Source organism: Schistocerca piceifrons, chromosome 2, assembly GCF_021461385.2.
Source record: "Schistocerca piceifrons isolate TAMUIC-IGC-003096 chromosome 2, iqSchPice1.1, whole genome shotgun sequence".
Taxonomy (NCBI): domain Eukaryota; kingdom Metazoa; phylum Arthropoda; class Insecta; order Orthoptera; family Acrididae; genus Schistocerca; species Schistocerca piceifrons.
In genome coordinates, this window is record NC_060139.1 from 930,495,067 (window position 1) to 930,751,179 (window position 256,113).

Consider the following 256,113-nt stretch of genomic DNA (forward strand, 5'->3'; position numbering starts at 1 on the left):
TGCGTGAAGAAGCCCGTAACTGCCATTAAATGCTTTTTTCAAGGGGCTAAAGGCGTGATAATAACATGGGGACAGATCACAACTAAAGGGCGTGTGCTCTAGTAGCTCCCACTTGAGTTGGCGTAACTTCTGCGTTACGATATTTGCGATATGGGGACGTGCGTTATCGTGAAGCAACAGCACCCTTTATCGCAATTTTCCCGGACGTTTCACCTTCACTGGACGCCGTAATATCGCCAGCGTTGCGCGGTAGTGTTACCCAGTGATGGAGACGCCAAGTCGCTTGAAATCAATAAGATGGGTGAGACTGGCCTCCCAGATCTACCGGCTCCGTCTATCGAATTGCGATCAGCACGAAATTTGACGCACTATTTCACGACTCAGGTTTTCGCCAGACGTGCTGTCCCGTCACATTCTTCATCCTCCGGTGGATTTTTCCCGGTGTTTGTCCTTCGGCAGCCAGGAAAAGAATAATGGTACATAGGTCCAACTTGGACGCATTTGTTAATACCGTCGCTATAGTTCACTTTTCCGCCTACGCTGCACGCACGTCGGAAAGACACGAATGCCACACTGATCCATTACCAACATGTTAGTGGTTATACTGGATGTTCCGAAACTGCTGATTCAGACTAACAAAGGAGGCACAGAACATCATCATCATCATTTAAGACTGATTATGCCTTTCAGCGTTCAGTCTGGAGCATAGTCCCCCTTATAAAATTCCTCCATGATCCCCTATTCAGTGCTAACATTGGTGCCTCTTCTGATGTTAAGTCTATTACTTCAAAATCATTCTTAACCGACACCAGGTACCTTCTCCTTGGTCTACCCCGACTCCTCCTACCCTCTACTGCTGAACCCATGAGTGTCTTAGGTAACCTTGCTTCTCCCATGCGTGTAACGTGACCCCACCATCTAAGCCTGATCGCCCGGACTGCTACATCTATAGAGTTCATTCCCAGTTTCTCTTTGATTTCCCCATTGTGGACACACTCCTGCCATTGTTCCCCTCTACTAGTACCTGCAATCATCCTAGCTACTTTCACATCCGTAACCTCAACCGTATTGATAAGGTAACCAGAATCCACCCAGCTTTCGCTCCCATACAACAAAGTTGGTCGAAAGATTGAACGGTGCACAGATAACTTAGTCCTGGCACTGACTTCCTTCCTGCAGAAGAGAGTATATCGTAGCTGAGCGCTCACTGCATTAGCTTCACTACACCTCGCTTTCAATTCTTTCACTATGTTGCCATCCTGTGAGAATATGCATCCTAAGTACTTGAAACCATCCACCTATTCTAACTTTGTTCCTCCTATTTGGCACTCAATCCGCTTATATCTCTTTCCCACTGACATTACTTTCGTTTTGGAGATGCTAATCGTTATACCATAGTCCTTACATTTCTGATCTAGCTCTGTAATATTACTTTGCAAACTTTCAATCGAATCTGCCATCACAAGTCATTGGCACATGCGAGACTGCTTATTTTGTGTTCACGTATCTTAATCTCACCCAGCCAGTCTATTGTTTTCAACATATGATCCACAAATAATATGAACAACAGTGGAGACAGGTTGCAGCCTTGTCTTACCCCTGAAACTACTCTGAACCATGAACTCAATTTACCGTCAACTCTAACTGCTGCCTGACTATCCATGTAAAGACCTTTAATTGCTTTCAAAAGTTTGCCTCCTATTACATAATCTCGTAGAACAGACAATAACTTCCTCCTAGGAACCCGGTCATATGCCTTTTCTAGATCTATAAAGCATAGATACAATTCCCTGTTCCACTGGTAACACTTCTCCATTACTTGCCATAAGCTAAAGATCTGGTCATGACAACCTCGGCCGGCCGGAGTGGCCGAGCGTTTCTAGGCGCTTCAGTCTGGAACCGCACGACCGCTACGGTCGCAGGTTCGAATCCTGCCTCGGGCATGGATATGTGTGATGTCCTTAGGTTATTTGGTTTAAGTAGTTCTAAGTTCTAGGGGACTGATGACCTCAGATGTTAAGTCCCATAGTGCTCAGAGCCATTTGAACCATTTTGAACCCTGACAACCTCTAAGAGGCCTAAACCCACACTGATTTTCATCCAGTTTGTCCTCAACTAATACTCGCACTTTCCTTTCAACAATACCTGAGATACAGAACATCAAAACAAATATATTTTGATAAGGAAAATATCGTCTCCGAAGTTGACTTGTAATGTTAGGGAACGTTTCGTTAGTGGTGCTGACGAACACTGCGGCGAAGAAGTCGCTGACTGGGAATGCGTACTAACATCCAAAACTTCTCTGTGTACAGACGGCTGGCATATAAACACACCGATTCAATCGAAAGCATCAGGGCCTTGTGAAAACGAAGATGAACGTGTTTATATACGAGTACGTTGACATGGCTGAAATGCATCTGTGGAGGGCGATGGACGAGCTGCAGTGAGAGAGGATAGACGGCGTTTTCCGAACCGAATGGTTCCACAACATCAAACATGAGGACGTTTACATCGCCTGCTACGTGAAACAGCTACTACTCGTGCAAGTATGCTTGATACAAGTAGGAACAGAACGGTGCGAACTCCCGAAATGGAAGACGAGATGCTGCGGCATGTTGAAGACACTCTATCTACAAGCGTACAACGCACTGAACACATCCTCGGCGTCGGAAATAGACTTGTATGAATATGTTACATGAACAACACCTTAATCCTTTCCATCTTCAGCACGTGGCAGCACTAGCACCTGAAGATTTCCCCCAGCGCGCGCACTTGGCACAATGGCTTTTACAGAAGCACCCCTTACTTTCGGCCGACGTCCGAGGTTTTTTTTTTAACTCGTGAAAACTGTTCCAGCATCCAGTTCGCGTGTTTGGGGACGCGTGCATCCACCAGGTAGTCGACCTCGTACTCATCAACAGCGATTTGGTGTTAATGTGTGCGCTATGAGTTCCACTGGACCATGCATTCTTCCATTCTCTTTCAACGGACGGAGACATAGCATCTTCGTGGAACATGTGATGCCAGAACTGCTGGAGGATGTACCTCTGAATGCCAGAGAAGTGTTGTGAGGAATCTTCTGAGAGACATCTTCGAGAATCGATGGATCGGTCGAGGTGGCTTGGCTACCTTGGTCGCCTTACCTCACCTGTCTGGATTACTTTCTCTGGGGGCATATGAAGCAACTGACGTATTAACCCGTTGTGGAAACAAAAGAAGGCCTTTCGCTAAAATTGCTGTTACCATTGCTGACAGGCCGGACATCTTCGAAGGGACACGACAGTCGACGGACTGACGATGCCCTGCGTGCATACAGGCCAATGGTCGCACATTCGACAGTTCCTGAGAATGCCACTGCTGTAATTGGCATGCTAAACTACCTTCCCTGTAAATCGTCCCTAGCATGAGAAATCGTCGTCAAGGCGTAGCGTTTCTGTTTTGCACGTTGGTGTTCCGAATCCTTTGAGTTTTTTAACGATTGTCATTTTTTCTTTGTTTTTCACTGTTGTTATTTGAGATTAGATATAGACATTTTGTCAGTTGGAGATAGTGAGTGGAGCTGTGGACGCTAGAAAATGCAGTGTCAGGTGGATGAATCGGAAAATTTCCGGCATATTCTTCTGTCTCAGTTAAATAGAGGAGTGACAGCAACGCAGGCAGCCAGAGCAATTTGCGCCATGTACGGGTACAACGACACGGAACGGATCAAGTCAAGGAAATGGTTTTTCTCGTTTTAAGATTATTTCAAATTCAGGGAGTGAAAGGCTATTTACAATTTGTACAGAAACCAGCTGGCAGTTATAAGAGTCGAGGAACATGAAAGGGAAGCAGTGGTTGGGAAGGGAGTGAGACGGGGTCGTAACCTCTCTCCGATGTTATTCATTCTGTATATTGAGCAAGCAGTGAAGGAAGAGACAGCAAAGGACTTGGAAGAGCAGTTGAAAGGAATGGATAGTGTCTTGAAAGGAGGATATAAGATTAACATCAACAAAAGCAAAACGAGGATAATGGAATGTAGTCGAATTAAGTCGGGTGATGCTGAAGGAATTAGATTAGGAAACGAGAAACTTAAAGTAGTAAAGGAGTTTTGCTATTTGGGGAGCAAAATAACTGATGATGGTCGAAGTAGAGAGGATATAAAATGTAGACTGGTAATGGCAAGGAAAGCGTTTCTGAAGCAGACAAATTTGTTAACATCGAGTATAAATTTAAGTGTCAGGAAATCGTATCTGAAAGTATTTGTATGGAGTGTAGCCACGTATGGAAGTGAAACGTGGACGATAAATAATTTAGACAAGAAGAGAATAGAAGCTTTCGAAATGTGGTGTTACAGAAGAATGCTGAAGATTAGATTGGTAGATCACATAACTAATGAGGAAGTATTGAATAGAAATGGAGAGAAGAGATATTTGTGGCACAATTTGACTAGAAGAAGGGATCGGTTGGTAGGACATGTTCTGAAGCATCAAGGGATCACCAACTTAGTATTGGAGGGCAGAGTGGAGGGTAAAAATCGTAGAGGGAGACCAAGAGATGAATACACTAAACAGATTCAGAAGGATGTAGGTTGCAGTACGTACTGGGAAATGAAGAAGCTTGCACAGAATAGAGTGGCACGGAGAGCTGCATCAAATCAGTCTCAGGACTGAAGACCACAACAACAACAACAACAAGATCATTTTAACATTAGTGACTCTCCACGTTCAGGAAGACCTTTAGGGTTTGATGAAGATCGTTTAAACGCATTAATTCACAATGATCCACGCCATTGTAGTATTCGAGAGCTGGCAAATGTGATGATCTGTGATCATCACCCTACTACGTTTGCATGGAGCGGTGGAGGTTAAAAAATCTGGTGTATGGGTACAGCACAGTCTAGGCCAAACTCACAAAAAACAGCTGGTGGCCATATGTGCATCTCTCCCTACTCGTCATCCATTGGCTCACACTCATCACCGACCGTTCCTATCCTGTATCATTACTGGTGACGAGAAAAGGTGTCTTTATGCTAACATATGGAAAAGAAAGTAATTGTTGACCCCGATCAAAGCAGTAACTCCATGTAGTAAGACCTGCACACGTCCACAAACGATAATGTTATACATTTAGTGGAACGGTGACTGTGTGGTATACTACGAATTGCTTCCCAGAGATGTAATCATCACCGCTGACATATATTGTCAACAATTGAGAGGTACTGCAGACGCAGTCCAAGAAAAACGACCAGGAAGACTGTGTGAAGTGATGATACTACTCTACAATAACGCCTATCCTCATTCTGCTAGTCTGACAAAAAACACTTTACAGGAGTTGAATTGCGCAGTCATTTCGCACCCACCTTATTCACCTGATTTTGCACCATCAGATTTTCCTAGTTTCCGCTCTTTATCGAACGACAATCAAGGAACTTCCTTTCTGTATGAAAATGCGCTCCGAGCATTCCTCGACGGATCTTCAAATCAAAACCACTTGATGTCTACTATCGCGGAATCGAGAAGTTACCCCAGCGATGGCTGGCTGTCAATAGTGAAGGAGAATATATTATTGATGACTGAAGTCTCTGTTACGTGTACCTGTCTTGTTTATTGAACTTATGAGGAGACGCTACGAACTTACGCACCAACGCACCCTGTATACGCGCGACGCAGTCGCCCCACGGTGCGTATACGCTGCAGGTACGCCCTCAAACGGAAATTTTTTGATCCCCCTTCTACGTAACTGCGAGTAGTACACCATTGCTTGTAGACACGTCTGACAGCTCTCCAGAAACAAATGGAGCAGCAACGGCGGGGTAAGGAGGTGTCCTTCTGCTGGGTGCCTGGTCATGTAGGAATATGGGGCAATGAACAGGCCGATCGGGCTGACAAGGAGGCCTGCAGAGAGCAGGATGCGGTCCAGTGACCTGTTCCCTTGCAGTGTGTCATTTCTGCATTTCACAAGAAGTGCATGGAGTTTTGGGAGGAAGAATGGCTGGCGGTGACGGCCAATAAATTGCGGTTGGTGAAGTCAACAACTCGGCCATGGCGTTCCTCCTGCCGGTTGCTGAGGCGGGAGGAAGTGACCCTTACGCGTCTTCGGATTGGGCACTGTCCTCTCACACATAGCTTTCTATTACGGCGGGAGGATCCCCCGTTTTGTGATGCTTGTGGTGCGCACATCTCTGTCCGTCACATTTTAACAGACTGCATTTTATACCGTGATGCAAGGGCAGAAGCACAAGTTGATGGGGATCTGCCCTGCGTTTTAGCTAAGGATGAGACGTGTATGCCTAGGGTTTTAAAGTTTTGTGATGTGTTTGGACTCTGGCCTAAACTTTTAGGCTGGAGGTTTTAGTGTATTGCAAAGTGGCTGGCTCCTCCCTTTTTTCCTTGCGGTCAGCCATCCACTTCCATCTGCTACATTGTTTTAGCTACCTCTACCACTTTCTTCTTGTGTTGTTCATGTTTTACTGCTGATGGCATGCTTCGTCCCACGTTTCGGTGTGGGTAGGCACATAGTTTTCCAACCTTGTTACCTGTTTTATCTTACTGTTCTGAGTATTTTCTTGACACCAGTCTCAATGTGTTACTGAGTGGGCACTGAAGACCTTGCTGTCGTGCGCCCATACAACCCTCTCCATCGTTATCATCTTCACGATGTAGACATGGGCGTGTCCAAAGAAGATAGTTCCTTCGTGTTATTCAGTGACGTCTCCAAATCGACACATCTCACTGAGCTGATTCTGAACAACCCCATGATACATACAGGCCACTGCACTCCCATGATTTAGTTGTGGAGGGTCATACGACCGCTTATTACCAGTTCTGTACGATCGGAAGCGCTCCAGAGCGAGACCAGTGTGCTCTTTTAAAGGTGATGAACAGTATTTTGACTGGTGACCACGCATGATCTTCAACCCGCAGCATTCATCAACTGGGAAAACATTATCTGTACATCAGTCCGTCATTTAAGGAGACGACAACATACCGAGACAGTCATCAACTGCCGTTCACGCTGTAAAGAAGAGCAGATGAAGAAGAGGAAGAAGAATTAAAAGGAAAAGGAATTTTGTGTATGCCGCATTGTTGAATCAGTTGACTCAGAGTCCAAAAGTCGTGAAAATGAGCTAGTACCCAATATATAATACTTTTTCGTCATCCTGTGAAATTTGCTTGAGCTAAAATCAAAAATTGCGTAGTATCGTAGCTTGTCGATACTGAAGGATATGGTGCCTCGAAGAATTATGCAGACTCTTCGAATGGTACTTTGAACATCGGCACGAGTGAAGGACGTCCAGGCCGCCGACCAATGAAGACTGTCAGGACGTTGTTATAAATGGCAGGCATACGTGCACCAGTCTTCTAGTCGAGACTACTCCCATGCCGCTATTTTAGTTTGTGCCAACTGTGACCCCGATTTGTCGATAGTCAGTTTTAGCGGCAAACATTCAGTCATTCAAACGCACGTCCATGTCGGGCCTTTGATCATAGTTAACCGCATCTGCCACAACAGTCACAACAATGCAGCAGTTCTTTCGTACGAGTACAATATATTTATTTAAAGTGCACTTGTGTCAATTAATCTTTTGCTTGCCTGTCCAGATTCCTACCGCTACAGATTCCTTTGGCTACCTTCCACCCATTTTTATCATTAGCAGCGGGGATGTAACATTTGACTCCTCGGATCATAACGGTTACCGACTCGCGAAATAACAAATTGATATCGAGCTATTTACATGATCACCCAGAAGCAGTGTTGGGAAAGTGATTTACGGTAAACCGAATCTGGGACTAATGTCGTTCTTCTTCGAACATCCATCTTACCACGAATGGTTCCATACCTTTCGCTGTTCTCTGTCAAAATGGCTCTGAGCACTATGGGACTTAACATCTGTGGTCATCAGTCCCCTAGAACTTAGAACTACTTAAACCAAACTAACCTAAGGACATCACACACATCCATGCCTGAGGCAGGATTCGAACCTGCGACCGTAGCAGTCGCGCGGTTCCGGACTGCGCGCCTAGAACCGCTAGACCACCGCGGCCGGCTTTTCTCTGTCACTTCCTCAATCTACTGATAGCTTGGTCCATTTTTAGTGGTTTCCTGCGTTCGAAGTTTTCTTCTTACTCTCCATCCCTTGCTTGAGATCTTTTCTTCAATGACTATTTCTTCGCTCTATATGCCTCACCCAATATGTTTTCGCCGCGTGGGGTATCCGTGCGGTCTGCGGCGCCTTGTCACGGTTCGCGTGGCTCCCCCCTTCGGAGGTTCGAATCCTCCCTCGGGCATGGGTGTGTGTGTTGTCCATAACGTAAGTTAATTTAAGTTGGATTAAGTAGTGTGTAAGCCTAGGGACCGATGACCTCAGCACTTTGGTCCCATAGTCCTTACCACAAATTTCCAATTTCCAAGATGTTTTCCTCATTTCATCACCTCCTCTGATTTTCGATCGACTCCTTTTCATAGAAGTAATTTGTCAGACACCATTCTGTCACTCCACTTTACTTTTAGTTTTTCCTCCACGTGCACATCTCAAACTGGTCGAAGTGTTTTTCCGCTTTCTTTTTTCATTGTCAATGATTCGCTAACGTACAATACTGTACTCAAAGTAAAACGTTCGATGAACATCTTTCTCAAATACATTGGAATTCGTTGTACTGTTATCGAATTTTTAACCTATTAAAAAGGCTTTTTACCGATGGATATTGTATTTCTCATTTCCTCCACATTCCATTTCCTGTCACGAGACATCGTAAGTGTTTGGGTCGACCCAAAGTCTTTATTTCCCATGATATTTTGTCGAAAACTTCCGGTTGGCTGATTTTCATCACCTTGGTCTCTCACATATTTATTCTCATTCCCAACTCTTTTTCCACTTTTCCCACTTTTACGGTCCTCTCCATCATAAATTGTAGTTCTTTCTGTGATTCAGCAAACGCTGCCTGGTCTGTATCTGCCTCTACATGTACATACATACTCCGTAAGCCTCGGTAGTGCGTAGCGGAGGTTACGTTGTACCAGTACTAATTATTTTCCTTCCTGTTCTTCGAAAACAGAACGAAAAACGACCGTCTATATGCCTTCGTAAGAGCCTAATTTCTCTTATCTTGTGCTCATGGTCCTTACTTGAAATCTGTGTTTGCGGTAGTAGATTTGTTCTGCAGTGAGCTTCAAATGACGTTCTCTAAATTTTCTCAATGGAGTTCCTAGAAAAGAACTTCGCCTTCTGTGCAGGGATTCCCGTTAGACTTCCCTAAACATCTCTGTAATACTTGCCGGTTTGATCCACCCACAGGTAACACATATAGCAGCATGCTTCTGAATTGCCCTGATGTCTCACTTTCATCCGGTCCGGTGGGGATCCCAAACACTCGAGCGGTACTCAAGAACTGGTCGCACTAGTGTTTTATATGCGGTCTGCTTTATAAATGAACCACCCTTTCCTAAAATTCCCTCAATAAAACGAAGTCGACCATTCACCTTCTCTACTACAATCCTTACTTGCTCATTCCATTTCATATTGCTTTGATATGTTACGCCTGATCTGACTGTAGCACATTACTAAAGCTGTATTCGAGTATTAGGGGATTGTTTTTCCTACTCATCTGCAGTGACTTACATTTTCTACATCCACTCATCACACCAACAAGAAATTGCTCATTCTCTATCCTCCTACAGTCACTCCACGACGACACTTTCCGTACACCACAGCATCATCAGCAAATAGGCGCAGATTGCTGCTCGCACTCTCCGTCAGACCATTTATGTATATAGAGAATAGTGGCGGTCCTATCACACTTCTCTGGGGCACTTCCTGTACCCTTGTCTATGATGAACACTCGCCGTCGAGGTTAACACACTGTGTTCTATTACTTAAGAAGTCTTAGCCACTCATATATCCAGGAACCTGTTCCGTATGCTCGTACCTTCATTAACAGTCTGAAGTGGAAAGCCGGGCCCAATGGTTTTCGGAAATGTAGGAATATGGGTCGTCTGCATGTTTAATTGTGTTTATCCTTCTCCTCCTATGTTGATAGCTATTAATATTTCTAATGCTTGTTCTGGTAGTTTCTCAGCGTAATTATTAAAAAGCCCATTTTTTAAATGTAGCAGGAAATGTAAGGATAATTATTTCAAGAGAAAAATCAAAGCAATATGTTGAAAAATAAGTCACGTAAAACTTAATCAAATGTGTGACTCACCCACTTCTCCTCCGGAAATTAAGAAAATTGTGCATTCACTCAAAACTCACCTGAATTTGATGATGTTTCCAGCAGTGTACTATAGACTTTTTCCCACATAATAAGTGTCGTCTTCTCCGAAACATGTAACTCAGGGTATTTTTCCAGAGAGATTGGAATGTGCCATAGTTAAACGACTCTAAAATGAAGGTAAGAGGAGAGATGTCAATTACTACCCCGTTATCATTTTCCGAAATTTTTGAAAAGTCTCACACTCTGCAGTAGTACCCCATCTGAGCAGTAATAGTATCAATCGTAAATCACAGTTAGGATTTCAGAAGAGCTGCTCAACTAAGAATGCCGTTTCACGTTCACTCTCGAAAATTGAACAAGTTTTATGTAACAAAATAGCACCAGCTGGTATTTTCTGTGTAAATCACGATATTCTCTTACACTTACCGCCGTTTCGTCGATAAAAAGAAAAGGGGCATTGTACTGATGGGTCCAACATCAGCATACGATACAGTGCGCAGCAATAGCGTACCGGTACATTATAAACTGATAGAAAAACTCGATGCAACCAGTAATATAAACAGACGAATATTTTAAATGGAAGAAAAATGAGAATAACACTTAGCGGCAAGACCATCAGATGCACAGTGCTCAACAATGGGCTTCCGTAGGTATCGGTACTGGCTTCTTTATTATTTAACTGCTACATTGCGGATGTTCCGTATGCAACTTCCCGTAAGTTTTTATATGCGGATTATACGACAGTGGTTTATCAAGTCAGTCTTTCAGAGAAGTAGAGTAGAAACTGAACGAAGCTCTGAACCTGCAGCAGCGACAGGGTGTTTCCGCAAGAGCGTGCAAAAATTTAACAGGACATAGAAGATGCTACTCTGATTAATTTGAGGTAGGTAACCTGGGGTCGGAGAGGCCAGCTTAAGGAGATAATAGGAATGAAATCACATTACTGTGTACTTTTTTATTTAAATTAGTTAAAGTTAACTGCCATTACCACCACTGACACAATGAAGGTACCACTTGTACTGTATCTTATAAAATGTTCTGAAACTGACGGCCCTCGACCTGAATGCAAGCATGACATCGGCGGACAACATTCTGATGCACCCTGACAAATATCCCTCGTGTGTTTCAGATCACATTACAGGCAGCTACAATTCTGACAACTAATTCCATCTCCGTATTCACTGGGGTCTCACACACAAATCACTTTAGATATCCCCATCGGAAATAATCAAGGAGATTCAGGTCAGGTGACCTCGCACGTCATGGAATAGCATCTCCCCTTATTCAGCGACCAGGAAATACAGCACTGAGACGGCTGCGAACATCCACACTGAAGTGAGGCGCTGTTCTATCCACATCCTCTCACGAACAGCCAAGGGTACGTCCTCCGACAGCTCAGGTACAACTCCTTGCACGAACCTCAAGAAGTAGTCTTTCAGAGGTCCAAGTAACTTCCGAGTAATCAGGCTCGTCCTCATTGTTTCCTTGCCGGAAATAAGAATGTACACGTAAATATACAGAACACTACGTGTGAACTTAAGCGCATGTTAGTTGTAAATTAACTGGACAATGGTAATGCTAGACAAAGCGGTAGACAAGTTTACTTCCATATCTCCTTAAGCTAGCTTCTCCAACCCCAGGTTGTTCAGTGAAGCATTCTCTACGTACTGCTACATTTTTGCACATTCTTACAGAAACACCCTGTATATTACAATAAATGTCACCTACAACCCAATCCAGACAAGACAGTCAGTGTAAACAAGCATCTTAACAATAGAGAAATAGAAAGAAATTTGAATATCAGCATGAATAACCAGATCATTTAAAGCGAAGACAATGCTCGATATCTTGGAGTAAAGCCCAATCGGACCCCAACACATAGAGTCCATGCGGAAGATACAAAACAAAAACTGAAATCTAGAAATACCATCCATTCCAAACGCACTGGAACAACTTAGGGTTGCGATGCAAATACGAGTTTCAGCCTTCGTGTTGGTATATAGCGCGGCCGAGGATTGTACACCTGTACGAGCCAGAAGTGCACACGTATCAAAACTGGTACTTATAACACTACCGTATGCTACTGATATTAACCTTAAAATTGGAGGCAGGTCACGAAATAAAACTATCTTGTTAAAACAATTATGGTATAAAGCAACAGAGCAATGTTCCCCTCTGAAAGGAATTTTGTTATGCTGACCGCCATGTACCTAACGGAGGTGGCTTATCGGAAGTGAAATTCAGAACTACGTAAATATTTAAACAGTAACAAACAATATTTTACCTATCCACACCGTTCAAAGGATAAAGAAAACGGTCGCCAGCCTAATTAGGCATGAGAATGATTAACATTCTTGTTAAAGAAAATAGGTATGAGTAACTTAAATGGGCAAACACAACCTATATTTTGCCACACGAGAGTGCAATGAACTCTGGCACCTGCATATGTTAACGTTAAGGTTGGAGCTGATAGTTAGAGCAGAACAAACTATTTGAATAAATATAACAGATAGCGAAACACACTATTACCTTGAGGACTTAGTCAAACTGAATGGTCTCAATAACGTTACTATTAATATTCACTGTAGAATCGTAAATAGGACATAGGTTCAATATTACTTTTCAAACATATTCCTATTTGACATGAAATATGGATATGGTTCACAGCAAAATTAGTTATTGTGCATGGATTAAGTCTCTCACTACTAAACACCTTTTTACTTAGAATGAAAATTAAATGGAGTTCACTAACAAATTACTTCTCACTGTCTTTTGAATAAAGAAGTTAATGTTTTCATAGATAGTGGTCTTTCTATTAATTGATATCTAGCATGAGCACAATAGACAAACTGTGGATCCTGTTACACCATTAATATGCACCTTTAAAATACAAGAGGAACCCAATATTGTACAGAACTAGACAGGAATAGCAAGAGTAATTGAAGCTTTCTATAATTAAGTAACTCTGAGCATTTGGACTACTTTCAATTGGGGGGGGGGGGCTTAATCTTGGCCACTTTAGTAGAGCAATAAATGCGCTTTCATTATATTAGTGAAACAAGCCCTTAGCAAGCATGAACATATAACTCTCAACAGTTGCAGTTCTGAACTTTTACTGCAGTGAAACACAAAATTGAGATATTTGTAAGATTACAAATATCTCAATATCTCAACAAACAATATTAACTTTAGCACACTCGATTGTCATATTAATTTTAATATGCTTTCAATAAAGAGCACGCGGTAAGCAATTTAGCGTGGGAGGGACCCTAAGTGGATATGTGACTGAGGATAAATCACGGTAGGTACAAGAATTCAGTTAAAATTTACCTTATATTTGAGTACACTATAACATCCTATGAGCTGACCCTTCACTGTACATTACTATAATTCTTCTGTTCCATTACAGTGATTGCGCAATGTGGTGGCGAGTGCATGTTGGTAGGTGGATTTGCGGGTAGAAATCCTGGACTCTGTCATTTCTTGGTGACGATGATAGATGCCAATTCCAGAATAGTTCCAGCTCTTTATCCATCCATCCGAGTCATTAGCACGTTGGAAAACGGCACAGAAGGCCCCTCTCGGCACCAGCAAAATTCACAACCTTTTCGTGAGCTGTTGATGATTCAGTAGCTCATCCCCGACTAACTCTTGGTTCCACCTTTCTATCCATGCTAACCACAATTTGCGCGCGCTACAAAGTTCCGTTCCCGAGGGGAACCACACCACCTTTTACATACAAAATAACTAAAAACCCTAAGTGAATGTCAGCAGTTTACATAGAAGCAACCAAACATATTAAATAAAACAGAACATTTGCACATATTGACATTTCTACTAAAAATTATTCACCCAAATTCCAAGTATATACAGTAAGTTTTGTCTCTTCCAAATGAGACAAAGTATTTAAATGATAAAGACAATACATTATATATGATTAAAGTAGGACATCAAAGTTTCTACAAAGAAAAAAGTACACATTTTTATACAGTACCGAATTCATCACAGAATAGTTGCAGAAAAACACTAAACAAAACAAAAGGCAAAATAAACCATTACAGCATTAGAGCTATGGTGTTACACAATCAACTAAGAATAGCAACGAGAATAATGTCGGAAACGTTTAGAACTACAGCTATTGATTGGCTATCCGTACTAACTAATACAGCACCAATTGAAATCAAAAGACATCAGTTACTATTCCGAAAATTTAGTAAAATACTGTCGGACCCATATCTTTCTATACATCAGGCACTGACACTTAAAAACCGCTTGAAATCAAGGTCACCCCTAAGCGAAACAGTTGAAGAGGTGTTTTCCTACGATACAGGAATAGAACGGAAAAGACTGTGGAATACAAACAAAGTCAAGAATAGATGTCTAGTTGATGATCCTGACATACTAGCTGAGGATTTTATCCTTTCGAGAAGAGTATGGACAGGCGTCGGAACCTGGAGGAAGATGATGACAACATGGGGCCTCCCGAACGGCCTTCAGTGCCAGAGTGGAATTAACCAATCGATGGACCATCTGATCAAATGCTTGGTGCATGGCTTTAGTGGTGAACTTGAGGACAGACTTAAACTCACTGCAATGCCATTGATTGGCTTTAAAAAATAAGTCTTATTGTGGAAAATGTAGCATTGTGAAGTTCTAAATTGTCTTATTTTATGCTGTAGTCTCTTTCTTATTATTAGCTTTGTAAATGCAGAAAGAATAAATAAATCGAGTGATAACATGGTCAACCAGTGGATAATGTCGTATCTAACCAAACGAATGGAGAAAGTTGTAGTTAATTATTTATCCAATGTAAGCAGGGGAGGTTCTTCTCACTGGGGAGAAATCACTTAGGCGGGTGATCTTGAGACCACCGCCGGCCGGGATGGCCGAGCCGTTCTAGGCGCTACAGTCTGGAACCGCGCGACCGCTACGGTCGCAGGTTCGAATCCTGCTTCGGGCATGGATGTGTGTGATGTCCTTAGGTTAGTTAGGTTTAAGTAGTTCTAAGTTCTAGGGGACTGATGACCTCAGAAGTTAAGTCCCATAGTGCTCAGAGCCATTTGAACCATTTGAGACCACTATTGTATCTCATATATGTAAACGACTTTTCGTCTAACATGCAACAAGTAGAATTACGTCTTTTCGTAAGTGACACTAGTATGTAACCAATCTAAAGACGCACACAGCAACAGGAAAAAGGGTAAATAATATTCTTAAAAGTACAAATTGGAAATTTGTGGTAAGTTCTGTGGGACCAAACTGCTGAGGTCATCGGCCCCTAGTCTTACACACTACTGAATCAAACTTAAACTAACTTACCCGAAGGACAATACACACACCCATGCCTGAGGGAGGACTCGAACCTCCGACGGTGGGAGCCGCGCGAACCATGGCAAGGCGCCCAAGACCCCACGGCTACCCCGCACGGCTTAAAAGTATAATGGAGTGGCATTTGCAAGTGGTCTCACTCTTTATTTACAAAAGACGCAACATGTTCAGTTCCGCACGTGTAGAGGTACTACGTTAATGATAAATGTAACTCATGGTTACGACATATTAACTGAGCCAAAAATGTCAGAATGTTTGGGTGTCCATATAGATGAGAATTTAAACTTAAAGGAATACATTTTTGACCTTCTAAAATAAAGTTCCGACACTTTTGCGCTTCGAATCACAGAAGATTTTGAAGATAAAAATCAGTAAATTAACATATTTTGGGTATTTTCATTCAGTAGTAACGTAGAATAACGTTCTCTGGTAACTCATTTTCAAGAAAAGAAAATTTTTGCTAATGAGAAGTTGCTATAAAAAAAACATGTTGCGCTCACCCACGATCACCGTGTAGGCATTCGTTTGAGAAGCTAGCCATTTTGGTTGCTGTTTCGCACTATAGTTATTCCCTCTTCAGCGTGTTGTAAATATTCCACTACAGTCAAAGAAATTAAAAAGCTTTAAATTGTCAGCACGATGCGATATTTACATCTGAATACCTATTATAAACGTAAAACGACTCATTGCACATCATTAGGATTATTCATACAAATGATCCACGGAGTATAAAGTCAACTACTTAACCAAAATTAGTGGAGAATGCTTCGGCCGCAGCTTGCAGCTTATTTGGCTGAAACAATTATTCTCACTGCAGATGAGAGTTAATCATGCTCAAACATCGCGTTAGTACGATAAACGTAGCGTCGGATTGTGCGTGAGAGCGGTTTATTTGAAATTCACGTTGTCTCTGCACGCCATCAGCAAGCGAGAGCGTGGTCACTAGGAACTGTGTCACAGCATAGCACGAAAACGTACATTCATGTCTGCGTCCCATCAGCAAACGGCTGACGCATGCGCGTTGAAATGGATGTTAATACCTGTTTGCTCGTGAAAGTCACCACTTGTGATCTTCACAGACGTTACGTAAAGCCTTCCCAGCTGCAGGAAGTAGTAAATTATCTTGAAACACTTAGTGGAGACGTTGCCTTACTTCTACGTTATGGAGTTTCGTGTGACCTTCACACCATTATACAGATTGTGGCAGGCGTGTGGCCTGGCACCTCTTCCAACGATTTGCTGCAAAAATCGAAAGAAGAATCTGTGTAAGAAACTGATGACACCTTCCTTTTTCTGGTTCCTGGTGTTTCTCTTTACAATAAAGCAGTATCTGTTTGTGGGTCAGCTGGGAAAAGGCACCAGTATCCTCGCGTTCGTATTTATAGTTGCTGGCTTCATAGGAACGGTCAGTTTTCTCTTGACTTTGGGACTGTGCACTGCGACGGGCCTGGACAACCTTCGGCGTTTCTCCAAAGAACTGAGTGTTGCGGATATTCACCTGCCAGCAAAGAACAAGCGAAAGGGGAAGATAATGGGAGGCTTGCTCCTGGCTGTTAACTGCGCAGCTATAACTGGAGTGCTCCTCAATGCAGCTCCAAACTGTGTCGGACTTTCCTCGTTCTTCTTGCACGCCTTGTATGCGTGCTTTGACTCACTGATAACGCTACACTTCGTCGCTATGGTACTGGAAATCTGGATCAGATTCATTACGCTCAACTCTACTCTTGAGGAGCTACTCCCTGTAGCCGTCGCAACGCCACCAGCACGGGTGTCTCAGCCGCCTCCAGAGTACGGCAGACTTCGCCAGCTGCTGGTAGCACACATGGCTCTACGGCGCGCTGCCGAGTTCCTCCAGAACCACTTTGGCCTGCCAATGGTTACCGTCGTAGTGTATTCCGTATGCCTCTCCACGATCAGTGCGTACGTAGTGCTCGTGGCTGCGGTACTGTCACCAAAGTTGTTTTCCCAATTTGACATGTGTTCGTCAGTGTTCTTCCCGATCGTGTTGCTCGCCTACATGTGTATCAAGCTGTGCACGATGACGCTGGCGTGTGCGGCGGTCGGAGATGCAGACGCAGCCACCAGCGCGATGCTGCTGAGGGCGTCAGTGTCGTGTGATCGACACTCCCCCGACCTGAGGGCCTTTCTGCGGTGGACCACGTACAGTCCGCCACTCTGCTTCAGCGCTGCTGGGTTCTTCACCATCGACCGCTCGCTACTGGTCAATGCGCTGACCTTTGCTGTCACATACCTTATCATCATGGGCCAGCTCACCCTCGTTAAATCAACATAAATTTCTTTTTAGCTGGGAAACGTACATTCGTAACTTGACTTTGTAGACGATTTCTGTTACGAAGGTGTGGGAGAACAGGTCTGTGAACCACTAGAAAGAAGATCTCAGTAGTGTGCCTATTCTGAGCAGGACTGAAGACTACAAAGAAAACATCTCGCCTGACAACAATGCCCACAAATAGTCTCCCCGATTTCTTGGGAGGAACAAGATTTTATATTCAGAGAACATGATTAGCTAAATTGTTCACATTGTATTTTCACTTGACAGTCACTAAACCGGCACGCACGGGCAGCATTCACCACCAATACGTTCCAAAACGCCGCGCATAAAAACGGCATTTTTCTGGGACTCATACTTCGGGTTCTATTGGTGATAGAAAGGTACGGTCGAGTCTTTTGGATAGCCCTTAGGCTAGGGATTTTTTGTATACCCAACAAAGGATCGTCTTATTGTAACCATTCTACAGTTCAGAATCAAAGATTGAATATTACACACTTCATCCATTTGGCTATTGGAGCAAATCTGTTTGCTCTTTTAGCATTATGTGGTCAACTGTACACCTTAAGGCGCTTATGAAGGCACCATTTGGTTCATGGACGCTCCCTTAGAAAACAAAAAAAGGGTTTTTTACCACATTTTCGCCGCCAGCAACGGATACCTGAATAACAAACCGCAGCAAATTGCTCAAATTTTAGCGGTATATTCTCTAAGCATTTATCTAGAAGTACCATCTTCCCGTTTTCAAAAATCTTTATTCTTTATGGAGAAACACCGTAAACACCTGGTTTTTGGGTTCGGAAATCTAGCCGCGGACTCCAATACGGCTATACATAGCAAACGGCTGAAATTTTTAAGACATATTCCAAAGTTCCCGATCTCAACCTTGAAAATTTTATCGATATCTTTACCTGTTTACGAGGTATAGACGTTCAAAGTTACCTTCATGCACACGTAAAATCCAGTGTGAGGCGAAATTTAAATAATAAATAACCGCAGCAAATTCTTCAAATTTTAACGGTATATTCTCTAGGTATTTATCTAGAAGTGCCATCTTTCCGTTATCAAAAATATTTATTCGTTATGGGGAGCCACCCCACAAACAGTGCCAGTGGAGCATAGCTGACAGTTGTAATGCCCCTCCCTTAATACAGCAAGTAGAAAGAAGTTCTTTTTCTTCACAACGACATTGTAAAACGACCACTAAACAAGCAATGTATTTACTTATGTAAGGATGGTGACATCACACAGTATATTAAAAGTTTTACTTAACTTCAAGATGACGTTGGGTGAACAAATGGTCGCTAGCCCAAGGGCAATCCAAAACACTTGACTTTCAGTTCGTCTAAGTATCTGCATCGTATTAATTCCAACGGTGAAGTCCTGGATAGTTATTACTGCTGGCTTGAAGCAATAATTTTTGTTTTTAAAATATGTGATTTTATTTTCGTTGTCCGTAAACTAATCCACAATCACAATTCCACATCCAAGAAAACAAAAATTCAGATCGAATATAATTACTTGAGAACACTTTCATTGTATTTCTCAAAACTACCATCTTCAAAGAACATCATATGTTGTTAACCCTTTCAACAACAAAACGAATCTAAACGAGTATGACGAAAATGATAATTATACTCCAAGCTTCCAGTATTTTATGACTCAAAACGTCGTTTATGCACCTTCCTTTATCACATTTTAATTCAACGATAACTTAATAAGTGTTTATCAAGAGTATCAGATCCTTTGAGGAGTAGTAGCTGTTGCTAAAGATTTTACAATATCGAAAATATTCGTAATGGTATTAACTTTCTGTTATAATGAATCATCTATTGAGGATAGATAGTGTTGCATTAAAAATATAAATAATAATATATATTTCGCTGATATTAAAAATTATTTTCTAAAATAACAGTTGTTTTATTTTCATTTGCTGTCAAATATTTGCAAACTAATATTCATAGCGTAGTATTGCAGTACTTCAAGATATCAATATGTAAAGGAAAAATTATATTTGTGTCAAATTGGTTTCTGTACACTTGAAAACACAGTAAATATCCACAATCACGTATGTATTTTACACCATACACATTTCGCTTTTATTTGCAAAGCATGTTCTGTGGCCATTCTACAAAAAGGGATATACAATTTATTTGTTATTTTAGTCTTTTTGGACTAAAAACAGTACTTCTTTATAAAGTTGGCGTGCAGTTTACTTACTGTGTATCTGCCTGTTTACAGGCACCGCAAACCTCTGCCTTTTCCTTCGTTGTTAGCAGAGGATGAGGGCGAACGAAACTTTGTTGTACTCTCACTCTTGGCAATTTGTTGCCTTCCCTGAAATCAATTTTTCCTACGCTACATAGGCGTTACTTCCACTCCACCTCACTTTGTAGAATATCTCAACAGGAATAGAACTGCAGTTACACGTGTTTCGGACTCAGCACTGTGTTTATGTTTCCTCATTTGTTTTCCTTGTAGGTTGTGAGGGTTGTGACCGCTGCCAACCTGTGACCAAACTTTTTAATTTTTTTAATGTATGAGACTGAATGGAGGTAACAAGTGCGTATGTGACTGCATATGAGTGTAAATGTGGATGTCAGTGAGTGTTAATTATTCAGGACGTCTTGTATTCTCAGCAGTTACGTGAGTTGAGAGGGGATGGAGTGTAAGAGTTCGGGTTTTTGGAAAACGGGATGGTGGTGAGGCAGTGATTATAAGTAAATTAACTGGGAGAAGATGGTAGTGGCTGAATAGGAACTGAGGAGGGTTCGGTGGTAGTGAGTGGGTCCCGTGAGTAGTGGTGGGGGCCATATGCATATATTTAATCTTATAGTAAGTGGTCTGCTAGTTTAAAAATTGTGTGGTATTCTGGTTGGTCTGATCATTTTTGAATTCCTTTTTTACAGTTGTACATTTCGGAAAGCGGTAGTTTTCTCGTAGGGTGAGAAGGTGGAAAAATTTGGAAATTTGTGGTAAGGTATTATGGGACCAAACTGCTGAGGTCATCGGTCCCTAAGTCTACACACTACTTTAACCAACTTTAACTTGCGCTATGGACTGTGGACAATGCACACACCCTTGCCCGAGGGATGACTCTAAATGCTGACTGGGGGGAGCCGCACGGACCGTGACAAGGCGCCTCAGACCGGACGGCTATCCTGCTCGGCGGTGAGAAGGTGTTTCTTATTATTGTTTACCTCTATGACTTCCATATCTGCGCCTCTGGTGGTAATTTTATGATGGTGTTGGCGTATGTGTTCTGTAAAACGTGAATGCTTTGCCCTATACTTCAGTGCTCTTAAACGCTCTTGGTATCTGGTATCAAACGTTCTCCTGGTTGACCTACATATCTTCCATCATTTGTATTACATTTCAGTTGGTGTATTCCTAATTTCTAATATAGATCTGATTTTCCCGTTGCTTTTAGAAAACACTTTTGAACTGAATTGTTGGTTTGGAGGGCTATTTTTATTTATTGTATTTTGAAAATGTTGGCTTTTTCTCTCTCTGCCCCCCCCCCCTCACTATAATCTCTATTTCTCTCCCCCAGTCTCTCTCTCCCTCTACCCCCGTCATTCGCAAGTTGACAACGGTTTCATCCTACACCGAGAAACAGATGAAAAAACATAAACACCATGTTGACTGCGGAACACGATGTAACTGCAGCTCAGTTTCTGTTGAGAATTGCTGCAAAGTGGAAATAATGTCAGTTCAGCGTAAAAAAAGTTACTTCAAAACAGGCGGAAAACTGACAAGAGTGGGGGTAGAACGAAGGAAAAAGACTGGTTTGCAATGTAAACAAGAGGCAGAAACACTGTGAGTAAACTGCACACCAACTTTATAAATTCTGTTTTGAATCTATAAATACGAAAATGTACAAACATATTATGCCTACATATTTGCAGAAAGACCACAGAAGATGCTTTAACTCTACTGGAAAGTTAAACAGACGATCAAAAGAAATTCTTCAAAAATGGTTCAAATTGCTCTAAGCACTATGGGACTTAACATCTGAGGTCATCAGTCCCCTAGAACTTAGAACTACTTAAACCTAACCAACCTAAGGACATCTCACACATCCATGCTCGGGGCAGGATTCGAACCTGCGACCGTAGGAGCAGCGCGGTTCCAGACTGAAGCGCCTAGAACCGCTCGGCTACAGAGGACGGCGAAATTCTTCAAATTGGACGATATATTCTGTTTCGGGAATAACTAGCTTGCTTTTTTATTTCCAGGGCCATGTCAGCTTCGAATTTCTTAAGTAGTCCCTACGCCAATATAGTTCGCACTAGCAAATCAGATTTGGTAAAATTAAATAACAAGCAGGTCCTGAATAAATAGTAAAACTCGTAAAGATCTCAGTGAGGCAGCCGAATAGTGGTTAAACAGACATCGCCCAAACCCATTCTTCGTCTTCAAACGATCTGACTCATCCTCACTTCCACTATAAAACCTGTCAATAACATGCTAAGGATATTAGCGGTACAAAATAAAAGTGTATGACATAACGTCTGAACAAAAATTAGTCATTATTCTCACTTGACGGAACAACATTGATACGTCTTAACAGATGGCAGCTAGGAGGAGAAAAAGTGAAGAGGGAAGTCATAAGTAAAGTATGTAAGACAAAAGGTGGGTATTGCTCTACAAAAGTAACATATTTACTGAACTAATTACTCCAGACTTTATGCATCATGACTGTATGTTTCATATACATGTGTCTTTGCTTCATCACAAATAATATATTTGTAATCAGACTGTTATATTTTCTCTAAAATATACCATTATTAAAATGTGAAAGAAAGATAAAATTACCAATATGTTGTTATACAGCCCCCTTCGATTGAGACAAGGAAATGATCATCTTTGCTTGACGAACCCAAACTCTAAAGTCTTTGACTTATTTCCAGAAGTCCACAAATGATAAACATTTAGTATCTTAAATAGACGGAAAGTTCAGATAAGTGTTTACCTGTGGCAGAAATGAAGCTTTCACTATTTTCTCTATTAGACCCACACATTGTTCAGATACATATAGATAAAACATACTACCGTTCTTCATTGTAATGAGTTGTCAACGGTTCAATAGTTTTTAAATTTTCAAGAGTCACATCAGTGACAGAATTATCACAAGTACTGCCCACTACAAGTAGCTCTTATGATTTTTCAATGGGTAGCATCAAAACACAAGTGACTTTGTTACTGTCTTAGACTTTTCTTTAAAAGGTAGGGATACAAGCTGGTTAGTCACAACAATCTCTCTCTCTCTCTCTCCTCTTTTTTTCTTTTTTTTTTCTTTTCTTAATGGGAGCTTCAACTGGACACGACAAGTGATATGTGCATTCAGACGACGGGGCAGGTGCGTAGGACTGCAAACAAAACGCATGATATCTCACGAACCACCAGGAAATTTTTCTCGGAAGTAATGCACAGGATACCTCGAAGCTGTTCAGGAGAGGACTCCAGGAGATTATGACGACGTCCACATTCGGTAGATTACATGAAAAAAATAGACAGGCGCGTGTTAGAATAGTTGCATACATGAGATACGCGCGTGTGCAGGGTGCAGTTAATTTGTTTTCTCCTTCGTTCTTACTCGCATCAGAATTTATTTATAAGGCATTCTCGTGAGTGTAAATTTGAGGCTGCCTGGATTCTTGTACGACTTTGCCAATCTTACTTTAGCACAGTTTATTTACGGAATACTGTAGATGGTTCTTAGATCATTTTCATTAGTGAATGTGCAGCCTAAGGACAACTAAATATAGGCGTAGAATACGGTGTCTCTCCGCATTGTTTCGTCATTTTAAAACACATTTTATTTGTCCTTTGAACGGTAAGAATACAGGCGTCCGAATCAGAACACCGACGACAACTGTATCTTACGTCATCACACCGGGCAGTCGACTGACTGTCGCGTACACACATGCCGTTGATGTAGTGGATGCTCACGACGTGTGTATCACCAGAAATTCACAATATGAACGTTCAAGACGTGTGTATCACCAGTAATTCACAGTATTTGGCATTATTTACTGGACGAAGCGAAAACTCCTTTTGTGACTGAAACTGCCGCTCGCTTCTCCAATGTCCCACCACTGTGAGCGAAAGGTACTTCCGTATTCGCATAGTTTATTTTGAATGCAACATAGTTACTTCATAGCGCCAATTATCAGTGCTTCACTTTTTATAAATCACAGACTGTATTATATGCACATAATACAATAAGTACGATTCTATGTACTGACTTGGCAGAAAATTCTAAGAAATGTTGGTCTTACGTCAAAGCGGTAGGTGGATCAAAACAAAATGTCCAGACACTCTGTGACCAAAATGGTACTGAAACAGAGGCTGACAGACTAAAGGCGGAAATACTAAATGTCTCTTTCCAAAGCTGTTTCACAGAGGAATACTGCACTGTACTTCCTTCTCTAGATTGTCGCACAGATAACAAAATGGTAGATATCGAAACAGACGACAGAGGGATAGAGAAACAAGTAAAATCGCTCAAAAGAGGAAAGGCCGCTGGACCTGATGGGATACCAGTTCCATTTTACACAGAGTACGAGAATGAACTTACCCCCCTTCCTGCAGCGGTGTACCGTAGGTCTCTTGAAGAGCTTAGCGTTCCAAGGATTGTAATAGGGCACCGGTCATTCCCGTTTTCAAGAAGGGACGTCAAACATGTGCTGAACTATAGACCGATATCTCTAACGTCGATTAGTTGTAGAATATTGGAACACGTATTATGTTCGAATATAATGACTTTTCTGGAACTAGAAATCTACCCTGTAGGAATCAGCATGGGTTTCGAAAAAGATCGTGTGAAACCCAGCTCTCGCTATTCGTCCCCGAGACTCAGACGGCCATAGACACAGGTTCCCAGATAGATGCCATGTTTCTTGAATTTCGCAAGGCGTTCGATACAGTTCCCCACAGTCGTTTAATGAACAAAGTAAGAGCTTATGGACTATCAGACCAATTGTGTGATCGGATTGAAGAGTTCGTAGATAACAGAACAACGCAGCATGTCATTCTCAATGGAGAGAAGTAGTCTGAAGTAAGAGCGATTTCAGGGGTGCCGCAGGGGAGTGTCGTAGGACCGTTGCTATTCACAATATACATAAATGACCTTGTGGATAACATCGGAAGTTCACTGACGCTTTATGCGGATGGTGCTGTAGTATATCGAGAGCTTGTAACAATGGAAAATTGTACTGAAAAGCAGGAGGATCTGCAGCGAATTGACGCATGGTGCAGGGAATGGCAATTGAATCTCAATGTAGACAAGTGTTTTTTGCTGCGAATACATAGAAAGAAAGATCCCTTATCATTTAGCTACAATATAGCAGGTCAGCAACTGGAAGCAGTTAATTCCATAAATTATCTGGGATTAGGCATTAGGAGTGATTTAAAATGGAATGATCATATAAAGATGATCGTCGGTAAAGCAGATGCCAGACTGAGATTCATTGGAAGAATCCTAAGGAAATGCAATCCGAAAACAAAGGAAATAGGTTACAGAACACTTGTTCGCCCACTGCTTGAATATTGCTCACCAGTGTAGGATCCGTACCAGATAGGGTTGATAGGAGAGATAAAGAAGATCTAACGGAGAGCAGCGCGCTTCGTCACAGGATCATTTAGTAATCGCGAAACTGTTACGGAGATGATAGATAAACTCCAGTGGAAGACTCTACAGCTCTACAGGAGAGACGTTCAGTAGCTCGGTACGGGCTTTTGTTGAAATTTCGAGAACATACTTCACCGAGGAGTCAAGCAGTATATTACTCCCTCCTACGTATATCTCGCTAAGAGACCATGAGGATAAAATCAGAGAGATTAGAGCCCACACAGAAGCATACCGGCAATCTTTCTTTCCGCGAACAATACGAGACTGGAATAGAAGGGAGAACTGATAGAGGTACTCAAGGTACCCTCCGCCACACAACGTCAGGTGGCTTGCGGAGTATGGATGTAATGTAGATGTAGAAGTTCCCAACAGTGAATCAAAAAAATTTACTCCCTCCCCATTGCAGCATCTTTCATACATGTTTACGCATCGTTCAAGAGTAGTTGAGTGACATATAGGTAAGAGTTCATCTGATGCTTTTATATTTGTTACGAAATTTTATCATTTACAATTTTTTTCGGTGAGGGGAGATCATCTGAGTGACCGGAGTATTAATGACTGACGGGAAAAATATCAACTCCAAGAAGGTATTATATGGTATAAAAGAAATTTGGTAGGCGTGTTTCTACACCTGAAAGATGAAGTCTATTCAAATTTCGCATCTGTCGCATGAGAGTGGTGCCATAGCGCCACTATGAGGGCGCAAAGAAGTTTGCTTTAAATACACGCTGCAACGCTCGGGAGCGTTGGTTACCTTTGAGATTGTACGTGATGAATTGATGCAACTCAGGAATACCTTTCGGGCGTCAAGGAAGCCGTTATCAACACCCAACTGTGTTTAAACGACATCGTTTAATAGGACTATGAGAATCTGAATGTCCCTTCTACGATATAGCAGATAAACGTGGAAGTGATGTAGCCACTGTATTTACCCACTGTACGTGATTGTTGATAGCGGTGGTCATGAGAATGCATGGTCGCAAGGTGATTGGGGTCCGAACGATCACTTGGCATTACTGAGAGGGAAGACCATTGTGTTCGGCGTATGGCGTGGCGCGTCGTATTGCACCTGCAGCAACAGTTATAGCAGTAGTTGCCACCACAGTGACACGAAGAACTGTTATACTAGGTTAATTCAAGGTCAGCTCCGAGCCAGACATACTGTAGCGTGCATTCCACTGATCCCAAACCACCGCCATTTCCGACTTCGGGTGGTGTCAAGCGGGAGTTTACTGGAGGGCAGGATGGAGGTCTGTTGTGTTTTCTGATGAAAGCTGGTTCTGCCTCGGTGCCATTGAATACTGTGTGTTGGTTAGGAGGAGGCCAGCTGAGGACCTGCAACCAACCTGTTACGTGGTAGACACACTGGACCTATACTTGGAGCTATGGTCTGGCGTGCAATTTCGTATTACAAGAGCACTCTCGTTGTTATCTCACGCAACCTGATTGCAAATTTGTACGTCGATCTGGTGATTTGACTTGTTGTGCTGCCATTCATGAACAGAATTTCAAGGGGTGTTTTCCAACACGATAACGCACTACCACATATCGCTCTTGTAAACCAACATGCTCTACAGAGCGTCGAAATGTTGCCTTGGCTTTCTCGTTCACTAGATCTGCCTCCAATCAAGCAAATATGGGATGTCATCGGACGACAACTCCAGGGTAATCTAAAACCAGTGTTAGCTGTCCCTGTATTGACTGACCAGGTGCTACAGTCACGAAAATCAGTCCCACAAACTGACATTTGGTACCTGTACAACTCAGTGCGTGCAAGTCTGCATGCTTGCATACAACATTCTGCCGATTACATCCGTTATTAATGTGCTAGCATTTCACGTTCTCAGTTGTTTATCTCGTGCTTATGTTTACCAGTGATCTTGCAGTGTTAATCACTTAAGTATGTTACCCAGACAAACGTATTCGCTAAATTCCATTACTATGCATTGATTATTTTTTGTAGCTGCAATTTTTTTCCGTCACTGCATTTCATACATAAATTCCGCTCAGACGGAAACAAAAGTTAGTGCATCCAGCGTCCTCATCAACTGTACTTAGCAAGACAATACGTCACTTATTCATTCACTGAAAAGTGAAGGCAATGAAATGCCAGTAACTGAACGAATTCATTACAAGCAGCAATGTCTTTAAAAATCAGCCTCATCAAAGGAGGTAAAGAATGAAACTTGCAGCCGCGAAGCTTACCAGAAGAAAAAAAGAGAAATAAAATGTAGTTATATGAAACCTGTACACGGAATTACGTAGTACCACCCATTTACTCATTTGCCTATCAAGATAAATAGGAAACAGTGGTTATTTACAATTATTGCTAGTCTCCGTAGTAAAGTTTTCATTCCCTAGTAGAGTGTGTGTTGGTTTGAAACTTTCCGGCCGATTAAAACTGCCCGTCGGGCCGGGAATCGAACCTAGGTCCTTTGCTTTTCTCGGTAAAACGATGTACCGAATGGGCTATCCACGCACGACTCTCACCCTCTCCTCGCAGCCTTATTGTCACCAGTACTTCACCTCTTATCTTCCCAATTTCACAGATGTTCTGCTGCTGCCTTACGGGCCCATCTCTCCTGAAAGGAAGGACATTGCGGAGACATGTCCTAGTTGCAGGCTGGAGTACTGTTTCCAGAATGAGTTTTCGCTCTGCAGTGGCGTTTTTGCTGATCCGACATTATCTTGTCGGACCTAGAATCTCCAAGGCTGTGTCTAAGCATGTAATTGATAAGATCTTTCTTTTGTTTTTTCTGCTATTGTTTTTTACAAATTTCGAATATCTCAAAGACAGACCCCAGTACGTTCGTGTGCCTAGTTGTAGATTTGCGTGTGAATGTCACACTTGCCACCACTAATCGCTATGTCTGACGTGTAAGTGCAACCTTTAAGATTTAATTTTCGCTGAGAGCTTCAGTATTGTTACTATGAGACTTGCAGCAAAAATTTAGCAATGGCAGAAAGCAAACACGGCGTGTGTAAAACAAAAATCTGGTGCTTAGTTTCGTGAAGCGTAGAGGCGTTATTATACTTTCGAAAGCGTTACTTAGCAGATGGCATAGTGACTCAAACACGAATGTACGTTTGAGTGCTTAACTGTGACACTTTCGCTCGTGCCCACGATCTCGTCCGCTGGTGGCGTGCAGAGATTGTGTTTGTTACAAACAAATCTCTGTCTACATACTTTTATCGTTGTGACGGCCTCAGTCAGTTTTTGGTTGCGTGAGATCCGTCGCATTGATGAACTGCGGGTTACTCTTTTCAGAAATGTATACTCTTTGGTTTTAAACGTATCGATTTGGTCCCATATAATAAGTTTAAGGAAGGTGGTATAAAATTGCCTTTCAGTAGCCTAAACACTGACTCTCTGTACATTGATTCTGTACCATTATCTTTTCATATTTCAACAAGTATTTATAGTACATACGCCACGGTAAATAGCACGAAAGCATACAGAGGCCGGTGCAGATCCAGAGCGGAGGCTAGGAACAGCACTCACTAGTAAAGCTACTTTGTCTATTAACAGACCGAAAGGCTATCTGGTCAGTGTCTGATGCACAGCAATCACTCGTTAGTCCAAAGGTTAATCCGTAAGCAGAGTACAGGTCACAGAGATGTCAACGACAGTGCGCAAGGTAGAGGCAGGTCGATGTCCGTAGCTGATAAACTACCTGAAATTTCAGATGCGGGTGGAGGCTAAGCGCATTGCGCTGTTCCTCCAGTTGTGAGTAGAACAGTGAAAAATTTGGCCTAACGGGTGTGTTGAGCATTAATTGCTAGTTGCTGGCATCGTCATTTCGTGATGAACAGATAGCGCAGTAACGCTTTACGTATGTGCACAGCAGGTCTTGCGAGTTTGTTGCCTCGCGCAGGTGGGAATTGTTGCACAGACCACGAATTTTTACACTGTGGAGGTGAACAGCTTCTTCTTTTTATAGAACTGTCGCGTCGAGCTCCTGAAGCGTTCGCGGAGGCGCTGCATCCTGGCCATTTTGTGAAAAGTTTTAGTAGGATACCAAGAATTACAAAAATTAATAAAAAATGAAAAATGAAAAAAAATTAAAAAATATCCAGATCGAGAAGGAATTCCCATTGATCAGGTAAAATATGCAACAGAAAACACACTAAAAAATGTTCAACTTATCTTTAACAAGTATTTTATTACGCAAGAAGACCCCTTCAAAAAAATGAAAAACAATGTGAAGTAAAGCATACTTGATACCACTTCATAAGAAAGGACCAAAAAAACATTGCAATGACTGTAGGGGAATTAGGATAACTGCTTCAGTGGGAAGACTTTGTGGTCGAAATATAAAAGAATGTCTGAAGAATGATATTATAGTAGGAGAAAAAGAGATTTGCTTATAACTTTATTTACTACATTACTTGCCATTAAAATTGCTACACCAAAAAGAAATGCAGATGACAAACGGGTATTCATTGAACAAATATATTATACTAGAACTGACATGTAATTACATTTTCACGCAATTTGCGTGCATAGATCCTGAGAAATCAGTACCCAGAACAACCACATCTGGCCGTAATAACGGCCTTGATACGCCTGGGCATTGAGTCAAACAGAGCTTGGATTTCGTGTACAGGTACAGCTGCCCATGCAGCTTCAATACGATACCACAGTTCATCAAGAGTAGTGACTGTCGTATGGTGACGAGCCAGTTGCTCAACCACCATAGACCAGACGTTTTCAATTGGTGAAAATGGTTCAAATGGCTCTGAGCACTATGGGACTTGACTGCTGAGGTCATCAGTCCCCTAGAGCTTAGAACTACTTAAACCTAACTAACCTAAGGACATCACACACATCCATGCCCGAGGCAGGATTCGAACCTGCGACCGTAGCGGTCGCGCGGTTCCAGACTGTAGCGCCTAGAACCGCTCGGCCACTCCGGCCGGCCTCAATTGGTGAGAGATCTGAAGAATGTGCTGGCCAGGGCAGCAGTCGAACATTTTCTGTATCCAGAAAGGCCCGTACAGGACCTGCAACATGCGATCGTGCATTATCCTGCTGAAATGTAGGGTTTCGCGGTTATCGAATGAAGGGTAGAGCCACGGGTCGTAACACATCTGAAATGTAACGTCACTGTTCAAAGTGCCTTCAATGCGAACAAGAGGTGACCCAGACGTGTAACCAACGGCACCCCATACCATCACGCCGGATGTTACGCCAGTATGGCGATGACGAATACACTCTTCCAAAGTGCATTCATCGCGATGTCGCCAAACACGGATGCGACCATCATTATGCTGTAAACAGAACCTGGATTCATCCGAAAAAATGGCGTTTTGCCATTCGTGCACGCAGGTCCGTCGTTGAGTACACCATCGCAGGCGCTCCTGTCTGTGATGCAGCGTGAAGGGTAACCGCAGCCATGGTCTCCGAGCTGATAGTCCATGCTGCTGCAAACGTCGTCAGACTGTTCGTGCAGATGGTTGTTGTCCTGCAAACGTCCCCATCTGTTGACTCAGGGATCGAGACGTGGCTGCACGATCCGTTACAGCCATGCGGCTAAGATGCCTGTCATCTCGACTGCTAGTGATACGAGGCCGTTGGGATCCAGCACGGCGTTCCGTATTACCGTCCTCAACCCACCGATTTCATATTCTGCTAACAGTCATTGGATCTCGACCAACGCGAGCAGCAATGTAGCGATACGATAAACCGCAATCGCGACAGGCTACAATCCGACCTTTATCAAAGTCGGAAACGTGATGGTACGCTTTTCTCCTCCTTACAGGAGGCGTCACAACAACATTTCACCAGGCAACGCCGGTCAACTGCTGTTTGTGTATGAGAAATCGGTTGGAAACTTTCTTCATGTCAGCACGTTCTATGTGTTGCCACCGGCGCCAACCTTGTGTGAATGCTCTGAAAAGCTAATCATTTACATGTAACAGCATCTTCTTCCTGTCGGTTAAATTTCGCGTCTGTAGCACGTCATCTTCATGGTGTACAATTTTAATGGCCAGTAGTGTATAAAGCAGACGACTGAAAAAATATGAGCCAGGGAAAGAGACACATATCTTCACAGATTCACATAATGTCTATGACAACGTACCAACTGGAAAGTACCTTTTCATTTATCACTTTCATTTCTTTCCGGTATATCTGCTTTTAAGTAAGTTTTTGAAACGACTCACTAATAGCACATTGTATTTTTTACTGTCCATCTTCTTTCTTCAAATGAAAGTGAGCATCATCAGAATATACACTGTACAAGATACGGTTGAGATACTACGGAAACCTTACGTTGGCGCTACGTAAAGTACATATCCTACTTCCGGTGTGGTTACGTTTAAAGTTGGCTGACAGCTTAAAGATTGCGTTTAAAGTTGACTGACAGCTCTGAAGACTAATCTGGCTGTACTACAGTATTTACGTTTAAAGTGCAATAGTAAACGATGATACTGACAGCGCCAAAGATGTAATTGACGGTAGAACGGTATTCGTAACGCCCATGGTACAGCAATTTACAACTGCAGAAAACGAAATTTGCATTTCAATCGCCTCTTTTATGCGTTTATAGCTATCTTATATCTGTACATATCTACTTATCTTTCAAAAAATACGCATACATCTGTAAAAATTGAAACATTTTTCAAAATACATTATAAAGAATGCAGACCTAAAAATGTTTATACAAAAATGCATTCAAAGTTACTGTTTTTAATGCTGTCACCAAACTTTAAATGTAAGTCACCTTACTGGAACTCGAATATGTAATTTACGTAACGTCAATGTAAGTTTCCTTTATGATCTTAGTTTGTAATTTGTACAGTGTATATTTTGATGATGCTCTTGTTCATTAGAAGAGTGAAACAGGTCAAAAAAATACAAAGTGCGACCTGTGGCTGTTTTCAAAAACTTAGTTTTAACAGTCACTCCCTCTGCAGGTAACGCCTGATATTTTGCATTTAGCAGATCGCGATATTTATCTTTACACTACTACTTTACGCGAGTCTGCTATAGTCAGTTTCAGTTAATCGATATAAGCACTTCAGTAACCTCTTTGAACCACTACAGCAATTTTATATCTTTGACGAGTCTGTTTGTTGTCGCCCAGTGGGAATCAGTCGCGGGTTGCACACCATGAGGTCCTTCTTGTTTGAATAAGAATTCGCCGCTCCATTGCAGTCAGTATTCCGTCCCAGGTTCTGTTGGGTGCTAGTTGGTGCCGCCGTGTTTAGAGGCAAAGGAGCATTTGTCTGGTTGACGTTCATGCTGTTGGGGAGATTCTATAATGAGTAAACAGTTAGGTGAGACCATTTCAATTTAGCAGTGAACACATGGTGTGTCGTGGGGTGATCACTCTGTTTTTAAAATAATTGAAAAGCCACGATCGCTTCACTCGTTTATTAGATGACTGGTTTCAGCACTCTGAAGCTGCCATCATCGGATATGTGAAGGTATAACATAACAGGTTTGAGGGATGTCTTACATGAGTTTACTATACACATTACAATTATTACAGAACCACATAGCTGAAATGTAGATTAACATTTATGAAACCATATGGACATCATGGCACATGAGGCAGACCATCTGATAAAAATCCTTGTAACAGCCAATAAAAAATAATAAAAAACTGCTCTCATGGTCGTTCTTTCGATAAAATATAAAACTGAAGTCACCAGATGAAACTACCACTTCTCGCCTATCACCGGTCGGCATCGTCACTGCCCTATTCCGCGCAAGTTTACCTGCTGTGTTTCTAGCGGTTCACAACCGGCCACCAGATAGCGCTGTCCAAGCAGCGCATACATAGTCTCACATTATAAGCACTCATTACTATTAAAACACAACTTTACTATAACTGTTTGTCACATACCCATGCAAAGCCCACATTTGCGCATACATTTCCTGTACATACTATAATCACTATAAAGTACATCAGTTACAAAGTAAAAGCATCTGAGGCACAGACATTATCCACTAGCGCCGTACAAAACTACATATTATAATTTACCTTTATTCATATAAGGACGTCAAGAATATGCACATAGAAAGCTGTTCATAACACGATTCAGGTATAATGTGACGAGCGATTAAAACCTGTATGCTGGGCTTTACCTGTCTAGGCACTATGGTCTTAGGTATTGCAAGCGCAAAAAAAGAACGTATTAACTTGCTATAAAGTCTCTCACCATCTACACATTCGTTATGAGAAAGGTACGAATCGACTACGGAAACCTGCCTAGGCATATGGAATTAAGGAATGCCAGCTCAGAAGCAAACCGAAGGGCACAATAACAGGGGGCGGGGGGGGGGGGGGGGGAATGACATGCGGACCAAGATGCATCTTTGTAATGCCGACCGGTGTTAGGCGAGAAGTGGTAGTTTCATCTGATGACTTCAGTTTTATATTTTATCGAAAGAACGACCATGAGAGTAGTTTTTAATTATTTTTTATTCGTTTTTGTGACAATGATTTTTATCAGATGGTCTGCCTCATGTGCCATGATGTCCGTATGGTTTTATAAATGTTAATCCCCGTTTCAGTTATGAGGTTCTGTAATAATTGTAATGTGTATAGTTTACTCACGTAAGCCGTCCCCCAAACCTGTTATGTTATACCTTCACAGATACGATAATGGCACCTTCAGAGTGCTGAAACCGGTCATCTAGTAAACGATATTGAAGCGATCGTGGCTTTTCAGTCATTTCAATTTACTTGCCGTTTTGTTAAAGTGGTGAAGTTATATTGGTATTACTTGGTTGAGTTACTCTGCGAGTTTGAATGAGCCCGTGCACTTGAGTGGATTAAAATGGAAGCGCCGTAGATTAACTTTTCACTTCGACGTTCTGTAAATTCAAAGTTGGTACCCTCTCCTTAAGTATAGCACAATTTTTTATTTGTTCAAAACTGCGAGATGAGAATATGATGTACCAATTGCTATCGTGAATCTGTATCTTGCATGTGTAGATTTGAGTACACATGCGGCCTTGTAAAAGCATTTGTTTGTGTTCAGTTACAATATGATTGATATTACGTAAATTAAAGGTTGAGGAGGGAGAAAGGAAAGGAAAGGGACTATTGATATCAGCTGCATCGGTATTTTATACGGAATCAGCGGCGACGAGTGGAAATGTGTATGGGACCGGCATTCAAATCCGAGCTCTCCTGCTTAGTGGCCAGTTACGCCAACCACTGCGCCACCCTGGCACAGTGTTTACCACCATTGAGCGGCGTATCTGGGCACGCCTCTCTGCCAACCTACACTGCCACCTAGCGCCACCTATCCACGGTCCCTGCCCATGTCTTCCATGCTCGCATGAGGTCGCACGTAATTATGCATCCTCACTGAAGGCGGTGGCTTCATTGTCCCTCGAGATGAATCAGTTATTTGAGGGCAAGGAGCCCTTTCCTTTCTCCCTCCTCCACCTTCAGTTTACATAATATATACCACAACTGAATATTGGGCATAGTGTCTGTTCTTTCGAGCACGTCCGAAATGACAGACACCACACATTCATATAATATAATTTCTTATCAATCTACTTCTTCCCGATTTATTTCAGTAAGTACCTTGTCATTCTTTGTGTTGTGGAACTACACCATGGCAAATTTCACGGCTGCCACCTTGTTGAATCTTGTAGCCCCGCTTCACTATTCATGAACGTTCCGGCTGTATCTGTAACAAAATGTTCAATTCTGCCCAGTGGCAGAACTGTACACGACGTTCAAAGTCGTCGCCATGCAATTCCTGGTGCATCGAAATATGGTACGGGTGCAATCGATGTTGATGTAGCATTCTCAACGCCGACGTTTTTGAGATTCCCGATTCTCGAGCAATTTGTCTGCTACTGATGTGCGGATTAGCCACGATAGCAGCTAAAACACCTATTTGGGCATCATCATTTGTTTCAGGTCGTGGTTGACGTTACACATGTGGCTGAGCACTTCCTGTTTCCTTAAATAATGTAAATATCCGGCGAATGGTCCGGACACTTGGATGATGTCGTCCAAGATACCGAGCAGCATACATAGCACATGCCCGTTGGGCATTTTGATCACAATAACCATACATCAACACGATATCGACCTTTTCCGCAATTGGTAAACGGTCCATTTTAACACGGGTAGTGTATCACGAAGCAAATACCGTTCGCACTGGCGGAATGTTACGTGATACCACGTACTTACAGTTTGTGACTATTATGGCGCCATCTGTCACAAAGCGAGAAAAGTGGTTCAACTAAAACATTAGTATTTATTTACGTACTATACGAATACGTAATAAAAAATGGGGGTTCCTATTTGAAAAACGCAGTGGATATCCGTTTGACCTATGGCAGCGCCATCTAGCGGGCCAACCAAAGCGCCATCTTGTTTCCCCCTTCAAGCTAGACGAGTTTCGTTCTTTGTAGTTTTTTCGTTTGACGCTTATTTCATGAGATATTTGGCTCGGTCTCTATCAAATGACCGACCTGTATAGTTTTGCATTATTTAACGTGTATATCAGTTATACAAACTCGTACAGTTGGCGCAGTGTAAAATAATGGTTTTTGGGACTTTTACTAAAGAATATGCATGTTAGGTTTAGGTAAGGATGGTAGTTGTGAGTCGGCTATTTCCTCTAAGAAGGGTTACCATACTGCAGAGCCGTACCCTATGAGTATAGACAATATTAGTAGTTTGATACGTCTTCTGAGTGTTTGGTCTGCTATTCCACTTGACATAGGATATGGTTGTATGGAGTATGGTATAACTTCTGGCAGCATATGGTTGAAATGACTACACTGTTTTGTGTGTGGTTGTGCCAAAGTCTAGATTGCTCGTATTATTTTGTCACAATGCTCGTCTAAGTTCTACTTAAAAAAGGATATCAGTGTCATCCACACATCTGATGACCCTGCACGATTAGATAACTTACGTTAGTACTTAATAGGCATTACTGCGTTTTTTACTTCTGTTCTTATTTACAGTTGCCAGGCTTATTATACTCTCTTGGGAGTGACATCTAGAACTTTAAAGTCATCGGGGCTGATACTTTAAAACACGTACACAATTAAATTTTCTTTCTAAGTGTGCGTTTTGGTGTTTAGAATAATGCTGTGCATAGAAAGGATACATGCAAGTTTCTTGTCATTGCTGGTGGATCGGCTCCTGAACCCTTACCGTGACCTTGGGGTATCCACGTCGCAGTACGCACAAGATAGTGTAGTTGGGCTTGAAGTTTACAAATGGATTGCGCGTACAACCAAATTTAGATGGTATGACAAGAAGAGCACGTACTCGGAAGTGCTTCCATGATCGGTCTTTGGAGTTTAAGCTGAATGTGTGCCACTACCGCCATTCTGCAGTTGTGTCTACTGGGAGGAATTCTCAGGCTGCTTAGTTATTTTTTTAAATTTTATACCTATAAACCAGCAAGAGGAGATTGTTAAGAAGACGAAATAGTATTATATGGTACTGTCAAATATATATCCAGGTTTCGTTCGTCATGGAGGGCGATTCTAGGCAGAGTCACTAAGGTTCGTTTCATATGGTTCAGTGCCACAAGGCACCTGGAAGTAATTTTAGTGAGCTTGGAGAGACAACTACCTGCTGACATGTTGTGTGTATTATTAAAATGGGAGAAGGCCTGCGTATTTCATGCGTCACTGTGTTTCGCGTGTAGAGGCATCGTATACATACAGTACATAGATCTTTAGAAAGTTTTTCCTCTTAGCGTGGATTATTTCTGTACTGATAGAGTAAGTTTGGTTCAGGTTCTGTCAAAAAATGGAGCATAGCCAGGATCAGGGCATCTGTACAGCGGCTACATATTACTCCTCCCACATATGCCTCACATCGAGAAAATCACTCTTTAGGTTTGTTGCCAATTTTTTAAACATGAGGTACTACTTTATTTTACAAGTCTTTGTTTTTGGTGGCGTCGATAATTATGTGAAAACCGATTCGGTACCCAATTTACTGGGTCGGATATTTGCCATTGGTCGATTGACCGAAGACTGGGAAACATGTTTATTTGTGGTGATGCAGTGGCAACTATCGCTAGCATCAGCTATAACTTCCTAGAGGCTTTTGCCACTGGTACAGTTAACTCTCATCATCAAAAAGAGCATTTGTTGGTGGTGGACGTTCTGATCAGTTTGCTTGCAGCCATTAAAGCACTTCGCCTGTTAGTTGACAAAATCCCGTGTTGGATTACAATCACGTGAGATTTGTAGTACGTATCGCTTTACTAACCAAGGATGCAATATGCCTGTCAATCTACGATTTAAGATTCACTTTAATATATCTATCCTCCATGAGTTATATATATCGCTGTAAACTGTGAAGCTCCCTGTTTATGGAACTTCGTTATCTATATGTCGCGGTAAACTTGAAGCTCCCAGTTTAGGGAACTTCATTTTGTATATATACAAAATCGATTGTCTGAAATACTGAACTGTGTATTATGATAATGAAGTCCCGTAAACTGGGTGCTTCACAGTTCACAGCTTTCCCTACTTATATCAGTATGCCTTACAATCAGCATCTCACGTCTGGGTTACCGCGCTTTATGCACTCAGTTGCAATTGTAAAGATTCAAATGTCACATACATAACAACTTATTCCTTCATTCACTCAAGTAATAAAACAGATGAAATTGACATTATTTAACATGAAACATAATATCAATGAAGGAAAAAAGTATTTCGTAAAAAAATTGTTTCACTGGGAACTTATTTCCCTGTAACTGAAGAGATGTATATATCCTGAAGCTTCTCCACTTACTGTTAGCTAACACTTATGAACTTATCAGGAAGATACTGATTCATAGAAGTTCTAAATTCAATTGTTCTCTACGTTTCTGTGTATCTCTAAAAGTATAGCAGACACGAGGCTAAACTTAACATTGTTGCTGGTTATCGACATAACAAAATGTTGTGCCACGTCTATTTAATTTGCAGTACGGCAGAGATGAAATTTAATTTATTATAGTGATCGTAACGTATCATTGCTTGCAGCTTACTCTGCACCTGTTTCATCCCAGACCTGTCGTGGTGAGCTAATAACTCATTGCAGGTACTAAAATAGGTCGCACTGATAACACCTGTTCCCATTAGATCACCGAAGTTAAGCACTGGTGGGTTTGGCTGTATGGTCTGCCAAGAGCTATTGGCAAGAAGGATGCAATCAGCCCTTATGAGGCAAATTGAGGAGCTACTTGATTGAGAAATAAAGGCTCCATCAACAGTCATTACCGTTAGGGTCTTTTGAGACCTGTTCAGACGGATTTTAATTTAGTTCAAGGTATGGAAAAGGAAACAGCTAGTGATACCAGCAAGAGGTTGTGGGGCGGCAGGTAGAGTTATTGTTAATGTTCCTGTTATTTATTTAATGCTGTTGTTTGCCTTTCTCAACACTGGCTTTCTAACTACAACATTAGCAACCAGAAAGTGATTAGCTAAACGTGAAGCCTGTAATTAGAATTCCTAGTGCTCACTGCATCTGAGAAATACACTTATAGCTACAGCTTATAGCTCTGAGGAATTAGAAGATTGTCTGGGATTCATAATCAAAAACGATTCTCTCTAAAATGTTCACTATATTCTGAAAGTCACAGACCAAAAAAGAATCCACACAATCCAACTACCAGAGCAGCAGCCGGCCGGAGTGGCCGAGCGGTTAAAGGCGCTACAGTCTGGAACCGCACGACCGCTACGGTCGCAGGTTCGAATCCTGCCTCGGGCATGGATGTGTGTGATGTCCTTAGGTTAGTTAGGTTTAAGTAGTTCTCAGTTCTAGGGGACTTATGACCACAGCAGTTGAGTCCCATAGTGCTCAGAGCCATTTTTGAACCAGAGCAGCAGTTCAGAGTCTAATGCGCTGATGCAACTATAACTGTTCAAATTAAACGTTTAAGTGAATGCTCGCCATAATTTGATGATAATGTTCATCAAACGCCATGCTAAATAATGGTAGAATGTCTGTCCCACGACGGCACGTGAGAATACGACATACGCAAACTGAAGATGGATCATTAAAGTCATCCCAGAATTAACACTCCACTCGAAAACGATTTCATGGTTACGCGTATCCCGAGTAACTTATTACGGCATCCGAGGCTGTTTATAGCAATGATACCGATGCGACGCGGCTCCCAGCACAGATGGTGCGCTAATCAGTGTCTGGAGAGAACTGGGGCCTTCCTCTCTCTTTATTTATTTTTTTTTCTTTATTGTGATTTCATGCCCCTGCCCCATACGGGCACGGGAGGGCTGGCAGCAGCACAATCCGCCGCTCTTCAGCCGAGTGAATGACAACTAAAACAAGAATAAAATAATACATACATAAGGAGGTAAAAAAGGGGAACATAAAACAGAGTAAGGGGAGAAAATGGAGGTAAAAATACACTGACATGTAGAAGTTCATTGGGGACAGTTAAAAAAGTCACCAGAAAGTTAAAAAACACAGTTGGCGATTCTTAAAACACAGAAGACACTGGATGCGCATGCACAGGTTAAAAGTTGGCCACAGTATTAAAAACACTCCGAAACAACACACTTAAAACCCACTTGGAGCACACACGACGAAGAATAAAACTACCAGGCGGGACCTGCCGAGGGAAAGGTCAGAGAGGATGGAAAAGGAGGGGAGAGCATGGGGCAGCTGGGGAAGCGGCGGGATGAAGAGAGGAGGGGCAACCGTGGGTTCACGAAGAGGCAGGAGACACATGGGGCGGGAGAGGAAAAGGGAAGACAGGGCAGGAGGGAGCGCAGAGACACTGAAAGAAGGCACAAGAGATGGACGGGGAGTAGGAGGGGAAATCCGCTCAGAAGGAGGGAGGGGGAGGAGAGGGAGCCCTGAGGAGGAGGCAGGAAGAGGGGGTTAGAGTTGGTAGGACGGGTAGATGTCAGGGCGAAGCTCATCATCCGGAAGTGGTAGACGGTGGAAGTTTTGTTGGGAAAGGAGATGGAGGGTGTGGAGATGGAGAGAGGGAGGGACACAACGGAAAGGCGCGGCAACTGGTTGGGAGTGGAGAGGAAGGGGGACACCAGGGGTGAGGGGGATCAAGGCGGCGGACAATATATAGTGTGCGGATGTGTTCAAGGAAAAGGAGAAGGTGGGGGAAGGGGATGAGGTCATAGAGGATGCGCGTGGGGGACGGAAGGCGGATGCGGAAGGCGAGGCGGAGTGCATGGCGTTCGAGGATTTGGAGGGCTTTATAGAACCGGGGAGGGGCGGAAATCCAAGCGATGCTGGCATAACAAAGGATGGGGCGGATCATGGATTTGTAGGTGTGAAGGATGGTGGAAGGATGCAGACCCCATGTCCAGCCGGACAGGAGTTTCAGGAGGCGGAGGCGGTTGTGAGCCTTGTTTTGGATGGTAAGGAGATGGGGAGTCCAGGTGAGGTGGCGGTCGAGTGTGAGGCCAAGGTATGTGAGGGTAGGAGTGAGGTGGATAGGACGGCCGTAAATGGTGAGGTAGAAATCATGGAGGCGGAAGGAGCGGGTGGTGCGGCCTATGATGATCGTCTGGGTCTTGGAGGGATTAACACGGAGGAACCACTGGTTGCACCAAGCGGTGAATTGGTCAAGGTGGGTTTGGAGGGTACATTGGGACCGTTGAAGGGTAGGATAAAGGGCTAGGAAGGCGGTGTCATCAGCGAACTGGAGAAGATGAACAGGAGGGGGAGGTTTGGGCATATCAGCAGTGTACAGGAGATAGAGGAGAGGGGAAAGGACAGAACCTTGGGGCACGCCGGCAGAGTGGTAGAAAGTACGGGAGTTGGAATTGTGGATAGTCACATAGGAGGGACGATGGGAGAGGAAGGAAGCAACGAGATGGACGAAGTTGATGGGGAGAGCATAGGTCTGGAGTTTGAAAAGGAGCCCGGGATGCCAGACACGGTCATAGGCGTTCTGGAGATCAAGGGAAACAAAGATAGCAGAGCGACGGGAGTTAAGTTGGAGGGAAAGAAGATGGGTAAGGTTAAGGAGCTGGTCGTCAGCAGAGAAGGAAGGCCGGAAGCCACATTGGATAAGAGGAAGGAGGCGGTGCTGGTTAAGGTGGCGGTGGATACGGCAATAGAGGATGGCCGCCTTCCTCTCTCGCGCAGCGTTCTTATATATAAAGCCGCGGTGCAGACGGCTAAGGGAACGCCTGATCAAATCTACTCTCCTGACTAGCTGCTGGGCTAGTAATGCACCACTTTAAGTTATCGAATAAATCATTGCTTCCTTTGCTGATGGCCGATGAAGCTTTCAATTTAATTGTGCAATCAGCACACAAGTAAGTAATCATAATAAAAGTCTGACGTGGCTAAGTCAATTATTTTGGGCGAGAAAAATAATTTAATTACACTACATGCAGTAGACGATCTCTGAACTTGCCCTTTGGAGATACACTATCGCTATAGTTTTATAGTTATTCAGTTGAAACTTCTCATATCTTTATGATTATAGCGGATCTCCCTTCTACTTAAATTTAAACATCCTAGCTTTATTTATTCCCCTACTTAACCTATCTTGCTTCCTTAATTTTAAAGACAAAAACCAGAAAATCATGAATTTCAACTAAAATTTTAATTTGAGAGATCCAGAATACTGTTTCTACTAAATTATTATGAAAAAGGAATCTAAATATAAATTTTTAAGTTTCTAGCTCTTTTCTGTTGCGCCAATGATTTTTACAGAAAAACATCCAAATTTCGAAAATGGTTAAAGTTATTGAGCTGATATTCAACACATACTGATTTAGTATTACTCCTGACATGCTAGAAACGTTTCAGGTTATTTACTTGATTTTTAAAGTATTGCGCAACATTTATGACATCAGAGCTAGTTACAGCGGACTGGCTGGCACACAATGGAAAGACTGATGTGAATTTTATACGGCGTGAGTAGGCTGCTTCCCTACAAGGTACACAAGAAGTACCACGAAATGCAGTCACCCACAAGCATAACCACTCGCCTGGCGCCCTTCAGATCCGAACGGTAACGCCTGGATGGCGCTCACAAACCTGGAACAATTCCTGCTTCAGCACCACGTCGTCGAACACATTGGTTATGCCTGCCAGTAGGGTGGACAGCAGCCAATAGGGGACACTGCCAACTATGAACTACTTTGCTTCTGTCTTGTACTGGCAAACATGGGAATTCTTCTGACAACACACTTCAAAACATGATGTGCTGTGGACGCACACACAGTTCCATACCAGCAGTTAGACACTTCAGTTCAGTGTCTGCAACTCGCTCAGTACAGTACTCTGGATACTATCTCCCGACTTAGCAATCACTGTTTTCGGAGAACAAGGACCACGGCAGAGTGTCTACAAAATTATGTACGGTCATAGTGACAATAATACACTGACGAGTCAAAACATTATGACCACCTATTTACGAGACTGGAATAGAAGGGAGAACCGATAAGAGATACTCAAAGTACCCTCCGCCACACACCGTCAGGTGGCTTGCAGAGTATGGATGTAGATGCAGATAGCGACCCAGATGGATTCCATAGGATTTACATCAGGCGAATTTACCGGGACATCAATATGAATTCAATAATGCTCCTCAAACCACTGTAGCACGGTACTGCGTCCGAGTCGCGGACAGTTATCCTGCTTAAAGGTGAAGTCGCCGAAGGGATAGTTATCAAGCATGAAGGCACGCAGGTGGTTTGCAGCTGACAGAGAGTCTTGTTATAACCACCGGACCTACCCCAGCGCAGGAGAATGTCTCCCACTGCACATGTCGAGCCACCATTCACCTTGATGACAGCGTTTGTGGAGACAACCATAGACCTAGTATAGCGAAAACGTGGTTCGCCCCCAGAGCCGACACGTTTCCATTGATCGACGGTCGAGTCCCGATAGTGCCGTGCCCACTGCAATCGTAATTGGCGATGTCATTGGGTCAGCATGTGAACACTTAGGGGTGGTCTGTTGCAGAGCTCAACGTTCAAGAATGTACGATGAACAGCATGCTCCGAAACATTTGTACATGCACCAACATTGTGACGCCAAAGACGCCAAAGATCACCATCTATACCACTTTACAGAGCAGACAAGCCTCCAAACCTCTCGTTCTGTGAGGAGTCCTGGCCGTCCAACCATTTAGCGCCTTGTGGTAGTTTCACTGTCCTCCTACCTCTTCACAACAGTAGCACGTGAATATTCGACCAGCTTCGCAGTTGTCGAGATACTCATTCACGGGCTTTGTATAATAATAACCTGTTCTTTGGCAAAGTCACTAACTCAATGAATTTCTCTACTTGTTACTTTCATAATGCATCACGTGCCCACAACGTCACCAGGCGGCATCCAACCTCGAGGACATTGTGTTTTGGCTTATCAGTGAATAGACTGGCAAGAGACAGAAAAGTTATTTAGATATCATTATATCAGGTTTAGGACATGAAGTGCCACGCATCAAACTGTACCAAAGTACCAACTGTAGCGTACGCTAACTAAATGTTATTTATTATTTCTTATTGTGTTACCACATCTCTATTGTAGTGCGTCTTGTCATAGCAACTGTTTTCTTAATAATCTCAGCGTTCAGCTACTACCATTAAGGAATCATAGCAAACACCTCGTTAAACTGAGGCTTGCTGTAACTACTTTTGCTTAGTCACATGGCATGATGACGCACCAAGGATCCAGCAGTTTTTGCGCTATGTAACGTGGGGCAGCCTTTCTATGTATCTCTTCGACGATAAGTCACTTCGCATTTGTTTTGGTCTTTCAACAAAAAACTATTCGACTATAAATAAATTACATGTTGTTCTCAGGAATTTCTAACATTCGAAGTGTACCCCCGTAAGTTGGTAAGGCAGAAGAATTTTATTCCAAGATAAGTATAGTACATTGTATGTTCACGGAAAAGAATTTACCTGTACTTGATACCTGATGACTAACGTGCGTAATGCATCAGAACTGTGCAGTAACACTACTCACCCCTTAAAGAACTCTAGAAAATTCCCCTTGAACTTGTGTATCAACTGTGGTAGTCCAATGGGAATACACACAACAGTGTACTACAAAAAGTACAACGATGTACTATAAAAGAAAGATCACAGAACGGTTAATGATGATTATCTTAGCGTGATCGCACACATATGGAACATTTAAGCAGGCCGTCAATAAATTGTTTGCATTTGTATACATAAAATTTCCTGCAATCAAACAGCAACTATTTTTCTTGTGTTCAAATCATCACAATAACATATGGTATTTTTCCCTTGTACGCACGGACACTCCTAGGCGCTCTATGAGACAATAACTTACTCCAGTCCAAAAATTAAATAAGAATGCTGTGAAATGGGCGCAAGCACTGATGAAGTGTACTAGGATTCTATTGTTAGAGAACACAGAGGATCTGTCACTGCTTTTTTCCTTTCTGTCTAAAACCCTTCTTCACCGTCACCATCACTTCCCGCACGAGGTAGAACGTGGCACCAGCTACCGCAGTCGCTGCCACCAGAATGAAGGCGATGACGTCGAGCAGCAGAAACTGCCACCAATGCAGGTCGAGGGCAGCACTGCGCATGTGTGGGGCCCCCTTGTGACGTATCACGTACTCCACCCACCACACGGCGCGCTCCAAAGAGTCAGCCTGGTGCTCGCGGAATATTGCTGACATCCTCCTCATGTTTTCTTTGTACCTGAAAGAAAATATTGATATTACTTATTAAGACCATAACATAGATGGAGAGTAAAATAAAAATAAAAATACAGTTTCCATTAATTTAAACTAGTGTAAGCGATTTGTTAATGAGATAGTAGTCTTAGCAAAATTACGAGAACAACATGAACCATATGTTATCCGTTATCGGGGACAACCACAGACTGAGGGTAAATACAAACGAGACTAAAAGAATGGCAATAGATAAATCAAACAGACAAGAAAGGGTAAAAGCTAAGGTTGGAAATACAATAGCAGAGTTCAAATGGCTCTGAGCACTATGGAACTCAACATCTGTGGTCATCAGTCCCCTAGAACTTAGAACTACTTAAACCTAACTAACCTAAGGACATCACACACATCCATGCCCGAGGCAGGATTCGAACCTGCGACCGTAGCGGCCACGCGGTTCCAGACTGAAGCGCCTAGAACCGCACGGCCACCCCGGCCGGCGCAGAGTTCAGAAAGTAAGTTACACATATTGCCCGAACTAAGACCATTGTGCAACAAGAGTGGTGCATTGTTAGAAGAGAATACATGTTCTTGGTTTCCCGTAGACATAGTTCTGCTGTGTTTCATTTACGAGGTGCATCGCAGTGAGTGACTGAATTGGTGCAACCTCGGAAACGTGTTCCAGAGTTGAAGTACTCTGGACAGTACAATTCTTGTGGGCAAAAATCTAATTTGACCACAGATTCAGCCTGAAATTCTGGTGGTATATAGAATGAACCCCATACCATGTACACCAGTAGTGAAATAATGGTAATTATTTGACCAAGGCCGTGAAGACTTGAGTGATGCTCATCAGGAAGCTAGGTCGTCGACATTGATCACAGATGACGTCCAGGCAATCAAGGAATCGACTGGCAGCAGTCGCAGACTTCCAACGCTAAGGACGTTTACACAGCAGTTCTCGAATGACTCCATGATCACGAAGTCGATTCCTGTCATTGAGGAACTGAATATCTGATAGAACGTTCCAACCACTGCTTCCAGAGGTCTGGTGACGTTCTTTCAAAAATAGTGTCAAGTTTTTGTGTCACTTTAATACAAGGTACCCGATCCACAATAATAATTGCTTTTTGAAGCCCCCTCAAATACTGCAAGTAAATAAGTTTGATACTTGGGAACTGCAATAACAGACGACAACAGAAATACACTGAAGACCCGAAAAAAACTCGTATAGGCATGCGTATGCAAATACAGGCGTATGTAACCAGGCAGAATATGGCGATGCGGTCGGCAACGGGCCGGCCGGAGTGGCCGAGCCGTTCTAGGCGCTACAGTCTGGAATCGTGCCTCCGCTACGGTCGGAGGTTCGAATCGTGCCTCGGGCATGGATGTGTGTGATGTCCTTAGGTTCGTTAGGTTTAAGTAGTTCTAAGTTCTAGGGAACTGATGACCTCAGAAGTTAGCGCTCAGAGCCATTTGAACCATTTGGTCGGCAACGCCTATGTAAGACAACAAGTATCTGACGCAGTTGTTACGTCGGTTACTGCTGCTTATCAAGATTTAAGTGAGTTTGAATATGGTGTTATAGTTGGCGCACGAGCGATGGGACACAGTATCTCCTAGGTAGCCATGAAGTGGGGATTTTTCCGTACGACCACTTCACGAGTGTCCCGTGAATATCAGGAATCCGGTAAAACATCAAATCTCCGACATCGTTGCGGCCGGAAAAAGATCTTGCAAGAACAGGGCCAACGACGGCTCAAGAGAATCGTTCAGTGTGACAGGAGTGCAACCCTACCGCAAACTGCTGCAAATTTCAGAGCTGGGCCATCAACAAGTGTCAGCTTGCGAACCATTCACTGAAGCACCGTCGATATGGGCTCTCTTACCCTTGATGACGGCACGACACAAAGCTTTACGCCTCCCCTCGGCCTGTCAACATCGACATTGGACTGTTGATGACTGGAAACATGTTGCCTGGTCAGACAAGTCTCGTTTCAGATTGTATTGAGCGGATGGACTTGTGTGGGTATGGAGACAACTTCACGAATCCATGGATCCCTACATGTCAGCAGGGGACTGTGTAAGCTGTTGGAGGCTTTGTGACCGTGTAGGTGGTGTGCAGTTGGAGTGATGTGGGACCCCTAATACGTCTAGAAACGACTATGATAGATGACATGTACGTAACAATCCTGTCTGATCACGCGCATCCATTCACGTCCATTATGCATTCCGATGGACTTGGACAATGCCTGCGGGACAATGCTACACCCCACACATCCATAAATGCTACAGAGTGGCTCCAGGAGCACGCTTCTGAATTTAAACATTTCCTCTGGCCACCAAACTCCCCAGACATGAACATTATTGAGCATATCTGGGATGCCTTGCAACGTGCTGTTCACCACCACCTCGTACTCTTACGGATTTATGTACAGCCCTGCAGGATCATGATGTCAGTTTCCTCCAGCACTACTTCAGACATTAGTCGTGTTGCGGCAGTTCTGTGTGTCTGCGAGGGCTGTACACGATACTACGAAGGTGTACCAGTTTCTTTGCTGTCCAAAGTATAAGTGTATTAAAAGAAGAACTTCAGTGACTAAACAAGCCTTCATAAACAAGAGTAATTTAAACACGTCAGAATAGAAAGAAAAAAAAGAGATTCATCGAGAGAGTTATTTGGAGTTTTTTAAGCTAATGTTACGAAGTGTGGACTCTGGAGACATTAGAAGAGAAAAAATTATGAGTATTAGAGATGTGGATATGAAGAGGAGTCACAAAAACAATTCGGTTAGAAAGAAAATCTAATGAACAAATACTAAAAGAAATTTAATAGAGAGCGACACAGATTTAAATGATATACAATAGAAAAACTACATCAACTGCGCACCTAATTAGCGAAAACTAGTTCATAAAAAAAACACGTTGGAAGGAAAATCCCAGAGAAAAATATCGTAGGGCAGACATCCATAGTGCAGTTGTGAGTAGAATGAACTGCCGCAACTAAAACCAAATGACAAATATCGCGTAGACCAGAGAAGGACGGCTACATGACCGAGACGTTGCCATTAGTGTCTAATGATGATGGATTACAGGGAGGCAGAATAGCTAGCCAGTAACTAACTTTCAACAGGTGAAATTCTGCCGACAGACAAGTACAAAAAATGAAAAAAAAACCTATTACTTCACTTCTCAAGACAGAAAGATAGTATGTTGGGGAAAGACGGAAACTAGGGCAGGTTAGACGTAAGGTGTATAGGGACCCAGCTGTTGTGAGAACGAGCAGAGATAGTGATCAGTAAGCTCGAAAGTGATATGACCCCGCTGTCCAATCTGTCCCTCTTTCCTCTTTCAGGAAGAAACTAACAGTTTCGAAAGCTGGATTAATTTTTTCCTCTTTCATATGTGGCTATTGGAAGAAATTGGAATTTCACCGACCATTCTGTCTCCTTGAACATTTACAGTTTTCTGGAGTGAATTCTCTCTCGGTATCTCTTCATCAGCCTTAATGCACTTGTTACTTCCAGAGATGAAATAGGTCACAAAAACCTTTCTTTCAGAGTGTTACAGGCCGAAAATTATTTAGTGTCATGTTTTCAGCCTCCTATTCATTCTTAAAATTGAATTATATGTTGACAAGCATATTTAAATGTGCCCTGAATGAAATGTCCTCTTCCACAAAAAAATTTAGAGCCTTGAAATCATATATCAACGCTCTCTGACTTCACCTGAAAGAAATATGGCGCAAGAAAAACAGAAGTTATTTAATTTGTACAACATAGTACTAATGGGCATATGTAAGCAATTCAATGAACTGAATGACCATACTATGCTGTCATAAACATTTGAGTAACCAAGTCTGTAGCGAAGTTACACACTTTGCTTATGTTTCGCCCAGCCTCTTATCATAACGTTTCTACTGCATTTAGAAAGCTGTGAGTACACCAACTTACAATAGCCATGTTTTACATAAAGTAATTAAATTAGAGTTCCCCTCACAAACCCAATGGCTGATTCACCTTTGGTCCGCATAAACATGCAGAGAATTATATACGAAGTTTTCTTCTCAGTGTGCTTGAGAAATACAAGCATTCTTGTAATAATAGTCCAGAAGGAGCATTGCGCTACCTTGTTCAATGCGTTTGCTGTATGCAACTCGCTCGAAAAGATAACAGAATTTTAAAGTAATGGCTACAGATCATGAATAAACTTAAATATTTTTAAATAAAAAATAGTATTGCATTTAAATAATGATTACGGCCAACATTACGCTCACAACACCTGGGCTTAAAGTACAGCGTACAATGGATCAGTACACGTGAAATATTTCTATATGTTGAAAGAAGCTCATTAAACGGGAATGTGATGAATTAAAATGCTCTAAGGCACAGATGGATGTAAACCCGATTCTTCAAAGGTTACTCGTTTTCCAAGTGGTGAACGTAACATCTCACCACAGAAAGTACTGAAAATGGCGGAAATATCAACATGCCAGGCCTTGCACTACGAACCACAAAATAAGCACTTATGTATAGCATGATGTCTGCAAATGTACGACATACTCTGACTACAATTCTACATAAATTTCCTCAACTGTAACAGTGTTTCACCACACTTGTACCTGTCCACTATAAAAGCCAACTAGACTATTCTTTAGTGTATTTAAACCAAAAGTACTCCACTAGGCCACGTGACGCTTTCGTTCCCGATTGGCTCGCTGAATACAGTACCTCAAAGTGATTTAATCATGGAATTCTCCAGACCATGTCAAAGACAGTGATGTTTTCAGAGATCCATCGCTCGGTCGGTCTGCAATTGAACAACACGTGAAAGAAATTCAGTACTTAATGTCACAGTCAACTTTCATTGTTCTTGACCTCAACCACAAATCTCGTTTTCTTTGCTACAAAATTTCTTCACGTGCTGTCTGCCCTTCAAAGTTCAAGTTCTCAATCGTTCGAGTTCCTTCCATGTCCCATATAGCAAATGGCGAGAAATCCTAAACACCTCCTTAGCTCCCCAGTGTACTCGAGATGGTCTGTGGTCTGTATCTTCGCGGTTCCATATGATAGATTTCATGCGATCTCAAGCTTGAAGTGAAACGTGTTAGCATAAATCTGTTCCGTAGTTCATGCACCTGCGTATTTTACTTTCCCATTTCCACTAATATTGCTATTTTGACAATTAAGGGTGTTATTTCCATTACTAATGAGATTTGAAAGGTAGCAGTTGGTTTTAAACAATCTCTCACAATCTCTTCTGTGTCTTTAAGAGCGACAAAGATTGGTAAGCGTGGCCAGAGTTCGTGCAAACTTGTAAAAAGTGCCCTACAGCCCAGAAGTGAAACGCAAAGGCTAAAACTGAGAAGATGGTCAGGATGTGCTCCTCACGTGGCGTTTTTAGTGACATTATTCCTGGTTCAAAACATTATACTCTGGCAGTGATAGTTGAATGTAAAAGTACAATCAACCTGGACTATATCTGGGTATCTGTTGGTGAAATAATTGATGACATTAGTAGGGTACAAATAATTTCCTTATTGTCTTGTTGTTTTTCAGCTGAAATATGCTGATCTACGTTCTCTGGGCTTCAGCTTCTGCTTTTGAGAAGTAAAAAATTTCACCCGTTGGTGTACTCCATGGTAAATCTCTCCGCTTACAATGTACAATGAAGCGTTGGTAACTGACATTGTAAAATCGGAAGACAGACGATTTGTTATGTTAAAATGTGTGGATGAAAATCCTCTGTCGCGGTAACTACAACTCCTTTACTGAATACTAGTTTCACCTCACTGAAGCGCCATCTTCAGTTTTTAAATACAGAAAGTTTTTTAAATGAGGTGAACAACATACATTTTGTATTTCAACCGCCATTTACGATACATACCAGTAAAAATATCGCTTAATTCAGTGTATATCAGCCACCAGGTATTACACATCGTCATACTCTATTTACCTGAATCGCTCTTGTTGCCTTTTACACACTGAAAAATTGCATAGATCATGACAAGGTACTATGGTAAGTCGTATGAAGCTAGGTAAGATTATAGCTTTATACCACTTACCAAATGAATTTTGTATGTCTTTATGTTAGTCACGATCTATAAAAATTTTCACTATGTGCATAACAAGAGCAATTTAGCTCGACAGATTATGACGTTGTGCAAAGCCTAATGGCTGATACAGACTGAATTAAGTAATAATTTTTATTGTTATGCCTCATAAAATGGAGGTTTGAAAACAAAATGTATGGAACTATTGTTCACCTCATTTATGAAATTTTCTGTATTTTAAATCTATAGATGGCACGTCAGTGATCTCAGACTAGTAAACAATAAGGGAGTTTTAGTGATTCTGACACAGAATTTATATACATACATTTTATTTATTGAAGCACTGATGTAAAACCATTGACATGGATTCAATGCTCAGCTTTATAACGAATGTAAAAATAAGCTACCCATTTTTTCCGCTGTACACACAATACATGCTATTATGAGAAAGTAAGTTCTGCGGAATGAAGCATACCCTTAAAGTTGAGGCGGTGGACTTAAGTTATTTCTTAACCAGTCTTATCAATAAGTATGATGATTAATTTTAGTCAACCTCGAAACAAAAATCAGTATTTTCTGTAGCTCCAGCATGCTGGGGTTGGAACTGATCAGCAAATTTTTTGTTTGATAACAATAACCACTATGAAAACCGTCTTAAATTGCACAGGAAGAACATTTATTTATTGATGACTAGTTTCGGACTGTTTGTCAAACGTAAAATCAGCCACAAATGTAAGTCTTGGTTACACTGGCTATGAAAGTGGGAAAGTGGCTATGAAATCAGTAAGTGTGATAGTAGATAACGCGACACAAAGATTTCTCTCTGACAGTTGGCAATGAAACACGTGGAGACCACGTTATCTACTTTCACACTTGTTGATATCATGGCCATTTTCCCACTTGTATGACTGGTGTAATGCAAGACTTACATTTACGATTGATTTGATAACGGACAAGCTGTCCGAAACCGGTCATCAATAAATACATGTTCTTCCTGTGCAACTTAGGACGGTTTTTTGTCGGTTATTGTGATAAATATTTTCTGCTAATGGCTCAACGTAACTTTACCACTGTTGTCAGGTTGTGGCGATTTCGCTACAACTGTAAAAAAATGTCTGTGTGGTTTCTGTGGAGAGAACACTGCCGATTTACCTTACAGATCTTCCCCAATCCGATGTTGTGTCTGTAATGAGCTCGTCATTGAATCTTTCAGTAGAGCTATTTTTACTAGCAGAAGATCTGTTGTACTGCCCAATGTGGCACAGGTTCACCATCACTGATATCGTTCTTATAATAAATTTTGCTTTATGCTATACAGTCTTTCAATATTGTTCAGATGGTTCAAATGGCTCTAAGCTCTATGGAACTTAACATCTAAGGTTATCAGTCCCATAGACTTAGATCTACTTAAACCTAACTATCCTAACGACATCACACACATCCATGCCCGAGGCAGGATTCGAACCTGCGACCGCAGCAGCAGCGCAGTTCCGGATTGAAGATCCTAGAACCGCTCGGCCACTGCGGCCGCCTTCAATACTGTATTCCCCCCATTTGTTACCTAGTGTTGTTATTAGACAGTGGCGCAAAACACGCGTTAGAACGTGTTCGTCGACTGTGGTTTAACCGTCAGTTTCAGTTAGATTAAATAGTGTGTAAGCTTAGGGACCGATGACCTCAGCAGTTTGGTCCCATAAGACCTTACCACAAATTCCCAAATTTTTTATTGTTGTATTGTAGCGCTGAAAATTCTGGAACTCGCTCACTGATGTAACAGTTCACATTTGAGTATTCAAGCACTAACAGCGGAACAGCGGTACTGCAACCCACACGTTCAGGCTGCTGCTCCGCTTCATCAACAAAAAGTCACTGTTTGGTGCACAATCTGACCACTGTGCATTATTGGGCCGCTTTTTATGCAGGAACTTGTCAAAGAAGACAAACACAGACAAGTCCTGGAACATGAACTTGTACCGGTTGCACAATGCCGCCGAGTGCTCTGAAAATACTGGTTCACGCAGCATGGGGCACGTCCACACTAATTATTGCAGGCGTCTTCCATTTTCTTCAGGGGACATTTAGACATCGGATCGTCGCCCTGGACACCTTAGTATTCACTAGACGAGGTGTGGAATGGCGCCTTTATAGTCCTGATCTCAAACCAGTGAGTTTTTTCTTATGGGGTTACCTCAAGGGCAGGGTCTTCACCGATGTTCCTGTAACACTCCACGATCTTCGTATTGCAATTTACAGAGAGATTCGTGCAGCCGGAAATGTTCTCCACAAAGTCATCACGGAATTAAGTCCACGGCTCTACACGGGCCGAAGGAAACAACTTTTATTACATTCTGCATTAATTTTCAGATTGTCTGCTGTACCGTAAATATTATAGTAAGAATGTATCACAATTTACCACGTCGTAGTAGCAAAAACTTTCTACCAAAAGTTTGTGCCACTCTGTACAAACTAGCTTGCACGAAATGTGATATCACCACTTGGAATCTTGGAGGATGAAAACGATGGCGCAAAATAATAAAAAAATTTTGAAAATCGTAAAGCCTTTCTTCAGTTGTTTGGGCCTAAGTTTTCTGTGGAGTGAGTAAGGCTGTAATGGAGTCGTGTTGAACAGTTTTCAAAATTCCATGCAAAGTCTATTGCGTAAGTTACACTGGTGTGTGTATGTTCAGCCGTCTTAGTTCCTGAAGAAGTTCGTTTTTTCAAGTATAGCCTTGCAGAGGTGAGATACGTTTTTGCGGGCACGTTTTCATGCATCTGTACACCCAACATTATCAATATGAATCCGTCAGCAATAAAATGAGATGGAATGCTGTAACGAAAAAAATGCAAAAAGAAAAATAGGACAGAGAATTGTCACTAAACTCTAATACTCGTTGTTTTGGTAACATTTTAGTTTATTTGTGCAGATACCTGGTTTCGGCTTTACAGCCATTTTCAGATCTTGTAAAGGTGGCGAAACATGGGACGCGTGACCGTAAAATTTGTCACTATTACTAATACTAGAAAAAGGCGACAATTCTACGATAATTATTAAGTTGGTGTAATCTCATTTGAAGGATACTCTACTTCTAAGTTCCTTTTCGTACCAACTTCACAAACCTCGTAATTCAAAATTAAGTCGTTTCTGTTCTGTAGTATCTCCCATTGCGCCACCTGTGGGGCAAGTTAATCACTCAATACCCACTCTCCCTTTCAGGCTCAATTTCAGATCAAAAAATAAGTTGAAGTTTTACTGGACTATATTGCCACCGTGTTTGTGTTCCTTTCCCGATGTCGAGTTGCTCTCTTCACGCACGGCAAGTCACATCTTTCTGCCCTGAACACACGTTATTTGATCAGCACACTCCCTTTTGCTGTGTGTGGGCAAATAGTAGCTATTTCGTTAAGGAAGCCCAATTTCGCCTCATCACGCAATGCCTAAAAGACAGGAGGGTTCTGCAGCTGGTGCCTCCCTTCTACCGTCAGCATTCAAATACTGGAGAGTCCAATAGATTGTGGTCAGGCTTATTAGTGTTGCGTTGTTTCGTTTTTTTAAATCTGTATAAATATTCTAGATAGGAAACATGTGCTGTCAAATAGTTAGCAAAACCCGTGGGCGGTTCAGTGTGGACACTTTTGAATTTCACAACGAAATTTCGGATGAAACAAAAATGGTTCTAATGGCTCTAAGCACTATGGGACTTAACTTCTGAAGTCATCAGTCCCCTATACTTAGAACTACTTAAACCTAACTAACCTTAGGACATCACACACATCTATGACCGAGGCAGGATTCGAACCTGCGACCGTAGAAGCAGCGCGGTTCCGGACTGAAGCACCTAGAACCGCTCGGCCACAGGGGCCGGCGGAAGAAACAATATGTTCGCCTTCTAGTAGCAGAGAAGTCCCGTGCTTAATGTGATACAACTGTGTTCTCGAGTCTTGGTTCAAATGGCTCTGAGCACTATGGGATTTAACTTCTGAAGTCATCAGTCCCCTACACTTAGGACTACTTAAACCTAACTAACCTAAGGACATCACACACATCCATGACCGAGGCAGGATTCGAACCTGCGACCGTAGCGGTCGCGCGGTTCCAGACTGCAGCGCCTAGAACCGCACGGCCACTCCGGCCGGCGCCTCAGTAACAATCCTTACGCTTCCTTTAGGGTGTCCATTCAAAAAGGGAATGCACTATAGTCTCTGTGGAGTCTATGTGGTAGCAGAGAGGGTAAAATTCCTACAGGCATAATTTTAAACCAATAGCTAGTTAGTATTTTCATTCGAGTAGTGATCTAAATTTCTCGTATTTGACTTGCGCAATATATCTTTATTTTTCATTTTAACGAAAATATTGTTGATTCGTAGTTAAATAGTCAATTTCGGAAGATATAGTGTTGGCATTATTCGTATAAATCTTAATAATTTGAATAGCAGCAAGATCTACACGAATTTACAATATCTGTACAGGCAGTCAAGTAATACTGTCGGTTAATACTCTTTAAAGGTCTGAAATGACGCGTTCCCTTGACCAGGAGGAAGGTATTGATAGTACGCTTGGAAAAACTGTTTACAGGAAGCCGACACACGTTGATCTCTATCTTCAGGCTGATATCTGTCACCATCCGGGTCAGTGTGAAGAGGTACTTCGTACTTTGGTACATAAGTCAACGTTATCTCAGACTCTGAAAGTATGTCGCCTCAGTTAAAACACTTTGAAATTACCTTCCTTGAGAATGGCTGTAGTGGAAGATAGATCGGACAGGCGTTGCGCTATAGGTAAACAGTGAGTCAGTGAGTGGTGCTAATAAAGAGGTGGCACCAAAGTCTACGGTATTTTTTCCTTACGCAGTTAGCATTTCCAACTGGTTTGGTAGTATTCTGTGGAAACATGATATGAAATGTGTTTTTGGTTCAACAGCTAAGATTAGGGCCATTTCAGGGTCGGTAGGTGATGATCTTGGTTTGCCTGAGGCAGGTTGTAACAGTAAAACACAGTGTCTCACGTATTTTTCAGCTACTTCATTTCATAAGTTTAAATCCGTTTTGATAAGCATATGTATTTATGCTTTTTTCTGTAATTAGTGTTTGCATAAAATGTAATCTATGTTGAAAGAATAAGTAACAAATAACTATGTTATGTCGTTGTAGTAAACACACTGGCAATGTCAGGGAAATTAATATTACACGAAACGCAAAGAATTTCGTTTATAGCGCTCTTCAGTATCCATGTAATTAATTTCGACAAACATTGTTTCAGGGAAGCTATAGCTTTATTCGCAAAAGCCTCACTCAGTTCCATACAATGAGCGAAGATTATTTTAAAAACAAAGAAATACAATCAGAACAAAGAATAAACAACAGTATCTGTTTTCTCCGACGGAATAAACAACAATGCGCACTGTGCGCTCAGTCTGGTGGCGGAGATTCCCACGCAGTTCCCTGCCCCCCCCCCCCCCCCTCCCCACCCCCTTCCGCTCCACATTAGAGCGGAGCTCCAGGGACATAGGAGTACTTGAATGCTATGCGTCTGCCAGGTTTAGAACGTCTCAGAGGCATCTGGGCCTCCTTCTCCAACGCTGCCAGATTCGTTCGTTGAAGCTAGTGGGCTCTCAACCCACGCCGTCTCTTCTTCCTGCCGTTCCATCGGCGCAGGGGCCGTCTCTGTTTGTCGCTGTTGTCCTGCCTCTCCCTCGGGCAACAGCATGTGGGCAGGTTTCACCCCATCTACAGAGACGGTTAGCTGCTTTCCGTGAAAACTGTCTTTTGGTAATACCTAATACAACCCAGAGTAAGGCGATTGCAGGATCCATCATGCTGCACCTGTCTCCGTGCCGAGAACCCGGTGCCGGATGTAGTTTGGAAACGTGTCCTCGCAGTTGCTGCAGAACACAGGCCATATCTCTTACCGTTGCTTCCGATAGTGCAGCAAAAAATTCTGCTGGCAGGCGTAGGGCTTCCCCATAAACCAATTCTGCTGTGGAAGCTCCCAAATCTGAAATGGAAGAGGTCCGTAATCCCAAAAGCACAACTGGTAAGACTGGAGTTCATCTCTTGGCACGGCCCATCAAGTTAGCCTTCCAGTTCCTGTGCCAACGCTCGACCGTGCCATTACTTTCAAGGTGGTACGCTGTCGAGTGGTGGAGCCGGAATCCGCATAACTTTGCCAGCTCTAAAAATGAGGTCGATTCAAATTGGCGGCCTTGCTCTGTGGTCACATGTAGAGGGCAATCGAAACGAGCAATCCAAGTTGCCAGAAGCACTCCTGTCACTGTTTCCAACGATATGTCAGCCAACGGCACCTCTTATGCCCATCGCGTGAACCGGTCTACAGCAGAAAACAAATAACGGTAGCCTCTTGAGGGTGGCAGCGGTCCTACCATCTAGTTGAACGGGTTCAAACCGCTCCATAAATGGTGGAAACTCTTCTACTAGTTTGTGCACACGTCGTCCGATCTTGCATTTTTGACATGCCACGCGCTTTTTTTCCCACCTTCGGCAATCTTTCTTAATGTTTAGCCACACAAAATGGTCCGCCAGCAGTTTCACAGTAATGTTCGCACTGACGTGCGCCTGTCCGTGGATGCTATCGAAGGTCACCTTCTGCAGCAGCAGGTTGAGGTTTGTCTTGTGACATGTCACACCAAATGCTAACCTTCGTCCTGGCCGTCCCCATTTGCTGAAGTTCCAGTGCAGTAGTGACGTCTTGCCGGTACTCATGTCGTTGCAGTCCGTGGCCTGTGCAGCTGCCAAATGTTCAAATGGTTCAATTGGCTCTGAGCACTATGGGACTTAATATCTGAGGTCATCAGTCCCCTAGACTTAGAACTACTTAAACCTAACTAACCTAAGGACATCACACACACGCCGAGGCAGGATTCGAACCTGTGACCCCAGCGGTCGCGCGGGTCCAGACAGAAGCGCCTAGAACCGCTCGGCCACTCAAGCCGGCGCCAATTGTTCTTAATCGGTTGTCTGCGAGATGGTATTGACCCCTGATCGAACCTCTGTCACGATGTTTTCCGCTCCCTTAATATGACGCAAATCAGTCGTGAACTGGCCAATGAGCTCTAGTTGTCGGGCTGGTCGTGGGGAGCAGTCGCCATTAGAGTTGCTTAATGCGAATGTAATACACTACTGGCCATTAAAATTGCTACACCAAGAAGACATACAGATGATAAACGGGTATTCATTGGAAAAAATATATTATACTAGAACTGACATATGATTACATCTTCACGCAATTTGGGTGCATAGATCCTAGGAAATCAGTACCCAGAACAACCACCTCTGGCCGTAATAACGGACTTGATAAGCCTGGGCATTAAGTCAAACAGAGCTTGGATGGCGTGTACAGGTACAGTTGCCCATGCAGCTTCAACACGATACCACAGTTCATCGAGAGTAGTGAGTGGGGTATTGTGACGAGCCAGTTGCTCGGCCACCATTGACCAGACGTTTTCAATAGGTGAGAGATATGGAGAATGTTCTGGCGATGGCAGCATTTTCTGTATCCAGAAAGGCCCGTACCGGACCTACAGCATGCGGTCGTGCATTATCCTGCTGAAATGTAGGGTTTCGCAGGGATCGAATGAAGGGTAGAGCCACGCGTCGTAACACATCTGAAATGTAACGTCCACTGTTCAAAGTGCCGTCAATGCGAGCAACCAATATTGCGTGTAACCAATGACACCCCATACCATCAAGCCGGGGGATACGCCAGTATGGCGATGACGAATGTGCGTTCACCACGATGTCACCGAACACGGATGCGACCATCATGATGATGTAAACAGAACCTGGATTCATCCGAAAAAATGACGTTTTGCCATTAATGTATCCAGGTTCGTCGTTGAGTACACCATCGCACGCGATCCTGTCTGTGATGCAGCGTAGAGGCTATCCGCAGCCATGGTATCAGAGCTGATAGTCCATGCTGCTGCAAACGTCGTCGAACTATTCGTGCAGATGGTTGTTGTCTTGCAAACGTCCCCATCTGTTGACTCAGGGATTGAGACGTGGCTGCACGATCCGTTACAGCCATGCGGATAAGATGCCTCTCATCTCGACTTCTAGTGATACAAGGCCGTTGGGATGCACCACGGCGTTCCGTATTACCATCCTGAACCCACCGATTCCATATTCTGCTAACAGTCACTGGATCTCGAGCAACGCGAGCAGCAATGTCGCAATACGATAAACCGCAATCGCGATAGGCTACAATCCGACCTTTGTCAAAGTCGGAAACATGATGTTCCGCATTTCTCCTCCTTACACGAGGCATCACAACAACGTTTCACCAGGCAACGCCGGTCAACTGGTGTATGTGTATGAGAAATCGGTTGGAAACTTTCGTCATGTTAGCACGTTGTAGGTGTCGCCACCGGCGCCAACTTGTGTGACTGCTCTGAAAGGCTAATCATTTGCATATCACAGCATCTTCTTCCTGTCGGTTAAATCTCGCGTCTGTAGCACGTCATCTTCATGGTGTAGCAATTTTAATGGCCAGTAGCGTAGGTTTGTGATCCGTATAAATAGTGAATGCTCTGGCATCAATGTAGGGACGAAAATACTTTACGGCTTCGTACATTGTCAGAAGTTCTGTATCCTATGCGCTCTCTTTGACCTGCAATGCTGTGAGTTTGCTTGAAAAGTAACCCAGATGCTGCCAGGGGTTTCTGCAATTTGTCGGAGGGCTGCTCCTATTGCCCGTTGACTTGCGTATACCACTAAGGCTAATGGTTCATGTAGTATCGGATGTGCTAAGAGAACCGCTTTCTTCACATCTGATTTCATTTGGTGGAATACCTTTTGCATATCTGGGGTCCACTTCAAGGGCTGCGCCATTGTCAGTGGTACCTGAAAGTCGGCTCCGCCCAGACGGAATGACAGAAGAAATTTACTGCCCCTGAAAATAGTCTAAGTCCTCGGAAATAGGCCGCTATTTTAGCTGCCAGGAGGTATATTACGTATGCCGACGTCATGTGACCCAAAAATGGCACCTGCTGCTGTCGGAAGGTGCGTTTTTCCTCGTTGACAACTATTCCACATTGCTTAATTTTTTCGAAACCGGACCTTAGGTATTCTTCATGCAACTCTTTTGTCTCTGTGTACACCAAAATATCATCTGGGTATGCGAAACAACACTTCAGTAGTACCTAGTCCACAAACCTCTGCACCGCTTTTTGAAGTCCGAAACTTAAATTGCAAGGAACACATAGAAAATGGTGCTGGGAAGGCTAACCAAATACTGCGTTTTATTGGCAGGACACTTAGAAAATGTAACAGATCTACTAAAGAGACTGCTTACACTACGAACATCCGTCCTCTTTTAGAATACTGCTGCGCGGTGTGGGATCTTTACCAGATAAGACTGACGGAGTACATCGAAAAAGTTCAGAGAGGGGCAGCACGTGTTGTATTATCGCGAAATATGGGAGAGGGTGTCACTGAAATGATACAGGATTTGGGCGGGACCTCATTAAAAGAAAGGCGATTTTCGTTGCGACGGAATCTTCTCCGAATGCGAAAATATTATGTTGACACCTACCTGCATAGCAAGAAACGATCACCACGATAAAATAAGGGAAATCAGAGTTCGTACGAAAAGATATAGATGTTCGTTCTTTCCGCGTGGTATACGAGATTGGAATAACAGAGAATTGTGAAAGTGGTTCGATGAACCCTCTGACAGACAAATGTGATTTGCAGACTATCCTTGTAGATGTAGATGTAGAAAGGCGTTCGGGCATACTCGAATAACCCGAAAGGTATAATGAAATAATATGCAGCCAGACACACATAAGAAATGTAAATTTTTGACCGGTTTCGGGCACTTACTGTCCTTCTTCAGAAGGTTATGCGTATGGCATGGTTTGCGATACTGTGAGAACAGTAGGAAAATCTGAGGTTGGGTGTCGGGTAACTGTCTGAAACTCTGCGGGTGTTTATCTCCCGATAGTCACCTCAAGGTCTCCAAGTGCTGTCCTCCATTTTTAGATGGTGTAGCGGCGATGCCCATGGGCTATCGACGTACGAGTGTTGAATGGAAAGTAATGCCTCCACCTTCGTTAATTGGGTTTGGATGGGAATATTTTAATAAATCAAACACAGAAATAATCCTTAGAATGTGATCCTTAATTACCAATATTCACTTTTCCACATAATCACGAGCCAATCGGATACATTTCTGCCAACAATGAACAAATTTTCTGAAGCCGTCTCGGAATAAGTCGACACTCTGTTTCCGCAACCACAGTCTCACAGTTCTCTCAATGTCTTCATCAGAAGCATAATGATGTCCCCGCAGATCGTCTTTCATTATCGGGAACAGATGGAAGTCAGACGGTACTAAATCTGGACTGTATGAAGGATGCCGTACAGTGGTGAGATTCAGTCTCTGAAGTGCTGTGTTGTGGCACGTGAAGTGTGTGGTTTGGCATTGTCATGCTGTAGGAAAACATTTCACTTTTCCTTTCGGACCCTTGTTAGCGTTCGTTTCTGAGTTCGCAGCGTTGTGATGTAACGCTCTCAATTTATTGTTGTTCCGCGACCAAGGAAATCAACATGGATAACATCATCTGCGTCCCAGAACACTGTAGCCATGATTTTTCCAGCTGAGGGCTGCGTCTTGAATTTCTTTTTCTGGGGAGAATATTTGCGTCTATATTCTATAGACTGACATTTGGTCTCCGGGTCGTAATGGTGTACCCAGATTTCGTCCCCTGTCACAATTGAATGGAGAAAGGCGTCACCTTCATTTTAATAACGCGAGGGGAGTTCCTGGCAGATTTCAAGTCTGTGCTCTTTCATTTCAGGAGTCAACATCCGGCGTACCCATCGTGCACGGATCTTCCGACAGCCAATGAAAGCAATAATGTTACCCACACGTTCTTACGAAATGCCGATTGTGCTTGCAGCTTCTCTGTAAGTAATACGACGATCGTCCTGAATCAATCTGTCAACATTTTGCATGTGAAACTCGGTGGTTGCTGTCACAGGACGTCCAACTCTTTGTCATGCAGGTCAGATGTTCCCGGCTCAACATCTTTAAACTTACTCGCCCAACGACTCACACTGTTCACATCAACACAGTCACCATAAACTGCTTTCATTCTCTGATGAATCTCATTTGGGGTGACAATTTCTGCTGTCAAGAATTCAATGACTGCACGTTGCTTAAATCGCATTGACCGACCGTCTGCGCAGTGTTCCATGCTTTACAGTGTAACAACACAACCGCTCAAAGCTAAGGCTTCTCGTCAACTGGACCTGTAGAGAAGAGGCCATGGAACAAGCCAGTACCTGCCGAATACCAATGCTGCCAACTGTTGAAGAGTTACGAATGTGCAGGCATTACTTTCCCGTCAACCCTCGTACTTATCACACTCGCTTTTAATAAACCCTCGGATTCGGCCTTCGCCGCTATAAAGCGATTCGAGGCTAAGCTTCTTGCTCGTTGTGATACTGGCTGACCGGTCGTGGTTCTAATGTTTTGCACTGTGTTACGCGTCACCGTTGGATGAAGTGCCCTTATGCTGCCATTTTAGCACTGTGCCACCCCTTTGTGCATGCAACCTGCCGTGCGACGTATCTTTCGTACAAGCGTACCATCTCTTTGAATCTATTCAGCAATGATGGTCATCTCGATTCCCACATTACAGAGGAAGTCGGCACCTAATTTGGACTCTGACACCTGCGGTAGCTCAAAGTTCCAAATGAACTCTGTCTATATCCTAAATCCACCTCCATGTCGTAGGCGCCATAAGCCGTTATCGGTGACGCAAATTGCCGCCGCGAGATGCACCTATGAGGTTGTGGTGGTAGTCTGATAATCCTTGAATGGCAGTGCACTGACATTTGACCGCGAGTCAGTCATATAGTAACGACACAGTGTCACGTCTTTAACATAAACCTCTGTGAAGCGGTGGATAACGTTGGAAAATTACTCACCATCCTGTACCCCTTGACGTGCTCACCTCCCTGCTGTTAGTTCCCGCAGCCTGCCGTGCCTACTGCCGGCCGTGCCTACGCACACGGTCTAGCCCATCTCATTGCCTTGTCACCGAATTGCTGGTGGTACCAACACATCTTCTCCTGCTAGCTGCCGCTGTTAATCTAGTTGTTATCTTTCTTCTGACCAGTTGAGCTCTTCCTATACAATAAAAACTGGGACTCTTATCGTAACGCGTCAGCTTTATCCATAGGGTCCTACAGTTGTCCGGCCAAATCCCCAGGCTTGTTCTTCCGTAAAGCTGCGATCTCTTGTTGTGCTCAACCATCCGCAACAACTGTCATACATGCCGTTTGAGTATTGTCCATTGTCGCGTAAACATTGTCTGCTATCGTTATCAATGTCTGGACATCGTCTTTTGCGCAGGTAACTACCGCCTTCTTGACTGCACCGGGTATCTGTCCCAGCCAAATGTGCCGCAGTGTCACCTTTGGTAAGCCTTCTTCTCCGACGATGCCTCGCAGGTGTCGCCAGTACTCGGAGGAGGTTCTGTCGCCCATCTGTTCATTCTTCACCACATGTTGTATGCATTCCTCAAGTGGTTTAGACATTCTGTCGATCAGTAACTTCTCTAAAATTGTGTACTGCAGTTCCTTTGTGGGCTGAAGTACTACGTCCGCGGTAATAGTAGCAGCTTTTGCCTCTAATGTGTTTACGGCACCGCAAATCTCGTGTGTTCATCAGTTATTTCTTTTTGCTCGAATGCCAGTTCTAGCATCGTGAACCAAGGTTCCGGTTTTTGCGGGAGGAACTGCGGCGTTCCCACTATCATCTGCTGCTTTCTCGTCTCTGCACATTCGCCATTAACTACCGTCCGTGGACTCATCGCTGGACTATTTTGCTCTTGACTATTTTGCTCTTCTATTGACGATTGCAATTTCCTGATCAAAAAAGTAACAATGACATAGTTGGCGCGAGTGCGAGCAGTCGAAGTGAGAGCAGAGTAGAGTTGCGAAGCATGTATGGTGTGGTACAGAGGTGTGTATTGGCGCGCAAATATCAAGCGGAGATTCTACTGGAAATGGTGTTGTAACACGTGGCAAGGCAAAATATAAGTTAACAAGCATGTCACAGTATCTGGTCGCAAGAAGGTTTTGGAATTAATGAAGAATATTGCGTGGCTCAAATTTATTCAAGTTGCTCGTTAATCAAGAAGAGCCTATTGCCAATAACGAATTGCATAGTAATCTTTACATCGCACCACAAGCAGCTCATCGCAAAGTAAGGCCCAACCAGTATTTTGGAGCTGTGGATTAAACATGCCAGTGTTTTTTGGAACATTAGTGTGTGTTTAGTAAAAGTATAAATTTTGCGAGTGGAACTTAATTGTCCCAAGTCGTTGAGCATCAATAGGATCCTCTCCTCCTCACCATAATTTCCGAGCAAGTAATGAATGAATGAAATACCCTGGTGTCCAAAATTAAAGCAACAAACTGCTACTTCCCCGCCCTGCGTCTAAATCACGATATAACACTACAAACTGTCGAAAGATGTCGTTGCGATAGTGTTCTGCACGGAAGATGGCATTCCGGTCCACCGACAACCACGGCAACTATGACGTCAGGGCACCTATCTAGCAGGGTATTGTTTGCGGGGTAGTCCTACTTCCACAATCGCTGTGTACACAGTCACAGGCAGGGGCGTATGGCATATAGAACATGCCTACAGATTCTCTGCTGTGGAGGACCATAGCAGGAATGGAAGCAGGAAACTCGCAAACTGATGTGGCCCGATGGCTTAATGCGAATCGTTCTGTTGTTTCTCGGATGTGGCGCCAATTTATAGAGACCGAAACAGTATTCCCAAGACTAGACCATGGCCCACCATGTATGATATCAGAAAGACAGGAATGTTGTTTGGCTGTAAGGGCACGACGGTACCGCCTTAGTACTGAACGACAACTGTCATTTCACCTCGCGGCATCCGCTGGACGTGTTGTATCGAGACAAACGGTGTATAGAAGGCTTCGGCAGAGGGGCCTTTATTGTCGAAGGCCTGCCGTATGTGTACCTGTGATGCGTCTTCACAGAAGGGAACTTCTAGAGCGGAATCGTCAACATACCGCCTGGATGTCGAACAGTGGCCCAATGTTCTTTTCACAGATGAGTCCCGATCTGGTCTGAGGAGTGATTCTCCAAGCATTCAAATCTGGAAGGAACGTGGAGGACGACACCCTAATGGTGTGGGAAGCGATTATGTTGACCATTCGAACACCTCTTCATGAAATTGTACGGTTTAATCGGCGAGGTTTAACTGCTATCATGTACCGTGAGGAGTCTTGGGACCTCATTTGCGACTGTTGCGACGTGCTGACGGCCCAGACTTCTATTGATTGGCGAGAATGCTCGACGTCATAGAGCACGGGTGATTGATGTTTTCTTGGCAACGGAAGATATTGAACGCATGGCGTGGTCTGCTCAGTCGCTCCATTTGAATTCCGTAGAGCATGTCTGGGATGCACTAGGGAGACGGATTGTATTACTCCGGCATCCAGCAACCACTCTCTAAGACTACGAGCAACTATGCAACAAGAATGGGTGTTACTGCCTCAACGTGAGATTTATGACGTCATCCACAGCATATCCCGTCGTTGTCAGGCCTGTATTGATGACAGAGGTGGTTACACCCCATACTGCGCACATTAGCCAGTTGTCAGAATGTGTGTGAAAATCCGTTAAGTTGGAAAAAAAAACGAAGAACATTTTTGTCTATTGTTATGCATGTTGCAGTTGATTACGTTCTGTATTCTTCACATTGTTTCTACTTTACTTTCACCTGTTTACACTGTTTTGTGGCAAAATAAACGCAATCTTGCAAAATTTTCATTTGCTTCTTTAATTTTTGGCACCAGTGTAGTTAAAAGAAAACAGATTCAGCAATATTTACAGCTGATTTTCAATCAAGTAATTAGTGTAATAAAAGCAGTAGTAACTATAGTTGTCCATATAGTATTTCACAACTACTGCAGACTTTCAGTTCAAACTAAAAAAGATGTAAAGACAATTTATACTTGTATGACAAAAATATGCTGGCTCTCTTGGAGTCAAAGTAATTTTATGGGTTTATGTTGTTTTCTGTAAATGATGTTGTGTGCGTAAGTCTACGTATCTATAGTACTGACAAATAGTTATTGCTATGAACGAAAGTTTTTACAACAACATACGAACAGTAACCAGTCAAGAGCAGTAATTAAATTTGGTCACGATCATACAAACATCCTAACAGCATTACCGTGAGTTCCGTAGTACAGTTAAGTTTCCAGTAAGTGTTGCTAGTCATTCCACGTTATTGGTTTTCGCAGTTATAATTGTATTCCAAATTAACGTCTTTAGCCTTCATGTTACACTAGTTTTCTACATCTAATATCACGCGAGTGCATTTTGATTAGTTCCCCACTATCATTCCTGCCTAGTATTTGCGTGATTTCGAACTCATTGCAATCATTTACCAAATTTAACCTTTGCTCGTTTTGGGGCTGGCGACCGTTTTTATTCTGCAACCTAAATTCATTCCAACAATTTTCTTATACGAGATTGGGCTAACTACAGTGAAACTGTAACTTATTATCATTTGCCGTCCGGAGTGACCGTGCGGTTCTAGGCGCTTCAGTCTGGAACCGCGTGACCGCTACGGTCGCAGGTTCGAATTCTGCCTCGGCCATGGATGTGTGTGATATCCTTAGGTTGGTTAGGTTTAAGTAGTTCTAAATTCTAGGGGACTGATGACCTCAGAAGTTAAGTCCCATAGTGCTCAGAGCAATTTGAATCATTATTATTATCATTTATTTATTTATTTATTTGCATTTGGATCGTTATTGTTTACTCTAAACACCCGTGCGATAACGATCACGTTTTGGCTGTCTAGATTCTGTTGATAAGCATTTATCTTCGGATTCGACGCGTTCTTTCCATTAATTACGGTACGTAAAGCACACGGGTCACGGAATACCTTTTTATACACTGGTGAGTATAGCTACTTTATAAGATGTCCACCGAATCCCTTGCAGTTTTGGTAGGTATATACGTCATGCATTGGTCGGACTTACAGTGCCGTGAACTATCGGGGTGTCAAGCATAACACAAACGCTTACAAACAGCCGAACAAACTACAGAACATTGCCTTTACACCGGTCATCCTGCGGAATATAACAACATGGAGATCCCAGATTTAACTTCCAGCTATTGGGAGAATGTTAAGGAAACAATGTAAATTAATATTTTAGCAAGTAACATAAACAAAGATGGAAGTTTGTGCTTGGAATCCGGCTTTCTTTCTGGCCAAACAACAGATGGGCATAGGAGTAAAGCTACCTCACTCATTGGTAATCAGTATTCACTATTGATAACTTCTGATGTTAGTCATCTTTCATTGTGTGGTTGCACTTGTGTTTACAGTGTGTTTGTATGTGTGTGTGTGTGTGTGTGTGTGTGTGTGTGTGTGTGTGTGTGGTGTGTGTGTGTGTGTGTGTGTGTGTTTTGTCTGTCGGCATATGCCTCGCATACCGAGGTTTTAAATCCCCTTGCACAGCGATCTCTGGTTGCATTTGTGCCTTGAAAATGACAGGGTGTATACCTGTTGAAATGTCGGTAGTTGTCGAAGGCTGCATTCCCGTAAGTTTTTAGAGCAGCATGAGAAAGAAATCGAGGCAGGAAGGAACAGGTGCTTTACACTCTTCCAGAAGTTCCATCTCAAAGCGTGAGAGAAAACAGGGAGGAATACCTACTTTGGATCCTCCAGAACTGAACGCGAACTGCGCAGCAATGTTTCTTTCGTGACGTCCTCGAAGTCCAGCCTGACTCCCAGCTGCGCCTGCGCAATCTTGGCTGCATTGTGCGCCTGGTCAGAGAAGAACGGGATGGCAAGAAACGGGACTGCGTGGTACGTTGCTTCGTTCATGCTCTGAAGACCTCCCTGCGTGATGAAGAGGCGGACCTTCGGATGACCTGTAGACAGTAATCATGACACCTAATATAATAAAGTTCATCCTTGCGATTTTCTCTGACAATCAACAGTGAAACTGGACAGAGTGCCTTCTGTACACTAGTCAGTCTGGAACGCTTCATATATGTTATCAGAACATGGAGTAGGCAGAATTATATCGACTTATTCATAAGTACCTTCCCACGCTACATGAATACTAGAAGACGTACTGGGTATAGAGACATACCAGTGGATGGATCATCTCTCTAAGTTTTAGCGCACATTACATATGATTAGTATGGGCTATGACTGTAACGTGGCAAGCGTAAATATGATAGCAAACTCTTTCTGTATTCGCCTCAACACGCCGTGGCAGATATCGGCGATTTTCAGATCTTCCGGCTTAAACGGTAGTGGATGGTGGAACACAAGATGTTCGACATACCCCACGAGAAGAAATCATATGGAGTAAATTCAGATGACCATGGGGGCTACTGAAAAGAAGAGTGAAGATGGGAAGAATGTCCATTTCAAAGCTGAGGCAATTCAGCATTAAGGTAACCAGGAGCGTCTGAAAAAATATGTGGGGGATCACCCTCTTGTTACAAGACGAAGTATCTACTGTCTCGCTGTAATCTGTATAAATAAAAGGAAATATCCTGAATGACTCATTGAGTGATTCGTCATCGCCCAGCCCAAACTTTTGGCACTGTTTAAGAAGGAATTGTTCGAAATTCCAGCTCTAAGGTGGTGAAATAGAGAATAAAAGGCTATTTGGAATATGTTGCTCTTAAGGCAATTCTGAAGGCAGAAAATTGGCATTTGGCTTCCCAGTCAGAAAAAAAATACATGTTTCAGCCTTATTTGGAAATTCGACCACTAAGGGAGTGTAATAGCAGGTGAACATTTTTTCAAATCAATTATCAAAGCATTTTTGAAGCTACATGTATGAAAGTTGGTATTTGACTTCTCTGTTAGAAATTTAAAAAAAAACGCGTGTTTCGGTGTTTTTCGAAATTCAACTCCTAAGAGGATGAAAATTTTTGAGAAAATATGCCTTTGCATTTAAAAAAATTTGAAAGCTAAATGTATGAAAATTGTAATTTCACTTCTTGGCTAGACTTGAAGAAATGTGTTAGAGGATAAAGTTTGTATGGAAATATCACCACAAGAACTCAAAAGACAGGTTTAAGGAAAGTCTCCCACTCTATCTACCAGAATAATTTTGTGGTCAGAAGTACATTCGGAAGAGATTATTCGTCTACGGCCTTAATTAGCATGAAGTGTTTAGTGCAGTAACTGCTGAACAATATTAAAATTCCATTAAAGGCAAACAAAAGAAAACAAAAAAAATCTGTGCGGGCCTTACAGTATACGCTAGCGAAGCAGCAGGCGGTGAGCTACTTTAGTTGTGGTTCAAGGCTCTACCGCAGTATGTTTAGTCAGTTTCACTTTCGAAGAGGACGTAGCACGAAAGCTGTTGTCTTTAGGAAAGATATAAAGGTGTTCCACAGTCTTGTGTGGGTGTTCTGTGCCACAAACAGGCGGGTTAGGTCTATTCACCTTTACAGACAAATGAAACGTAGCTTCGTCACTGAAAATCAGCTTCTGTGAAAAACCATCTTCCTCCAGTAGCCGCTGCAAGCCATTGCAACAGTCAAAAAACGGGGCTGCTTGTCCCGAATAGTCGGCGCGTGTAACAAATGAACCTGGAGGAGTTTCACACACGACCGTTTGTGTAGAACGTGCCAGTTACTAAGGTGTCTGCAGTTCTCTGCTCGCACATTTCGTTAGTTTCTTCAGGTTCCTGACGAATGTTTCCCACACGCGCTCCACCGTTTCTGCTGACTCTCCCGGCCGGCCCGTTTCCTTCGCATCATTTATGTCGTCCTGTCCACGGTATGTTGTGTACCCCCCACGAACTGCTTTGCCTGTTAGAGCTTTCACCTGATATTTGGTGTGAAATCGTCGCTGAACCGTCAGAATTAATTCACATTTAGCGATTTCAGGGACACAAAACGAACTCATCTTTCCATTATCTGCTATGCTCTGACACGCCTGCTGCTAGTAGAGCGCACTACAACTATATCACGGGGGCGTACTATGAATCGAAACTTGGGAAGGTGCTCTATGCACTGTAAAGTGTCACTTGCCTGTATGGCATGTAGTTTTCTGAAACCGCAGTTTTACGAACATTCCCATCCGTATCTAAAATCGGTGACGTCGCTCGTGTAGTAGCCCTATTCCGAGAGATGTCCAGTTTGAAATGGAAGATATTTTCCTCAAATGTATTTGATCAGCAACACCAGGTGGTACTGTTGTAACAGTTGCTGATGATCCAGGAGAGCCGTAAGCACCTTTTTAGTGTATCATGGAGTTGGGCCATCTAGGGACTATTGACGTGGAATCATCCCTGTAGGGGGACATTAAGCTGGCGGCCTCTTTGGCACCGTGCAAGAGTAGTACGGAAACCCATACACAGGGTGTATAAGAAACAGGTTAGATACGAGTATGATTGGCGCTTTGAGGGTACAATTTGTACATGTTGTTGTTGTGGTCTTCAGTCCTGAGACTGGTTTGATGCAGCTCTCCATGCTACTCTATCCTGTACAAGCCTCTTCATCTCCTAGTACCTACCGCAACCTACATCCTTCTGAATCTGCTTAGTGCATTCATCTCTTGGTCTACCTCTACGATTTTTACCCTCCACACTGCCCTCCAATACTAAATTGGTGATCCCTTGATGCCTCAGAACATGTCCTACCAACCGATCCCTTCTTCTAGTCAAGTTGTGCCACAAACTTCTCTTCTCGCCAATCCTATTCAATACTTCCTCATTAGTTTTGTGATCTACCCATCCAATCTTCAGCATTCTTCTGTAGCACCACATTTCAAAAGCTTCTATTCTCTTCTTGTCCAAACTATTTATCGTCCATGTTTCACTTCCATACATGGCTACACTCCATACAAATACTTTCAGAAATGACTTCCTCACATTTAAATCTATACTCGATGTTAACAAATTTCTCTTCTTCAGAAACGCTTTCCTTGCCATTGCAAGTCTACATTTTATATCCTCTCTACTTCGACCATCATCGGTTATTTTGCTCCCCAAATAGCAAAGCTCCTTTACTTCTTTAAGTGTCTCATTTCCTATTCTAATTCCCTCAGTATCACCCAAGTTAACTCGACTACTTTCCATTATCCTCGTTTTGCTTTTGTTGATGTTCATCTTATATCCTCCTTTCAAGACACTATCCATTCCGTTCAACTGCTCTTCCAAGTCATTTACTGTCTCTGATACAATTACAATGTCATCGGTGAACCTCAAAGTTTTTATTTCTTCTGCATGGATTTCAATACCTACTCCGAATTTTTCTTATCCGTAGAACGCCAGTTTTCTTTGTCCTGATAACGACAACCTCTTGAGTAGTCCCCGCCCGGAGATCCGAATGGGGAACTATTTTACCTCCGGAATATTTTACCCAAGAGGACGCCATCATCATTTAATCATACAGTAAAGCTGCATGCCCTCGGGAAAAATTACGGCCGTAGTTTCCCCTTGCTTTCAACCGTTCGCAGTACCAGCACAGCAAGGCCGTTTTGGTTAGTGTTACAAGGCCAGATCAGTCAATCATCCAGACTGTTGCCCCTGCAACTACTGAAAAGGCTGCTGCCCCTCTTCAGGAACCACACGTTTGTCTGGCCTCTCAACAGATACCCCTCCGTTGTGGTTTCACCTACGGTATGGCCATCTGTATCGCTGTGGCACGCAAGCCTCCACACCAACGGCAAAGTCCATGGTTCATGGGGGGGGGGGGGGGGCAATTTGTACATAATGATGGTAATTTCGTGTCGCTCAGCAGCCTGCATGGACGCCCCTTCGTCGATTTGCGTGTCCCCAACCCACCCCAGTCAGCCAACTCGGGAAAATGTAGGTGGAATCCGAACCACGTATTGTTGTTGCTGGGGACTCCCAACACCCTCCATATTTCGGTGCACACGTTTCACCGCTAGACCACCAGGCACGACATGGATATAAATAGTTCATGGACTGGTTTTGATCATTGAGTTTCCGAGTCTCAATATATGTGGCGTACTTGGCCGAATCTTTTCACTACGTTGAGTTAGAAGCTTAAATTTATTACATCGACCAGGGACCGCAGACCTTAGTATTTGGGGTAAATTTCAACTCTACTCCTTGTAAGTGGGCTGCTTCTGTGTTGGCAGCGCTGTATAGCGCTTGGCATTGGATGTCTGACTGCGCTTTGTTTGTAAGAAAAAAATGGTTCAAATAGCTGTAACACTATGGGACTTAACATCTGAGGTCATCAGTCCCCTAGGCGTAGAACTACTTAAACCTAACTAACCTAAGGACATCACACACATCCATGCCCGAGGCAGGATTCGAAACTGCGACGTAGCAGCAGCGCGATTCCGGACTGAAGCGCCTAGAACCGCTCAGCCACAGCGGCCGGCTCTTTGTAAGAGAGACTGTGGCTGATAGGACTCGTTGGAAGTTAATCGCCAGTAGTGTTCGGCAGTTGGAAGTTAGTCGCCAGCAGTGATGGAAGTACTGTTAGGCAGTTGGAAGTGAACAGCCAACAGTGATGGATGTTAGATGTGAGAAGTTAGCATTGATGGAGGGTAGAGGTCTGAAGTGCTAGCGTAGGCTAACGATCTGTTCATGTTCGACTTGGAGACTGAATATTATTCATGATTATATACCTTTGAACTAGATGTCAATGACGATGTATATTCGTGTCTGAACTGGATGTCACGTTATTAAGGTAAAAAAATTACATTATTTGGTTTGCAACAAAATCTTTCCTCTGCTAACCACATGTAGTTAGTGGCTTTAGTGGTTAGAATCTTTTATTTAGCTGGCTGTACTGGCGCTCGCTGTATTGCAGTAGTTCGGGTAATGAATATTTTTGTGAGGTAAGTGCTTATTGAAACGTATAGGTTATTGTTAAGATATCTTTTTAGTCACGGCCATTCTCTTGAATTAATTATTTGAATCCAGGTTTTAATTTTTTTGAACAGTCAGATTGCGCTGCGCTGCAATATTGTGGGTCAGTGTTGACATGATAATAAAAAGTAAAGAGGAAGTAGGCGCAGTACGTTCAGTTTTACTCAGCTGTTTCAGAATCAAATAACGTAGAAGTTTCATCTTCTGTGTCATTCTGCAATTTAAATGCAGTCACACTCATTTAAATATAGAAATTTCAACCTCTACCCACTCCTGGCAAAAGGCGGTCCTAACAGACGGACGGACAGATGGACAACAAACAGCAAAAATTAAAAACTGATGTAATTAGAAATTAACAATTTTCGGATTTTTCTTTTACTTCTATGTCGAAACCTTGCTGCTCGTCAAATTTCATGTTGCTAGTTCAACAGGAATACCCTACAGGTTTTGATGTGTGAGTATCGAAATATGTGACATAAATTACCATATATTTTCACAGCAATGATTTAGGAGCTTAAACTTTTCACAGCCCCGAAGGATCGTTCCTTAGTACCTAACATTAATTCAGCGTCATATCTTTTCGCTTTCCTCGGAGAAATCATTCTTAACAGTGGGTCTGAGAGACAGACGGACAGAAATGTGGACGACGAAGCAACCCTGTAAGGGTTCCCTTTTTATCGACTGAGGTACAAACCCCTAAATATAACGCCCATATTCTTTCAGGTAATCTGGTGAGCAAGATGTATCAGACAGGCGAAATACCCTCAGACTTCAAGAAGAATATAATAATTACAATCCCAAAGAAAGCAGGTGTTGACAGATGTGAAAATTACCGAACTATCAGTTTAATAAGTCACAGCTGCAAAATACTAACGCGAATTCTTTACAGACGAATGGAAAAACTGATAGAAGCCGACCTCGGGGAAGATCAGTTTGGATTCCGTAGAAACGTTGGAACACGTGAGGCAATACTGACCCTACGACTTATCTTAGAAGAAAGATTAAGGAAAGCCAAACCTACGTTTCTAGCATTTGTAGACTTAGAGAAAGCTTTTGACAATGTTGATTGGAATACTCTCTTTCAAATTCTGATGGTGGCAGCGGTATTTACAATTTGTACAGAAACCAGATGGCAGTTATAAGAGTCGAGGGGTACGAAAGGGATGCAGTGGTCGGGAAGGGAGTGAGACAGGGTTGTAGCCTCTCCCCGATGTTATTCAATCTGTATATTGAGCAAGCAATAAAGGAAACAAAAGAAAAGTTCGGAGTAGGTATTGAAATCCATGGAGAAGAAATAAAAACTTTGAGGTTCGCCGATGACATTGTAATTCTGTCAGAGACAGCAAAGGACTTGGAAGAGCAGTTGAACGGAATGGACGGTGTCTTGAAAGGAGGGTATAAGATGAACATCAACAAAAGCAAAACGAGGATAATGGAATGTAGTCGAATTAAGTAGGGTGATGCTGAGGAAATGAGACACTTAAAGTAGTAAAGGAGTTTTGTTATTTGGGAAGCAAAATAACTGATGATGGTCGAAGTAGAGAGGATATAGAATATAGACTGGCAATGGCAAGGAAAGCATTTGTGAAGAAGAAAAATTTGTGAACATCGAGTATAGATTTAAGTGTCAGGAAATCATTTCTGAAAGTATATGTATGGAGTGTAGTCATGTATGGAAGTGAAACGTGGACGATAAATAGTATAGACTAGAAGAGAATAGAAACTTTTGAAATGTGGTGCTACAGAAGAATGCTGAAGATTAGATGGGTAGACCATATAACTAATGAGGACGTATTGAATAGAATTGGGGAGAAGATGAGTTTGTGGCACAACTTGACTAGAAGAAGGGATCGGTTGGTAGGACATGTTCTGAGACATCGAGGGATCACCAATTTAGTATTGGAGGGCAGCGTGGAGGGTAAAAATTGTAGAGGGAGACCAAGAGATGAATTCACTGAGCAGATTCAGAAGGATGTAGGCTGCAGTAGGTACTGGGAGGTGAAGAAGCTTGCGCAGGTTAGAGTAGCATGGAGAGCTGCATCAAACCAGTCTCAGGGCTGAAGATCATATCAACAACAACATTCTTTCAGGATATAGAGCTGATTAAAACTAGAAAAACTGTGTTGATAATCGTCAGTATTCAGTGTGTAACAGTTCTGCGAAGATGAGATCCGAAAAGTTTTCAACAATTTCCGTAGCGTACGTTTACCAAGATGGACGTGTTCAAGTGTTCTGCACAGTCGACACAGGAACACTACGACGACATCCACCAGCATTGCTGGAAACCATAGAAGGTAAATTGAAACTGCAATACTTACTTTACGGTGTTAAACTTTCAAACTACTGATAATTATAAACAATTAAGAACGTCATTACTATCTTTTGTTAAGAAAAACTTGATTATTTTTTTTTTAACACGCGGAGAGTGACCACACTGGCAAGTCACATTAATGTGACCACGTGTCAAAAGCCTTAATAACCACCTTTTGCAGCTTGGACCGCTGCGAGACATACAGGAAGACATTTGGTGAGGTTCTGGAAGATGTCGACATGGATGTGGATCCATGGCGACAACAGGGCCGTAGCCAACTGCGCTTTCTATGTGTCTCGATTGAGAAACAGCCCGATCGAGGTGGTCCCACGGATTCTCGATTGTGTTTGAAAGCGGTAAGTTTGGTGGCCAGGTGAGTACGGTAAACCCATCCTGAGGCTCTTCGAACTACACACCAACACTGCGTACTGCGCGACACGTTTCATTGTCCTGCTGGTACCCTACTGGCCATTAAAATTGCTACACCACGAAGATGACGTGCTACAGACTCGAAATTTAACCGACAGGAAGAAGATGCTGTGATATGCAAATGATTAGCTTTATAGAGTATTCACACAAGGTTGGCGCCGGTGGCGACACCCGACACCTACAACGTGCTGACATGAGGAAAGTTTCCAACCAATTTCTCATACACAAACAGCAGTTGACCGGCGTTGCCTGGTGAAACGTTCCTGCGATGCCTCGTGTAAGGAGGAGAAAAGCGTACCGTCACGTTTCCGACTTTGATGAAGGTCGGACTGTAGCCTATCGCGATTGTGGATTATCGTATCGTAACATTGCTGCTCGCGTTGGTCGAGATCAAATGACTGTTAGCAGATTATGGAATCGGTGAGTTCAGGAAGGTAATACGGAACACCGTGCTGGATCCCAACGGCCTCGTATCACTAGCAGTCGAGACGACAGGCAACTTATCCGCATGGCTGTTACGGATGGTGCAGCCACGTCTCGATCCCTGAGTCAACAGATGGGGACGTCTGCAAGACAACAATCATCTGCACGAACAGTTCGACGACGTTTGTAGCAGCATGGACTATCAGCTCGGAGACCACGGCTGCGGTTACCCTTAACGCTGCACCACAGACATGAGCGCCTGCGATGGTGTACTCAACGACGAACCTGGGTGCACGAATGGCAAAACGTCATTTTTTCGGATGAATCCAGGTTCTGTTTACAGCATCATGATAATCACTTCAGTGTTTGGCGACATCGCGGTGAACGCACATTGGAAGCGTGTATTCGTCATCGCCATACTGGCGTATCACCCGGCGTGATGGTTTGTGGTGCCATAGGCTACACGTCTCGGTCACCTGTTGCTCGCATTGACGGCACTTTGAACAGTGGACGTTACTTTTCAGATGTGTTACGACCCGTGGTTCTACCCTTCATTCGATCCCTGCGAAACCCTACATTTCTGCAGGATAAATAATCTCCCCAATTGAAAACGTCTGGTCAGTGGTGGCCGAACAACTTTCCCGTCACAATACGCCAGTCACTACTCTTGATGAACTGTGGTATCGTGTTGAAGCTGCACGTACAGCTGTACCTGTACACGCCATCCAAGCTCTGTTTGACTTAATGCCCAGGCGTATCAAGGCCGTAATTACGGCCAGAGTTGGTTGTTCTGGGTACTGATTTCTCAGGATCTATGCACCCAAATTGCGTGAAAATGTAATCACATGTCAGTTCTAGTATAATATATTTGTCCAATGAATACCCGTTTATCATCTGCATTTCCTCTTGGTATATCAATTTTAATGGCCAGTAGTGTATATGCTGTCGTGCCGCGGAGAAACAAAGTGCATATACGCGTGGACATGGTCGGCAAGGATAGAAACATTCTTGTGTTGATCCATTGTGTTTTCGATAATGACGCTGTCATACTGGGAACGCTACCAAAACATTCCCCAAACCATAACGGCCTCTCCTCCGGCTTCAGTGTTTGCTGTGAGATTTTTAAGCCGTACAAGCGAACGGCCATCTGTCCAATGAAGCATGAAATTTGATTCATCTCAAATGGCCACCTGGCGCCATTCAGTAGAAGTCTACTCACGGTACTGACGTGCAAATGCCAGCCTTAGTCGCCGATGAACGGCAGTCAGCATGTGTGCATGAACGACGCACCTCCTGCAGAGCACCACACGGAGGAACGTTCGCTGGACAGCCGTTGAGGAAACGCTGTTGTTAGCCCCGTCGTTTGTCTGGGCTTTCAGTTGCTGACCAGTAGCACACCCATTCTGCAGCCGTCATTCTCCCCTGTCATCTATGGCCCATAGTGCACCACAGTTGCCTCGGCGGCTAATTTGGATAACGCCATTCTCGACGCCTGATTTGTGTAACGCCATTCTCGATGCCTAATTTGTATAACGCTACACCCTATGGGGAGAGAAGGAGAGTTTCAGTTTCAATGAATCAAAGTTTAAGAAGTAAATTTTTTTTTAATTTTTTTACTTTATTGTTATTTTGACACCTGAACAATCAGGTAGGCTGGCAGCAGCACAATACGCCGCTCTTCAGCCGAAGAGAGTACAATGAGATAAACAGAGAAGAGACATCACTTAGAAAAACGGCGGGAAAAAACAGTAGACACATGAACATAAAAACACAAGAAGCCGTTCACACTCGATGACAATCCACACTACGAACTGTTGACATGACGGACAAACACTGAAGAATACGATGGCACTGGTGAACAATGGAGTGTGACGGTGAACACTGAACACTAAACATGACGGCACACACGATACACTGATGGCGGTGATGTCCGGCGCGCGAATGTCCACTGAGCGTGTGCGAGTCCGGGGACCTGCCAAGAGGTGAACAGGGGTGAGGTGGGGGAGAGGGGAGAAAAAAAAGGATGCCAATGGCTTAGGAGACGGGGGCAGGAGGAGAGGGACAGGGGAGGGGAGGCCCGGGGGAGGAGGGGGGAGAAAGGAGGGAGGGAAAAGGGAGAGAAGGGAGGGAGTGTGCCCAGAGGAGTAAGTACAGGAGGAGGGCAGGAGGATCAAAGTTGGTAGGAGGGGTAGATGGAAGGGAGGAGGGCATCATCAGGGAGAGGGAGCTGGCGGAAGCCACCTTGGGAGAGGGTAAGGAAGGTGGAGAGATGGAGACCGGGTGGGACGTGCGAATACAGGCGCGGCAGCGGGCGGGGGTGGGAGAGGATCGGGGAGACGAGCGGGTGAGGAGGATCGAGTTTGTGGGAGGTGTACAGGATCCGTATCCTTTCAAGGAAAAGAAGGAGGTGAGGGAAAGGGATGAGATCATACAGGATCCGCGTGGGGGAGGGGAGACGGATGCGATAGGCGAGGCGGAGAGCATGACGTTCGATGCTTTGGAGGGAGTTGTAAAAGGTAGGGGGGGTGGAGATCCAATCCGGATGGGCATAACAAAGGATAGGGCGGATGAGGGATTTATAGGTGTGGAGGGTGGTGGAGGGGTCCAGACCCCACGTACGGCCGGAGAGGAGCTTGAGGAGACTGAGTCGTGAGCGTGCCTTGGCTTGGATTGTCCGGAGGTGGGGAGTCCAGGAGAGGCGACGGTCGAGGGTGACGCCAAGGTACTTAAGGGTGGGAGTGAGGGCGATAGGACGGCCATAGATGGTGAGATGGAAATCAAGGAGGCGGAAGGAAAGGGTGGTTTTGCCTACAATGATCGCCTGGGTTTTGGAGGGATTGACCTTGAGCAACCACTGGTTGCACCAAGCGGTAAACCGGTCAAGATGGGATTGGAGAAGGTGTTGGGAGCGCTGCAGGGTGGGGACAAGGGCAAGGAACGCGGTGTCATCGGCAAACTGGAGGAGGTGGACGGGGGGTGACGGCGGCGGCATGTCCGCCGTGTACAAAAGGTACAGAAGGGGGGAGAGGACGGAGCCTTGGGGCACACCGGCAGAGGGGAAAAAGGTTTTGGAATCGGTGTTATGGATGGTGACATAAGAAGGACGGCGGGAGAGAAAGGAGACGATCAGACGGACGTAGTTAATGGGAAGGGCGAAGGTTTGGAGCTTGAAGAGGAGACCGGAATGCCATACGCGGTCATAGGCACGTTCGAGGTCCAGGGAGAGGAAGATTGCGGAGCGACGGGAATTAAGCTGTTCGGAAAGGAGATGAGGTGAAGGAGAAGATCGTCGGAAGAGAAGGACGGCCGAAAGCCACACTGGGTAACGGGAAGGAGGCGGTGCTGGCGGAGATGCTGGTGGATGCGTCGGGTGAGGATAGATTCCAGGACCTTGCTGAAGACCGAAGTAAGGTTGATGGGACGGTAGGAGGAGACGGCAGACGGCGGTTTGCCAGGTTTAAGGAACATGAGGATATGGGAGGTTTTCCACAGGTCGGAGTAGTAACCGGTGGACAGGACTACCCAAGTACTGGAAACCAGGAGCGAGGGGAGGGACAGAGGTGTCAGTTCGATCGCGGATATCCGGGAAGAGGGAGTAATCGAACTGGGGATCATCGGGGATGGAAAATACATCGGAGAGGTAGGAGGCAAAGTGGTTGGCCTTACTAAGGGTGTCAGGGAAGGGGTGATCATCATGGAGAATACGAAGTAAATAATTATTTTTTATTTATCCGTAACCATGTTCCTCGCAAAAACGAGAACATGGATTTTCTTGAATTACAGCGCAAACTACCAAGAATCAAAACAAATGTTTAAGACAAAATGGACGTAGTTTTTTATGTAGAATCTGATTCTGCAATAAAAAATGGGTGTACCCATTTGAAATTTTAAAGTTGCCTCCCACCCCATCCTCAGGGGGCTGGGGTGGCGGGCTAATTTTAGCACCAGCAGATGTCCCCCTCGAAAATAATCAACTTTGGAATCTACGCATTTTTTCGTGTGAAGCTTATTTTTCGAGTTATTCTGGTTTGCCACCTTAAAATTTACACCCTGTATATCTTCCATTGCTAGTGCTGCCACCTACCGTCTGTTATTGCATGTCGACGTCGAACACAGGCGTTTGTTACATTAATGTGTAATAGCCGGCACAGTAGCTCAGCGTGTTCGGTGGGAAGGATAGCTGCCCTCTGTAACAAAGTAACTGAGTGAATGGGTGAATTAAAAACTTGAACAAGTGTGAAGGGACATCCTTCCAGAACAAATACAACGACCAAAAACGAACAAAATGAGATTTAAAAAAAGTGGTCAGTGCGACAAAATGTGAATCCTAAGAGCCCGGGTTCGATTCCTGGCTGGGTCGGAGATTTTTCCTGCTGAGGGACTGGGTGTTGTGTTGTCCTGATCATCACATATCATCTTCATCGACGCAGAAGTCACCGAAGTGGCGTCAAATCGAAAGATCTGCACCCGGCGAACGGTCTATCCGACGGCAGGCCCTAGCCACACGACATTTATAAAGAGAAATGTGAGGGACAGTCAGAAGGGCTCTCTGTGGGGCACAGTGGTGTAGGAGACACCAGACGGGGCGTCTTGTTCGGGAGAAGGCGGACGGTCGCCAGCGAGAGCGGCGGGAGCCCTCCGAGCGGCAGCCGCAGAAGGCTGAACCACCGGCTACCGCTGCAACATGCAGACATCGACTCGCCTGACTGCCTTCGCGAGGTGCTAACAACAAGCCTACATGATAATTTTTTTATTTTTACGGCACGTGAAGTTCATAGCTCGAATATCAATCAACCGAAGCATTTCGATGCAGCTCTCACAAATTCTCGGGAAAACCGTCTTTGAGGTTTTGGAAGAATAGCAAGAGTTGTATGCGTATTTTACATAGGGCAGAGAAGGGTCGCGCTCTCGACTTGTTGGAGTTAAAAATTTACAATGCCAAAAGGCATCATTCCCCTAGGGTACCCCACGCCTGCTTTGCTTTGTTTGATAACATACTACAAGAACCAAATGATGCCTCGGGTATTTATACCTGGCCTTACTTGATGAGTTATGTTGATGACAGAAGGCAGTTCCCTTACTTCCGCACAGTAGTCGCTCTAATCTTGTAACTGATTATCTCCTACCTACTCGTGGAATGTATAGCCAAACTATATAATTTTATTTATTGAGTGCTTATACGTTGTTTAAAAGTTTTCTGTGGGAGACATGTCACGATGTATGTGAAGCCCTCTATTGGTTAAGTTCTTACGATCGGTGCGCGCCTACATAAGATCCTAGCGGCCGACCCAACAGAGGGCGCTGTTCATTGATCTGTCTCTTTTTCAGCTGTCATATAGACATTTTATCTTTCATAAGTAATTTATAGGTTGCCACAGGCAATGTATTACGCTATATGAATTGCTGACCTTAAATTCACCATAAAAAATAATGGTAGGATCTATATTCTTCGTATATTTTCTTTTAATAATTTTACATGGGTAACTGCATTCATCTTTCAATGTATCACAATTGGTTTCTATGATAGCCATCAATTTTAATAAGTCTGCTACATGCATTTTATCTAATGTGCTTTTATCAGATTATGTTTTTGCGTAAATGATGACTACATATAAGCAAGCCCACAGTAGCGACACCTAGGGAAGGTGTAGGTAAACAGATTTCTAGATGCTACTGCACCTCAGTAGCTAGTTGGCAATGATCACTATGGGGACGATGTGGCCTATTCTACACCATATTTTAAATATATGTGACGATGCTATGCTGATTATATTTACATGTTTTGACGATGCCATTATGGCCGTATCACTTTAGGACATGGTATAAAAAAGGTACGTTATACCATAATTTATCTGTACATTTCCCTGGTGTATGACAGTATATTGTGATACACATTGCTGTTTTATGTTAAAAGACACACTGCTCATTAGATGTATATATTTTAGTTCTGAAGATGGTCATCGTCTAAAGAATTCATTTGTGATCAGAGACTGGAATATAAAAGCATTTTGGAAGAATCTTTAATTCACTAAATATATGGGAGTTCCTTCATCTGTTATGTAGATAGATCGTAGTAGCTGCCCGGTGGCTAGAGTCACAACATCGTTGCTACAGTCTACGGAAACCAGCTCATAGATGTTAGCCACAGATAGGACTGTGTATACAGTTAAGGCCTAAAGATGGTGTACTGAATCACCGGAACTGGTAGCTATATAATAAATAACATCGGAAGGATGGCTGCAGTTTTCCATTTAATTTTTACATAAGTGAATGGTCCAAGTCCCTCAAACCTTCAGTCAGAAGACTGGAAGTACAAAAACAAAAACTAGTAAACACAACTCACTTAGGACACCCTGCTGTGGCAGCCACTTGTTGATCATAACATTATCTGGTTGTCCAGGCAACGAGTCGTTCTCCCATTTCCAAAGGACTCGCTGCGGCAGCTCTCGAAACGCATCCAGGAAGGCCTGTATCTTCTCCCAAGGCAACGAATTACTCTTGACGTTGGAGCCGAGACTGAAGTAGACCACTCCGTGTTCCGCTCCGTCCATGAACTCCTGGATGTCCTACAATAGAGGAAATAACACAATGGCTGAATAATTAAAATCTCGTTGCCTTTCGCCCGAATGTCACTCTTGATTGAGTGGTGTAACAAGAGGGACCTTCAAGTAAATCAACAGAGAAACAAAGCCACAATCCTTGGCCACAACACTCTACAATTGCTTCCTTGCAGATTTCCGCCTCGCCAACTACAACCAACCCATCCCTCTAACTAACAAAGAAAGTAAAGAAAATATTTTATACTAGCCTTCGACAGAAAACTAATATGGAAAGCACACCTTCTCAACATCCAACACGAAGCGCTATACATGCTTAAACTACCAACAGGCAACATCTGGAATCTACATCATTCTATCACTATCCTTGGCGAAAAATCCATCATCTTCCCAATCCAGACTTATGACAATGTTGTCTACAACTTCGTCTCTCCTAAGTTCTGGAAATCCCTTGAAATCCTAGAAAGACATACACATCGCTTCACGTCCCGGAACCACCTACGTTAATAAGTTCTATTCCTACACTAACTCTCCATTTCACACACCTTCTTTTCTTGGAATACATTCGAATCCATCACTTTAACTAAAAAATGGTCAAAGCAATCAATATGCTATCCACCAATCCCCTTTTCAGGTACCTCGTTGCACCATAACGCTAATATCTTATCTTCCACGCAACTTCATGCCTTATTCATTCTCTCCCACAGAACGTTCGACCAATATGCACTACCCAGAGATGAAATCTGCTCCAAGATATACCCACCTTGCCTTCATCACCGATGCTCCTGTTCACGCCATTCTTCGGTTTTGTCCCTCTTCCATCCTTCCTCTCAAATTATGTTAGTGGTTTCCTATGGCTCCACCGAGCCCCACTGTAGTAGGGTTTACTCATTATTCCAACTTCATCACGAGTGTGACCTTTCTGATGCACCAGCAGCATAATCAGTACATCATAACAGCGTCAACATCATCCATGATAACATAGAGGTGACAAAAGTCGTGGGATACCTCCTAACGTCGTGTCCGACCTTCTTTTTCGCGGCATAGTGTAGAAAATCGACGTGGCATGAATTCAATAAGTCATTGGACGTCCCCTGCAGAAATATTGAACCATGCTGCCTCTATAGCCGTCCACAAATGCGAAAGTGTAGCCTGTGCAGGATTTTCTGCATGAAGACCTTACAATTATGTCCACTGAATATTCAGTGAGATTTAACTCGGGCGATATGGGTAGACAAATCATTCGCTCGAACTGTCCAGAATGTTCTTATAACAAATCGCAAACAATTGTGGCCCAGTAACATGGCACATTGACCCATAAAAATTCCACCGTTGTTTGGCAACATGAAGTTTACAAGTGGCTGCAAATGGTCTCCAAGTAACCGAGTATAACCATTCCCAAGCAAAGATCGGTTCAGTTGGACCAGAGGACACGGTTCACGTCACATAAACACAGCCCACACCATTATAGAGCCACCACCAGCTTTCACAGTGCCTTGTTGACATCTTCGATCCATGGCTTTGTGAGGTCAGCACCACAGTCGAACCCTATCATCAGCTCTTACCAACTGAAATCGAGACTCATCTGACCAGTCGTCTAGGCTCCAACCGGTATGGTCACGAGCGCAGGAGAGACACAGCGGACGATGTTGTGCTGTTAGCAAAGGCACTCGCGTCGGTCGTCTACTGCCATAGCCCATTCGCTCCAGAATTTGCAACATTGTCCTAATCGATACGTTCGTCGTACGTCCCACATTGATTTCTGCGATTATTTCATGCAGTGTTGCTTGCCTGTTAGCACTGATAACTTTAGGTCGTTATGTGTATTCTGTTGGCCACTGCGTTATTCGTGTGAGAAGTAATGCCTGAAATATGGTGTTCTCGACACACTCTTAACACTGTGGGCACCGGAATATTGAATTCCTTAACAATTTCCAAAATGAAATGTCCCGTGCGTTTTGCTCCAATACCATTCCGCGTTCAAAGTCTGTCAGTTCCCGTCATTTCGGAAACCTTTTCACATGAATCTCATGAGTACAAATACCAACTCCACCAAAGCGATGCCCTTTTATACCTCGCGTACGCGAGACTATCAGCATGTGTATATGTGCATATTGCTATCCCATAGCAGTTGTGTAAAATCATTTGAAAAATTTAAAGATCATAAACAGTCTTAAGAATAGGAATATTTTATCTGTTTGTGTAATTACCACGTAATTCAAAATTTAAAATTTTTGGGAAAGAGCAATTTTATCCCCTAGCAGCCGGTTCCCCTCGTGGGATCCCTTTTTCAGTGCTAATCGATTACAAACCCGACACGAATTGCTGCTGTCAGTTCACGAAGATGCGTCTCAACCAGAAACCGATCTGTGAACAAACCTGAATGCAATGTATTTTCAGGTCGGCATCTCGCAAAACGTGGCACACGAATTTGCACGTCTTCAGTGGGTCAAGAAACTTTGAAACTGGATGGTAAACGAATGCAGGCGTGTCTAATCTGCCAGGAAGATTCAGTCGTGTCTATTGTTTGAGGAGTCACGTTGTTGTTGCTTTTCATATGATAGGCGTTCAGTGTAATTGCGGCGTTGAAACTGGAATATATGCAGAGTGTACTTATGCGCTGTTTCGGGTGTCTTTTTCGTACGATGTCCTCGACTCACTCATTCAGATTACGCTGAACATGGATTATTTCTACGTTATCTGTGATCAAATGTTGCCGTTGCTTCTACATCTTCAATATGTGTGTATTGTGAACACCCCTGTCTTCGAAGATGACGACAGTTTTGTTCACAGGCCTCCTGACATACTGTTTTGCTTTGACGAATAAGCAGGCACTCTCTCTCTTATCTAGAGTGTTCTACTAATTCGCCCTTTCTTAATGCTATAGAAAACACGGTGAAACGTTGCTAACGTCACTGTAGTTTCATAGCTTTGCTGACCTAATCATCAATGAGTGGCTTCAACTGGATAGAACATGCAAAAAAAAAAAAAACTTTTAGATTCTCTTCCTCGCCGAAATGAGGCTGTCATTAAAGATTTTGACGATGTTTTGATGTCTCCTGCAGGTGAGTAATTTTTTGTCCGGCATACATAACTCGGGAGCTGCTGATGTTAGCTTGGACAGCAGGCCATATGTTCGATTGGGAACGGGACAGAGTACTGTGCACGGCCATTTGATTTTGGGACATAGTAAAGGAAGACTTCAGAATTAACAGGAATGATGGGCTCCCAAACAGAGACGGTTGTTCCCAACTGAAATGTGTTTGGTACCAGTTAAAGGTCACATTTGGAAGCTAGATCCCCAAGGATAGAGGCATCCAGACGGCACCCGATGTAAAGTATGATGGAACATTCTAGGTCTCGAGTACGGACCCTGTCACAATTCCCAATTGCCGTGTAGTACCCGGAGAAGTTGGATTACCTACGAAAAGACGCTTCACCACAAGGTGACAGGAGTGATAGTCTTCGAAACGTGGTGCTTGAAGCCCGATAACTTTATATTACGCTACCTGTCAAAAGGAGGGGACATGGTCAGACGTCATTGTAAATCCGTACACCATCAGCGGGTATTCTGCAATTCTCTATAACAAGTAGATCGTCCGCAATCGTGTTTTTCCTGTTTAATGTTGTTACCATGCCCCGAAGGATATATAAAGGGCGTCAAGAGTGATAAATGTTGAGTGATCACTGTGAAGGACACGAAGACACCACTTACCCATTTGAGACAACGTTATTGGCAGCTGAGTTTGAAATGGGCTCACTGTGAGTCTCCGTTTAGCCGGCTAATCGAATCGTGCTGTATTCAGATTTTCGGGGGATTAGGATACGATAGTGGCCGGATGTTGGACTGCGTCCAAACGTGAGGGCAGCCATATTCGTCGTCAAACTTGTGGTCAACCACGTCTGGCCACCACAAGAGAGGATCGCCGTATTGTGCACAAAGCGCATCGTAACCTCTTCACTTCAGCATTTGACATTTAGAAGTAATAATGGACTCTCTGAAACATTCTGCGTCATCTTACTCCACTGTTCTGAGACCAGACTAGGGAATTACCATTCCAAGTGTAGGCTACTGTTAACATCACTCCACTAAAGGCTGCATTTGGAGTAGTCCCACGATCTAGAAGCATGGAATGGTAATGAATGGCGTTGAATTGAGAACAGCAATGAATTGTGGTTCTGCACATGACTATTGTTGGTGAGTGCGGCAGTGACCGTTGTTTTGGTTAGGTACAACATGCAACTTCTGGTGACATGGTGAGCAGAGCCATCTGTCAGAACTTAAGGTCAAGGCTGGTAGTGATAGAGGGAATAGTAAGTCATGGGCATCTTGTGCCCTCTTGTGTTAACTCTCGCACAAAAGATAATGCTCGCCCACATATGGCACGTGTGTACATTAATTGTCAGCGTTATCTTCAGTTAATCCGTGGCCAGCAAGATCCCTAGATCTGTCCCCGAAGGAACATTTATAGGACCAGTTTGCACGTCAACTCTGTTCCATTGCCAATATCCAAGATTTAAAGGACCAGTTACAAAGGCTGTTGGTCAACTTGCCTCAGGAGAGGAGACAACGCCTTAATGATAAACTTCCTAACCGAATCAGTACAAGTATCCAGGCCTGAAGGGTGTAATATCATACTGGTATGTGGGCTGGTACTGCCACTTTCTTTGTAAATTTGAGTCGATTTTGCTATCACTACAATCATCCTCTCAACGCATGAAGTTTCATATTATATTCTCCTGTCTTATGGTTCAAATGGCTCTGAGCACTATGGGACTCAACATCTTAGGTCATAAGTCCCCTAGAACTTAGAACTACTTAAACCTAACTAACCTAAGGACATCACACACACCCATGCCCGAGGCAGGATTCGAACCTGCGACCGTAGCAGTCCCGCGGTTCTGGACTGCAGCGCCATAACCGCACGGCCACCGCGGCCGACCCTGTCTTATGTGTGCTTCCTTTCTTCCCATAATTGTACTGACTGCGTTTATATGCAAACCCCCCCCCCCCCCCCCAACCCATCTTACACCAACATCATCACCTATGACCTCCGAGTAGCATTTGCACTGAAAGTGCTCAATTATTTGTTGGTTGTATTGCAATCTCTGTCATCCCCTACAGATTTTACCCGTTACTACTCCCTCCAGTAGCATGAGAGTTATTCCCTTACGTCTTAACAGAAGTCCTATGAATCTGTCCTAACTTCTTCTCAGTTCTTAGCACATGTTTCTTTCCTCGCCGATTCGGCATACCGCCCCCTCATTTCTTATCAGTTCACATCCTTAGGCATATAGCAAACATTTCGCTTCTTTTCCGGTTTTCCCACAGTATTGATAACGTAGATAACATTTATAACAACACTATCGGAGAATATAGGTGTCCTATAATACTCGCGTATATTTGGAGATCAAGAAATTACTGTGTGTTCGAACATAATGGACCCTCACAACAGTAAGCAACATGGATTCCGAATACATCGGTCATGTTAAATCCAATTCATGTGTTCACATATGATACGCTAAAAGCCAGAGTTGTGGCCGTGGTGGTCTAGTGGATAGAACAATAGACTCTGGCTTGGGAGGTCACCGGTTCAAACCTGGATAGGTGCGCTATTATCCTTCGTTCCAGTTCTTCCAGAATGGCCGCAGGTTTACTTTTCCTGCTAGCAAATGGGTACTGTGATCGTCTCTCTGGGGTAAAAGGCTACCGGGCTATCGGTCCACCCTCCTCCCCTGCTAGCGCTGCAGCGATGAGAATGTGCACTCTACCTGAAGATTGGCCAGTAGCACGGCCACGGACTTGCACCAAAGATTTTACATTTAATTCTGCCTAAGAGCCATTGACAGAGCTACCCACTTGATTCAGTGTTTCCAGACGCTGAAATAAACTTTCGAAGCCGTGTCACACTGATGTTTATAAAATAAAAAAATTTTGTCTGCGACAAATTGCTAGGTTTTCGGCTGGACTGAAAGCATTTTGCCAGTCAGAGGTAGTCCGAATAGAGAAGCTTTCGCAAACATAGCTGTGTCCCTAGGAAGCCATTACTCTTCATGTTACTAAAGGAGTCCATGAAACTGACGGAAAATGTCAATTTTCAATTTCTTTTTTATTTATTAGAATAACTCACGGAAAATAAGCTCGAAGTTTCAGTAATCAAATCGCATCCGAAGTACATGAAAAATAATTAAACGTATGACGCGATCTTCCTGCCACGTCCGCTTTATGAAGCAACATTTCAATACTAGCTAGGTGAACAACAATTCCGTGGATTTCTTTCCAGCATTCCTGCACGGGATGCATCTAGAAGGCTATGAAATATATTCCTTACATTTATAGGTTATCTGTGACACCATTCCATACCTTAGGAACAATAACAAACCAGCGCTTTGTCTATGAGGAAGCAGTCCTTGTTTTGTCACATTTTAATCTGCTACGGTCGTTAAAATTGCAATTTATAATGCAGAAAAATTAAAACAATAACAGCTCTCGGTCGAAAAAATGAAGTCTTTTGACCTAGATCTCGTCACTTCTAAGAGTGCATTCATCAGAAGTAAAACTCTCAAATTGGCATGTCACGTATAAAATAAATATCAAGCGATAAAGCTTTAGTCACAGCATTTTAAAATAGAAAACATAGAAGCCAGGCCACTATGGGCTGCTCACACATGTCGAGCTACGGTAGCATCACACTCCTTCATATTTATTTTATACGTGACATGCCAATTTGAGTGTTTTACTTTTGATGAAGGCACTCTTAGTAGCGTCGAAACCTAGGTCGAAAGACTTTATTTTTGCGGCCGAGGGCTGTTATAGCTTTAATTTTACTTTGTAAGCGGTCGCTGTCAACGACGCCATGTTCAAAACTTTATAATGCAGTTCTTGTATTTAATGATTGGAACGTAGGGAGGATAGAGGTATTAGAGAAAGTGGGTTTTAAGCTAAGAACTTTCACTCAAGAAATCACGAGAAAAATAAATTTACAGCGCCTCTCTGCAACTGAAAAGTTAGTTGAAGACTTAGTAAAGAAAATAAGGCAGAAAACAATAAACCAGAAGAGAAGCCTTGAGGGGAAAGTGGACCCTTAGTACAAATCTGGAGCCTTCTGAAAAGATGGCATTAGAAAAAAAACTTTAGGTTGAACTTTAAGTTGCACTTTCTGAAAATTAGGTTTTTTTAGGTTTATGTACCTTTTTCTCAGAAACTATGAAGGCTAGGGTTACGAAATTTCGTACACTTATTTCTATAAACCCTATAAGAATTATGTTTTAAGTATATATATTATCTTTTAAAATTCTGAGTGTAAGCTGAGATGTGGGGCATAGCTCATGAATTTTATATTGTACTTACAGAACTATAATTAGAAAATTATAAAAAATTCTCCTATTTGATATATTATAAAACCTCATGAGAGAAGCTTACTATATAGAAAGAGATTAAATAGAGAAAATTTTGTAGAAATCTCTTGAATAGTTTCTGAGAAAAAGGTACGTATACTATTCCGAAATAAAATTTTAAATTCCGTAAAAAAGTTATATATAGCCCAAGGAACAGTAAATGTGTTAACTTCGTATAATCCATGGTACAAAATTTCATTGCCGTATCTTGAGAATTGTGGATCTGGTACGACTTTTAAATGGTGTGCGTGTTTTTTATGAACATCCTCATTTAGTGCCTTATCTGGCAGTGTTAGCAGTTATTTACAATCTTTAACTTTTGGAAGCCGACGCGATTGTCTATAAGGAAGTTCATCCAAAACAATTTATAACAACGTCAAGAATAAACTACAGAATTAGCATGCTGCAAACACAGGGAATTAGCACTTGACGTATAAATATGTAAGCTCGTGAACGAAGTGAAAAGCAAAATGTTGTAGTGCCTGACTTCAGACATATTAGGCACAACTGGACTCAGTAACAGTGTATGATGAGACGGAGTAGACCATTCGTTTTGGCCTAGTTATTGCTGATGCAAATTAAAGGCCGTAGTTTATCTGCATGGTATTGGGGTTGGTTGGTTGTTTGGGGAAGGAGACCAGACAGCGTGGTCATCGGCCTCATCGGATTAGGGAAGGATGGGGAAGGAAGTCGGCCGTGCCCTTTCAGAGGAACCATCCCGGCATTTGCCTGGAGTGATTTAGGGAAATCACGGAAAACCCAAATCAGGATGGCCGGACGCGAGATTGAACCGTCGTCCTCCCGAATGCGAGTCTAGTGTCTAACCACTGCGCCACCTGTTGCTTCATCCGTGAAAATGCGCAGGATCGATAGCATATGTCGGTAAATCTTCTCCTAACTAGCGAGATTGTGTTTACTTGCTACGTCCACAGGGGGCAGCCAGCGCAACGCCGACTTAACGTGGTTTGGTCAAACTGGCTCGGAGTGTAACGTGCTGAAGAGAGTCTACATCTACATCTACATGCTTACCCCTCAATCAGGGCGGCAGATTGCTAAGGAAAATGGCCCGGTCCCGATTCCCGACTGGGTCGAATATTTTCTCCGCTTCGTACTGGGGGTTGTTGTTGTCCTTACTTTCGCATCATCATCACTGATGTTACTATTGAAAAGTCTGAATGGGCACGGCCCGAAAGCCAATAACTTGAAACAGTGCACGTACGCCCCAAGCCACCGTGCGGTGTGTGGCGGGGAGTACTCTGTGCCATTAACAGTCATTTCCTTCCCTGTTCTAGGCGCTTCAGTCCGGAACCGCGTGACTGCTACGGTCGCAGGTTCGAATCCTGCCTCGGGCATGGATATGTGTGATGTCCTTAGGTTAGGTAGGTTTAAGCAGCTCTACGTTCTAGGGGACTGATGACCTCAGATGTTAAGTCCCATAGTGCTCAGAGCCATTTTGAACCTTCCCTGTTCCACTTGAAAAACGAGCGAGGAGAAACGACTGTCTATATAGCTCCGTATGAGCACTAGTTTCTCGTGATTTATTTACGTGGTTCTTAAGCGAAATGTGTGTTGGCGGCGGTAGCCCCTTCATCATCAAATGCCGGCCCTCTAAATTTTCTCAATAGCGTTTCTCGAAAGAAAAGAGCTCTTTGCCTGCCCCCCCGCCCTCCCCCCCCCCCCCCCCCCCCCCCCCCCGCCACCGGTATTTCCATTTGAGTTTTTCATGTTGTTCGAACCAACGAACCAACTGGTAACAAATATAGCGGCCCGCCTCTGAATTTCTTCGATGTCTGCCTTCAGTCCTATCCGGCACTTATACGAAAAACTCGAGCACTACTCAAGAATATTTCACACTAGCTCCTACTTGCGGTCTCCTTTAGAGATGAACCACACGTTTCCAATTTTCTTCCAGTAAACCGCAGTCGACCATTGGCCTTCTCTACCACAATCCCCACATGCTCGTTACATTTCATATCGCTTTGTAACGTTACACCCAGATATCTAAACGACGTGAATGTGTCAAGCAGTACACTAATAAAACAGTATCCGAACATGTGGTTTGTTTTTCCTACTCATTTGCAGTAACTTACATGTTTCTACATTTAGAGTTAGCTGCCATTCATCACATCAGCAAGAAATTTTGTCTAAGGCATCTTGTGTCCCCCTACAGTCAGTCAAGTTTGACACGTTCCCATACACCACAGCATCATCAGCAAACAACCGCAGATTGCTGCCCACCCTGTCCGTCAGATTATTTATATATACAGAAAGTAACGGCGGTCCTACGACACTTCACTGGGGCACCGCTAGCGAACAACGTACTGGGTTCTGTTATTTAAACAGTCTTCGAGCCACTCACATAACTGGGAACCTATTCCATATGCCCGTATGTTTGTTAACAGTCTTGAATGGGGCTCCGTGTCAAATGCTTTCCGGAAATTAAATGTGGAGTCTCCCACTTGCCCTTCATCCGTAGTTCGCAGTATATCACGCAAGAAAACGGAGTTTCGCGCGAGGGATACTTTCTAAGATTCTTTTGATTCGTGGGCATAACCTTCTCAGTCTCAGGAAAATTTATATTTCCCAGGTGACACGATCACCGGTCATGGGCCAGGCGAGGTGTATTGGAACATTACTCTATGTTAGTACCAAGAGACCAAGTTCTTCTTGGCGCCTTTCTATTTCTGGTGTGTTTCCTGCAGTTCAGGCCTGGCTGGTAAGTTGTGAACTCTCTGGTGAGGGAAGTTGTCCTGAGTGTATTAAGTCGGGCACATGACATCGAAGGCTATGAAATAGTCGTTCCAGAAGGATCACAGAGGAAAATTATTCGGCGAGTACTTTGTTAAACTTGTTGCTGTCTTCGCTTCGGATCTTTCACGAAATCTGGCACAGAACGTTTATCTTTTCTGCTTCCCATGCTTAATACTTTACTTGTGCATTTATCAACTTCATTTGAAGTTCGGTGAGTGACATCGATTACCGATATTTGCAGTATACACTTTATCTTCCTCTGGGTCGGTTGCTAAGTGATGAGTACAGTGTTTAATGTTTTTAATGTATTAATTCAGCTGTGGGACCTTTTGTAACTATTGTTTTTTATTACTTTTCTGTGAAGATTTAGGGAGTGTCAAAGCAGAACATAGTTTTGGCAGCGCTTAGTTACAACTACCTTTAATTTATATTCTGCTATAACCTTTTAAATGTTTCAGAGCATATCTGGCTTATTACATCCAGGTTTATTTAAATAAGCACAGTTGGCATCTTCCGTGACTTTTTTTTTTCAAGCCAAACCCTGATAGCCGTTTGAACTGGTATTTTAACGATGTAAATGCCCTTTTTAACTCTCTCCCTGTAATTGTTCTGCATCATTTCTTATCCTGACTAACTGTTGCTACTCTCCAAAGACTCCAGTGGGTTTGTTCAGTCAACGCATGTTACGACATTATTTCAGAAGTATATCTCTTTAATTGCGCTGAAGCGCTGAAGTAAATTTTACACTCCTGGAAATTGAAATAAGAACACCGTGAATTCATTGTCCCAGGAAGGGGAAACTTTATTGACACATTCCTGGGGTCAGATACATCACATGATCACACTGACAGAACCACAGGCACATAGACACAGGCAACAGAGCATGCACAATGTCGGCACTAGTACAGTGTATATCCACCTTTCGCAGCAATGCAGGCTGCTATTCTCCCATGGAGACGATCGTAGAGATGCTGGATATAGTCCTGTGGAACGGCTTGCCATGCCATTTCCACCTGGCGCCTCAGTTGGACCAGCGTTCGTGCTGGACGTGCAGACCGCGTGAGACGACGCTTCATCCAGTCCCAAACATGCTCAATGGGGGACAGATCCGGAGATCTTGCTGGCCAGGGTAGTTGACTTACACCTTCTAGAGCATGTTAGCTGGCACGGGATACATGCGGACATGCATTGTCCTGTTGGAACAGCAAGTTCCCTTGCCGGTCTAGTAATGGTAGAACGATGGGTTCGATGACGGTTTGGATGTACCGTGCACTATTCAGTGTCCCCTCGACGATCACCAGTGGTGTACGGCCAGTGTAGGAGATCGCTCCCCACACCATGATGCCGGGTGTTGGCCCTGTGTGCCTCGGTCGTATGCAGTCCTGACTGTGGTGCTCACCTGCACGGCGCCAAACACGCATACGACCATCATTGGCACCAAGGCAGAAGCGACTCTCATCGCTGAAGACGACACGTCTCCATTCGTCCCTCCATTCACGCCTGTCGCGACACCACTGGAGGCGGGCTGCACGATGTTGGGGCGTGAGCGGAAGACGGCCTAACGGTGTGCGGGACCGTAGCCCAGCTTCATGGAGACGGTTGCGAATGGTCCTCGCCGATACCCCAGGAGCCACAGTGTCCCTAATTTGCTGGGAAGTGGCGGTGCGGTCCCCTACGGCACTGCGTAGGATCCTACGGTCTTGGTGTGCATCCGTGCGTCGCTGCGGTCCGGTCCCAGGTCGACGGGCACGTGCACCTTCCGCCGACCACTGGCGACAACATCGATGTACTGTGGAGACCTCACGCCCCACGTGTTGAGCAATTCGGCGGTACGTCCACCCGGCCTCCCGCATGCCCACTATACGCCCTCGCTCAAAGTCCGTCAACTGCACATACGGTTCACGTCCACGCTGTCGCGGCATGCTACCAGTGTTAAAGACTGCGATGGAGCTCCGTATGCCACGGCAAACTGGCTGACACTGACGGCGGCGGTGCACAAATGCTGCGCAGCTAGCGCCATTCGACGACCAACACCGCGGTTCCTGGTGTGTCCGCTGTGCCGTGCGTGTGATCATTGCTTGTACAGCCCTCTCGCAGTGTCCGGAGCAAGTATGATGGGTCTGACACACCGGTGTCAATGTGTTCTTTTTTCCATTTCCAGGAGTGTATTTTAATAATTCAACTAGTCACTCGAAGGTCTTCATTTCCTATCAGTTTCACAAATATAGTGTAACGAAACTTTTGCAGAAGGCCAAGCTAGTAAAATTCTTTGTGGAAATTGTGCTAATTCATGGTCCGGCACCTCACTAATTAAAACTACATGGCTACTACCTATCACTGCAGTTACTTACGTGTTCCATATATGATACGCATGATTTCTAACAAAATGACGTGCAACAAGTATCTTTAAATGCTATGTATATATGTGTTGTCTGTGAGTAAGATTGTTTTATTGCCGTTTAAAGATTACTTGCTAGTGCAGTAGCTTCAATTTAATATATGTGAAAATGTTACTCATTGTTACTATTCATATTACAAGTGAAACAATGTGTAATATAAAAGCAAACTAACCAGAGGGATTTCCAGGAGACATGATTTCAGGTTAGATTGAAAAACTGCTTTGCTGTCTGTCAGACATTGGATGTTATTGGGAGAGAGATAAAAAGATTTTTGCAACTCGATATTGGACTCTTTTCTGAGCCGGTTATAGCATTAGGAATGAGTAATGAAGATAATATCTTCTAGTATAGAAAGTATTACTCTTTACAAGTTTCAGTGGATTTAATGATAAATTATTTATTCATTGTTGTCGCTGTTGTTGTTATTGTTGTTGTTGTTGTTGGTGGTGGTGGTGGAGGTGTGGTCTTGAGTTCGAAGACAGGTTTGTTCCAGCTATCCACTCTATCCTGTGCAAGCCTCTTCATCTCCGAGTAACTGCTGCATCCTACAGCCACTTGAACCTGCTTACATTATTCATGCCTTGGTCTCACTGTTCAGTTTTTATTCTACACTTCCTTCCATTACCAAAAAGACGATTCATTGCTAGCGCGAGATGTTTCTTACTAACCGATCTCTTCTTTTGATCAAGCTGTTCTACAATTTTCTTTTCCCCTCAGTTCGATTCAGGATCTATTTATTAGTTATTCCATCTACTACCTAATATTCGGAATTCTTCTGTAGTATGACAGTTCGGAAGTTTATATTCTCTTCTTGTCAGAACTGCGCAGCCAGGGAAAAAATAATATATCTGGAAAGACGACGTCGATTTCGATTCGATAACGGCGTATATCTCCTGGGGGATTAGATGTACTGATAATGGTTCCAACGTCGTGCGCCAACAGATAGCATAGTAGGATAGCTACAAGAACGTCATCCGTGTCTAAACGTTAATAGGGAGTGTTAGCAACGAGAATGGTCAGTGTGGCGCAAACGTGTGAAGCAAGCAGGCAGGCATGCCACAGTGATGCAATCGTGCTTCCTCCAGCCAACTGGGCAAATTTGAAAGGGGTCAAATTGTAGCCTTCCGAGTGGCGGAATGGTCCCTTCGGGACACTGTCACACGAGTTAAAGGTGTTACGTCACTCGCGCAGCGATGCTGGTGTCAGCGATCACATCAACATTCTCACACCTGTAGAGGAGGTACAGGACGTCCACGCAGTGCAGGCGCCCGTATTGTATTGTAAGGGCAGCAGTGGCAGATCGTACTCGCAAGAGGGCTTATGAACACAGATGTGTCAATACACACTATTGCGAAGTGGTTATTAGCAGTGAGACAATGGCCACGCACACGTCTGGCCCGTCTGCCACGCACGCCACAGCATCGACGTGCACGGCATGACTGTTGCCGTTCGACGATCTCTTGGAAGATGGAACAGCGCACCGTGATCTTCACCGATGAAAGCAGATTCTGCCTGCACGCAAGCGATGGTCGCTACAGCTACGACGTGGCCCCGTTGAGCGCAGCCTCGCAGAGCGCATTCAAGACACGTTGGCGTCACCCCAGGCCTTATGGTCTGGGCTGCAATAAGATTCGTCTCTCGTTCAGCTTTGTTCTTTCTGGAGAGAACGCTACCCAGCGCTCGGTACGTGCAGAATGTTGTTAAACCCGTTCTTTTGCCGATCTTGCAACAGGGAGGTTATGTATTGTTCCGACAGGCTGATACTCACCCACACACTCCCCGTGAAACTCAACGTGCTCTGCGAGACGTGCAGCAACTTCGCTACCCAGAACCATCTCCAGTCGAGCACGTGTGGGATATGACGGAAAGAGAAGTGATTTGTGCGACCCGGCGACCAACAAATCTCACAGAACTACGTTAACAGGTCGAGCAGGCGCACAATAATTTATCCCAGGACAGTATTCGTCATCTGTACTATCGACTGGATGCCACAGTCGGTGCCTGCTTTGCCACCTGTGGAGGCTGCACACTGCACTTAAATAGGTGTTTCATCATGGGTCGAAACCTGGTAACTCAGAACCGCTTGTGCGATTAATCTGTAAATGTAATCATTTCATGTACTCCATAAGCACTGTTGGAACAAGAAATCTTGAGCAAACTGAAAACCTCTGAAAGGGTGTACTAATTTTTTCACGAGAGTGTATTTATCGGCCACGTTTCATTTCCGATAAAGCTAAACTTTCCGCTAATACCTTCAGAAGAGGTTTACTAATACTTAAATTTGTATTCGATGTTGACATGGTTATCTCTTTCAGAAATCCTTCTCTCGCTGTTTTTTTTTTTCTCTTGGCCTTAACCCGTATCTTCAGGGGTTCGGCGTGATTGGGATTCGCAGTGTTGGTGGTAGATGGTGGCCGGTTGCCCTTCCCGTTGCCACCCCTTCTCCCCTGGACAGGACATGTGTACCCCATCTGTCTGCGTCTACTGTTATCTCACTTGAAAGTGTGAGACCTGTTCCAAGAGCTAGCGAATGGTGAAACTGAGCGTGATATGCGTAACAGACCAGTATTCACCTATGTGGGTGTGGGAAACGACTACAGCCAAGATGGTCGGCGGACCAGACCTCTTCGTCAGTGTGCTGAGTGTATTCGATCCGGGGCTGGCGCGACTCCCTAAATCTCGGAACCGGTGCACTACTGCGCGCATCTATTTAGGCAGCTAAACGCTTTTCTTACTGTTACCAGTGTGAACTTATGTTCACTTCTATCAGCAGTTATTTTTCTGTCCAAATAGCAAAATTGGTCTACTATTTTAATGTGTGATTTCTTAACCCAATTCCTTCTGCATCACCTGATTTAATACATCTACATTTCAGTATAATTATTTTACTTTTCTTAATGTTCATCTTGTAACCTCTTTTCAAGGCATTGTCCATTCGATTCGACTGCTCTTCGAAGTCGTTTGCTGTCTCTGACCGATTTACAGTGTCATCAGCAAAGCTCAAAGTTTTTATTTCTTCTCCCTATACTGTAATTTCCCCTCCAAATATCTCCCTGTTTTCCTTTACTGCTTGCTCAGGTACAGACCGCATAACATCGGGGCTAGGCTAGAATCCTATCTCACTCCATACTCAACTACGGCTTCCGTCTCAAGTCCTTCGACTCTTATAACTGCGATATTGCAGCACCTATGTTGTTAAGAACGATGCAGTGTTCACTGTATGGGCATTACATAATGTGTGCACATAGACATGTTGTGATGCAAGATCCAGGATATACGAAAATTTGGGTCTGGCTGTGTGTCATGCACGGATAGACAGAGTATTTAAGATGCCTGATGGCGAAAGACGGAGAACCTGGTTCTAGTCCTGGTCCGCCATAAATTTTCATCGTTGTCATTCCCTTCCACATTTGATGGTTGTTCGTATTCGGAACTGTGAATGCATTACATCTTATATCTGCCTTCTTGCTTTTCTAGAAGATGTAAGTAACATTTTGCTCTCTGTTGGCCTGTTTTATCTGTGTATTCCACTCAAAATTATCAAAAGCTTCCTCTAAATCTGCAGATGATATAAATGTAGGTTTGCCGTTCTTTAACGTGAATTGTAACATAAGTCTTAGTGGCAGTACAGCCTCGTGTGTTCCTACATTTCTCCAGAATCCAAACTGATTTCCTGATTTCCCCTGTGATCGACTTCTACCACGTCTTCCATTCTTGTGTGAATAATTCTTATCAGTAATTCATAACTTATTAAACCAACAGTATAGTAATATTTCATTTTTCTAACATCTGTAAACTTTGCAGGACTGATGCTTAACGCCTTGAAGAGGCACCGACCCGACGATGTGAAAACGAAATAATATACACTACTTGCCATTAAAACTGCTACACCACGAAGATGACGTGTTAGAGACGCGAAATTTAACCGACAGGAAGAAGATGCTGTGATATGCAAATGATTAGCTTATCAGAGCATTCACACAAGGTTGGCGCCGGTGGCGACACCTACCACGTGCTGACATGAGGAACGTTTCCAACCGATTTCTCATACACAAACAGCAGTTGACCGGCGTTGCCTGGTGAAACGTTGTTGTGATGCCTCGTGTAAGGAGGAGAAATGCGTACCATCTCGTTTCCGACTTTGATAAAGGTCGGATTGTAGCCTATGGCGATTGCGGTGTATAGTATCGCGACATTGATGCTCGCGTTGGTAGAGATCCAATGACTGTTAGCAGAATATGGAATCGGTGGGTTCAGGAGGGTAATACGGAACGCCGTGCTGGATCCCAACCGTCTCGTATCACTAGCACTCGAAATGACAGACATCTTATCCGAATGGCTGTAACGGATCGTGCAGCCACGTCTCGATCCCTGAGTCAACAGATGGAGACCTTTGCATGATAACAACCATCTGCACGAACAGTTCGACGACGTTTGCAGCAGCATGGACTATGAGCTCGGAGACCATGGCTGCGGTTACCCTTCACGCTGCATCACAGACAGGAGCGCCTGCGATGATATACTCAACGACGAACCTGGGTGCACGAATGGCAAGACGTCATTTTTTCGGATGAATCTTGGCTCTGTTTACAGCATCATGATGGTTACATCCGTGTTTGGTGACATCGCGGTGAGCGCACATTGGAAGCGTGTATTCGTCATCGCCATACTGGCGTATCACCCGGCGTGATGGTATGGGGTGCCATTGGTTACACGTCTCGGTCACCTCTTGTTTGCTTTGACGGCACTTTGAACAGTGGATGTTACATCCCAGATGTGTTACGACCCGTGGCTCTACCTTTCATTCGATCCCTGCGAAACACCACATTTCAGCAGGATAATGCACGACAGCATGTTGTAGGTCCTGTACGGGCCTTTATGGATGCAGAAAATGTTCGACTGCTGCCCTGGCCATTACATTCTCCAGATCTCTCACCAACTGAAAACGTCTGGTCAACGGTGGCCGAGCAACTGGCTCGTCACAATACGCCAGTCACTACTCTTGATGAACTGTGGTATCGTGTTGAATCTGCATGGGCAGGTGTTGCTGTACGCGCCATCCAAGCTCTGTTTGACTCAATGCCCAGGCGTATGAAGGCCGTTATTACGGCCAGAGGTGGTTGTTCTGGGTACTGATTTCTGAGAATCTATGTACCCAAATTGCGTGAAAATGTAATCAAATGTCAGTTCTAGTATAATATATTTGTCCAATGAATACCCGTTTATCATCTGCATTTCTTCTTGGTGTAGCAATTTTAATGGCCAGTAGTGTATTATTGCCTTACTCACTTTTGATCACCAAGTATTTTCTTACTGAGTAACTAATCCTCGAAGATTACGCTATGAGACATTAACGAATGGAATCGTACAAAATTTAATCTGTTTCTTTGCTTCTTCCAGATCAGGATCTATATCAAGGGCTGAAGCTGCTTAGCTTAGCTGCTAGCACAAATTTCCATCAATATGTACACTCAATACTTCGGTAATTCTACACTACTGACTCTTGTATTGTTTTAACTGATGGAATTCTCTCTCTTGTTCTGTAGTGAAGTTACTTTGTTATTCCGGAAACAAGGTGTTGTCCATGAGCCGAGAAGCACTAACTACTTTCTTTGAGCTTGACATGATGTCAAGTTATGCGATAGCGATATGCGCATATGCAGATCGCAGTAGTATCATGTACACGAGGGATTAAAGGGCAGTACATTCGCGGAGCTGTCGTTTCAAGTGATTCATGTCAAATTGTTTCCGACGTGATTATGGCCGCACGACAAGAATTAACAGACTTTGAACACGGAATGGTAGTTGTAGCTAGATGCATGCGACACTCCATTTCGGAAATCGTTAGGGAATTCAACAATCTGAGATCTACAGGGTCAAGAGTGTGCCGAGAACGCCAAACTTCAGGCATTACATCTCACCACAGGCAAAGCAGTGGCCGATGGCCTTCACTTAACGACGGAGAGCAGCGGCGTTTGCCTAAAGTTTTCAGTACTGAAAGACAAATAGTACTGGGCAAAATAACTGCAGAAATGAATCTGGGACATACGTTAGCAAAGTGCGGCGAAATTTGGCGTTGATGCGCTGAGGTAGTAGACGAATGACGCAATTTAATTTGCTTACGGCATGACATCGACTGCCCGCCTCTCCTGTGCTCGTGACCATATTGGCTGGACCCTAGACGATGGGAAACGTTGCCCTGGTCCGATGAGTCCCGATTTCAGTTGGTAAGAGCTGATGGTAAGGTTATAGTGCGGTGCAGACCCCACGAACCCATGGACACAAGTTATCAAGAAGATTCTCTGCAAGCTGGTGAAAAAATGGCTCTGAGCACTATGGGACTTAACATCTGTGGTCATCAGTCCCATAGAACTTAGAACTACTTAAACCTAACTAACCTAAGGACATCACACATATCTATGCCCGAGGCATGATTCGAACCTGCGACCGTAGCAGTCACGCGGTTCCAGACTGAAGCGCCTAGAACCGCACGGCCACACCGGCCGGCCAAGCTGGCGGTGGCTCCATAACGGTCTGGGCTGTGTTTCCATGGAGTGAAACGGATCATTGACTGGAAATGGTTGTGTGTTCGGCTACTCGGAGACCATTTGTAGCCATTTATGGACTTCATGTTCCCAAATAACAATGGAATTTTTACGGATGAGAGCGCACTATGTCAGCTGGCACAATTGTTCGCGATTTGTTTGAAGAACATTCTGGACAATTAGAGCGAAAGATTTTGCCACTCATACCACCTCACATGAATTCCATCGGACATTTATGGTGCATAAACGAGAGGTCAGTTCGTGCACAAAATCCTGCAGCGGCAGCACTTTCGCAATTTTGGACTGCTATAGAGGCAGAATGACTCAATATTTATGTAGGGCACTTCCAACAAGCCCTTGCCACGCTCGAGCCCTTGCCACTAAGCAGTGCAAAAGGTGGTCCGACACGACATTAGGTGGTATGCCATGACTTTTGTCAGCTCATTGTCAGTGTAAGACGGCGACAAGTAAATAATTGTCCTAACATCTCTTACTATGGTCTCATGTCGCATTTGTCCTTATAACGATTTCCGGTTTCGTTCATGTACCGAAAATCTTCAGATCTGTGAAAACAGATAGAACACATACTAAGTTTAATCGTGCATAACTAATCTGAAAGGCATAAATCGTCTACTGCAGAAGGGCAACAAGACTGAAATATGTAAATTTCCGCTCTTTGACGATTATGGTTCTGAGAGGAAAAATGCTTTGTCTACCATATTACAGAAACCTGTTTGCGCGATAATACGGGTCACGCTACGCTGTTAATTTTCTGTTTGTATCAAATAGGGAGCTTGTCTCAACATGATGCTGGTGGCGTGCTATAATTAGGAGCAAGGTGAAGAAAGAGGAAGGATACCTTACAGATGATGACGCTATTGAACTTGCAAATTATTCCTTAAAAAGCGATAACGAGTTTCCCACTGTTCAAATTAAGGTGGATTCTTTTATTGACTACTGGTGGCCTACATTCTACAAACGAACCTGCCTGCGTGATGATTCGTATGCTAAAATCGTTCCTAGACATCTTAAAAGGGGCCTCACTACTCCGAAACACCACGAGATGACTTTTCTGCTCAAAATCGTAGTAGTGTTACGTGCAACATGAATATCGCTGGTTTGATGATGGACACTTTGATACGGAGAAAGTCAGTACAACTTTTAGAACACTATTGACAGAAAACATTCGTATCAGTACTGGCAATAAATAACAATAAAATAGATGAAACCGATAAATCTTTCGTCTGTATCCCTGAAGACAAGCTGCAGCATTGGAAGTCATTCACATCATGGCCGAGAACAACTGCATTCGTGATGTACGAGTGAAGGTAACTGACTAGTGAAACAATGCAAAACGTCAATTGCATTCAAAATTATTGCAATAAAAGAGGTTTATACGTACAATTCTGTTTTAAAACAAGTAACTTAACTCTAAAATTAATTTGTAAATTCCGTGTGCTGCAGAAAGGAAACATGTCGAACACCAACTAAGCCGTTTCCCTCCTCCCCCTTACGTCATACATGACATATACCTACATCAAGAAATGAGAAATATATGTAAGGAAATAAATTGCATTAAACTAATTAAATTCATACTAAGATGGTATCTGTTCTTTCGGACATGTCCGAAAGAACAGATACCATCGGTGACCATGCAGCTCGTTAGAATGAAATCACAATGAAATGAACACCCTTAGCTGCTTACAGGCGTTGACATACGTCAACGGGGACTTGACCATCTTCTTCTTCTGTGCGAATGCACAAACAGTGCCCGAACTCTTACTGGAATCGGCAACGCGCCGTGAGTAATGAGTATAATGGGCGGGGGCACTACGAATGTAGTGCGGGACAATACGTTGAGAATGTGGGTTTCGCGGGAGGCGTGCCAGAGATAAATCCCTGCAGTCGCGCTATCCTCTGTGTCCTCGGTTGTTCACATGAACGCCGGCACTCAGCGTGTTCGGTCAGGGGGTTCGCTGCCCTCTGTAATAAAAAAACTGAGTTAATAGATCAATGACGAACGGAAACGGATGTGTTGCGACGTCCGCCCCGAGCAGGTACAACGAACAGAAACGAGCAAAATGAGATTTTTTTTTTTTTAAAAAAAAAGGAGCGTCTGCCCTGTAAGCAGGAGATCCCGGGTTCGAGTCCCGGTCGGGGTACACATTTTCATCTGTCCCCGTTAACGTATGTCAACGCCTGTAAGAGGCTAACGGTGTTCATTTCATTGGTTCATTGTAATTTAATTCAGTTCTTGTCTCTAATGTAGATGTAGTAAATATGGACACGTTTTCTTTCTGCCGTAAGCGGTTCACATATGATTAATAGTGCGTACGAAACCGATTGAAGGGGCAGAGCAACCCGTCAGATCCATGTGCTGTGCGCAGCCTCGAAAGTCACGGATGTGGGCGAGCTCGTTAGGAGATGTCGACAACACTTGCCCAGCAACAAAGTTTAACCGCACGGTGTTGGTGTTCCCGAGCCACGGAAAATAATGCCCTCTGGCGGAATACTTGCAAAATACGCACACTAACGTGCAAGACTGAAATAAGTATGTTCCAACTGCGAACTACGCGATTCTCTTCCATTCTAGTTTTCTACACTGGCTATAATTTTATTTTGCATGTGCAACTGCTTTGTCGTAACACAGTGACTTTATCATCTTGATAGATCACATATAGACTTATTAGAGACTCACTGACACTGCACGCAGCACATGAAACGGAAGTGTTGCTTTGCTACTACCGTGTGTTGGGTATGCACTATTATATTTATCAGACTTCACCTCAGTGGGAAAATAGATATTCAAGGAAAAAAATGGTTCAAATGGCTCTGAGCACTATGGGACTTAACTACTGAGGTCATCAGTCCCCTAGAACTTAGAACTACTTAAACCTAACTAACCTAAGTACATCACACACATCCATGCCCGAGGCAGGATTCGAACCTGCGACCGTAGCGGTCACGCGGTTCCAAACTGACGCGCTTAGAACCGCACGGCCACACCGGCCGGCTATATTCAAGGAAACTAATACGAAATAAAAGAAGAGGTATGGAAGAAACTTGTTTCTATAATTAATTTATAAATTAATCATACATTTAAAGCTGTCAGTAGGCAGTTTACGATACTTATCATAATAAAATATATTAAACGTCTAAGGCGACAAAGGAAATGAAAAAATACTCAGATGAGTGCAACACTAATGACATCTGTTATCTTTTACACAGAAGCCGTATCTGTGCTACAGTTTCCTATTCTAGTGGTGTTGTTGAGTAACTAAATAGAGAACAGTGTAACACTTACCTTAGGCAGTGGCGTGGCCTGGGCCTCAATGTGAATTCCAGTTATCTCTACGACGCTGGGTAGATGCGGACGGGGGTATTCCGTAGCGAAATGGTTGTTGAGAATGAAGAGGCTGAAGTTACGGTTTGTGTCGTACACTGACGGTCCATCTGGTCCAAAATATTCCCTCCGGATGGCCTCCTGGTTCGGCAGTATATCGAAGTACCACGTGTAATAGAACACGAGGTAGAAGTATGTGTTGTAAAGGCGCTGCCAGAAGTTCATGTGGTCCGAGTAGCCGACCCAGACGTCTGGCACGTATGCTGGATTCATTGGGTTTCCCAGGGAGAGGTAATTGGGTGCGAAAGCAGACAGCGTAATCATTCCGACCAACGGTGGAGATCCCACTTTGTGGACCAGGCCGTAGAACGCCTGGAACGGCATGAGCTCCATGATGACCAGGTCAAACGTGTGGTTCCCCCTGAAACACATGGCTTCAGTTCATCGACCTGCTAACTGGAAAACTTCGTTTTTTTTACATTTGAATACGAGGCAATACAGATAAATATCGCTAACAGCAAACAATTCAATGGTTCGAATGGTCATTTCGGTATATCAGCATGAATTTACGAAGATTTCGAAGAATATGAATATGACGTCAAAACAATCAGCAGTAAAAATGTCCGCCGATTGGGAGCCGCTAGTTCTATTCCTCTGCTGGAGCAATTGTGAGTGCATCGGTGTGAACGTAGTTGTTGGTCTCTTTACACCGTGCGCTTCTGTGGATGAGAATTTCGAAACGAATGACTTGAAGGAGCAAAGGATCTGTGTTAAGTTTTATTTGAAGTCCCGTAAAACTGCAGGTAAAATCCACCGTAGACTAAGCTAGGGTTTTGGTGAACAAAGCTAGAGCCAAGCAACAACATTTGAATGATTTAAGCAATTTAGAGATGGCTGGAGTTTTGGGTAGTATGAGAAACATTCCGATCGATCTTCGTAATGCACAGCGTTCGAAGGAGTGCTTTAAGTGATCCACAAGACAATCCACTCTCTTTGTGAAATCGCTGGAATTTCATATCGGACATGTCATCACATTCTAACTCATGGATTAGACATGTGGCAACGTTCGTCGGTTTTTGAACGCCGATCAAAGAGGCCATTGCGATCAGGGATGCTCTGAGTTACAAACGATAATTGGAAATGATCTAGATTTTCTGCCCTTGGTCATAACGGCTGTTGAGTCATGAGTCTATGGTTATGACTCTGAAACAATAAAGGAATCATTGCAGTGGAAGAAACTCTCCGTGGCCCAAAAACGCATAGCCAGGACTATGTGACCTTGCCTGATACTCACCGGCTGCTGCAAAAAAGCTATTGCATACGTGCCACGTGTACAGTGCTATCATATTGAAGCGAGGTGGGAGTGGGCGGGTGGTACATACTGAACCCCCTTATAAAAGTAAGACTCCAAAACAATGTACATACACCACATATACGAGGGTGAGTCAAATGAAAACCTTAAATATTTTTAAAATATTATTTATTGTGCAGAAGTGGTACAAAGCTGTATCACTTTTCAACATAATCTCCCCGACGCTCAATGCAAGTCCTCCAGCGCTTACAAAGTGCATAAATTCCATTAGAAAAAAATTCTTTTGGTAGTCCGCGCAACCACTCATGCACCGCGTGGCGTACCTCTTCATCAGAACGGAACTTCTTTCCTCCCATTGCGTCTTTGAGTGGTCCAAACATACGGAAATCACTTGGGGCAAGGTCTGGTGAGTATGGTGGATGAGGAAGACACTCGTTTCCGGTTGGTGGAAGTGAACCCAGGTTTCGTCGCCAGTAACGATTCTTGCAAGGAAGCCATCACCTTCTCGTTCAAAGCGCCGAAGAAGAGTTCTTCACAAGCATCAACACGTCGTTCTCTCGTTTCAGGAATCAGCTGCCGTGGCACCCATCTTGCAGACGCTTAGTGAAACTGGAGTACAATGTGGTGTGCTGACCAATAACTAATCTGTGAACAAGTTGCAGTGTAATTCAGTGTCACTCGGCGGTTTTACTTCACTATGGATTCAACTGCTGCAATGTTCTGTGGAGTCACAATTCGTTGTGCCTGACCTAGACGAGGAGCATCTTCCACTGAAGTCACACCATTTGCGAACTTCCTACTGTATTCGTAGACTTGCTGCTGTGACAAACTTGCAACACTGCACTGAACCTTCATTCGTCCATGAATTTCAATAGGTTTCACACCTTCACTACGCAAAAACCGAATAACAGAACGCTGTTCTTCCCTGGTGCAAGTCGCAAATGGGGCGGCCATCTTTATACTGATACTGCGACGGTATGTGTGCATCTGCACTGTGTTGCCACATACAGGCCATTCTGCACGCTGTTTGTAGCTCACTTACCAACTTACAGGATAACGGCCAGAAATTTCGATTTGTTATTGCAAATTTAAGGTTGTAATTTGACTCACCCTCGTATTATGTGATGAAATTCATATACCTTTTTAGATGTTGTTCTAATATTATCTATGCCACAGCATGTCAGGGGGTCCAAGGAGCCTCCCTTGATTCCGCTTACTTGTTTTGCCAAAAACCGAGGACCTTGAGGATAACTTTATGTTGGCTGCTGCCGTGGACATCCGCTTTCAGTGTAGCAGTTGTCACGTGACTTCAGCAAATGCACTTCCTTTGAATAATGCCTAAATGAAGGCAAGAAGGCCGCTGCCGCAATTCTTATATTTCCTTGGCACTCATGGGATTGTGTATCAGGAATTTATTCCCTGTAGTCAGATTGTCACAGTTAAGCTGTTCTGCGATGCAAACGGCCTGAGAGATAGGAGAACGAAGACTGATTGCTGCATCATGAACTGCACACGCGAAAATACCAGTATTTGTAACAAGTTCGCCTTGTCGTTTCTTGAATGTCCCTAGTTTTTCGTATGCACTACACGATCATGTTAACTGAGGAGCTACTTGATTGAGAAGTAGCGGTTCCGGTCTCGGAAACTGATGTACGGCTGGGAGAACGATGTGCTGATCACATGCCTCTCCATATCCGCATACAGTGACGCCTGTGAGCTGAAGATCTGCAGCGGATAGGCACTTGGTGCAGGGAGTGGCAACTGACCCTTAACATGGACAAATGTAATGTATTGTGAATACATAGAAAGAAGGATCCTTTGTTGTATGATTTTGTGATAGCGGAACAAACACGGGTAGCAGTTACCTCTGTAAAATATCTGGGAGTATGCATACGGAACGATTTGAAGTGGAATTATCATATAAAATTTGTTGTTGGTAAGGCGGGTGCCAGATTGAGATTCATTGGGAGAGTCCTTAGGAAATGTGCCCCTTCAATAAAGGAGGTGGCTTACAAAACGTTCGTTCGACGTATACTTGAGTATTACTCATCAGTGTGGGATCAGTACCAGGTTGGGTTGACAGAGGAGATAAAGAAGATACAAAGAAGAGCGGCGCATTTAGTCACAGGGTTATTTGGTAAGCGTGATAGCGTTACGGAGATGTTTAGCAAACACAGGTGGCAGACTCTGCAAGAGAGGCGCTCTGCATCGCGGTGTAGCTCGCTGTCCAGGTATCGAGAGGGTGCGTTTCTGGATGATGTATCGAATATAGTGCTTCCCCCTACTTATACCTCCCGAGGAGATGACGAATGTAAAATTAGAGAGATTCGAGCGCTCACGGAGGCTTTCCGGCAGTCGTTCTTCCCTCGAACCATACGCGACTGGAACAGGAAAGGGAGGTAGAGACAATAGCACGTAAAGTGCCCTCCGCCACACACCGTTGGGTGGCTTGCGGAGTATAAATATAGATGTAGATGAAAATGGCACGGCGGCTGGTCAGTACCGTTGGGCCTTCATGGCCTATTCGGGAGAAGTTACACGGTTATGTTGCTGCGGACTTATTCGAAATCTGTTCATAACTGTTTTTTTTACTATGCTACGGATTATCTTCTACGTACGTAATAACGTTTAGTATTAGCTCCTTGTATAACGATTGTCCTTCACTACTTCACTGGAGATGCGATTTGTGGCACCTTGTCCGACATGGATGATGAACTACATGCTTCGACACCTGTTTCATTATAACTTTCACTTGACACCATTTTACTTCCCATGCACATTGTTCGCATGGTCGAGCGTATGCATTCACTGATTCATCTTGCAGAAACGCTAATATTCCATTTGCCACTTCTTTCGTTCTCTGCGAAATTCCTTGGGTTCCTTTCTGACGAAATGTCAACTTTGGCCATTGCTGTTGAGAATACAATGCAATGTTTGTTATGCTTATCATTGCCATTGCTCCGCTTTGTGTCAACACCAACAGCACTATCGCACTGTTGTTACTCGTCGACTAAGCAGTCCAGCCACCCTCCGTAACCTCATACTGTGCTCACCATTGGATGCTTCGAGTCTCGCCCCCTGTTGCCACTAGCAGCCAGTATTGTGGTTGCATGGTAGGCAATATGTGGGGTGTTGAACGCCGTAAACCGTAAATAACACTGGCAATTTGCGACCGCACGCTCAAGGGGTTCCCTGTCAGAGATGAAAAGATTGGCACAAAGAGAGGAATTCGTGGACGGCTGCATCAAACCAGTTAGAAGAACGGCGATTTAAAAAAAAAAAAAAAAAAAAAAATGCTTTACATGCCGTAACTCTGAGGGAAGCGTTTGGATAATAGTAGTTCATACTATTTAGTATTCCTTCCTTCTCATAATATGTTGCAATTTTTTATGAATTTCGACAGTTTCTGATGTGCACACCTACATATATGCAAACCACGATGAAGTGCATGGCTGAGGGTAATTACCGTGAACCACATATTCAGTTTCTTCCCGTTTCACTCGATCTAGGAGTGCGGGAAGAATGTTTGCTTAGACGCGTGCTTGCGTGTGTTGTCATTAGACTAATCTTGTCTCCGCGGTCGCTGCGGAAGCGATACTTGGGAAGAGCGTATCGTCACCATTGATTCCGCACTTCATTCTGGTTCTTGAAACATTGTCAGGAGGCCTTCGCTGGATAGGTGACGTCTGTCTCGAAGTGACTGCCAGATCCGGTTCTTCGGCTCATCAGTTTCGCTTTCACATGAGTCAGACTATCGTGCGCTTCACTTCGTTCTATACTTTCAATATCCCTACTTCACCTATTAGTCTTGTTGGGAATGGTCCCCCACGCTTGAGTAATATTTCTGGCGCGTTGCACGATTGTTTTGTAACAAAATCCTTTTGTAGAATGATTGCATTTTCCCAAAACTCTGTCAGTGAACCTAAGTCTGTCACATGCCTTACCTTCGACTGAGCCTATGGAAACATTCCATTCAATATCCCTACAAATTGTTATAGCCGTGTGTATGTATGGCTTGACTGATTTCAGATGTTAGTCACCGATGATGTTGTAGTCACGGGATAGTACGTTTTCACATGCAGAGTTTTAAATCTCTGAACATTTAAAACAAGGCGCCAGTTTAGATTGATGCCCCATGCAATCATAATTTCGTTAATAAGTGTTGGTGTGCTACTGAGTCAAACGCTTTTGAGATATCAAGAAATGCTGCATCTCCCTGACGATACTGATTCAAAGCTTTCATTATGTAATGAGTGAGGAAAATGCGAGCTAGGTTTCGCAGGAAGAAGTACAGTTATGTCACTTACGATAGGATACACACAATTAGGCAGCTGTTTTAGCGATACCGAAACACGCACACAAAACACAATTTATATACATCTCGACGGTTGCAGCCGAAATTGTAATACGCTAGCTTTTCCCTTTTATTGACACACTGCGTTATTTACGTCCAGAATAGCCATTATCGTCAAACTACGACTATTACGATGCTAAACCACATTTTGTAATACAATGTAATAACAGCAGCGAGATCGTTGCATACATATTGTGTTTATGGTTCAAATGGCTCTGAGCGACTTAACTTCTGAGGTCATCAGTCGCCTAGAACTAACAACTAATTAAACCTAACTAAATAAGGACATCACACACATCCATGCCCGAGGCAGGATCCGAACTTGCGACCGGAGCGGTCGCTCGTTTCCAGACTGTAGCGCCTAGAACCGCACGGCCACTCTGGCCGGCTATTGTGTTTATATCTTAGAAACTACTCATTAATTATTGTTGACGTTCTCGGTAAATTGACATACTCAGCAATTCCGCCTTCGTAAAATCGACGGAACTTAAAAACTATTTGTCAGTTAGCAGTGAACTGACAACGTAATAATTCTTCTACAAAGAACAAATTCCGGCACCTCTCGTTGCAAGAATCCAAACTGAACACTAGCAGACACAGCTCAAATGATAGATGAAGAGGCCAGTAAATGAGTGGGACTTTCTTTTCGTCAGTTGTGACAATGGATAAGACGCGGATGCCAGTTTTCAATCCAGAAACAAAGCGCCAGTCAGCTCAATGGAAGCACACAGATTCACCGCCACCAAAAAAATTTCGGGTAACCGCCAGTGCTGAGAAAATGATGGTGTCCATGTTCTGGGACAGCGAGGGCGTAATCCTTACCCATTGCGTTCCAAAGGGCACTACGGTAACAGGTGCATCCTACGAAAATGTTTTGAAGAACAAATTCCTTCCTGCACTGCAACAAAAACGTCCGGGAAGGGCTGCGCGTGTGCTGTTTCACCAAGACAACGCACCCGCACATCGAGATAACGTTACGCATCAGTTTCTTCGTGATAACAACTTTGAAGTGATTCCTCATGCTCCCTACTCACCTGACCTGGCTCCTAGTGACTTTCGGCTTTTTCCAACAATGAAAGACACTCTCCGTGGCCGCACATTCACCAGCCATGCTGCTATTGCCTCAGCGATTTTCCAGTGGTCACAACAGACTCCTAAAGAAGCCTTCGCCGCTGCCATGGAATCATGGCGTCAGCGTTGTGAAAAATGTGTACGTCTGCAGGGCGATTACGTCGAGAAGTAACGCCAGTTTCATCGATTTCGGGTGAGTAGTTAATTAGAAAAAAATCGGAGGCCTTAGAACTTGAATGCACCTCATATTATGAAGGTCAGCTCACCGTGTTATGCCGTAGAAGCATTTCCCACTGCGTTGAATTAAACACAAAAGTGGTGCCTAACGTCGTACGTTTTCAGCTCCTATTGTCTTAGGGAATTGTATACTGGAGCAGTGTATCTGAAGTAAATAGTGTTTGTTCAGCAGTAGCGAACAGTAACAATACTGTGTAAAGCAGATAATCGTACATCTTGCAGATGACTTTTTGAGGATCTTTGAATTCTACAGTCACTCTCAAATACATTTACTTCTTAATGGGTTTTGTTGCTGATAATAAAAACTATTTTCAACTGAACTGTGATATTCACAGTCATAGTTGACTTATTACTGATGAGCCAGAATATTATGATCACCTATCTAGAAGAGGCCAGTAAGTGTCAAGTCTTAATCTCATTAAGAGTCATCTTACGCAATTTGAAACAAACAAGAATGACCTTTTATAGCAGAAGTAGACATTAGTTGTCATACAGTGAAATGGGTGTCCACCTTCGGCACGGATAACAGAGGCGACGGGTCGTGGCATGGAAGAAGCAATGAGGCTTTGGAAGGTCGCTAGAGGGAGTTGGCACCACATCTGCACACACAAGTCACCTGATTCGAGTTAATTCTGGGGAGAAGTGTGGTAAGCTCTGACGCTATGTTCAATCACATCGCAAATGTGTTTGATTGGGTTTAGATCTGGCGAGCTGGTGTGCCAGAACATCAATTGGAACTCGCCATTGTGTACCTCGAACCATTCCATCACACTCCTGGTTTTGTGATATGGCGCATAATTTTGTTGAAACGTGCTACTGTCGTCGGGAATCATGATATTACTGAAGGGGTGTAAGTGGTTCAAATGGCTCTGGGCACTATGGGACTTAACATCTATGGTCATCAGTCCCCTAGAACTTAGAACTACTTAAACCTAACTAACCTAAGGACATCACACAGCACCCAGTCATCACGAGGTAGAGAAAATCCCTGACCCCGCCGGGAATCGAACCCGGGCGCGGGAAGCGAGAACGCTACCGCACGACCACGAGCTGCGGACACAAGGGTGTAAGTGGTCTGCAACCAATGTACGATACTCCTCGGTCGTCATGGGGCCTTGCAGTAGCTCCACTGGACGCATGGATGCCCGCGTGAATGTTTCCCAGAGCATAATGGAGCTGCTACGGTCGCAGGTTCGAATCCTGCCTCGGGCATGGATGTGTGTGATGTTCTTAGGTTAGTTAGGTTTAAGTAGTTCTAAGTTCCAGGGGACTGATGACCATAGATGTTAAGTCCCATAGTGCTCAGAGCCATTTGAACCATAATGGAGCTTCCAACACCTTGCCTCTTTCCCACACTACATGTGTCAAGGATCTCTTACCCTGAAAGACAACAGATTCACGCCCTCCCATCGGCATGATGAAGAAGGAGTTGGGACTCATTAGACGACGCAACGCTCTGCCATTGTGCCTATAGCCAGTGCCGATGGTCACGTGACCATTTCAGTCGTAGTTGCCGATGTCGTGGTGTGAACTTTGGAACATGCATGGAGGCCCATCGTTAGGAGCGTTCGGTGCACTTTGTGTTCAGGCACACTTTGCACAGCATTAAAGTCTGATGTTAGTTCCGTCACTGTCCCCCGCCTGTCGTGTCTTAGTGGTCTGACCATCCGAAGACGCCCAGCATCCATCACGTGAGGTGGCTACCCAGCCCCACGAAACCTGGACATAGTTTCTCCCTTGTATCGCCACCTGTACAAAACACTCTCCCCAGCACTCCTCGAACACCCGACAAGTCGTGCAGTTTCCGAAATGCTCGTGCCGAGCCTTCGGGTCCGTCACGATCCGCCCTCGGTTAAACTCAGATGGATCGCTCGCCTTCCCCATTCTACACACACACAGCACGCTCACTGATGCTACATGTACCGTGTGTGTGTCTGAATAGCAGTCATTCCTGCTATCGCCTGGACGGGTTTATATCGATAGAAGGTCGGTTGTCATAATGTTCTGGGTGATCAGTGCATGTGATGATGTTACTAAATGATGTAAACACTGATTATGGTAATTACTAAGTTGTAACGATGTAAAGCATTTGTTTTATGATCATCGTTCAATTTCACTAGCTACTAACGACGAAAAGCTATTTTTTATTACGTCATGTATGGATGGTGTCATTTTAAGATAGATTTTAATGATGTGTGAAGCCGTAATAACACAAACACTGATCAATAATGTTTAATGATTTGAAGATGGATATACTGTTAGCCGAAGCTACTAATCAATCTACCTTGACTTCATGGGTGTTCAATATTTTCTGGTTGACAATGTCTACAAATTAAATAATTTTGAGAATGAGATTTTCACTCTGCAGCGGAGTGCGCGCTGATGTGAAACTTCTTGGCAGATTGAAACTGTGTGCCGGACCGAGACTCGAACTCGGGACCTTTGCCTTTCGGGGGCAAGCGCTCTACCAACTGAGCTACCCAAGCACGACGCACGCCCCGTCTTCACAGCTTAGCTTCCGCCAGTACCTCGTCTCCTACCTTCCATAATTTACAGAAGCTCTCCTGCGAACCATGCAGGACTAGCACTCCTGAAAGAAAGGATAATTTTTAAATAATTTCGATTTAAACTTTGCTTCACTGTCTAGGGTTCAGAATGGAGTTATGTACTATCATGGTAAGATACTGAATAAGGTCGCCTCAACATAAAGGAAGAATATCGGAGTCCCTACCAGTTCAAAAGAAAATTAAAACATATTTCACTATCCAGTCTTTCTACAGATTATCTCAGTATCTAGATTCAAGGACAGAAAATTGCTGTTGCGGTCAATAACAGTGTTTCTTATAAAACTGTATGAAAAGTAATAATCTAGGGAGAGTGTTGTACCTTACAATACTTTTCGGTTATTCGCCTGTAGGAATCGCCGTAACAGAAGTTTAATATCACTTTTGAAATTCATTTTGAAATGACGGCATGCATTAAAAAAGAAAAAAATACACCATAAACTCTAGAAACTTCAGAAGACAAAATGAAAGCAATGGAGTAACAGGAAGGAGAAGATTTAGGAACAGCTGAATGCTTGGGAAGTAACTGAGAGACAGTGTGGCATGAAATTTAATTTCAACAAATGTGCGATCCTGGTTACAACTAAAAATAAAGATAGACTAACTAGCGGAATAAGGATCGGAGGTCAACAATTGAAGCAGGTGGAAAGTATCAGGTATATACGAAGACAGTAACTTGTTCTCGAAAGAACAGTTACTGTTGATGACCGTGCAGCTTTTCCCTGGAATAAATGATGATAAACTGACAACCGCAGCTGCGGACAGGCGTTGTTGGTTAGCCATCTGAGCCACCGAGGACACAGATAAACAGCGCGACTGCAGGGACTTATCCCTTGCACGCTTCCCGTGAGACTCACACCTGTCCGCAGCTGAGGTTGTCAGTTTATCATCATTTATTCCAGGGAAAAGCTGCACGGTCATCAACAGTAACTTTTCTTTCGAGAACAAGTTACTGTCTTCGTATATATAGTTAAAGGCTACCGAGACATTGACCTTCGTCTATGCGAATGCGCACAGGTTGCCCAAACTCTTACGGGAATCGCCAAAGCGTGCGCGAGTAATGAGTGGGTGGGCAAATGTCTATAAGGTACAATACATATGTAGAATTGTGGACAGTTGGGAATGTGAGTCTCACGGGAAGCGTGCAAGGGATAAGTCCCTGCAGTCGCGCTATTCATCTGTGTCCTCGGTGGCTCAGATGGGTAGAGCGTCTGCCATGTAAGCAGGAGATCCCGGGTTCGAGTCCCGGTCGGGGCACACATTTTCAACTCTCCACATCGAGGTATATCAACAACACCTGTCCGCAGCTGAGGTTTTCAGTTTATCATCAAGTATCAGGTACTTGGAACTGTGATAGAGGAACATGGAAGAAATGGGAAAGAGATCAGTGAACGTGGCAGAAGCATTCATATTTTTCATGTGTTTGGAACAAAGATCTCCCACAAAAAAGCAAAGAACTAATATAAAGAAGTTACTACATACCAATGTAGACCTATGCATCTGGAAAAAGGTAATGAAAAAAGGAGATATAAGCAGATTACATACAAGTGAAATGAAGTTCCTCAGAAGTAGGATAGGCGTAAAAAGGAGAAATAGGATGAGGAATGAGAGAAACATAGTGAAAGAGGAATTCTTGCAGAGCACGATGGAGCCATCAAGACTGATATGGTCTGGGCACTTAAAGTCAATGAAAATCAAGAGGATTTCCAAGAAGATACATGAAATGGAGATGCGAAGAAAACGACCAAGAGGAATACCAAGGAAAAGATGGCTGAAAGGTGTGGAGGAGTGTGTTCAAAAAAGAGGCAAGGACTGCAACAGAGTGAAGCAGAAAGCTAGTGGCAAAACAGGATTAGATGGCCAGACATGCTCCAAACACATCCGTACCAGGGTTGGAAGCTGTTCGATGATGATGATGATGATGATGACTCCAGAAAAGTAAGGTTGTTTTAAACATGAAAAAATGTTTCAAGGTTCAACATAGTCGTCTATACAGGAAAACATACAATGAGGTGTCAAAAGTCACAGGTTGGCGATACTCACATATAAAAATGACGGTAGATCGCATACACAGGGTATAAAAGGACAATTCATTGGCGGAGCTCTCATTTGTTCTCAGTTGATTCATTTGAAAAGGTTTACGACGTGATTATGGTAGCACGACGTGAATTAACAGACTTTGAACGCGGAATGTTAGCTGGAGCTACACGCATGGGACATTCCATTTTGTAAATCGTTGGGCAATTCAGTATTCTGACATCCACTGTGTCAATAGTGTACCGAGAACGCCAGATTTCAGGCATTACCTCTCACTACGGACATTGCAGTGGCCGACAGTGTTCACTTAATGACCGAGAGCACTGGTATTTGGTTAGAGTTGCAACACTGCTTGAAATCAGTGTGGGATGTACGATGAACGTATCCCTTAGGAGAGTGCGGTGAAATTTGGCTTTAATGGTGTGTGGTAGCAGACGACCGACACCAGTGCCTTTTCTGAAAATACTACAGCGCCTCTCTGGCGCTCATGAATACACCGGTTGAACCCTAGACGACTGGAAAACCCTGTCCTGGTCAGATGAGTTCCGATTTCTGTTGGTAAGAGCTGATGGTAAGGTTCGATTGTGGCGTAGACCCCACGAAACCGTGGACCCAAATTGTCAACAAGGCACTGTGCTATCTGCTGATGGCTCATGATGGCTGTGTTTATGTGGAATGGACTTGGTCCTCTGGTCCATCTGAACCGATCACTGACTGTAAATAATTAGATTCGGCGACTTGGAGACCATTTGCAGCGACTCATAGAGTTCTTGTTCCGAAACTTGTCACCAGGCAAACAACTGGTTGCGATTGGTATGAAGAATATTCCGGACAATTCTTCCAACATGAATGACGTAGAACATTTATGAGACTTAATCTAGAGGTCAGTTCGTGCACAATATCGAACATTTATGAGACGTAATCTACATGCCAGTTCGTGTACAAAATCGAACATTTATGAGACATAATCTAGGGGTCAGTTCGGGCACAAAATCGTGCATCGGCAACACTTGCGCAACTATGGACGCCTATAGAGGCGGCATGGCTTGATATTTCTGTAGGGGACTTGCAGCGACTTGTTAAGTTCATGAGACGCCGAGTTGCTGCACTAAACGGGACAAAATGAGATTCGTCTTGATGTTATCAGGTATCCCATGACTTTCGTCATCCCAGTGTACTCCATTCAAATTTATAAGTTCTGGGCCGGTCGGGATGGCCGAGCGGTTCTAGGCGCTTCAGTCTGTAACCTCGCGACCGCTACGGCCTGCCTCGGGCATGGATGTGTGTGATATCCTAGGTTAGTTAGGTTTAAGTATTCTATGTTCTAGGGGACTGATAACCTCAGATGTTAAGTCCCATAGTTCTCAGAGCCATTTGATTTGAACCGTAGGAGCTCCGGCAGTCAGTGAACTCCTCACGACGATGGCGGAGATGGCCATCGAAAGCTCGAGCATTTTATTCGGATTGACGCGGCTGGAAAACCGAGAACATTTTATTCAGTACAGCCTATAAACTGTTCTCAAAGATTCCCCAGGAAAGTTTCGAATCACATCTAAAAGAGGTAAAAGATCAGAAAAAAGTGGGATTTATGAAGAACCGATCCGTCACTGGTCATATATTTGTGTTAAATGCAACAGCATCAAAATATTTGGAATACAGCTAAACAGTGGAACCATTATAAGTTCTGGAATCGAGATAATCTTGTCAATAGTGTATTCAACAGTCTGTGTGTTACATTATTAGTCTATTCACACCAACATTGAATAAGTAAAATCAAATTAAGAAAAATTATCATCAAAAACCATTTATAAGATGAAAACATTTTGAAATCGAAGGTATCAGTAAGTAACACAACTTTGGCCCGCCCTGTTGGCCGCGCGGTCTAACGCACGTCTTTCCGGGCGGGAAGGAGCGCCGGTCCCCGGCACGAATCCGCCCGGCGGATTTGTGTCGAGGTCCGATTAGCCGTCCAGTCTGTGGATGGCTTTTAGGTGGTTTTCCATCTGCCCCGGCAACTGCGGGCTGGTTCCCCTTATTCCGCCTCAGCTATACTATGTCGGCGATTGCTGCGCAAACAAGTTCTACACGTACCCGTACACGACCATTACTCTACCACGCAAACATAGGGGTTACACTCGTCTGGTGTGAGACGTTCCCTGGGGGGTCCACCGGGGGCCGAACCGCACAATATCCCTGGGTTCGGTGTGGGGCGGTGGAGGGGTGAAGTGGACTGCGGTAGTCGTCGTGGGGTTGCGGACCACTGCGGCTGCGGCGCGGACGGAGCCTGTCCGTCGTTTCTAGGTCCCCGGTTGACATAACATAACATAACACAAATTTCCATTTTAAAGTCAGGGAAAATTCTTAAGACGTTAAAGAAAAAGTTGATTTGAAATTATCTCGTATTCCGTGGTATAAGTCTTCTTCCGTTTCAAGGTACGAGATGTTGCACGACCGACAAAGTTTCGCTTAACCGTCCACACCTTATGTAATGTTAAAAAGATGCAGCGTATTACTCATGGTAAAAGTCTGTAACTAAAGAATTAACAATAGCCTCCAAATAGATTTAATATATTATACAGCAATTACGTATGTAGACCTCACAATATTTATAAACGCTGCGTTGAACACTGTTATGTGGACAATATATCGTGGCAGATGGCAGGGACCGCAAACAAACGAGAACTTAAGGCTAACCCAAGGGAGAGGAGTGGTGCGGGTGAATAAGCCCCACCTTCCTCACGAAGGGCTACCATCCTACGTCCGTGTTGTGTGCTTCCACGAAAGCAGACCTGACCGTCATTAGGGATCAGTGATTCCTTTTGTTGTGGTGAGAGTCGCATTGAAATTCGTTTAAGAACCAGGCTTAGTATCATCACTCACTTTAAAATAAGAAAATAAAACAAGAAATCCATAACGCAAAGTAAATTGGAGAACTCACAGAATTTGGTAGTGGCTACAGCGCAATTGTTTGCTGTGGCTGGCAGTGGTAGTTCAGGTCCGACCTCTACGGGTATCTTATGCAACCATACTTCGAACCACTTCCCACCTAAAACCGCCACGATATGGTCTTTGCATAATACCTCGTGTATCACAACAGAAAAAACGGTAGAAAAACTAGAAACTGCTTAGGATGGTCTCTAGTACGCTATACAACATGTGATTCTGTAAACGGTTTCTAGACCGAAACTTCGACTGGGAAATATTACATGTTCCTAGGTGTACTATCGTTCTGGTATAACACTCTGCCCTACTACAAATAGGACGCAGTATTTAAAGATTTAAAAATACTTTCCTTGAATAATTTGATTGTAATCAAGTAAATATTAAAAAAAAAAACTAGTTTATAATTTCAGTTGAATGAACCAATAAACAAGACCACTTCAGCTGCATGATAAACCCTTATCTCTGATCCAACTAGTTTCGCAGCGTCAGAGCCACGGCCTCACGGATAAAGGTTCATTTCATAATCTATCCCAAGTGATAAGCAGTAGATAACCCAGTCGCGATAAAACTGTTTAACCGTCAAGAGATCGGTAGCCCAATTTAAAACAGAATAGAGTACAGGGAACATCATCCCAATACAGGAAAACTAAGGCTTGACATCGGTGTGACAACATGAGGTCCGCAGTGACCAATTAGTTCGTTTAGGCCTTAGTTTTTCGGTATCGAGATGATTTTCCCTGCATTCACTCTGTTTTGAATTGGACTCACGACCTCTTGACGGTTAAAAAGTTTTATCACAAAAGGACAAAGAATGTTGGGTCATCTACAACTTAGCATTTGGAATAAATTATGAAATAAATCTGTATCCCTGAAGATGTGGCTCTAACGCTGCGAAACTAGTTGGATCAGAAATAAAGATTTAGCATGTAGCTGAAGCAGTCTTATTCGTCATGACTCAGTTACAAAATTTTCTGGAGTGCACGAGTTGGTCTAAAAGCTAATGTGTTCACTGATGTCGACGCTAAACATGTACATACGAGGGTTGGAACTTTAATAGTGGCAACTATTCATTTACAGCCGTTACAAAATAGATATGTTTTTCAAAGTGTTACTGAGCTACAAAGTAGTCACCAGCATTGTGTATAACCCGTTGCCAGCGATGTGGAAGTCGTAGGATACTCTTAGCAGTGCCAGTTGTACTGACTGTTCGAGCGGCGCGGTCTATTACCCGACGAATCTGTAGCAGTTCTGAAGCGAATGCCATGAAGTGTTTCCTTCATTATAGAAATCGAGTTGAAGTCACGAGGTCTTACCTCAGGGGATTGCAGTATCTGGTATAGCACTTAGCAGCCCCATCAGTCAAACAAATCAGTAACAGCTTGCACTGTTACGTGCTTGAGCATTGTCCTGCGAAATGATGGTCAGGTCCTGCAGAAAGTGGCATCACTTCTGTCTCTAAGCTGGTCGTTGGTTGTGTTCCAAAAATGAACAACATAGAGACAGAAGTGATGACACTTTCTGCAGGACCTGACCATCATTTTGCAGGACAATGCTCAAGCACGTACAGTGCAAGCTGTTACTGATTTGTTTGACTGATGGGGCAGCTAAGTGCTATACCACCTACTATACTCCCCTGAACTAAGCCCTCGAGAGTTCAACTCGATTTCTAAACTGAAGAAAACACCTCATGGCGTTCGATTCAGAACTGCTACAATTTCGTCCGGCAATAGACCGCGCCGCTCGAACTGTCAACACAACTGGCACTGCTAAGAGTATCCTACGACTTCCACATCGCTGGCAACGGGTTATACATAACGCTGGTGACTACTTTGAAGGTCAGTAAAACTTTGAAACACGTCTCTATTTTGTAAGAGCTGTAAATAAATAGTTGCCACTATTAAAGTTCCAACCATCGTATGTCATGTAAATTGACTTGTGCCACATCATTTCGATGAAACAATGTTTCAGTTGCTCTATGGTACTTGTAACTAACTAACTGACTAAACGTCTACTAACAGCAAATACAGTAGCTCTAAGCTGTAGTAAAACTAGAGCGCTAGCTTTCTTTACCCAGAATATCAGCTTCCTTACTAACTTACTCGATTAAATTTCGATGGCAAAAATGTCAAAGCCTTAGGCAGTATAGTAATAATATATTGTTAATACAGTACACAGATGAGATTTCTATGATACCTTTTCTAATTTTAATGTGTACCTTGACTCGTTATACAACTCTGAAGGCTCTACTTCTTGCTGGGATCTGCGGAACATGGTGCGTGAATGAAAGAACCAATGAATGAAATCCTTAGAATTTCATTCATATCCTCCATAGGGTCGCAGGCAATGACAAATTTATAACCTGGGAGAAACCTATTTAGGGACGTGATTCCACATATGCAAAAATGACAGAAAAATAAACATTTCAAATTAATTTTTACACATGTACGATGTAGGTAAAATAGCAAATTTTTCACAGTGACAATTGCTATTCAAAAATTTGTATGAAAGGACGTACCTAGCAAAGGCAGAGGATGACAGTTGTTCTTCATCTCGCACCCCAACCCTACAACTAGAAAAGAGAAACTTCTCAAACTGAACTCTCATCTTCCTTACCAAACAGAGCTATCTGAGCCGTGTCGGCTTCTTTTCTTTCACAAATTCGCCGCCTGTTCCGCATGAATTCGCAGCCGCGGTATACGGGGTGGTCTACTGATAGTGACCGGGGCAAATATCTCACGAAATAAGCATCAAACGAAAAAACTATAAAGGACGAAAGTCGTCTACCTTGAAGGGGGAAACCAGGTGGCGCTATGGTTGCCCCACTAGATTGCGCTGCCATAGGTAAAATGGATATAAACTGCGTTTTCTTTTTAAATAGGAATGCCCAGTTTTATTACATATTCGTGTAGTACGTAAAGAAATATGAATGTTTTAGTTGGACCAGAAATTGTTTATCTTGGTATATAGAGTATTTTTAATGATAATAAAATTCGTCAAATGGTGAATGATGAGTACTTAAAACCGTGGCCCAGTCCTTTCACGTGTTTGGTTAAGACGCATTCTGGAAGGTGAGATTTCAGATCACTTCAATATCATTTTGGAGAAAAGTAATATGCCATGGACATTGACTGGTAGCACGTCCGTGTCCAGCTCAGATACTGGGAAGGTTCTTGCTCGTAGGCTGTATGACTGTATTTGAAAAAAATAAATTTCATAAGTCATTTCGGTGGCAGATGGGTTTGCAGAAATACACTGGTCATTATTGTTTGATTCCCTTCCTTGCTATTTACCGAGGCAAAAACAGGTCACTACCGTTTTTTAAGTGTCAAAAGATAATTTAAGTGAAACAATTAAAATAGCAGCTTCAGTGAAAGATACTTTTCGCTGTAATATATAAATTTTCATCTTGTAATTCTCAACAACCAGCCTTTTGCCGTACTAAAGAATGTAGGTGCAAACTGACTTTTTCCGAGGAGCCCCCAGCAGGAAAAGCGTAGGAAATCGAAATGCAGCCCAAGCTACGTGTGGAGTTACGGCGCTAACGTAAGTAAGCGTCTCTGTAACTGTAAATTATGGCAAATACCCACTTGATGAAGTCTTGTACAGCGGTTTCGCTAAGCTGCCAACGAACAAAAGTTTTTGCAGGCTCTCGAATGAGTGGGAGGGACTCCACAGGCGTCTGCCTAGCCGCCTCTACCAGGTCCACTTCCTTGAATATCTTGTAGCCTACAGATAGGTCGATCTCCGTCAGGTTTTCGTGCAACATCTGTGAATGAAACAGAAGAAAAGGTAAAAAAAAAATGCTAAAATTAGATTTAGGAGAAAAAATACTAGAAATGTTAAAAAGTTACTACTAAAAGGACAATATAAAAAAAATTATTGGGCTGCTGAATAAGTTCGCAACGTTTTAGTAAGTTCAATGAACACAACAGATACATATAATAGACTTGAGTCATCAATAAAGTATTCACCTTCACTGTCTACAAGAGTCTGCCAACGATGGGATAACTTTCCTATCCTCCGAATGTAGAAATCATGTGGTTTTCAGGCGAAGAACTCGTCGAGCTATGTTCGGAACGCATTATAAGTTCCTTGGAGGTTATTTGATAGAGAGCAGAAAAGGTGTCTACAAGAGTCTGCCAACGATGGGATAACTTTCCTATCCTCCGAATGTAGAAATCATGTGGTTTTCAGGCGAAGAACTCGTTGAGCCATGTTCGGAACGCATTATAAGTTCCTTGGAGGTTATTTGATAGAGAGCAGAAAAGGTGAAAATCTGAGGGCGCAAGACCAAGCGAATAGGCTGGGTGCGGAGTGACTTCCCAACCCAAGACCCGTATAGTGTTTCCTGTCGCTCCAGTAGAATGCGGACGGGCGTTATCGTGGAGTAACACCATTTCACGCAGTCTTCCTGGTCGTTGTTATTGTGTTGGGTCTGTAAGACGTATCAGTTGTCGGCAATAGGTGACAGCAGTGATGGTCAGACCTCCGGGAACCAATTCGTAGTACATCACAACATCGCTGTTCTACCAGATACATAACATTATTTTGTGGCCGCGTAGGCATTCGTACGGGGAGATGCTGCTTTGCTTGGACACAACCATTCTTTTCTTTTCGTTTTGTTGGCATAAAACACCATTTCTCGTCACCAGTAACGATACAGGATAGGAATGGTCGGTGTTGTTCACGAACCAACTGATGACGAGCAAGCAGAGATGTTTATATGACCATCCACTGATTTTTCTGATTTTGGCTTGGAGCATGCGGTACCCCTCCACCCGATTTTTGAACCTTCCCCACTGCAAGAAAACGTCGCACGATGGTGATATGGTCATGTTTCATAACATTTGCCGGTTCTCGAGAACAGCGACGTAGCCAATTGTGCCTTAATGCGTTTAAACTATGTTCGCCAAACCCGGAAGTTCTTCCTGAACGTGGAGAGTCATTAATTTGAAAACGATCTTCCTTAAAACGAGAAAACCATTTTATTGCTTTGCTCTGTCGAATAGCATTAACACCATACACGGCGCAAATCTTTTCGGCTGCTTCCGCTGCTGTCACCCCTGTACGAAGTCAAACAGAAGAATATGTCGGAAAATTTCCGATTTCCCCACTTGGCACTCTGTTTTCTAGCGTACACAGCCCCAGTCACTATCTTAAAATGACATAATGATAATATGTAAACTCTAATACGAACAGTAAACTACAAATAAAAAATGACAATAGAAATAGCAACATACGAAACCAAAACGCTACGAACGTGTACACACTTTTTGATCCGCAAACTCTTCTCTGGTTTTAAGTTAGTACAAACGTCACCATTGCAGAAAGCATTACTCGGAGCGCTCTAAAATCACACATGGAATTGGAGAGATTCATTGTAGTGATAGTCTACGCCAGTTGACGGTGTTATGTCGCAATCAGTCAAATGGCTCTAAACACTGTGGGACTTAACATCTGAGGTCATCAGTCCCCTACACTTAGAACTACTTAAACCTAACTAACCTAAGGACATCACACACATCCATGCCCAAGGCAGGATTCGAACCTGCGGCCGTAGCAGCCGCGTGGTTCCGGACTGAAGGGACTAGAACCCCTCGACCTCAGCGGCTTGCTGTAATCAGTCGCATCAGGATAAAGTGTTATTTAATATTAGCTTCTAATACCGCCAAAAAGATCTTTCGCACAACATATCGAAACTGTTGAGTCCAATTTAAAGATGATTTTAAAGAAGGTGAATTTGACCTATGGGTGTCGGCCTTCTTGTGCACTGGAATGGACGACGGCTCGAGGTCGAGATGAGGAGGCTGGCCAGTGGAAGCTTCAGGGAAACAGTAGTAACAAGGTAAGTTCTTTATTATGACTTGTGTAGCTACAAATGGACGTCTCGGCGCAGCGGCCATGCCCCTCTCGGCAAGTGGCCGGTCACTACGTATGGGGCGTTGACAGCAGCTACACGCTTTGTGGCTGTAACGTGCACCAAGTATTGCCCACACCACTGTCCATCTTTGCCACCCGCGACGCAGTATGGCAAGCTGCTTGACAGACTGACAGTATCGGCAGTTCTGCTGATGGCCGGAATGTTGGTAGGGAAAGCCGGCCTCTCAGTGAGAAGTTCCGTACGAACGTCGTGAGAAGCCACGGCTCCCGCACCAGAGGGGTGAGATGTGCAGTTGCACTGCCCATGGGCTAACACACGGCCCCCTTGGGCAGGACTATGCTACTGCGGCAGTGGACCAAGAAGAAGCCTTCTCAGTGGCATTGCCCCAGGAGAGGGATCAGTTCCAGGGGATGACACTGACAGAGTGGCCCTCCGTCCCCACCAGGCACTACCATACTTCTCTTGTTGTTGTTGTGGTTTTCAGTTCAGAGACTGGTTTGATGCAGCTCTCCATGCTACTCTATCCTGTGCAAGCTTCTTCATCTCCCAGTACCTACTGCAGCCTACATCCTTCTGAATCTGTTTAGTGTGTTCATCTCTTGGTCTCCCTCTACGATTTTTACCCTCCGCGCTGCCCTCCAATACTAAATTGGTGATCCCTTGATGCCTCAGAATATGCCCTACCAACCGATTCCTTCTTATATTCAAGTTGTGCCACAAACTCCTCTTCTACCCAAACCTGTTCAGTACCTCCTCATTAGTTCTGTGATCTACCCATCTAATCTTCCGCATTCTTCTGTAGCACCACATTTCGAAAGCTTCTATTCTCTTCTTATCTAAACTATTTATCGTCCACGTTTCACTTCCATACATTGCTACACTTCATACAAATACTTTCAGAAACGACTTCTTGACACTTAAATCTATACTCGATGTTAACAAATTTCTCTTCTTCAGAAACGGTTTCCTTGACATTACCAGTCTACATTTTACATCCACTCTACTTCCACCATCATCAGCTAATTTGCTCCCCAAATAGCAAACCCATTTACTACTTTAAGTGTATCATTTCCTAATCTAATTCCCGCAGCATCACCCCATTTAATTCGACTACATTCCATTATCCTCGTTTTGCTTTTGTTGATGTTCATCTTATATCCTCCTTTCAAGACACTGTCCATTCCGTTCAGCAGCTCTTCCAGGTCCTTTGCTGTCTCTGACAGAATTACAGTGTCATCGGCGAACCTCAAAGTTTTTATTTCTTCTCCATGGATTTTAATACCTACTCCAAATTTTTCTTTTGTTTCCTTGACTGCTTGCTCAATATACAGATTGAATAACATCGGGGATAGGCTGCAACCCAGTCTCATTTCGCTCCCTGTATTTTACCCCTGACACCTTCAGAATTTGAAAGAGAGTATTGCAGTCAACAGTGTCAAAAGCTTTCTCTAAGTCTACAATTGCTAGAAACGTAGGTTTGCCTTTCCTTAATCTAAGTCGTAGGGTCAGTATTGCATCACGTGTTCCAACATTTCTACGGAATCCAAACTGATATTCCCCGAGGTCGGCTTCTACCAGTTTTTCCATTCGTCTGTGAAGAATTCGTGTTAGTATTTTGCAGCTGTGGCTTATTAAACTGATGTTTCGGTGATTTTCACATCTGTCAACACCTGCTTTCTTTGGGATTGGAATTGTTACCGTACTGCTCTTACTTTAAATTAAAATGGTGAGTTGATGTACAAGTCAGTAGCTCTGTTGTGATGTGGTAACGCTCCAAACCATGTACAACACAGTTCCATGGCCTGAAGGTACAGTAATTACCTGACTCGGTATGACAAGGCAACACCTTTCTGCCGTGTTGCCAGGAATGCAGTGCGCACCCTGGCCAATCTCAGCATGAAGAAGCAACTTCGTTGCAGCAAGCAGCATGTCAACATACCATGCCCGCCAACTGACTCTGCTTTCGCAGTGCTTTACCACTAGGCTTCCACAGAATCTCTAAAATACTGTTGTAGCAGGTACATAAAAGAGAAAAGCAATTTATGGTACAACTTAAAGGAAGGCGTAGTATGATACGGTGCATCCTGGAACATCAGGAACCATGAGCCATACCGCGTTTCGATTCCTCCCGTCACACTCTGGAAATGGTTTGCTTCGGCTAAAGGAAGCGAGCGCCAGGCATAGTCTGTGAAGACGGCGCGGAGCGATTTGGGATTGGAGATGCTTGGAGTGAGGAGAGGGGAACGACAGCGGCTAAACAACAGCAGAGAGTAAATGTTGGGTCCGTCTAAGTTGTTGTCGCGTGGGCCCATTCTGCGGATTCCGAGGTTCGTTGCCATGTGTGTAATCCAAGCAGGTGAGTCTTGCTTCGATGGCAGTTAGCAAAGGCAATGTAAACAGATGAAGGTGAAACCGTATAGTAGTCACGAAGACATTGCTCGTTAGCAACTGTGGGATTCTCTCACCCGAAAATGCAATGGAGAGCAGATCAGTTTACTGTTTGCGGTCGGGTGGGCCTGATCTGTGGATCACGAGGTACTGTGTCTTGTGTGTTGCCCAAGTACGTGGAGTGTGCTTCTCTGACGGTTAGTAAAGCCAAGGCAAGCGGATCAAGGAGAAAGCATCTGGCCAGCAAGAAGACATTCGTCGTTAGCCTCCATGCGATTCTCTTGTCAGACATTACAATGGGGAGCAGATCAGTTTGCTGTATTGTGGTCGCGTGGTCTAGATCTGTGGATTGTGAGGCTCGCTACACTGTGTGTAGCCCGAGCACGTGGGGTGTGCTTCGGTGACGGTTAGTGAAGGCAACGTAAACGGAACTAGACGAAACTGTCCGGCCAGCAGGCAGATATTGGCCTTTAGTCTCTCCGTGGAATTCTTCCGTCAGACATCCCACTGGGGTGCAGATCCATTACACGCATGCAGGAGGAAGCCGGAGGTGCTGACTTTTTCATTCCCGCCTTCACGTTTCTGCATTATTCCGGGTGAGTACCTTTGAGAACTTTCGTCGCTGTTAGTTATTCGTGCTCAGCGTGCAAAAGCCCGTGTGCGTCTGTAATTTTTGACTGTTTTAAGGTGTGTATCCTTAATGCTTTAGGTCTTGAAGAAATTTTGCAGCCGGCCGAAGTGGCCGAGCGGTTCTAGGCGCTACAGTCTGGAACCGCACGACCGCTACGGTCGCAGGTTCGAATCCTGCCTCGGACACGGATGTGTGTGCTGTCCTTAGATTAGTTAGGTTTAAGTAGTTCTAAGTTCTAGGGGACTGATGACCTCAGCAGTTAAGTCCCATAGTGCTCAGTGCCATTTGTACCATTTGAACCAAATTTTGCAAGTAGTTTATTCCTTTGCTAATGAGCTTCGTAAACATGCTTCTATCCTGACGGTGAGTAACAATTGTCTGCACGAGTTCTATTTAATCACGCTGGAGCCCCAACTTATTGTCACTACCTGTTTATCATCTCTGCCGCTTTTAGACTCTTCTGTAAGAAATATTTATTGGACTCTTAAAGTTCTGAGTGTACCATTACACTGTTTTCGTTGCTGTTATGCTAGAATTAAAGATTGCAAGTGCCATTAGGAATTAATAATCATCTATTTTCTCTAGTATATTTCTAAGAGTGTTTGACTTGGCAAAGAGTACTGGGCTATCCCTTTGAAAAAATTAACAAACATCTATATGATGTTATTTGGCCTCGTTTTGTGCTAATCTTCTATGGGAGGGGCATTCACCCATGTTTAAAACCTGAATTTTACTGAGTACGTCTTGTTTTCTTAAGTTTTGAAAAGGTTACTGTCTCTTCCTGGTGTTTTCAAAAAAATGGTTCAAATGGCTCTGAGCACTATGGGACTTAACATCTATAGTCATCAGTCCCCTAGAACTTGGAACTACTTAAACCTAATTAACCTAAGGACATCACACAACACCCAGTCATCACGAGGCAGAGAAAATCCCTGACCCCGCCGGGAATCGAACCCGGGAACCCGGACGTGGGAAGCGAGAACGCTACCGCACGACCACGAGCTGCGGACCCTGGTGTTTTAAGATATTTCTTACAGCGTGATGTCTTGTGTGAGAGAGCGTAATGCTAACCCTGTAGTGATTTGCGCAGTAGCTCCCTTGCGTAAAATTTCTTTGCGGGTTTAATTTGGTCAGTGAAATAATTGCCGCTTGCCCTACACATTCAGGGGTGGTTCCACCAGTAGGCTTCTAGCATGGCTCTGTAGTACATTTGGATGGGCACCAGATTAACTGTTTATTCTGAGCTGAACGTTGCCAAGGTTCTGGCATTGTTCGCTCTTTAAATATGATTCGCTGAATTATTTATGATACGCCTAGCTGGGCAGTGTATCCACCTTCTTCAGTACGGATGCACAAATACGTCCGATCTGCTGTGGGAACCACAGAGTAGTGACATAGAGTCAATGGACATGGGCTGTGGACAGGTGGCGCTGGATGGGAATGTGGATCGGCCGTGAGGCGTGACGCGATAATCCACGCAGTTACGATAACGCTGTGTTCCGGATGGCGCAGCGGTTAACGCGCCAGCCTAGTTAGCAGGAGATCCCGGCTTCGAATCCTGATCCGGTACACTCGTCGCCACTGATACCGAGTAATGTCCCACTGCAGCTGACAGCAGTGGTACCCTTTAATTTACATATAGTGTTCACAATGGTCTCTACAACTAGCAGAAGTTCCAAGAGCTCTTTACAAAATTGAAGTCTCGTCATCTTGTCTCTTTCAGTAAGGTAGTGAACAACTAGGAGCTCGTGCGCATGGTAGTGAAGATCTTTGTTCACGATACGGCGAACCCTGGTATCCGCCACTCCAAGAGCAATAGCTTGCTGCCGTGCTGACCACTGCAAGGTCGCATCTCGTACACTGTTCGCATTTTCCGGTGTACGTACCGAACGAAGACTGCCTGCAGATTCACTGTCCTTCACAGTTCCATCTTGACGCCATTTCTGTACCCGTAGTATCAGAGTATTTCGGCTAGCGGCATCACGTCGACCAAACCTTCGTCGAAACTTGTGCTTCGTGCAGTTGTGATAGACTCGGTTTTTGTAAATTCCTCTACCGCCGCAACGTGGTGTCAACAGCTAACCTTCAGAGAACACTGCCTGCAATGGTGCGCTGTGTTACGGAACAGCGTGGTGGCTGTCTTGCGAATGAACGTTTAAAACCAATCAGGTTTTTCTGGCGCACCTCTGGTTTATTGGATAGTTAGTTTTAGAGACGTATGTCTCAATTTGAGAAGGAGATGGAGAAATACTTTGTGTTACGCAAGGACGTTGCGGTTGATAATGTAGACAGGACTAAAGAAAAATGAAGACACGTTCATAGGATTTGTCGACCTGGAAAAAGCGTTAGACAATGTAGAATGGTGCAAGGCCTTCGAAATTCTAAGAACAATAGGGGTAAGCTATAGGGAGAGATGGGTAATATACAACATGTATAAGAGCCAAGAGGGAATAGTAAGAGCGGACGACCAAGACAGAAGTGCTCGGATTAAAAAGGGTGTAAGACAGGGATGTAGTCTTTCGGCCCTGCTGTTCAATCTGTACATCGAAGATGACACGATGGAAATAAAAGAAACGTTCAGGAGAGGAATTAAAATTCAACGTGGAGGGATATCAATGATACGATTCGCTGATGACATTGCTATCATAAGTGAAAGTGACGTTGTTCTTACAGGATCTGATGGATGGAATGAACAGTCTAGTGAGTACAGAATATGGACTCGAAGAAAGACGAAAGCAATGAGAAGCAGCAGAAATGTGAACAGCGAGAGTCTTAACATCAGGATTGATGGTATCGAAGTAGATGAAGCTAAGGAATTCTGCTACCTAGGCAGCAGTGATGGACGGAGCAAGGAGCACATCAAAAGAACTGGCAAAAAGGGCATTCCTGACCAATAGAACATAGGCCTAAATTTGAGGAAGAAATTTTGAGAATATACGTTTAGAGCACACCATTGTATGATAGTGAAACTTTGACTGAAGAACAACCAGAACAGGAGAGAATCAAAGCATTTGAGATGCAATGCTACAGACAGTAAGTGGACTGACAGGGTAAGGAATGAGGAGGTTTTGCTTAAAATCGGAGAGGAAATAAATATATGGGAAACATTGACAAGGAAAAGGAACAGGATGGTAGGACATCTATTGAGAAATCAGGGAATGACTTCCATGGTACTTGAGGGAGCTGTAGAGAGTATAAACTTTAGAGGGAGACAGAGACTGGAATACATCCAGCAAATAACTGAGGACCTATTTTGGCAGTGCTCTTCTGAGATGAAGACATTGGCAGAGGAGAGGTATTCGTGGGGGTTGCATCAAACCAGTCAGAAGATTGTTGGGTGAAAAACAAAAATGCACGGATACAGCTACGATGCTGGGTGTATCAGAGCTTACAACTCACGGACTTCACTCCATAAGGGACTACAGAAGATAAGACAGAAATTTACGCAGTTTTAACACAACTTCCTCTCTGAGATACGTTGAATTAGGAAAATTATAGGAAGTGTGCCTCTGATTGACACTTAGCCTGATGAATGAAGCTTGGTGTACAGTACAGTAGAGTTCAGAGTGCATACCTCTTTCTGTCCGATACAATACGCTTCACTTCCTGTCAGGCTAAACTCCCTCTCCCATCCCCGCCCCCCTCTCTACCTCTCTGTCAATCTGTCAAGGGCGTGCAAAGAGAGCTTCACCAATTGCCACCTGAAGCCATTCACGGCTGGGAAATGAACTGTGCACTGTGGATCAGCAAGCTAGCCGTGTAAAAAAAAAAAAAAAAAAAAAAAAAAAAAAAAAAAAAAAAAAAAAAAAAAAAAAAAACCTTAGCCGCACGCTATTCGTTCGTTTCTTTCGCCAGTTGACTACACTTTCCTGTGTAGTAGGCGCGTCCGCGTCATCGTATTTTGTACGTTTCTGTCTGGCACATAGATAGCTAACATACCTACGAGAAAAGTCGCCGCCGTTCTCAATACGTTAGTCTGTCTGGAATTTGTTCGAGAAAAGTCGCGAGTATTCTACTGTTCTCTTGTGCGGAGAACCTTCGATACGTAGCGTTACAAATACGGACTATTCGCCGAATAGGAAGACAGTTTACATTCAGAAGCAGAAATATTAAGACTGAAGGATGAATAAGTAAAATTTGAAAATTTGTGGTGAGGTCTTGTGGGACCAAACTGCTGATATCATCGGTCCCTAAGCCTACACACTACTTAATCTAACTTAAACTAACTTACGCTATGGACAACACACACGCCCGTGCCCTAGGTACTCGAACCTCCGACGGAGGGAGTCGCAAGGATTGTGAAAAGGCGTCTTGGACCACGCGGCTATCCAGTGCGGCAATGAATAAGTAAAACTTTCTAGTTGTAGCGAGTGCAAATTCGAAAATTAGTCAAGAGTGATAGTGATTAGTTGATTTTGAAGTACTGATAATAGTAATTCATAGTAATTTCTCAGCAAAAATACTGTTACAAGTATCTTAACAATATTTTTACTAATAACAATAATTTCCCAAACCTAACTCGTAATACTATTGATGCGTACATCTCCGGTAATAGTAACTTCCGAGAAGATTTCTAAAAACGCATTGTTACTATATAGGCCCCTATTGAATGTACTAGAACGGAACGGAATCGACAGTAAAATTTCCACACACATAAATTGTCGGATGACATCATCATTGGAAACTCGCCCTTATATTACTCGCCGTAAGGTACATATTAGCTTGTCGCTTTCACAGTAGGTATTTGTTCACACTCCATAAAAGTTTGGAAGCAAACATTCTGGCAGCGCTTGTTCTCGAAACAGAGTCGCTGCCACGTAGTCAGTTTGAAAGCTGCCACTGACGCGATAAGTTGGCATTTTCTTGTAAATGTGTGTGTTCAGTTTAAATAAAACTTTCTTAAACTTTGCATGTGACTTGATTGCTTTTTATTGCGGTAAAAGTAAAGGTAGCTCAAGATATCTCTTGCGCCCCTCCTTGAGGTTTTTCTGTATCCGCCACTGCTCACGCGACACACGTAACCACTGAAATTTGTCTGCTGGGACGTTTCAACAGTTTCAAAGTTTGTTTCCGTAAGAGTTGCCAAGAGTCCGTTGGCAGATTACGACTGCTAATACTTTTAAAATATCGGGAATCCAGAATATCGATATTTAAAAAATATCATTGTCACTGTTCCATATATCGAGAAAAATTATCGATGTTTTGATATATCAATGGAGAAGATACCGACGTTCCGGGCTATAAAAATGTCGCCTGCACATTGTAAATATACTGCCGGTGTTAAAACTGTATTTTTAAGTATTTATTTATTATCAGATATCCCGTGCATGAACAAGCTAGCTGCCCACTTATCTCCCTTAGAGCAAGAACTGAGAGGAAATCGATGGACATTCACGTTTTGAAATTATTAACAGCCGACCAGTTGCAATGTAAAATTGCCACCTTCTGAAGAAGACAAATTTAAATTTGTTGAAACCTAGGTAAAGAATTCTTTATCCATTGCAACTGGTCGGCTGTTAATAATTTCAATACGTGGAACCGTTGCTATTGTGCAGCTATGTTTAAAATACTGACATTCACGTTTGGTGATAGTGACAGTGATGGTAACTTCATGCAAGTTCCACAATAAAAGATGTCCAATGCGTCTGTCTTTCGGTTCCGTCACATATCGAATTTGTCCTGAACACTTTATGTCCACTTCTCTGTTTTTTCCTTTCTGCACACTCCATCGACCTAGCAGTTTTAGTCTCAAAACTGCGTGGTGAAATTAAACGAAGAAGTTTCTGTTGGTAGCGCGAGCACCGATTACATCAACGTTTCCAATCACACGTCTCCGCCCACTGCAACCATCACTCTTGCCATTTAGATCTTTGTTTGTCGGTTTCAGCAATTGTTTTTGAAGAAAGTTGATGTTCAGAAATAGTACAGTAATTGCGTTAATTTTTTTTAACGTAAATGATGTGCCATTTCTTCATATCGGGAAACGTTTTATTCCATTTACACAGCCAACCCTCCCCCCTCCCTCCCCCACCCAGTACAATCGGACGTCTTCTGTGTGGCACACATTTGTGCTCGTATTTGCTTTGCACAGTCAAAGAGAAAGCCTGGACTGGTGAACGCTCAAAAAGTAGTAAGAGTCCTTCACACAGTGAAAGTACAATTATGTTCTATTACAATTTCAAATATTTAACGTAAACTGCGAAAAAATATAAAATCAAAATATCAGCATTCGATATTGTCTTTTTGTTATCGATATATCGGCAAAAAGCATATCTCCGATATTTTCAGACACTTATAGCAAAATATCGATGTATCGATATATTATCAGCAGCCCTATGGCGGGCACAGCAGTGCCTCACACCTGCCCTCAGGTGTCCACCGGCACCCACACGCTCCACTAAAGTGTAGTACAGCGTATCTTTAACTGGCATCTGATACAGTATTAGACCTACATGCTACTTTTTCATGAAAAACGCTTAGTGGATGAATGTTGCCAGTAGTAGTGTAACAAGGGGGGGTTTGACCCCACTGACATGATCCAAGATGGCGGCCGTAATGTCACGTGACGTCGGCTGATGACGCGGGTACCGTTATCCAAGATGGCGGCCGGTTTAGCCGCAGTGACGTCATGCAAGATGGTGGTCGTGACGTCAGCTGATGACACGAGTACCATTGTCGAAGATGGCGGCCGTGACGTGAGCTGATGACGCGAGTACCGTTATCCAAGACAGCGGCTGGTGCCGCCCCACTGACGTCATCCAAGATGGCGGCCATGACGTCTACTGATGACGCGAGTACCGTTATATAAGATGGCGGAATTGGTAGGAAAGTGCTACAACCCCGTGCCACCCAGCCCTGGTGGGAAGTTCGAATTTTTGTAGGAAATTGAATTATGTGCTTCTACAAGTCCCCTTTCCGACTTTTTGCACGATAATGCGTCGTCCTCTTGGAAAATTTGCAAGAATTTCGAATTTTGGAGGGAATTTTGCTCTGAGAGCTTAGTTCTGCAGCTTTGGGGAGTTAGTATGGTGTTGCCTCCACTAGAGCCTGCTCATGATGTCATTCAACTGGAATATAATTTATTTAAATTTGTGTAAATTTGGTAAAATTGTTTCAATTTATTATCTACCTACAGCATAATTGGCTTAGTTTGGTGTTACCACCACAAGAGGCTGAGATATCACTGCTTGCTGAGCTGTCAGTGTGGAAGGACCATGAGGAAATGCTGATGCCTGACACAGGGAGTTGTTAAAGCCGTATTACATGCACTCATTCAGCTGAGGAGTGCATTCACAGCTCACTGCATGAAGAATGGAAGCGAGCATTAATGCTTAAACATATGAAGAAGAAAAATACAGTCCTGCAAATAAATGCTCTGCATTAAAGATGCATTACACAATACATGGAAACATCTGTCATTTCTAAAAGCAACACATAAGCTCACACCGCTGGGACTACAGCAGCAGCGTCAGACATGTGAAATTACAAGTCTTTCCGCCACTAACTCTGTGAACAGCACATCTGTCAGGCAAATGTATACACAGAAATTGCAGTGCCTCACAAACACCTATCGCTAACTTAGAATCACCTTAGTTATGAAGCTTAAGTCTAGATTTTACACCCAAGATGCGACAGGGGGATGGAGTACATAGCATAAATTATGGTTCATTTAGAGGAATGTGTCACGTTTCATCACACATGAGATGAGAGTCCTCTGATGACCGACAGGTTTACCATTAACGATCGCAAGCAGACAGTGCGCTAAATCACCTACAGAACACGTGAATGCCAGAAATATGATTCCCTAGTGGCTGTAATCATTGAAGGACTTCTTTACAGGATCCAACGCAGATATGTGTTTGAATGGAAAGATTTGTTTCCAAATCCCAGACAGCATTTCTATCGAAAGCGTAGTACTATAGATCTGAAACGCTAGTGTACATTTCTTACGACTTAAATCAGCAGATCATCTACTACTGTTTGTGATCGTTCTCAATGTACCATCACCTATAACCCAGTCGATATACAGTAAAACTTCGTTAACAGGAATCAGAAGGGACCGAAAAATCAGGAGTTCGTGTTAAAAAAATTCGTATTAAGTGAAAAACACAGATTTTAATAAGTATACATGTACAGCAGTACACTAATGTATAATACACTACACTATCAGTCACGTTATTGTAGACTTATAACAGTATAAAGTGACTGTATAATCCAAGTACTCACAAATTATGTACGTTACTTTCTTGGAAAAAATTCGGTCATGGTTCGCTGACGTTCATGGGAACGATAATATTTTGTAATTTCACAACCAGTTGTAATGATAGCGTCCGTAAACGCAGCAGTGACGTCGGATGTTGAAGCGAACCGTTCTAAACAGTCCAAGGCTGTAAACATCTCCTGATGGGTAGGTGGAATGGTATCTGTATTCCCTTCCTCGTCACTTTCTTCTGATGGCCCTTCTTGCACCTCGTTCACAGCTTTTGGCACATCCGATTCCACAGAAGCACATACGGCAACATCGTCGTCTACACTAATGAATTCTTCGAAACTAATCCCAGGGTTCGCAACGTCCTGCAGAACTGTCCATCAGGTGAAGTGGCATCTTCTAACTCGTGGACATCCTCAGTGTTGCTATGTCTCCAAGCTGTGTTAAAGCACTTCCCTATATGATGTGGTGATACTGAGTTCCAGGCTGCTGCGATGGCTTTTATTGCGTCAAGCAGATTCCAAAGTGGGGTTACACTATTGTTTTCAGCAGCACGAATTCCAGCTCTTACAAGTCGCTTACGATAAGCTCTCTTTATGAGAGATGTTATGCCTTGGTCCAAAGGCTGAAAGCGGCTTGTGGCGTTGGGTGGAAAAAACTGAACCTCTCTTTATGAGAGAGATTATGCCTTGGTCCAAAGACTGAAGGCGGCTTGTGGCGTTGGGTAGAAAAAACTGAACCTTTATGTTGGATAGGTTCAGATCATGAACGTTATGGGCAGTACATCTGTCCAATGTAAGAAGAACATGTCTATTTTGAGCAACCATTCGACTGTTGAAACGAAGAAGCTGCTTGCGAAATGATGTGCTATCGATCCAAGCTTTCTTGTGGTGAGAGTAGATGCAAGGTAAAGTGTCCATATTTATATTTTTAAAACAACGTGGTTTCTCGGATTTACCGATAGCCCAGGGACGAAACTCCTTACTGCAATCGGCATTACAGCACAGTACAACAGTCACACGTTGTTTGCTTCGTGCTCCACCGTGACATTTATCACCTTTTATCCCTAGGGTGTGATATGGAAAAAGATTGTAGAAAAACCCAGTTTCATCCATGTTAAACACATCACACGAGGCATACCTCCCCTCACTCGGTTTAATTCCAGCAACCAGTTGTTTGCACTTTCTTCATCAACTATATTTTCTTCACCACAAATTTGTGCAGATGAAATTGAATGTCTGTTTTGGAACCGGTACAACCAACCAGCAGACTAAACAAGGTGACATGCCCTGCAATCACTGAATAGTTAACGTATCCTCAAATTATATAAAGAGTATAAAACAATCCTTTCTCCAGCCGATCATGTAGCAGTGGATGTATGTGTAATAATCATTTTGTCTTCATTCTCGTCCTCCTGCTTAGAAGTACTAACAAAAGGTCCTCCTCGCTAAAGTCCATCTCAGTAGCTAATCAGTTGGCAATACCTGGGGTGTCAGACACTGGTGATCCAGGAGTGTTCACCACAATTACAGGTGACCGCCAGTGCCGACCGTCACCAGTGTCCCAGTGTGAAACGGGCCTAAGTGGAAACGTGTTGTAATTACTTGCACTGGTAAATTAGGTGCTATTAATGTAGTTGAAAAAGGAAGTTTATTGAAAACTGTTGTGGCCAATTGGGGACCTGGTTTTTCTACCATTGCAGAGGAGGCTGAAGTCGGGATTTAAATTTCTAGAGCTAACTGTGAATAATCTTCGTAGAAAAATACTGTTAACATCCGACTCCAAAAAAATAGACAAAACTCTTTACCTTTGGTCCACCCAACAAGAGAAAAAGGCATGCCTGTGACTGGTTAGATACTACACGAAAAAGCTAAAATGTTAATTGAGTTTTTAGGTGAGGAAAAAATTCTTCCTCAAGTTCTTGGTCGTTAGCTACAGCATTCTTCAGTTGAATGTATACGGAGAAAAGTTATCTGGAGACCCAGAATTGGTTGTTGTTTTCAAAACAGAGTTTGAAGATGACGCCCAAAGTTCCACTAAGGAGCAAATTACAACACCGATGACATGGGTGTCAAGTTCAAGATGTTGGCAATAAAATCATTAGCATCACCAAAGGATACGGCTGTCCCAGGACAAAAAATGGGAAAAAGAACTAATAATTCTTTTTGATATCATACGCTTCTGGAACACATAGACTACCGCCGCTATCCCCACCCCCCTCCATACCCCAAGTGTATATTGGGAAGTCCAAAGAAACGTGAAGCCTTGATCTATTTGCACAAAACGCGCTACCAGTGTTTTATACAACAACAGAAATTTGACAGACACAGACATTGACATTCAATAGTTCATCACTAGACGCCTGAGAAAGAAACATTCGTTTAAGGAAAGGATCAAACAAAGTAAAACAACAACAACTACCACAAACTGTCAGTTGGAAACGTCATAAAAGAAAAAAAGGGTAACATAATTATGTATTTTAGTGGACAGTGTTATTTACTGTGGTACTGACAGTGTAAAATGTGCCATGAAGAAATTATATATCAGTTCAATGTTAATCTGTTTGGCAATACTACCTAAACACGCAATTTTCTCCTGTATCTACCATGTCTTTCCTAAGTAATGAAACCTTGGGAAGTACGTGTAGCTACTATTTTCTCTCATTTTCTGTTATCTTTATTGACTGATTGGATTTACTAGCGCTTATTGTAACTCTCCCAAGCACAGTTTTCAATGAGATTTCCGTTTCCTGTTTGTCTTCCCGCCAAAAAAGATAATGACATTGCACATAATGCGCCTTAATTTAAGAAAGACATTTTTGAGAATGGACGTTTGGAGCACAGCAGTGTATGGGGGCGATTATCGACTGTGGGAAAACCAGAACAGAGAGATTCGCAACGTTCGAGATGTGGTCTTGTAGGAGGATGTTGAAAGTTAGGTGGATTGGTAAGATAATATTCAGCAACGAGAGGTACCTGTGAAAAAACTGACTAAAAGTGAGAGGAATATAGGCTGTGCTAATATGTCTAGGAATAGCTCTGATAGTACTTGAGAGATCTAAAGATGGTAAAAATTGTAGGGGAAGGCAGAGACTGGGTTATAACAAAAAAATAAATGTGACCGTTGGGCGTGCGTGCGCGCGCGGTTGTGTGTGTTTGTGTGTGTGTGTGTGTGTGTGAGTGTGCGCGCGTGCTACTCAGAAATGAGGAGATCTGCACAGGAGAGGAATTTATGGTGGGCCGCGTCAAACCAGTCAGAAGACTGATGAGTCAATACACAGATATATGCATAACTGCCCCTGCACTTATTGCGTGCAAAGACTTCGAGGCCATGCTATGTGTTAAACACATAAGAATGGGAACGCTTGAAACTGAGACTAATATGCTTTTACTTTTAATAACTGGAAACTGTGTATGTGTGCCACAACCTCTTGGTAGCAATGTGGAAGGAAATACTTTTAAATTACGATTACAGTGTCTGATCTAGAATCGCCGTTGCTACCTTACTCTGAAACACAAACATAATTAGGTGCATGTGACTAGCTGTAACGGAATGTTGAGAATGATTCTCAATAATACTCTAAACTACTTTCTCGTGAACAAGCACAGACGATGGTGGGTGCATAAGAAAAACTATGCCCAGTTAAAAAGAAACGCATGTGTTGCATTTACATGAAATTCTGATGATGTAAAATGGGTCTAATATTCTCACAAGAGGTTTGTTTAGACCCTACAACTGTTTCTTGTCTTGGCAACGGATAATTCGACTCTGCTCAATCTGCACTGCAATAATGATGTACTGAACGACAGGAAGTAATAAATTACTGCAAGGCATTTTTTCTTATCTTAATTATTAACCTGCTGTAACAAATGGCTTCTTTTTGTCCTTTTTGAAAAATACTGAACACTCTGCACGCATTGGTGCAAGGCGTAACAGTATAAAAGTGCAACCTTTTAGCAAACACGTTTATCACTTAATCATTGAGGTTAAACTTCGGTGAGATATTTCATAAATCAGTAAGAGGGTATTTTCCAATTAGACTGAAACCTTTTAATAACGCAGAAACACTCGAACTAACATGAACTATTACTCTTTCTCAACACTGTCTTTGTCAACATTCTCATGCACCATACTAAACACTTCTAACACTTTTTCAAATAATATAACCATTACTCTTTTAGATTCCTAGTAAAATATCTTTAAATTAATTGTGGTGGAGAAAGCGAATTAGAATACTGAGTACATGACTAAGAATTCATCTTGGATACGTCCGCCATCCACGCCTTTCCTTGCCATGACACAACACTCTCTCCCTCTCTGGCAGACAGCTGCTTCCGACTCCTTCGCCTTATGTTTAGTCAATAATACCACAACTTCCGGAAACCAAAGAAAACACCTTATGCTCGGCATGCAAAGTTGCTCAAAGTGGTAAATATTCCAAATACTCTGTTATATATACCAAACAAACCAACGTTTTTCATAATATATATACATCTCTCATAAACATTTCTCCATACACCAGGTGGTTATAATTTAAGTGCAGCTACTCACATGGGTCCAGTCTGAGCTGTAATTACCGCACAGCTTCGAAACTTTGTAGATATTGTAATGCGTTAATGCGAAACCGATTTACGCTGGAAAAAGATTAGTTTCAGTTTTGGCCACCAGGTGCTAATTTGGCCCTGTGAACACAAGAAAGACGTATATAACTGTTTACGGATACAATGGTTTAGGAATGGGACGTGGACAGGAAAATTCAAACAAGTGAGAAAGGTACAATGTTGATTTCATTATCAACCTCCGCTTACATAATTTGTTCCGCACGAGCACTGGAGACGTCGACGAAATGCTGCACAGCGCCAGATTTGCACTTGGTAACCAAAATTGAAACTACTATTTTTTTTTCCAATGTAAATCGGTTCTGCATTAAAGCATTAGCATATCTACCAAGTTCGCTGCCACACGATAATTACAGCCCACATTGGACCTCAGTGAGTATCTGCACTTTAATTATAGCCTCCCGGTACGAAGGCTGGCAGGAAAAAGTCAACTGAGGCGGCTGCCCCTCCGGAACAATAGAATGGAATCGCGAAGCACTCTCGATGAGAATTTGTTTCTGTATCGGTGGTACAATTTTTGTTAGCTCTACCAGTTAACAATACAGCAAGACCAAGTGTTAATGTTTCTATTCGATTCGACTAGTTATCAGTGTTTCTAAACTCACATTCATAGGATTTGCAGTGAATAGAGTTACTTGGTGTCCCCTTTGCAGCAGAGCTTTTGTCAAGATATGGAACGGCTTTTGGTGGCTGATGGAAGGCGCTGGAACAACCACCAATATCTTGGAGGCGACGCATCCATTTATCAGCGACGTCAACGCAACAAACAGGAAAAGTTTGTTCTCTGAAACAATTAAATAAAAGTTTACAGCGTGAGCAAAATTGCAGCAAAACAGACACATCTACAATAGATTCGTCGCCTTTAGAAATTTAGTAATCTCGTCAGGGGTCATTACAGAAAGAAAATTTATATAGCGATACGTATGGTGTAACAAAAACACTCTGTTAGACCTCGAAGATTTGTGGGCAGTGTCTTGAGGCAGAAATTAATGACACTAGCTGACGCCGCAAAAGAAATTCAACGACGGTATAGTGTTGAAGTTACAGGCAGTAAACGTGAATTGGCCTGTTTCGCAGTGCAGCCAGAACTCCATGTAACAGGCGTGACCGAATTAAGGACGTTACACCGCCTAGAATGCACGCATTTCTGAACAGGACAGAGGGGCGTACAAGCAAATGTTTTCTGCAGAAAAGGTGGCCCAGCGCTAGGGGTTCTCTTTAGTAACTTTAACTTTCTGATGACGTTTCTGGACATCTGTTTCTGTGAGCTACGTACTGCACTAAGAGAAAAAGTACTCTGAGTGGCCATGGGAAGACACCTGATTTTGTGTTCAGTCTTCAGATACTGAAACCTTATGGGTGCATTTGACCTGGTGTAGTCCTGGTGGAAAATAGGTTCCCCAGATTCAAATCAGTGGCGATCTGACTCACAGTACACCGCCGATGGCTCGGAATAGCACTGCAGAGGTGAAGTGACTTCACTCCTTCAGACATCTGAGGTCGCCTGTTCAGTTGTCAAATCACATCGAAACATTGTTTCTTCCGTCCTGCAGATCCGTCCTGCACAATATGAAACTAGAAAACTGGAATACTTGCGTCATCTTTGAATGCTTGACTCATGCATCTTGCATCGATTATCATCCTACGTTCAAAATTGGTTAAATCTCGACATGCTGTCATATCCGCTACAAATACATCTATATCTATATGCACATCAGTGCTCCGCAAACCGCGAAACGCATGTAAGACGGCGCGTAACATTGTACCAGTTATGGCCTTATCCCGTTCCGCTCACGTACGGAGCATGGGAAGAATGATAGATTAAGTGCCTCTATGAGTGCTGTAATTAGTCCTTGTCCTCACGATTCCTATGTGAGCGATACGCAGGGGATTGTAGTATATTCCTAGAGTTATCATTTAAAGCATGTTCTTCAAACTTCGTAAGAAGGCTTCCTTAGGATAGTTATGTCTGTCTTCAAACGTGTGACAGTCGCTTCTGTCACCATCTCTGAGACACTCTCTCACAGGTGAAACAAACTTGCGACCAGTCATATTGTCCGTTATTGTAAATATATATTTGTTTTCACAAACGGCAACTGGTGGTTCTAGCCCTTGAGGGAAGCTTGAAGGTCAGCATTGTGTACTGGTCGAGTGCTCCGTGGAGATGCGAACGACGAATAGACGTGCGACTATAGAGCAGCTGACTGTCCAGAAGAACCAAGAGGCTACCAACAGCGTTTCCACAACGACAGTTTAACTAATGTTAATGCGGATGGGCCCCTGCAGCAGGCAGCTGCTTGACGCACCAGTGCGGACTGCCGTTCATCGGCGATGAAGACTGGGATTTGCATGCTAATACCGCCTTGGACGTCCACTGAGTGCTGATAGGTGGCCTTTGTAGATGAATCACGTGATGTGCTACATAGCTGTCAAATATCTCAAAGCAAACGCCTTGCAACAATGGTCACAGTCCATGCTGGAGAAGGGAGCGTTAGGATCTGGAGAATTCTCTGTGTGATGTCGTCATTCTGGAAGATACAGTGTATTGGCACTGGTGTACGTCTATCCTTTGGTACCATGTCCAGCCTCAAATGCAGTTAGTTATTCCTCGGCACAATGGCATCGACCAGCAGGACAATGCAACGTGTCACACAGCTAGAAGTGTACGTGTGTGATTCGAGGTGCACCAGGAAGAGTTTGCTGTACTCCCCTGGCCACCAAACTCCCCAGATTTAAGCGCAATGGAGTATCTGTGGACCCACCACAATCAGGCTGTTCGCACCATGGGTCTTCAACTGAGAAATCTAGCACAGCTATGTGCGGCTACCCCATCAGAGGTTCAAGTCCTCCCTCGGGCATGGATGTGTGTGTTATCCTTAGCGTAAGTTAGTTTAAGTAGTGTGTAAGCCTAGGGACTGATGACCTTAGCAGTTTGGTCCCATAGGAACTTACCACAAATTTCAATTTCCTAGTACGATTGGCCAAGGCACTACAATTGGAATGGCTCCACATCCCTGTCTGTAACCTCCAGAACTGCACAGACTCTCTTGTCTGTTTCACGACTGATAAGTTGCTAATCTACTATGTACTTAATGGGTTTTGTATGAATCCATAAATTAGTTTGTAAGTGATGGTACACAGGTAAGTGACGAGGGATCACAAATCGATACCATAGGTTCGTCAATGTTGGCAATGGAATTGCTTGTAGTGGTCGTCTGTGATCTGGTGGATCCTATGGTGTATGGTCACTGAGCCACACTTCCGGTGGCTCTGTACCATGAGCGCCCTCTGCTGCCACGATATGGGGTGGCCAGCAGCAGCGCCTCAACCCACTTGCGCTTGGAACCTCATTGCTACACTACTATCATTTGCACTTAGTACAGCAAACCTCATCGAAGTTTACACTGCGATAGCTGGACTCTTATTGCAGTACTATTTGTAATGAGTCTTTGTACGCCTGAAAAAGTACAAGTTAATCTTCTGTTTACTTTGTACACTTGTTCGCTAACCATTTCAACTCATGCTCAACTTTCTTCGATGACTGTTGCCACACCACATTGTAGCTCAGTTCACCTTACCATTCTGTACAACAAGCGAGACACTGAAGTGAAAAGATGCACATCTACTGTCGCATTTCTCAGCATTCCGACATATTAAAGTTACTGGTCTTATGTTTAACGAAGCAACTCATAAAATAAGTTACATATAAACAATTCACGCCAAATCAGCAAAAATCGGAGGTTATGTTGTCATGGGTATGGGTATACAGGGTGGTACATTGATAGTGACCAGGCCAAATATCTCACGTAATAAGCATCAAACGAAAAAACTACAGAAAACGAAACTCATCTACCTTGAAGGGGAAAACCAAATGGTGCGATGGTTGGCTCGCTAGATGACGCTGCCATAGGTCAAACGGATATCAACTGCGTTTTTTTAAATAGAAACGCCCATTTTTTTATTACATATTCGCGTATTACGTTAAGAAATATGTATGTTTTAGTTGGACCACATTTTCGCCTTCTGAAAGATGGCGCTGTATTAGTCACAAACGCATAAGCACATGGTAACACGTAACATTCCGTCAATGCTGACGATATTTGCTTCGTGATACATTTCCCGTGTTAAAATAGACCGTTTAACAATTGCGGTAAAGGTCGATATCGTGTTGATGTATGGCTGTTGTGATCAAAATGCCAAACGGGCGTGTGCTATGTATGCTGCTCGGTATCCTGGACGACATCATCCAAGTGTCCGGATAGTTACGTTATTTAAGGAAACAGGAAGTGTTCAGCCACATGTGAAACGTCAACCACGAAGTACAACAAATGATGATGCCCAAGCAGGTGTTTTAGCTGCTATCGCGGCTAATCCGCACATGAGTAGCAGAGAAATTGCGCGAGAATCGGGTATCTCAAAAACGTCGGTGTTGAGAATGCTACATCAACATCGATTTCACCCGTACCATATTTCTATGCACCAGGAATTGCATGGCGACGACTCTGAACGTCGTGTACAGTTCTGCCACTGGGCAGAAGAGAAACTAGAGGACGATGACAGATTTTTTGCACGCGTTCTATTTAGCGATGAAGCGTCATTCACCAACAGCGGTAACGTAAACCGGCATAATATGCACTATTGGGCAGCGAAAAATCCACGATGGCTGCGACAAGTGGAACATCAGCGACCTTGGCGGGTTAATGTATGGTGCGGCATTATTGGAGGAAGGATAATTGGCCCCCATTTTATCGATAGCAATCTAAATGGTGAAATGTATTCTGATTTCCTACGTAATGTTCTACCGATGTTACTACAAGATGTTTCACTGCATGACAGAATGGCGATGTACTTCCAACATGATAGATTTCCGGCACATAGCTCGCGTGCGGTTGAAGTGGTATTGAATAGCATATTTCATGACAGGTGGATTGGTCGTCGAAGCACCATATCATGGCCTGCACGTTCACCGGATCTGACGTCGCCGGAGTTCTTTCTGTGGGGAAAGTTGAAGGACATTTGCTATCGTGATCCACCGACAACGCCTGACAACATGTGTCAGCGTATTGTCAATGCATGTGCGAACTTTACGGAAGGCGAACTATTCGCTGTTGAGAGGAATGTCGTTACACGTATTGCCAAATGCATTGAGGTTGACGGACATATTTTGAGCATTTATTGCATTAATGTGGTACTTACAGGTAATCACACTGTAACAGCATGCGTTCTCAGAAATGATAAGTTCACAAAGGTACATGTATCACATTGGGACAACCGAAATAAAATGTTGAAACGTACCTACGTTCTGTATTTTAATTTAAAAAACCTACCTGTTACCAACTGTTCGCCTAAAATTGTGAGCCATATGTTTGTGACTATTACAGCGCCATCTATCACAAAGCGAAAAAAGTGGTCCAACTAAAACATTCATATTTGTTTAAGTACTACACGAATATGTAATAAAAATGGGGGTTCCTATTTAAAAAAAACGCAGCGCCATCTAGTGAGCCAACCATAGCGCCATCTGCTTTTCCTCTTCAAGCTAGACGAGTTTCGTTCTTTGTAGGTTTTTCGTTTGACGCTTATTTCGTGAGATATTTGGCCCGGTCACGATCAATGGACTACCCTGTATAATGCCAGAAATGGGAGATATAATTGTGCCTGAAGAATTTGACAGAGCTATGAATCTTCAGAACTGCTGATATCCCTGGTAGAATCATCCTGACTAAACTATTCCATCTGGTTTGGAAGGTTTATGAGATGGACGAAATTATCTAAGACTTCGAAAAGAATATAATAACTTCAATTCCAATGGAAGGTGGTACTGTCAGGTCAGAAATTTTACAGAACTATCAATTTAATAAGTAATGGTCGCAAAATCCTGTCATATTATTTAAAAAAGGATGGAAAAACGGGCAGAAGCCGATGTCAGGGAAGATCAGTTTGGGAGAAATGTTGGAACAGGTGAGGCATTATTGTCCTTACGACTTTGGAGAGAGGCTAAGACTGACATGTACCACATTTTGTGATTCGGAGAGCCTGATTCACATACTCACTTAAGCTCCCGAGCTGCCATGCCGCATGACACGACAACAGTTCGCCTAGCGCATGAAGTCAAAACTACAGCGTCCATAACATTAGTGCATAATGGGTAACACACCGTTATGAAAGGCACGCTTCCCCCGACATGCCACGACAGCAAATTATGCCCCAAAACATGCGTTTTTGAGAAAACATCCATTTTATGTTCATGCAGCATTTCTTCCACCGGCCAGATTGAAACCAGTCGCAGACTGGAAGCGACCCGATCGTCGGCTAAGGAAAGACAAATCTATGTTCATATCCGTCGTAGATTTTGTGAATTATGTATTAAGGGAGTTGTAAGTCGTTAAGTGCCCTCACTTTTCAATACTGCATGAATTTAGTCTGGATAACTGCGCATCTGAGTTATGCTGCCTCCAGATGTAGAGTTTCTGAACGCAACAATTGAGTTATCGAGTTAAATCTTTACTCTGTGATCTTTTTTCTCCAAGGACATTGTCTGTTTGATAATTTGAAGACCATAGCTCATAATGAGCAGATTATGACAACATTTTAATTTTTTAAATTCGCAGGGAGGCTACAAATCAACAAAATTATTCTCAGCTGTAGTGGAGGAAGTGTTCAAGCACCTAAACAACTTCCTGCTGAGTTTGTTATTTTCAAACAAAAACAACGAACGGAAGAAATTAGTGTAGCGACATTGAAAGTAGCCCTAAAACTGAGACCAAGATAAATCATAGTCAACACATTGAAAGAAAGTAGTAATAATTTGCGTGCGGGATTTCCGCCCAGTTGTTTACATTTTACATATCGGCTGAACACTCTGCAGATTCCCACAAGTGGTTTGACAACACAACATGATCACAGTCACAGTTAATGCAGCTGAAAACGTATGCACGCCAGAAAGCAAAATTCGATATCCCGCACAAAAAGCCAAGACAAGATACAGGGAACCGCATCCTAATTAATCTCACTGATCAGAATCTTAAAGTGGATATAGTGAACGTCCTTACTAAACGGATAAATGTCGCACCCCAACCAAAATGCAGCTTGTTTCAGCTTGTTTCGCTCCGGCAAGCAACTAAGAGGTTCGCCGCGAAACCTGTTTAGTACTTCCCAAAGTGCTAACGCTAAAATCATCTCCAAGGGCAAAGGAGTAGAGCTAAGAAATCCTCAGGATAACAACGAAAGTGCTATTCTGCCAGCCGACAAGGGAAGCTTCCAGTCCCAACGTCTCGTGTGGACTACAATGAGATGATTTTCGATCTTTTTTATGACATTGTATACAGACAGATAAATGTCGATCCAACTGACAAAATCGAAAAGAAGATAGTTTTTCTCAGTGAGTCTTGCCACATAGTGTCATTTAGAGACTTAAGAGACGAGTAACAGTGACACCACTTCCTGGTGGACACAAACAATAAAACAGTTATTAATGTTTGGGCACCTAAGTGCCATCTGGAAAAATACCTGAAATGCTTGCTCAGCGATTATGTGTGGACGTTCGAACACCGCATTCGCCACTACGGGGCCTTTGAACACCGTGGAAGTTAACTGCGGATCAGGATCATGCTATTATGGTCAGTTTAGAAGTAGTCTCCCTCTTCACGAAAGCTCAACTTTCTGATACCTTGGAACTAATAGCGGAAAAGTTCGACCATTGAATAGTCCGTTATCTCCTATCGTGCCACACCTACACAGTGTACTGTTTGAAGCACAGGCACTAGAATCCGCCAAGTTAAAACCAATGTACACTGCCGGGGATAAAAAGTCTTACATGTGGAAAGACGACATCGATTTTGATCTGATGTCAACATGTAACATGGGGGTAATACGAGGGTGAGTCAAATGAAAACCTTAAATTTGTAATAACAAATCGAAATTTCGCGCTGTTATCCTGCAAGTTGGTAAGCGTGCTACAAACAGCATGAAGAATGGCCTGTAGGTGTCAGCATTGTTCAGATGCACACATACCGTCGCAGTATTAGTATAAAGATGGCCGCCCCATTTGCGACTTGCACCAGGGAAGAACAACGTTCTGTTATTCGGTTTTTGCGTAGTGAAGGTGTGAAACCTATTGAAATTCATGGACGAATGAAGGTTCAGTACGGCGATGCATGTTTGTCACAGCAACAAGTCTACGATTGGAGTAGGAAATTCGCAAATGGTGTGACTTCAGTGGAAGATGCTCCTCGTCCAGGTCAGGCACAACGAGTTGTGACTCCACAGGACATTGCAACAGTTGAAGCCATAGTGAAGTAAAACCGCCGAGTGACACTGAATGACATTGCAGCATGTTTCCAGATTAGTCATGGGTCAGCACACCACATTGTGCATGAAGTGCTCCAGTTTCACAAAGTGTCTGCAAGATTGTCACCACGTCAGCTGACTCCTGAAATGAGAGAACGACGTGTTGATGCTTGTGAAGAACTTCTTCGGCGCTTTGAACGAGAAGGTAATGGCTGCCTTGTAAGAATCGTTACTGGGGACGAAACCTCGGTTCACTTCCCCCAACCGGAAACGAAGACAGCGAGAAAGGAATGGCGCCATTCCTCATCACCGAAACCAAAGACGTTTCGAACAGAACCATCAGCAGGGAAGGTTATGTTGACTCTCTTTTGGGACGAAAAAGGCGTCATTTTGAAGTATTACATGCCTAGAGAGACCACTGTTACCAGTGCATCGTACACAGATCTCCTAAAAAATCATCTTCGGCCTGCAATCAAATCAAAGCGACGTGGATTGCTCTCAGGAGGTGTCCTTTTGCAACATGACAATGCAAGTCCCCATACTGCCAGTACAACAGTTGCAACAACCACAATTTTGAGTGTCTTCCTCATCCACCATACTCACCAGACCTTGCCCCAAGTGATTTCCATATGTTTGGACCACTCAAAGAGGCAGTGGGAGGAAAGAAGTTCCGTTCTGATGAAGAGGTACGCCACACAGTGCATGAGTGGTTGCGCGGACTACTAAAAGAATTTTTTTCTAAAGGAATTTATGCACTTTGTAAGCGCTGGAGGACTTGCATTGAGCGTGGGGGAGATTACGTTGAAAAGTGATACAGCTTTGTACCACTTCTGCACAATAAACAATATTTAAAAACATATTTAAGGTTTTCATTTGACTTACCCTCGTGTATGTACTGATAATGGTTTCAACGTTGTGAGCCACCTGAGTGAGTAGTGGTATAGCTACGAGAGCGCTATCTGTATCTACCCTTTATTAGGGAATGCTCACAGCCAGAAGGCTCAGTGTGGTGGAAACATGTGACGCAAGTAGGCAACCATGCCAGGGAGACGCACTCGGCCTTCCTACAGCCAACCAGGCATATTTAAAAAGGGTCAAATTATGGCCTTGCTACACAAGTTGGACGTGCTCTATCAGTTGTGCAACGATGCTGGTATCAGTGGTCACGTGAAAATTCTGACATCTATAACGAGGTTCTCGACGACCACGCATCATACACACGCTCCAGGATCGTCGTATTGTAAGTGTAGCAGTGGAAGATCGTACAACTATCAGAGCACAGACAAGAGGATCTGTGAGCCCAGACGCATCAACACAAACTGTTGCGAATCGGTTATTACCAGTGGGACTACGGGGTAAACCTCTAGCCTGTCTCCCACTCACGCCATAGCATCCATGTGCACGGCTTGACTGGTGCCTTGAGTGTATCACTTAAGAGAGGGAAAACAGAAAGCAGTTTCTGCCTGAGCGCAAGTGACGGTCATTTGCGCGAACGATGTATACCTGGTGAGTGCTGTCTCGTAGTGCATTCGACGAAGAAACACTGGCCCCATTCAAGGTCAGTCGTCTGGGGTTCACCTTAGGTGTTTCTGTAGAGGGCGCTAACCAGTGCTCAGCATGTGCAGAACGTTGTTAGATCCGTTCTTTTGCGGTTCTTGCAACAGGAAGGTGATATGTTGTTTCAACAGGATAACGCTCGTGAAACTCAACGTGCTCTGCAAGACGCGCAGTAACTTATCGGGGCAGCCCAGTCCCTAGACTTGTCTCCAATCGAACAAGTGTGGAATGTGATGGAATGAGAAGTGCCTTGTGTGACTCGTCAACCATCAACTCTTGCAGAACGAATTGAACAGGTCGGGCAGGCGCGCAATAACGTATCCCAGGACAGTATTCGCCATCTATACGATCGACTGGAGGCCAGAGACAGTGCCCGTATTCCCGCCCATGGTGGCTACAACTCGTACTAATAAGGGTTTCAACATGAGTCGATAGCACAAAACCACTTGTGCTTTGGCTCTGTAAATGTAATCATTCCTCGTATTCCTTATACACTGTTGCAACAATAAATATTGAGTGAACTGGGAACCTCTAAAACAGTGTACTTTTATCAGGCAGTGTATATCTATTGCTACGTGGACGACACATTTAGAGTACGGCCACATGGAGCTGAAATGTTTCAAGATTCCCTGGAACATTTAAACTCTATTCATTACAGAGCGTAGAAAAACTCCCACTACCAGTCACAATATTATTTATTTGTCACACGACCGGTTTATCGCTTGTGCCCATCCTCAAGTGTTTATACATTCATGTACATGTTTCTATTGCTGGAGATCACTGTTTGAATACGAAGAAAATTATTTGCTGATGACTAAACAGACACAAATGGAAGAATTATAAGTGGCAAGGCGGCATTGGTGGAAAATATATCTGCACTTATATAAAGATGAAGTATCCTTATTATAATTACGCTGTGGCGACAGTTTCTCCACTCAGCTGCACATTTGTTACCATTTTCACGTCAATGTTTCAGTTATTAAAATTTTGCTGCTTGTTTCACTACTGTGTCGTGAACTCGTGACACACTGCGTTTAAACTGAAACATGCCAGTTATGGACAAAGTACGTAGATATAGGAGATGCAAAGATGTTGCTCATACAGAAACATGTAGGCTATGGTAAAAAAACCTAGACATCGGAAGTGCAAAGACGTTGTACAGAAAGAAACTTAAAAAGCTATTATAAAATGCGAAGTTTTTGAACCACATTATGAAATTTTTGATCCATATTTTTTAGAGGAAGTACAATGATTTTATACATATGAAATTACTGAGAGCTACTACGAATTACGAAAATGATAGAACTGTTTTGAGCGACACTGCTGTCAGAGAACTTCGATATAGGAAGTAATGATGTTATACACATGAAATTTTGAAAGCTGTTACAAGTTACGAAAATGACAGTTAAGACTTGTGTTTACAAAATGACTTTTACAAATTACGATAATTACAGTTGAACTGTTGTATGGTTGCTTCGTCGGATTTCCATAGCATACTACTTTGTTATTAGATATCAGAGGATAGTGAGTTTTTGTTTTTGAATATTTCATGAAGCATGTGGAGATAAGACTTGTATGTAAGCTCCACTTGTTCGGTGAGACAAAGGTGTCGTCAGTTAGAACTGTGGATGCAAATTTCTAGCTCTTCGATGAGATTAATTTTCTTTCCTTTGTTGACAGTGTGTAGTACTTGTAAGTTGCCTATAATGGCTATGGCTGAGTGACCATGGCCTTTTAGATGCACTGCAAAGGTGGATTTGACAAAGTTATTTAGCTAGAAGGCATCCATATGCTCTTGGTATCTTGTAGAAAAAGAAATTAACGTTATCAAAGAAATTGCACATAGGAATGGATACAACCCAGATGCAATTGATAAACCTAACAACAAAATCAAAAACAAACAATGCACACCTAAATCAGATTCACAAGAAGGCAGAAAACACATTTGAGCGAATGCTTTTTATAGGTAAAATTTCATACCAAATTGCCAACTTCTTTCGGAAAACTGGTGTTCAAATTTCTGTCAGCACTAACAAGAAGCTACAATAGCACAAAATCCACAACAGTAAGACAAATAAACAATGCCACCACAAATCAGGTATTTACAAAGTTTTATCTGACATTTGCCCACAGTTCTACATAGGCCAAACTGGAAGGAGTTTCACTGCAAGGTACCATCAGCATATGGATGCTTTCCGGCTAAACAGCTTTGAGAAACCCACCTTTGCAATGCATCTAAGAATCCGTGGTCACTCAGACACAGCCATTACAGACAACTTGCAAATACTACACACTGTCAACAAAGGAAAGAAAATTAATCTACTCGAAGAGCTAGAAATTTACGTCCACAGCTCTAACTCACCACATCTTATTCTCAATGAACAAGTGGAGCTTGCAAACAAATCTTATCTCCACATATTTCATGAAATATTCCAAATCAAAAACTCATTATCCTCTGATATCTAATAACAAAGTAATAAGCTGTAGAAATCAGACGAAGCAACCATACAACAGTTCAACTGTAATTATCGTAATTTGTAAAAGTCATATTGTAAACACAATTCTTAATTGTCATTTGCGTGTAATTTCATATGTATAACATCATTGTACTTCCTAGATCTAAGTTCTCTGTCAAAAATGTGGATCAAAATTTCATAATGTGGTTCAAAAATTTCGCAAGTAATAATAGGTTTTTAAGTTTCTATCTGTACAACATCTTTGCATTTCCGATGTCTAAGTATGTTTACCATAGCCTACATGTTTCTGTGTGAGCAACATCTTTGAACCTCCTACGTCTACGTTCTTTGACCACAACTTGCATGTTTGCATGTAAACACAGTTTATATCACGAGTTCACGACGCAGTAGTGAAATACACAGCTAAATTTCAGAAACTGAAACATGGACGTGAAAATGGTAACAAATGTGCAGTTGAGTGGAGAAACTGTCGCCACGGTATGATTATAATAAGGATACTTCATTTTTATATATGAACACATATATGCTGCCTTACCACTTATAGTTGTCCCACTTGCAACTGTTTAGTCATCAGCAAATAATTTTCTAATTTTCTTTGTATTCAAACAGTGATCTCCAGCAACAAAAACATGTCCATGTACACCTGCGGATGGGCACAAGCCCGAAACCAGTCGTGTGACGAATAAATATTTTAATGAGACTGGTAGCGGAAATTTTTCTACATCCTATAAAGGAACAGCCATGGAGTTCAACAGCATCCACTACGGGTAAAATTCTGTTTCCATTCATTGTGATATGAAATTCACGATGGAAAAGAGGGAAAACTATATTTTCTCGACTTGTCACTTAAGAGAAGCATGGAGCGACCTGCTGGTTATGGCGTTAATAAGAAACCATACCCCCACTAATATGTATCTCAACGTCTCGTGCCATCACCATTCGTCACAAAGAAATTCGGTGCCCAAATCCATACAACTCGACAGTCTTGCCGAAGAGTTACAACACCCACCAATAGTGTTCCAAAGGAGTGGATACACGGGTCATCACATTTAAAGGGCACTGCAGTCAAAATCAAGAACGTCTCCGTAAGATGTTGAGACTGAGACCGAGGAAGAGCAATCAAAAATCGCTTCTCGACCTTACGTTTTCTCAATATCCGGAATGATCCGTAGGCTCCTACGGATATACAGGATGGTCCATTGATAGTGACCGATGCCAAATACCTCACGAAATAAGCATCAAACGAAAAAACTACAGAAAAAGGAAACTCGTCTACCTTGAAGAGGGAAACCAAATGGCGCTATGGTCGGCCCGCTAGATGGTGCTGCCATAGGTCAAACGGACATCAACTGCGTTTTTCAAATAGGAACCCCCATTTTTATTACATATTCGTGTAGTACGTAAAGAAATATGAATGTTTTAATTGGACCACTTTTTTCGCTTTGTGATAGATGGCGCTGTAATAGTCATAAACGTATAACTACATGGTATCTCGTAACATTCCGCCAGTGCAGATGGTATTTGCTTCGTGCTACATTACCCGTGTTAAAATGGACCGTTTACCAATTGCAGAAAAGGTAAATACCGTGTTGATGTATGACTATTGTGATCAAAATGCCCAACGGGCATGTGCTGTGTATGCTGCTCGGTATCCTGGACAACGTCATCCAAGAGTCCGGACCGTTCGCCGGATAGTTAGTTATTTAAGGAAACAGGAAGTGTTCAGCCACATGTGAAAGGTCAACCACGATCTGCAACAAATGATGATGCCGAAGTAAGTGTTTTAGCTGTTGTCGCGGCTAATCCGCACATCAGTAGCAGACAAATTGCGCGAGAATCGGGAATCTCAAAAACGTCGGTGTTGAGAATGGTACATCAACATCGATTGCACCCGTACCATATTTCTATGCACTAAGAATTGCACGGCAACGACTTTGAACGTCGTGTACATTTCTGCCACTGGGCACAAGAGAAATTACGGGACGATAACAAATTTCTTGCACGCGTTCTAATCAGCGACGAAGCGTCATTCACCAACAGTGGTAACGTAAACCGACATAAATGCACAAGTGGGCAATTGATAATCCACGATGGCTGCGACAAGTGGAACATCAGCGAACTTGGCGGGTTAATGTATGGTGCGGCATTATTGGAGGAAGGATAATTGGCCCCCACTTTATCGATGGCAATCTAAATGGTGCAATGTATGCTGATTTCCTACGTAATGTTCTACCGATGTTACTACGAGATGTTTCACTGCATGACAGAATGGCGATGGGCTTCCAACATGATCGATGTCCGGCACATAGCTCGCGTGCGGTTCAAGCGGTATTGAATAGCATATTTCACGACAGGTAGATTGGCCGTCGAAGCAACGTACCATGGCCCGCACGTTCACCGGATCTGACGTCCCCGGATTTCTTTCTGTGGGGAAAGTTGAAGCATATTTGCTATCGTGATCCACCGACAACGCCTGCTAACATCCGTCAGCGTATTTTCAATGCATGTGCGAACATTACGGAAGGCGAACTACTCGCTGTTGAGAGGAATGTCGTTACATGTATTGTCAAATGCATTGAGGTTGACGGGCATAATTTTGAGCACTTATTGCATTAATGTGGTATTTACAGGTAATCACGCTATAAAAGTATGCGTTCTCAGAAATTGTAATTTCAGAAATGTACATGTATCACATTGGAACAACCGAAATAAAATGTTTAAACGTACCTACGTTGCGTATCTTAATTTAAAAAACCTACCTGTTACCAACTGTTCGTCTAAAATTGTGAGCCATATGTTTGTGACTATTACAGCGCCATCTATCACAAAGCGAAAAAAGTGTTCCAACTAAAACATTCATATTTCTTTAAGTACTACACGAATATGTAATAAAATTGGGGGTCCCTATTTAAAAAAAAACGCAGTTGATATCCGTTTGACCTATGGTAGCGCTATCTAGCGGGCCAACCATAGCGCCATCTGGTTTCCCCCTTCAAGATAGACAAGTTTCGTTCTGTGTAGTTTTTTCGTTTGACGCTTATTTCGTGAGATATTTGGCCCGGTCACGATCATTGGACCACCCTGTATATTTCGCTATCTTCAACTTAGATAAAAAGTATTCTTTGCGACGTTAATGACGATATACGACCACGAAAGCTGGGTGCGCGTCAAATTCCATGCGAACGTGGCAGGTCTTATGTGGGGCTGACCATTAGCACAGTCGAGGAGAGATGCAAGGAACATCAGCGACACACCCGACTAAAACGACAAAGAAAACATCTGTCGCCGAGAACTGCCTCAAATATAATCATGAAATAAAATACGATGAGGGTGGTATCGTGGTGCAAACGTCAAGTTTCTGGAACAGCGTAACTAAGGAATCTATCGAAATAAAGATCTTAGAAATCTAATGAACCGACAGTCGGTATCAATATAAAAAACACTTGAGGTCTGGCACTGACATTATTAAATTACTGTCGACCATCACGTCCACTAGAGTTGAAAAACACTATAAGAATTGGAGTTTCGCAGAATATCAGTGCGAGCTTTGAAAAACAAAATGGCATGATAGGGCATAGAGGACACCGGGAACCGAACTAGGCTTTAAATAGCGGCGCGATCCCAACTATAGTTCAGAGACAGGTTAGAGCCCAAGCAGCAAGTACATGCAGCAGTAAAACTCGCAAAACCTGAAAAAGGCAACTGGATCGGTCGTCGAAGCATTGAGCATGAAATGGAAACAGCAACTCGGCAAAAGACTCAAAAGTACACTATTAACAAACCGCACTGAGAAAAATTAAGAGATCACGAGAATGCAGTACAGTTTAATTGTGAACTCGCAGAAGTAGCTTATGAGTTACTGTGCTTCGTATAGGTAAACACAACGAGTGGAGCAAGAATGAAAGAAATAAACGTGAAGTTTACAATCAGAGCGTATTTACCAGTTAAGTATTAACTGGATGTTAATTTGCAAAAAGAATATGAATACTGTGTGATGTTCAGCGAGCAACAATTCATTAACAACAATATAGATCTGTGTACAACAGGGGTGAAGCGTAGGAGTGAAATGTAATCACACTGATTGTTCGCACTTTAAGGCGTTAAGTACAGCGGTGGAATAGAGAGATAGGTGACTCACATAGCCTGTAGCTCTAGTTTATTGCACGCTATGTTTATCTGAGCCGGTGGCATGTGCTACACAAAAACAACGAGCTTTTGTATGTGTAATGAATATTCGTGCAAGAGTGAAGAGACTGTTTTCCTTACCGAAGACGGTGAGCGCCATGCTGGACCGGATGTCGCACACGAGGCTAGAACATGTTCGTCTCGTAATCTGCTTACACGCTACTGACATATCCTTCACTCAACGGCTCCGCGATAGCAGATGTGGAGTGGTATACGCGTGACAGTGACTCTGCATATCTTGCCTTCGCTAAGCCAAGTCTGCCGACTCGAGATGTTTGGCACCACTATCTGAGAAATCGAACTGTGACCAAAATCGGAACTAGCACTAATAGTTGCGATTACGACACTTCACACTACAAGACCATTTGCAGAGTTTGTGCGAAGAGTAACCTGACGTGATTTTTCCAGTGCGTAAATCGGCGTCAAATGAAAACAGTGAGACATCCAGTTGGACACAAATCAGACATATCGCTAAAAAATATCAAAATAACGCAGAAACTTTCACTCTGCAACGGAATATGCGCTGGTCTGGAATTCCCAGGCAGATTAAGACTGGGTGGCGGACGGGGAATAATGCGTAGAACCTCAGTAGATTCCTACCTCACAAACTTCACAACAGTTCTTTCACACACTTAGTCGGACTAGCACTCCAGGAAGAAGTGCTACATCCACAAGTATGCTAAACGACTTCTGTGAAGCATTTGTAGGTTCAAAAGCTTTTGAAAAATTTTACTCCAATGCACTCTTTGAAACTATGACCGGTACAGGATTAAAATACTGGGAGAGCCATTCTGTTTACAGCTTGTACAGAAACCAGACTACAGTTCAAAAATGCTTCAAATGGCTCTCAGCACTATGGGACTTAACTTCTGAGGTCAGCAGTCCCATAGAACTACCTAAACCTAACTAACCTAAGGACATCACACACACCCATGCCCGAGGCAGGATTCGAACCTGCGACCTGCGATCGTAGCGGTCGCGCGGTTCCAGGCTGTAGCGCCTAGAACCGCTCGGCCACACCGGCCGGCTGACTACAGTTATAAGAGTGAAGAATATGAGAAGGAGTTATTGGTTCAGAAGCAAGTGAGACTGGATTGAAACCTATCCTCTGTGTAAATCAGTTTGAGTAGCGGAATTGAAGGATTACTCTTTCGAAAGCCCGTAATTGCCACCCTTGCGACACTTAAGTTTGAAATTTGGGTGAAAGGTACCTTCCTCTGTAATGGCACAATAGCGTGACTCCCGCGGACGTCACACTCGGACTCGATGACGCCCCGGACATCAATCGACACGTGGGAAACAAAAGAACCACAGCTCTGTCCATGCGACGTGTAATGTGGGTTGCTGATGTTACTTTGGCACCAAATTTTACCACTGTTCTTCCCAGTGGGACGGTGGACGTGTCACAACGATGGGAAGGTCGTTACACCCCCCCCCCCCCCTTACCCTCATTTCATGTCTTCTTTTGACGACTCTGCGATGGGGTCAGAATCGCGACGTCGAGCGTTGAAGTTACGCAGTTTGTTCATGAGAGGCCGAGGAAAGCATTCCAGACGCATCGCAGTTCAGAATCAGCACGAAAAGGGCGCAGGTGGCGGGAAAAGGGCGTCAATGAAACCATCCTTTTCCCTGGGACTTTGATCCCCACATCTTTAGCTGCCGAAAGCGACAATTCACAGTGTGGCGAGCAACAGGAGGACATTCTTGACAAACTTTGACACTGCTGACACTCTCGGAATTCAACCCTTCTCTAAGAACATCCCCATCGAAAGAGATCGCACACGTTTGGAGTACAGTGCGACTGCAAGTTTTGCTCTAGTGTACGCGTTGCAAGCACTAGGGGCCGTTCAGAACTATTCAACGAAATTTAAACATAATCCGAAGGAGCGAAGGGTACTTGTGCTTTTCCAGTGTTCATTTTGTGTTCTCCTATAGAGTGATCACGGGAGGATGCGATATTGAAACAGTGTGAATAAAATGGTGAATGATACCCCCCTCCTCCCCCAGTTCAGCAAAACCAACGGTAGCATCCACCCGCGTTCTGAGATATTTTAGCATGTCGCTCTACAGACTGGCAACTCCTTCGACAATCTCACCTCACATTGGGGATTGCCTACTATGAGGTGCAAGAGCAGCAAGTAGCCTGCCTGGGTTCTGTCTGTACAGGTAAATTTTTGAGGTGCTCAACCAAGGCGGGTGGCTCGCACCGAGGGTTTTGCTGAACTGGGGTAGTCAGAAGGCCCTTTGCCGTTTGGCGGACTCCTCCTCAGCACTCGTCCCTCCTCCCCCCCCCCCCCCTTCCCCCCCGCCAAGCAATGATCACGTACTTGGAGGACGCGAAACATGATGGATGAAAAAGCACCCTTTACTGCTGTGGATTATTGTTCAAATTTCGTCGAACGGTTTCGAATGGTCCATAGTGCTTCCAACCTGTACATGACAGTACAGTCACAGTGCTCTCCAATTTGGTCAGATCACCTTTAATGGGTAAATGGGTTCTACAGAAACAGTATGCGGGGCTTTTCCAACTTATTGGACTATGGAATGGTAATGCAAATAAGCGCTCTCATATTCTCTTTTATAGTAAATTATATAGAGTCGCCACCCAACGAAGTTGGGAATAAATAATTTACAATTAATTAAAGAAATTTTTAATTTGTTGCTTAGTAACCATTAAGATGTCAGTATTCTCATCAAATGAACGCTGAAATTAGTTTACTCAAAAGCGTAATCATACTGAATGAAAGCAGTTAGTTAAATTAAAACATAATTTCTTAGAGTCTAATTAAAATTCGGATTTTGGGCCTGCAAGAATATTGCACTTTGGTGACGACAGGTTAGAAATACTAAGATCGATTTCGGAAGGGGTGGCTACGTTGATGGGCACCGGCTCTGATCACTATGGGACTTAACTTCTGAGGTCATCAGTTCCCTAGAACTTAGAGCTATTTAAACCTAATATAATTGCGTAGGCTTCCGCTGCCAGAGTCACTCGACATAAAAGTTTTCTGGGTTTGGTACCGCGTCATAATGTAAAAAACTACTGCTGCTATAGAAAAGCCAACGTTTCGACCACGATTGCAGCAGCCTTCTTCTGGGTCTAAACCTAACTAACCTAAGGACATCATACACATCCACGCCCGAAGCAGGATTCGAACCTGCGACCGTAGCGGTCGGCCGTTTCCAGACTGTAGCGCCTAGAACCCCGCGGCCATACCGACCTGATGGACACTCATGAAGTATAAATAAAATTTATTTAACCAGAAACACAAGTTAAACACTATACAGTAAACAGATTGTAATAGCGCTTGCCGTTACCTTAGTTAAGTGTAACACTGTTTCAAATGGTTGAATGGTGACTGACCATATGAAGGGGAAGGTATGTGAAAATTATGGGAAGAGAATGGGATAAATGCACGTACTTAGCAAGATCCGTACTAAAGAACAAAGTTCAAGACACATTACGCCTTCACCAAAGAGTCAGGGAAACAGATTCATGCCTTCCTAAGTAGTAATCTTTCGACAAATGCAACTGCTTAAAATATTCTCACATAAATAAAACCATACAAGGTGGGGAAGGGGCGGGGGATCACGCGGAAACGAGATTTTACAAAAGGTAGCACATGTACCGGGTGACTGAATATTTTCACAAAACGGTTAAATTACATCCAGGACGTGCAAATAAAGATAAAATGAACTGCAAGAAATTCATCCCTCAATGGAGACACAGAGCTGAGGTCTCAACTGGCGCTACCAAACACCTTGTTCAGACTAACTAAGCAAGCACGCCATCCATTTGAAATTTCACGCGGTAAAATACACTAAAATCCATTAACTACCTAGAAAAGTCAACACAACCTACATTAATTCTAGGGAACACGATTGATTCAAATGGTTCAAATGGCTCTGAGCACTATGGGACTTAAATTCTGAGGTCATCAGTCCCCTAGAACTTAGAACTACTTAAAACTAACTAACCTAAGGACATCACATGCATCCATGCCCGAGGCAGGATTCGAACCTGCGACCGTAGCTGTTGCGCAGCTCCAGACTGTAGCGCCTAGAACCTCTCGGCCACTCCAGCCGGCCACGATTGATTACCGGTGAACAACACAGAAGGCAAGTTCGTGGCATGTGGTGTAAAGCATAGAGGCAAATTTATCAAATCACAGGTGAAACCGAAAGAATTCAAACTACAATAATAAATGAAAACATTTACACGAGAATGCATCCATGCACGCCTACACACTTAGGAAAATCTAATGTAACAAGATGGGAAGCCTTTGCACACTACAAGTTCTGGTAGCACAATGAAAGTACTAGATGACACTTACTAAAATTGGTAAATTGCACCATTCTCTATCCTGCGTAAACTGTGGATCACATAATGAACCTATCGCTGTAATAAAAAGTGAACTATACTACTTCAGCTAGCCTGAAGACTTACACATCTCATTCTAAGCTCAGTCTTAAGCTACCGACCACACTCACCGACTGCCCACCGTCAAGTGCTTAACCACCCCAGAACAACGAATCTCCGCGGGTTGCCAGAACAGATCATAGGAGTCGCTTCCGGCATCAACCTACCAACTGTCGATAAAGACGACTTAGAAGGCACAAATCTCTTTGCTTTGACTGAACACCCAAGGTTACCCAGACTGACCACAGCGGGCAGTAAGTTCCATACTACTAGCTACCAATGGGAACACGAAAAATACATTTTCATGCACCTTCACACAGACGGTAATGAGAAGGATGGAAATCTAATAGCCTGAAATAGTATATTAAATGTAAATCTAATACAGGGCTTGCATGTGAACAAGTAGGTAATTTAAGTATTTTTATAGTGATGCAGTACACAGAGACCTTTCATGGGGACGCAGCTTCACAATATCCTTAGATAAGGGCTGAAACGTCCGAGGCTGTGTTACGGTACTACAAACTCTCGTTTTAGATCGCGAAATGTATGGAAATCAACGCCCCAGGGGAAGACACGGTTCCATTGAGGTTCTTCATACCAGCGACTGAGGCATTTTCTTTCCGATTCGGAGTGGTAGCGTGTCTCGAAAGTTTCTTTCGGCTAATCATAAAAAAAACCGCGTCATTTAAATGCTGGGCGTCCTAGTTATGACCTCCATCACAGAGATATCAAAAGAAGGGATGAAATGGGGGTAAAGGGGGCTATGACGTGGCACATCATTAAGTTGCCTTACACGTCAGGTAGACTTCTGTGCGGCGTTTTCTCTGCAAGTGTCGACAGCTTGCTGTCTGAAGCCTCATTCTGCCCGAGGGCGACGTCATAGGGCGCCACACTTTTGTTCCATTTCGGAGGGAGGAAGTACGCACCTATGAGCCAAATTTCAAACTTATGCGTCCGAAAGGGTGACAATTACGGGGTTTTCGAAATGTGATCCTATAATTCTGTTGCGCAGTGTAATAAGGGAAACCAAAGAAAAATTGGGAAATGACATTAAAGTTCAAGAAGGAGACATAAAAACTTTTATGTCTGCCGATGGCATTGCAATTTTATCAGAGATGGGAAAGGACATGCAAGAGCAGTTGACGGACTGAATATTGTCTTGAAAACCTGTTGTAAAATGAATATATGTTTGTGTTATTTCTGTCACCTTTCTCCAGCGTCATAATATCGTTTCAGCCGTAAAAAATGAAGGTTACAGCAAAATGCTCTGCAGAAACTAAAATGTCACCGAGATGAATCATTATGCCTTGCGAAACTCAGCTACGAACCTATTGCACCTTGTGAGGATGCCGAGGTACGCCGTTCGTCCGAGAGGTTCCGAGACTGATTTTATACATGGCGTACAAGCGACGTCAGCGCATTAACTACCATGGCAGCTTGAACCAACGACTGTAAACAATAGTTGAGCATTTGATCTGCCAGTTGTGAGCAAGCAATGCTATGTGGCGGACGTGGGCTGTAGTATTGTCAACGTTGTTGTTTCAAATGGTTCAAATGGCTCTGAGCACTATGGGACTTAACATCTGAGGTCATCAGTCCCCTAGAACTCAGAACTACTTAAACCTAACTAACCTAAGGACATGACACACATCCATGACTGAGGCGGGACTTGAACCTGCGACCGTAGCGGTCGCGCGGTGCCAGACTGAAGCGCCTAGGACCGTTCGGCCACACCGGCTGGCTGTTGTTTAAAAAATCACAGTCGAGCAACATTCCTAAATCAAATGTTCACGACATTCTCCAGTTTGTTTTGAAGCAGTTGATTAACAGAAGTGTAAAATTTTGCAAGAAATTCGAAAGTCTGAGAAAAATATGGGTGGGGTTTAGGGAAAGACGGGTAATAGGCATTATGTACAAGAACCAAGAGGGAACATTAAGACTGGAAAATTGAGTACGAATTTCTCTGATTAAAAAGAGTGTAAGACAGTGTGTAAGTAGGCTGTTTATGTTTTCTTATTGGCAACGTTACGTAGCGCTCTGTATGAAAATCGCTGGCTGTGCTATGTGCAGTCAGTGGCTGGTTGGCATTGTTGTAATACTCGCCATTGTAGTGTTGGGCAGCGGCAGCTGGATGTGAACAGCGCATTGCGTTGCGTAGTTGGAGGTGAGCCGCCAGCAGTGCTGGATGTGGGGAGAGAGATGGCGGAGTTTTGAAATTTGCAAGACTGGATGTCATGAACTGCAATATACATTACGACTTTTGAACACTATTGAGGTAAATACATTGTTTGTTCTCTATAAAAATCTTTCATTTGCTAACTATGCCTATCAGTAGTTAGTGCCTTCAGTAGTTTGAATCTTTTATTTAGCTGGCAGTAGTGGCGCTCGCTGTATTGCAGTAGTTCGAGTAACGAAGAGTTTTGTGAGGTAAGTGATTTGTGAAAGGTATAGGTTAATGTTAGTCAGGGCCATTCTTTTGTAGGGATTATTGAAAGTCAGATTGCGTTGCGCTAAAAAACTATTGTGTGTCAGTTTAAGCCCAGTCACGTATAAATTTTTCTAAGGGGACGTTTCAAGTGTTGTAGTCTTTCGCCTCTATCTTCAATTTAGGTATCGACGAAGCAATGATGGAAAAAAAAGAAACAATAGTGGAAATAAAAGTAAGGTGCAAAGGTGTTATCAAAATTCAAGGTGAAAGGTCATCAGTGATAAGATTACGTGATAACATTACTATTCTGAGTGGAAGTTAAAAATTACAGGCTGTGTTAAATGGAGTGAACTGTCTCATCAGTACACATCATGATTTGTCGCCCTTGGAAAGTGAAATGAGACGTCAGAATGACAGCAGAATTATGTACACTACTGGCCATTAAAATTGCTACACCAAGAACATGACGTAGTACAGACGCGAAATTTAACCGACAGGAAGAAGATGCTGGGATATGCAAATGATTAGCTTTTCAGAGCATTCACACAAGGTTGGCGCCGGTGGTGACACCTACAACGTGATGACATGAGGAAAGTTTCCAGCCGGTTTCTCATATACAAACAGCAGTTGACCGGAGTTGCCTGCTAAAACGTTGTTGTGATGCCTCGTGTAAGGAGGAGAACTGCGTACCATCACGTTTCCGACTTTGATAAAGGTCGGATTGTAACCTATCGCGATTTCGGTTTATCGTATCGCGACATTGCTGCTCGCGTTGGTCGAGATCCAATTACTGTTAGCAGAAAATGGAATCTGTGGGTTCAGGAGGGTAATACGGAACGCCGTGCTGGATCCCAGCGGCCTCGTATCACTAGTCGAGATGGCAGACGTCATATCCGCATGGATGTAACGGATCGTGCAGCCACGTCTCGATCCCTGAGTCAACAGATGCAGCAGCATGGACTATCAGCTCGGAGACCATGGCTGCGGTTACCCTTGCCGCTGCATCACAGACATGAGCGCCTGCGATGGTGCACTCAACGACGAACCTGGGAGCACGAATGGCAAAACTTCATTTTTTCGGATGAATCCAGGTTCTGTTTACAGCATCATGTTGGTCGCATCCGAGTTTGGCGACATCGCGGTGAACGCACATTGGAAGCGTGTATTCGTCACCGCCATACCGGCGTATTACCCGGCGTGATGGTATGGGGTGCCATTGGTTGCACGTCTCAGTCACCTCTTGTTCGCATTGACGGCACTTTGAACAGTGGACGTCTCATTTCCGCTGTGTTATGACCCGTGGCTATACCCTTCATTCGATCCCTGCGAAACCCTACATTTCAGCAGGATAATGCACGTCCACATGTTCAGGTCCTGTCTAGAAAGTGTTCAACTGCTGCCCTGGCCAGCACATTCTCCAGATCTCTCACCAATTGAAAACGTCTGGTCAATGGTGGCCGAGCAAGTGGCTCGCCACAATACGCCAGTCACTACTCTTGATAAACTGTGGTATCGTGTTGAATCTGCATGGGCAGCTGTACCTGTACACGCCATCCAAGCTCTGTTTGACTCAATGCCCAGGCGTATCAAGGCCGTTATTACTGCCAGAGGTGATTGTTCTGGGTACTGATTTCTCAGGATCTATGCACCAAAATTGGGTGAAAATGTAGTCACAATTCAGTTCTAGTATAATATATTTGTCCAATTAATACCCGTTTATCATCTACATTTCTTCTTGGTGTAGCAATTTTAATGGCCAGTAGTGTAATTAACTAAAGGTACTTGGTATAAGAGTAGACTCTACAGTTTTCAGGGTCTCTGTGTCCCACATGGGTCTCTGCAGAAACAAGAAAATGCTGTGAAAGTCAATTGCTGTTTTTTGTTTGGACTACGATGGAGGTTTCTCTGGTCATAGTCATAGCTGTCATAGTTACCATAGACACTGTCTTCAGTTATACTCTAGAATCTTTTAAATGTTTCCCGTGGCTTTAAGGTTGGAGAATCATTTATCATCCTATATACGTGTGGACATATACGGGACACTTGTAATGATTTGATGTTTCAGAGTGGGAACTATAATGTGGTGGATGGCTCTGAGCACTATGGGACTTAACATCTATGGTCATCAGTCCCCTAGAACTTAGAACTACTTAAACCTAACTAACCTAAGGATATCACACAACACCCAGCCATCACGAGGCAGAGAAAATCCCTGACCCCGCCGGGAATCGAACCCGGGAACCCGGGCGTGGGAAGCGAGACGCTGCAGCACGACCACGAGATGCGGGCATAATGTGGTGGAGTGTCTTCTTGCTCGTCGCAGTCTTTATAAAATTATTCTACAGCATAAATACACTCATAGACAACCATCTTTGCTAAGCTGAAAATATATTTACTCTCGTTCATTGTGGGGAAAATAACAATATGATGTAGCTCTTTGTTATATTAATGCCATTATGATTCTGTCACATATGGTACTTACACAAGCATATGTTTGTAGATAAACAACTCTGATCTTACGCCAAAATTACCTATGATTCTGTTCCCTGTCTAACAGAGTGTTGTGATAACCGGAAATGCCGTATAACAAGACAGTAAAAAAGAAAAAGAAACACACACAACAGTTACACTCATGGCAGAGGACAGGAACAATTGTAAGAAACAGTGCAGTTGTATTAGTAAGAAGCAATGTTTTATCTGAATTCATTAGAAATGGTGGAAGAGCTGAGGTGTATTTAGCGTTTATGGGCGACTACTGGAGCCCGGATTTGTATGTAAAGTAAACACACAAAATATGTAAATATTTACATAATGCAAATCCGTAAAATATGGTCGAAAATATTCATTATTATGGAAATATTACATCAAGTATTTAACATAACATAACATTTTCAACCGATATCAACTTCTGAATTATAGCATAGGTTACACCACTATTTTAATATGCAATTTAAAGTGACAGAAACAAAAAAGTGCATTTAGAAGGTACATTTAATATTACTTATTGTTTGTTTTGAAAGTTTGCGCTAATTAAAGACAATTAATTTCAGTCACTCTGTCTACTACAATATCCCTTATCAGTGAAATTGGTACCGTAACTTCCTTTAACATCCAAATACTTCTCAAAATTCTCTGCAGTCATAAAATGTCCCCGATCAGAAAGAATTTTTTTGTCAGAAGAAAAGATCTTTCCACATCATAGTACAAAGCAAATTTTTAGAAATGAAATGTTCTGGAGAGCTGTCCTGTTGAGTGCATTCTTCTCCCCAGCTGAAGATACTGCAGACAGTAGGAACAGTTCAATAGCCAGGATTTGTTGCCGTACCTGAGTCAAACTGAACTCTGCCCAATATCAGCTCTAATGTTAGTCAAAACTGGTTCAAATGGCTCTGAGCACTATGGGACCTAAAATCTGAGGTCATTAGTGCCCTAGAACTTAGAACTACTTAAATCTAACTAACCTAAGGACAGCACACACACCCATGCCCGAGGCAGGGTTCGAACCTGCGACCGTAGCTGTCGCGCGGCTCCAGACTGAAGCGCTTAGAACCGCTCGGCCACACAGGCCGGCCTCTAATGTTTGTCAACTTGCATTCCACTTTCTCAACAGTTATTAACGATTTTTTGCAAAGGCAACATGATGTTCTAATTCTTTAATGCTGCTGGAAAGGAAGCTAAAATTGGTATGGATGTTGATTGGAGCAATTTCGATGCCCTGGCACTGAAACTGAAGATTCTTTCGGAAATAAATCAGTCGTGGATCTCACAGCTTGAAAATGTTCAGCCGGCCGGAGTGGCCGAGCGGTTAAAGGCGCTACAGTCTGGAACCGCACGACCGCTACAGTCGCAGGTTCGAACCCTGTCTCGGGCATGGATGTGTGTGATGTCCTTAGGTTAGTTACGTTTAAGTAGTTCTAAGTTCTAGGGGACTTATGACCACAGCAGTTGAGTCCCATAGTGCTCAGAGCCATTTGAAAATGTTCATTGGAAATCCGATAGCTTCAGTCATTAAACAAAATTCGTTTGGGTAGGTTTATTTGGCATCTCTAGGTTCGACAGAGTCCTCAATAGAACAATATACTTTGCAGTGCTCTCACAAGGGAACCTACCCATCGCACCCCCCTCAGATTTAGTTATAAGTTGGCACAGCGGATAGGCCTTGAAAAACCGAGCACAGATCAATCGAGAAAACAGGAAGAAGTTGTGTGGAAGTGTGAAAAAAATAAGCAACATATACAAACTGAGTAGTCCGTGCGCAAGATAGGCAACATCATGGACAATTTGAGCTCAGTAGCGCAGTGGTTAGCGTGAGCACCTGCGGAACGAGAGGTCTTTCATTCAAGTCTGCCCTCGAGTGAAAAATTTAATTTTTTATTTTCAGGCAATTATTATCTGCCACCACTGTCGTATAGAATATATCAGACGTGTTTTCCTGTGGAGGAATCGGTTGACCTATGACCTTGCGATCAAATGTTTTCGGTTCCCATTGGAGAGGCATGTCCTTTCGTCTACTAATCGCAAGGTTTTGCTGTGCGGCCGCAAAACACAGACACTAAACTAAACTTATTACAGTGAACAGAGACGTTAATGAACGAACGGACAGATCATAACTTTGCGAAAATAAAGAACGAAAACTTGTCAATCGAGGGAAGATTTGAACCAAGGACCTCTCGTTTCGCAGCTGCTCACGCTTTTTTTTTTTATTCACCAAAAACAGTAACAAAAATGGCTACGATGAAATGACATAAATAAGGTGACAGATAATTACAGTCATAAATTACAGCATTCAAAGAATGAGTCGTTAGCAGTAGCACTATTTAGCACCTTCACTGTCACCTTCAACTGGTGGCAGATCAGCATGCACATCGCTAACCACGGGGCCACGGCGCTCCTAAGCACGCACGGTCCTTGATGTTGCCTATCTTACGCATGGACTACTCTGTTTGTATATTTTGCTTATTTTTTTCATAGTTCCACACAACTTCTTCCTGTTTTCTCGATTTATCTGTGCTCAGTTTTTCAAGGCCTATCCACTGCGCCAGCTTATAACTAAATCTGAGGGGGGGAGTGCGATGGGGAGGTTCCCTTGTCAGAAACACTTTCTTAATTTATGAAATTATTTTATTTACTATTGGGTAGCTGCTGGAATTTTTTTGGTGATACGTTGTAGTGTATGGGCCAGAAAGGTGAAATGGATTAGAGGCGGATTGAACACACGTCGAGCAACAGCTGCCTTTCAGCTGCTGTATCCGAATACATAATATCAACTTTTTTCCTTCAATTCCCTCAGGCCACAGCAAATTGAAGACTGTCATTCACACAACAAGCTACTGTTGATGATTTCTGCGTACCAACACTTCGCAGAAAATCCGTAATGGCTTTCGGAGTTCTTCTCCATCGAGTTTGCCAACAGAGAGATTGCCAATAAATCATCCAATAACGTCGGTCGTTTCGTCGACATCTATCCGTATGTTGTGATTAAATGTATAGCACAGCACAGTTTTCAGAGGTTTCTGGTGACAAAAATCAAAATATTATTTCCTTAAAATCAATTCAACAGGAATCTGTTTCCCATGACACCTTTGTAAAAACTCTCAATATTTAGATAGTTGAAGTCTGTGCTATGGAATGACAGCAGCAAACACATTTAAGAATGTACCGTAGAAAAGTTCGTTTGTAGGCTTTGGAGACTTTTGCATCTGCGTAGGCAACATTTGGTTGTTAAACGATTGTATTGCTTAGATCTTTGTATGGACATCATTACGTGTATGTTGCTGAAGATGGGTAATCGTAGAGCACCCCTCTGCTTCTTGCGTGTTAGACACAGAACGAGCATTCCATCAGGAGTGAAAGTGTCGTCTATCTTAACCCAAAATTGTCATTTAGATGGTACTTTTGTTGTGATGGCAGTATCATGAACACAAGCAGTCGTGAAGTCTCAAGAAGTACTAACTGAAAAAAGTGCCCAAATTCAGTCTCCAGATCCCTTTCCTTTTTTTCCACATTTGTTTGGGAAATAAAGGAAAGAGATCTTGAGAGTGAAATTGGATCTTTTTTTATAAGAAACGATAGTGGTAACTCCATGAAGATGAGTATGTTTAGTTGTGATAGAGAACTGTTTGGAAAACTTTTACTGAAGCAGGTAATCCCTAATTTTGAATCAGTAAAATTCGGAAAACATCAGGCCACAAATCTTTTCCTTGCCACACTGTTCATCTTGATAGCACAAGAAACCCTTCGCTATTCACAATAATGGCAGGTACAGTGTTACACAGTATTGTTATTCTATTTGCCTAGCTTTTGAGAACTGAAGTTTTGAGACTTGGAAAATTAAGCAGAAGCATGTCCTTCATAATGCTACTCACAATGCAGCTGATTTCTTTTTATTACAATTGAAAGTGACTTTCAGAGATAATACCTGTCATCGACTGTCACGGTAGTTTGGATTCAGATGTTTTTCTAAGAAAGTGGTCTCCTGAGGGTGATGGTGATGAGCAATCGTTACATGGCAGCGTATGACCAAATTGTCACGTAACCTATTTTCTAACTTAATATGCGGATTGCAATGGTCAGTAAATTCAAAACTTTAATTCTACATGAAAACTGCAAACATTATTCGCAGTTGGCAATGATTGTATGATAATTTCTTCTTCAACTCGTTTTTCTCCCGACATGGTGAGGGAGACCTGTTATTTCGGCAGCCTTGGGCTTTTTAGCAGGCTTGCGGCAGTGGAGTTGACTTACGAGGACGGGAGTGTTCTAAAGTTGTTTGACGCTAAAGCGATCTCCAGACAGGTACCGAACAGAGAATGAAAGCGTACCATATCCGTGCAACAGGAGCATCAATGAAGCTGGGCTGTTTACCAAAAAAAGCTATGTTGAGTGAGAAGCAAAAGAGAATCCTCTTTAGTTAGATAAGGTCTGTAGTTCAGGACAAAACAGAGAGCTTCAGAGTGCGTGACCAGCCATTGAGCGTTGCACCGCTGTGCGGGAATGTTTGCTAAGTCCTTATATGGGTCTACAGTAATTCTCTCGCTATAAGGGGAGACTTAACTTGCATACATATATGCAATGGTTTTTCCTGTTCCTGGAAATCTGTCATGTAGTGAGACAGATTTTCTGCCTTCTTTCCTGAACTATTGCTGTAGGAAGTTAATCTGTTGCTGATTGGTTGCCCATGACAAAATCTGTGAGATCCTGCACAGCTTAAGAGTGGTAAGCATGCACTATCAATGCAGACACCAAGACGAAGCGCACCCAGTGCTAGTTATTTTCGTCAGAGTTTCACTGTGCAGATTTAATACTCACAGTCAACTAGTTGCACCCATCATGCACTTTGGTGAAAGTACTGGTGTCTGTTCTTGTTTTTTGGGAATCTTACATCAAATTACTAACCTTTTTTCGCAGTCGTTGCCTACATCTACGACACAGTTTCATATTGTGCTTTTGTGAATCCATCCAACTGTGCCAATGGTGCTGTTCATATTTGCAATCTTTTTTCCACATTAAATGTTTATACACTTGATTCGGTGCTTTCATTTTTTTGTTTGATCTCTTACGGTAATAAAACTAATAGTTATAGTGATCACTAGCTTCTTTTTGCAGTTTCATGGTTCCTTTCATTAATACATCTACAGGGTGTTACAAAAAGGTAGGGCCAAACTTTCAGGAAACATTCCTCACACACAAAGAAAGAAAATATGTTACGTGGACATGTGTCCGGAAACGCTTACTTTCCATGTTAGAGCTCATTTTATTACTTCTCTTCAAATCACATTAATCATGGAATGGAAACACACAGCAACAGAACGTACCAGCGTGACTTCAAACACTTTGTTACAGGAAATGTTCAAAATGTCCTCCGTTAGCGAGGATACATGCATCCACCCTACGTCGCATGGAATCCCTGATGCGCTGATGCAGCCCTGGAGAATGGCGTATTGTATCACAGCCGTCCACAATACGAGCACGAAGAGTCTCTACATTTGGTACCGGGGTTCCGTAGACAAGAGCTTTCAAATGCCCCCATAAATGAAAGTCAAGAGGGTTGAGGTCAGGAGAGCGTGGAGGCCATGTAATTCGTCCGCCTCTACCAATCCATCGGTAACCGAATCTGTTGTTGAGAAGCGTACGAACACTTCGACTGAAATGTGCGGGAGCTCCATCGTGCATGAACCACATGTTGTGTCGTACTTGTAAAGACACATGTTCTAGCAGCACTGGTAGAGTATCCCGTATGAAATCATGATAACGTGCTCCATTGAGCGTAGGTGGAAGAACGTGGGGCCCAATCAAGACATCACCAACAATGCCTGCCCAAACGTTCACAGAAAATCTGTGTTGATGACGTGATTGCACAACTGCGTGCGGAATCTCGTCATCCCACACATGTGGCGGTGAATCGAGGAAGTGTAGTACAAACCGACGAAACTAAAATGAGCTCTAACATGGAAATTGACCGTTTCCGGACACATGTCCACATAACATCTTTTCTTTATTTGTGTGTGAGGAATGTTTCTTGAAAGTTTGGCCGGACCTTTTTGTAACACCCTGTATATTTGTTTTTGTATTCATACTTTTCCATTAATTGTCTACCCCTAGTAATTTTCGAATTTTCGTTTATTAAGACATTACCATTGTGTGAAACTGTTTCTCGTGAATTTACATAATCTTATGAGAATTTTTCTTCCAGTAGGTCACTAAGGATTATAGTTGCAGCATCTTAGAGGTAAGCTAAACGGCTGAACCCACACCTCAGATCAGGATTTGTCGATCCTCAGCTAGGATTGTTTAAGCCTGTAACATTCTGATTTACGTGGTCAATTTTTCTATCAACAAACAGGATCTGGCCAGCCATTAGCCAGAACTTTTACGATCACTGATAGTTCTCTGATTTTTGTAGTCATTTTCATATATCATTATATATGTGTGTTGCCTACTATTTGGTTCAGTTGCTTATTGATCACATTTTGTCTGGAAAAATATACACGAATACTACAGTAACAAAAGAACTTCAAGAATTTAAGTGAGATACAAATTCCTTATGCAGTGCTAATGTGCACTTCTCTTACAGCAAGAAGGCAAATGAGTAGATTCATTGTCCTGAGTTTTGATGCTGCACCTTTGGTGGATATACTGGCGGAAGTAAAGGTGTGAAGAGATGTCGTGAGTCGTGCCCGTGAAAGCAAAGGTCCTGAGTTGAGGTCTCGGTCCGTCAGAATGTTTTAATCTGCCACGAAACCACATTAGTACACATTCCACTGCAGAGTGAAATATTCATTCTGCACAAAAGTGTTTGTGCTTTCTTTAGTATGATGTCATTGTGTTTTGTGGTGTGCCTAATTTCTGTAGCAGCTAGACGTGAGGAAGTGGCACGGACTGTTACTGACCGTGCGCATACCCTTCATCATCTCCACCTTCTGATCTTCAGTCGTTTTTAATTGAGAATGTATTGTAAAACAAGCATCAGTGTGAAGAAGAACGACCACCGTTATAAGAAGTCGGAAGAGTTTTTCAGAAATACAGAAGAATACTTTGTTGTACTTCAGTAACCAGTAATCATCAAGATGAAAGGAACGATGGATGAATCAAAAGGCAAAATTTAACGAACGTAGTGAACTCTTCAAGAAATTAGACCACCAGTTAACTCTTCACTTACAAGGGTGTGACGAAAAGATGGTAGTAACAGACAAAAAATCGGGAAAGTTGTCAAGAAATCCGAAGACCAGGTGAAACAGATATTTGAGAAACAAGTCAGGATTTCCAAAAATATGTGAGGTGTTTTATTTCGGGAAATGAAGGACATGGCCGATGAATTGCGCAAGGATGTTGATGGTTTTGAAGTGTAGGTTCAAAAATGGCTCTGAACATTATGAGACTTAACTTCTGAGGTCATCAGTCCCCTGGAACGTAGAACTACTTAAACCTAACTAACCTAAGGACATCACATACATCCATGCCCGAGGCAGGATTCGAACCTGCGACCGTAGCGGTCGCGTGGTTCCAGACTGTAGCGCCTAGACTCGCTCGGCCAATCCGGCTGACTAAAGAGTGGGAAGATGAAGTAAAAGATTACCTTAATATAGGCGAAGAAACAAGCAGAGCAGTTGTCATTATTTAGGACGATACGAGTAAGCCTGAATGATCAGGAGGAAACGAATGTGTTGTTTTAATGTAAACAACTACAAGCACATGTCAACCGTCATAACTAAGAAATGCTGGTAGATTTACTTAAGGAAAGAGACTGCCATAGTGGTTCAGGGAACAGTACGAGAATCGGAGTGACTTTAATGAGTGAAGAAGACAGGTGAAAGGAAGAGGAGAAATTCATCAGTTAATTGATAGACTGTATTGTATGCGCAGTGATCCCTTACTACCATCTATGAATGTACTACCCAAACAGCAGTAACTGCAGGAACAGGATATTAGAGATCGAAGAAAGCGAAATTACAGAACATTTTGTTTCTTTACAGAAGTATGCATTATTCCTGGACAGATCGAAAAGTTTGCATCCAAATATTTGGATGGAACAGGTTCAAAATGGACTTCCGAGGTCATGGTCTGTCAAATACACAATTAGTACCGTCTTCACGCTTCTTTGGGAAAGCTAGCCGCTACAAAGTGAGTTATTGTGGCAAAATGTAGGACTTAAAAAGAATTTAAACAGGTATTTTTCGCGAGCTTTGGGAGTAAGAGATGCAAGAGCGCTCGAAGCTTCAAATTTTCATGATGGAGTCCCATGCAGGATCACAATTTCGTACTCCAATTCAATATTTCAAACAAAAGGCGAAAAAATTCAGTTCTGCGCAGAAAGAGTTAATAACGGTTTGCCAAACAAAGGGTTGAGAAAGATAATATGTTCCCCATTTGAGGAAAGAATGATGTAAGTGCGTTTTTACATTTGCTAGAAGAGCTAGAAGGTATTGCGTGTCCTGTAATTGATGTGAGGTAGGGAAATACAACAGTACCATGTACGTATTCTGTACTGAGGTGGCCAAGTCTCATATTTGATAATCACATGTACAGAAAGTGGAGCATGGTAAGATGCAGAGAATGTTTAGGATGCAAGGGGTGAGTGTGTGTGGTGCAGTACACACAAAGTACATTGCAGGAAAGGAGTAGGTCAGAGCTGAAAAAATTGTTCAAATGGCTATAAGCACTATGGGACTTAACATCTGAGGTCATCAGTCCCCTAGACTCAGAACTACTTAGACCTAACTAACCTAATGACATCACAACATCCATGCCCGAACAGGATTCGAACTTACGACTGAAGTGCCTAGAACCGCTCGGCCACAGCGGCCGGCGTCAGACATGACTTCATGTGTCAATCACGCATGCTTAGTGTCAATTTTCTCATTGTATCGAACCTGATAGTCACGGCGACAATCAGCTTCGACTTTCTCAAACTCTGTAAGGTGTTGATCTTAGATAAAAGCGAAATTAAATTAAGTTACAAGGACAACAGGATGACTTGAGCAAAGAGTTCTTAAAGATTTTGTTTTTCCTGTGTACTTTGTACTTAACAATTCTCAAATTTCTTGCATGTTTTGTGTATTTACTAGGCACAGTCGTACATTTTGGTAACTCTGTAGTGTAGAGCTCTGACATCTGCAACGCAGCAGTTGTTTGTTTTGGTTTGGAAAACTAGTGATGGTTTCAAACAGTTTCGTTTTCGTTCTGCAGCACCAAAGGCAAGTATGTTTTTCATCTATGAACTATTTTACGAGCTTCTAACTAGAAGTAACTTACTTTGTTTTGCCTCTGTACCTTTTAGTGTAAGGGAAAAAACTGAAACAGAATGTCGAGCATAATATGGAATCTGATCTGAAACAGGTCACTGCCAAAGACCGCCACTATTTGTCATTGAACTATGTGACCAGCCGGCGCAACCACCTCTGTATCGATATACCTCCACGTGACGATGCCCAGGCAAGTGTCCAAGAAATTTCTACAGGCTTACACACTACTTAACCTAAATTATCCTAAGGACAAACACACAGATCCATACTCAAGGGAGGACTCGAACCTCGGCCGGGACCAGCGGCACAGTCCATGACTGCAGCGCCTGAGACCGCTCGGCTAATCCCGCGCGGCCAGCCGTCCTGGTCATTGCCTTTGTTCAAGACCGTTTCGTGTGACTTAAAAACAAACTACTAACATTTTGTCAGCAAGCAGTAGGAACATTTAATCCAGGCCGAACCACTCCATCAACAAAAAAAATGGCTCTGAGCACTATGGGACTCAACATCTGTGGTCATAAGTCCCCTAGAACTTAGAACTACTTAAACCTAACTAACCTAAGGACATCACACACATCCATGCCCGAGGCAGGATTCGAACCTGCGACCGTAGCGGTCACGCGGTTCCAGACTGAAGCGCCTTTAACCGCACGGCCACACCGGCCGGCCCACTCCATCAACATCAATCATCTGGGGCTGCGTTGTGCGACGTCCGTCTGTGATTGTCAGAGCCATGCTGATGATGTGGCCAAATATACCTTTGGCAGGCCTTGAATCCCTCCCCATTGCCTGAGCACCAGAACAATCAGGCAACTCAGCAATTTGCCGCTATCTCAGAAGAAGAACATCAGGGCACAGCTGCGCCACCTGCACCAAGGTGTTAATGGAGGATTTCTTCACTCTGAGATACTGCAGTTAAATACAGCCAGATATACACGCAGCGACCGTCAATGGGCTGCTCATACTTCTACTACGGAATACGAGAGCCTCTCGCAATACAGTGGCAATGGAGCACGTGGTTAGCAGCCAGAGGCTGGTATGCTGGGGGGCATAATGGAGTATCCACCAGGCCTGCCATTGCCACATGCCGTTTAGAAATCCCTTGATTTTACACAAACAGCAATAACGGGGTATTTGAATGACAGTCTCTTCTGCTGTACACAGCATCGTTTTTCAACAGAGAACTATCGTCAACAACTATCTGTTATAGGAATCCCATAGTAACGGACAGTGCAGAAGCTGGCCACCCACTCTGTCACTGTAATTGGTGTCAGAACTTCTGCTGAAGATGAAGATGGGCGACAATCAGAAGACAGCAGTCGGATCCGTGGTTCTTTAGCAGGGAATCCTATGCAGCAATATGAGTTAGTGTCTAGTTCAAAGTTTTTGTGGAAATGGATGGATGTTTCCGTAACAATTCGTTTTCATCTTAATTTTGGGTATAAAGTGCACTTGTATTGATAATAATTAGCCAATATGGCACAAAAATTTTGGCTCAGAGTGCAGTTCCGCGTCTGACAGCTCATGTGGCCCAATTGTTAACGGAATGGGGACAGGAGGGAACAGTCATTTGGTAGTGCGCCTATCTTTGACACTAATACCGCTTCAATGCTCGCCGCACTTTCTGGGAAACCAGGGAAGAATGTCTTTGTGTTCCTTGACAATTTGGGTACAACCAGTAGTTCATAGAATTGGAGTGAAGAGTAATTAATGACTGTAACCAAGCTAAAGTAAGTGGGGGACGCTAGGATGAATGTAATGCGTCATCAGAGATTAAGGCAAGTACAGTAGTTTGACGAATTACAAGTCGAGTTAGTAGAATGATACAGGAGAAAAAAATACATTCAGAAATTTCTATGAGTAGCCAATAGGATGTTTCAGCAACACAGGGTATGAATAGAGAGTTTTGTGAGAAATATCCGCGAAATTAATATCAATGGATTTGAGGTCACTGAGTATGATATCGCCAACAAACCTTTTTACAGCAAGACCAACAGAGAGTATTTGATATGTTTTTATGTGATTACTCTCAGATATGCCATGGAAGGTTGGTACGAAATTTCCGGGGTTGTAGAATGTGGCAATGGAAACCGAAGCGGCACTTGCTGAGACAGAACGGATCACCAAGCCATGGAAGAAAAAGATGCCACTTCGTACGGACTTTAAGTGTTTCAAATGTGGTTGTACGTATCATCTGAAGAGAAACTGCACAGAACAACAGTGTCGAGCTTGCAAGCATTTTGTGCATACCAAACGGAACTGTAATAACAGAAATTCCCAAATCCACTGAAGATGAGCACCAGGTGGATCCAATATACAAATAGAGCATGGGGCGTAGCTTTTACTGTACAATGATCACACTAAGGGTTAGCACACGTCACTCTGTGCAGGATCTGTGGCAAATTCTTTTCTGACCGGTTATGTCAATGGCAAGTTGTGTATATTTTTATTAGATAGTGGATCACAGGTATCTACGGCAATAAAAGCATATTTTTTTTAAGTAGAAGTAAATCCGCCAAACTGTTCATTAAAAGGCATGGATGGGAGTCGTGTGGATTCACTCGGTTCAAACGCAGTAAGTTTCCAACTGGGAAGGTGAGCTACTTTCGGGTTGATGCAGTTCTCCACATAGTCAGTAGTGGCTACGAAGCTATATTCAGTTTAAATTTTCTGGTTGTACATTACATACATACATACATACATACATACATTAATCCTTGTTCCATAGATCATGAATACGACATTTCGTAATGTTGTGGAACGTGTCACTTTAACATAAGTTTTCTTTACACAAATTAATTAATTAATTTTTTTTACAGTTACTACTTCATATCTAAGAATACATCTATTGAGTAGAAGGAGATGTCATTCAGAAAGTCTTTTAATTTGCTTTTCAATATTGTTTGGCTATCCGTCAGACTTTTAATATTATTTGGCAAATGACCAACGATTTTTGTGGCAGCACAATTCACCCATTTATGTGCCAAAGTGAGATTTATCCAGAATAGTGGATATCATCCTTTCTTCTAGTGTTGTAGCTATGCACTTCGCTGTTATTTTTGAATTGGGATGGCTTATTAATGACAAATTTCATAAGGAAATAAATGTGTTGCGAAGGTACTGTGAATATTCCGAGATCCTTAAATAAATGTCTGCAAGGCGATCTTGGGTGGGCTCCAGTTATTATTGTGATTACACGCTTTTGTGCAATGAATACTTTCTCTCTTAATAACGAACTGCCCCAAAACATGATGATATATGAAAGCAGTGAAAGAAAATAGGAATAGTAGGCTAATTTACTGATATGTTTATCACCAAAATTTGCAATAACCCTAATAGCATAAGTAGCTGAACCTAACCGTTTCAGCAGATCATCAATGTGTTTCTTCCAATTCAATTTCTCATCAATGCACACACCCAGAAATTTTGAGAATTCTACCTTAGCAATAGACTTCCGTTCATAGTCTATATTCATCAATGGTGTTCTCCATTTACTGTACAGAATTGTATAAACAGTGTTTTCTCAAAATTTTGTGAGAGTCCATTTGCAGAGAACCACTAAACAATTTTGTGAAAGACATTATTTGCAATTTCCTCAGGTGATTCTTGCTTCTTGGGTGTGATTACTATACTTGTATCAACAGCAAAAAGAACCTACTTTGCTTCTTCATGAATATAGAGTGGCAAGTCGTTAATACATATTAAGAACAATAAGGGGCCCTAGACTGAACCCTGTGGGACACCATTCTTGATACCTCGCCAGTTAGAGGACTCTGCTGGTTTTTGTAGACTATCTGTACTGTTACTGTCAACCTTCTGCATTCTTCCAGTTAAGTATGACTTAAACCATTTGTGCACTGTCCCACTCATACCACAATACTTAAGCTTATCTAGAAGAATTTCATGACTCACACATTCAAAAGCCTTTGAGAGATCACAAAATATTCCATGGGTGATGTTTGGTTATTCATTGCATTTAATATTTGATCAGTGAAAGCATATATAGCATTTGCTGTTGAAAGGCCTTTCTGAAAACCAATTTGACATTTCGTTAGTACTTCATTTTTACAAATATGTGCTACTCTTGAATACTTTACTTTTTCAAGAATTTTGGATAAAGCTGATAGAAGTGAGATTGGGCTCTAAGTTGATTTCTAACAGCTTATTGTATAACTGGATGGAGCGCCGTTTCATCGTATTTTATGCCTGGAAAACCATTATTGTCACAAGGAACACCCAAGAAATCGGGTGGGCAGCCTAAAATGCGAACAAAATCCCCTTAAGGGGAACTCACTGTATATCATACCGAAACGTATTGGAAAGTTAATCTGTCGCGCTGAGTGGCCGCACGGTTTGAGGCGCCATGTAACGGATTGCGCGGCCCCTCCCGCCGGAGGTTTGAGTCCTCTCTCGGGCATGGGTGTGTGTGTTGTTCTTAGCTTAAGTTAGTTTAAGTAGTGTGTAAGTCTAGGGACCGATGACCTCAGCAATTTGGTCCCTTAGGATTTCAGAAACATTTGAAAGTTAATCACAGCTGTTGCAGGAGCTGATCTGCCACTGAATTCTTGTCTGTTGTTGAGACATTGTCTGAAAGTGAAGAGTTAGATAAAGTACAATGTTTTTCTTTGTGTAGTTTATCACACGTATGGGAAACTGATGGAAGCAGAGTTGTGCTTGGCAGTATTGATAACTTTAGCCCTGAAGAGGTACAGCTATCATGTGGTGATGCAGAAGTTCTAGGTGAGTATGAACTGGACAAGAATTTCACATCAGATTATGAAAACGTGGCACAGTCTGTCAGTATGACCACATTGAGGAAGAAAGTGGACAACGAGGAAATGGAGAGAATGTCAGAAGACTATATAGAGCTATTTGATCCTAATGGCCAATTGCCTGCCACGGCACTAACCCCCGACAACATATTCCCACAGGGAATGAAACACCTTCCTCTGAGAAACACTTTACAGTCCCACAACGTTCAGAGCCTAAAATGGAAGAATTTCTAAATAATCAACTTACAGGTGCGATCGTAGGAACAGGTAATGGCCCCAGGTCAATGCCCGGTGTGATTATCCCAAAGAAGTCATCCGATTGTGGCAAAGAATATCGACCCTGTTGTGACAATGTCAGATAGCTACCCCATGCTAATATGACTGAAACCCTAGATAATACGGGGTTGTGTTGTCATGTCACAACTGTAGGCCTACAAAGTGGGTACCATCAATCAGAAGTAACGCGTGAAGACGATAATAAAATAGCATTCTCAACCCGTCTGGTCATTATAAACACTGTCCGATGCCTTATGGACTGAAAAATGTACTAAGTGCTTTCCGACCGCTGTTAGCTGATCTGTTACGAGGATTATAACCGATGCAATACATCACCTATGTTACGAGGATTAAAACCGATGCAATACATCACCTATTCAGATAATGCATTCTCCAAGAGTGTCCAGTACCACACAAAGCATCTCCGTGAAGTTTTTGACCATTTATGTGGGGCACAGTTAACTCTCAACGAGGAAAAATCTCATTTCATTTTGTAAGTGGTATGGTAGCAGGGTCATTTATCCACTGACACGGTGTATGCAGCGACCTGCGACTCGTTGATGCCAACAAAAATTTTACAACATCCACTGCAATAAAGAAATTCCAGTTGCAATTTGGTTTGGCAAATTTTTATCGAAACTTTGTTCCAAAATTTGCTGAAATTGCATGAATTCTCATCCAGTTATTGAAAAAAGGAATACAATGCCAGTGGCCCTCGATCTGTGAAACAACCTTCATCCATTTCTCATTTTCCCAGACTACCAAATCTACTAATAATGCCATGTGCCTCCAGAAATTTTGCCTTAGGACGGATTTTATATCACGTGGTAGATGGATATTAACACCTCATTCAGCTTACTAAAGCAGAAAAGAATTATTCAACTGCAGAATAGGAAATGTCAGAACTAATACAGGGAATACCTTATTTCCAATGTTATTTGTATCGACAACACTTCAAAGTTATAGCCTATAATTATGCAAGACTCACGTGGTTATTAGGATTTAAAGGTCGAACTAGTAGGTTAACTAGATGACCATTGCATCTAAGTGAATTAGTTGGAAGTAATACACTGTCTTGGTAGATCACCAAGCGCAGATTGTCTAAGTTGCAAAATACGCTTCATGGAATGTTCTGGTATACATGAAGAAACAGAAGGAGATACGAAGCAATAACCTAGATTTCCAGTGGTTCACCAATCAGTCGCAGTTCATTACAGAAGACAGAGGGCTGAACAGAAAGATGAGACGTGCGTAACACATGGTAGTACCAGATAAATGACGAAGTGAGTACACAGGCCCAAAATTCAACTGTAACCAAACAGTGTGGTCGCAGTGCAGCGGAATACAGAGGTGTGCAAAACCATTGGTTAATGACACACAGATAAACCGTCGATTGTTAAGTCAATAATTGAGTCCCATGCGCACAAAGAGTAGAAATCATCCAGCATCAGGGTACTTTGCAATGTTTACAATTGGCAGATGAACGTTTTCAAATGACTGTCTTGGATACACTAGGAACATGTGCTCAAACACCAGTACGAAACTAGAACGGATCATTTTTTAAGTTTCGTTTTCATGATAGCCACACCTAGCCAGACAGGCAGGAAGAATGGCTCATGGGATTGTTAAACAATGGACAATAAGGTCCACTGGAAACAACAATAACATATCAATGAACGAATTTTGTGCCCGATTTAATAAAGCAGTTATGCCATTATTGCTCCGTAAGGAACTTAGGACAGTGCAATACATCCACAGGCAAATGATCGAACAAATTGTAAATCGCACGATTGCAAAAATACATGATTGATTGACCAATTCAACCACTGCTACAGGCTGTTTACATACAGGTATTAAATATATTAAAATATAAAACTAAATGAAAAGTCCAATGGCCCACAGTAGGCGTATTTACTGAAGTCGATCAGAGACTCACACAACCGCTTTCGGAACTTTTAAATTGTATCATCTTGTGTATGTCTGTATAAAAGTTTTTTTGTAAATTAATTCGTTGATATTGGTGAAATGAATATATCTGATGTACTGAGTAAATTGACAAACAAGGACGAAAATATTACGCATCCAATTAGGAAATGAGGTGTAGATAACGCACACCCCACAAAGAGCGGACCTATTCGTATACAATAAATAGGATTTATAATTTCGTACCAAAAGATGGTTGCTTACACCGCTATGTCATATGGTGTTGGAAGCTGTAACAGAATGCCACAGTGTTACGGTTGGTGTGACTAGGTAAACTTCGCAGCCTTCTTCAATTGGTAAAATCATGAGCAGTGATGAATGTCGAGTCTAAAAGAATGAAGCAATAGAATTAGGAATCAGAAAATGATCCTTGATTAAAAAACAGTGAAGCGGTAAACGGGACAAAAACGGATAGGTACAGTCGCCATTTAACGTGGAATAAATGCCAAAAACGGGTCTGACCTGCGTTACAATCACTAACTGTGGCCGAATGTTAAATTACTACCATACCTTCCACCACAACGACTGGGATACGCTGCTTTCGTATTACATAGCAGCATACAATTCAAGAGTCCATAAAAGCACAAGAGTTACCCTCTTACATGGTTGTTTTTGATCAGAAGTTTCCTCCCCCGTTTGAGTTTTGTAAGAAACTCGCAGGAAAAGGTATGTCGTGAGAAAATAATTCCCTGGAGGGTTGAAAACTATTTCTCGCCAAGTGAAAAGATGAATGAACACGAAGGCTTTGTAATGACAAGAAACAACATGCCATACGAAAATACTGTTGACAAAGTATCATGTAGGAGAATGGAGAATGATAATCAAACCACATGTAAGGAAAGACAAAAAACTGTGACACATTATCAGGAACCATTTCAACTGATCGAAATGACCTTGGCAATCCCCGTCAAAATGCCACTTCCAACTCGTGCCACAATAGTTCACTTAAGTGACATTTGTGCTTTTAAGGGAACCATATCATTGCCCCAGGTGTTGGCAGCATCTTCAGAAGAGCGAGGGGTGGGTGGCGCGGCAGTACCTCAGAAAAAGGGAAAGTTCGGAAAAGAACAGCAAGGCAATTATACATTTATGCTGACACGTCGCTATACACTTAGGCCACAATCAAAAATAATAAACTGACATCAAAATTTCCCATTCCTGTAGGACACTAAACGTTTCTACCCTGGGACGAGGTGGAGCAGTTCTACATCTACATCTACATCTAAATTTATACTCCGCAAGCCACGCAAAGGTGTGTGGCGGAGGGCACTTTACGTGCCACTGTCATTACCTCCCTTTTCTGTTCCAGTCGCGCATGGTTCGCGGGAAGAACGACTGCCGGAAAGCCTCCGTGCGCGCACGAATCTCTCTAATTTTACGTTCTTGATCTCCTCGGGAGGTATAAGTAGGGGGAAGCAATATATTCGATACCTCATCCAGAAACGCACCCTCTCGAAACCTGGACAGTAAGCTACACCGCGATGCCGAGCGCCTCTCTTGCAGAGTCTGCCACTTGAGTTTGTTAAACATCTCTATAACGCTATCACGGTTACCAAATGACCCTGTGACGAAACGCGCCGCTTTTCTTTGGATCTTCTCTATCTCCTCCCTCAACCCGATCTAGTACGGATCCCACACTGATGTGCAATATTCGAGTATAGGTCGAACAAGTGTTTTGTAAGCCACCTCCTTTGTTGATGGACTACATTTTCTAAGGACTCTCCCAATGAATCTCAACCTGGTACCCGCCTTACCAACAATTAATTTTATATGATCATTCCACTTCAAATCGTTCCGCACGCATACTCCCAGATATTTTACAGAAGTAATTGTTACCAGTGTTTGTTCCGCTATTTGCCGGCCGCGGTGGTCTAGCGGTTTTAGGCGTTCAGTCCGGAACTGCGGGACTGCTACGGTCGCAGGTTCGAATCCTGCCTCGGGCATGGATGTGTGTGATGTCCTTAGGTTAGTTAGGTTAAAGTAGTTCTAAGTTCTAGGGGACTGATGACCACAGATGTTAAGTTCCATAGTGCTAAGAGCCATTTGAACCATTTGTTCCGCTATCATATAATCATACAATAAAGGTCCTTCTTTCTATGTATTCGCAATACATTACATTTGTCTATGTAAAGGGTCAGTTGCCACTCCCTACACCAAGTGCCTATCCGCTGCATATCTTCCTGCATTTCACTACAATTTTCTAATGCTGCAACTTCTCTGTATACTACAGCATCATCCGCGAAAAGCCGCATGGAACTTCCGACACTATCTACTAGGTCATTTATATATATTGTGAAAAGCAATGGTCCCATAACACTCCCCTGTGGCACGCCAGACGTTACTTTAAAGTCTTTAGACGTCTCTCCATTGAGAACAACATGCTGTGTTCTGTTTGCTAAAAACTCTTCAATCCAGCCACACAGCTGGTCTGATATTCCGTAGGCTCTTACTTTATCAGGCGACAGTGCGGAACTGTATCGAGCGCCTTCCGGAAGTCAAGGAAAATAGCATCTACCTGGGAGCCTGTATCTAATATTTTTTGGGTCTCATGAACAAATAAAGCGAGTTGGGTCACACACGATCGCCGTTTCCGGATCCATGTTGATTCCTACAGAGTAGATTGTGGGTTTCCAGAAACGACATAAACGCGAGCAAAAAACATGTTCTAAAATGCTACAACAGATCGACGTCAGGCATCTAGCTCTGGACGAAATCGAGAAGGAACACGTGAAGCCTCGTCATAATGACTGCTATCCTGTCGCAGGGTAGCTGGAGCGTTCAAGGTACGTCCTCTAACAGGTGGTGTCTTCTTTATCTGGGAACAAGATGTAATAATGACAGCTCATCAGTGGATCCTAAGGTTGGATTGTAATACTTGGGCAATGGAGAATGAAATTATAACTCATGATGAATAATCAGACTAGCTTCATAGATATACTGGGATAGTATCAGTCGCTGCTGTCAGCTATTGTACGGCTGCAAAAACGGTTACGACAGACTACATAATTAACCCTGTGTGCCCAACAAAAAAAGAGTTTTGTAACACGTGAGTGGTTAAATCTTGGAAACAGCTTGCGGAACAAGTGATGGAGAGCAATTAGAAAAGATCAATAAGGCGTTAGAACATGTACAGACAGAGGTAGATGTCACCCAGGGAGCTGTGGACTTACCCTTTCGGCAGCTCACCATTCTGAAACAGGAGATAGTAAACAATACCAGGCAGCTGTGCTCCTTGCTCCTTGGCCAGAATGCTAATGTCTGTCATTCAGGCAGCGGCAGATAAACTAATCCCGGTTTAGGCATACGTAGGGACCGTTTGCATCATGTGGAATCCGTTTAAAGATTGCATACATATTCTGCCCCTCGCTGATAGTATTACCAACGCACGTATGCACTGACGGAAAAAAATCGCTTTACCAAGAAGGTGTTGTGCGACATAAAAGAAAGTTGATGGTCCTGTTTCTACACCTGAAAGAAAGCGTCTATTCAAATCTCATACTAGTCGCCTAAGAGTGGCGATGGTAGCGTCAGCGAGGCTGAAGATCAGGTTTAATTTAAATACACGCTGTAACCGTCATGACCCTGTGTTACCTTTGAGATAGGACGTGGTAAGCTGAATGTCAATCAAGAATGCCGTTTAGGCGACAAAGACGCCATTATCAACGACATTGAGTCTGAACTAGATGGTGCGATACGGCTACAACAGGTGGATGTTCCTTCTGCGGTACTGGAGAAATACTTGGCAGGAATGTAGGTATCGTACAAGATTGCTGGCAGCGGTGCACACGCGAATATACAGTCGCAAGAAGATCGGGCTCCGGACGGCCGACAGGGAGGACCATCTTGCTCTGCCTATGACATCTGAAGTACCAATTTGGGCCTCGTGGTACTATCAACGGGGAAGACCATCGTGCTTTGCATTTGGCTCTGGCACATCGTACTGTATGTGAAGCACCAATTCGTGCTGCAGTTGGCGCAGCAGTGACACAGTGAACCGATGTAAATAAGTTACGTCCAGTACAGCTCCGAGACAGGTGCCCAATAGCATGCATTTCATTGACCCCAAACCACCGCCATTTGCGACTTCAGTGGTGTCAGGCGAAAGGTAACTACCAGGATGGAGGTCTGTTGCGTTTTCTGTCCAAAGACTCTTTTGTCTTGATGCCCGTATAACTGTTTGTTAGTTAGAAGGAGACTAGTTGAGGACCTGCGAAGAACCTGCCCGCTTGTTAGACATTCTGGACCTACACTTGGACTTATGGTCTGGGTTGCGATTTCGTATGACAGCAGATCTCACGTGGTTGTCACATGCACTGTGAGAGAAAATTTGTACGTCAGTCGGGTCATTCGACCTGTTGTGCTGCCATCCATGAATATCAATGCAAGGAGTGCTTTCCAACTGTATAACATTCGCCAACGCAACCCTGTTTTGTTGTTATCGTAACTAGCAGAAGAAAAGAAGTCCCCTGATAATAGCATCTGTCATTTCTGCATATTAGTACAGTCTGTAATAGGTTACTGTTAATTATGCAGTTGAGATTGAAGTTGCCATGTACTAAAGATCTACCCCACGTGAGCAGCTGTGTAGCGTGACACAGTTCTCACTTAATAAGGGAAGCTGTATCTGACATGTGCTTCATACTTGACCTGTGTATTACAAAAGGTACTGCACCTCTAACAGCTCGTATGACCATTATATATTCCGAAGTTGGAATTTCATCTGTTGATTGGAAAAGGTTTTAAACTTTGCCCCGATCTGCTTTTCAATTTCTGCATTTTAAGTTATAGTTGTAATGTTGTATAATTATAAATAATTAGTTTTCTTAGTAAGTTGATATTAAAGATTACTGGCTAGTTTTCTGTTTGCTAGTACGCAGTTTTTTTGGTGTAAGTAACAGAATGGCATTTTGGGGAAGCCATGTTAGAGGGATGTTAGTGTTTCCAGGTTGGTGCCATTGTGAGTAGTGATTCAAATGTTGCACTCAGATTCTCACATAACCTTATCTCTTTCAGAAAATTAGGTGCACCTCTGTGATGCACTATTACGTACGGAATGGAACAGATATGTAATCGTCACTGTTGGCTGTACTCCGACATCGGGTGACTAAAATCAATGTTCTTCCAAAAGTATTCCTGGTGAAGACATCTGCGTGGGATATTGTATTTTAAGGCCATTGATTATTTCTTGTTTAGCCAGGCCCTCTGGCGTAGTAATGATTTATTGTGCATCTTTTTAAGCAAGTAAAATTTCCAGAATGAGATTTTCACTCTGCAGCTGAGTGTGCGCTGATATGAAACTTCCTGGCAGATTAAAACTGTGTGCCCGACCGAGACTCGAGCTCGGGACCTTTGCCTTTCGCGGGCAAGTGCTCTACCATCTGAGCTACCGAAGCACGACTCACGCCCGGTACTCACAGCTTTACTTCTGCCAGTACCTCGTCTCCTACCTTGCAGGGAACCTGCAAGGTTCGCAGGAGAGCTTCTGTAAAGTTTGGAAGGTAGGAGACGAGGTACTGGCAGAAGTAAAGCTGTGAGTACCGGGCGTGAGTCGTGCTTCGATAGCTCAGATGGTAGAGCACTTTCCCGCGAAAGGCAAAGGTCCAGAGTTCGAATCTCGGTCGGGCACATAGTTTTAATCTGCCAGGAAGTTTCAAGTAAAATTTGCTACAAAGCAGCTAAAAATTTGATTTAAGTTCGTTTTTCCTTAGGAGGACTGAGTCCATGAAACTGTGATGAAGAATTTTCTGTTAATGTTAAATTTCGAAATTATTCCAATAAATGCTTTATTAAAGATTTAACCCCAAGCTCAGCCAATTGTTCCACCCATTATCCTAACGTCAAATATACCGCTACTACTTCCTCCACTATTTTTCTGTGATACAGTGTTCCCTTGTGTACGTAAACTCCGTCCACAGTCCCTAGGAGGCAGGGGCGTCGGTAGCGACCGACCGCCTTGTCTTTCTGTGCTGACTGCGTCATTGGATGCTGTATGAAGGGGCGTGGTGTCAGAACAAAGCTCTTGCAGTCATTGCCAACTTTCGTGACCTGGAGCCGCTACTAGTCACTCAGCAGCTCCTCAACTGTCCTGACGAGGCTGAGTGCGTCCCGTACCAGTCTTTCCACCAAGAAATCAGACGGATGCCATATTCCTTGACTTCCGGAAAGCGTTTGACTCGGTGCTCCACTGCAGACTCCTAACTAAGGTACGAGCATATGGGACTGGTTCCGAAATATGTGCGTGTCTCGAAGACTTCTTAAGTAATAGAACCCAGTACGTTGTCCTCGATGGTGAGTGTTGATCGGAGGTGAGGGTATCATCTGGAGTGCCCCAGGGAAGTGTGGTAGGTCCGCTGTTGCTTTATATCTACGTAAATGATCTTTTGGATAGGGTGGATAGCAATGTGCGGCTGTTTGCTGATGATGCTGTGGTGTACGGGAAGGTGTCGTCCTTGAGTGACTGTAGGAGGATACAAGATGACTTGGACAGGATTTGTGATTGATGTAAAGAATGGCAGCTAACTCTAAATATAGATAAATGTAAATTAATGCAGATGAATAGGAGAAAGAATTCCGTAAAGTTTGAATGCTCCATTAGTAGTGTAGCGTTTGACGCAGTCACGTCGATTAATTATTTGGGCGTAAGATTGCAGAGCGATATGAAGTGGGACAAGCATGTAATGGCAGTTGTGGGGCAGTCGTCTTCGGTTCATTGGTAGAATTTTGGGAAGACGTGGTTCATCTGTAAAGGAGACTGCTTATAAAAAACTAATACGACCTATTCTTGAGTACTGCTCGAGCGTTTGGGATCACTATCAGGTCGGATTGAGGGAGGACATAGAAGCAATTCAGAGGCGGGCTGCTAGATTTGTTACTGGTAGGTTTGATCATCACGCGAGTGTTACGGAAATGCTCCAGGAGCTCGGGTGGGAGGCTTCTGAGGAAAGGAGGCGTTCTTTCCGTGAATCGCTAATGAGGAAATTTAGAGAACCAGCATTTGAGTCTGACTGCAGTACAATTTTACTGCCGCCAACTTATATTTCGCGAAAAGACCACAAAGATAAGAAAGAGAGATTAGGGCTCGTACAGAGGCCTATAGGCAGTCATTTTTCCCTCGTCCTGTTTGGGTGTGGAACAGGGAGAGAAGATGCTAATTGTGGAACGAGGTACCCTCTGCCACGCGCCGTATGGTGGATTACGGAATATGTACGTAGATGTAGATGTAGATGTAGAAATATCCCTGGCAGTGCCGAGAATTAAACCTAGGTCTTTCACATCGCAGTCAGCCGCATAGAGCACTTAGTTACAGAGGCCAACATTTCCCTTATACAGACCTATATATTACTTCTGTCTTTCAGCTCTCCTTTCTTTTCTAACTACTGGCTTGCCGTATGAGCTCTTTATATTCACACAGCTGCCTTTCTTCTCTCCAAGAGCTCCTTATTTCGGTTATAGGAGGCATCTACCTTTTCCCTGGGTATCACGTTTCTACAGCCTGTCATTAGTCTTCAAGCCATTTCTGCTTAGCTGATGTGCACTCTCTAACAGTCTCGTTTATTTGACGTCTGTATTCTGTTACTGCTGCTTCATTTGCTATGTTTTTACATTTGCTTTTTTCGTCCATTAAATTCCATACTTCCTGTACTATCCAAGGCTATCTTCCGGACCTTGTCTGTTTGCCTATGTGAGCTTGTGCTGCTCTCATTATTCCATCTTTCAGAGATACTCATTGATCTTTTATTGCTGTCCTTTCTCGTGCTTCAGTAAATCTTTCTCTAATGCTGCCTCTGGAACTCTGAACAGCCTCTGTTTGTTTGAATTTACCCAGGATCCATTTCCTTTATGTCTTACCTTTTTGCAGTTTCGTCAGTTTTAATCTCCAGTTCATAACATATAATTTGTGGTCACAAATCACATCTTACCTCGGAAAAAGCTCACAGATTCAAGTCTGATTTCTAAATCTGTGTCGTACCATTTTTAATCAAGCTGAAACCTTCCAGTATCTCCAGGTTACTTCCACGTACACAACCACTTTACGTGATTCCTGAACCATCTGTTAGTGATTTGTTGCGCCAACACGATGGCGAACAATTTCCACAGTCCACGATGAGGCGGGCCAACTAGTTTACTGTGAAATTACGCTGCCAGGGCCGGAATATTGCTGTAGCGCCATGGTACTAGACCTCAGTCTGCCTCAACGACGAGCTGAAACTTCTTTGGCTGTGGCCTGTCGTTGCATTGTCTCGGTCTCCATGTGACTAAGGTGGGCCCCATTCATAACAAAGGTCAGCAGATCCGCCACAAACACTCCTCACTCAGACCACACTGTACGTTGTCTTCGGCCGACAGAGACACAAAGACACACTCCTGAAAAGCCGAAGGCCTGATGTGGAACACCCAGCGTCGACTACATGCCGCAATATCCTCTAGCTGCCGGTCTATAGGCACTACTAGACCTATGGTTGAACTAGCGCAATCCAGATGGAATCACCTCCGAGGTGTCTCCATCTGGTCTATTGGCGTGTGCAGGGGTTCGAGGTTAGCACACGACAAGCTTGATCGTTCGCGGAAGCGGCCGGCTGTTCTACACAAGCACTTGCTTATGCGCCTGACGCATGTCTTGACTCTGTAAGGCTTCTTGTCGCTGTTCATCGTTGGGGCAGCAGACACCCGCATCACACATTGACATCTGCGCCCAAAGTGAGCCATACACGTTGCATTGCGATTTTCTGAGGTACCTACGGTTGCCTGCGGGCCAACGAACTTCTTCGAGTTGACGGCAGCAGTATTTTACGAGATTCTTGAAGAACAAAGGTTGTAGTTTTGTTTCGTTTCACGACCGCGGAGAAGCTGATATCAGGCGCCCTATGTCCTCCGCGGCATGCTGAATCCACCATGCGAGCACTGATTTGAAGGAATTTAGGGGTAACAATAGGAAAACATTTAGTGGTTTGCGCCCGAATAGATGTGGAGAGTATAATTTGCAGGAGCATGGCGCCCTGTGTTCTCAGTCCTCACCGCTGATATGTATTAAATATACTGACGGATTAAAAGAAATCGCAACACGAACAAAGAGCTTTGAGACATAAATGAAAGTTGGTAGGCGTATTTCTACATCTGAGAGATGTTGGCTTTTCACGTTTCGTGCCAGTCGCATACGAATAGCGCTTGTAGCACCACTATGAGAATGCAAATCAGGTATGCCTTAAATACACGCTGAAACGGTCGTAAGCATTAGCTACTCTTGAAATTGGACGTGGTGACTTAATGTTAGTGAAGGATGCCTTTAAGGCGACAAAGACATCATTATCAATACCTCACTGAGTTTGAACGCGGTCGTGTAATACGGCTAGAAAAAGCTGGTGGCTCTTTCTGCGAAATGGAGACAGATTGGGCAGGGATGATGCTACTCCGGCGAATCGCACAGTATCTGCAGCAGCAATCTGAGCAGCAGTTAGCACCAGGGTGACACACAGAACTGTTAAAAATCGGTTACTTCAAGTACAGCTCCGAGCCAGACGCCCTGGTGCGTGCATTCCACTGACCCCAAATCTCCGTCATTTACGACTTCAGTGGTGTCAAGCGAGAGCTCCGTTCATTGGAGGGTAGAGTGAAGGTCTTACGAGTTTCCTGGTGAAAGCTGGTTCTGCCTCGGTGCCAGTGATGATTGTGTGTTGGCTAGAAGGAGACCAGTTGAGAACCTGCAACGAAACTGTTTGGGTGCTAGACACATTGGACTTACACCTGGAGCTAAGATCTAGCGTTCGGTTTCGTATGCCAGCCGTAGCACCCTCGCGGTTATCCCACGTATCCTGACTCCAAATCTGTTAGTCAGTATGGTGATTGGACCTGTTGTGCTGCGATTCATGAACAGCATTCCAGTGAGTGCTTTCCGATAGGATAACGCTCGCACAAAATGGTTCAAATGGCTCTGACCACTATGGGACGTAACATCTGTGGTCATCAGTCCCCTAGAACTTAGAACTACTTAAACCTAACTAACCTAAGGACATCACACACATCCATGCCCGAGGCAGGATTCCAACCTGCGACCGTAGCGGTCACGCGGTTCCAGACTGAAGCGCCTAGAACTGCACGGCCACACCGGCCGGCTCGCTCGCACATATACCGCTGCTGTAACCAACGTATTCTGCAGACTGTCCACATGTTGTCTTAAACAGCTTGATCACTGGATATGTCTCACATAAGGGACATCATCGGACGGCAACTCCAGCGTAATTCACAAACAGTTATACCGTCCCTGTATTGACTGACCAATTGCAACTGATATGGATTTCCATCCCACAAACTGACGTCCGGCACTTGTACGACACAGTGCATGCATGTTTGCATTCTTGCATTCAGCTTCCTGCTGGTTACACCGGTTATTAATGTATGGCTTATCTCGCGCTTGTACTAAAATGTGATCTTGCAAATTCAATTACTGAAACATGTTACTGAGACAAATTCCAGAAATTTCATTACCCCAATTACTTTTGGTGTTGCCAATTTTTCCATCAGTGTATAATAGGTCTGGTCATTACGCCAGAAAATGCAAAGAGTTTTCATCTTAGCACTCAGCCTAAAGATCAAGCAGCGATTGTAATTAAGTAATGGTTTTATTACTATTAAATACTTCGCTGTATTTGGGCTACTGTTTTGTCCTATCGTTGTGGACAGAGGCTTTGCAATGAGCAAACCAGGAACAAGGGGTTATGACTACCCTGGTAGTTCAGTCCTAGCTAGAGCAAATGGCTCAAATGAGGGCAGGTAAGGGTAATGGTAAGGATAAGAACTTTTCTAGATTATGAGCACCCATCGTTTATAGTAGTGCCGCTATCTTAGTTGTTAGAATTTGCAGACAATATATTGACAGAAGCGAAGTTAACCTGTTAATCAAAGGGGGAGTTGCTACGTGTGGTTGTTCGTCTGAGGGATAGTTGCTACATGTGGCTAAGCTACATCTAGTAGGAGATGCGAAAACGTGTGTGATGTATCCTGAAGAATTAAGGAAAGTTTAGAATTTGAAGTTCTGCTGGAAGGCTTACTCTAGCGTTTCAGGACAATGAATGGCTGTAGATCTTACTGGGAGCAATTAAACAGTGTGTCACAAAGATAGGGTGAGTTCACAGAGAATTTTGTGGTCAGAATCAGGAAAGTTAATGTAAACACATATGAGTTAATGGAAGATAATGACAGGAACAACTACTGCTTGAAAATTTTCAGCAGTCAGCAGAAGTCTTATTTTCATCCAGTTTTAACTCAGTCAGCTATTTTTACTGTATCAAAAAATCAGAAGACTAAGACTTATAATTAATGAATTAATTATCTGCATTAACAAATTAGAGTCACAAAAATTTAATGTAATTTCTTGAAAACTGTCCCAACCAGCACCTTCTAGAGCCAGTAATACTATCATTCGACTTAATCCTACCACATACTTCCTAATTAGGTTAACTAATTGCTCACAAACAACCATTGACGATATCTTGATACAGAGGTCTAATGAACAAAGTTATATTACAGACCCTGTAGTCAATGGCCTCTCAGACTGTGGGGTGCAGTTCATTTTGTTAACTGATGATACTGAGCTGGATATAAGAATCTGTTAAATCGGAATTCAAGAGGCTGGTCAAGAAGCAAAAAACTGATTATTTTAGGACACTCCTCAAAGACATGAACTGAGGCGACGTATACAGCTCTAATAGCATGAATGGAAAACACAAAACTGTTATTAATAAATTACACATCTTATTTGAGCACCTTTTCCCCAAAACCTAATCCAAAGGAGACCAAAGTCCACAAAGACCAGGAATGAAATTAAAGTGTAAAAAAAAGAAAACTATGTCTTTCAGCCAGAAACAGCTCTGTTCTTCATGCTACAGCACATTACAAGATATATTGCAAAATATTAAAGTTAGTAATGTGCACATCATTGCAAAAAAAGATAATCAATTATAAGAAACATTTCGTAACTGTCACTGAGTATACAGGGCTTTCAGGATGCCATGAAGTATCTCAGACCAGACAGCACACATAACTGCACTAACGTCAATATGATCGTCATTACCCAAGCAGACGCAATGTCCATCATAAAATCTTTTATTTCAAAAAATTCTTGTGTCTGTGATAAAATATCGACGAAGTTAATTAAAGAGTATGCTTCTGAGTGTAGTAAAACACTAAGCTATAGGTGTAACCAGTCGTTTATCACTGAAACATTTCCTGAACGGTTGAAATATGCTGAAGTTAAACCTTTGTTTAAGAAAGGAGATAAAAAATATCGCCAAAGTTCCATGCAGTTTCACTACTGCCAACATTCTTAAAAATTTTAGAAAATGTAATAAACTCTTGGCTTCTTAACCACCTCACAACAAACAATATATTGTCCAAGTCAAATATCCAGTTTCTAAAAGGTTCTGAAATGGAGAAGATTATCTACAGACACCATGAAAATGTGTTTCATTCATTAGACAATAAATTACAGGCTGCTGGTATATTTTGTGATCTATCAGAGGCATTTGACTGCGTAAATCACAACATTCCCTTGAGTGAATTTGAATAATATGGAATAACAGGTGCAAAATGGTTCAGTTCCTATATCTCTGACAGGAAACAAAGGGTGTCATTAGGAAAGAGACATGAATTAAGCTATCAGGCATCTTAAAACTGGAAACTAGTTATATGTGGCATCCCACAAGGTCCCATTATGGGATCCTTGCTTCTTCTTTTGTAAGACATTAGTTGATGGATCAAATGTTGAGCATAAATTTGTTATCATTTTCAATTTAAGTTTTTTATCTCAATTGTTCTTTTTTCTGCTCTTTTAATAAGGTTAGGTTTAAATGAGAAAAAGTTTATTTGATTGAATACGATTAAAGTAGCTGAAAATATAATGAATAGGGAGATTCATATGAGAGGAGATATTTGAGGAATTTAGATTTAAATTTCCCCATCAGAAGTAGTCGTTAATTTACTATTGTTTCGTTTAAGAGACCATTACTTACTTTCAGTCATCTGATGTTTCAAGGTGTACTAATTGTTTAGTTATTTTAGATTGACACTCTAATGTTATATATTTTAACTAACTCCTTAGATTATCTTAGATAATCACTTGACAAATAAATTTACTGAAGTTCTTTCAATTACAATTGGTATAAATCTGTGGTTTGCTCCACAAATTTCTGAACATTGGCTGAAGAATAATCCAGGACGGTTTATTGTAAATGTTCCTTGATTTAGTAGACCTGGTGTGGCATCAATTTTAACCCCTAGAGTAGATACTGCTCATGAGTGAAGAACATCTGATGCTCTTGTTAATAGTCGTACTTCTGTATTTATTGGGAGAATTGTTCGGTTATCTACGTCTAGAAGTCAAAAGCTGTCATTTCTAAATCTTGTTCTAGTGTTATGTAGGTTTCAAATTCTGCATCTATGAAGTCTGAATATTCATATCTTCAGTACCATTGTCGTTCAATTGTTTTGATTGTGATTATTGCATCTACTGAATCATCAAGTAAATAGAGTAATTGTAGTGATGGTAGAGCAATAAAAATTAGGTTAATTGCTGGTAATGCTGTTCAAATGGTTTCAGTTAAATGTCTATGAAGTATGTTTCGGTTTGTATAGGCAATAAATAATATATAACTTAGGGCATAACCTACAATTACTGTAATTAATAATAATACGACCATAGTATGATCATGGAAGAATGATAGTTGCTCCATTAATGGTGGAGTTCCATCTCGAAGGGATAAATTTGATCATGTTGCCATTAAATGTTTTTCTAATAAGAGGTCAAACCTTTATTTGTAGAGTTTAAATCTACTGCACTAATCTGCCATATTAGAATCTAGAGATTAATGGTAATTTTGAGTAACTGTGTTCGGCAGGTGGGTTATTTTGTAGTCATTCTGTTGATCTTCTTATATTAGCTCTGAATATAATTGCTCAGTTTGTAACCATTCTGTCTCATAAGATAACAATGAATATAATAATTCCTACAATAGAAATTGTAGACCCAATTCGTGATACTACATTTCATGATGTATATGCATCTGGGTAGTCTGAATATCGTCGTGGTATTCCTGCTAACCCTAAGAAGTGCTGAGGGAAGAATGATAATTTTACTCCAATAAATATAATTGTGAACTGGATTTTTAATCATGTATTGTTTATAGTTAATCCTGTAAATAGTGGATATCATTGAATAACACCTCCTATAATTGCGAATACTGCTATTATAGATAGAACACAATGGAAGTGGGCTACTACATAATATGTGTCATGTAATATAATGTCAAGTGATGAGTTGGCTAGTACTAATCCTGTTAATCCACCAATTGTATATACAAAAATAAATCCTATAGCTCATAGTAATGGTGGGTTAAACTTGAATTTAGTTCCATATAATGTAGTTAGTCATCTGAATACCTTAATTCCTGTAGGCACAGCAATAATTATTGTCACTGATGTGAAGTATGCTCGTGTGTCAACATCCATTCCTACTGTAAATATATGGTGTGATCATACAATACATCCTATTAATCCAATTGATAACATGTCGTAAATTACACCTAACGTTCCAAATGATTCAATTTTCCCTCTTTCTTGACATACAATGTGTGAAATAATATCAAATTTGGGTAAAATTAGAATCTAAACTTCTGGGTGCCCAAAGAATCAGAATAGGTGTTAATATAGAATTGGATATCCTCCTCCCGCAGGGTCAAAGAATGATGTATTTAGGTTTCGGTCTGTTAATAATATAGTAACAACTCCTGCAAAAACTGGAAGTGAAAGAAGAAGAAGAAGGGCTGTAATAGCTACAGACCAAACAACTAAAGGTGTTTGGTCTAAAGTTATGCTTTCTGATCGTATATTAATTGCTCTTGTAATAAAGTTTACTGCACCAAGAATTGATGATACACCTGCTAAGTGTAGTGAAAAAATGGCTAGATCTACAGATGCACCCCTGTGTGCAATAGCTCCTGCTAGAGGGGGGGGGGGGTAAACTGTTCATCCTGTACCAGCACTATTATCTACTATAGAAGATGTAAGAAGAAGGGTTAGTGACGGTGGCACTAATCAAAAATTTATATTATTTATTTGTGGGAATGCTATATCTGGTACACCAATTATTAATGGTACAAGTCAATTACCAAATGCACCTTTTATAATAGGTATTACTATGAAGAAAATTATTACAAATGCGTGGGCTGTAATAATAACATTATAAATCTGGTCATCTCCAATTAAAGATCCTGGTTGACCTAGTTCAGCACGAATAAGTATTCTTCTTGATGTTTCTACTACTCCTGTTCATGCTCCAAATAGAAAGTATAAAGTACCAATGTACTTATGGTTTGTTGAGAATAATCATTTTTGCAGTAAGATGGCTGAATTTTAGGTGGTAGACTGTACATCTACTTATGAGATATTTTATCTCTTACCATTCTCTGGTCTTATATTCAATTATGATTCTAGACTGCAATTCTAGAGGTGTAAAGTTTTACTAAGGCCTAAAATATTATTCTTTTAATTATAACTTTGAAGGTTATTAGTTTAATTATCTTAAGTCCTTAGTACAATGACATTAGGGTTGATGTTGAAATCAGTCCTATTGGCGAAATTATTACGGTTACAGGAAGAATAATTCTTGATTTTTGAGACTTTATAGATCATGAATTTTCGGTATATGACATAATTAGTGCTGAGAATCTAAATGTATGTAATAATAAAGTGTCATTGTAGTTAATATGACTATAATACTTATAATAGTTGTCATGTTGTTTTCTATTAATGATTGTAGTACAATTCATTTAGGGTAGGAATCCAAGAAATAGTGATAAACCAACTAGAGATAGTAGGGATAAAAATATTATGAATTAAATTTCAGTTTTAATGTTTCTAGCTGAATAGATCTAATTTATAAAGAATAGGTTTATTTGCTAGAATAATAAGACTATGGTTAGTCTTAGTAGTGAATAAATGATGTATAGTTCCCAGATGTTTTGTCTGACTGTTAGAGATCTAATTATTCACCCTAAATGTCTGATTGAATACTATGCTAGAAGTTGGCATAGAGATGTTTCATTTAAACCTTCTACTGCCCCAATAACAATTCTTAAAATGATAGTGGTTCAAATAAAGGTTCTTAGTTGAATACAATGTGATAGTACTATCATTGTGGCAATTTTTTGTCATGGTATTAATGTTACTTATTTCATCTTGAAGCACCTATGACTTCTGGAAATCAGAAATGAAAAGGTGCAGCTCCAATCTTCAATAATAATCTAGATCTGATTATTATTGTGGGGATAAATTTTGTTTCCCATCCTATCGGATACATTATTTGAATCAACAAAATTGAAAATAATAGTATTGTCGATGCTATTGCCTGGACAGTAAAATATTTAATTAATGATTCATTTATCATTATATTTTTATTTCTCGTTAGAAGTGGAATAAATGAAAGTAAGTTGATCTCAAGTTCTATTCAAACCCAAAATCACCAATTTGATGAAATGGACAGGATCGTTCCTATCATTAATGTTGATAGGAAGAGAAGTTTTGTAGAGTTGTTGGTTATTAAAAAGGAGAGGGTAGATACCTCTACAAATGGGGTATGAACACATTAGCTTGATTAGCTTACCTTTTTACATTAAGGTGTATGATGCACATTAGTTTTTGATACTAAAGGAGGTAGTTTAGTTCTGTCTTATGTAATTTGCTTAATGAAGGTAATTTTTGTTTACTTAATTTACCCTATCAAGGTAACCCATTAATCAGGCGCTTCATTCATATAATATATAAATTAGAAGTTTTTTAAAATTAGATTGTGTATTGTTTTGGTTATTTTCAATTAATTTGTTCCGATTTGGTTATATTTTTTTGCTTAACACACACACACACACACACACACACACACACACACACACACACACATATATATATATATATATATATATATATATATATATATATATATATATATATATATATATATATATTACATTTAAATAAATTTAAATACTTATAAGTTCATTTTATTATTATTAAGTGATTATTTTAATACATTTATTTACTGGGGATTGTAGCTACTTATGTTTTTAGCTTAAAATGAATAATTGTATTATAAAATATATAATAATATGTACATTAATATTATACATTATAGTTGTATATAATAAATAAGATTAATAATATATAATATAATATATTATATTAATATAAATAATTATATTAATTATAATAATATAATTAATAAATTTTCTATAGTTAAATTATTCAATTAAACAACATTTACATTAACTTAATATAAAGTTAATTTTATACTAATAACATATTACATTAATTTACATAGTTGCATCGAATATATTTCCTATATTAATTAATCTTTCTTTATTATTAGTGAAAAGAAAGATTAAATAAGAAAGAATACAATACATTTATTGGAATACGTTTTCCATATCTATCTTTATTTATATACAATAAAGAACTTGTTGTGGTCATAAAGGGGTCTGTTCTTTTTTTTTTTTTGCTAATATTTATAATCTTTTTCTTTCGTTTTCTTGTATCCTTTCTTTTTTCCTGTTTTGTTTAATTTTTAAATTTCTTATTTTTTGTTCCAAAATGTTTTATTGTTGCTTGTTTATTCACTTTTTTTGTATTATATGTAAGTTTTGTTAGACTAAGTGTTCTTTTTGCAGTAAATTGATTTAATTATCAAGTGATTTCAGGTCAAGGTGCAGCTTATAGTTAAGAGGAGGTGGATTACAATAGATTTTTGTTTATAACGGATTTGATTGTGTAATACTGTTGATGAAGGTGAATTTGATAGTAATTTGATTTATTTAATTTAACTGATATTGGCTCTGAGGTGTGTATACATTGCTCATCGCTCTCATTATTGATTATTCTATTTTGATTATTTTAAGATAGCATCAAATTAGATGAGATAAGTCATAACATAGTAGATGTACTGGACAGTGTATCTAGGAAGAGGTTCAAGATATAACTTATTAGTAAAGTGTTTCACTTACACTGAAAATTTTTCTGTGCAAATCAAGATGTCTTGATTATTTATTTTATTATATTGATTTTTTGTTTATTTAATTATTTAATAGAAAACATTTTTGTTGGATTTTTCTTAGCAAATTTTATAGAATTGATTTTAAAAATTATAGTGTATTGGTAATGTAAATGTTTTATGAAATATTATTTTAAATTTTTTAAAGTAGATTTGATTTATTGTACCTTTTGTATCGGGGTTTATCAAAATTTTAGTGTTTATTTTACTTGCCTTGATTTGGGTTGATTTATAAATAATTTATAGTTAATGCATCATAATTATTATAAAATTAGTTATAGAAATGAGATGTTGATCCTTTCATAAGATATATAGTTTCTTAAGAAAAAATTTAATTTTTTAATGTTAGTTGTTTTTATTTAGTTTTTTAAGTGTAAATATTAACTTGTTTATTCTTTAAGGGATAATCTTTGAAGTTATTAACCTATAATTTGTTTTTAAGAATATGATAGTAAGCCTTAAACCAGCTATCTTTGAGATTACATTTTAGTTCATTATTTTATATTTTGTTTTTATAACTATTTTAGGCTTTTTATTTAGACTATTGATTTAATTTTTTAATCTTTGTAATAATGATAGAAATAGTATATTTACTTGTATAAAATTTTTACCTTGTAAATTTATTATAAGGAACTAGGCCAAATTGATTTCCACCTGTTTATCAGAAATATGTCCTCTTGAAAATATTTTGAGGTCTGACCTGCTCACTGAGCGGATTTTTAAACAGCTGCAGTATTTTGACCGTGCAAAGGTAGCACAATCGTTAGTCTCTTAATTAGTGGCAAGAATGAATGGTTTGATGAGAAATCAACTGTCTCTTAATAAATTTTTGAATTTAAATTTCCAGTCAAAAGGCTTAAATTCTTCTTTAGGATGAGAAGGTCCTGTAGAGCTTAACATTTTGCTTTTATATAGTTTTTTGTTTGTCTTTTTATATTAAATGGTGATGTTTTGTTTGGATGACATGAAGAATAAATATACTCTTCATTATTATATCATTGATTTATGTTTGTTGTTTTGATCCATAATTTATGATCATGAGATTCAATTATCTTAGGGATAACAGCATATTTGTATTTGAGAGCTCATATTGACAAAGCAGATTGTGATTTCGATGTTGGATTAAGAAAAATTATGGGTGCAGGAGCCCAGTGCTTAGGTTTGTTCGACCTTTAAATTCTTACATGATCTGAGTTCAGACCTGCATGAGCCAGGTTGGTTTCTATCCTATTAATCCGTATTAGTATGAAAGGACCATATGGTTAAAATATTTTTTACGATATTGATTAATATTAATTAGTTTACTATTTTGACAGATTAATGTGTTGAATTTAGAATTCATTTATGTAGATTGTTTCTACCAACATTATTGATACTTTGTGATTTATTTATGTTTATTTTAAATTTTCTTTTATTAGTTATTTGTGTTTTAATTGGTGTTGCTTTTTTAACTTTGTTGGAACTGAAGGTTTTAGGTTTTATTCAGATTCATAAGGGTCCAAATGAAGTAGGATTTGTAGGGTGCCCACAGCCTTTTAGCGATGCTATTAAGTTGATTTGTAAGGAGCAGCCTATTCCTATTATATCTAATTATTTACTTTATCATTTTTCTCTTTTTTAATTTAATGATTTCTTTGGCTGTTTGAGTAATTTTCCCTTACTTAACTTACATGTGTTCTTTTTCTTATGGATTTTTGTTTTTTTGTGCTGTACTAGATTAGGCTTTTATACTGTTATAATTGCTGGGTGGTCTTCTGAATCATATTTTCTTTATTAGGTTCCCTTCGTTCATTTGCTCAAACAATTTGATATGAAGTTAGCTTAGCTTTGCTTTTATTGTCTTTAATTATTTTAATTTGTAGTTTTGACACGTTTAATTTTATAAATTATCAGCTTTATTGCTGATTTATTATTATTTCTTTTCCCTTAGCTTTAGCTTGTTTTGCTTCTTGTTTGGCTGAGACTAATCGTACTCCTTTTGATTATGCTGAAGGTGAATCTGAGTTAGTTTCAGGCTTTAATATCGAATATGGTGCAGGTGGTTTTACTTTAATTTTTTTAGCTGATTGTACTAGAATTGTTTTTATAAGAATATTATTAGCTTTAATTTTTTGGGGGGTGATTTTTATTCTTTTATATTTTTTATTAAGCTTGCTATTATATCTTTTGGTTTTATTTGAATTCAGGGTACTTTACCACAGTTCCATTATGATAAGTTGATATACTTAGCTTGAAAAAGTTTTTACCTTTATCTTTAATTTTTTTATTTTCTTTCTTGGTCTAATGATTTTATTTATCTCATCTATTTAGTGAAATTTTTTAAGAAAAGTTAATAGAAGAGTTAAACTTCTGGTTTTATATTTTAAAAACAAATGCTTTTCCTAAGATAATTAACCTATTTATTCCTTAATTAGTTTTACCCATGCATTTGCAGCATGGACATTAATTAAGAAGTATATAAAGTAGATAATTGTTAAGATTTGCCCTGTTATGATGTAAGGTTCTTCAACTGGTCGTTTACCAATTCATGTTAATAAACATATAGCAACTACTATAATTCAGTATAGAATCTGATTGATAGGATAAAATTGGATACCTCAGAATGGTGTTTTGTTATAGGTGGCATCCCACAAGGTCCCATTATGGTGTCCTTGCTTCTTCTTCTGTATATCACTGACCTTTCATCAGAACGTCACCAGATGCCAAATTTGTTTTGTTTGCAAATATTATAAATATTGGAAAGACTCCAAGAAGTTTCTACAGCCTGACCTGCTGGCGGTTACAGCAGGCACCCTGGTCATTGCCTTTGTTCCAGATCGTTTCGTGTGACACACAAATAGAGCTTCTACTGTGAAGTCAGGAAGTAGCAGCAACATTTAAACCTGACCAGACCACCCCATCATCATCGAACAGCTGCGACAGTTATGTTACATCCAGTCTGTGATGGTCAGTGCTATGCCGATGATGCAGTCATATCTACCTCTGCCAGGCCATGACTCCTCCACACTGTCTGAGCACCAGGGTGCTCAGAAAACTCATCACTTTGCCACTGTCTCAGGAGTACGACACGAGGGCACAGCCATCGCTACCTGCAGCGAAGTAATAATGGAAGACTTCATCAATCTGAGGCACTAGAGTGTGACGAAGAGAAATGTACATACAGCTACCGTCAATAGGATGCCCATACTTATCTGGGGAATACGAGCCTCCTGCAATACAGTGGCAGTGGGACAAGTGGTCGGGAGCCAGAGGCTGATACGCTGGGGTATGGTGTAATTGGAGCATCCACCGCGTCTGCCATCGCCACTTGCAGTTTCGAGATCCCTTGACTGTAAACAAACGGCAATGAAAGAGTTATTAAATCTCAACTGGGCCTTCTTCTGTTGTTTAGTGCATTCTTTTTCAGCAGAGAACCATCGTCCACAACCAGCGGTCCTGGGAATCCCATTGTAAATTATGGTGCAGAAGCTCACCATCCATTTTACCTTTGGTATTTGTGTCAGAAATATTGCTGACGATAGACGATAACCAGAAGACAGCAGTGGGAGTCCATGGTTCTGCAGCAGGGAATACATTTGTGTACAGGTAGTAATTAGCCAATATGGCTCAAGAAGTTTTAGCTCAGAGTGGAGGTCAGCATCTGATAAATGAAGCAGTTCAAAAGTAGACGGAATGAGGATAGGAGGGAACATTCTCTTTCTATTACGCCCTTACATGACAGTGATACCGCTTCATTGGTCACCCCACTGTCTGGAAAATTATGGAAGGATGTCTTTGCCCTATTTGGCAATTTGGATACACCCAGTAGGTTGGGGGATTGGAGTGAAAAGTGATTATTGGGTGTAGCCAAGCTAAAACAAGTGGGGGACGCTAGGGTGACCGTAATGTCCATGAGAGATTAAGGGAAGTATAATACTTCGACAAATTACAAGAAGGGTTGGTAGAAAGCTACAGGAGAAAATACAATGATATACTACTGTGAGTAGCCAACAGTATATTTCAGAAACACAGGGAATGAATAAACAATTTTGTGGGCTGTATTAGCAAAATTAATATCAGTATATATGAGGCCACTGAGAATGATAACGCCAACCAAACATTTTACAGGAAGCCGAACAGAGGGTATCTGATATGTTTTTACTGGGATTACCCTCAGAGATGCGTAATGCAGCAATAACAACGCAAGCAGCACTTCCAGAGACGGGAAGGATCATGAAGTCATGGAAGAAAAAAGGATGCTATTTAATACGGACATTAAGTGTTTTAGAAGAGGTTTGTTAATGTCACATGAAGAGAAATTACAGAGAACAGCAGTGTCGGGCTTGCAAGCCTTTTGGACATCCCAAATCCCAAGCGGAGTCGTAATAACAGATATTCTCAGTGCCATGGAAGATGCTCACAGTGTGGATCCTATATCCAAATGGAACGGAGCGTTGCTTTTACTGTACAATGGTGACACTAAGGGCTAGCACACGTCACTCTGTGCAGGACCTGTGGCAATCTTTTTTCTGACCGGTTATGTCAATGGCAAGTTGTGTGTATTTTTATTAGATACTGGACTTCAAGTGTCTATGGCAAACAAGAGCACATTCGTTAAGGTAGAATTTAATCCACCAAACTGGTCATTATGCGACATAGATGTGGTTGTGTGGATTCACTGGGCTCAATTGTAAAAAGTTTTCAGCCGAGCAGGTGAGTAACTCTCGGGTTAATGTAGTTCTCCCCATAGTCAGGAGTGGCTACGAAGCTACATTCAGTTTAAATTCTCTGGTTGTGCATCACATCAAAGTTGATTTGGAACAGCGTATAGTGTAAATGGATGGAGTACCATTTTATCTTGGTTTTACGCCTGGAAAACCATTACTTCAGAAGCAACACCAAAGACGTCGAGTGGGCTGTCTAAACTGCGAATAAGTTCCCTTTAGATTAACTCATGGTATATCATACTGGAAGGTACTGGGAGGTTAATCTCAGGTGCTGTAGAAGTTGATCTGCCAGTAGATTCTTTATCTGTAGTTGAGCCTTTGTCTGAAAATGAATAGTTAGATAAAGTACAATGTTTTTCATCGTGTAGTTTATCCTCCATATGGGAAATCGTTGAATCCATAGTTGTGCTTGTCAGAATTGATAACTTTAGCCCTGAAGAGGTACAACTGTCACGTGGTAATTTAGAAGTACTTGGTGAGGATGAACTGGATAGGGATTTCACATCAGATTAGGCAACACAGAACTGTGTAAATATTGACCACGTTGAGGAAGAAAGTAACGTGTCTAGAGGATCAGGATAAGGAGGACATGGAGATAATGTTAGAATGCATAGGGTTCTTTGATCCTACCGGACTACTGCCTACCAATGCCCTAACCCATCACATTCCCACATGGAATGGAGCACCTTTCTATAAGAAACGCTGTAGACTCCCCCAGCATTTATAGCTTGCCAAGGAAGAACTTAGAAACAGGCTATTTAAAGATGGGATCACAGAAACAAGTAATACCCCGAGTCCATACCCGTTCTGATTATCCCAAAGAAATCATCAGACAGCGGGAAAGAATATAGGTTATGTTGTGACAATGTCAGATGCTTACTCTATGCCAAACATAACTGAAATCCTAGATAATATGGCTCAGTGTCGTTATTTCACAAGTGTGGACCTACAAGGTGGGTACCATCAATCAGAGGTTTCATCTGAAGATTGTCCAAAAACATCATTCTCAACCCCCCCAGTCACTATCAACACTGTCCCCATGCCTTTTGGACTGAAAAATGCGCCAGTTACTTTGGGACCACTGTTAGCTGATTTATCGGGTGGATTAAAACGGAAGCAGTGCATGATCTTTTCAGATCTGTATTGTCCACGGGTGCAGTACCACACAGAGCATCTACGTGAAGTTTTTGACCATTTATGTACGGAACAGTTAACGCTCAGCCAGGAAAAATCTAGTGGTGTGTTACCTGGGCCATATTATTCACTGACACGGTGTATGCACCGATCTGCGACTCATTGATGTCAACAAAAATGTTGCAACGTCCAATGTAGTAAAAGAATTTCAGTCGCATTTTGGTTTTATCAATTTTTATCGAAAATTCATTGCAAAATTTGCTGAAATTCCAAGAGTCCTCATCTAGTTATTAAAAAAGAAGTAAAATTTCAGCGGTCCTCAGATTGTGAAACGGCATTCATAAAACTAAAAGTTTTATCGGCCGCCAGACCAGTTCTCACATCTACAGATTACCAGAATCAATGTATACTGCCTTGTGTCTCAAGAAATTTAGCCTTAGGCTGTATTTTAAGTCAGGAAATAGATGGGCAAGAACATCCCACAGCATATGCATCTACACAGTTTAGTAAAGCAGAAAAGAGTTATTCTGCTACTGAGAAAGAAATGTCAGCACTAATATATGGCTTATTCCAATGTCACTTATATGTATGACGCTTCAAAGTAATAACCGATGATCATGCGGCACTCATGTGGTTATTAGAACTTTAAGATTCAACTAGTCGGAGATCGGCATTACATCTGAAATCAGTTCGAAGTAATACACTGCCAGGTAGATCACATGCAAGGGCAGATGGTCTAAGTCGCCACATACGCTTCATGTAATGTTCTGGTGTACATGGAGAAAGAAAAGGAAGTACAAACTGATGACCTAGATTACCAGTGGTTCGCCAGTCAGTCGCAGCTCAGCACAGAAGACAGAGGACTGTACAGAAGATGAGATGTACATTACACATAGTAGTACCTGCAAAATTACGAAACAAGGGGTTGAGACAAACCAAAGATTCAATTGTAGCCCAACAGTCTAGTCGCAGAGCAGCAGAATGCAGAGGTGTGTAAAATTATTGGCGGATGACACGCAATCAATAATACTGGGTCCCATGAGTACGAAGAGCAGAAATCATTTTCTAGGAGATTACTATGCGAAGGTCGCCATAGGGAAAAGAACTTTTTCAAATGACTGAGGCGGATATACTTGGACCATGTGCTTGGACACCAGCTGGAAACTGTAATTGGTCTTTTTTTTTTAAGTTTCGTTTTCATGATAGCCAAACCTAACCAGACAGGCAGGAACAGTGGCACATGGGATGTTTAAACAATGAACACTAAACTTCAAAACATCGGAAACAATAATAACATACTAAGTAATGAATTTTAGGACTGATTTAGGAAAGCAGTTATGCCAGTTATTGCACATTAAGGAACTTAGTACAATGCATTAAAACTATAGGCAAATGATCGAGCAGAGAGAGAGTTCATCTCACGATGCAAAAATACATAACTGTCTGACCAGCTAATTTAGTATAACAGGTGTTTACGTAAAGGCATTAAAAATATTAAAATATATAAACTGAATGAAACGTCCAATAGCCCACAGTAGCTGTATTTATTGAAGTCGATCAGAGTCACAAACAAAAGGTTTCGGAACTTTTAAGTTGCACCATCTGATGCATATCCGTACAATTTTTTTTTATAAATTAATACTTTCATAAAGGTGAAGTGAAGTATACTGAGTGAACAGACTTAAACAAGGAAGAAAATATTATGTTCAAAATGTTCAAATGTGTGTGAAATCTTATGGGACTTAACTTCTAAGGTCATCAGTCCCTAAGCTTGCACACTACTTAACCTAAATTATCCTAAGGACAAACACACACACCCATACTCAAGGGAGGACTCGAACATCCGCCGGGACCAGCGGCACAGTCCATGACTGCAGCGCCTGAGACCGCTCGGCTAATCCCGCGCGGCCATACCATGAAGAACGGCCCCATTCGTAAGAGATAAAAATTTGTAGTTTCATAGCATAAGGTGGTTGCTTACACTGCTTTTTTATACGGTATAGGGAGCCAGAATGCCACAGAATAACAGTTGGTCTGACTAAGCAAAGTTCTCAACCTTTTCAAATTGGTAAAACCATAATCGATGATTAATGTCGGGTCTGTAAAAGCGAAGGAATGAAATTACGGGTCAGAAACTGATCCCTGATTGAAAAACTGTGAAGCAGTAACCAAAATGATAATGAGATAGGTACAGTCGTTAAGTAACTTGGGACAACTGCCAAAAACGGGTCTGACCTGTCTCAAAATCACTAACCGTCAAAACTTTATCGAGTAAGGTATGTTCATGTGCCCGCATGTTAAGTTATTATATGAGTTATCATCACAGCGACATGGACACCCTTCTTTCGTATGTCATAGCAGCGGACAATTCAAAACTCCATAAAAGCACGATGAATACTCCTTACAAGGTTGATTTTCACCAAAAGATTCCTTCCTCCTTCGACTTTTATAAGCAAGTCCAAAACAAGGATATACTGTGAGTAAAAAATTTCTCTGGAATGTTGAGAACTATTTGGTACCAGCTGAAAAAAGGTGAGTGAACATGAACGCTTTGGAATGGCAAGTAAGAACCTACCATAGGGAAATGCTGCTGCCAGGGTATCATGTAGGAGAATAGATTTTAATGACCAAACCCAGCATAAGGAAAAACAAAGTATCTCTGACACATTATCAGGGTCCATTCCAAATGATAGAAATAACTTTACCAATCAACGTCAAAATGCCAGTTCAGACCCGTGTCAGAAAAGTTCACTAAAGTCACATTTACTCTTCTAAAGGATCCATAGATGCATTGCCTCCAGATGTTGGCAGCATCTTCGGAAGGGCCAGGGGCGGGTAATACCTCAAAAAAAGGGAAAGTCTGGACAAGAAGAGCAAGGCAACTATACAGTTATCCTCACACATCGCTACACGCTTACGCCACAAGTAAGACTAATAAACTGACATCAGGACTCCCTATTTCTTTACGGCACTAAATGGTTCTAACCTGGGAAGAGATAGAGCAGTTCTAGAGCCAAGCATCTAGTTCTGGACGAAATGGAGAAAAAAAATGGAAATGAGCGTTTGGCGTCATTGGCCGGGAGGCCCCTTACGGGAAAGGTCCGGCCACCTTGGTGCAGGTCTTATTACATTCGACGCCACATTGGACGACCTGTGCACCGGATGGGGATGAAATGATGAGGAAGACAACACATCCAGACCCTGAGCGGAGAAAATTCCCGACCCAACCGGGAATCGAACGCGGGCCCGTAGGACGTCAATCCGTCATGCTGACCACTTTTTTTTCTTTTTTTTCTTTCTATCGCGCTGACCACTTTTTTTTACATTTATTTATTGGTATTCTATTTGGATACAAAATTAGGCAGTTCACAAACACTAAAATTAATGCATCCTCCGCAAAAAAAAAAAAAAAAAAATTAAAAAAATAAATTGTAAAACAAATCACAAATTTAAAGGAACAGGGATGTTGTTTTTATATTTATTTATTTATTTTCAATAAAGATCACTCTGTTAAAAGGAACATGTAGATCATTTCATGGTATAGTATGTGCATTACATACTAAGTGGTGAGAGAAGCGTGAGGTTCATTATCAGTTGTCAAATGTGCACACCGACTGAACCTGGCACATCCCAGCTTCGTGGGGGGTCGAGGAAGACTGCCTGAAAATAGTTGGCAAAGGTTTTCCGATAGTGTGACCATCTATGAACCTCATTGTGGGCTCGCTGCAAGAAATACCAAAAGTCAAGTTGCGACTTGGCATCATCCCCATAGAGGAACGCAATCGTCCAACCTCTGACCCAGATGATCGACTGTGATTTAGTCGCCGGAAAGTAGTCACTCTCCGGATGTAAGAAGGAGGCAGGTGTAATATGTTGCGGGGTCACACGGAGGTAGCAAGCCACCATCTGTCTTCCTAGGAGCCAGACGTCCTCCACCGCGATACAAGTTAAGCGGTGATGGTCGTCATCCACTTGGCGACATTTCGGGCATAGTGGAGCCGTTGGTTGGTGTTGAACTTGCCACAGGCGATAGAAAACCACAGTGCCCGAACGAAGGTAGGAAGGAATTTTTGGTGCACATGTCTCCAAATCTTCGGCCAATGCAACCTGGGATGTTTGAGTTGGTTGGTTGGTTGGTATGGGGAAGGAGACCAGACAGCGGGGTCATCGGTCTCATCGGATTAGGGAAGGATGGGGAAGGAAGTCGGCCGTGCCCTTTCAGAGGAACCGTCCCGGCATTTGCCTGGAGTGATTTAGGGAAATCACGGAAAACCTAAATCAGGATGGCCGGACGCGGGATTGAACCGTCGTCCTCCCGAATGCGAGTCCAGTGTCTAACCACTGCGCCACCTCGCTCGGTGGTGTTTGAGTTCAATGACATTGCGACTTATCCGTCGTAGCAACCAAACATAAAAATCCTTCGCGCATAGTGGTCTCGTGCGCGGAAGCTCGTCTCTGATATAACTAAGTTCCACAATAAATGTTGATACATGCGAAAATGTGGGGTAATGTTGCCCACCGCCACCGGAGGTGTGAGGGACGCTGGAACTAGGAGATCCAGTAGGCGGGATGTAAGGGAATCACGCCCGCTACGCCACTGCTTGTGCATCGTGGCTAGAAGGAGCGCCGTCGCTCGGCAGTGAACATTCGTAAGTCCGAGTCCCCCCTTGTCCGTAGGGAGCGTGAGCGTTGCGTATCGCACCTTGAGGGGCCATCCAATCATCACAAAATAGCCTAGTGCTGATTGAAGTCGACGTCCGAGCGTGAGTGGTAGAGGCAGGATCTGCGAAATATACACCATTCGAGAAACCACATAAGTGTTCAGACACAAGACTCGATGCAAAGCATCAAGGCGCCGTAGGAGATGTTGTCAGACCATGGTACGTGTTGTCTGCAAAATACGTCGGTAGTTAACTGCCGCAGTATGTTTTACAGATGAGGTAAAGTCTATGCCGAGATAGCGGAATCGTTGCACATAAGGAAACGGACTGATTTCTTCCGGCGTAAGGCCCCTTCCAACCGGCATTGCCGTGAATTTGTTCATGTTCACTGCACTACCCGCTGTCACACTGTGGTCCAACAACAGTTCAAGGACCGTCTTCACCTCTTCCTCAGAACGAACGAGCAACAGGAGGTCGTCCGCATAGGCACGACATTTGAAGGTGTAGCCCCGTAGTTCCATCCCAGAAAGAGAATTTGTTAGCCTCCCGATTAATGGTTCCAACGCTATCGCGAACAGCAACATCGAAAGAGGGCAGCCCTGGCGAATGGATCGTCGAATTTGAATGGGCCCTGCTATGCGCCCATTAACCTGTACCAAGGATTGTGCGCCCACATAAATCCTTCTAATGACACCAGTAAAACGGTCTGGAAATCCCATTTGTTCCAGTACAGCGCACAAATAGTTGTGGCGCACCTTATCAAAAGCACTGTCAAAATCAACCGCCACCATCGCCGCTTTAAGCCGGCACTCCTCCGCCAGCGCTATCACATCACGGCATTCGCCAGTAGCTGTTTGCACATTCACCGATCCACCCGGTGTCGTCTGTTCTGGAGAGAGAACGCTACGAATTAACATACGACATCGGGACGCTAGCAAGCGTGCAAAGATCTTTTAGTCGGCATTAAGCAGGGTGATGGGGCGATAATATGTAACAGTAATTCTGGCTTCGGTTTATGTACTGGCACCAAGAGGCCTTCCATAAAAGCCGGTGGAATAGGCGCATCGGAATTTCTCGTTGTACATTTCCGTCCATCGCGGTGCCATTTCGTTGCGAAATTCTCGATAAAATTCAGCAGGAAGCCCATCAATGCCTGGGGACCGATTCGACGCACCTTGTGCGATTGCAGCATGTACTTCCTCACTGCTAATGGCTTCCAGTAAGGTTCCCGCGGCTTACACCGTCAGTGTACGGGAGACGTACGTGGCTATACGGTCGAGGTCATCGACAGGGGCTGCTTCTTCCCGATAAATGTGTTGGTAATGGTCGACGAATGCAGAGACAATGTCCGCTTGACGCGTCACTCTTCGGTCTTCGCGGGTAATTAATTCCCGTACTAAAACGCGTCGTCGCTGCTTTCGTTCATTCACGACGTGGTGCATGGAAGGAATCTCGTGCATTATCGTATCGTGACATCTGGCGCGCACCATGGTTCCCTGAAGGTGTTTCCGAGCTAAAGCCACTAGTTTAGCTTTTATCCTTTTACGTTCGATCCAAACGGCCTATCCCGGCGGACCATCATCCAGGTTGCGCAGTGCTACGAAATAAAAGTCGGTCGTACGGCGGCGCCATTCTGCCATCTCCCTGCTATATGAGATGAACGTACGGTGAAGTGCCGGTTTAGCACAAGTCAGCCACCAATCAAGCATCGTCGCATAGCTTCCAACCCTTCGCTCGCACATCGTCCATGTCTCAAGGATCCGTTGACGGCATTCAGGATCATGTAAATGTTGAATGTTCAGTTTCCACGGGGCCTTACTGTTCCACACCTCTCTACGGGGAAGAAGCACCGTACAGATGTAAGCGCTGTGATCGGAAAATGCTAATGGCCATTGTTCCGCGTCCTGGACATCATTTGCATGAGCCCGTGAGATACAAATGCGATCTAATCTGCTCGCCGAATGACTTGTCACATAGGTGTATCCCGGTGCATCTCCATGTCGTAACTCCCACGTGTCACTAAGTACAAGGCCGTTGACAACGATTCGCAACTCCTGGCTGATGTTTGCTTGCGGCCATTGGTCTTTCTGGCTGAGAACACAGTTCAAATCTCCACCAATTATTACACATTCATAACGTCCATGGAATAGTGGGGCAATGTATTCTGCATAAAATCGCACCCTTTCCCGCAGCCGATTATTTCCCGACGGCGTGTAAAGATTGATGATGCGTGTTCTATACGTTGTGAAAGCCATTCACCTAAGCAACGGACTATAACACACGTTTTCCATTGACAAGTCATGTCGCATGCGGCGAACAGAAAAAGTAGCTTGCGATGGATGGGAGTGCAGCCATGTGGACTTCCTGCAGCAAAGCAATATCCACATCAGATGCCAAAATCGTTTCATTTAGTAGATGTATTTTGGCCGGTGAACGCGTCATTTATATTTAATGTCGCAATACGGTTCACATGGCGTTGAATCCCACTCTATCGAGGCACAACAACATCTCCCTGCATCGGAGCTGGGGGCTGAGTTAGGCGACATTCTCTCGTCCCTCTCCCTTCACCTTCAGCAATTATTAGGCAGTCTTCGTGATTGCCGGCTGCCTTTGTATGACGTCCGGCGCCTCCTCAATATCGTCATACCACATCTTTTCAGGCAGTGATATTTTCGTGTCCATAACCTCAACATCTGCGTCTGGAGAGCCAAACGGCTGTGCTTCCTCTTCAGCATCACCACGTCCCAGTACCATCAATGTGACAGACCGCTGCGGGTCTGATTGCCTCATCCTGTTTCGTAGAGGCTGTTGTATCGTCTTGGTCCACAGTCACATCGTCGTTGGGGCAAGGGGAGTCATCCCGAGGAGATGTCGTGCGACGCCGCCGTTTCCTCCTTTTCGGGGAACGTTGTTGGCGTGATCTTCCTTCCGTGTCTTCAGATTGCAGGGAATCACGGCTGCCCGACAGAAAAGCATCCGTAGGAACTGGAAGTGTTTCGAGTCCCATCGTTGTACTTGGCGGGAGTTCGGTCGAAACTGATGTTGTCGTCACAGAGTGCGTTCCAGACGGAACAGCATCCGTAGTGGCTGGAACTGCTTCGTGTACTATCGGTGTGCTTGGTGGGGGTTCGGTCTCATCTGACGTTGTCGCCGCAGATTGTATGCTCTATGGGGCAGCATCCTCTGTCATCCTGACGTCTGCTACAATGTTTCGGAGAGTGCCATCTTGATCTTCCACCGGGGCTGTGTCCTTTCGGTCATCAGCGGGTGCAGTGAGGGCCTTGGCATAGGTGATCGGTAGTACTGTCATCGCCGGCGACGGCTCCCGCACATCTGAAGGCAGTTGCGTAATCCGCCGTTGCATACAGTTCGACCTGAGGTGTCCCTCCTGGCCACAGTCAGAACATGTACGTGGTTGACCATCGTAAATCACCACCGCCTGACAACCACCAATTGTCAGATAGGACGGTACATGCTTCTGAAGATCAATAGTGATCTGTCGCACTCCGTTAAGAACGGGGTACGTGGCGAATTGTGTCCAGCGTTCTGCCGTGTGACCATGTACCGTGCCGTATAGCTTAAAAGCCTCGATAACTTCGTCAGCCGGGAGCTCAAATAGCAGCTCAAAAACACGTATTGTCCGTACACCCGGACCAGCATGTTCTACAGTTACCGTGCCGACATTCCCGTCACTATGGCAAAATCGGAGACCTGCTTTTGTCGCCTGTAGAAATCTCTCACACGCCGCGTCATTTACCATCTTAACATACACCGTGGCACTAATGATGGACAGGAGAATTCCGACAATATCGTTTGGCGGTATCTTGACTTCCTCTCGAATGAATCGTTCCACTGCTAAAGCCTTTGGTCGCTCGTAGTCTTTGCAGAAATTGAATCGTAATATTGTTTTCTAGTTTTCCTGTGCTTGTTCGCCATGATCGTTGTTACTACCCCGCGCGCAGACTAAGTCCACGAGTAAACACTTGCACACGCCGCACAGGCGGAAGTATCGGACCTCCGCTTCGCACGGCCGCTAGCGCCGAACTACCACTCAGCTATCGGGGCGGACTGATGAAATGGAGAAGGAACACGAGAAGACTCGTCGTATCGTCTGCTATCCTGCTGTAGAGTGACAGAAGGATTCATGGTACGTCCTGTAACTGGTGGTGTCTTCTTTACCTGGCAACGGGACGTAATAATGGCCGCTCATCAGTGGATCCTAAGGTTGGATTGTAATACTTGGGCAATGGAGAATTAAATTATAACCCATGCTAAATAATCAGACTAGATTCATAGATATACTGGGATAGTATCAGTCGCTGCGGTCAGCTTTTGCCCTGCTACAGAGACAGTTACGCCAGACCACATAGTTAGCCTGTTAGTCGTACAAAAAAATAGGTTGATAACCTCTTGGAAACAGTTTTCGGAACAGGCGATGGACAGGAACTAGAAAAGGTGAATTAAGTGTTAGAACAAGTACAGATAGAGGTAGATGTCACGCAGGAAGCTGTGGACCTACCCTCTCCCCAGCTCACCAGTCTGGGAGATACTAAACAATATCAGACAGCAGTGCTCCTTGGCCACAATGCTAATGTTCCACATTAAGGCAGCGGCAGATAAACTAATCACGACTTCGGCACACATAGGAACCGTTTGCATAACGTGGAAACCAGTTGAAGATTGCGTACATATTCTGTCACCTCACTGATAGTATTGCCAACTCGCATATACACCGACGGAAAAAGTCGCTTTACCAAGAAAGAGCTGTGTGGCATAAAAGAAAGTTTGTTGGCGTGTTTCTACATCTGAAAGAAGAAATCTTTTCAAATTTCGCGCCAGTCGCATAAGATTGGCCCTGGTGGCGTCAGTGAGGATGCAGATCAGGTTTAATGTAAATAAATGCTGTAACGGTCGTGAGCCTTAGGTATCTTTGAGATTGAACTTGGTGAGTTGATGTCAGTCAAGAATGCCTTTAAGGCGACAAAGGGGCCGTTATCAACACGTTTTTAGTCTTAACGAAGGAGTGTAACACGGCTACGAGAAGGTGGATAGTTCTTCTGCGATACTGCAGAAACACGTGGCAGGAATGCAGCCACTGCTGGCAGCGGTGCACACACTAATGATCAGTCACAAGAAGATCTGGCTCCTGATGGCCACTTGGTACTTACCCACAGGAAAGACACTTTATCAGGGTCCATTCGAAATGATTGAAATAGCCTGTATCTGAAGCATTAATATGAGCTACAGTTGGCACAACAGTGACACAACGAACTGTTACAAATCGGTTACTTCAAGGACAGCTCCGAGCCAGGCACCCAATAGCGTGCATTCCACTGACACCAAACCAACGGCATTTGCGACTTTAGTGGTGTCAAGCGAGAGCTATTTGGTAGGAAGGGTGGAGGTCTGTTGTGTCTTGTGATGAGAGCTGGTTCTGTCTCGGTGCCAGTGATCGCTGTATGTTGGTTAGAAGGAGGCCAGCTAAAGACCTGCGAACAACCTGCTTGCATGCTAGACACACTGGAGCTTGTAATGGTTCTTTATTTACGTGACCATTACGGCACTCCAACCCCAGTTCTCGATACCAGTAATATATAACCACTTTTCTGAGAAGCAACAGACATATTTTTTGTGACAATGTTCACATTTGGTTTTATTAATGTGTAGGTACTCCGATGTATCGATATATTACAGTGATATGGGTCTTGTGTGTATTCATTTCTGTGAGACTGTCATATTCTTTGACTTACTTTTAACCGTTTTGGCGCGAATGCGCACAGAGCAGTCTTTGTTTCACTTTGCAGAAGTTAAGTTGTTATTTCGCTTTGTAAAAGAACAGTCAAGTCTTGTGTTTGGTTAAAGTGGAAATTAAATATATGAAGATTGATACAAAACTGGTTTCTTGATGATGTGACAATTAAGAAGAAGTATATGTGAATTTACAAGAAGTTTATTAAAAATGTGGATCGTGAACACCAAGTCAAAAATTATTTCTACTATACCATTGTTCTGATCTGGGATTGTTTGCTCATTAAGAATTTCCTGAAAAACGCATTTGTTAGGTCTTCAAATGTTGCTAAACTACAGATCTGGACCTTCTAGCAGTGAAAGTGGAATCACCCTAGAATCAACAAGATGAGCCATAACAACTTCGACGAAATCTACCTGGGAATCCATTCAAGATAAGTGCCAAAATTAATGACTTCATTATTTCCATTCTGACGATACCATCCACAGTCAATAAATTTGTTGTTGCCTGATAAAGCGAACATATGCTGCGTGAGCAACATTATTAATCTGATTTCTAACCTACTTTGCAAGTGATGGTATTGTTAATAGCTGTACTTGGAGTTATGGTCTCGGGTGCGATTTTGTATGACAGCAAAAGCTGTCTCGTGGTTACCCACGCACCCTGGCTGCAAATCTGTACGTCTGGTGATTTGACACTTTGTGCTGCGGTTCACGAACAGCGTTCCGAGGGGTGCTTTCAACTGTATAACTTTCATCCACATACCGTTTTTGTAACCCAATATGTTCTACATAGTGTCGAAATGGTGCCTTGGGCTGTTCAATCACCAGATCAGCCTCCAGTCGAGCACATACGGAACATGACTGGATGACAACTGCAGCGTTATCCACAACAGCATTAACCGTCCAAGACCGACCAAGTGCAACGGTATGAAACTGCATCCCACAAACTGACATCTGGTAACTGTACAACACAATCCATGCACATTGAATGTTTATTCATCTTTCCGGCGGTACACTGGTTTTAATGTATCAGCACTTTACTGTTGCAATGGCTTTTCTTGCCCTTACATTAACCTATGATCTTGCATAGTTAATCACTTACATACGTTACCACACAAATGAATTCCCAAAATTTCATTACTCTACATTAATTAATTTTTAATGTTTCGAAGATTTACTGTTGCAACAGTGCCTGTGGAGTACACGAAATTATTACATTTACAGATCAACAGCACTGACAGTAGTGAGGCACCAGGTATCGACCGATACTAAAACACTCGTTTTGGTACGGGGATACTTTTTGCCACGCCTGCTCGAACTGTTCACTTAGGTCTGTAAGTTACAGTACATGTATTCGCAATAGCGAATACGTACAATCATCGCATAATGCATTGACGACAGCGAAAATTCGTGCCGGGCTGTGAGTCGAAACCGGATTACCCGCTTATCGATAGCAGGCGGCTTATCATTAACCTACCCGAGCCCAACTCATCCCAGACGCCGTCTACCACGTGATGGGCTGAAGACGTTAACAGCACTCCAAATATCACAGATGCTAGCAATAAAATTCAGCTGGAAATTAATGGTGGAAAAGAAACTGTGGAAATAGAACCTGGTGCATAAGATTTCGACAATTTAAACGACACTTTACAACGATCTTGGAAAGGGATTGTTTTACGAGTAAACTTTGTATTGTATTGTATTGCGTGGAACTGGGGACCTAGAAACGACTGAGAGGCATCGTCCTCGCCGTAGCCCTCAGTGGTTCACAACCCCGCAACAGGCTACAGCAGTCCACTCACTCCACCGCCGCCCCACAACAAATCCAGGGTTATTGTGCGGTTTGGTCCCCAGTGGAGCCCCCTGAGAACGTCTCACACCAGACGAGTGTAACCCCAATGTTTGGATGGTAGAGTAATTATAGTGAACGCGTACGTAGAGAAAGTGTTTGCGCAGCAATCGCCGACATAGTGTAACTGAGGCGGAATAAGGGGAACCAGCCCGCATTCGACAAAGCAGATGGAAAACCGCCTTAAAAACCATCCACAGACTCGCCGGCACACCGGAACTCTAACGAGAAAACATGAGTACACTTTAATCCGAAATAAAGACATCGAATGCAGCGAATGATTTCAACCACAAAAGAACAGGTTTTGAAAAATGATCCCAATAAATTTTAGAGACTGACCAGTCAGTTGATATACAGGGCGTCAAAGTCATTGGACACTGTTTAAAACAAAAGACTCAATTTACGTTTCATTACAAATACAAATAATACGTACAATTATTTTGGTGTTCAAACTGTTTTCCGCCATCATTAGTACACCTTTGAAGCCTTTTTGGAACAGTGTTACATACTCTATGGAATAGTGTGGTATCACTGTCAAAATCAGGAAATGCGTCGTGTATGTAGTCTTTTAGTTCAGCAATGGTCTGAGGCTTTTCGGAATAAACAGGGTTCTTGATGACACTCTGTAGGGAAAACTACATCGGCGTGGTATCTGGCGAACATGGACGCATGTCACTACCTGCCCTTCGACCAACCACTTTTCTTTGGAACGTTTCGTTTAAATAATCGCTGACGGCAGTGTCATAACGTGGTAGAGCCCAATCGTGTTGAAAATAAATCTCTTGAAAGTTTTCAGCACACGTCGTTAAGTCCTGGTACCATGTAATACTGAAACATATCCAAACAGTTATCTCCTGTCACTGTTCCTTCAAAAAAATATGGTCCAAGTACGCCAAATAATGATATTGCTCCCCTCCCCCCCCCCCCCCCGCCCCCCACATTCACACCGGGGCGATTTCACACCGGGGCGATTTAGTGGTTGTTCTAACAAAAGATTTTAATTATCAGTATACCAGTAAGTGCAACTATGTCTGTTAACTTGTCCTCTTAACTTAAAATTGGCATTGTCAGACCACACAATTCACAAAACTGCAGACTTGGATGTAGATCATCTTACCCATGTCGTAACCGTGGAGTGTGAACTTAAAGTTGCTGTTTGTGTAACATTCTTCGGACTGACCTTCATGATAAATGCAGCTGAGTAGCTAATCGTCTGGTTGATTTTCGCGGACTTTGAGTCACAGCTGAATGTATCCGCAATTCATTTTCTTCAGCTGTAACTGTCGTTGAGCGCCAGATCTTGGTGCATCCGTAACAAATCCGTGTTCTTCAAATCTATATCATGTGACGTACACTGTTTATCTAGACGGTCGTTTTGTTCTGAAGTGTCTTCCCTATTCATCGACAACTGCAGTAGCACCACGTTTACAAAATGGTTTTAACGCGAAAATCCTTTCTTTTTTCGTTAACATCGTGATACTTCGGAAAACTACAGGTGTAAGCACGTCTCGCAGATCAAGCTTTCAACAATTCACTAGTTGGATTATTGTGTTTGTTTTGTTTGTCATTGTATTGTATACCAACTTGAAAAGGCGTAATTAGCACCATTTGGTAACAACAATTTAAGGGGGTGAAACAGTCTACGGTATTACACTACTGGCCATTAAAATTGCTACACCACGAAGATGACGTGATACAGACGCGAAATTTAACCGACAGGAATAAGATGCTATGATATGCAAATGATTAGCTTTTCAGAGCATTCACACAAGGTAGGCGCCGGTGGCGACACCTACAACGTGCTGACATGAGGAAAGTTTACAACCGATTTCTCATACACAAACAGCAGTTGACCGGCGTTGCCCGGTGAAACGTTGTTGTGATACCTCGTGTAAGGAGGAGTTTTCAACTTTGATAAAGGTCAGATTGTAGCCTATCGCGATTGCGGTTTATCGTATCGCGGCATTGCTGCTCGCGTTGGTAGAGATCCAATGACTGTTAGCAGAATAGTGAATCGGTGGGTTCAGGATGGTAATACGGAATGCCGTGCTGGATCCCAACGGCCTCGTATCACTAGCAGTCGCGATCGTGCAGCCACGTCTAGATTCCTGAGTCAACAGATGGGGACGTTTGAAGAAAACAACCATCTGTACGAACAGCTCGACGACGTTTGCAGCAGCATGGACTATCAGCTCGCAGACTATGGCTGCGGTTACCCTTGTCGCTGCATCACAGATAGGAGCGCCTGCGATGGTGTACTCAACGACGAACCTGGGTGCACGAATGGCGAAACGTCATTTTTTCGGATGAATCGAGGATGTGTTTACAGCACAACGATGGTCGCATCCGTGTTTGGCGACTTCGTGGTGAACGCAACATTGGAAGCGTGTACTCGTCATCGCCATGTTGGCGTATCACCCAGAGCGATGGTATGGGGTGCCACTGGTTACACGTCTCGGTCCTCTTGTTCGTATTTATGGCACTTTGAACAGTGGACGTTACATTTCAGATGTGTTACGACCCGTGGCTCTACCCTTCATTCGATCCCTGCGAAACCCTACATTTCAGCAGGATAATGCACTACAGCATGTTGCAGGTCCTGTACGGGCCTTTCTGGATACAGAAAATGTTCGACTGCTGCCCTGGCCAGCACATTCTCCAGATCTCTCACCAATTGAAAACGTCTGGTCAATGGTGGCCGAGCAACTGGCTCGTCACAATACGCCAGTCACTGTTCTTGATGAACTGTGGTATCGTGTTGAAGCTGTATGGGCAGCTGAACCCGTACACGCCATCCAAGCTCTGTTTGACTCAATGCCCAGGCGTATCAAGGCCGTTATTACGGCCAGAGGTGGTTGTTCTGGGTACTGATTTCTCAGTATCTATGCACCCAAATTGCGTGAAAATGTAATCACATGTCAGTTCTAGTAAAATATATTTGTCCAATGAATACCCGTTTATCATCTGCATTTCTTCGTGGTGTAGTGTACGTCTTGCTGTTACTTTTGTTTTCTTTTAACCAACTGTCGAGAAAGTCGTCGTATGACTCCATTTGCAGTGGAACCAGCAGTGACCTCAAACGCACAGAAACTCGTAAGCGGCAGCGGCTACCTTCAACCAGCCTGGACATATCGTAGGCAGTACCGGCGGGACTCAAAAACAGCTTCCCAGCTTCTGTGTATTGTCAATAGAGACCGTATGGGCGTAATTTATAAAAGCAACGTGCACAATGTACAGTGCGGAACTTCACAACAGACCAGAAAGGTGATAATACGTGCGAACTACGAGTTTCTTAAATAAGTAGAACTGAACCTCGCGATTATGTTGTTCGATATAACTAGCGTGGTCCAATATAACGAGCATATTGTACGCCAGAAATACTTCCCTCATAAACCTTATGGTTCAATCATATTTAATAAGAACGATTAAATTAGAATTGTCGTTCAGCATCAAGACGCTTTAACCCTTGCGTGAAGGAGTTTCATATATCTTGATGGATCATTTACAAAAAGGGACGGTACTGTTACAGTGGCATCGAGTCTTACATGTAATGTTTTAGCTTTCCTGTTTCATGAGATATGATAACAATAGCTTCGAGATTAACCGTACATACTATATAGGCGTAATATGAAGTCTTAAAATGTGTGTCTCTGATTCTTCCTTGGATTTGCAAGATTTAGAAAATGCTGGATGATTCATAGACGAGCCAGCGGGTAAAACAGCGGACGGGTACAAAAGATTTACTGCATGTATACCTCTAAAACTACTTACAGATCACTTTGAGAACAGCCGGCGAATTGTTCTGAATGCTAAACAAGAACTTATTCTGGTACAGAGTGCAACGGATAGCAACCAATACATTCAAGGAGCTCAAGAGTAGAATGAGACCACCATCAATAAAATAAAGTGGAAAATGCCAAACATCACTGTATCAGATGAGCATCATTTGAAGCTTTTAAAAGTTCTGAATGGTGATGTAGTTCTAGCATTACCTTAGTGTTCATGGGAGGTTTTCGAGTACCCAGTACTACTCACTGCAAGCATACAAACATGATCTGTTAAAAACCTCTGCTCAATTTGAAATGCTGTGGTTTATCATACTTGCGTTTTAGACCAAGATAAGAGGGAATATAGAAAATTCGACAATTTCGGATTAACTAATGCCAGGGTCTACCTCATATCCTAATTCTACCAATATGATGATTTACACTTTAAGAGGAATAAAAATGCGTACAGTTTAGCATAAGGCATTTATGCGAAGTTCCGTGCTTCATACTATAAGAAGAGGGGAGATGTCTACTGAGCTCACGGAAATTCAATGAGCTGATGCCAATCATTGTAATAGATTGCTCAAAACAGAACGAGGGAATTAAATCTAGACCTATAGAAGAACGAACTGATTTCGAATATTCGGAAATTTTTCCAAAACACACTGCAGCATATGCCCTTGTTCTAGATGATTGTGTGATTAACCATTGCCTGCTCACTGGTGTTGTGCAATGAGTACTATAAATGGACAGGTGATGAGCAATACCAATAGCATTTCACAATGGTATCTCAAGGTGTGAAGATCATTGCAGACGCTAAGGGTCTCAACGATGACGGATGTAGACAGTACATTTCTAAGGAAGTTGCATTCATAGCATACAAAGAAGATGCCAGTATAATAGAGACATTCTCAGCAAACATTGCATCAGCAAGATCATTCGAGGACGTCAAGTGTACTACAACACGGAGGAGTGCAAAGTGGTTAACCCATTTCTACTATGGAATACACTGGGATGATCCTGGTATAATCTATAATGACATGATAACGTCACTCGATTATTCGACCACATGAAAATCATTACGTCAAAGGCAAGGAGAAGATCATATGCATGAGTCGAATCATCTAGTTTGCTGCTATTCAAGATCTGGAATTCTACAGGTGTCCTGCTCTCATCGACCTAAGAAGAAAATGCGTGAAAATAGCGTTGCATCTGCTCATGAAAACGTAAAATTACTTTTAAGCTGGATGAAAAATAAATGATTTTCATTTTACTTCACAATCTTTGTACTTTTATTTTGCATTTTGTTAGTGTGTAACTTTACCCAGATACCATGTCTGTGGTTTTCTTCAAGTAATGGTGATGTAAATGTAGACATGTTTGCTATATGTCTTTGGAAGCAGACATGGTAACGTGCCTCCTGCCCGCATAACATAATTTGTGCTGTGTGACAGGCACAATCCCACGAAACCATTCCAAGTATTTTGTTATCTTCCACGTTAAACTTCACCTTCAGGTTCACAACTAATGTCAAAGGTTTTTTGTACATAACAATAACAAATACATATAGTAATGAGCTCAGTTCTCACATACACAATTTTTTTATTCACATCTCAGATGATAGATACAATTTGATTGATGTTAACTGAATCTTCCATCGGTTTTTGGTAGAACAACGTTATAATAAATGAAAAGCGCTAGTTTGCTTTTGTTCTACAGTACTACTTTTATTGTGTTATGCGGTTTTGGCTTACAAGGCCTTCTTCAGGCATTTACTGACTATTGCCAACAAAGTTTTTTCCTGTTTACTTCGTTTATATTTACTTACTGTTCAAGTTTTACTGTTTACATTGCATTACCACCACACTGTCAAAGATGTTATTTGCTGTACATTTCTGCTTCACCCTAGATGTGTAACTTCTTTTCCAATGTCCATTACAAACATTGTAACTTGTTTGGTGACAATAATCTGCACATGTCTGAAGATGATCTTGTGACCCGACACCGGTAAACACAATAAAAAGTAATACTGCAGAACAAAAGTAAAATAAGGCCTTTCATTTATTACAATTTTATTCTTCAAAAAAATCTTCACATAATAATATTTTGAAATCAAAGATACTTTTGTGGTTATGGTTACACTATTTGGTTCTTAAGAAAAAAATTTTAGATAATATTTTCTTTTCTTATACTAAGTACTATATAGATCCACACTCCACCTAACAGTAGCAGTGGTTGACAATTGTTCCATCTGAACAATTGTTCTGATCACTTACGGTTGGCCAGTGTGGCCGAGCGGTTCTAAGCGCTATAGTCTGGAACCGCGCGACCGCTACGGTCGCAGGTTCGAATTCTGCCTCGGGCACGGATGTGTGTGATGTCCTTAGGTTAGTTCTAGGGGACTAATGACTTAAGAAGTTAAGTCCCGTAGTGCTCAGAGCCATTTGAACCATTTTTGATCATTTACACACACACACATAGCACTGGTTGACAATTGGTTCATCTGAACGGTCAGTTTGATTGCTCATGTACTAGCACTGGTTGAACAATAATAATTTAGATGGGTTGGGAACTAAATATACATATAAACTTAAAAATTAATCAGAATTAGACAGCTAGTACGAGGTGACACTTAAAAAAGTAATCTACAAGGCGCGACCAAAAAGTAATGTGACTGATTTTCTTTGCAAGATGTAGCAACCCTGCATGCTTGTGTAGGCACAATATCTTTGACCTTGGTCTACAAACTGCTTATAGTCCAAGCGGCACATCGATACAACAGCTCAGTCGTGAGTTGTGCTGTGTCTCTCGTCACACAAATGGAACTGCGTAATATTGCGCAACGGCATGCCATTTCTTTTTGCTTTAAATTGGGTGAAAACGCGACGACAACTTACAGTAAGCTTCAGAAGGCTTTTGGAGAGGAGGTTATGTCAAGAGCTCAAGTTTTTCGTTGGCATAACATGTTTAGTGGAGGCAGAATGAATGTTGAAGATGAAGACCACAGTGGACGACCATCAACCTCACCGACTGATGTTAACTTGGCCATGGCGCGTGAACTCGTACGATATGATCAAAGATTATCTGTGAAAATGATTGCAGGAGAACAGAACATCAATTGAGAAACGGTTCGTCTAGTAATATCTGAAGATCTTGGTATGAGAAAGATTTGTGCAAAAATGGTCCCCAAAAATCTCACACCACAACAGCGAGAAACCCCAAAAAAAAATGTGGCAGCCGATCTGTTAGAACAAACGGAAATCAATCCAGAATTGTTGAGCCATTTTGTCACTGGTGATGAAAGTTGGTTTTTTCAGTACGATCCAGAGACAAAACGCTTAAGTTCCCAGTGGTGCTCAAAGCGATCACCCACAACAAAAAAAGCTCGCATGTCAAAGTCAAAAGTGAAATGTATGCTTGTGTGCTTCTTTGATTCCAAGGGAATTGTTAGTAAAGAGTGGGTGCCTCCTAGACAAATAGTTAACCAATATTACTACAAAGAAGTTTTAGAAAGACTTCGTTAAAGAGTCCTTCGTGTCCGTGCCAACATTGCTGATAATTAGATTCTGCATCACGACAATGCGCCATCCCAGACTGCTCTGTCAGCACAGCAATTTATAACCTCAAAACAAATTTCAGTACTACCAAGGCCAGCTTATTCACCAGATATCGCTCCGTGCGACTTTTTTCTATTTCCAAGAGTGAAAACGGCGGTCAAGGGACACCATTTTCAAACAACACAAGATGTCCAAAAAGCTGTGACGAGAGTCTTGGAGGATATTACAGAAGGTGAGTTCCAGAAGTGTTACCATCAATGGCAGAAGCGCTGGAAAAAGTGTGTGCAATCACAAGGGAACTACTTTGAAGGAGACAACACTAAACTCGACTAAAACTGTAAGCAACATTTTTTTTCACGACTGTCTCATTACTTTATTGTCACACCTCGTATTTACATGACGTATAAATTTTGTTGATGCACATGGTGTGCAGATTTTCTTTTTTCTTTTTTTACACTGTACATATGTGCAAGTGTTCGTAGTACCCACTCCTCATACACGTAAATAGATATTTACTCGGCACACGCACACACAATTACTTACACTATGATAAAAGGGTCATATTATTCTCCAACTCTTACATCCAGTCTCATTCTCTCCTTCTCACTCAGTAAGAGTCCCCGACCCCCTCTCTCTATCTCAACAAGTGAATAAGTGAATATCGGAGAGTTTCAGTCCCATAATCACAAATGACCCTTTTATAGCCGTGGGGCGATTTTAGATTGCTGCACAGTGTACACCTCGTGTCCTCCCCATTGGATACCAGTTTGCCACATCACACGCTGCGACTTCAGTGGAGCGCCGCAAACCCTGCTGTAAGGCACTGCAGAGGGTTCTCAACGTCACACAACACACACCCATAGTCCGCCTCGACGTGGCAGCTTCCAATGTGCGATAAGCATCGATTTTTGCTCGCAGATCTACAAACTTCACAATAGGTGACCATTTTGCCTTGTCTTTCGTTAGGACGATAACCTTCTTCTTCTGCAGAACAATGCCTTAAGGCAGGCCTGCCAAGACGTGGCTCGCGAATCATTCCCCTCCAGCGAGTGCTTCCCCCTCCAACTTGACACCTACGCTGCCGTCAATCCCTTGCAGCAGCTACAGCCACGCCGGACAATTACAACGATAGTCAGTCGTCCTATATTGTGAGTCCTGCCCACAGGCTAAAGGAAAATGTACATTCAGATTATTAAAGTGATCGGTAACATTCGTTACAAATGCTAATTCTGATAGACAAAAGTGAACCCTTTAGCTTCTTTTGAAATTCAGAAATACGCGATTTTACCTTTTCATTCAAAACTTCAAAACCCCTAAGGGAAAAAAGAGCTGTTTCCCGCACTCAGTCAACGATTTTTATAATGAACAATTCTATCTCCATATACCGTGTCATTTTCTAATATAAATTACTTAACTTTCCATGAAAGAATGACGGATTTCCTCAGCATATTATATTTGTAATTTTCGTTACATTTTTATTGTGGGCAGCGTTCGAACACTTTTCACGCTTAGTGTGTCCTGATGAATAATGCAATGAAAAGTTAAATGATTTATTCAGTTTTTTCGTAAGTGACCAGCGAATATTTACGCTACCGATCACAGCTGGTACACCACCGGTAGCAATTGCACAGCATTTTGGAAAACCACCGATTTTTCAACATAGTTTTCAACAGCATTAAAAAATATCCAAATCTTTTATTCCGAGGAATGGAAGTAAAACATGTAATTCTTTGTGCACATAAAAGTCGTCTATTAGTTACGCGAATAAAAAAATAATTGTTCATTGTGATCTGTCTTATCAGAACACTCGATCGACAGTTAACAATTACACTGTTTAGTTCTCTCCTATGACCTCTATCAACAAGTAGACTTTTTACAGCGTTGCGTTACAAAGCAGGAATGGTTAAATATTAGCTACCTCTTCATAAGCAAATGGTTTTGCCATATCTAGTGCACATTCTGTGCCTTACCAAAGTATTTCTTATCTTTTCCGAATACGAGCATACCGTACACATACAGTTAAACACTTTTCTCTAAGACTTGATGGATCAGGTATCTTTCCTGTTTCAATTTTTAACATGTGCACGATATCACACCGTTCGTCATGAGAGGAATGCCCACGTGTTCCTGCACGGAGTGAAGAGAAATTTCGAACAATATTACTACCTTTGTTTTGACTTACTTATTAAAAGTTGGGAATTTTCATCGTAATCGCGTACAAAAATAACTGAATCCCCCACTCATCTTTGAAAACACAGTTTCAAGTGTTCTTTCTTTTCGACAGTCTCAAAATCCGTAACAGCCATCGCAATAAGCATATTCCAGACCAGAATAATAGCCACAGTATTAATCAAAATGACAACCTGAGCGGTAGAGAGTAAATGTGAATAGATCGCTGAAAGCAACCGATGTCTGTCAAGGTGAGAGAAGGAATACTCTGCCCCTCTCGATTGCAGATAAACAAGAACATAGTATGCTGTGGCGTGGCCGTGACCACACAGTGGTAGTAGAGCTGGATTATCGGCTATGTATCCAGACGTGTCGAATTCTTCACAGTCACCCCTCATTACTTCATATGGATCACAGCTCTTCACTCAATAGAAGAAGCTATCTGTATCTGTAACTTTGGACCTGCGAAATGAGTTTTCGGAGACTCACAGAGGATTCGGTACTCATGGAGCTTTGATAGGTCTAATATACAGATCCCCAAATAAATAATTCCCGAGAACTCTACTGCAACCTTCTCCACCTCCACAGCAATGAAGTTCTCATTAAATATTGTGACCAATTTGAAATCTGGTCTGGCAATACATTTCCTTACGCCACAACGCCCATCCCATTCTGTTCTAATCAAAATATAGCGGTGCTCTCTCAGTTCTCCATTATTTTATCGAAAATATAATTTTCATTCATTTAAAAAATATTTTTCAATGCCACACATTGTGGAAGCACTCAGTGTGGTACTCATATCAATTCAAATCAATAGACTCTTTCCACAAGGGGGCTGCTTGAAGGAGATAGCCCAGATGATTCCAACCAGCATCATCCCCAATCTGTGACACTGCTGGAGATCATCATAGAGAATAATGTATCTTTGCCTATTCCCCAGCGTTTGCATCAGATCTGGGGTGGAGCCTCCTCGCGGAGCTAGTTGCTCCAGATGCAGCACCAAATCGACCTGCGCATCATTCAAACAAACAGGGTGTGTGAGTTCTGCCTTCACCACATACCCCTCATCATAATCAGCTGCCACACCCCACTATGGAAACTTTCATTTAATCCGACGTACTCTTCATTGGACAGCCATAGAAACTCGCCAATCGCATCATTGTTGCATGGTGTGCCTGTATAAGTTACTGACATCTAGATATAAGATGAAGGATGCATTGAACCTCTCACCCATGCATGGGCTCTTTACTTTGGCGTGCTTACAGATACAATGCCAAAGTCCTGCGCGAATTCCTCGCTCAAAGAAAAGAAGCTTGTCAGCAGCGGCCAGTAGCTTCGTACTGCGCTTTTCTTTCTTGAGCATAACGTCCCAATACAATGCAGGTGCTCTATGACAAAAAGTGGGATACAGAGAATGTGTGGACACGCGTAGATTCCGGAATTTCTCGAAAACGTCCGCAGGGAAACTTACGTCTGTGTCCACATAAAGTCTTGAGTACTCTCACAAATGTGGGATGATGAATTCCCACCAGACATTCATAGCATGCTCATCTTTGCGTCCGTAATGTCATCTGTAAGGTTGCTGGAGAATGCAGTTATATTGAGTAGCCTGGTTTCCTTGAATTTAGTCATACTATCCAGATTCTCGAATAGGGAACCCTCTTCCCGATCACAAGCTGGAACTTTTCCTCTTCAGGAAATGTAGCTCGATTGATATGCATATCCTTCTGAGACACTGTTTCACCAAGTTTCTGGTGTAACGCATGCTTACATCTGAGCGAATCAAGGAAGCGGAGCATAATTCTTGGCGTCATTCGTTTGGAGGAGGAAATATATATCTCAATGCTCTCACGCAGGACAATGGTCTGATCTTTCTTCATACCGAATTTGGTCAAGTGTCGACAAGGAAGTGAATGTCATACTCAGTTAAATTATTAAAAAGGGACGGGGATGTGGTATGGTAACTGATACTTCAATTTGCATGTATTACGAGCTTTACCACGAAACTTCCCCATAAGATGGCAGTGGTTCCTACAAGGAGTTTCCGCTTTTCTGTCTAATGGCATCCCACAAATCTGACAGTCAAGTGCTTTATCGTACAAATCTTCATTATTCTTCGATTTGGTCATGGGACTGTTGTTGCTGTAAAGCTTATCAACCTCCCACGAAAGATTTTCAATTTCAGTGAGCTGCCAAACTGCAGGACTGTCACCGGTATAACTTTCGTAGCAGTTAAGACTCGAATCATAGGGCGATACCACTTGGAATGCTGCCACATATGGAATGTGTTTTTCTGAAAGGCGGTGCATGATATTGTGGAGTCATCTTCACAGTATATCACAGGAGCGAGCAGGTACATGGAGTCAACATACACCATAAATGGGCATCACTCCTGATGGTGAGCACTCTTTATGAATTTCCTTTCTTCAGTAGGCACAATAACATGTACTGGGTCCTTGGAAGAACAGTCTACTAGATGCAGTGCTAGAAATTTCTCTGAGGCATTCAGACAGCTTAAGAAAATACACTGTTTACCCTTATGTTTACCCAGCTGGGAGGAAATGAGTTTGGACATGTCACTGATCCAAAAATAGTGCTGTCTGCCTCCACTGATTAATACCATCATATCCACATGCAGCTTACACTCACTGGTAAAATTGGATAAATGAGGGATCAGAAGACAATATGCTTGTTCTGCTCATTTGACTTGTGTTTCCCTAGGCCATAAACGTCAACTGATGTAACGGTATCCTTCATCTCAAATTTAGATGTGTCCTGGATCTTGACAGGGAACTCGATACTGTCAAAGTTAACTACCCTCCCCCGCCCCCCCCTAATGGATAGTGTCTTTACGCATGTGGTATCTAACTAGATGCTCTGGACTGTGTTTAATATTGCTCTTGCAAGCCAGGATTGACAATGCGAAACAAGTCTCATCATGCTCATTTTTCACATTAATATATGCCTGATTGTGGCGGCTGTATCATCGGGAAGATTGATATAGTGCGACCCTCTATTTACAGGATCACAGACATGCGTGTGGATAACGAGATGTAGTATTCAGCTGAGTGCTTTACATGTCGATGCAATGTACAGTACTGCATTTAATGGCGGGATACCATGGATCTCTACTGTTTTTGAGGATCTCTGTTTTCAAAACAGGAAGGCATGCTTTGAGAAATCCTATTGGCTCTTTGTACCACCTTCTGGATTTTCGATGTTTGTGAAAGAGATCCACTCCTGACCCTTCCCGTCTCCCCCACCCAATGTAACATCTCATCATTCTCACCTGAATCATCATGGATCCACTGACCAATGTCGCCAAAAGTACCTACAACAGCAACATATCGATTTAATAAGTAGTACACACACACACACACACACACACACACACACACACACACACACACACACACACACGCACATAAAACTAAGAAAACCTATTTATAGAGTATTCACTTACACGATAGCTATGATGGTAAACGTAAAAACTTCTCTCCTTGCCTGCTTCTCTGCCTTGAAATTATCTACGACAGCAAACAATGTACCTCGCACAATACTATGTTACCTACACACATCACTACAATGAAATTTTTTAACGAAATGAGTAAGTCTCATCAACATATTACATACACACACAGCACTAGGAAGAAGAAAATATGTACTTACGATGCTGCTGCCGCTGCCTCTCAGCACTAGCTGATCCGCTGCTTAATGAATATATGCTGAAACTACAAGAACAACACATGCATTCAATTCTGTGTAGTTCTTAGTGAAAGAATTGTGAGGGAAAAGGTTGCAGTTATCCACTTGAATACATAATTACCAGGTAATTCTCCTTGCCTAGGGCTTTTGCCACTAACACTGCTGCTGTTTGCTGTTGATCACCGCTTCATCGTGCAGTAGGTAACTAGTAAAGACAGACGAGTAGCACAGGAGCAAACAAACGAAGACTGGAAACGTCGATAACCACACACACAACCTGGAGCAGTCACAAACAGTAGCAGAATGAAGAAGACTGAGGGTGGGGGTGTCTTTTATACGCATCCACTGATTAGGTATTAGTTAATATGAATGCAGGAACAATGACCAACAGGTTAAGACAGATCAGCAGATGAATGCTGGACCAGACATATTGTCTTTGTCCTACAGGCAAGAATCTGCCTAATATTTCAACATGCAGTTGTTCCCATCGTCTTTTACAAGGAGAGACCTGTCGACTTCTTATGGGTGGTCCATAACCCATTTGAGGCAGATCGCTAACGAGTTTGGTGTGCTCCCAGACAGAGGAAGAGGTAACTCCATATTTTTACTGGACTGCCCCTTTGTGAGGTGATCAATGGCGTAGTGCTTCTTAGAAGGAATCTATACACCTCTGTCATCTCGGGCAGGGATATATTTTGCTCTTTTGCAGGCAAAGCTACAAGGAACTCTCAGGAGGCAGAGATCTGCTGGCACACAAAGGAAGTAACATAGAAGGAAGAAACTCAATACTGTTCTTGGCTCTTTGTTACGTTTTAGACAGAGCTACAGGTTCCAGTTTCATGGAAACATATCTAGAAATGCAGAGCAGAAGGGTGGTCATGTGCAGAAAACACATGCATGGGTGGTACCACATGTGCCACAAGCAGGTATTGGGACATTAGGATATTGCTAGACCACTGTAGCAGACAATACTGTGGCAGGTGGCCCACAGGCAGGGCTAACAGCCTGCTGGTGCCAGACTGTAAGGCGCACAATACAATGGTCCGAGAGTATTAGTTCAAACAGCAGCCACCAGATGTCGCCATGTCAGGTGGCAGCTCTGATCACAAGGCATAATGACAGTCATTAGTGTCCCATGAAACCAGCTACATGTTTTCATGTGCCACGTGGCAGCTGGCAATGGGAACTCCACGTGTTACTTTTCTTTAAATACATGATCACATTTATGAGCAGTTGTGTGTATTGCCTTAGCAGCAGCAATTTTAAACTCTGGTGTGGCAGCATTAAAATTTTGTCATGTTTTTATACCTATTCACCTCCCTTGCAAACATTTTTTTCTATATGTGTACAGCTACAATTTATCCGATGCTTTGTTCATGGAGGTTCCACTCTCGGGAGGGTAGGAGCAGAAAAACATCGGAGCAGTGCGGCTCCTGGCAGTGCACTGTGATTCCCTGACAGCGGTTTCTCTGTGGTTCCCAACAGCAATTTTCTCTGTGCGCAGTCTGCATGAGTGTGCAGTGGCCTGGCGCTCCACAAATGTGCAGTTTCATAGTATTTCTATGGGCTGCCACGTTGCAGGGCTAGCAATGCAAGCTGGTACCGGCATACTCAGGACGCACCATTAGCCAGCAGATTTCCTTAGTGAATGGACCTGTCAGAGCTTCTCCAACGTGTAGAGCGCATTATAATCTTTCTACATACATGATAATGGGAAAGGACTCGTTTTGTGATTTTCAGGTGGTATGTAGACGATCTTTCTCCACACAATCGGTATTTAGTACAGTTTTTAAATTTGTTCTTTCCCTGTTAATGTCTTTCTATGCATTTGATAGGGAAAAAAATTGTCAGTATAGTGTCGATCGGTGTTTAGTATCGTTTTTAAAAATTTTTAGCTGTGAGGACTAGCCAGTGGCACCCTACCAGCTGGCACACATATGGGCAACCCAAAATGGCGGTTAATATATCGCACTTCATTCCATTCGTTGGTACTTGCGTCATGGAAAGAGGGGGACACCTGTCTCCTGTAAACTGATTAAATAAAGAATGTGTAAACTGAATTTTATAATATTTATATCTTCCGCAATGTAATTGACATTAATTTGAATTTTGTGTCATGAGATTCTTACTCTCCAGCAAGGACTGTGTCTGTTTCCCACCAGACCACAAGTGAGGTAGGGAGGGGGAAGTGGGGAAGGGAGAGTAAAGTGGAGGAGGAGCAGGGAGAGCTGGGGAATTCCTCACTAGGGTGACAACGGGCTCAGAACTGAAAGAGCGTCGCTATGCCCAGAGGGGAATCTGTCGACGGACGATGTTGCAACCTTATCAGTATGGATGGCACATGCTGTAATCGGATCAAAGTCGACGTCTTCTTTCCAGGTGTACTAATTTCTTTTCTGGCAGTGTATGAGACAAACAAAGAGGGACATCTGACGAAAACGACAGTGACAATCTTGATTCTAAGACCTGCACAGGAATCATGAGATGTGCGAATAAATGAATTAATAATCTATCAGAAGAAATATATAGGTGTGCGACATATGCAAGTATGGATCAGTGCAGGGAGCGTGCTTGGGCACCCTCAGTGGTATGGTGACTGCTTGCAATAAGGGGGGGGGGGGAGCATCCAGGTTCGAGTCTTGGTGTGGCAATAATGTTCATATGCCGCTGCAGGTATTACAGTTAAGCTGAATTTCAAAAATAATGTTAAATCCAACTCTGCTCGCCCCCCCCCCCCCAAGATCAAATGATAGCTGCACAAAATGGCCTCACATCAAGGGAGGAGCTCTAGATCACATAACAAACTACAGTACTGAACATCAACGCCAACTCGTAACCATAGGAACTTCAACCTCAGCTGCCTGAATAATTTTTGTAATAATATGTATTATTTAAAACCAGTTCAAGTGAACAGTAACCCAAACCCAACCCCTGCCAACCTTGAACCTATGGACTCACACCAATCCCAACAGTGCTAACGAGAAATAATCTGACCATGACAGCACTAACTCTGATCAAAAAATCATTATGGACCAAAAAGCTAGTGTGATCGGAAAAGAACCGTAAATAAAGTGTCAAATACAACCTTAACTGAAGCTAAAAATGTAAAGCATAAATTAAGTACTTTTAAAAAAAGTTTGCGCCTATGTCTACAGCAAAATTTTCATCGGAAATCCAAGTGCGGATTTCTTTTTTCAGGAGGGAGGCATCGTAACGGACCTAAACTGTCGCAGGACTTGAGGAAAAAGAACGAATCCAGAACTGTAAACAGGCCAGTCACAGCTAGCCAGTGTTAGTCATTGATCTGCATGATCAGCGATAGCAGCTGTCTCCATGGCGTCAGACTTCCGCATCCTGATGCCTGGGCCAGTCTCCAGGGAGTGTCTACAGCCCGACCCACCGCCTGTTATGACAGCTGGCCAATCATTGCCTTTGTTCCACGTCGTACACTGTGACATGAAAACACAGCTACTTGCATGAAGTCATCAGGCAGCAGCAGCTTCTAGACCTGACCAAACTATCTCGTCGTCATTGAACTGCTAGGGGAGTTATGTGAGGTCCAGTCTTCGACGGTCAGTGCCATGTAGATGACGCAGCCATATCTACCACAACTGGGCCGCTAATCGCTGCCAGTCGCCTGAGCACCTAAATTCTCGGGTAGCTCAATAGGAGAACACAGCAAGTGCCATAACATAATTTCCCAGAAACTTCACTTATTGGAAGAGGATTCAATATAAGTGATTATGTGTCTTGGCTTATGCGTAGATATTTGATCTTTTCTGAGAAAACTACGGTCAAAGAGTTAGTTTATGTGCTACTTAGCGGGCGATAATTTCAGCAAAAAGGGTGGCACAGTGCCTAGCGTCAAGGCTTCTCAGTTATGGGGGCCGTGTTTGAAATCCGAGAAATTTTTTTATTTAACTTTAGTTTTTGATTTACTCACTCAAGTCCGCAGAACGTTATTACGTGAATGTTTCTTATCAAGTTATGGATACAGGAGAATTATATTAACTGTAAAATTACAACTGGCTTTCACAATAAGTGTAGCACATTAGTATATATGAGTTTATGGTATTTTCAGAGGTGACAGTCTTTTTAAATTCTCGTATTCTTCTATTTCATTATTATGCCATTTCTTATATTTATTCTCATATTTTATTCAGGAAGAGCTGGCGCATTCCCTTGGATGATACCGATCACAGAAACATTCGAAACATAGACATTCCAAAGACCACGAACATCGTACAAATGCAAGTTTACAACAATGATATTTCTCCATGTGAATCTCACTGGGAAGAGACGTCGTTAACTTTGCTGATGCTTTCGTGCATTGACAATAATTTCGCAGCAAACCAGGCATAACAGATCACTTTATAGATAACTGGCGCCTGCAGTTGATGAATCAAGGTACGCCACAGACATTTCACCTAAAACGATTTCAGTAATTTTCTCATTCATATACTTTTTTAATTTTAAATTCACTTACCGCACATACAATTAGTAGACGAATAAAGACGATATTATTTCAATATACATTGGAAGTAACGTGCTACGGACATGGGAAGGTAAATAAAAACAAAAATAAAAATAATAATCGGCTTTCGAACACGGTGCTCGAAACTGCGCAGCTAGCAACTGTGCCACCGTTCTGCCTGATCTGTTTCCTCGCTAAAAGGCACATAAAATTCTTCGGAAACTTTGATCGTCGTTTTATCTGAAACGGTCGAGTATCTACGGATAAGCCAACAGATGTGTCCGCTTATTTTGACACCTCTTGCACCAAGTGAAGTTTCTGGGAAATCAGGTTATGGCACTTGCCATATTCTCCCCGACAGCACTTCACTGCCGCCCGAGGAGCACGTAACGAGGCCACCCCCGCCTAGCGTGTCAACGGAATATTTCTTCGCTCTGGGCACTGAAACGAGATGCAGCTAAATGTATACACAGATACCGCCGGCCATTCCTCGATTGGGGAATACGAGTATCTCGTAATGCAGCGGCAGTGTTCCCGCGTCCACCATCGCCGCTTGCAGTTCCCAAGTTCCATTATTGTAAACAAACAGCAATAAAGAAATCATTGTAACCTCAACCGAACGTTTTCTACTGCACACTGCATCCTTCCTCGGAAGAGAACCACTGTCCGCAACCAGCCATCCCAAGAATCCCATTGCAATGATGCTGCTGATGTGCCGTTATAGATACAGAATCTCGAAATTAACCGTGCATTGGAACGTGATATGCTTTAAACGGTTTCAACAACGAAACTGTCTCGAAATCTGGCAGAACTTCTAAAATATTCTGGTCGTATGTAAGGAACACCAGCATCAAGACACAATCAAGACTGTCACTGTGTGATAGCAATGGTAATATACTGATGAGAGTGTCATAAAACCGAGTTCAAGAATCGGTTTTACAACATCCCTACATTAAAGCCGATATGGTAAATATTCCAGATTTTGAATCAAGAACAGATGGGAACATGAACAACTTAGAAGTATACTTGGAAGGAGAGACAGCATTGGTCGTATTTTTTTGTTTTATTAAACGCAAAATCGATTTTCGGTCACTTATTGACCATCTTCAGTGCTGTAATATATAATTTAAATTGGTAGGCACTGGTGTCAACAAGCTTACAGCGATCACATAAACGTCCGTAGCAGGTTACTTGAAATAACATTGTCTTTATTCGTCTACTAATTGTATGTGCGGTAAGTGAATTTAAAAGTTTATGTGATCGCTGTAAGCTTGTTGACACCAGTGCCTACCAATTTAAATTATATATTACAGCACTGAAGATGGTCACTACGTGACCGAAAATCGATTTTGCGTTTAATAAAACAAAAAAAATACGACCAATGCTGTCTCTCCTTCCAAGTATACCCATTATATGGTCGTGGTGCACAGGACACTCCATGGAGTCGCCAATCAACTTAGAAGTAAGTATCCTTAGTGTAGTGAAGCAACTTAAATCACTTAATAGGAGAGCAGGGGGTGGGAGCCACTAAATTACGGAACATGTTATTCAGCACCCTTCTTATCCAGACCAACATTAAGCTGTCTTGTAAGTGCCGTAATCTTTTTCTTAGTTGCTCTATCTTGTACAAGAAGCTGAAAGATATAATTTTGACTATATTATATGGACCCACAAAGCATATGAGTATCTTAGCTGAAATCTTCTGGCTACCCTTATGCTGTGTCTAAAGTTTTTTTTCTTTTTTTTCTCTAGTGTGAGAGAAATACTATTTTTTGCAGCCTGCCAATTCTCTTTAATGACATTGGAATTTTTTGAAAATTTGTGGTAAGTTCCTAAGGGACCAAAGTGCTGAGGTAATCGGTCCCTAGACATTGGGATTAATCTACTCGGGAAAGAGTTCGTTTATTGACAACAGAATCAATATAAGCGAGTTAATTTGATACAAAAACATCAGCTTAGTGGGTAGTGCTCTACAAGTCTCATTCATTGCCGTATTAAAGGCAAAATTAAGCCAGTAGATAGAAAGGTCCTGCATTGCCTGAAATTAGGCATGAAGAATAATAAGAGCCGACTTAAAGCAACAATTGACTCGCTCTGCAAATGTTGGCTGTGGGTGATAAGGTGTGGTCATGTTGCAAGGAGCTTTACTGTTAAAAGAAAATATCTTAAGTTCCCTGCAGCTAAAATTAGGCCTGTTTTCGTTTATCAGGACGTTGTTGTTGTTGTGGTCTTCAGTCCTGAGACTGGTTTGATGCAGCTCTCCATGCTACTCTATCCTGTGCAAGCTTCGTCATCTCCCAGTACTTACTGCAACTTACATCCTTCTGAATCTGCTTAATGTATTCATCTCTTGCTCTCCCTCTACGATTTTTACCCTCCACGCTGCCCTTCAATGCTAAATTTGTGATCCCTTGATGCCTCAGAACATGTCCTACCAACCGGTCCCTTCTTCTTGTCAAGTTGTGCCACAAACTCCTCTTCTCCCCAATTCTATTCAATACCTCCTCATTAGTTATGTGATCTACCCATCTAATCTTCAGCATTCTTCTGTAGCACCACATTTCCAAAGCTTATATTCTCTTCTTGTCCAAACTATTTATCGTCCATGTTTCACTTCCATACATGGCTACACTCCACACAAATACTTTCAGAAACGGCTTCCTGACGTTTAAATCTATACTCGATGTTAACAAATTTCTCTTCTTCAGAAACGCTTTTCTTCCCATTGCCAGTCTACATTTTATATCCTCTCTACTTCGACCATCATCAGTTATTTTACTCCCCAAATAGCAAACCTCCTTTACTACTTTAAGTGTCTCATTTCCTAATCTAATTCCGTCAGCATCACCCGACTAAATTCGACTACATTCCATTATCCTCGTTTTGCTTTTGTTAATGTTCATCTTATAACCTCCTTTCAAGACACTGTCCATTCCGTTCAACTGCTCTTCCAAGTCCTTTGCTGTCTCTGACAGAATTACAATGTCATCGGCGAACCTCAAAGTTTTTATTTCTTCTCCATGGATTTTAATACCTACTCCGAATTTTTCTTTTGTTTCCTTTACTGCTTGCTCAATATACAGATTGAATAACATTGGAGAGAGGCTACAACCCTGTCTCACTCCCTTCCCAACCGCTGCTTCCCTTTCACGTCCCTCGACTCTTATAACTGCCATCTGGTTTCTGTACAAATTGTAAATAGCCTTTCGCTCACTGTATTTTACCCCTGCCACCTTTAGAATTTGAAAGAGAGTATTCCAGTCAACGTTGTCAAAAGCTTTCTCTAAGTCTACAAATGCTAGGAACGTAGGTTTACCTTTCGTTAATCTTTCTTCTAAGATAAGTCGTAGGGTCAGTATTGCCTAGCGTGTTCCAGCATTTCTACGAAATCCAAACTGATCTTTCCCGAGGTCGGCTTCTACCAGTTTTTCCATTCGTCTGTAAAGAATTCGCGTTAGTATTTTGCAGCTGTGGCTTATTAGGACGTTAGGTAACACAAAAGCAGAAAATATCTTGCCAGGTGCTTGCATTAACCCTGGCCGTCAGATTCATTCGGAAGTAGACAAACAAAACGATAAAATGCGTCATCCACTACAAATATCAGGTGGCACAAGTACTCCGTCCTCCGCTGACGTTAGTTAATCGCCGATACCACAGATGCTGAAAGGTTTGCCTAAGCATAACAATAAAGGGGACTCCACGCTAACTGAGAGAACACCCTTCTAAACGTAAAACCAGCGCTTGAAAACACGTTTTACAGCTATGTCTTATCCTATAGCACGTCGCTAGAAAACTTGTTTGCTATGGGAGGGGTGCAGTGTTCGATTCCTGGGCTCGAAAAAGGTGTCTGTGTACAATAATAATTGTCTCTGACCAAAACAATACGCGCAAGGGACAAAGAATGTTAATTATCTGTTTCAGGGCATATCAACATATGACAGCTAGTTTATGAACAACACCAATCCATGCTTCACAGTTGGCAGTATTACGTAAATGCTATTATATCTCTGATTGCAATAAACAACAATGAATGTAATGAACATCATAAATGATGTTCCTCCAAACCTATGTTAAATACTGACAGACCTTTATAACTGCATCATTCATAATATAAATATTCAAATTGTGGGGCGGCTGGTGGAATTTAAAAGTGGCTATTTAAATGTAGAATTGTAATGTGGAAATTATGCATTTCCCTGCCGTTCAACCATATGTGGGGCTGCGGGTGGAATTATGTTGTTTAAAACGTTCCTATTATTTATGCTGTTGTTTTGCCGTTCTCAACACTGGCTCTCTAACTACAATTTTGGCAACCAGAAAGTGATTAGCAAAACGTGAAGCCTGTAATTAGAATTCCTAGTGCCTACTTCATCTGAGAAATACACTTATAGCTACAGCTTATAGCTCTGAAGAATTAGGAGATTGTCTGGAATTCATAATCAAAAACGATCGTGAAAAAAAACGTTCTCTATATTCTGAAAGTCACAGATGAAAAAAAAAGAATCCACACAACCTGACTAACAGAGCAGTTCAGAGTCTAATGAGCTGATGCAACTATAACTGTCCAAATTAAATGTTTAAGTGAATGTTCGCCATAATTTGATGATTAGGTTCATCAAACGCCACGCTAAATAATGGTAGAATGTCTGTCCCGCGGCGGCACGTGAAAATACGACATAGGCAAACTGAAGATAGATAATTAAAGTCATCCCAGAATTAACACTTCACTCGAAAATGATTTCATGGTTACGTGTATCCCGAGTAACTTAATACGGCATCCGAGGCTGTTTATAGCAATGACACCGACGCGACGCGACTCCCAACACAGATGGTGTGTTATTCAGCGTCTGGAGAGAACTGGGGCCTTCTTTCCTCGCACAGCGTTCTTATATATAAAGCCGCGGTGCGGACGGCTAAGGGAACGCCTGTTAAAATTGGCTCTCCCGACTAGCCGCTGGGCTAGTAAAGCACCACTTTAAGTTACCGAATAAATCATAGCTTCTGTTGCTGATCGCAGATGAAGCTCTCAATTTAAATGCGCATTCAGCACACAGGTAAGTAATCATAATAAAAGTCTGACGTGGCTAAGTAAAATATTTTGGGCGAGAGAATTAATTTAATTACACTACACGCAGTAGACGAGCTCTGAACTTGCCCTTTGGAGATACGCTATCGCTATAGTTTTATAGTTATTCAATTGAAACTTCTCACATCTTTATGATTATAGCGAATCTCCCTTCTACTTAAATTTAAACATCCTAGCCTTATTTATTAGCCTACTTAACCTATCTTGCTTCCTTAATTTTTAAGACAAAAACCAGAGAATCACGAATTTCCACTAAAATTTTAATTTGTGAAATCCAAAGTACTGTTTCTATTAAATAATTATGAAAAAGGCATCTAAATACAAATTTTTGAGTCTCTAGCTCTTTTCTGTTGCGCCAATGATTTTTACAGAAAAACATCCAAATTTCGAAAATGTTTAAAATTATTTAACTGATATTCAACACATATTGATTTTGTATTACTCCTGACACGCTAGAACCGTTTCAGATTATTTACTTGATTTTTAAAGTATTGCGCAACATTTATGACGTCAGAGCTAGTTACAGCGGACTGGCTGGCACACAATGGAAAGACTGATGTGACTTTATTACGGCGTGAGTAGGCTGCTTCCCTACAAAATGTCCGCCTTGTTGCACGCAAAGCGCATCTCCGTAATAGCATGGACAGCTCTTAACGTTTCTGCAGATACTGAAGCACAAACACTGGTCTTTTGACACACCTAGAGTTTCCGGTTCCGTTTCGTAAACTGTGGCTTTGCTATAACCCTATAAGCAAAAAAATCCAACGGCGTTCATCAGGCGATCTCGCTAGCTATCGAATGCAACCACCACGACCTATCTACCGTTCGGGGTACACATTGTTGAGATATTCCCTAACCCCTCTGCAATAATAGGGCGGTGCACCATGCTGAAACCAGTTCCTCACAGCTAACTGAAGTGAGATGTCTTCTGAGAGATGCCCAAGATTCAACTCATTCTGTAGGAATTGCAAATACAGCCGACCAGTTTGCCTGGGAGCCAATAAACTGGTCCATTGATATGGCCTCCTAGAATACCGCAGCATACGTCGTTAACACCACAGTGCGCTTGGATATGATGTTGCCATAACCGGCGAGGATTTTCAGGAGACCAGTAATGTAGATTGTGGCTATTGACAGTGGCGTCATTCACGAAATATCATTCATCTGTCCATAGAATCCGCCTGATGCAATCCAGATTTACGGGTATTTTATTTGCGAGACGTCTGTAGAAGGACATTCGATTTTGGAAATCGTTTCCATATAACTGTTGGGATGCTTAGAGGGATGCCATTTTCGTTCCTCCAGAGACCTTTGTACCGAAGACTTCGATATCCACAGGTCTGCTGCACCTCTTCTTAGCTGTAATTACAATGAGAAATAGGTTTTACTGGGTGAGCTGTAACTACTTTCATAATACTAATAATAATGACCATAATAGAGTCATTATTATACTGCAACTTAAATTCAATAGCACGGCAACACTTTAGTTCATACTACATTGTACGTACACGTTATTTTCGTTTAAGCTATGCTTACCATTTGTGGGATGTGCCCCAAAATACTCAATAACGTTCCGGGCAACATTTTTTGTGTTGCATATTGGTCTTTCCACGACACGTTGTACGTGGAAAGCTCCTTCGGTTCTTAATCACATCTCTGTACGTCTAAAAACATGCGCAGAACGTAGAAAGTCGTGTTGGAAAACGTTGTGAATACATCCTTCCGACATCAACTGCATTGTGGTGCGTCTTCCCGCAGATCAGTGTCTTATCGGTGTAATCTTCGCTGGAGTACACTGAAGTTGTTACCTGTTTACCTGTAAGACCTGATTCGAATTAGAAACAAGGAGGCACGCGACGTTATCAGAGAGGAATTAGGAGGAAAACGCACGCAGATAGCGCGAGAGCTAAGTGGAGGTTCGCTTGTACGTGCACTTCCCCGTTGTCCAGCAATGATGAGGCAACCCCTGTTGCACTAACGTATGCGCGAAACATAAAACTACAGAGTCCGACTTGCGTGGACTATCTGGTATGTATTGGTTACCATTTGTAGTATAGGGGAGGCCCCAGATAATCAACAAACAGCTTATCCACGGGCTTCTCCACTAGACTAGAATATAAAAAGCTCTGGAGGGCTCTAGTTTTTAGTGTGGCCATACTGCAATTCTCACTCTGGCCGACCAACTTCGTTACGTTGGAATTCAATTCACCCAAGTTAGATGCTCTTTTATTTTCATGATGGTTTTGTAAGTTCCCAAGCCCCCCCAGACAGGGACTGATGAAAATACTTAAAACGGTTGGAATTAGTTTCTGAGCAAGACAAATCTTCATTTTGCCATCATAGCGGGTATAATGACATAGAAAACCGTTCTTAATAGAGTTCGTCAAAACCTGTTGACCATCTTTGAATTTGCATTTAATGTTGCTTAACTGAGTATCTTGACTCCGCTTTAGCTTCAAGTCACTGAACAAGAATGGTACATCGAACGTTCCAGGATCACTTTTGTGGTTTCAGTTGTTTCTGGCTTGCACTTAAACATACGACTGAGGGCAGCGTTATTTCGTTGTCGGTTCCTCAGATTTGCCTAACTTGAAAAAAAAGGCAATAAATCCTAACAGCACAGTGGGCAATCGTATCTGTGCTTAGAGGAGTGGTCAATACTCATGTCAAAGGTGGATTATCCGTTCCTAGCTGGAATTGTTCGTAGCTGAGCTACAACTTACATTTCTCTAGTCTGAATAAGACAGCTAATACCTCCAACTCGTACACTGCATACTTGATTTCCGTGGGTTGGTAGGGCCTTGTAAGCGTTGGTCACTGGCTCATCTTCACCATCACACTCCTGGCGTTACACAGTGGCCATCCAGGAGTGAAATGCATTAGTTTGGAGAACAGGCTTGTGTTCAAAATCAGTAATGGCTAGGATGGAAGCACTACTTAAGGGCATTTTCAAAGTATCAAATCCTGAATGATGGATTTAGTCCACAAAAATTTTTCTCCGTTGTGAAACAATTGATTTAAAGGCGCAGGCAGTTGGACAAAACTGGGGATGAATTTCCTAGAACTATTCACCATACCCACAAATCTAGCCACTTCTTTTTTATTTTTAGGGAGAGGGAATTGATAGATAGCTTCCGAGGGATCCTTATCGATCTCTATTCCATCAGTCTAGACGATGTTTGCGAAGAATGAAATCTCCTAAGTGATCAAATTAACCTTCGAAAGTTTCACAGTTAGGCCAGCTTCCCATAAATAGCACTAAAGCTGCCCAATAAGATCCAGATTTTAAGAAAAGATTTTACTGTATATGACAACATCGTCTGAATAATTATAAACACAATGAAACTTAAGTTTATCTAACACTGAACAACAAACGTGTCAGCTCAGCTGCCCTTGTTGTCAAACCAAAATGGATATGGTTATATCAGTCTGTACAAATTGCGGTAAGAGGTTTTGGCGCTTAGGTCATTGTCAACGGATGATAGGTCTGATTAAAATCGAGAACAGTAAAATACCGAGCTACAACAAAGCAAGTGTACAGTTAAAGAGGATGGACAAGTCTACCAACTTCAATACTATCTTGCGTTCACGACTGCTACACTTTTGTCACTAAACCGGATATTCCCTGTACTCCCGGCCACTTTATCAAACGCGGCAAAGATACCTGGCTTCTTAGTGGAAAAGTACACGAGACAGGTCTTCCATACCCATAATTTCTAGAGTATTATCTTAAACGCTCCGCGTTCGGTAACAGAGAGATAACACGGTCGTCCGAACATCCTTAAGATATCGAACGAGTGGCTCGTCATGAACTTGATGAAGGCTAAAATGTCGATTGGCCATTTGTAACTCTACTTGAAAAATTTCCGTTAAGCAATTTTTTTCGCAAGTCAACCAACTACTCGCCGTTAGCTTCAGCTATGATTTTGCTCAATCTGTCATAGGTCAAACGGTGTATAATTTGAAAAGTGATTGAAGGATTAGATGAAGAACCTTAGTCTGATTTCGCAACTGAACAGTTAACCAGAAAATATCTATAATCTTATCACATTTTTCTATTGACAACACGTCAATATTTTGTATCACTGGCAAATGCAGATTAGGTAATTTGTTTGTTTCCAGTTCCCCCATGATCTCTAGCTGTGGTTTAATATCCGTCACCACAGGCGTTGGGTCTGGCGAAGAGCTGTCCACCTTATCCTGCCTCGTTGCATCTTGCCACTTCAGTAAAATGGTATTTATCTGCCGCTGAATGACGTTATAGCGAATTTCTTTAATGAGGGCACTTGCTTTGGGTCCTTATTCACTACTCATAAAACCGGAAAACAGTTACACAAGTGATTTAAATGTTCCTGGATCCTAAAGCTGCAAACGGAATGGGGATGTGACCTACAGCATTTCAGTATTCACCTGCACTCCACATGGGAAAGTACTGCACCAATGTTGTCCGCCCTGACACAGGGTTTACAGTCCAATGCACTGATCAGCGTTGACTGAACTCGGTTATGCTGCTTACCGTGGGGAGATCCCATATCACGAGCTCATATTGAATTTGATTTCTGGTCGAGTAAGATATTCCCACTACAGCTCGCTTCACGGCCGATACCACTTTTTAGTCACCTCAAGCAAGCAAAACGAGAAGTGCACTCTACCACTACAAAATGATCTATTCCGTACCAAAAAGTTTACTTATTTCTAAGAACACTATACACTATCAAAATTACCCACCACTAACACTGAAATAATAGGGAACCTGCATCTGTGAATAGTAAGGAGCTAGGCACACAAACATTTCAAACGGCATTTTTATTATTCCTCTTCTATTTTCATTTTTAACAATGTGAGTTCTCATATGTGTTAGACATATAAGAACCTGAACCCAGAAGCACTCAAGACCATCAACAATCATTACGAAAAAACTGTTTTTTGAATGACACCGTAACACAAGTAACATATAAGAGAATATACATACAACAGGCAATCCACAAAAGAGCCAAAATCACAGACATTTCCTTACAGTTTCGAAAGACAACTACAATGAACTTTTAATACAGGCGTTAGAATAACCAAAAATGAAATTTAAAGAAAAATCTTCTAAATGACAAAAATATTTAATCCAGGCAGTCTTGTAAGCTTACTCTTTTAAGGTTACCGCTTTTAGCTCAGGCCACGTTTAAAACAGCTGATTGGTTCAGCTCAAAGGTTGAAACACATAGGATTGCTTGGTTCAGCTAGGAGACTGAAACACACACAGGATACACATTAAAATTCTATAACAGATATAAATTACAAATCACATGCTGGTGTTGACGCTCAGAACGAGAGAGACTGTGCCCATTTACCCACAGAAGCTAGCAACAATTGTAACATAGAAATATTTTAAAACAACTTAAGCACCTGATCATTCAAAATGAAATCCAGATATAATTCCAAAGAATTAATAGACGATTGCTTTAAAAGTAAAAGATAATACAACGTTAGATTGCCTGAGCGTTCAGAACAAGGGATAGGAACGGGTTATAAAGAAACAATCTCTCGTCATCATTTAATAATGGCATCATTTAATAATGGCACTTAACCGACAAAAATACGACCCCTCTCTTTTGCAACTATCTTAAAAATATCTCGATTACCAAGGGTGTTGTTCCGCTTTTAAAAACAAAGCCAAACAACAGCCACTAACTAGAGCTAAACACGCTATAGGGGTGATCTCAACGCAAGCCTCAGTCAACAGGGCTCAACAGAGAACGGAGTCGTCTGCAGATCACATTCCACACTTAATCACATTCAAACTAGGTGCTCACCATTTCTTTCTACATCGGACTCTGGAGGCTCAAGGAAAGCTTACAGGGCCACACCCATCAACGAAGACACTATAAATGGGAACTTGCCTACTCAGGAGACGCAATCCGCGCCCGCGAATAGAGAGACTTTCAACCTGTGACCGAAATCCATGAGTGCCGACACAGCTCTGTTCCTTTCATAGTATACTGATATGATAGCTCCATACTTAGCAATCATGTACGAGTACTGCACAGAAGGTAATGCATCGCATATTTTTTCTCAGCCTAAAAGAATGCTACGAATGCGAAACGTTACGTACGTATTATTTGAAGTCTCCGAGTGAGCACGCCAAGTTTCCCTTACTTCCCACAGACAGCGTAGCTGCAGGACAGTTTCAAAATGTCGTCTGTAGCTGACGTAACGTTACAAGCAAGATGCTGTCATTGAATTACTCGCTGCAGAGAAAGAAACTGTGGAGAATATTCACGCACACTTGTGCAAAGTCTATGGAGCATTTGATGTCGACAGAAGTACAGTAGTTGGTGGGCACGGTGGGTGAGGTCATCAGAAGGCGGTTCCGAGGAAATCCACTATTTGCAGCGGTCGGGGATACCGTCCACGGCTGTCACACCTGACATGTTGCAGCGAGCTGATGTCATTCGCGAGGACAGACGCATTACGACTCATCAGTTGGCCCTGCATCTGGCGGAGAACAAAGGGAATTCATACAGTGAAGCACTGGCTCCACCACCAGGACAAGGATCGATATCGACATGGAATACGCTCCCTTGCTGGAGGAAGGCCATACAACGGGAGGGAGATTACATGGAAAAATAGGGTGTGTCGATAAAACACCATTCCGTCGTGTTGTGTAATTCTCATTATGATCAGTAAAGAAGTGTAGAAGAAGAACAACGTGGTGCATTACTTTCTGGGCAACCCTCGTACAATGGCTCGCACGACGAAATATCTGTACCTAGCCACTGGAAAGCTGCTCAGGTCATACCAACATTCAAGAAAGAAAATAAGAGTAGTACGACGAATTATACACCCAAATTGCTGACATCGTTTAGCGGTAGGATTTTGCAACATATACTGTGTTCGAACATTATGTATTACCTCTCGCAAAACGATCTATTGACATATAGCAAGTATTCACTGAATGGTTTTCTTGTAAAACACAACTAAGTTATTATTTACACTAAATAATGGGAGCTATCGATAAGGTGTCCCGAATGTATTCCAGCCAGCCGCGGTGGTCTAGCGGTTCTAGGCGCTCAGTCCGGAACTGCGTGACCGCTACGGTCGCAGGTTCGAATCCTGCCTCGGGCATGGATGTGTGTGATGTCCTTAGGTTAGTTAGGTTTAAGTAGTTCTAAGTTCTAGGGGACTGATGACCACAGATGTTAAGTCCCATAGTGCTCAGAGCCATTTGAACCATTTGAATGTATTCCATATTTCTATGATTCCAGTAATTTTAAGACACCGTTCCTCATAAGCGACTTTTAATAAAATTGCGTCGATGTGAACTATCATATCAGTTGTTAGAATTTCTTGTCAGAAATATCACAGTGATTGATGGAGAGTCATCGAATAAAACAGAAGTGATGCTTGGCTTTTCCCAAGGAAGTAGCAGAAGCCCTCTGCTGATCCTGATCTATATAAATGACTTACCGGATAATCCGAGTAGCCCTCGTGGATTGTTTGCAGATGATGCTGTTATTTACCTTCAAACAAAGTCATCAGACTTTCAAAACCAACTGCAAAATTATTTAAACAAGAGAAAAGTGGGAATTGGTTCTAAATAATGAAAAGTCTGTGGTCATCCACATCCGTAACATTTCGGTCACACTACAAACCACAAAAATATGAAGACTGTCAATTCAACTAAATAGCCAAGAGTTATAGTTAGGAACAACTCAACTTGGAACGGTTATATTGATAATGTTGTGGAGAAGCCGACCCAAAGACTGCCTTTTGTTATAATATTAAAACACAGCACCTGGAAACGGATATTTTATCAACATATAATTTTATCCCTTTTCTTTCGTTCCTTTTAGTGGTTTATGGATTACTCATTTAGGCGGAGGAAATAAAATCTGTTATTTGTCATACATACCAGTACATAATAGCCACAAACGATAACATACTGTCACGTCACAAGTGTGAGTAATGCCTGAGAAAGGGTGACAGTGTTCTTGAGAAGGGAATTAGTCGTTTGTCCTATGAGAAGAGAATTAGCCGGTTGTACTATGTAAGAGGTAATCTTGACCTGGCTATAATGTTAAATCCATTATTACAAAAGGTAAGGATTGGAAAGTAACTTGAAACAACGTCAACGATGAGTGTTTCGCAACTTCTAAATTTACTCAGAAAACAATTTCACCTGCTGCTCTACTGGCTTGGAGGAATTGTACCACAAAGAGGCCAAATCTTAGAACAGAGAGGGTGAATGGCTACAGCCGTTCCGTCTACTCTGAAATCAGACTGTCAGTATTAGCCGAGCCTGCACTCACTGCACGACACATAGAGCTCCCTAGCTATTGGCTTATGGTTTTATTAGCTGCTCTACTTCTGCCTAGCCCTCCCTGGCTTCTCTCTGCTTCATTCTACACTCTCTCTACGAGTACTATCTACATGGAGAGTTCTGCCTCCGAGTTATGTTCTGCTTTCTCCTTCAGCCCCGCCTGTCCTTCACACGATGTGACGGAGAAGACCTGTCCTTACCTCATTGGCTTTAACTGTGCACTGCTCGTCAATAGTTTTCTGAGAGGCTGGGTAAAGGGAGAGAGCTGTCTCTCCCGTTATGGTCACACACTGCGTCCTAAGCTTGTCATTGTGTTTTTCGTGACGTATGGGTGTCTCCCTTTATCCCTCTCGTTCCATGCTCTCTGTCTAGCCAGGAAATGCTGGGCTCACTGTCGTTGTCGATATGTGTACTGAGTACACTTGGACGTATGCCTATCCATGTGCGCTCTGTGATGTTCTTGGATCACTCTGTGTTCACAGCTTATAACGTTGTCGCTATACGTGGCACCCCAGCGTGCTGGCGCCTAGCCGGCCCGTTGGCTGCTCTGTGACTTCTCCTAGCCATGCCCTAAGACTACTAATATTTAACGTTATTTTCCATTTGTTACTATTTATCTACAAAGCTGTTTTCTGCGGATACGACAACACTGATTTTATTACAATTTCCTGCTTTTTAGGGAGGTTGTACAATTAATAATTTATTTACTACAATGATACTGTTAATTTGGTGTGTGCAGCATTTGACATCAATATAGTTGATTTAATCAATGATGCCTCATTTTTATATAACTTACGTACGAAATATATTTATGAAGTTGCAGGAACATAGTTTTGTGTACTGAATCACCTAGATACGGTCCTATCCTGAGACCATTACCAATTCGCAAGATCAGCAGCTAATAATCGTATAATGATTCAGCACCTGTCAATGCTCAAAACACAGTGAACAAAGCCACACTATTGGCTATTAAAATAGCAACAACATCTAGGCTGCAAGCAAGAAACATCAAATGACGTGAAGTATACTACTGTACACGCTTGGATATGCGAATGATTACCAGATCTGCAGAACGGTACAAAGCAGGTATGTCACTCTGTACATAAGACAAGATCACAGAGGGTGTTTGACTGTTTCTGTAGCCAGCATGTTCTTCAGACCTCTCACCCATGAAAACACCTGTCATGGGTCATGGGTTGTCGAGAAACTGGAGCTCGCTTGTTAAAACAGCGTGGATTGATGTAGTCGTGTCTGTGACATAAATTTGGAAATTTGTGGTAAGTTCCTATGGGACCAAACTGCTGAGGTCATCGGTCCCTAGGTTTACTACACATTACTTAATCTAACTTAAACTGACTTTAAGAACAACACACACACCCATGCCCGACCGAGGATTCGAACCTCCGGGGGGGGGGGGGGGGGGGGTCTGTCATATAAGCTCAGGTTTACTCGATGCCAGCCTGCCAGCCGGGTTGGAGCCACTGGCCACTCTCACTGCGAAAGGGTGCAGCTCGGGGTACTAAATTTCGCACTCTCTTCGTCCTCAAACCGAAAAATTCTAATTATGTAATTTCTTTTTTCCTCATAGTGTCCTTACCTTGTTGTGGTGGTGGGGCTTGCGTCGTCGAATGATTCTGAGAGCTAGGCTGGCTGGTAGCCTTGCTACTGGTAGGGTCTCCCACACCAGATAGGTCAAAGGTGATGATCCATACTAAATGGGACATCCTGGTCCTCCAGGTTGGGGGTTGGGCGTGGGCCAACACCCCTACACCGTAAAAAAGATGATTGTTATGAAACACCAAGAAATAACCTCGTATTCGATATGGAACAATGGAAACGACCCCAGCAAGTCAAAGGTTAATTCCAGGAGACCACGGAACAAACATAGAGTGCAATCCGACACTTGGAATGTAGAAACACTATTCTCACCTGGAAAGGTGAAGGTCCTTGATGAAGAACTGAGCAGGTACAGGCTAGACATAGTGGCACCGCAAGAAGGCCTGGAGAAGCAATGCATAAAGTAGTACAGTTACTTCCACAATGGAAATAAAGAAGGTAAACACCAGTTTGGAGTGAGCTTTGCAGTAGCCAACAGAGCAATGTTAATGAAAGAATACGCTGGATAAGAATAAAAGGAAAATTCTACAATGTGACTCTGGTTTCATTCATGCACCTACAGAAGATAAAGATGACAGTGAAAAAGACTGTTTCTAGTAAGACCTAGAATCAGTACGGCATATAAAGATGCACCATCACACGATGTGAAGGTTTTTCTTGGTGATGCCAATGCTAAAGTAGGAAGAGAAGATAGTTTGAGACCTTACGCTGGCCTTCACAGTCTGTATGATTCCTCTAACAACAACGGAATGAGATTAGTCAATCTGGCAGCTTCAAAAAACTTAATAATTATGAGTATCTACTTTCCTCGCAAAGACGTTCATAAGATAACATGGAAGTCACCTGACCAAGAGACGCAGAACCAAATAGACCACATACTTGTGGATGTCAAACATAGAAGTGCTATCCGGAATGTAAAATCGCAAAGAGGTGCAGAAATAGGATCAGACCGTTACCTTGTGGTAACAACCATACAGAAGTGGATAGAAAGCCATACCAGCAGGAGAAGAGAAGCAGACCAAAAAATAAATGCAGAACTACCGAAAGAGGACCACATTAAGGAATGATATGCACTTGAAATTGGAAACAGGTTTGCTTCCATAGAAGAAGAAGATGAAGATGAAAATGAAAAGTTTTGGTCGAAAATCAAGGCAAGTTTAAAAGATGCTGCAAGTGAGGTGCTGAAACCAATGGAGAAAAGGAGGAAGAGCAGCGGATCGTTTAGTAACTGGTGTAGAGGTGCAGTCACCAAGAGAAAAGCAGCGAAACTGTTATGGCTGACAAACGAACAGGATGAAAGAACAAGGTTGGGATACATGGAAACAGCTAGAGAATCAAGACAAGTCCTTCGAACAGAAAAGCGAGAGTTCATAAACAACAACATAAAACTGGCAGAAGAAGACCGGACAGTAGAAAATTCAAGAAACTTTTACAGGGCAGTCAGGTTCTTCAAGAAAGGATAAAATCCAACGATTCACGTGATCAGAGGTCAAGAAGGACAGATAATCACAGATGATATGAAAACTATGTAGGAATGGAAAAACTAATTCGAAAACCTCCTGAATGTGGATGTAAACACCATGAGTGCTACAACGGAAAATGAAGTAGAAGAATCATATAGAGAAAACGGAGATACCGTAACATGGGGGGAGTATGATCTACCAAGCATGGAAGAGGTAAGAGCGACCATAAGACTGCTGAAGAGGGGGAAGCACCAGGAACAGATGGCATAGCCGGCCGCTGTGGTCGAGTAGTCCTAGGCGCTTCAGTCCGGAAGCGCGCTGCTGCTACAGTCGCAAGTTTGAATCCTGCCTTGGTCATGGATGTGTTGTGTGATGTCCTTAGGTTAGTTAGGTTGAAACAGTTCTAAGTCTAGGTGACTGATGACCTTTTAATATTCTTGTTGTGGTATTCAAAAAATTTAAAAACCTCTCTCACACCGGCCTGATTTAGCTTCACTGATCAGGATAGTAAAAACATGCGTATATTAAGGGAATTTTCATTCACAAAGCAGGCTTATCACATTCACACAGCTCAATACTGTTCTATCATGATTAAATTGAGCTTAACTTAAATTCCATAAGGCAGTGAAGCAATTTCGAAGTCTCGGTGCGACGAAAATTGTCAGTCGATCTCCTGAAAACATTTGTAATAATTATTAACTTTCGGTGATCACATGGGGAAGACCGGAGATCTGCTGGTAAGACCGTGTTAGCCTATTTATTGAAAGAAACTGGATATCTTGAGCATACAAAACGGCAGGTTCGTCCAGTGTAAATCAGACGTTCCCCACTGATCCCGTGCAACACAGCGTAGTAAGCAGACACTGTCAATAATAATCTGTTAAATAATACGCGAACACACTTACTTTAGTTTAGTTCATGTATTAAATTCCTTCTCATACAGAATCTCATCAAGATGGCGACTAGCTCAACAATACATACATATACATCCTCCTTCATTTTTCACGGCTAATCGGCAAGCATTGCCTCATTCTTTTCATAAGAGAAAACAGATAGCAGAGAAGCTATTCCATGGAGTAAATGGACGCTCCAAGGAATAATAGGGCTTGAAACTACTTTGCATTGATAATCATCGTATATTAAAGTTTAGGAAGCGGTAAGATAAGAAGAGAGATTTCGAGATACATACTGAGTTATGTAATTTCTAAAATTTCTGAAAATATCGCGGAGAGATCGCTGCAAGAGACATTACAACCTCATATGTTAAGTCCTATAGTGCTTAGAGCCATTTGAACCATTTTTTGGACCGATGTCATACCTGCAGAGATGCTGAAGGAGGGAAGAGCTACTCTGCAAGCGAGACTATGCCACTTAATCTGCTTAATTTGGAAGAAGGAAAGGATCCCAGAAGAATGGATGGAGTCTGTCATCTGCCCTGTACTAAAGGAAGGAGACCCAATGAGATGTGGAAACTATAGAGGAATCACACTACTATGTACAGCATATAAGTTCTTGAGCATGTTGTTACTGAAGCGACTAACACCACATGTCGAGAAAGTACTGGGATTCCAACAAGTAGGTTTCAGAAAGGGAAAGTCAACGACATGAAACGGATTGAATGGTGAAGCCTCTGGCAGTTGATCCTGAACGTAAATAAATGTAACATATTATGCATACATGGGAAAAGAATTCCACTACTTTACACTTCCTCTATTGATACAAACTGCTGGATACAGTATCCACTGTAAAATTTCTGGAGTAACTATCCACCTTAAGTGGAGTGACCACATAAAACGAAAAGTAGGAAAAGCAGATGCCAGACAGATACATTGGGAGAATCTTACGTAAATGTAGCTCATACACGAAATAAGTGGCTTAAAGCACATGTTCTAACAATTCTTGAATACTGTTCATTCATATGGGCTCCTCAGCAGGTGGGACCGACAGTAAAGATAGAGAAGATCCAACAAAGAGCAGCGTGTTTCGTCATAGGATCGTTTAGTCTACGCGAGAGTGTTACAGAAATGCTCAACAAACTCCATTGGCACAGCTACAAGAGAGGCTTTGTAGATCAAGGAGAGGTATACTATAAAAATTTCGAGACTGTACTTTTCGGGACAAGTTGGACAACATACTACTTCCCCCCCCCCTTCCCCCCCTCCCTGCCTCCCCCCCCTTCCCACATGTATAACGCGAAATGGCCTCGACAAGAAAGTTCGATACATTTGATTTAATACATTCGCGA

At 42.6% G+C, this 256,113-nt stretch overlaps 1 protein-coding gene and 2 non-coding genes across 3 annotated transcripts; 1 reads left to right on the top strand and 2 right to left on the bottom strand.

The window, feature by feature from the left end:
• Positions 1-44,247: 44,247 nt before the first annotated feature.
• LOC124777062 (UDP-glycosyltransferase UGT5-like) lies at positions 44,248-158,100 on the bottom strand. The gene is made up of 7 exons (XM_047252335.1): positions 157,992-158,100; positions 142,008-142,186; positions 123,262-123,440; positions 105,118-105,577; positions 82,507-82,729; positions 67,832-68,051; positions 44,248-45,074 (listed from the first exon to the last, which is right to left on the bottom strand). The coding sequence occupies exons 1-7, from the start codon at positions 158,077-158,079 to the stop codon at positions 44,792-44,794; spliced, it is 1,632 nt and encodes a 543-aa protein (XP_047108291.1). The 5' UTR covers positions 158,080-158,100; the 3' UTR covers positions 44,248-44,791.
• Trnas-cga lies at positions 114,543-114,617 on the bottom strand. The gene has a single exon. It is a non-coding gene; the product is annotated as a tRNA-Ser (tRNA).
• Trnat-ugu lies at positions 115,878-115,951 on the top strand. The gene has a single exon. It is a non-coding gene; the product is annotated as a tRNA-Thr (tRNA).
• Positions 158,101-256,113: the final 98,013 nt, after the last annotated feature.

Coding starts and splice junctions, on each gene's coding strand:
- LOC124777062 (XM_047252335.1), bottom strand. CDS start 158,079: ATGTCAGTAGCGTGTAAGCAGATTACGAGACGAACATGTTCTAGCCTC. Junction 123,441..142,007: donor TCACTGCAAATCCTATGAAT/GTGAGTTTAGAA, acceptor TTTCATTCACAG/ATGTTGCACGAAAACCTGAC. Junction 45,075..67,831: donor TCAGTTCTGGAGGATCCAAA/GTAGGTATTCCT, acceptor ATTTTCTTTCAG/GTACAAAGAAAACATGAGGA.